Source organism: Salmo salar, chromosome ssa01, assembly GCF_905237065.1.
Source record: "Salmo salar chromosome ssa01, Ssal_v3.1, whole genome shotgun sequence".
In the NCBI taxonomy this organism is placed as follows: domain Eukaryota; kingdom Metazoa; phylum Chordata; class Actinopteri; order Salmoniformes; family Salmonidae; genus Salmo; species Salmo salar.
This window is the reverse complement of record NC_059442.1, coordinates 91,340,753-91,594,723: the sequence shown is the minus strand read 5'-3', so window position 1 is coordinate 91,594,723 and position 253,971 is coordinate 91,340,753. Positions and strand designations below refer to the sequence as shown.

The window sequence follows — 253,971 nt, the reverse complement described above, 5'->3', positions numbered from 1 at the left end:
AAACACAAGTGAAATTGACTTCTATTGCATTTTCTACTGATAGTTTTCTCACAAAAAATGTTGCGTTCTATAGCGAGTGCGCCCACTCTGGTATTGGTACATGCGCTCTTGCCAACCGCTGAGTCAAACTCGGAGGACTAAACTGTGTTTAGTAAAACCATGTCATCTTGTGACTCCCAAATGTACTTTTATGATGGTTAGTATATCAATATTTTTGCACATTAATGCGTTCCCACCACCATTTCTCACATAATTAATTTTACAGAAAAAAAGATCCCATCATGTCTAACAAACGATCTGTCTGCATTTTGTTACGAGAACTCGCCAAGCCAATAGATGACGCTGCTGTTATGTATATCTGAGTGTGATACTATATAGTACTAGTGAGCCAAGTTAGGCATTACTTACTATGCACTGAATGGAGCTGTATGCATGCTACAGAGTGATGATGAAGTAAAGACTTTATAATCAACATTACCTTGCTCTTGTATAGAATAAACACCATTCAAAACAAACATGGTGTCAGAAGTCAGAACCACATAGGTATATCCTTGACGAATCAAAATATCAAAACAACACAGGGATAAATGCACAGTAGGAAGGGACAAGCTAACCAGCTACACAAAATAATGACAACAATGGCTTACCCAGTAATTCCAGTACCAGAGCCTATGGACATGAAAGGCGATACATACAACAACTGGACATTCTTTCCAGCGCAATAGGAAAACTATGAGAAAGCTACCGGTCTGGACTAAAAAGAATACAAAGTCTGCATAGCAACTCTGCTAAGTGTGATGGGAAAGGAATGACATCTCTTACAGCGTCATCTTCATATGCCCGAAGCAGAGAACTGACCCAGTAAAAATGATACAGAAACAGTTTGAGCAGCTGGGAGGGACTGCTGCGTGAGGACTGGGCCGCCTGTGAGTGCTTTGGGACGGGGTGGGGCCCACTGCAGCACCTGCTGCTCGTTGAGAAGAGTAAGAACGATACGTGCTTTCACGTCAGTCTCCAATAACACCAGAAAAAGTCGCTAGATTTGTCGCTTGTCACTTTTTTGAAAATGTGTCGCTAGAGGGGTCTGAATACTCTCTAAATATAGCGACAAAGTCGCTAAATTGGCAACACTGTGTCATAGGCACTAAAGATATAGTTGTGCGAATGTTCAGAGGGCCGACACTGACATGTGTAGTTCAAGTGTGACGACCCTCCCACTCTGTCTGCAGAATTCTTTCTCTTTGCTCTTGTTTTCCCTAATAGGATCTCGGTGGGCGGAGCCGGGAGGGTGGTCAGTGAAATGGGACACACATGGGCTCGGGTGTGTCCCAGGATAAATGCACCTCTTCCCCATTCATTGAGGAAACTCTCTCCGTGCAGACACAGACGGATTTTGGTTGTTCCATTTTTTTTGTGGCTATTTGGCTTATTTGGTTTGTTTGCGTTGGCACCTTTCAACACCCCTAATTCCCACATGTATACACGCGACCACTCATTTACACTGCTGACTAAACACTCACCATTGTTAATTGTATTTACTTTACTTCAGTTAATAAATATATTTTGTTATTCTTTATCTCCACGTTGTCTCACTTTTTGTTATGGGCTTCGAGCCGGTTCGTGACAAGTGGGGGCTCGTCCAGGATCCTAAGGTTGGTTCCTAGACATTTTGCCGTATAGCACTTTGTTACATTATGAAGGACTAATACTAGTGTCATTTGGCTTACTAGTATGTGTGTTGTGTTTGGGAGAAAACGTGGAGTTAATGTTCAACTCTGTAGGTGCTTTGTTTTGCATCTTTTGTTACAGCTTGTTTGAGTTATAATGTTTGGTGTCCGGTACTGGTTTCGTTTGTTTGGTAAACTTGCCACTGCGGTGGATAGTTCGTTGTGTTCTGCATTGGAGAAAGTACATTGGTTAGTTTCCAGGCCCCTGCCCAGGCTGAAGACTCCGGCTCTACTCGCTGTTGGGACATCGGTCCAAGGAGGTGAGTACAATCGGCTGTGTACCTCAGTGGGAGATTTGGGTAGGGTAGTGACACTAGATACTCTGTTAGGCTTAGTGACGTGTTTCACTTTGGAATACTTTGGGCATGGTTATTTTGTTTGTTATTTTTGTGTGGTGTCTGTGGACTGAGCAGTTGTCTCGGGGGCACAGCCGTAGCTTGGGGAACCTGCCAGCATGCTGGGGGGTTTATTTCCATGCCAGCGGGCTACAGTGCGTAATTACCCACCGTAAATCCGCACGAAGACTAGGGTTGAGTTACTATAGGTTTTGAGGAAGCTCCATATATATCTCATCTCTCTTCTGTGGTGCCCAGTGTGATTGTCATTTCTCTGGTTGTGGTCTGGTGTGCTCAGCAGAGGGGAAGAGCGAGATATATATTCTTGTGACTATGGTGTCTTACGTAGACGAGTTCATTCGCTTTCCATCAGAGGAACTGTTAGAATGATGTACTAAAGAACAGCTGTTGAAAGTTCAACACTACAAGGTTGAAATTAGTGATAAACGTCTGAAATTCTATTAGGTTAATATTGAAGGCCAATCTGATGGAGAGTGGTATTCTTGAAGTTACCACTGGGGCAGTCTCTGAAGACTTGCCATCTCCCCGTAACGTTACAATGACCCCTCCATCGGTTAGTCCTAGTAGTCTTCTTTTTGAACAGCAGAAAGAACTGCTTTGGTTACAGCTAGAGCATGATCGTGAGAAGCTAGAGCATGATCGTGTAAAATATGAAAAGGAATTGGCATTCTAAACAGGATATGGAGCGTGCTAAAATCAAGCTGTAACAAGAGCGGCTAGAGTTGGTTAGGGAAGGAAATCTCTCAGGGGAGAGTTTGCTCTGTGAAGGTGACCCAGATTTACCTAGGGGTCGTTCCTCTTTTGGTCGTGCCCCGGACACATTTGATATTGTTGGGAACTTACGGTTGTTGCCTCAATTTAATTAAAGACCCTGATACATTATTTTCGTTGTTTGAGCGTGTTGCTGACGCTAGGAGTTGGACTGATTCTGACCGCACTTTAATGTTGCATTGTGTGCTGACTGGTAAAGCGCGGGAAGCGTATTCAGCTCTTAGTGTAGCCGATAGTATCAGTTATGATACGGTTAAAACGGCTGTGTTACAGATTTACGAATTGGTTCCTGAGGCTTACCGGCAATGATTTAGAACTTTAAAAAGGGATGACAAACAGACTGCGCGAGAATTATCTTCACAGTTTAATCGCTGGTGTTCTGCCTCTGCAGTTATGACTTTCCAAGGGTTGTGTGATCTGATTATGTTAGAGCAATTTAAGGACACAATCCCTGATCGTATAGCCACTTCCATGAACGAAAAGTAAAGACTGAAGCTGCGGTTTTTGGCGGACGAGTATGGTTTGACTCACAAGTGTCTTTGCAGAGCCCCGTATTAGATAGCAGTGTCTTCTTTCTCCAGTAGGGCTTCTCCCTGTATCTTGGTCAGTAAACCGGATGGGACAAACAGATTTTGTACGGACTACCGTAAGGTAATGTCACTAAGCCAGATTAATTTCCTCTTCCTTGGATAAAGGACTGTGTTGATCAAGTCGGCGCAGCTAAGTTTGTGAGCAAATTTGACCTGTTAAAACCTGTTAGGGCTAGGGGGCAGTATTGACACGGCTGGATAAAAAAACATACCCGATTTAATCTGGTTACCACTCCTACCCAGTAACTAGAATATGCATATACTTATTACATATGGATAGAAAACACCCTAAAGTTTCTAAAACTGTTTGAATGGTGTCTGTGAGTATAACAGAACTCAAATGGCAGGTCAAAACCTGAGAGATTCCTTTACAGGAAGTGGCCTGTCTGACCATTTCTTGAACTTCTTTTCCATCTCTATCTTTTACTAAGGATCTCTGCTCTAACGTGACACTTCCCACGTCGTCCATAGGCGCTCAGAGCCCGGGAAAAAACAGAATGTCGTCATTCCAGCCCCAGGCTGAAACACATTATCGCCTTTCTCAAGTGGCCGATCAAGGGACTCTGGCCTTATGCGCGTGACCCGACCGCCCCCGCCTTTGTGATTTTTTTCCTCTGTTTGCCGAAAAGGAGATTCCCTGTCGGAATATTATCGCTTTTCTACGAGAAAAATGGCGTAAAAATTGATTTTAAACAGCGGTTGACATGCTTCGAAGTACGGTAATGGAATATTTAGAATTTTATTGTCACGAATTGCGCCATGCGCGCGACACTTCTTTACCATTTCAGATAGTGTCTGGAACGCACAAACAAAACGCCGCTATTCGGATATAACGATGGATTATTTTGGACCAAACCAACATTTGTTATTGAAGTAGACGTCCTGGGAGTGCATTCTGATGAAGACAACAAAAGGTAATCAAACTTTTATAATAGTAAATATGATTATGGTGAGTGCTAAACTTGCCGGGTGTCTAAATAGCAAGCCTGTGATGCCTGGGCTATGTACTTAGATTATTGCAAAATGTGCTTTCACCAAAAAGCTATTTTAAAATCGGACATATCGAGTGCATAGAGGAGGTCTGTATCTATAATTCTTAAAATAATTGTTATGCTTTTTGTGAACGTTTATCGTGAGTAATTTAGTAAAATGTTAGCGAATTCCCCGGAAGTTTGCGGGGGGTATGCTAGTTCTGAACGTCACATGCTAATGAAAAAAGCTGGTTTTTGATATAAATATGAACTTGATTGAACAAAACATGCATGTATTGTATAACAATGTCCTAGGGTTGTCATCTGATGAAGATCATCAAAGGTGAGTGCTGCATTTAGCTGTCTTCTGGGTTTTGGTGACATATGCTGGCTTGAAAAATGGGTGTCTGATTATTTCTGGCTTGGTACTCTGCTGACATAATCTAATGTTTTGCTTTCGTTGTAAAGCCTTTTTGAAATCGGACAGTGTGGTTAGATTAACGAGAGTCTTGTCTTTAAATAGCTGTAAAATAGTCATATGTTTGAGAAATTGAAGTAATAGGATTTTTAAGATTTTGAAAATCGCGCCACAGGCTGCAAGTGGCTGTTACGTAGGTGGGACGCCAGCGTCCCACCTAGCCCATAGAGGTTAAAGGGGTATTGGCAGGTGCCACTGACGAGTAGGGCACGTGAAATCTCTGCCTTTATTACACCCTCTGGTCTGTACTCGTATTCGGTTATGAGTTTCAGCCTGCGTAATGCACCTGACACTTTCCAGCGATTTTATGAACAGGGTTGTCTCCGGTCTGGCCGGGTGCGCCGTTTATCTGGACGATGTAATGATATATGCAGATAGTTGGGAGGAACATCTGTCCCGTATTTAAGCCTTGTTTGACTGCCTAGCTGCGGGTCACCTCACGATCAATCTGGCTAAATGTGAGTTTGCTCAGGTGACCGTTACATACCTTGGCAAGGTGGTTGGGCAAGGTGAAGGTCGTCCTGTTCGGGCTAAGGTGGTAGCTATTGATGCTTTTTTTTTTTCGTTGTCAACAGGTTTTTGAAGATGCAAAGAGGTTGCTTACCTCAACTCCGGTGTTGGCTGTTCCTCGCGTGGATTTGTCATTTACCTTGCAGGTGGATGCTAGTCATGTGGGGGCAGGTGCAGTTTTGCTGCAAGCAGATGTGTCTGGTGTTGAGAGGCCTGCTAGTTTCTTTTCAATGCAGACATCACGAAAGTCAGACAACACCATGGATCACCAACATGTTTGTCTTTGAAAAACCTGATAAACCATGAATATGCATGGCCCAAAGTGCACTCAACAAAGCCTTAATGAGATTGCACTTCCAGACCAAATTTTATTTGTCACATGCGACGAATACAACAGGTGTAGACCTTATTGTGAAATGCTTACTTACAAGCCTGTAACCGACAATGCAGTTCAAGAAATAGAATTACGAAAATATTTACTAAGTAAGGTAAAGAAAATGTAATAAAAAGTACCACAATAAAATAACAACAATAACAGAGTCAATGTGCAGGTTAGTCAAGGTAATTTGTACATGTAGGTAGGAGTAAAGTGACTATGCATAGATAATGAACAGCAAGTAGCAGCAGTGTAAAAACAAAGGGGGGTCAATGTAAATAGTCCTGGTGGCCATTTGATTAATTGTTCAGCAGTCTTATAGCTTGAGGATAGAAGCTGTTAAGGAGCCTTTTGGACCTAGACTTGGTGCTCTGGTACCGCTTGCTGTGCGGTATCAGAGATGAGTCTATGACTTGGGTGACTGGAGTCTTTGACACATTTTTGGGCCTTCCTCTGAACCTGTGTAGTATATACTGTATAGTTGAACTCGGAAGTTTACATACACTTAGGTTGGAGTCATTAAAACTCACAAATTTCTTGTTAACAATCTATAGTTTTGGCAAGTCGGTTAGGACATCTACTTTGTGCATGACACAAGTCATTTTTCCAACAATTGTTTACAGATTATTTCACTTATAATTCACTGTATCACAATTCCAGTGGGTCAGAAGTTTACATACACTAAGTTGACTGCCTTTAAACTGCTTGGAAAATTCCAGAAGGTTATATCATGGCTTTAGAAGCTTCTGATGGGCTAATTGACATCATTTGAGTCAATTGGAGGTCTACCTGTGGATATATTTCAAGGCCTACCTTCAAACTCAGTGCCTCTTTGCTTGACATCATGGAAAAACCATAAAGAAATCAGCCAAGACCTCAGAAAAAATGTGTAGAACTCCACAAGTCTGGTTCATCCTTGGTAGCAATTTCCAAACGCCTGAAGGTACCACGTTCATCTGTACAAACAATAGTACGCAAGTATAAACACCATGGGACCACGCAACCGTCACACCGCTCAGGAAGGAGACGCGTTCTGTCTCCTAGAGATGAACGTTCTTTGGTGCGAAAAGTGCAACTCAATCCCAGAACAACAGCAAAGGACCTTGTGAAGATGCTGGCGGAAACAGGTACAAAAGTATCTATATCCACAGTAAAACGAGTCCTATATCGACATAACCTGAAAGGCCGCTCAGCAAGGAAGAAGCCACTGCTCCAAAACCGCTATTAAAAAAAAGTCAGACTACGGTTTGTAACTGCACATGGGGACAAAGATCATACTTTTTGGAGAAATGTCCTCTGGTCTGATGACACAGAAATAGAACTGTTTGGCCATAATGACCATTGTTGTGTTTGGAGGAAAAAGGGGGAGGCTTGCAAGCCAAAGAACCATCCCAGCCAGGAAGCATGGCGGTGGCAGCATCATGTTGTGGGGGTGCTTTGCTGCAGGACGGATTGGTGCACGTCACAAAATAGATGGCATCATGAGGAAGGACAATTATGTGGATATATTGAAGCAACATCTCAAGACATCAGTCAGGAAGTTAAAGCTTGGTCGCAAATCGATCTTCCAAATGGACAATGACCCCAAGCATACTTCCAAAGTTGTGGCAAAATGGCTTAAGGACAACAAAGTCAAGGTATTGGAGTGGCCATCACGAAGCCCTGACCTCAATCCTATAGAACATTTCTGGGCAAAACTGAATATGTGTGGAGAGGCCTACAAACCTGACTGTTACACCAGCTCTGTCAGGAGGAATGGGCCAAAATTCACCCATCTTATTGTGGGAAGCTTGTGGAATGCTACCTGAAACGTTAGACCCAAGTTAAACAATTTAAAGGCAATGCTACCAAATACTAATTAAGTATGTAAACTTCTGACCCACTGGGAATGTGTTGAAATAAATACAAGTTGAAATAAATCATTTTCTCTACTATTATTCTGAGATTTCACATTCTTAAAATAAAGTGGTGATCCTAACTGATCTAAGACAGGGACTTTTTACTAGGATTAAATGTCAGGAATTGTGAAACTGAGTTTAAATGTATTTGGCTAAGGTGTATGTAAACTTCTGACTTCAAAAGTAGGTCCTGGATGGCAAGAAGTCATACCCTCTTCAAGATTGTCTTGATGTGTTTGGACCATGATAGTTTGTTGATGTGGACACCAAGGAACTTAACTCTTGACCCGCTCCACAACAGCCCCATCGATGTTAATGGGGGCCTGTTCGGCCCTCCTTTTCCTGTAGTCCACAATCATCTCCTTTGTTTTGCTCATATTGAGGGAGAGGTTGTTGTCCTGGCACCACACGGCCAGATCTCTGACCTCCCTATAGGCTGTCTTGTCGGTGATCAGGCCTACCACTGTTGTATCGTCAACAAACTTAATGATGGTTTTGGAGTCGTGCTTGGCCATGTAGTCGTGGGTGAACAGGGAGTACAAGAGGGGACTAAGCATGTATCCCTGAGGGGCCCCGTTGTTGAGGATCAGCGTGCCAGATGTGTTGTTGCCCTACCCTTACCACCTAGTGGTGGCCCATTAGGAAGTCCATGATCCAGTTGCAGAGGGAGGTGTTTAGTCCCAGGGTCCTTAGCTTAGTGATGAGCTTTGTGCGCACCATGGTGTTGAACGCTGAGCTGTAGTCAATGAACAACGTTCTCACAGGTGTTCCTTTTGTCCAGGTGGGAAAGGGCAGTATGGAGTGCGATTGAGATTGCCTCATCTGTTGGGTCGGTATAAGAATTGGAGTGGGTCTAGGGTTTCCGGGATGATGGTGTTGTGATCCATGACCAGCCTTTCAAAGCACTTCATGGCTACCAACTTGAGTACTACGGAGCGGTAGTCATTTAGGTAGGTTACCTTCGTAGTCTTGGGCACTGGGACTATGTTGGTCTGCTTGAAACATTTAGGTATTACAGACTCAGTCAGGGAGAGGTTGAAAATGTCAGTGAAGACACTTGCAAGTTGGTATGCGCATGCTCTGGGTATGCGCATGCTCTGGGTATGCGCATGCTCTGGGTATGCGCATGCTCTGGGTATGCGCATGCTCTGGGTATGCGCATGCTCTGGGTAGGCAGCCTTGTGAATGTTGAGCAGTTTAAAGGTCTTACAAAGGTCTTATCACGCTGTCGTCCTGAATAGTTGGTGCTGTTATGCTTGCTTCAGTGTTGCTTGCCTCAAAGTGAGCATAAAAATATGTTTAGCTCATCTGGTAGGCTCTCATCACTGGGCAGCTTGCGGCTGGGTTTCCTTTTGTAGTCCGTAATAGTTTGCAAGCCCTGCCACATCCGACGAGCGTCAGAGCTGGAGTAGTAGGATTCAATCTTAGTTCTGTATTGACACTTTGCCTGTTTGTTTGTTCGTCTGAGGGCATTGCGGAATTTTTTACAAGTGTCCGGACTAGTGTCCCGCTCCTTGAAAGCGGCAGCTCTAGCCTTTAGCTCAGTGCGGATGTTACCTGTAATCCATGGCTTCTGGTTGGGATATGTACGTACGGTCGCTATGGGGATGCCCACAATTGGTGATTCTACCAGAGATATCGAATTTTATTTGTCACATGCGCCGAATACAACAGGTGTAGACCTTACAGTGAAATGCTTACTTACAAGCCCTTAACCAACAATGCAGTTTTAAGACAAAAATACAAAACAAAAAATAAATAAAATTAACAAATTATTAAGTAGCAGCATGTTGCTTGAAACATGTTGGTATTAGACTCAGACAGGGTCCAACGCAAAGGTACTCGATGCCAAAGATGGATATTGACAAGTCAAACTTGATTAAGTGAGCAGCTATCTAACACATTTCTGGACACCTGTAGGAAGGTATCGATGGCTGAGAATGCCGTTTGGAATCAAGCCAGCAGCTGGAGAATACCAGCGCAAACAGTGTGAAGCACTACAGGGACTTAAAGGAGTGTGTGAGATCACAGATGACATTCTACCCTATAGATGTGGTGACACACACACACGAAGAAGCGATGGCAGATCATGACAGAAACCTCACAGCGCTCCTTCAGAGAGCAAGAGATGTCAACCTGAAGCTGAACAAAAATTAACTCTGGTTAAAGCTATCTAGTGTAACATACATGGGTCATCTTCTCACAGAGGGCCTTTGCCCTGACCCAGAGAAAATAACAATCCATTCGGAACATGGGTACACCGTCCTGCAAATGTCATGCCCCGCCTATCAGATGTGCGTGAGCCGCTTAGAAGACTGACAAGGACATTGAATCAACATGGCTACCACAGCATGACGCAGCAGTTGAGACTACCAAACAGTTAGTCACACAACACCCAGTGCTCAAATACTGAGATCTGAATGATGCAGTTATACTGCAGTGTGATGCCAGTGAGACAGGTTTGGGCGCAGCCCTTCTACAGAAAGGACAACGTGTTGCATTTGCCTTCAGAACATTGACTCAGACAGAACAAGGATATGCACCGATTGAGAAAGAATAGCTCTCCATTTTTTTGTATGTGATAAGTTTGACCAGTACCTGCATGGCAGAGTTCCTCACAATACACAGCGACCACAAACCGCATGAGACGATCTTTAAGAAATCCCTACTCACAGCACCCAAGCGACTGCAGAGAATGTTGCTAAGGCTACAAAGATACCAACACCATGTGCAATACAAACAAGGCAAAGAACTACATGTAGCTGTCCAGTACAGCTCAATCAACCACAGAGCACAGACAAATGCAAACTCCAGCCATGGTCTACGCTATGAGTCTAGCCACAACTGACCTGGAACAAATGGATCACACCAGTGATGTCAACATCTCAACTAAGACAATGGAGTCAATCAAAGCACACTGTTCCCAGGACCCACTGTTTCAGGCTCTGTACTCAAATCAACAACAGCTAGCCTGGAACCAAACAGGCTGTGAGTCACACACTGAAAGATTTCTGGATGTACAAAGAGGAGATCACCGCAGAAAGGAAACAGGGTCTTCATCCCTAACATGTTACGTGTTGACTTTCTACACAAAATACACTCTGGCCACTCAGGCATAGAGGCCAGTCTCAGAATGCTATTTTCTGGCCATGGTTTCGGAGGACATAAAGATCTTTATCAGCATGTGCGCAACATGCAACTCCATCCAGAAGAGACAACAAAAGGAGACCCTCGTCCCCCACCAAATCCTTCCCCTCCCGTGGTCCAAGATCGGGATGGACTTACTTACAGTCAACAAAAGCAACTACCTCATGGTTGATTTATTACTCAGACTACTGGGAGCTCAACGAGCTGACTGACACATCAGACACCATCATTGAATGCTGCAAAAAGCAGTTCAGCAGACATGGTGTTGTCCACACTGTTTCTGATAATGGACAATCCTCCAGAATGGACTGAAATTAGTTGATGAGTGGGACTTTAAACGTGACGTCATCACCGTGTCACAGCCAAAGCAATTGAAAAGCGGAATCAGCGGTGAAAATGGCCAAAACGCTCCTAAAAAAAAGGCTGCGATGGATGGTGAAGACCATGGAAAGCAGTGTTGGCATGGCGGAATACTCCAACAGAGGGACTTAACAGTTCTCCGGTACAGTGACTCATGTCCAGATGCACACAATCCTACCCACCATGAAGAAACTGCTCAAACCCCATGTAATTCCAAGAAAACAGAAGCAGAAACAGAAAAGACATTCATCCAGTGACTAAACGACTCAGGATCCCCCCCCGAACGACTACCAAACAATCATGGATGAGGATGACTGGGGACCATGGCCCGAACCTGCCATCCAAGCAGGTGGTGAACGACACGCTGCTGATATGGAAGCAGAACCACTGCCTGAAAATATAACTCTGAGACGCACCAGAACCAGGACAAATATCAGGCCGTGTGTGAGATACTCCAGACACTTTGCTGTTCAGGGCCTGGACAGCTTGCTATCATCGACGGAAAAATGAATTCCCAAGTTTATCAAGACATTTTGCAGGAGAATGTTAGGCTGTCTGCCAATTGAAGCTCAACAGAAGTTGGGTGACGCAACAGGACAACAACCCAAAACACAGAAGTAAATCAACAACAGAATGGATTCAACAGAAGGAAATACGTCAGAGTCCTGACCTCAACCCAATTGAGATGCTGGGGCATGATCTCAAGAGTGGTTCACACCAGACATCCCAAGAATATTGCTGAACTGAAACAGTTCTGTAAAGAGGAATGGTCCAAAATTCCTCCTGACCGTTGTGCAGGTCTGATCGTGCAGGTCAACTACAGAAAATGTTTGGTTGAGGTTATTGCTGCCAAAGGGGGGTCAACCAGTTATTAAATCCAAGGGTTCACATACTTTTCCCACCCTGCACTGTGAATGTTTACATGGTGTGTTAAATAAAGACATGAAAAAAGTAATTGTTTGTATTATTAGTTAAAGCAGATTGTTTGTCTCTTGTTGTGACCTAGATGAAGTACCGATCAAATTTTATGACCAATTTATGCAGAAATCCAGGTACTTCCAAAGGTTTCACATACTTGTTCTTGTCACTTTATATGTTTTTGTTACCAGTGTAATGATTTCACAGGCAAGGGTCTAACCCCAGATCTCCTGTTTATAAGTCCTCTTCATTTGTTGGGTAAAGGAAGATGTTACGAAATGTCGCCAAGCCAATAGATGGCGCAGCTGTTATGTATACAGTGAGGGGGAAAAAGTATTTGATCCCCTGCTGATTTTGTACATTTGCCCACTGACAAAGAAATGATCAGTATCATTTTAATGGTAGGTTTATTTGAACAGTGAGAGAGAATAACAACAAAAATCCAGAAAAACGCATGTCAAAAATGTTATAAAATGATTTGCATTTTAATGAGGTAAATAAGTATTTGACCCCTCTGCAAAACATTACTTATTACTTGGTGGCAAAACCCTTGTTGGCAATCAGAGGTCAGACGTTTCTTGTAGTTGGCCACCAGGTTTGCACACATTGCAGGAGGGATTTTGTCCCACTCCTCTTTGCAGATCTTTTCCAAGTCATTAAGGTTTCGAGGCTGATGTTTGGTAACTCGAACCTTCAGCTCCCTCCACAGATTTTCTATGGGATTAAGGTCTGGAGACTGGCTAGGCCACTCCAGGACCTTAATGTGCTTCTTCTTGAGCCACTCCTTTTGTTGCCTTGGCCATGTGTTTTGGGTCATTGTCATGCTGGAATACCCATCCAGGACCCATTTTCAATGCCCTGGCTGAGGGAAGGAGGTTCTCACCCAAGATTTGACGGTACATTGCCCGTCCAATGTCCCTTTGATGCGATGAAGTTGTCCTGTCCCCTTAGCAGAAAAACACCCCCACAGCATAATGTTTCCACCTCCATGTTTGACGGTGGGGAGTGTGTTCTTGGTCATAGGCAGCATTCCTCCTTCTCCAAACACGGCGAGTTGAGTTGATGCCAAAGAGCTCCATTTTGGTCTCATCTGACCACAACACTTTCACCCAGTTGTCATCTGAATCATTCAGATGTTCATTGGCAAACTTCAGACGGGCATGTATGTGTGCTTTCTTGAGCAGGGGGACCTTGTGGGCACTGCAGGATTTCAGTCCTTCACGGCGTAGTGTGTTACCAATTGTTTTCTTGGTGACTATGGTCCCAGCTGCCTTGAGATCATTGACAAGATCCTCCCGTGTAGTTCTGGGCTGATTCCTCACCGTTCTCATGATCATTGCAACTCCACGAGGTGAGATCTTGCATGGAGCCCCAGGCCGAGGGAGATTGACAGTTCTTTTGTGGTAACAGGTAACAAACTGAGATTAGGGGCACTCCCTTTAAGAGTGCGCTCCTAATCTTAACTCGTTACCTGTATAAAAGACACCTGGGAGTCAAATCTTTCTGATTGAGAGGGGGTCAAATACTTATTTCCCTCATTAAAATGCTAATAATTTTAACATTTTTGGCATGCGTTTTTCTGGATATTTTTGTTGTTATTCTGTCTCTCACTGTTCAAATAAACCTACCATTAAAATTATAGACTGATCTTTCTTTGTCAGTGGGCAAACGTACAAAATAAGCAGGGGATCAAATACTTTTCCCCCCCACTGTATGTGTGTGTGTAGTGCGTATGTTACCGTGTGTATGCATTAGTCTGTGCCTACATTTGTTGCTTCACAGTCCCCGTTGTTCCATAAGGTGTTTTTTAATATATTTTTTAAATGTATTCTACTACTTGCATCAGTTACGTCAGGGCTCCCGAATGGCACAGCGTTCTAAGGCACTGCATCTCAGTGCAAGAAGCGTCACTACAGTCCCTGGTTTGAATCCAGGCTGTATCACAATCGGCCGTGATTGAGAGTCCCGTAGGGGGGAGCACAACTGTCCCAACGTCGTCCGGGTTTGGCTGGGGTAGGCCATCACTGTAAATATAAATGTGTTCTTAACTGACTTGCCTAGTTAAGTAAAGGTTAAATAAAACGTTTTTACAAAAATAAACTTGATGTGGAATAGTGTTCCATGTAGTCATGGTTCTATGTCGTACTGTGTGCCTACCATAGTCTATTCTGGACTTGGGACTATGAAGAGACCTCTTCTGGTATGTCTTGTGGGGTATGCATGGGTGTCCGAGCTGTGCGCCAGTAGTTCAAACCGAGAGCTCGACGCATTCAACATGTCAATACCTCTCATAACTACAAGTAGTCATGAAGCCAATCACTCCTCCAGTTTGAGCCAGGACAGATCGATATGCATATTATTATTATTATTAGCAGCTCTCTGTGTACATCCAAGGGCCAGCCGTGCTGCCCTGTTCTGAGCCAATTGCAAAGTCCCTTTTTGTGGCACCTGACCACACGACTGAACAGCAGTTCAGGTGCGACGGAGCTGTAGGACCTGCCTTGTTGATGGTGCTGTTATTTAGGTAGAGCAACACTTTATTATTGACATACTTCTCCCCATCTTAGCTACTGTTGTGTCAATATGTTTTGACCATGACAGTTTACAATCCAGGGTTACTCCAAGCAGTTTAGTTACCTCCAACTTGATCAATTTCCACATTCATTACGAGATGTAGTTGAGGTTAAGGGTTTAGTGAATGATTTGTCCCAAATACAATGCTTTTAGTCTTAGTCCTAAATATTTCTAACTGAATTCCTTGCCACCCACTCTGAAACTAACTGCAACTCTTTAAGGGTTGGAGTCATTTCAGTTGCTATAGTAGCTGACTTCTATAGTGTTGAGTCATCTGGGTACATAGACACACTGGCTTTACTCAAAGCCAGTGGCATGTCAATAGTAAAGATTGAAAATGGTAATGGGCCTAGACAGCTGCCCTGGGGAATTCCTGATTCTACCTGGATTATGTTGGAGTGGCTTCCATTAAAGTACACCCTCTGTGTTCTGTTAGACAGGTACCGTGCCCTCTACTAATATTGGCACCCTTGGTAAATATGACCAAAACGGGCTGTGAAAAAATTTGCTGTTTATTCTCTTGGTCTTTCATTCAAAATATTCACAAAAACAGAACCTTCATTGAAGTAAAATGATTTTAAAAAATGCATGTGAAATAAATCATTTTCTCCGAAACGTGTGCCAGAATTATTGACACCCCTAGAAATTCTTCTGAGTAAAATCTAACTGAAGTATATTCCTATTAAAATATGTGTATGTGTATATGTTCACCTGAGTGATTATGAACATTTAAGTGGAAAGCCATGACTTCCTGTTTCATTTAGGTATAAATATGAGGTGACATACAGGCCAAGTTCCCATAGTCACCCATCACTATGGGAAAGACCTGAGAATACAGTAATGATGTGTGACAAAATGTTGTTGAGCTGCACAAATCAGGGAATGGCTATAAGAAAATAGCTCAATGGTTGAAAAGGACCATTTCCACTATCAGGACAATAATTAAGAAGTGTAAAGCAACTGGAGATGTTAACAATCGGCCTGAAATAGGACGTGTCTATATTGACCCCAAGCACAGTGAGAAGGATGGTTTGAGTGGCCAAAAAATCTCCAAGAATCACAGCTGGAGAATTGCAGATGTTAGTAGGTTCTTGGGGTCAGAAAGTCTCAAACTACGAATAGATGCCACCTACATAACCACAAGTTGTATGGGAGGATTGCCATAAAAAAGCCTTTGCTGTCATAAAACTCAAGCCCCTACATTTTGCCAAAAGTTTCTGGAACTTTAAGTGGGACCGGGTTCTATGGTCAGATGAGAACAAAATGCAGCTTTTTGGAAACAAACATCAGAGGTGGGTTTTTGTCATAGACAGAAAGATAGCCATGCAGAAAAGTACCTCATCCCCAATGTAAAGTATGGTGGTGGATCTTTGTTGTGGGGATGCTTTTCTTCCAAAGGCCCTGGACAACTTGTTAGGATACAAGGTATCGTGGCCTCCAAGTACCAGCAGATATTAAATTAAAACCTGACTGCCTCTGCTAGGAAGCTTAAACTGGGCCATGGTTGGATCTTCCAGCAGGACAATGATCCAAAGCACACCTCAAAATCAACACACAAATGGTTCACTGACCACAGAATAAAGGTTTTGCCATGGCCATCCCAGTCTCCTGACCTAATTTGACCTAATCGGAATCTGAAGGATCTGGAGAGATTCTGTATGGAGGAATGGTCTCAGATCCCTTGGTCATTTGTTCTCCAAGCTCATTACGCATTATAGGAGAAGACTCAGAGCTGTTATCTTGGCAAAGGGAGGTTTCACAAGGTATTGAATTCAGGGGTGCCAATAATTGTGGCACACATACAGTACATTTGAGGATAAATACATATTTTTTTCACAGTCCGTTTAGCTCATATTTACCAAGGGTTCCAAAATTAGTGGAGGGCACTAACTCTTTATCCACAATATAGCAGTGGGTGTAAAGCCATAACACATACAGGAGAACCCTTTATGGACGGGCGAGAGGCAGGATAACTTGAGCCCATTGCTCCTGGTGCAGGCCTCCGACAGATGGAGAGGTTCCGCTCGATTCAGAGAAGGAAGGTTGTCGACGTCGACTTCGAAGTCGTAGTAGTAGGCACTGCGGCCGCAGACACGGGCACCCCCAGAGACGAAGGTGCAGGAAGATCAGGCTCCAGAACGGCAAAACAATTTGTTGTTTGTATTCGCTCCGGACCTCTCGTTGGGAGTGTAGACTGTTTTGGGGGAGGCCACTGTCTTCGGCTTCCACGGCTCGTGATATGCGACCATCGTTGATTGCCTTGCTCCTCTTGCTGTGCTCCTTCGACTCAACTATCAGATGGGGGAGCTCCAGGCAACACCGGCCAGTTGGATAACGACAAACGACAAGGCGGAGATGCATCCAACAAGCTCTAACTCTGTCCAACCACCGGCGTAGAAAATGTAAATATTCCACTCTGCGTTTTCCCCAATTTCTTACATAGGCTGGTGACCTGCGTAATCAAGGAAGCCACCTTAAGCCTAAGATCCTCGGCAAGTAAACAATTGCCGCATTGGAACTCTGATCCGGTTTTTCGCTAAACAAAGTGTAGGATATACTGCTCCTACAGTGCAGGAACCGTTCATTTATTTCTCCAGACAAAGATGACTCCATTGCAAAACTCATCTGCTACCAACTTCATTAGCTTGATGGCTAGCAGCTTAGCCTCTCTGTCAAGCAGGCTTCAACCTGTCTGTTATGCGGGATTCCGGGACAAGAAATACAAAAGTATTCATCCCCCTTGGAGTTTTTCATATTTTGTTGCATTACAACCTGTAACTTAAATAGATTTTTATTTGGATTTCATGTAATGGACATACACAAAATAGTCCAAATTGGTGAAGTGAAATGAAACAAATTATTTGTTTTAAAGAAATGCAGAAAAAATTAAAACGGAAAAGTGGTGCATGCATATGTATTCACCCCTTTGCTATTAAGCCCCTAAATAAGATCTGGTGCAGCCAATTACCTTCAGAAGTTACATAATTAGTTAGACTGCACACAGGTGGACTTTATTTAAGTATCACATGATCTCAGTATATATACACACCTGTTCTGAAAGGCCACAGAGTATGCAACACGATCTGCACCACCAAGCAAGCAGCACCATGAAAACCAAGGAGCTCTCCAAACAGGTCAGGGGCAAAGTTGTGGAGAAGTACAAATCAGGGTTGGATTATAAAAAAATACCAGAAACTTTGAACATCCCACGGAGCACCATTAAATCCATTATTAAACAACAAACCTGCCAAGAGAGGGCCGTCCACCAAAACTCACAGACCAAGCAAGGAGGGCATTAATCAGAGGGGCAACAAAGAGACCAAAGATAACCTTGAAGGAGCTGCACAGCTCCACAGCGGAGATTGGAGTATCTGTCCATAGGACCACTTTAAGCCATACACTCCACAGAGCTGGGCTTTATGGAAGAGGGCCATAAAAAAAAAGCCTGTGCTTAAAGAAAACAATAAGCAAACATGTTTGGTGTTCGCCAAAAGGCATGTGGGAAACTCCCCAAACACATGAAAGAAGGTACTCTGGATAGATGAGACTAAAATTGTGCTTTTTGGCCATCAAGGAAAACGCTATGTCTGGCGCAAACCCAACACCTCTCATCACCCCGAGAATACCATCCCCACAGTGAATCATGGTGGTGGCAGCATCATGCTGTGGGGTTGTTTTTTATTGGCAGGGACTGGGAAACTGGTCAGAATTGAAGGAAGGATGGATGGCGCTAAATACAGAGAAATTCTTGAGGGAAACCTGTTTGTCTTCCAGAGATTCTAGACTGGGACAGAGGTTCACCTTCCAGCAGGACAATGACCCTAAGCATACTGCTAAAGTAACACTCGAGTGGTTTAATGGGTAACATTTAAATGTCTTGGAATGGCCTAGTCAAAGCCCAGACCTCAATCCAATTGAGAATCTGTTGTATGACTTAAAGATTGAATTACATCAGCGGAACCCATCCAACTTGAAGGAACTTAAGCAATTTTGCCTTGAAGAATGGGCAAAAATCCCAGTGGCTAGATGTGCCAAGCTTATAGAGACATACCCCAAGAGACTTGCATCTGTAATTGCTGCAAAAGGTGGATCTACGAAGTATTGACTTTGAGGGGGTGAATAGTTATGCACGCTCAAGTTTTGTTTTTTTGTCTTATTTATTGTGTTTCGCAATAATAAAATATTTGTATCTTCAAAGTGGTAGGCATGTTGTGTAAATCAAATGATACAACCCCCCCAAAAAAATCTAATTTAATTCCAGGTTGTAAGGCAACAAAATAGGAAAAATGCCAAGGGGGTGAATACTTTCGCAAGCCACTGCAGAGGTCCTAGCTGTGAAAAGCTAACCACGTTGTGGAATCCACACAAACAAGTTCAGTATTCGTATTTAATGAATAGTGGTTTAGTTTTCATGAAAAATAACTAACCGAGTGTTTTCCAGAATTCAATGTTCAGCTGCGCACTCTGACTTTATAATCAAAATGACCTTGCTCTGATATAGAATAAACACCATACAAAACACATTTATAAAATTGTACCGAAACTTCCTGTTTCCATAAAAGCTGTAGTGATTTCTTTTATAACTGGATGAAAACGTGATTAGTGAGACGATTGCTCATGGCCCGTATTCATAAAACATGTCAGAGTAGGATTGCTGATCTAGGATCAGTTTAGCCTGAATAATGAATAAGACAGGTGGGGACCTGATCCTAGCCTAGTGGTTAGAGCGTTGGACTAGTAACAGAAAGGGTTGCAAGATCGAATCCCCGAGCTAACAAGGTACAAATCTGTCGTTCTGCCCCTGAACAAGGCAGTTAACCCACTGTTCCTAGGCCGTCACTGAAAATAAGAATTTGTTCTTAACTGACTTGCCAAGTAAAATAAAGGTAAAATAAAAAAATCTGCATTTCCATTCTAAGAGATACAGCCCGTTTTAGCATGGACGTTGCCATTGAGGACTTCCACCATTCTTCCATTTTAAAGATCATGTACAGTCAAAATCATGTTTTTCAGGAAATTGGATGATATTTGAATAAAACTAGATCAAAGTATGATGACCAAAGTACGAAAATGACTGTTGCTTCTACATTGATAAAGGTTTGTTATAAAGTTACTGGTCCCATCCCCAATGTAAAAAACTTGGTGTTGTAACCAACATTGGAGAACGCATGTTTGCAGAGTAGCGTGGTTTATCTAGCTAGATAGCTGATGTACTACTGCCAAAATTTGACTGTGGGGTGTCAGCAAATATATACTTAACAAAAATATAAACGCAACATGTAAAGCGTTGGTCCCATGTTTTATGAACTAAAATCAAGATCCCAGAAATTTTCCATACGCACAAAAGCGTATTTCTCTCAATTGTTTTTGCACAAATTTGTTTACATCTCTGTTAGTGAGCATTTCTCCTTTGTCAAGATAATCCATCAGCCTGACAGACGTGGCATATCAAGAAGTTGATTAAACAGCATGATCATTACACAGGTGCACCTTGTGCTGGGACAAAGGCCACTCTAAAATGTGCAGTTTTGCCACACAACACAATGCCACAGATGTCTCAAGTTTTGCAGGAGTGTGCAATTGGCATGCTGACTGCAGGAATGTCCACCAGAGCTGTTGCCAGAGAAGTGAATGTTCATTTCTCTACCATAAGCCGCCTCCAACGTAGTTTTAGAGAATTTGGCAGTACGTCCAACTGGCCTCACAATTATAACCACGCCAGCCCAGGACCTCCACATCTGGCTTATTCACCTGTGGGATCATCTGAGACCAGCCACCAAGACAGCTGATGAAACTGAGGAGTATTTCTCTCTGTAATAATGCCCTTTTGTGAGGAAAAACTCATTCTGATCAGCTAGGCCCTGCTCCCCAGTGGGAATTGTACTGAGTTACAGTTCATATAAGGAAATCAGTCAATTGAAATTAATTAGACCCTAATCTATGGATTTCAAATGACTGGGCAGGGGCACAGTCATTGGTGGGCCTGGGAGGGCATAGGCCCACCCACTGGGGAGCAGGGCCTAGCTGATCAGAATGAGTTTTTCCTCACAAAAGGGCTTTATTACAGACAGAAATACTCCTCAGTTTCATCAGCTGTCTTGGTGGCTGGCCTGGCTCCCAAGTGGGTGGGCCTCTGCCCACCAATGGCTGTGCCCCTGCCAAGTCATTTGAAATCCATAGATTAGGGCCTAATTAATTTCAATTGACTGATTTCCTTATATGAACTGTAACTCGGTACAATTGTTGAAAATGTTGCGTTTTTATATTTTTGTTCAGTATTATTAAAGATTTGCCCTATTCATCTATGGTAAAGATACTTCTATGTTTCCCCTTTCATCTGTATTTTGTGTTTAGCTAGTTTCTGGCTAGCTAGGTCTTCAGCCAGCATGGAACAAAATGGGGGGGCATGTCAGTGATGTTGTGAACTGCATCACAAGCTAAACGGGAGATAATAAAATATGTCATTGATGCAATTTCAATGTTGTTTGAGATGCTCTGTGTATCACCACATTCGCTTGAGATGATTATACTCCAACACTGCAACCACATTTCTTTACATAGGAGTTTCAAAGAGCTGTCAAGGCGAGCTCATGACTATAAGCTACCTGCCAACTCAGCCTGTCTTTTCCAATTTCCTGGTAGTTAGCCAGAATTACTGTTCAGGACCTTCAAAATAGTCAACAGAGTGGGGATTCCTATGGGTTGTAGTCTCAATGGCGCTGCCCATGCTGTCACATGTGCTTTAATATCACAAATATAAAGATGAGTCCTCTATCAATCTTTATGACATAGACCCCAACACAACAATGACTCAACTGGCTGCTGGTGCATGATCCCTGCCTGCCTTGAGAGACTGGGGAAATTGAAAATGATATGTGAAGCAGCATGAATAATTATCATCGGTGTCTTCTTTGGCTAACTCGACTATTAGATATAAGGGGGCAAAATAATTTTATCTAAAATCTAAACCCACCCAAAATGTGTGTTGAATCTTACAATAGACTTTACAATGTATATCTATTCTATTGTAATATTTAGCTAATTTGATGTTGTTTGTTGAATAATCTGTTATGTAAGTGCTTCAACTAAGAATAGTAACCATTATCTTTTTTATTCATGCGAGAGGACTGGTCCTAAACTGAACTTCTTGCTGTCCACTCTCCCTACACACCACATCCGCAAGGAAAGACTGGGTCAATTACTTTTTAGATCTCAATAGATGTTGCACTGTTCATAAAACAATTAGAATGAAGATTATTTACTTGAATGCAACATTTCTAACAATTTGAAAGTGAGGAGGGCCTGTAGTATCTTTCTCCATTGGGAGATTGTCTCTTGTGTTGCACGATACATTGTCTCTCACCCTTTGTGCTCCCTTTTGTGCAACATTTAGCTGAATTCAGAGGACCCGGACCCGTAAATTCACCGTGAAGATCTGAAGAACCATGGAAATATATTTTGCAGGTAAGCGGGAGCATGAAAAAGTAAGACAACTTTCACCACATGTAAAGATAGTGACACCGTCTGGTTTGCAGCAACAACACCTCCAAATGCACTTACAATAAGTAAACCAAACTTCTCCATCTTGTTTTGAGCACAAACTAAGAGACATCCAGTGTGTCCTGAAAGACTCGCTGCCTTAATTACAGTGTGTGTGTGTGTCTGTGTGGCCGAAGAGCCTATAGACGAATGGAATGTGTGTGTCAGGTTGGCCGTCACACAGAGAGCTCCGGTGAATAATGGGCATTGTGTTTATGGATATTTTCACACAGGCATCGGCAGGCCACGGCACTCGCTCTGGCGCACTGCGGGGCAGAGGTCATGGCTGTCACAAGCACGCAGGCTGACCTGGACAGCATTCTGCTGGAGGTACCCCACCCCCTGCACCACCCGTTGCTTGCTCTATTGTCCCTCTATAGGACCTCCTCTCTACCAGCCCTATACACATACCAGAGGCTGACTAGTTTCCCCGCTGCTCTCTTCATCTCCCTGGCCCATTGTTTCTGCTCCGCTCCATGACGAGAGATGAGAGATTCGTTGTGGTGATTCTCCTGCTGTCCGTTCTCTCTGTGTGATTGGTTCTGGTGGTCCGTTCTCTCTGTGTGATTGGTTCTGATGTCTGGTTCTGGTTGTTGCCTGCAGTGTCCATCAATCAGGCCAGTGTGTGTGGACCCAGGGAACTGGGGGGCCACAGAGGAGGCACTATGGGAGGCTGTTGGTAACGTTGATTTCCTGGTGAATAAAGCAGCCTGCCCTTCCTAGAGGTTGCCCCCAACTAGTTTGGCATGTAAATAAGCTCTCTTCGCTGTCCTTTGATTCATTATTGATTCAAATTAAAGTGAAACACAAGTCACTCAAGACAAGGTATTAGACCTGTGTTTTAGACCTAGAGTACATGTATTAGACCTACAGTACATGTTTTAGACCTGTGTTTTAGGTCTACAGTACATGTATTAGACCTGTGTATTTAGACATACAGTACATGTATTAGACCTGTGTTTTAGACCTACATAAAGTACAGTGTATTCGGAGAGTATTCAGACTTTTTCCACATTTCATTACATTACAGCCTTATTCTAAAATGGATGAAATGTTCTCCAAAGCAATCTACACAAAATGACAAAGCGAAAAAAGTTAAGAAATTTTTGCAAATGTATAAAAACTGAAATAACTGTGATGGAACATTTTATGCTGGTTCTTTTCTATTTACCAATTTCTGTGTTCTATATTTGTGCTTTTCTAATAACCGTTTTCTGTGTTTATGCAAGTGACTGACTGAACGAACCCTCACTATCAGTATCTGCAGTTTGGCAGTACGTCCAGACCCTTGTTTTGAGAACGACAGATATCTGTTTCAATGTCTCAGCTTAGAGAGAAGAAGCCGCATGAGGTATTGGTCTGTCACATGCATGACCCAGTACTGGTCAGTCACATGAATGAAGCAAACGTTAGTGATGAATTAATTATGAACGAATAAGCTAAATCATGCAAATATAACTTGTCTGCATATAAGAGAACTAACGGGACTGCCCTGATAGCGCTCCTGATCGACATGTGTGCATTGAGTTGGTTCGAACCTCTTCAGCATGCTGATAATAAACAATGATTCATACAAGATTGACTCTGAGTGTCCCATGTGTAAGAATTTCCACAGCAATTTGATGTCAATGAACAGAATGATTGATTCTACCTGCGGAGCTTTCCAGTGGGGGTCTGCGAGGAAAACCGGTGGCGCATTTTATGAAGTGTGAGGGAAATTCCCATCTGACCAAAAGACAACGAGACCCGCCCAGACCCTGACTGTGACTTGCCCAGGAGGAGACGTCATCCGCAAACAATTAAGGGACGACATTTAAATGAATTTTAATCAATCTGTATAAAAATATAAATAAATGGTAAAAAATCGAATTAAGACGTAATTAAGAATGTATGAGAAGTCTATTCACTAGTCTAAGGGAAGACTAGAGTGAGGGCGTAACAGTAATCAAATCAAATAAAATGTTATTGGTCACATACACATGGTTAGCAGATGTTAATGCGAGTGTAGCGAAATGCTTGTGCTTCTAGTTCCGACCATGCAGTAATGTCTAAGAAGTAATCTAACAATTTCACAACAACTACCTTATACACACAAGTGTAAAGGAATTAATAAGAATATGTACATATAAATATATGGATGAGCAATGGCCGAATGGCATCGGCAAGATGCAGTAGATGGTATAGAGTACAGTATATACATATGAGATGAATAATGTAGGGTATGTAAACATTACATAAAGTGGCATTGTTTAAAGTGACTAGTGATACATTTATTACATACACTTTTTAATTATTAAGTGGCTAGAGATTTGAGTCAGTATGTTGGCAGCAGCCACTCAATGTTAATGATGGCTGTTTAACAGTCTGATGGCCTTGAGATAGAAGCTGTTTTTCAGTCTCTCGGTCCCAGCTTTGATGCACCTGTACTGACCTCGACTTCTGGATGATAGCGGGGTGAACAGGCAGTGGCTCGGGTGGTTGTTGTCCTTGATGATCTTTTTGGCCTTCCTGTGATATCGGGTGGTGTAGGTGTCCTGGAGGGCAGGTAGTTTGCCCACGGTGATGTGTTGTGCAGACCTCACTACCCTCTGGAGAGCCTTACAGTTGTGGGCGGAGCAGTTGCCGTACCAGGCGGTGATACAGCCCAACAGGATGCTCTCGATTGTGCATCTGTAAAAGTTTGTGAGAGTTTTAGGTGACAAGCCAAATTTCTTCAGCCTCCTGAGGTTGAAGAGACACTGTTGCGCCTTTTTCACCATGCTGTCTGTGTGGGTGGACCATTTCAGTTTGTCCGTGATGTATTTGCCGAGGAACTTAACTTTCCACCTTCTCCACTACTGTCCCATCGATGTGGATAGGGGGGTGCTCACTCTGTTGTTTCCTGAAGTCCACGATCATCTTCTTTGTTTTGTTTACATTGAGAGTGAGGTTATTTTCCTGACACCACATGGAAAGCCCCGCTGACAGCTGTCTGTAAGCATTTATAAGAAATGTCTACGTGGCCTGCAGCCACTGCAAAATAACACAAGGTGTTTTTGAACACGGGGTGTTATTTAAATGTATAGGAAGTAGTGGCAAGAGAACCATTTAAGATGCATATGGTGCATAGCAAGTAACGACAAGAGAATCGTTGAAGATCCACATGGGGTAATAAGGAGATTGCAGAGTGTGTTTGGGAATAGTACTAAGTGAATGTGGATTTGAAAGTTGTGTGATTGTGAGATATGACATATTAAGCTGATTGAAATTAGAACTATTAAGATAGAAATTTGGATAGAAATTTGGATTTAAACTACTGATTGAAAATTGGATAATAAGAGATTGAAATGTAGCTATAAATCACTGAGTGAATGAGAGCTGTCAGGGGACTAGCTCATATGCGAAAGAGGTGAATGAATACCCCAACCAGTTCTGTGTGAGCTGAGTTTTTAAATCTATAACGTTATTTACGGTTCTGTCCACCACCGCCCGTCGGATCTACAGGTAGAGGATAACATGTCTCAGAGATCTCATACAAGGGTAACATGTTTCTGAGAATAACATGTCTAATTAGTAATGAAGATAACATGTCTCATTAGAGGATAACATGATCACACGTCTCATTAGTAATGAGGATAACATGTCTCTGAGGGTAACATGACTTTAGATTACATGAGGATAACATGACTCAGTGGAGTTTGATGGTATAATGTATGTGGATATATGAAAGGAGAAAGTACTATTTCCGAATATGCTGTTAAATCGAACATTAGAGTGAATATTCAAACACCTGTATGAACAGAACACTTGTGTAGAGGAATTTGTGATGTAACACAAATGTATAATGGTTACTAGAGATAAAGTAACAGAATATTGAGTATAATGGATTACTAGAGATCTGATGAAGTAACAATCGAAAAAATAATAATATACAACTTGCAAAATGGAAACTGCATCTGTTTCCCTGTCTGTGCTGTCTCAGGTGCCAGACTTATTATGGACCGTGATCACCATCTACAGGGGACTGTCAGACAGTGCCAACCCCGTTAATACATATTGATCCCTCCTAAGTATTACATGCTAATCTTAAAATAATAGACGTTTAATAAGTGGAAGCAGAAAGTGAATATCCAACAGAAATTTGAAATACATATATAGAGTAACATTGTTAGGGTAGACTAAAATGAAAACAGTGCCTTCCAGTATGGAGAAAGTTATCATGTTTGTGTTGTTTTGTTTTAAACCTTGCAATTGGGGGAAAAGCAGAACATTGTTTGAGAGTGATCCGGGTGTATTAGCAGTAGTGATTGAGGTCTTCCTACTGGGAAGAAGGGAGTCCTAGTTGAAAGAAACAGATATGGAGACCAGTGAAAGTAACAAAGTGAATGGTAATCGGCTTTCAGTTAGAATTCTAATAATGCAATGTCTTAGTAATTTAAAGAAGTACATGTTTCAATATAAGGTCACATGACAAACAGGGATTGAGCATCAAAGCCTGGTAAACTGCTCTCGTGTTTAAGTCATCTGTTAAATAAGCTTCCTGTGGAACAATAAACACATTTGGGACAGAGGTCTGAATAAGACACGTTTTTGACAATTTATTTCTCAATTCTATACTATGGGTAGCAACAGTGATTTAAGTAAGAAGGTAATGTCATCTAAAACAATCTGTATCCATTACGCGGAACTGTATCCATAATGTAGATCCAAGTAAATATTTTTAGTACCGAATATTGAGCTGCTTTATTTAACCTTTATTTAACTAGGCAAATCAGTTAACAGAACCTGGTATGGGCCTTCCCAACGGGGCTGCTTCCAGTTTTTTCTCCTCAGGGACTGGATCCACACCCAGTCTCCTGGTTGGATTGAGTGAATCACCTTCTCCTGTAATTCACCTGTTGGACATAAAACTTGGACATATGGGTTTGGTTAAGAACAAATTCTTATTTACAATGACGGCCTACCAAAAGGCCTCCTGCGGGGACTGGGTTAAAAAACAATATATATACAGTGGGGAGAACAAGTACACTGCTCAAAAAAATAAAGGGAACACTAAAATAACACATCCTAGATCTGAATGAATGAAATAATCTTATTAAATACTTTTTTCTTTACATAGTCGAATGTGCTGACAACAAAATCACACAAAAATAATCAATGGAAATCCAATTTATCAACCCATGGAGGTCTGGATTTGGAGTCACACTCAAAATTAAAGTGTAAAACCACACTACAGGCTGATCCAACTTTGATGTAATGTCCTTAAAACAAGTCAAAATGAAGCTCAGTAGTGTGTGTGGCCTCCACGTGCCTGTATGACCTCCCTACAATCCCTGGGCATGCTCCTGATGAGGTGGCGGATGGGCTCTTGAGGGATCTCCTCCCAGACCAGGGCTAAAGCATCCGCCAACTCCTGGACAGTCTGTGGTGCAACGTGGCGTTGGTGGATGGAGCAAGACATGATGTCCCAGATGTGCTCAATTGGATTCAGGTCTGGGGAACGGGCGGGCTAGTCCATAGCATCAATGCCTTCCTCTTGCAGGAACTGCTGACACACTCCAGCCACATGAGGTCTAGCATTGTCTTGCATTAGGAGGAACCCAGGGCCAACCACACCAGCATATGGTCTCACAAGGGGTCTGGGGATCTCATCTCGGTAACTAATGGCAGTCAGGCTACCTCTGGCGAGCACATGGAGGGCTGTGCGGCCCCCCAAAGAAATGCCACCCCACAACATGACTGACCCACCGCCAAACCGGTCATGCTGGAGGATGTTACAGGCAGCAGAATGTTCTCCACGGCGTCTCCAGACTCTGTCACGTCTGTCACATGTGCTCAGTGTGAACCTGCTTTCATCTGTGAAGAGCACAGCGCGCCAGTGGCGAATTTGCCAATCTTGGTGTTCTCTGGCAAATGCCAAACGTCCTGCACGGTGTTGGGTTGTAAGCACAACCCCCACCTGTGGACGTCGGGCCCTCATACCACCCTCATGGAGTCTGTTTCTGACCGTTTGAGCAGACATGCACATTTGTGGCCTGCTGGAGGTCATTTTGCAGGGCTCTGGCAGTACTCCTCCTGCTCCTCCTTGCACAAAGGCGGAGGTAGCGGTCCTGCTGCTGGGTTGTTGCCCTCCTACGGCCTCCTCCACATCTCCTGATGTACTGGCCTGTCTCCTGGTAGCGCCTCCATGCTCTGGACACTACGCTGACAAACACAGCAAACCTTCTTGCCACAGCTCGCATTAATGTGCCATCCTGGATGAGCTGCACTACCTGAGCCACTTGTGTGGCTTGTAGACTCCGTCTCATGCTACCACTAGAGTGAAAGCACCGCCAGCATTCAAAAGTGACCAAAACATCAGCCAGGAAGCATAGGAACTGAGAAGTGGTCTGTGGTCACCACCTGCAGAACCACTCCTTTATTGGGGGTGTCTTGCTAATTGCCTATAATTTCCACCTGTTGTCTATTCCATTTGCACAACAGCATGTGAAATGTATTGTCAATCAGTGTTGCTTCCTAAGTGGACAGTTTGATTTCACAGAAGTGTGATTGACTTGGAGTTACATTGTGTTGTTTAAGTGTTCCCTTTATTTTTTTGAGCAGTATATTTGATAACCTTCAAAATTGGCAGTGTTTCCTACTTACAAAACATGTAGAGGTCTGTAATTTTTATCATAGGTACACTTCAACGGTGAGAGACGGAATCTAAAACAAAAATCCAGAAAATCACACTGCATGATTTTTAAGTAACTAATTAATCAACATGGTAGCAGCACAAAACATGGTACAAACATTATTGGGCTCAGACAACAGCACAAAGGGCAAGAAGGTAGAGACAACAATACATCACTCAAAGCAGCCACAACTGTCAATAGGAGTGTCCATGATTGAGTCTTTGAATGAAGAGATGGATATAAAACTGTCCAGTTTGAGTGTTTGTTGCAGCTCGTTCCAGTCGCTAGCTGCAGCGAACTGATAAGACAAGCGACCCAGGGATGTGTGTGCTTTCGGGACCTTTAACAGAATGTGACTGGCAGAACGGGTGTTGTATGTGGAGGATGAAGGCTGCAGTAGATATCTCAGATGGGGGGGAGTGAGGCCTAAGAGGGTTTTATAAATAAGCATTAACCAGTGGGTCTTGCGACGGGTATACAGAGATGACCAGTTTACAGAGGAGTATAGAGTGCAGTGATGTGTCCTATAAGGAGCATTGGTGGCAAATCTGATGGCCGAATGGTAAATAACATCTAGCCGCTCGAGACCACCCTTACCTGCCGATCTATAAATGATGTCTCCGTTATCTAGCATGGGTAGGATGGTCATCTGAATCAGGGTTAGTTTGGCAGCTGGGGTGAAAGAGGAGCGATTACGATAGAGGAAACCAAGTCTTGATTTAACTTTAGCCTGCAGCTTTGGTATGTGCTGAGAGAAGGACAGTGTAACGTCTAGCCATACTCCCAAGTACTTGTATGAGGTGACTACCTCAAGCTCTAAACCGTCAGAGGTAGTAATCACACTTATGGAGAGAGGGGCATTCTTCTTACCAAACAACATAACCTTTGTTTTGGAGGTGTTCAGAACAAGGTTAAGGGTAGAGAAAGCTTGTTGCACACTAAGAAAACTTTGTTGTAGAGAATTTAACACAAAATCCGGGGAGGAGCCAGCTGAGTATAAGACTGTGTCATCTGCATTTAAGTAGATGAGAGAGCTTCCTACTGCCTGAACTATGTTGTTGATATAAATTGAGAAAAGCATGGGGCCTAGGATTGAGCCTTGGGGTACTCCCTTGGTGACAGACAGTGGCTGAGACAGCAGATTTTCTGACTTTATACACTGCACTCTTTGAGAGAGGTAGTTAGCAAACCAGGCCAAAAACCCCTCAGAGACACCAATACTCCTTAGCCGGCCCACCAGAATGGAATGGTCTACCGTATCAAAAGCTGTGGCCAAGTCAATAAAAATAGCAGCACAACATTGCTTAGAATCAAGGGCAATGGTGAGGACCTTTAAGGTTGTTGCTTCAATATATCCACATCATTTTCCTACCTCCTGATGCCATCTATTTTGTGCACCAGTCCCTCCTGCAGCAAAGCACCCCCACAACATGATGCTGCAACCCCCGTGTTTCATGTTTGGGTTGGTGTTCTTCGGCCTGCAAGCCTCTCCCTTTTTCCTCCAAACATAACGATGGTCATTATGGCCAAACAGTTCTATTTTTGTTTCATCAGACCAGAGGACATTTCTCCAAAAAGTACGATCTTTGTCCTCATGTGCAGTTGCAAACCATAGTCTGGCTTTTTTATGGCGGTTTTGGAGCAGTGACTTCTTCCTTGCTGAGCGGCCTTTCAGGTTATGTCGATATAGAACTCGTTTTACTGTGGATATAGATACTTTTGTACCCGTTTCCTCCAGCATCTTCACAAGGTCCTTTGCTGTTGTTCTGGGATTGATTTGTACATTTCACACCAAAGTACGTTCATCTCTAGGAGACAGAATGCGTCTCCTTCCTGAGCGGTATGACGGCTGCCTGGTCCCATGGTGTTCATACTTGCGTACTATTGTTTGTACAGATGAACGTGGTACCTTCAGGCGTTTGGAAATTGCTCTGAAGGATGAACCAGACTTGTGGAGGTCTACAATTTTGTTTCTGAGGTCTTTGCTGATTTCTTTTGATTTTCCCATGATGTCAAGCATAGAGGCACTGAGCTTGAAGGTAGGCCTTGAAATACATCCACAGGTACACCTCCAATTGACTCAAATGATGTCAATTAGGCTATCAGAAGCTTCTAAAGCCATGACATCATTTTCTGGAATTTTCCAAGATGTGTAAAGGCACAGTCAACATAATGTATGACCCACTGGTATTGTGATACAGTGAATTATAATTGAAATAATCTGTCTGTAAAAAATTGTTGGAAACAATACTTGTGTCATGCACAAAGTAGTTGTCCTAACCGACTTGCCAAAACTATAGTTTGTTAACAAGAAATTTGTGGAGTGGTTGAAAAACAAGTTTCAATGACTCCAACCTAAGTGTATGTAAACTTTCAACTTCAACTGTATATTTTTTTTAAAGTTGGATTTATCTCAGGATATTTAGGACTGTTAGCTGGCTAACACATTGATCCTGCTTTCACAGAGAGCTGTGATTGTGTTTGGACAAATAGTGGTGGCTATGAAAGGGGAAGACGAGTCCAGTCTTGATCTTTACAGATTTGTATCATGACAGAATGCATTCAAAGCAATCACATTGGTCTGGGAACAGGATACATGGTTTCTTGCTGAAGATGAAAACCCATGGCAAAGAATGATTAAATCAATTAGACATATTATACAATTTTTTTATTGAACAACACTGCCATGTGAAGTCATAAAAAATAAACAAATAAACCATTATACATCTTACAGTACATTGCCAGGGCATTCAAAAAAGCTTTCTTCTTAATTACAATGTGTTTGAATCACCAGTTCATATCAATGCAGTAGTATTTAGTACCTTTTCAGAATTCTGATAATCAGGATAGAGGAATAGGAGGAAGCTTTACCTAGACGCTGATATAAGATCCGTTTTGTGAATCCCCCCCTAATGTTTTTTTTTACCTGTATTGAACTAGGCAAGTCAGTTAAGAAAAAAATCTTATTCATAATGACGGCCTACCGGGGAACAGTGGGTTAACTGCCTTGTTCAGGGAAAGAACGACAGATGTTCACCTTGTTGCTCGATTGAATCCCCGAGCTGACCTTTCGGTTACTGGCCCAACGGTCTAACCACTACGCTACCTGCCACCAAGGTTAGGATAGAGGAATGGTTAGCTGATCTTAAATCTGTGCCTGAGGAAAACACATTGGACAGGCTCAGAGACATATTATTCAATCACACAGTCGCTATGCATTCCAAAAACGTCATGATGGAGAAGACTGCAGTTTTGTATCTCACCACCAGAAGTAGACAAACAGTTACAGTTCAGAATTGCAGAAATGCACTAGTTAATTTGCTACATTGTTTTTTTGCGATGTGATACCTTTAGATTTAAAGTGAGTACTATGATCCTTTTATTTTGAATTGTCTGTAAATAAATAATACATTTTCAGGAACATAATAAATAGATTCATTCCTCCTTTAAACATAACCAGACTGTCTATTTGTCACATTATTCACTTCACAGAGTAAGGTGAAATTGCCCCTAAACAGTGAATCAATCAATCAATTGTATTTATAAAGCCCTTCTTACATGAGCTGATGTCACAAAGTGCTGTACAGAAACCCAGCCTAAAACCCCAAACAGCAAGCAATTCAGGTGTAGAAGCACGGGTGGCTAGGAAAAACTCCCTAGAAAGGCCAGAACCTAGGAAGAAACCTAGAGAGGAACCAGGCTATGAGGGGTGGCCAGTCTTCTTCTGGCTGTGCCGGTTGGAGATTATTACAGAACATGACCAAGATGTTTAAATGTTCATAGATGACCAGCAGGGTCAAATAATAATAATCACAGTGGTTGTCGAGTGTGCAACAGGTCAGCACCTCAGGAGTAAATGTCAGTTGGCTTTTCATAGCCGATCATTCAGAGTACCTCTACCGCTCCTGCTGTCTCTCGAGAGTTGAAAACAGCCTGTCCTGTGAACAGGTCAGGGTTCCATAGCCTCAGGCAAAACAGTTGAAACTGGAGCAGCAGCACGGCCAGGTGGACTGGGGACAGCAAAGAGTCATCAGGCCAGGTAGTCCTGAGGCATGGTCCTAAGGCTCAGGTCCTCCGAGAGAGAGAAAGAAAGAAATAAAGAAAGAGAGAAAGAAAGAGAGAGAGAAAAAGAGAAAGAGAGAATTAGAGAGAGCGCACTTAAATTCACACAGGACACCGGATAAGACAGGAAAAATACTCCAGATATAACAGACTGACCCTAGCCCCCCGACACATAACTACTGCAGCATAAATACTGGAGGCTGAGACAGGAGGGCTCGGGAGACACTGTGGCCCCGTCCGACGATACCCCCGGACAGGTCCAAACAGGCAGGATATAACCCCACCCACTTTGCCAAAGCACAGCCCCCACACCACTAGAGGAATATCTTCAACCACCAACTTACCATCCTGAGACGAGGCCGAGTATAGCCCACAAAGATCTCCGCCACGGCACAACCCAAGGGGGGCGCCAAACCGGACAGGAAGATCACATCAGTGACTCAACCCACTCAAGTGACGCACCCCTCCTAGGGACAGCATGGAAGAGCACCAGTAAGCCAGTGACTCAGCCCCTGTAATAAGGTTAGAGGCAGAGAATTCCAGTGGAGAGAGGGGAACCGGCCAGGCAGAGACAGCAAGGATGGTTCGTTGCTCCAGTGCCTTTCTGTTCACCTTCACACTCCTGGGCCAAACTACACTCAATCATAGGACCTACTGAAGAGATGAGTCTTCAATAAAGACTTAAAGGTTGAGACCAAGTCTGCGTCTCTCACACGGATAGGCAGGCCATTCCATGGAAATTGAGCTCTATAGGAGAAAGTCCTGCCTCCAGCTGTTTGCTTTGAAATTCTAGGGACAGTAAGGAGGCCTGCATCTTGTGACCGAAGCGTACGTGTAGGTATGTACGGCAGGACCGGAAAGATAGGTAGGAGCAAGCCCATGTAATGCTTTGTAGGTTAGCAATAAAACCTTGAAATCAGCCCTTGCCTTAACCTGTTATGGCTAGGGGGCAGTAATTTCACGGCTGGATAAAAAACGTACCCGATTTAATCTGATTATTACTCCTGCCCAGAAACTAGAATATGCATATAATTATTAGCTTTGGATAGAAAACACTCCAAAGTTTCTAAAACTGTTTGAATGGTGTCTGTGAGTATAACAGAACTCATTTGGCAGGCCAAAACCTGAGAAGATTCTGTACAGGAAGTACCCTGTCTGACCATTTCTTCCCCTTCTTGATTATCTCTATCCATTACAAAGGATCTCTGCTCTTACGTGACACTTCCTACGGCTTCCATGGGCGCTCAGAGCCCGGGAAAAAGCTGAATGACGTAATTCAAAGCCCTGGCTGAAACACACGAGCGCTTTTGCTAAGTGGTCTATCAGAGGACAAAGGGCTTAGGCTCGTGCACTGGCCGCCCCCGTCTTTCTGTTTTTCCCTCTATTTACCGAAACGCAGATTCCCGGTCGGAATATTATCGCTTTTTTACGAGATAAATTGCATAAAAATTGATTTTAAAAAGCGGTTGACATGCTTCGAAGTACGGTAATGGAATATTTAGACATTTTTTGTCACGAAATGCGCCATGCGCGCAAACCTGATTTACCATTTCGGATAGTGTCTAGAACGCACGAACAAAACGCCGCTATTTGGATATAACGATGGATTATTTGGGACCAAACCAACATTTGTTATTGAAGTAGAAGTCCTGGGAGTGCATTCTGACGAAGAACAGGAAAGGTAATAACATTTTTCTTATTGTAAATCTGATTTTGGTGAAGGCTAAACTTGCCGGGTGTCTAAATAGCTAGCCCGTGATGGCTGGGCTATGTACTTAGAATATTGCAAAATGTGCTTTCACCAAAAAGCTATTTTAAAATCGGACATCGAGTGCGTAGAGGAGTTCTGTATCTATAATTCTTAAAATAATTGTTATGCTTTTTGTGAACGTTTATCGTGAGTAATTTAGTAAATTGTTAGTAAATTCCCCGGAAGTTTGCTGGTTCTGAACGTCACATGCTAATGTAAAAAGCTGTTTTTTGAAATAAATATGAACTTGATTGAACAAAACATGCATGTATTGTATAACATAATGTCCTAGGTGTGTCATCTGATGAAGATCATCAAAGGTTAGTGCTGCATTTAGCTGTCTTCTGGGTTTTTGTGACATTATATGCTAGCTTGAAAAATGGGTGTCTGATTATTTCTGGCTGGGTACTCTGCTGACATAATCTAATGTTTTGCTTTCGCTGTAAAGCCTTTTTGAAATCGGACAGTGTGGTTAGATTAACGAGAGTCTTGTCTTTAAAATGCTGTAAAATAGTCATATGTTTGAAAAATGGAAGTTTTCGGATTTTAGAGGAATTTGTATTTCACGCCACGCCCATCATTGGATATTGGAGCAGGTGTTCCGCTAGCGGAACATCTAGATGTAAGAGGTTAACAGGAAGCCAGTGTAGAGAGGCTAGAACTGGAGTAATATGATCAAATGTTTTGGTTCTTGTCAAGATTCTAGCAGCCATGTTTAGCACTAACTGAAGTTTATTTAGTGCTTTATCCGGTTAGCCGGAAAGTAGAGCATTGCAGTAGTCTAACCTAGAAGTGACAAAAGCATGGATACATTTTTCTGCATCATTTTTTGACAGAAAATTTCTGATTTTTGCAATGTTACGTAGATGGAAAAAAGCTGTCCTTGAAACATTCTTCATATGTTCGTCAAGAGAGAGATCAGGGTCCAGAGTAGCGCCAAGGTCCTTCACAGTTTTATTTGAGATGACTGTACAACCATCAAGATTAATTGTCAGATTCAACAGAAGATCTCTTTGTTTCTTGGGACCTAGAACAAGCATATCTGTTTTGTCCGAGTTTAAAAGTAGAACATTTTCCGCCATCCACTTCCTTAAGTCTGAAACACAGGAAAACAATAGTGGTCCTAAAACGGAGCCTTGAGGAACACCGAAATTTACAGTTGATTTGTCAGAGGACAAACCATCCACAGAGACAAACTGATATCTTTCCGACAGATAAGATCTAAACCAGGCCAGAACTTGTCCGTGTAGACCAATTTGGGTTTCCAATCTCTCCAAAAGAATGTGGTGATCGATGGTATCAAAAGCAGCACTAAGGTCTAGGAGGACGAGGTCAGATGCAGAGCCTCGATCTGATGCCATTTAAAGGCTGATCTAACACTGATCTAAGATCAAGTGTTTTTTCTCTGTAACGGTCAAGGTTACGATTTGAGGCGGGAACACTGATCCTAGATCTGTACCTAAGGGCAACTTCAACCCAGAGCCACATATTCACAGTACAGGCTATTTTGAGTCCTGTATCAACTCAAGCAAACAGGACTGAGAGGGAGCAGGGTTGTATGTGTGAGAGTAGACACCTCTGTGGACAGTTAAGGAGTGCTTTCCTCTGTGTAAAACAAACGGCAACTTGACGACACATATCTTTACACCTGATCAAATAGTTTTCCTATTGTTGTACCGTGAGGTGTTGATTTGTTTTTGAAACCAGGTTGCTGTTAAAAAAAAGCAGAGCATATTTTTATTACGACAGACTTCTCCCCATCTTTGCAACCATTGAATCTATGTTTTGACCATGACAGTTTACAATCTAAGGTATTTTTATTTTTGATTTAACATTTATTTAACTAGGCAAGTCAATTAAGAACACATTCTAACCTTAACTTGTTCAACAGCCACACCATTCATTACCTGATTCAGCTGAGGTCTAGAACTTTGGAAATGATTTGTACCAAATACAATTCTCTCAGTTTTAGAGATGTTCAGAACCAGTTTATTACTGGCCACCCATTCCAAACAGAGTTCAACTCTTTGTTAAGGGTTTCAGTGACTTCATTAGATGTGGTTGCTGATACCTATATAGTTGAATCATCAGCATACATGGACACAAATGCTTTGTTTATTGCCAGTGGCAGGTCATTGGTAAAAATAGCAAAGAGTAGAGGGCCTAGAGAGCTGTCCTGAGTTACACCAAACTTTACACGTTTGACATTAGAGAAGCCTCCATGAAAGAAACCCTATGAGTTTGATTAGACAGATTGCCATATCGTGGATCCAGAGCTGAGGTTGAAAATCCATAGCATATATGTTTTCTCAACAACAGGTTATGGACAATAATATCAAAGGCTGTACTGAAATATAACAGTACAGCTCACACAATCTTCTTATCAATTTCTTTCAACCAATCATCAGTCATTTGTGTCAGTGCAGTACATATTGAATGCCCTTCTCTATAAGCATGCTGAAAGTCTGTTGTTTATTTGTTTACGGAGAAATAGTGTTGTATTTGATTTAAAAACAAAATCCCAACAGTTTGCTAAGAGCTGACAGCAAGGTCTGCTGTTAGAATCAGTAAAGGCCGCTTTACCAATCTTGGGTAGCGGAATGACTTTGGCTTCCCTCCAGGCCTGAAGACAAAGACTTTCCTCTAGGCTTAGAATAAAGATGACAGATAGGAGTGGCTATAGAGTCAGCTACCATCCTCAGTACTCAGTACCATCGATAACAATATTTTTTTCCACCTCTCCCACATCGACTCGCATTAAGCATCTCTAATCCAAAATTAAATCTAGAATCGGCTTCCTATTTCGCAACAAAGCCTCCTTCACTCATGGTGCCAAACATACCCTCGTAAAACTGACTATCCTACCAATCCCCATATACTACCCACCACTGCGACCTGTATGCTCTCGTTGGCTGGCCCTCACTACATATTCGTTGCCAAACCCACTGGCTCCAGGTCATCTATAAGTCTTTGCTAGGTAAAGCCCCGCCTTATCTCAGCTCACTGGTCACCATAGTAACACCCACCCGTAGCACACGCTCCAGCAGATATATTTCACTGGTCATCCCCAAAATCAACACGTCCTTTGGCCGCCTTTCCTTCCAGTTCTCTGCTGCCTATGACTGGAACGAATTGCAAAAATCACTGAAGCTGGAGTCATATCTCCCTCTCTAACTTTAAGCATCAGCTGTCAGAGCAGCTCACAGATAACTGCACCTGTACATAGCTCATCTGTAAATAGCCCATCCAACTACCTAATCCCCATACTGTTATCTTTCTCCTTTGCACCCCAGTCTCTCTACTTGCACACTCATCGTCTGCACATCTATCCCTCCAGTGTTTAATTGCTATATTGTAATAATCTCGTCACTATGGCCTATTTATTGCCTTACCTCCCTTATCCTACCTCATTTGCACACACTGTATATAGACTTTTTCTATTGTATTATCGACTGCATGTTTGTTTATTCCATGTGTAACTGTGTTTGTGTCGCACTGCTTTGCTTTATCTCGGCCAGGTCGCAGTTGTAAATGAGAACTCGTTCTCAACTAGCCTACCTGGTTAAATAAAGGTGAAATAAAAACAAAAAAATAAAACACACTTAGGCCCAGCTTTTGGAACTCTGGCTTTCCTGGATATAGCCACTATATTGTGACCACTGCATCTATTGGGTATGGATACAGTTGTAGAGAAAAGTTCTACAGTATTAGTTAAAGTGTGATAGATACATGTGGATGATCTTGTTCCTGTGGTGTTTGTAAACACCCTGGTACTGTAGGTTGATTAATAACCTGAACCAGATTACAGGCATTGGTTACAGTGAGAAGGTTCCTATTGAGCGGACAGCTTGATGAAAACCAGTCAATATTCAGGTCCCCAAGAAAGTAGACCTCTGTTTACATCACATACAATATCAAGCATTTCACCCATACTATTTAGATACTGAATGTTAGCGCTTGGTGGCCGAAAGCAACATCCCAAAAGAAAAGGTTTTAGATGTGCCAGGTGAACCTGCAACCACAACACTTTAAAAACACTTGACATTAGATATTCTCTATGCATTACAGGGATATTTATTTGAATATATTCAGTAACACCTCCCCCATAAGCATTCCTGTCTCTTCTATAGATGGTATATCCTTGTATTGCTCCTGCTGTATCATCAAATGAACATGCACATTTTACTCCCATTCCAAGAACTCCTCTCTGGTCTTTGGTTCAGGAGGTGGAACAATGGACTTTTTTCCACTAAGGAGACATTAAACATCAAATGCCGCTGGTCCACATTGATCATGGCTAGTTACATGGCTGTTGTGTGTGTGTGTGTGTGTGTGTGTGTGTGTGTGTGTGTGACTGGTCCACATCGATCATGACATAAACATACAGTTGAAGTCGGAAGTTCACATACACCTTAGCCAAATACATTTAAAAACTCAGTTTTTCACAAAAATCCTAGTAAAAAATAAATACAAATCACCTTATTGCAATAATGAAACCATCAGCCCAACAATCTATCCTTTACAGACCATGCTATTCCTTATATACCTCATAACAAGATTGCTCAGTCATAGCTGGTTCAACGCCCCCCCCCATATAGATTGGGGGCACCATAAGCCACTTTGGGTTCATCCTCTGGTCATCTGCCTCTGATGCTGTCCCCCAGATGCCAGGAAGATTAGGAATACTGAGGCCTTTGTTATGTTCCTCTAGGCTCCTCTCTCTCTCTGTGACACCCACGACATCTTATCTATGGAATGCCAGCTGTAGGTTTTCACCTAGCCATCGCTTAATCAGTTGCCAGCCCTAGCTTCAGAAAACTGCTCTCAGTTCACTCAGAATGAAGGAAAGAAATGTCTTACTACAGTATTAGTTAAGTAAATAATTGCTAAATATCCAACAAATCAGGTAAATATATAATTTTTCTATCAGACTCAGACAGGCTTGTGTTGAAGCACAGTACCAAAAAAAATGCAGCATTGAAGGTGCCCAAGAACACAGTGGCCTCCATTATTCTTAAAGGGAAGAAGTTTGGAACCACCAAGACTCTTCCTAGAGCTGGCCAAACTGAGAAATCAGGGGAGAAGGACCTTGGTCAGGGAGGTGACCAAGAACCAGATGGTCACTCTGACAGAGCTCCAAAGTTCCTCTGTGGAGATGGGAGAACTTATCCTCTCTGGGCTAGGTGGGACAAAATCGTCCCACCTACTCAACAGCCAGTGGAATCCCGTGGCGCATTATTCAAATACCTTAGAAATGCTATTACTTCAATTTCTCAAACATATGACTATTTTACACCATTTTAAAGACAAGACTCTCGTTAATCTAACCACACTGTCCGATTTCAAAAAGGCTTTACAACGAAAGCAAAACATTAGATTATGTCAGCAGAGTACCCAGCCAGAAATAATCAGACACCCATTTTTCAAGCTAGCATATAATGTCACATAAACCCAAACCACAGCTAAATGCAGCACTAACCTTTGATGATCTTCATCAGATGACAATCCTAGGACATTATGTTATACAATACATGCATGTTTTGTTCAATCAAGTTCATATTTATATCAAAAACCAGCTTTTTACATTAGCATGTGACGTTCAGAACTAGCATACCCACCGCAAACTTCTGGTGAATTTTCTAAATTACTCACGATAAACGTTCACAAAAAACATAACAATTATTTTAAGAATTATAGATACAGAACTCCTTTATGCAATCGTATGTCCGATTTTAAAATAGCTTTTCGGTGAAAGCACATTTTGCAATATTCTGAGTAGATAGCCCAGCCATCACGGGCTAGCTATTTAGACACCCACCAAGTTTAGCCCTCACCAAAGTCAGATTTACTATTAGAAAAGTTTGATTACCTTTGCTGTTCTTCGTCAGAATGCACTCCCAGGACTTCTACTTCAATAACAAATGTTGGTTTGGTTCAAAATAATCCATAGTTATGTTCAAATATCCTCTGTTTTGTTCGTGCGTTCAAGACACTATCCGAAGGGTAAAGAAGGGTGACGCGCCCGACGCGTTTCGTGACAAAAAAAATCGAAATATTCCATTACCGTACTTCGAAGCATGTCAACCGCTGTTTAAAATCAATTTTTATGCCATTTTTCTCGTAAAAAAGCGATAATATTCCGACCGGGAAACCCTGTTTTAGTTCAAAGAGAGAGAAAATAAAAACATGGGGTCGCCTCGTGAACGCGCCTCAGTCTCATTGTCCTCTGATAGACCACTTACCAAAGGCGCTAATGTTTTTCAGCCAGGGGCTGCAAAGACATCATTCAGCTTTTTCCCGCCTTCTGAGAGCCTATGGGAGCCGTAGGAAGTGTCACGTTACAGCAGAGATCCTAAGTTTTCAATAAAGAGAGTCAAGAAGCCCAAGAAATTGTCAGACAGGTCACTTCCTGTAAGGAATCTCAGGTTTTTGCCTGCCATATGAGTTCTGTTATACTCACAGACACCATTGAAACAGTTTTAGAAACTTTAGGGTGTTTTCTATCCAAAGCCAATAATTATATGCATATTCTAGTTTCTGGGCAGTAGTAATAACCAGATTAAATCGGGTACGTTTTTTATCCGGCCGTGTAAATACTGCCCCCTATCCCTAACAGGTTATAGTAGGACAACCATCTCTGCGGTACTCCCCCAATTAGGCCTTTATGATAGAGTGGCCAGACGGAAGCCAATGCTCAGTAAAATGCACATGACAGCATGCTTGGAGTTTGCCAAAAGGCACCTAAAGACTCTCAGACCATGAGAAACAAGATTCTCTGGTCTGATGAAACTAAGATTGAACTCTTTGGCCTGAATGCCAAGTGTCACGTCTGGAGGAAACCTGGTACCATCCCTACGGGGAAGCATGGTGGTGGCAGCATCATGCTGTGCGGATGTTTTTCAACGACAGGGACACTAGTCAGAATCGAGGGAAAGATGAACGGAGCCAAGTACAGAGAGATCCTTAAGGAAAACCTGCTCCAGAGCTTGAACGTACACCTTCCAACAGGACAACAACCCTAAGAACACAGCCAAGACAATGCAGGAGTAGCTTCGGGGCAAGTCTCTGAATGTCCTTGAGTGGCCCAGCCAGAGCCCGGACTTGAACCCGATTTAACATCTCTGGAGAGACCTGAAAATAGTGGTGCAGCGATGCTCCCCATCCAAACTGATAGAGCTTGAGAGGATCTGCAGAGAAGAACGGAAGAAACTCCCCAAATACAGGTGTGCCAAGCTTGTAGCGTCATACCCTAAAATACTCGAGGCTGTAATCGCTGCCAAAGGTGCTTCAACAAAGTACTGAGTAAAGGGTCCACATTTTTTTTGTTGCTTTGTCATTATGGGGTATTGTGTGTGTAGATTGATGAGAAAAACTAACAATTAAATACATTTTAGAATAAGGCTGTAACTTAACAAAATGTGGAAAAAGTCAAGGGGTCTGAAAACTTCCTGAATGGACTGTAAATCCTTTTACTGAGGATTATCTGTTAAGTGAATCCACGTAATGGTCAACAACACTCACCTTGAGAGACTTCACAGCCTGTCTCACCTCCTGAATCTCTTTCTCTCTCATCTGGATTCTATGTTTGAATTTCTGCTGTGTCTCCCTCAGCTGCCTCTGTAGAGAAACACAATAATCAGGGATGCAATCTAGTCACCTTTCGGCGAAATTTGCCGTTTTGAATCCAAAATAGGTGACCTACGTGATTTGTGTAGATCCGATGAGAAATTCTTGGGCGAGGGGCTTTGGATCAATACTGGCTGTATGCGAACGAGTGATGTGCGTTTGGAGCAATACTTGCTGTTTGCCAATCGTTCACATAACAACAGAATGCAGCACGTGACTGAAGAGAGAAGAGACAACCAATTTGCTCGTTACCACATCAGCACGTGCTCTGGAAAGACAGCGGGAGAGTAGAAAGGCAGTTTGCCAGTTAACTTACAGCAGCGCGTCCCCTGAACGATAACAAAGAGGTAGGGGAGAAGCCTGACTATGCAGATGGGGGCGAGAAAGTGATGAAGCGTACTTCATGAACTGTAACCGAAAAAAACAACTGGCATTTGTAAAGTGTGAGATGAGGGAGAAAGTGTGGTGGAACAAGTATTGTTAGCATTGTTAAGTATCTTGCTAGCTGGATCAAATTATCTGTTAGCTAGCCAGAGAAATGTTGAGCAACAATAGCCAACTTAACTGATCAAATAATTGAGTTTATGGTGAGAAACTTATCTGACTAATAATGTCAGACAGCTACTGTAATGTTAGTTAGCTAGCTAACGTTACAACATCAGATGAGCAAATGTTAGTAACCAAACCAATTCGGTATAGTATTAACTGGTAACGTCATATGACTCCTTGCCGTTCCTCAAGTTATAACACGTTAGTTGCTTACTGGACCCTGGCAATCTGTGTGAAATGTTAATTAACTAGCTAACGTTACTATCTGTGAATTAATGTTTTCCCTCTACAGTATGTGGTTCATTTTCAGAATGAGAGAATTAGGTGAAAATGAGGCATGCTTGTTAAACAAGTGTAGCTGGAGCTGGGCCTGGTTTAAGCTGGATGTCACTATTGAGGTGAAAGGAACACCACATACTTTCCCTATTTCTCACCTTTAAAATACAGTGGATAAAAAGGGATATGCCAGGTGTACTCTCTGTCTGAAAGAGATCAATTATGCCAACAAAGGGTATCTTGCTCTCCTGGCACATTGTAGGACAGATGTCCACAGGCAGAAAGTGTACAATGTAATAATGTGCAGTGTAGCCCAAAAATATTGCTTTTGTTGTGTTGGACTTGACAGTAACACTTGTGAGTGAGGATTATAAAACATTTTACTCAGTGAACGTTATTTTTGCGCACATGTAGCATTGTGCACTTGATTGATGTCTACTATAGTGGCCACTATAATAGAGCAAAAATAAGTGCAATATTTATATATGTGTGTGTTATAAATTCTATTATAAAGGCTCTCATGGCTAACTGCAATATAAGTGTATTGTTTTTTTCTCAGTAAAGTCTAAGCAACAAATAAATTGCTTTCTTTACATTTTTTTAGCCGAGTTAGGATCACATGAACCACTTATTTCTACACACAGACTGATCATGTAGATCATATTCTTTGTTGTTTAATTAGTTAAACCCTGCATTTCCTCCTAGCAGGGATTTTTTTGCATGTTTCAGTGCAACAAAAAAAAACGGTCACCTTTTTGGGTCTTCACCAGTTTGCATCCCTGAATAATAATAATAATCAGAATAACAATAATTATAACAATGATGACAGTGATAATATTAATATGATGATGACTATGACAACAACAACGATATTGATAATAACATGAATAATAACAATAATAATACAAGCTACTTATATTGGGCTTTTCAAGGACCCAAAGTCACTTTACAATTCTAGAGAAGAAACAAACAAAAATGTCAACAAAACAACATGAAACCAAGAGTAGGTGGTAGGACTCATGGAAGGGAAAGAGTATGAGTGAGTGAGCAGGTATTGTGCGTGTGTATGTGTGTGTGAGTGGGAGAAAGAGTGTGGGCCAGACATACCAGACAGGACTTGACAGCTTTGAGTTTCTCCCAGTACAGGAGTCACAGGCCACATCTCCAGGTCCAGCATAATAGTGAACAGGATGAGCAGCTTGGAGTCGTGTCTTCTTCAGATTCTCTACCAATTCAGCCAGCAGAGGGTTTCTGTTCAGAACAGGCCTTGGGATGAATGTCTGTCTGCACTGGGGAAAGCTGTAGATACCCTTATGATCATCCTGATCAAAGCAGTCCTTAATACAGCCCATACAGTAGCTGTGTCCACAGGGAATACCCAAAGGATCCTTCAGTAGATCCAGACAGATGGGACAACTGATGGAATCCTTGGATTTTGCCATGTTGGATCTGACACTACCAGACTGAGCAGCTGAGTATAAAGAGATACTTTCTGTTTCTCTAGGAGTGTCTGTGCTTATAAATGGGAATATTTCCTGGTTAAGTAGGTGTACTCATACCTTTACAAGGTGTGGTGTTGGACAGAGGCAAGGAAGAGACCGCTGTGATTGTGATTGGTCTACCAGGGGTGGCTGTGAATGGGGAAGACAGGAGTATTTGGACTGGAGTCCTGCCTCCATTCTTCAAAATCAGAAAACTGTACGTATGCAAATTAACCAGACTTGATCTTTACACATTTGTATCATGACAGAATGCATTCAAAACAATCACATTGGTCTGGGAACAGGAGACGTGGTTTCTTGCAAAAAAATTAAAACCCACACATATATATCACAAAGAATGATTAAATTAATTAAACACAATAGTACACTTCAAATCACTTGACACTAATACTTGTTGCATATACATTTGTATTTATTATACAAAATGTAAATATTTCACAACACTGACATGTGAAGTCACAAAAACAATTAAATAAGTCATCTCATTGCCAGTGCATTAAAAAAAGCTTTCTTAATAACAATGGGTGTGAATCACCAGTTCATATCTGTGCAGTAGTATTTAGTACCTTTTCAGAATTCTGATCTACAGCATTGAGGAATTGGATGAAGTTATGACTGAGGAATGGTTAGCTGCTCCTAGATCTGTGTCTGAGGAAAAATGTCTACCCAGAGGCAGTATTGACAACTTGGACAGGACCAGACACTCATTATTCAACCAGACAGTTATGATGCCAAACAACATTTTTATGACAAATAATAATGGTGCCGAGGGGATAGCTTCCGTTTTACGGGCTCCTAACCAATTCTGCTATTTTGTGTTTTTGTGCAATGTTTTTAACTTATTTTGTACATAATGTTGCTGCTACCGTCTCTTATGACCGAAAAGAGCTTATGGATATCAGAACAGCGATTACTCACCTCAAACTGGATGAAGATTTTTTCTTGAATAAGTCTGACGCGAAAGATATACTTTTGCTCCCGGACCAGGCCCAAATCCCTGTCATTCGCATGAAGAAAAGACGGATACAGGGGACGCAGATCCGGGTGCCTTGTAAGAATTCGTCGGCCTGTGTGTATCCCGCCTCCAACCTCCGTTAAATTTGCCAATGTGCAATCACTGGAGAATAAACTGGATCAGCTCCGCTATTGACTATCCTACCAACAGAACATTAAACACTGTAATATCTTATGTTTCACAGAGTCGTGGCTGAACAACGACACGGATAATATAGTTGGCTGAGTTTTCCATGCATCGGTAGGACAGAACAGCCAAGTCCGGTAAGACAAGGGGTGGTGGTGTGTGCCTATTTGTCAATAACAGCTTGTGCGCAATGTCTAATAATAAAGGAAGTCTCGAGGTATTGCTTGCCTGAGGTAGAGTACCTCATGATAAACTGCAGACCAAATTATCTACCAAGAGAGTTCTCATCTATATAGCCGTCTATTTACCACCACAAATCGATGCTGGCACGAAGACCGCACTCAACGAGCTGTAAAATGCCATAAGCAAACTAAAAAATGCTCATCCAGAAGTGCCGCTCCTAGTGACAGGCAAACTTAAATCAGTTTTACCTCATTTCTACCAGCATGTCACAAATGCAACCAGCGTAAAAAAAATCAAGACCATCTTTACTCCACACAAAGGGACGAGTACAAAGCTCTCCCTCGGCCTCCATTTGGCAAATCTGACCATAATTATATCCTCCTGATTGCTGCTTACAAGCAAAAGCTAAAGCAGGAAGTACCAGTGACTCGCTCATTACGGAAGTGGTCAGATGACATGGATGCTCAAGCCGACTCTTTTCTCTGTATACATCAATGATGTTGCTCTTGCTGCTGGTTATTCTCTGATCCACCTCTACGCAGATGACGCCATTCTGTATACTTCTGGCCCTACTTTGGACAGTGTTAACAAACCTCCAGTCGAGCTTCAATGCCATACAACACTCCTTCCATGGCCTCCAACTGCTCTTAAATGCAAGTAAAACTAAATGCATGCTCTTCAACCGATCGCTGCCAACACCCGCCCACCCGTCTATCGTCACCACTCTGGACGGTTCTGACTTAGGTATTTGTAGTTGTCCACATATTCTAGGTGTCTGGTTAGACTGTAAACTCTCCTTCCAGACTCACATTAAGCATCTCCAATCCAAAATTAAATCTAGAATCAGCTTCCTATTTCACAACAAAGCATCCTTCACTCATGCTGCCAAACATACCCTCGTAAAACTGACTATCCTACCGATCCTTGACTTTGACGATATCATTTACAAAATAGCCTCCAACACTCTACCCAGCAAACTGGATGTAGTCTACCACAGTGCCATCCGTTTTGTCATCAAAGCCCCATATACTACCCACCACTGCGACCTGTATGCTCTCGTTGGCTGGCCCTCGCTTCATATTCGTAGCCAAACCCATTGGCTCCAGGTCATCAACAAGTCTTTGCTAGGTAAAGCCCCGCCTTATCTCAGCTCACTGGTCACCATAGCAGCACTCACCCGTAGCATGCGCTCCAGCAGGTATATTTCACAGGTCATCCCCAAAGCCAAAGCCATAGCCATACTTTGGCCGCCTTTCCTTCCAGTTCTCTGCTTCCAATGACTGGATTGAAATGGCAAAATCACTGAAGCTGGAGACTTACATCTCCCTCACTAGCTTTAAGCATCAGTTGTCAGAGCAGCTTACCGATCCTTGCACCTGTGCACAGCCCATCTGTAAATAGCCCACCCAACTACCTCACCCCCATATTGGTATTTTTTGTTGTTGCTCTTTTGCACCCCAGTATCTCTATTCGCACATGCATCTTCTGCACATCTATCACTCCAGTGTTTAAATGCTAAATTGTAATTATTTCACCACTACGGCCTATATATTGCCTTACCTCCCTAATCTTACTACATTTGCATTTGTGTTATTGACCATGTTTGTTTATCCCATGTGTAACTCTGTTGTTGTTTGTGTCGCACCGCTTTGCTTGATCTTGGCCAGGTCGCAGTTGTAAATGAGAACTTGTTCTCAACTGGCCTACCTGGTTAAATAAAAGCTGAAATAAAATAATAATGCTACAGGACTGGTTTTGCTAGCACAGACTGGAATACGTTCCAGGATTCATCCAACGGCATTGAGGAATATACCACCTCAATCACCGGCTTTATCAAGAAGTGCATTGACGACGTCGTCCCCACAGTGACCGTATGCACATATCCCAACCAGAAGCCATGGATTACAGGCAACATCCGCACCGAACTAAAGGCTAGAGGAGCGGGACACTAATCCGGACGTGTATAAAAATATCCTACTATGCCCTCAGACAAACCATCAAACAGCAAAGTGTCAATACAGGACTAAGATTGAATCCCACCTGGACAAAAGGAACACCTATGTAAGAATGCTGTTCATTGACTACAGCTCAGCGTTCAACACCATAATGCCCACAAAGCTCATCACTAAGCTAAGGACCCTGGGACTAAACACCTCCATCTGGATGTCCTGACGGGCCACCTCCAGGTAGTAAGGGTAGGAAACACCACATCTACCACACTGATCCTCAACACGGGGGCCCCTCAGGGGTGCGTGCTTAGTCTCCTCCTGTACTCCCTGTTCACCCACAACTGCGTGGTCAAGCACGACTCCAACACCATCATTAAGGTTGTTGACGACACAACGGTGGTAGGCCTGATAACCGACAACGATGAGACAGCCTCTAGGGAGGAGGTCAGAGACCTGGCAGTGTGGTGCCAGGACAACAACTTCTCCCAAAACGTAAACAAGACAAAGGAGTTGATCGTGGACTATAGGAAAAGGAGGGCCAAACACACCCCCATTCACATCGACGGGGCTGTAGTGGAGCGGGTCGAGAGTTTCAAGTTCCTTGGTGTCCACATCAGCAACAAACTATCATGTTCCAAACAAACCAAGAAAGTTGTGAAGAGGGCACGACAACAGCTTTTCCCCTCTCAGGAGACTGAAATGATTTGTCATGGGTCCCCAGATCTTTCAAAAGTTCTACAAAAGCATCCTGACCATTTGCATCACCTCCTGGTATGGCAACTGCTCGGCATTCGAGCATAAAACACTACAGAGGGTAGTGCGTATGGCCCAGTACATCACTGGGACCAAGCTTCCTGCCACCCAGGACCTATATACTGGGCAGTGTCAGAGGAAGGCCCCAAAAAATTGTCAAAGACTCCAGTCACCCAAGTCATAGACTGTTCTCTCTGCTACCGCCCGGCAAGTGGTACCGGAGCACCAAGTCTAAGTCCAAAAGGCTCCTTAACAGCTTCTACCCCCAAGCCATAACACACAAGTCATCAAAATGGCCACCTGGACTATTTGCATTGACCCCCCACCCCTTTTATTTTTTACACTGCTGCTACTTGCAGTTTATTATCTATGCATATTCACTTTACCCCTACCTACATGTACAAATGACCTCAACTAACCCGTACCCCCTGCACATTGACGCGGTACCGGTACCCCCTGTATATAGCCTCGTTATTGTAATTTTATTGTGTTACACTTTTTACTTTAGTTTATTTAGTAAATATGTTCTTAACTCTATTTTCTTAAAACTGCATTGGTTAAGGGCTTGTAAGCATTTCACGGTAAGGTCCACAACCGTTGTATTCAGCGCATGTGACAAATACAATTTGATTTGATGACAGAAGAATGCAATCCTGTATCTCACCACCAGAGGGGCAGAAACATTTATACTGCAGGTCTACAACAACCACAGAAACACACTCGTTAATTAATTACATTGTTTTGTGGTATGAGACCTCTAGATTAAAAGTGAATTACTAGCTAGGTTTCCATCCAAATGGCGGCAGATTTTTATGCACACATTCTAAAATCCACTTAAAAGAAATGTGCAGTTTCCCACCAGAGATGTGTTTCAATCAAATTGACTTGTAGATAAAAGTCTGTGTGTGATGACGTAGGGCACATAAAATTGACTTTTGCGGTTAAACTCCCATGTACCGAATAAAACGAATACAAGTCCATTGCATTCAACTCAAAAACATTTTGTTAAATAGCAAATGTGCCCACTCTGGTATGGGCATGTGCGCTCAAGCCAACAGTTTGCAGATGCAGTGCGGGTATTCCATATGATGGTTAATATAGCAATATTTGCACATGAAAGTGTTTCCACTAAAAAGGTTGGATGGAAACCTGGTTAGTATTATCCTTTTCTTTTGGAATTAAAGAGCTAAATATTCTGGTCCATAAGAAATAGATATATCCATAATGCATTCCTCCTCTAAATATTATTTTGTACATTATCACTAGACTTAGTTTGTGTAACACATAAAACAGACCATGGTTGTGATCATCCATTTCCCTTTTGTTGAGTCAACAGTTTGTAGCAAAGTCTTGTCTATCACTACAATACAGTAATAGTACCAGAAACGTGACACTGCTTGAAACTTTACTCTCTCACACATACAGTGACATGCATGAGTAGATTAAAATAATTGGAAAATGAAGACAGATTGGTTTAAACCAATGCAAGCACCTCCATCAGAGGCATTCCTCAGGTAGCCAGGTTGTACAGCTCCCATGTTTGTCATGCTTGTCTGTTTGTCACATTATTCACTTCACAGAGTAGGGTGAAATTGCCCCTAATCACTGAAGAAGGTCATGTGTTTTTTCCCCTGTAATGGTCAAGTTTAGGACTTGAGGCGGGAACGCTGATCCTAGATCTGTACCTTAGGGCAACTTCAACCCAGAGCAACAGATTCACAGTACAGACTGTTTTGAGTCCTGTATCAACTCAAGCTAACAAGACTGAGAGGGAGCAGGGTTGTATGAGTGAGAGTAGACACCTGAACTGTCCACAGAGGAGTGCTTTCCTCTGTGTAAAACAAACAAATGGCAACTTGACGACACATCTTTACACCTGATCAAATGGTTTTCCTATTGTAAAAAAAGTCCAGTATTTATTTCTCTTAGGGCTAAATCCTATCTTGAGATCAAATATTCCATTGACATGAATCCATGATTTACACAAACGGCAGTTAAATCGCCGTTACGTGGTGTTTCAAGATAGGACTTGTCCCGAAGAGAAGTAGTGATTGTTATGGTGATGTTTTAGTGTACCAGATGTATCGTCATGACAATGGCCACTATGTTGGAGGTTTATCCTGGAACAATAAGAACCCTCAGAACACTGTGCACCTCTTGCCCCTCTTCTTGACGGGTGGGGGGCACAGCACAGCACGGATGGCCTCGTCAAATACCGTCTTCAACCCTCGCTGGGTCAGGGCCGAGCACTCCAGGTACTTCACAGCACCTGACCACCACACACAAACAAACAAACATCTTTATTACACATCTAGAATCAAATTAAGTATTTTATCAATTACTTCATCTGAAACTTAGTAAATAGATGAAGGGCTTAATTGCCAAAATCTCGCACTATCCCTTTAAAAAAAAGGTACAGACTCAGAAATATGACATCAAGCACAGAGGGTCACTTGCTGTTTGGGGCAATACCCTGTGAAAGTAACCTCCCCTTCCGCTATACTTCCATATCATATCCCCTAATCTTCTGAATGGGCTTCACGATTATATCATCACATTTGTGAAAACGCTGTAATTTATTAAATATACAGTACCAGTGAAAAGTTTGGACACACCTACTTTATTGTAGAATAATAGTGAAGACATCCAAACTATGAAATAACACATATGGAATCATGTAGTAACTGAAAAAGTGTTAAATCAAAATATATTTGAGATTCTTCAAAGTAGCCACCCTTTGCTAAGATGACAGCTTTGCACACTTGGTATTTTGTCAACCAGCGTCATTAGGTACAGTAGTAGGTAGTCACCTGGAATGCATTTCAATTAACAGGTGTGCCTCGTTAGACAGCTTTAAAATAAAAAAAAACAGGCGCAGCAGCCTCTCTCGCTCTCATGAAGCAACGCCCACCTCTACAAGTGCCCCGTCTAATTCAATAGCGTGGTTATATGCAAATACAAGAGGCCCCGTCTTACCCAATCACATCAATCCAAATAACCTTCGCGGAACCTTGGGACAAGCAGGCAGAAAGAAACAGAAAGATGTGACCGCAGTTCAACTGTTAATATCACAGATATACTGGTAACTACTCTCTTTCTTTGTTTATATGGCTTTAAAAAAAAAAAAATTAATCACTAAAAACTGTGTATTAAAAACGACCGGACTGAACAGTTTTTAATTCATTCTCCCTGCAACTAGCACAAAACCAATGTGCCTGATATGCAGCAAGTCCGTAACTCGTGAAAAGTGCCAATGTTAGGCACCATTATGACACCAGGCATAGTAAATTCGATCAGATGTATCCCCTACACACACACACACACACACACACACACACACACGTGAGAACAAACCAGATTAACCAACTCAAATCCCAATATGAAAAAGGTCCACCAAAGTCCTTGTCAATTCCCTGACAGACTAACAATGTGCAATGGAATGTTCACTGAGGATAGCTTGGGTTTTGGGAAAACAAAAACTTTCTCAGACGCTGAGATGGTAAAAGGATGCATGTGTGAAGATGCTGACACCTTCCTTGAAGGTGAACAAAAAGGATGAGCTCAGAGAAAAGATCAAACAGATCGCGCTGTCAGATTCACAGCAATGAGGAGAACTGAAATATTAGCTGAAGATTTAACTTCACCATTTGATGCGGCCATTCAGAATGCAACATGCATTTCATTATCTCTGGATGAAATCAACAGATAACACTGATAATGCCCAGCTTCTGGTGTTTGTCAGGTGTTATAATGAAACAAAGAAGGAATTCTGTGAGGAGCTGTTGGGCTTAACACATCGAGAAGCACACTCACAGGGAGAGGATATCCATGAGGTCATCAAAGGGATGCTGACAAAAAGGCGGATAGATCTGAAGTCTGTGGTCTCCACCACCACAGATGGAGCTCCAGCCATGACAGGAAGAGGGAGGGGACTGGTTGCACGTTTGAAAGAGGACCACCCTGACATCATGTCACTGCATCCTCCATCAATCTGTCCTGTGTGCCAGTCTGGGAAAATAGTATTCTGAGGTCATGACGACAATGAAACTGATCAAATTTTTGAGAGCAACATCATCCCTACAACGTCGCCCGAGGCATTCTGACAGAGGCCAATGCCAGTTGACTTACTACTGCACAACAATGTCAGATGGCTCAGCAAAAGCATGGTTTTGGAACACTTTTGGGGCATTCAGGAGAAAATCAAAGCTTTTTATTGAATCAGAGCAAAAGAGTGACAAGGCAACTCAGTTTGAGTTTTTGGAAGATGAAGATGGAAACAGTTGCATTTTTGACAGACATTACATCACACCTTAATCAACTGAATGTTAAGCTGCAGGGACGGGACAACACAGTGTGTGATATGATGACAGCAGTCCGGGCTTTCCAGGAGACAGAGGTTTCCAACCATGTATATTTCATCCAGAAGCTGATGGATAACTTCAAGGCACGCTTTGATGACTTCGCTGTTGGAAGAGAACTGCTGCTGCTCATCCAGAACCCTTCTTGGTCACAAATGTGACAAAGTTGTCAGAAGAAGCCAAACAGATCTTCAGATGGGTAGATGTTACATCACTGAAATTGAGTCGATTAAGCTGCAAGAAACTGTCTTTAAAGGAGCAGGCTGGTGATTGTTATCCTGTCACTTTCTGGGGAAAGACGGTGCCTGCAGCTGATGTCCCTGTTCTCAAGATACTGGCACTATACATCCTGAATGTGTCTGGCTCCACATACAGCTGTGAATCAGCCTTCTCCACAATTAACAAATACCGCACCAGGCTCCCCAATGAACACCTGCACCAGTGTCTCAGAGTTGCTCTCACACCATTTGTGCCAAAGTTCAAAGCTTTGGCAAGAGACAGAGTGAATTATACATGAATAGCCCACAGTAACATTCTGTGCATTCAGATAGTTATTTTTGTTCAACTCTCCTTTGTTCTTCAGAAAACATGCACTTTAATTAACAAAAAATGTAAGTTAATTCAAGACCCATGTACAATGGTTCACACTGCACTTTTTGCCTAGACAATTATGCAACCACTTTTGTTCTTCAGCAATGTTGCACATTTTCATTCGAAAGAAGTTGAAATTAATTCAAGTTCTTAGTCTCATTTAACGTATTTAATGTACATTTTATATAACAACATGTTTCCTAAGTCGTAGACGACTAGGTTTGTTACTACGCTGTACCACAGCGCCGATAAAGGACGATATCCATCCGGACATTTGCCACCTAGGACATTTGTGTCATTGGACCTTCTCAAATAGTAGTTGAGTACCCCTGCACTATAGCATAGCATATTAACCAAATCCAAATCTGCCAAGACCCCAAATCATCACACCGAATGTGACGTCAGAGTGCGCAGCTGAACACTGCATGCTGGAAATACTTGGTTTGTTATATTTGACTAAAACATAACCAATATTCGTTAAATATAAATACTGAACCTGTTTTAGTGTGGATTCCGCAACACGGTTAGCTTTTAACAGCTAGGACTGCTATTTCTTGTCCCGGAATCCCGCTTAACAGACAGGTTGAAGACTGCTTGACAGAGCCGCTAAGCTGCTAGCCATCAAGCTAACAAAGTTAGTCCCAGATGAGTTTTCCAATGGAGCCCTCGGTCTACGCTTTGTTTCAGGACAAACCGGATCACTCAGAGTTACAATGCGGCAATTGTTTGCTTGCCAAGGATTATAGGCTTGAGGTGGCTTCCTTGATCACGCATGTCGCCAGCCCACGTAAGAAACTGAGGAAAACTCAGAGTGGAATGATTACCTTTTCTACGCTGGTGGCTGGATGGCGTTTGCGCTTGTTGGATGCATCTCCGCCTTGTCGTTTGTCATTATCCGACTGGCAGGTGTTGCCCGGAGCTCCTCCATCTTATAGTCAAGTTGAAGGAGCACAGCAAGAGGAGCAAGGCAATCAACGATGGTCGCATGTCACGAGTCGTGGAAGCTAAAGACAGCTGCCTCCCACAAAGCAGTCTACACCCACCGAGAGGTCCGGAGCGGATACAAATAATGAATTGTTTCGCCGTCCAGGAGCTTGATCTTCCTGCACCTTCATCGCTGGGAGTACCGGTGTCTGCGGCCGCAGTGCCCACTCCTACGATTTCAAAGTCGACGTTGGCAACCTTCCGTCCCTGCTCTGAATTGAGTGGGCATCTCCATCTGTCGAAGGCCTGCACCATCCTGTGAAGCATGAGAGTGGGCGGATTTCCTCGTCCTTCTCGCCAGCCGTGATTTTGGGCAGCTCCATGGTAAGAAATGTGACTGTTCCTATCCCGGAGCTCGAGTAAATTACATTACTAAGCTGCTCCCGAATGTACTACATCAGGGCAAATTGAATCTATCGTAGTCCATGTGGGTTTTAATGACATTATGAAGGACAGCTCTGAACAGTTGAAACTGGATTTTAAAGAGCTGATTGACTCTCTGCTAGACACTAAAGAAATACCCATCATAACTGGCCCTGTGCCCTCAATGAATTGTGGCATGAACGCTTTTGCAGGGTTCTTTCTCTTCACAACTGGCTACGTGATTATTGCAGCTCAAATGGGTGTAACGTTTGTTGACAATTTCGATACCTTCTGGAAACAAAACACGTTTTATAAGGGCTGCGTTGAGACAATGACTTATCAATGGCCCAAGCCCAGCTCAGGTAATCCCTACCATTGTGATGGTGAGTTGTCATAATGCTTCAGCAAATGTACATTATACTAGTGGTGTTGGTAGACGCAATGTAAGTAACGTAATTTATGTCCCTCTAACTGCCTTGAATGCCTCTGCTAATCCTACAGCTATTGTATGCTGTAATCATGTTCCTATGAACCAGATTTATACTGTTAGCACTGAGGCGGTGTGCCCTAGTAGGACGTCCACTATGTGCAGCTCACCCTGCACTAACATAAATAACATAAGCATATCTACTTCTGCTAAGCTTCCCAGTAAAGCAATGATAACAAGGAAGCATCCCAGAAGAAAAGTGCTCAAAATAGCCCATGTTAACATATGTAGCTGAAATCAATAATTTGCTAGTAACAGATGACATTCATATTCTGATTATCTCTGAAACTCACTTAGTTTCTTTGATGATACAGTGGTAGCAATACAAGGTTAACAATGACAGAAAAGACAGAGATGCCAGTGGTGGGGGTGTTGCTGTTTATATTCAGAAACACATTCCTGTAAAGAATAGAGAGGATTTCATGTTAAATACTGTTGAAGTAATATGGCTACAGGTTCATCTGCCTCACCTAAAGTCCATTCTTGTAGGAAGCAGTTATAGACCACCAAGTGCTAACAGTCAGTATCTGGATAACGTGTGAAATGATAATGTATGTGATATAAACAGAGAGATATTTTCTGGGTGATTTAAATATTGACTGGCTTTCATCAAGCTGCCCACTCAAGAACAAGCTTCAAACTGTAACCAGTGCCTCAACTTGGTTCAGGTTATCAGTCAACCTACCAGGGTAGTTACAAACAGCACAGGAATGAAATCAACATGTATTGATCTTTACTAATGCTGCAGAAATTTGCTTGAAAGCAGTATCCAGATCTGTTGGATACAGTGATCACTATATAGTAGCCATATCTAGGAAAACCAAAGTTCCAAAGGCTGGGTATAAGAGGTCATACAATAACTTGTGTAGTGATTCCCATGTTGTTGATGTGAAGAATATTTGTTGGTCCGTGGTGTGTAATGAGGAGCAAACAGATGCTGCACTAGACACATTTATAAAATTGCTTATTCCAGTTACTAATAAGCATCCACCCATTAAGAAAGGTTGCAAGATCGAATCCCCGATCTGACAAGGTAAAAATCTGTCATTCTGCCCCTGAACAAGGCAGTTAACCCACTGTCCCTAGGCCGTCATTGAAAATAAGAATTTGCTCTTAACTGACTTGCCTAGTTAAATAAAGGTAAAAAAGAAAATGACTGTAAAAACTAAAATCCATGTGGATTGATGAGGAATTTTAAAAAATTGTATGGTTGAGAGAGATGAGGCTAAAGGAATGGCAAATAAGTCTGGCTGCACAGCCAATTGGCAAACGTATTGCAAATTGAGAAATTGTGACTAAACTGAATAAAAAGAAGAAACTACAGTGTGAAACAAAGATAAATGACAAAGAATGATAGTAAAAAGCTTTAGAGCACCTTAAATTACATTTTGGGAAAAAAGGCAAACTCCGCTCCATCATTCATTGAATCAGATGGCTCATTCATCACAAAACCAACTGATATTGCCAACTACTTTAATGTTTTTTTTCTTCCATTGGCAAGATTAGCAAAGACATGCCAGCAACAAACGTTGACACTATACATCCAAGTATATCTGACCAAACTATGAAAGAATTGTAGTATTGTAATTTTGAATTCCGTAAAGTGAGTGTGGAAAAGGTGAAACAATTATTGTTGTCTATCAACAATGACAAAACATCAGGGTCTGACAACTCGGAGGGAAAATTAGAGGATAATAGCAGACAATATTTCCACTCCTATTTGCCATATTTTCAATTTAAGCCTACTAGAAAGTGTGTACCCCAGGCCTGGAGGGAAGCATAAGTAATTATGTTAACTAAGAACAGTAAAGCCCCCTTTACTGGTTCAAATAGCCAACCAATCAGCCTGTTACCAACCCTTAGGAAAGTTTTCGAAAAAATGGAGTTTGACCAGATACAATGCTATATTACAGTAAACAAATTGACAATAGGGAAGGACATTCAACAAGCACAGCACTTACACAAATGACTGATGATTGGCTGAGAGAAATTGATGAAAATATTGTGGGGGCTGTTTTGTTAGACTTCAGTGCGGCTTTTGACATTATCGATCATAGTCTGCTGCTGGAAAAACGTATGTTTTATGGCTTTACACCCCCTGCTATATGGTGGATAAAGAGTTACCTGTTTAACAGAACACAGAGGGTGTTTTTTAATGGAAGCCTCTCCAACATATAGGAGAAGCTTCTTAAAAAAATGGCCACTTTAATATATGGAACACTAGTCACTTTAATAATGTAACCTTAAATGTTTACATATCTTGCATTACTCATCTCATATGTATATACTGTATTCTATATTATCTATTGCATCTTAGCTAATGCTGCTCGGTCATCGCTCATCCATATATTTATATATTCTTATTCCATTCAATTCCTTATTCCATTAGGTATTTGTTGTGGAAATGTTAGATATTGCTGCACTGTCGGAACTAGAAGCACAAGCATTTCGCTACACTCGCAATAACATCTGCTCACCACGTGTATGTGACCAATACAATTTGATTTGAACATAATCTAGGTAGAATCAGGAATTCCCCAGGGCAGCTGTCTAGGCCTCTTACTTTTTTCAATCTTTACTAATGACATGCCACTGGCTTTGAGTGGCATGTCATTATGTATGCGGCTTTGTGTCTATGTATGCGGATGACTCAACACTATACACGTCAGCTACTACAGTGACTGAAATTACTGTAACACTTAACAAAGAGCTGCAGTTAGTTTCAGAGTGGTTGACAAGGAATAAGTTAGTCCTAAATATTTATAAAAAACGTCAAGCATTGTATTTGGGACAAATCATTCACTAAACCTTAACTAAATCTTGTAATAAATAATGTGGAATTTGAGCAAGTTGAGGTGACTAAACTGCTTGGAGTAACCCTGGATTTTAAACTGTCATGGTCAAAACATGTTGATACAACAGTAACTAAGATGGGAAAAGTCTGTCCATAATAAAGTGCTGCTCTACCTTCTTAACAACACTATCAACAAGGCAGGTCCTACAGTCCCAAGTTTTGTTCCACTTGGACTACTGTGACTTCATCACATTTGTATTTATAAGAGGTATTGACATCAAATCAAAATCAAATCAAATGTATTTATATAGCCCTTCTTACATCAGCTGATATATCAAAGTGCTGTACAGAAACCCAGCCTAAAACCCCAAACAGCAAGCAATGCAGGTGTAGAAGCATGTTGAATGCACCAAGGTGTCTGTTTGAGCTACTGGCGCACAGCTCAGACACCCATGCATACCCTACAAGACATGCCACAAGAGGTCTCTTCACAGTTCCCATGTCCAGAACAGACTATGGGAGGCGCACAGTACTACATAGAGCCAGGACTACATGGTATTCTATTCCACATCAAGTAACTGATGCAAGCAGTAAAATGTGATTTAATAAACAGATAAAAATACACTTTATGGAACAGCGTGGACTTTGAAGCAACAAACATAGGCACAGACACATGCATACACACGATAACATACGCACTATACACACGTACACATGTATTTTGTATTGTAGATATGTGGTAGTGGTGGAGTAGGGGCCTGAGGGCACAGAATGTGTTGTGAAATCTGTGAATGTATTGTAATGTTTTTAAAATTGTATAAGTGCCTTAATTTTGCTGGATCCCAGGAAGAGTAGCTGCTGCCTAATGGCGATCCATAATAAATACAAATACCAATACATTAGCTGTTCCGAATGTGGGCATGGATGGAAAGACATCCACACAGACTGACCTATCTCCCGTGCCATGGCCAGGCCCTGGGGGTAGGTGATGGGGGACAGCTTCTTGTCCCTCAGCCTCTCCATGGTGTCCTTGTCGTCTCTCAGATCCAGCTTAGTGCCCACCAGGATGATGGGGGTGTTGGGGCAGTGGTGTCTCACCTCTGGGTACCACTGAGACACGCCACATACAGAGGGTAAAGGTCATTAGGTCAAACATGGAGATCAAGGCTGGGTAGAACAGAGCTATAGAAATAAAACCTCTAATCTGATCTAGGAAAATAGACAGCTTATAGGACTATTATGGATAGTGTAGAACAGAATAGCAGAACACAGTAAAATAGAATAAAACACCATTAGACACTGCTGAAAAATCTCACACATCCTTTAAAAACACCAAATCAAATTTAGTGAATCATCACTTTGAACCAGAGTCATATACAGAGAGAGTTTGGCACACAGAAATGTGTGTGATGTCATCTAAGAGCATCGTAATACTTTTGAGTTGAAACCACAATGGCCAAACTCTCTCTATATCAGGACTGTCGCTACAGAACATGAACCAGGGAGAGCTATAGATGCGCTTCTTTAGGTCAGGCTCGGCAGGTCCCCTGTTCCTGTGTCTGTGAGCAGGAAGGTTCAGTACTGACCTTAGCTCGGACGTTCTCAAAGGAGGCCGGGCTGACCAGGGAGAAGCATATCAAGAACACATCCTGGGGAGAACCATAGAGAGACAGACCTTAGGGTGAAACCACTGAGATCAACCAACCATGGAATCACCTGACTCATGGGACAGACTGGAAGAATAGCTCTTCTGCGATTAGTAGATAGCAAATCAATCCTTCACAGAAAGATAATGGGTTAGATGTTGTGTGTGTGTGTGTGTTACCGTCTGTGGATAGGACAGTGGTCGGAGTCTGTCGTAGTCTTCCTGTCCTGCTGTATCCCATAGACCCAGATTCACTGGTTTCCCATCGACCATCACATTGGCAGAGTAGTTGTCAAAGCTGCAGGGAGAGGAAACCATCTCTTTATATCCGGGTGCCAGCTTTGTGTATAGCGTAGACACCTAAAATACAGCTCTGCGTATAGACCTAAAATACACCTCTGTGTATAGCATAGACACCTAAAATACAGCTCTGTGTATAGCATAGACACCTAAAATACAGCTCTGTGTATAGCATAGACACCTAAAATACAGCTCTGTGTATAGCATAGACACCTAAAATACAGCTCTGTGTATAGCATAGACGCCTAAAATACAGCTCTGTGTATAGCGTAGACGCCTAAAATACAGCTCTGTGTATAGCGTAGACGCCTAAAATACAGCTCTGTGTATAGCGTAGACGCCTAAAATACAGCTCTGTGTATAGCGTAGACGCCTAAAATACAGCTCTGTGTATAGCGTAGACGCCTAAAATACAGCTCTGTGTATAGCGTAGACGCCTAAAATACAGCTCTGTGTATAGCGTAGACGCCTAAAATACAGCTCTGTGTATAGCGTAGACGCCTAACATACAGCTCTGTGTATAGCGTAGACGCCTAACATACAGCTCTGTGTATAGCGTAGACGCCTAACATACATCTCTGTGTATAGCGTAGACGCCTAACATACAGCTCTGTGTATAGCGTAGACGCCTAACATACAGCTCTGTGTAATAGTAGACACCAAAAATACAGCTCTGTGTTAAGCGTAGACACCAAACATACAGCTCTGTGTAATAGTAGACACCAAACATACATCTCTGTGTAATAGTAGACACCAAACATACAGCTCTGTGTAATAGTAGACACCAAACATACAGCTCTGTGTAATAGTAGACACCAAAAATACAGCTCTGTGTAATAGTAGACACCAAACATACAGCTCTGTGTAATAGTAGACACAAAAAATACAGCTCTGTGTAATAGTAGACACCAAAAATACAGCTCTGTGTAATAGTAGACACCAAAAATACAGCTCTGTGTAATAGTAGACACCAAAAATACAGCTCTGTGTAATAGTAGACACCAAAAATACAGCTCTATGTATAGTATAAATGTAAAATACAAAACACTACATAGAGGCAAGCAGACTTGCATCCATGCATTGTGTGTGTACTCACACAGTGGGTATGTACTCTCCGGGGAAGGCATTGGTGGTGTAGCTGATCAGCAAACAGGTCTTACCCACAGCCCTGAGAGAAAAATCATGGGAAAAGTAAAAGATCATTACTTGACACATTGGAAAAACAGAGCAAACTAGAATACCATTTGGCCCTAAACAGAGAGTACACAGTGGCAGAATACCTGACCACTGTGACTGACCCAAACTTAAGGAAAGCTTTGACTATTTACAGACTCAGTGAGCATAGCCTTGCTATTGAGAAAGGCCGCCATAGGCAGACCTGGCTCTCAACATAAGACAGGCTATGTGCACACTGCCCACAAAATGAGGTGGAAACTGAGCTGCACTTCCTAACCTCCTGCCAAATGTATGACAATAGAGACACATATTTCCCTCAGATTACACAAAGAATTTGAAAACAAACCCAATTTTGATAAACTCCCATATCTACTGGGTGAAATACCAGTGTGCCATCACAGCAGCAAGATTTGTGACCTGTTGCCTCGAGGGCAACCAGTTAAGAACAAACACCATTCTAAATACAACCCATATTTATTTTCCCCTTTGTACTTTAACTATTTGCACATAATATGACATTTGTAATGTCTTTATTCTTTTGGAAATTGTGTGAGTGTAATGTTTACTGTTCATTTGTATGGTTTATTATCTAGTTCACTTGCTTTGGCAATGTTAACATGTTTCCCATGCCAATAAAGCCCTTCAATTAAATGTTATTTTTGTAATAATAAATAAAGAGAGACAGACACACACTTGCTTTACTCACTGCTAGAGAAAACACAAGCCTAATAATGAGACCCTAAAAAAAGCTGCTGAGGTAGGTAGACTTCTAGGTAGGTGGTACTCAGTTTGTGTATGTCTGCTGTCTGTCTCTCTCTCAGGTTATGTATCACACAGACATATTGGCTTATTTTCACTTTGCCTGAGGGACTCCCTCACGCGCCTACTACCCCATCACTGTTATCGACAAACACACAACACAGGAAGGGTTGGTGACAGCGGTGTCTAGGAGTCTGTGTATCCAGTACATCAGAATGATATGAACAGATTGATGGTGGATTTGCAGGGTAGGAGGTCAATGGTCTGCGTAAGAATGAGTGTGTGTGGATGAACGGAGGGAGCAGTAGTGAGACAGACTGATAGTTTAAGTGTTATTATAAGACAGATTTGGGGTCATTGAGTTTGCTTGGCTGGGTTGGGGGTAAGGAGTATGAGGGAACTGGGAAAGAGGGGAGAAGGAGGGAGGCCACTAAAAGTATATTCTGGGTTGCTCTGGGAATTACAGATTAACAGATGAAATATTAATATATTACGCTAATGCTCTGATTGATTAATAACTCTTAGTTTTCACAAATCCTCCAAACGGGATTTGGCATTAGTAAGGCACTGTAGATATCAACATTTAGCCTAGGCTTAGGGGAGTTAAAGACAAAATCAGTCAGATAAAGGATCAATGCTTCCTGTAGTAACTACATAGACCTGCTGTATCTACATAGACCTGCTGTACCATCTCGCATTTTTCATACCAACTCCAAAATACTGTAGCTTACATGGTAGTAAATGATTGAAAGAAAATAAAAACGGAATAACTGAATAGATTCCTTCATAAAACATGGGAAGAAAGGGCTGTAAATTGAAATGATTATAAAACAACGCCTAGAAATTCCTTAGCCCGCATCAGAACTGATGAAGCCTGATTCCCGATGGCCTACAAGGCGAGTATGTTTCCCATAGCATCGCTACAGCCTGGGCGTTTTCTCAGCGTGAAAATACACAACTCCACATTTTACACATCCCGACGTCTCACATTATATTACAATCATCTCCCAAACATGACCGCATCGCTGGTCTCACGCACGCGCGCGCGCACGCACACACACACACACACACACACACACACACACACACACACACACACAGAATGAGGAAATTCTCTACGTTAATCAATGAGATTCTTACCCGTCCCCGACCACCACACATTTAATTGCTTGCATTTGCAAAGGTCTAGGCAGTTTCAGAAAGCCTACAGAAGTGGTTGCTGTATCTCACAATGAGCGCTAGCAGTGATTTAGATCAGAAACGGGTCAGTCCGCTCTGCTTTCGAGCCGCAGTGAAAGGGGTCGATGACGAGGGACGCCAGAAAAGACCGAGCGTACTTAAAGGGCCAGTGAGCATCAGAAGTCAATTTTTCCCTTTCTCTTGTTTGAGGAGTTTGTATTTTCCCCAGCGTTTCGACAACAACCATGGATTAAAAACACGGAATCTTTGTTCACAATTATGGCAAAAAATGTATGCAATAATTTTGAAATCCAACAATTGTTTTTATTGATAAGAAGCACAGTATCAATCCAAAAACTGCACTGCAAAACATATATTTTTTAAATACTACATTTACACACCATTAAATGTTTGATTTGTTGATTTGTCAATACAAGCTTAAAATATGATATGTAAATGAATCATAGTCAGTTATTGATTTCAGCGACTACATCTTCAAATCTGATATAGTAGCGTGTGAACACAAAAAAATGTATTACTTTCCCTGACTGGGACAGTCTCAGAGAAACTACACCCGAAGCTGCGGATATCTAGAGGTGAATATCTGTGCTGTTGATATTTTTGTCAACATTGTTCTCTGCAGACAGTGGGAAAGACCACATACTGTATTCTGCTGGGTTGGTTTGGATGGACTGAAGAGGAGAGAGGGTTAGGCAGGAGAGGAACACAATACATGGAGGATGGGTGGGATAGAAATGTTTGGGTCACTTTAGTGAGGATGTTTAGGTACAAGGTTGTAGGAGAGAGGTACATGAGACAGGGTTGACCTGTTATTTATTGGGACTGTAGTACCCTAGTGGTGACCCCTGTACTCAGTCCCTATATGATAATGGGAAGGGTCAAATATTTGATGTCAGAGGTCATAAATTACGGGTCATTTCTTAGGACTGTAGTCTCAAGACCACATATTGAGTGTCTCGGTCTTGTCTCGGTGTCGGATACTCGGTCTTGTCTCGTGTCGGATACTCGGTCTTGTCTCGGTGTCGGATACTCGGTCTTGTCTCGGTGTCGGATACTCGGTCTTGACTTGGTCTCAGACAGGGAGGACTCATCTTTTGTTCATGAGAGCAGAGTAAAAAACTCATAATTATTATCTTCGATTCAGTCACCTTTTGTAAAGCACAAAGGAGCAGTGGTGTAGTGGAGGGTATACGCAATACCCACATTTTTCAGTAGGCATTGCTTATACTCACTTCTTAATCCCTACTGATGTATATCAAAGTAGTGTAGTGGAGGTATACGATTTATCAATTATGTAGTACAATAGAGAAATCATTCACAAAGTAGCCTACACAATTGCAAAGCACATGAAATATATTCACATACATCGGTAGCCTACTTTCAGCTGAATATCATCTGCAGCTCTCAACTGGCTTTGGCATGGAGCAGTTCACAGAAGAATGACATCGGTAGCCGGTAGGGTAGAAAAGAGGTTTCAATGTATGATATCTACCAGTAAATGCTAACAATGGGTATGTAAACCAGGTATTGAAAAAGTTTAGTCTGAAGTGTTGGTTAGTAGGCTATTTGTGATGCGCAATTGTCATAATGCACTGTTTGCATCAGGTGTAGTGCATCAGGTGTAGTGCATCAGGTGTAGTGCATCAGTGTAGACATTGATGGGCCTGGGTGGACAGAGGCCCACCCACTAGGGAGCCAGGCCTTTCTGGCCAACCCGATCAGATTGATGTGGTTTAAGCAAGCATTGCTGTGGACTTAGACCATCACATTTTTGTATTTTTTTATATATTAAAATACAGTGTGATTTTGAGAGTAAAAATATTTGAAAACTCATTAAAAAATATATATAACAAAACATAGTATTTTTCTCACAGGGTGCCTTGGCTATAGCGCACCGGTCTGTGTAGACTCCGGTCCTGGACGAGACAGATGTTTTTATTCTGTTTTATTTACTGCACTGTCTATTAATTGTCCAAACCAACTGCCACTTTCCCACTCTATATTGCTATAGAATTTCCAAATGCCTTTGTATACATAATTCCCAAACATAATAATTAATGAAAACGACCACTGGTCGCTTGTCAGAATTATATATATATTTTTAAGTGTCATATTCTTCCTGGGGATGTATATTAACAGATTTTAATAAGATTTCATGTTGCTAAAATGCTGTCAGTTCCACTTTAAATGCAACAATGTTTATTTAAGTTATTTTCAAAGAGATGGCTAACAGCAAGTGGGCTGCAATAAAAAAAACACAGTTCCACTCATTAGATTATGATAATTTGAAACTTAACTTCTTGTTGCAAGTTATTATTGAAAAGGGAAATTCTAACAAATTAGGAACAACATCCTCTTTGTTAACTTAGGGCTAGGGCCCTTTTTTTTCAATTTCCATCCTGAAAGACGTGCCCAAAGTAAACTGCATGTTGCTCAGGTTCTGAAGCCAAGATATGCATATAATTGGTACCATTGGAAAGAAAACACTTTGAAGTTTGTAGAAATGTTACAATAATGTAGGAGAATAATACATAGATATGGTAGGAGAAAATCCAAAGAAAAATCAACCAGAATTATTTTTTTGAGAGAGAGACCATCTTCTTAGAATGGCAAGTATAAGGTCATATTGAAAATTAGCTCCCTGTATGCAATTCCTATGGCTTCCACAGGGTGTCAGCAGTCTATGTTCAAGGTTTCAGGCTTGTAACTTCAAAAACGAATAAGAAATATCAGTTTTAGTACAGGGACACAGTCTTGGAAATTCGTGTTTGCACGCGCTATGAAAACAGGACGCACCTGCTAAAATCGGTTTCCTATTGAACATACTTCTTTCCGTAACAAATATTATAGTATCTGAGGAGTAAATAGAAATGTATTTTGACTTGTTGAAACAAAGTTTAGGGGTAGATTTTCGGATTCCTTTCTCTGCATGTTGAACGAGTGGATTACGCAAATTGATGCCGCCAACTAAACAGACATTTTGGGATATAAAGAAGGATTTTATCTAACAAAACGACACTACATGTTATAGCTGGGACCCTTTGGATGACAAATCAGAGGAAGATTTTCAAAAAGTAAGTGAATATTTAATCACTATTTGTGAATTTATAAAACCTGTGCCGGTGGAAAAATATTTTGATGTGGGGCGCCGTCCTCAAACAATCGCATGTTTTCGCTGTAACAGCTACAGTAAATCTGACAGTGCAGATAGATTAACAAGAATTTAAGCTTTCAGCCAATATAAGACACTTACATGTACCTAAATGTTTAATATCCATAATCTGTATGATTATTTATTTGAATTGCGCGCCCTCCAGTTTCACCAGAAGTTGTCCCGCTAGTGGGACGCCTAGCCCTATGAACACCTGCTGCAGCTGCTGCAAACTAGCCGACAACAAAAGCTAGCTAGCTAGCTAAACCATGGGAAAACTACTGCTCGCTATTGCGCAGTGACCTGTTGGCCTTCAAGGCAGAAGTTTCCTTTCCTTTCCAACAAAAATGTAAGCGATTAAATCAGAACATTTAAAATAAAAAATTATTATTATTATTATAATCACTATTTTATGAATCCTTAGCCCTTCTCTCAAGGCGTAGAAGGCCCATTGTTCGACACTGTGTTTGGGTTAGTAATCATTTGTAGAGGGGCTCTATTTTCCCTCAGCATGCATTTATTCACTATTCTGAATGTCTAAAGAATCCATAAGTTGTTCTGAAATATGAACACAGAAATACTGGACATTTTGAACTCTTATTATGGTGGGGATTTAACAATATTACAATCATGGTCTTAAATTGGACTCACATTTTTCTGGTCTCGGTTTTGATTCGTCTCGGACCCCATATCCCCCTCTAGGTCTCGGTCTTGATTCGGTCTCGCACCCCATATTCCCATCTAGGTCTCGGTCTTGGACCCCATATCCCCCTCTATGTCTCGGTTGTGACTCGGTCTCGAACCCCATATCCCCTCTAGATCTTGACTCGGTCTCGCCCCCCCTCCGGTCTTGGTCTTGACTCAGATTCGATTTGCTCTGGTCTTGAATCGGTCTCGTTTTTAGGTAGTCTCGAACACAACACTGACTGTAGTGCAGCGGTGACCCCTACACATACACTACAGTCCGAAAGTATGTGTACACCTGCTCATTGAACATCTCATTCCAAAATCCTGGGCATTAATATAGAGAGAATGTGTTTCCACTGCAGAGTCCAATGGCAGCTCTAGCAGGGCAGACATTTGACAAACTGACTTGTTGGAAAGGTGGCATCCTATGACGGTGCAATGTTGAAATTCATTGAGCTCTTCAGTAAGGCCATTCTACTGCCAATATTTGTCTATGGAGATTGCATGGCTGTGTGCTTGATTTTATACACCTGTCAGCAACGGGTCCAGCAACAAAATAGCCGAATCCACTAATTTGAAGGGGGTTTGAAGGGAATGTCCACATACTTTTGGCCATGTAGTGTATGTGAGTATAGCTGGCTCTCTGGGCCTCATCCTCTCTCATGCTCTGAATCGCTGCCTCTCTCAGCCTCAGGTTCTCAAACAGAGACGAGATCTCATCCTCCTTATCCAGGATGGCCTCTCTGTGGTTACTGACCAGCACTGTGGGAGAAAATGTCACACTCATACAATCACAAACCAATGCAGACAAACACTGGGGAGATGTTTCATTCAAGTGGATGGGATTGTATAAGAGAGAGAAGGATAGGAGGGTAAATAACAGAAGATGGTTTATAGACTGGAGGACAGAGAGAGGAGAAAGAGATAGACAAAGAGGGAGAGTGCCAGTGACAGAGAGATTGACAGAGTGACAGAGAGAGAGAAGAGAAAGTCAGTTATTAGAATCATATTTCCCCAGGCAAATGTGATTCTTATTTGACAACTACACTGTACTTGATATAGGAGTTGTTTCCGTGTGTATAGTGTATAGTTGGTCATTTTGTGCCAGTGATCTCTGACACATTCCCAATCGGACCTGCTGCATCGCCTCTATCCTGCATCGTAGTCCGTCTGTCTTGATGCTCTGCTGTCTGCTGAGAGCCTGCAGCTCTGCTATGGTCTGTTTCTGCTGGGAGCAGTGGCTCTGGGAATCACGAGACTGACACAACTTCTCCTCTAACCCACTGACACACTGCCTCAGACAGAGGAGGGAAGGTGGGGAAGAAGGGGAAGGGAGAGAGATAGGAAAGAGGTGATTAACCACATTGTTACTGCTTTTCCAATACTCAAGCACATACAAAGCCAGACAGGCAGACAGACACACAGGTGTATAACAAACCTCCTCCAGGTGAACCTGAGCCCGCACCTTTCCCAGTTCCTCCTCTGACTGGCTTCTCTCTGTAATACAGATTGCCTTGTCCCTGCGCAACTCCTATAAAACAGAAAAACAGTTACCCAGACTGCCTTGGCCCTGCTCAACTCCTGTAGAACAGAAACACAGTTACCCAGACTACCTTGGCCCTGCTCAACTCTTACAGGACAGGGACACTCAGTTACACCTCCATGCTGTGTCATCTGGGAACACTTACAGTTGAGGGTTTCTAAACCATCCATTACAGCAAGAGGCTTTGGTATTCCTGGAGGTGATACATTATTAAAACATCAAATATAAAGAGCTCTGTACTGGGTCATACACTGTCTAAGAACTGCTTGGACTCCTATATAGCTCCTCTGTAGTTTCTTACCAGTATTCTCCTCCCTTTCAGTCCCTTCATTCCTCTCCAGATGCTCTGTGCTTCTTCAATCCCTCCTCCGCCCCCTCAGTCCTTCTTTTCCTCTTTCTTTTGTTCCTCCCTGGACCCTCCTCTCCTACCCACACTATGCTCTTGCCTGATGGAGCTGTGGGTTGAAATGGGAGACAAGTGAGAACTTTAGGTTACGACCATAACCCCGGTTCTCTGATAGTATGAGTGAGGTATTTCACTGATGGGATACATCCCCAGCGTATTCGTCAGAAGCCTTTATTACACTACGCCAGCTATGATTGGTTGGATGTCGAGATGTGTGCATCGGGGAGTGGCATCCCTCCTACCCTTTATATGGGCTCCCGAGTGGCGCAGCGGTCTAAGGCACTGCATCTCAGTGCTAGAGGTGTCACTACAAACCCTTGTTTGATTCCAATCTGTATCACAACCGGCCGTGATTGGTAGTCCCATAGGGCGTCTCACAATTGGCCCAGCATCGTCCGAGTTAGGGTTTGGCCGGGGGGGGGGTGGCTGGGGTAGGCCATCATTGTAAATAATAATTTGTTTTTAACTGACTTCCCTAGTTAAATAACATTTAAAAAATAATATATAACCCTATAAAAAAAGATCAGATGCAGAGTCTCTGAATCAGTCAAAATAAGCAACACCTCTTCCTCGCTCATGCAAGGAGGCTGGTCTGGTGAAATACATCACTCATTCTATCAGAGAACCAGTTTTACGGTCGTAACCTTAAGTTCTCTTTCAAGTACAATATTCGTTTCGGTATTTCACTTATGGGACATACTGACTCCTGTATTGCCAGACAAGATCATCCTGACGACCGACTGCCCCGTGATGTCGCTTATCCTGACGACCGACTGCCCCGTGACGTCGCTCATCCTGACGACCGACTGCCCCGTGACGGCGCTCATCCTGATGACAAACTGCCCCGTGACGTCGCTCATCCTGACGACAGACTGCCCCGTGACGTCGCTCATCCCTTGACAGACTGCCCGTGACGTCGCTCATCCTGACGACCGACTGCCCCGTGACGTCGCTCATCCTGATGACAGACTGCCCCGTGACGTCGCTCATCCTGACGACCGACTGCCCCGTGACGTCGCTCATCCTGATGACAGACTGCCCCGTGACGTCGCTCATCCTGACGACCGACTGCCCCATGACATCACTCGGACCGACTGCCCCGTGACGTCGCTCATCCTGACGACCGACTGCCCCGTGACGTCGCTCATCCTGACGACCGACTGCCCCGTGACGTCGCTCATCCTGACGACCGACTGCCCCGTGACGTTGCTTATCCTGACGACAGACTGCCCTGTGCGATATATAACACAAATGTGCCCCTCAGAAGATCCTAAAGGTAAAACAGTATGTACAGTGGTCAGTGCAGAAACATTGAGCCCACAAAACTTCAAATGTATGAGGCGAAACTCCATCTCGCTGCTGAGCAAATATCTTGGATAGATATGCCCTTAAATAAAGCCCAGGACGTAGCCATTCCTCTAGTGGAATGAGCCCATAGGCCAGCAGGAGACTGAACACCCTTACTTATGTAGGCCAAAGCAATATTAAGTGGGAGAAGTGCTGTTTAGTGAGCGTTTTATGTGTGTAATGTGTCACACATGAAACGAACAACTGATTACATTTTCTAAACCCCTTAGTCCTGTCGATGTAAAAGCGCAGATCGCGTACTGGGCACAGTATATGCAACTGTTGATGTTCCGGAGAGGAAAACGGTGGGGGATAAAAAGCTACCAGCTCAAGGGGAAAACACATCAAATATTGGTTAACAACCTTAGGGATAAAGACGTTGTTAGGCCGCAATGTTACCCTATCGTTACTGTGTGCAAACTCTGCACAGGACGAGTGCACTGAGGGTTTGTGAATGTCACTGACATGCTTGGCGAAGGCCATTGCTAGTAATAGCGCTGTCTTAAATTAAAGCATCTTAAGATCCACGTGATCCAGGGGCTCAAAATGCTGTTTGCATAGAGAATCCAAATCAACTGAAGTCCCATGACAGGGCAAGCTGTTTGGCCACCAGACACAAACAACGTGCATCCATCATAAAATGAGCGACAAGGAGGTGTTTCCCCACTGTCATGCTCTCAAAAGCCACATTACAAGCCATTCTGAAAGAATGGCGCCAAAGGAGATAGCTGCCGTTTTACGATCCCGTAACCAATTGTAATATTGTGTATGTTTTTTTGCGTTATTTGTAAGTTAATCTGTACATAATGTTTCTGACACCGTGTCTTATGACCGAAAAGAGCTTTTAGATATCAGGACAGCAATTACTCACCTCATACTGGAGGAAAACTTTTTCTTCAATGAGTCGGACGCCTGACAGGGCCCTCATCCCCCCGTCATTTGCAGGAGAAAGAGACAGAGGTGTAACAAGTGTGCTGAGAGTTGGGAAGAAATTTCAGTGAGTGTTTTCATAAATAAAAGAAACAATGAACACGAAACACAAACAACTCCCCGACAGAGTCAATAACACCTGAGGAAAGAACCAAGGAGAGTGACAGATATAGGGAAGATAATCAAGGAGGTGATGGAGTCCAGGTGAGTGTTATGAGGCGCAGGTGTGTGAGACAATGGTGACAGGTGTGCGGGATAATCAGCAGCCTGATGACCTAGAGGCCGGAGAGGGAGTATACGTGACAGTATCCCCTCCCCGACGTGCGGCTCCACCTTCAGGGCGCCGTCAAAGGGGATGAATCCGGTGATCAGGAGCGGACCGGTCACCCCTGCTGATGAAAGCCCGACGAGCCGGCTAAGGAAGGGGAGCCTGACGAGCCGGCTAAGGCATGGAAGCCCGACAATCCGGCTAAGGCATGGAAGCCCGACGAGCCGGCTGAGGCAGGGGAGCCTGGCAATTCGGGCTAAGGCATGAAAGCCCGATGAGCCGGCTGAGGCAGGGAAACCTGGCGATCTAGTTGAGGCATGAGAGCCTGTAGCAGTTCCTGGACCCGACGTCATTACTCTGACACCAATTTGTTTTTTTTAATGATTCCCTTAGGTGAGGTGTTATTCTGTAACGAATGTGCTGAGCGTCGGAAAGCAAGTTCAGGGAGTGAGTGTTTTAATAAATAAAAGAAACAACGAACACAAACAACGCACCGACATGAAAACAGAGTCAATAACAACTGAGGAAAGAACCAAGGGGAGTGACAGATATAGGGAAGATAATCAAGGAGGTGATGGAGTCCAGGTCAGTGTCATGAGGTGCAGATGCGAGAGACGATGGTGACAGGTATCAGCAGCCTGATGACCTAGAGGCCGGAGAGGGAGTATACGTGTGCCTTGTTAGGATCCGTTGCTAAGACGGTAATCAACCTCTACCATCGGTTCTATTAGCCAACATACAATCAATTGATAATAGACGATCACGTATATTCTACCAACGGGAAATTAAAACTGTAATATCTTATGTTTCATCAAGTCGTGGCTGAATGACAACATGAATAACATACAGCTGGGGGGTTTTAAGCTTTTTTGGCAGGATAGAACAGCGGCCTCTGGTAAGACAAGGGGTAGAGGTCTATGTATAGCTGGTGCACGAAATCTAAGGAAGTCTTGAGGTTTTGCTCGCCTGAGGTAGACTATCTCATGATAAGCTTTAGACCACACAATTTACCTAAAGTTTTCATTAGAATTTTTCGTAGTTGTCTACATATCACCACAAACCGATGCTGGCACTAAGACCGCACTCAATGAGCTGTATACGGCCATAAGTAAACAGGAAAGCACTCATCCAGAGGAAACACTCAAATCCGTTTTTACCTAATTTCTACCAGCATGTTAAATGTGCAAACAGAGGGAAAAAACTCTAGACCATCTTCACTCAACGCACAGAGACGCGTACAAAGCTCTTGCTCGCCCTCCATTTGGCAGATCTGACCATAATTCTATCCTCCTGATTCTTGCTTACAAACAAAAACTAATACAGTCAAAAGATGGCGCCGAAGAACATGGCTGACATTTTATATTCTCCCAACCAATTGTGCAATTTAGTTATTTTTGCATTTTGTGAAACTTATTTTTTACCTTATTTTGTACATAATGTTGCTGCTACCGTCTCTTATGACTGACAATAATTTCTGGACATCAGAAAAGCGATTACTCACCGCGGACTGGAATAAACTTTTCCTTTAACGAGTCCGACGCCTTTTGCGTGGAGAAAAGATGCCGAAAAAGGGGATGCAAATAGGGGATCCTTCTGAGAATCCGGTGACTGAGCAAACTCCCAATGCCTTCCATTCTCCTTGCTAAAGTGCAATCTTTGGAAAATTAAATTGATGACCTACTGTTAAGATTATCATACCAACGGGACATTAAAAACTGTAACATCTTATGTTTCACCAAGAAGTAGCTGAAAGTAGAAACGGACAATATAGAGCTGGCGGGATTTTCCATGCACCGACAGAACAGAGACGCTACCTCTGGTAAGACGAGGGCTGGGGGTGTGTGTCTTTTTGTCAATAACAGCTGGTGTCTATGTCTAATATTAAAGAAGTCTCGAGGTATTGCTCGACTGAGGTAGAGTACCTTATGACTACCGAATTTTAACCAGCATGTCACGTGTGCAACCAGGGGGAAATAAATCCTAGACCACCTTTACTCCACACACAGAGATGCATACAAAGCTCTCCCCTGCCCTCCATTTGGCAAATCTGACCATAATTCTATCCTCCTGATTCCTGCTTACAAGCAAAAACTAAAGCAGGAAGTACCAGTGACTCGCTCAATACGGAAGTGGTCAGATGACGCAGATGCTACACTACAGGACTGTTGTGCTAGCACAGACTGGAATATGTGGTACACTGCTGCTCGCTGTTTCTTTGTTACCTATGCATAGTCTCTTCGCCCCCACCTACATGTACAGATTACCTCAACTAGCCTGTACCCCTGCACACTGACTCGGTACCGGTGCCCCCTGTATATAGCGTTGTTATTGTTATTCTTATTGTGTTACTTTTTATTATTACTTCTTTTAAATTTTAGCCCACTTGGTAAATATTTTCTTCTTCTTGAACTGCGCTGTTGGATAAGGGCTTGAAAGTAAGCATTTCACGGTAAAGTCTACACTTGTATTCACACGCATGTGGCAAATTAAGTTTTATTTGATTTAAAGCAGGAAGCACCAGTGACTCGCTCAATAAGAAAGTGGTCAGATGAAGCAGATGCTAAGCTACAGGACTGTTTTGCCAACACAGACTGCAATATGTTCCGGGATTCTTCCGATGGCATTGAGGAGTATACCACATCAGTCATTGGCTTCATCTTTTTTAAACAGAAATTTGCATCCTGTAGCACAAACTCCAAAAAGTTCTGGGACACTGTAAAGTTCATGGAGAATAAGAGCACCTCCTCCCAGCTGCCCACTGCACTGATGCTAGGAAACACTGTCACCACCGAAAAATCCACGATAATTGAGAATTTCAATAAGCATTTTTCTACGGCTGGCCATGCTTTCCACCTGGCTACCCCTACCCCGGTCAACAGCCCTGCACCCCCCACAGCAACTTGCCCAAGCATCCCCCATTTATCTTTCACCCAAATCCAGATAGCTGATGTTCTGAAAGAGCTGCAAAATCTGGACCCCTGCAAATCAGCTGGGCTAGACAATCTGGACCCTCTCTTTCTAAAATTATCTGCCAAAATTGTTGCAACCCCTATTACTAGCCTGTTCAATCTCTCTTTCGTTTCGTCTGAGATCCCCAAAGATTGGAAAGCTGCCGCGGTCATCCCCCTCTTCAAAGGGGGAAACACTCTAGACCCAAACTGCTACAGACCTATATATATCCTACCCTGCCTTTCTAAAGTCTTCAAAAGCCAATTTAGAATCGCACAGTACCTTCTCCGCTATGCAATCTGATTTCCGAGCCAGTCATGGGTGCACCTCAGCCATGCTCAAGGTCCTAAAAGATATTATAACCGCCATCGATAAGAGACAATACTGTGCAGCTGTATTCAATGACCTGGCCAAGGCTTTCGACACTGTATATAACCACATTCTTATTGTCAGACTCAACAGCCTTGGTTTCTCAAATGACTGCCTTGCCTGTTGTGCCAACTACTTCTCAGACAGAGTTCAGTGTGTCAAAACGGAGGACCTGTTGGTCTGACCTCTGGCAATCTGTATGGGGGTGCCACAGGGTTCGATCCTCGGGCCGACTCTTTTCTCTGTATACATCAATGATGTCGCTCTTGCTGCTGGGGATTCTCTGATACACCTCACCTCTGTATACTTCTGGCCCTTCTTTGGACACTGTGTTAACCTCCAGATGAGCGTCAATGCCATACAACTCTTCTTTCGTGGCTCCAACTGCTCTTAAATGCAAGTAAAACTAAATGCATGCTCTTCAACCGATCGCTGCCCACACCTGCCCGCCCATCCAGCATCACCACTCTGGACGGTTCTGACTTGTGGACAACTACAAATACCTAAGTGTCTGGTTAGACTGTAAACTCTCCTTCCAGACTCACATTAAGCATCTCCAATCCAAAATTAAATCTAGAATCGGCTTCCTATTTCACAACAAAGCAAAGCATCCTTCACTCATGCTGCCAAACATACCCTGGTAAAACTGACTATCCTACCAATCCTTGACTTTGGCGATGTAATTTACAAAATAGCCTCCAACACTCTACTCGGCAAATTGGATGCAGTCTATCACAGTGCCATCCGTTTTTTCATCAAAGCCCCATATACTACCCACCACTGCGACCTGTATGCTCTCGTTGGCTGGCCCTCGCTTCATATTCGTCGCCAGACCCACTGGCTCCAGGTCATCTACAAGTCTTTGCTAGGTAAAGCCCCACCTTATCTCAGGTCACTGGTCACCATAGCATCACCCACCAGAAGCACGCGCTCCAGCAGATAAATTTCACTGGTCACCCCCAAATCCACATGTACAGCTGCAGCGATCGGTTAGCTGCTCAGATAGCTGATGTTTAAAGTTAGTGAGGGAAATGTAAGTCTCCAGCTTCAGCGATTTTTGCAATTCTTTCCAGTCACTGGCAGCAGAGTACTGGAAGGAAAGGCGGCCAAAGGTTGTGTTGCCTTTGGGGATGACCAAAATGAATGGCACTGTGATAGACTACATCCAATTTGCTGAGTAGAGTATTGGAAGCCATTTTGTAGATGACATCGCCGAAGCCGAGGATCGGTAGGATAGTCAGTTTTACGAGGGTAAGTTGGGCGGCGTGAGTGAAGGAGGCTTTGTTGCGAAATAGAAAGCCGATTCTAGATTTGATTTTGGATTGGAGATGTTTGATATGAGTTTGGAAGGAGAGTTTACAGTCTAGCCAGACACCTAGGTATTTGTAGTTGTCCACGTATTCTAGGTCAGAACCGTCCAGAGTAGTGATGCTAGTCAGGTGGGCGGGTGCGGGCAGCGAACGGTTGAAAAGCATGCATTTGGTTTTACTAGCATTTAAGAGCAGTTGGAGGCCACGAAAGTAGTGTTGTATGGCATTGAAGCTCGTTTGGAGGTTAGTTAACACAATGTCCAAAGAAGGGCCAGATGTATACAGAATGGTGTCGTCTGCGTAGAGGTGGATCAGGGAATCACCCGCAGCAAGAGCGACATCGTTGATGTATACAGCGAAAAGCGTCGGCCCGAGAACTGAACCCTGTGGTATCCCCATAGAGACAGCCAGAGGTCCGGACAACAGGCCCTCTGATTTGACACACTGAACTCTGTCTGCGAAGTAGTTGGTGAACCAGGCGAGGCAGTCATTTGAGAAACCAAGGCTATTGAGTCTGCCGATAAGAATACGGTGATTGACAGAGTTGGAAGCCTTGGCCAGGTTGATGAAGACGGCTGCACAGTACTGTCTTTTATCAATGGCGGTTATGGTATCGTTTGGTACCTTGAGCGTGGCTGAGATGCACCCATGACCAGCTTGGATATCGGATTTCAGAGTGGAGACGGTATGGTGGGATTCGAAATGGTCAGTGATCTGTTTATTAACTTGGCTTTCGAAGACTTTAGAAAGGCAGGGCAGGATGGATCTAGGTCTATAACAGTTTGGGTCTAGAGTGTCACCCCCTTTGAAGAGGGGGATGACCGTGGCAGCTTTCCAATCTTTAGGGATCTCGGACAATACAAAAGAGAGGTTGAACAGACTGCTAATAGGGGTTGCAACAATGACGGCGGCTAATTTTAGAAAGAGAGGATCCAGATTGTCTAGCCCAGCTGATTTGTACAGGACGTAATCTATCACATCTATCAGATCTATCACTCCAGTCTTTAATTGCTATATTGTACTTTTTTTGCCACTACGGCCTATTTAAATAAAGGTGAAATAAAAAAATAAAAAAATGTATTCATCAATAAGTGCATCGATGATGTCATCCCCACAGTGACCATATGTACATACCCCAACCAGAAGCCATGGAATACAGGCAACATCCGCACTGAGCTAAAGGGTAGAGCTTGCCGCTTTCAAGGAGCGGGACTCTAACAGAAGATAATAAGAAATCCCACTATGCCCTCCGACGGACCATGAAACAAGCAATACAGGACGCGTCAATACAGTACTAAGATTGAATCGTACTACACCGGCTCTAACGCTTGTCGGATGTGGCAGGGCTTGCAAACTATTACAGACTACAAAAGGAAGCACAGACGCAAGCTGCACAGTGACATGAGCCTACCAGACGAGCTAAATTACTTCTATGCTCACTTTGGGTAAACACCGAAGCATGCATGAGAGCATCAGCTGTTCCCGGACGACTGTGTGATCACGCTATGTGAGTAAGACCTTTAAACAGGTCAACATTCACAAGGCTGCAGGGCCAGACGGATTACCTGAACATTTACTCTGAGCATGCGCCGACCAACTGGCAAGTGTCTTCACTCACATTTTCAACCTCTCCCTGTCTGAGTCAGTAATACCAACAAGTTTCAAGCAGACCACCGTTGTCCCTGTGCCCAAGAACACTATGGTAACCTGCCAAAATGACTACTGACCCATAGCACTCACGTTTGTAGCCATGAAGTGCTTTGAAAAGCTGGTCATGGATTACATCAACAACATTACCCCAGAAACCCTAGACCCATTCTAATTTGCATACCGTCCCAACAGATCCACAGATGACGCAATCTCTATTGCACTCCACACTGCCCTTTCCCACCTGGACAATAGGAACATCTATGTGAGAATGCTATTCATTGACTACAGCTTAGCATTCAACACCATAGTGCCCTCAAAGCTCATCACTAAGCTAATGACCCTGGGACTAAACACCTCCCTCTGCAACTTGATCATGGACTTCCTGACGGGTCACCCTCAGGTGGTAAGGGTCGGTAACAAAACATCCACCACGTTGATCCTCAACACTGGAGCCCCTCAGCGGTGCGTGCTCAATCCCCTCTTGTACTCCCTGTTCCCTCATGACTGCGTGACCAGGCACGACTCCAACACCATCATTAAGTTTGTCGATGACACAACAGTGGTAGGCCTGATCACCGACAAAGCCGAGACAGCAGCCTATAGGGAGGAGGCCGTGTGGTGCCAGGACAACAACCTCTCTCTCAACGTGATCAAGACAAAGGAGATGATTGTGGGCAACAGGAAAATAAGGACCGAGTAAGCCCCCATTCTCATTGACAGGACTGTAGTGGAGCAGGTTGAGAGCTTCAAGTGCCTTGGTGTCCACATCACCAACAAACGTACATGGTCCAAGCACACCAATACAGTCGTGAAGAGGGCACAACGAAACCTATTCCCCCTCAGGAGATTGAAAAGATTTAGCATTGGTCCTCAGATTCTCAAAAAGTTCTACAGCTGCACCACTGAGAGCATCCTGACTGGTTGCATCACTGCCTGGTATGGCAACTTATCGGCCTCCGACCACAAGGCACTACAGAGGGTAGTGCGTATGGCCCAGTACATCACTGGGGCCAAGATTCCTGCAATCCAGGACCTCTATACCAGGCGATGTCAGAGGAAAGCCCATAAAATTGTCGGAGACTCCAGCCACCCTAATCATAGACTGTTCTCTCTGCTATCGCATGGCAAGCGGTACCGGAGTGCCAAGTCTAGGTCCAAGAGGCTTCTAAACAGCTTCTACCCCTGAACATCTAATCAAATGGCTACCCAGACTATTTGCATTGCCCCCCCCCCTTTTACGCTGCTGCTACTCTCTGTTTATTATCAATGCATAGTAACTTTAACAACTCTACCTACATGTACATATTACTTTATTACATTACATTTAAGTCATTTAGCAGACGCTCTTATCCAGAGCGACTTACAAAATGGTGCATTCACCTTATGATATCCAGTGGAACAACCACTTTACAATAGTGCATCTAAATCTTTTAAGGGGGGGTTAGAAGGATTACTTTATCCTATCCTAGGTATTCCTTAAAGAGGTGGGGTTTCAGGTGTCTCCGGAAGGTGGTGATTGACTCCGCTGTCCTGGCGTCGTGAGGGAGCTTGTTCCACCATTGGGGTGCCAGAGCAGCGAACAGTTTTGACTGGGCTGAGCGGGAACTGTGCTTCCTCAGAGGTAGGGGGGCCAGCAGGCCAGTGGTGGATGAACGCAGTGCCCTTGTTTGGGTGTAGGGCCTGATCAGAGCCTGAAGGTATGGAGGTGCCGTTCCCTTCACAGCTCCGTAGGCAATCACCATGGTCTTGTAGCGGATGCGAGCTTCAACTGGAAGCCAGTGGAGAGAGCGGAGGAGCGGGGTGACGTGAGAGAACTTGGGAAGGTTGAACACCAGACGGGCTGCGGCGTTCTGGATGAGTTGTAGGGGTTTAATGGCACAGGCAGGGAGCCCAGCCAACAGCGAGTTGCAGTAATCCAGACGGGAGATGACAAGTGCCTGGATTAGGACCTGCGCCGCTTCCTGTGTGAGGCAGGGTCGTACTCTGCGAATGTTGTAGAGCATGAACCTACAGGATCGGGTCACCGCCTTGATGTTAGTGGAGAACGACAGGGTGTTGTCCAGGATCACGCCAAGGTTCTTAGCACTCTGGGAGGAGGACACAAGGGAGTTGTCAACCGTGATGGCGAGATCATGGAACGGGCAGTCCTTCCCCGGGAGGAAGAGCAGCTCCGTCTTGCCGAGGTTCAGCTTGAGCTGGTGATCCGTCATCCACACTGATATGTCTGACAGACATGCAGAGATGCGATTCGCCGCCTGGTTACTTGACTCTGTACCAGTACACTCTATATATATTCTCACTATTGTTTACCGATGCTACTTAATTATTTGTACAAATCGTTTTTCAATGTTAAAATTATATTTTATTTTATTCCTTTTTCTTTTCTTTTCTTTTTTTTCTTAAAACTGCATTGTTGGTTAAGGGCTTGTAAGTAAGCATTTCACTGTAAGGTCTATTACACCTGTTGTATTCGGCGGATGTGACAAATAAGATTAGATTTGATTTGAAAATAGCTGGCAGATACACATGACCAAATGTATGTGGACACCTGCTCGTCGAACATCTCATTCCAATACCATAGGCATTAATATGGAGTTGGTCCCCCCTTTGCTGCCATAACAGCCTCCACTCTTCTGGGAAGGCTTTCCACTTGATGTTGGAACATTGTTTTGGGGACTTGCTTCTATTCAGCCACAAGAGCATTTGTGATGTCGGGCACTGATGTTGGGCGATTAGGCCTGGCTCGCAGTCAGCATTCCAATTCATCCCAAAGGTGTTTGATGGGGTTGAGGTCAGGGCTCTGTGTAGGCCAATCAAGTTCTTCCACACCGATCTCGACAAACCATTTCTGTATGGACCTCGCTTTGTGCATGGGGGCATTGTCATGCTGAAACAAGAAAGGCCTTCCCCAAACTGTTGCCACAAAGTTGGAACCACAGAATCGTCTAGAATGTCATTGTACATGGCAGTGTTAAGATTTTCCTTCACTGGAACTAAGGGGCCTAGCCCAAACCATGAAAAACAGTCCCAGTCCGTTATTCCTCCTCCACCAAAACTTTACAGTTGGCACTATGCATTCGGGCAGGTAGCGTTCTCCTTGCATCCACCAAACCCAGATTCGTCTGTTGGACTGCCAGATGGTGAAGTGTGATTCATCACTCCAGAGAACGCTTTTCCACTGCTCCAGAGTTCAATGGCGGCCAGATTTACACCACTCCAGCCAATGTTTGGCATTGCGCATGGTGATCTTAGGCTTGTGTGCGGCTGCTGGGCCATGGAACCCCATTTTATGAAGCTCCCAACAAATAGTTAATGTGCTGACGTTGCTTCCAGAGGCAGTTTGGATCTCGATAGTGAGGACAGACGATTTTTACGCACTACGTGCTTCTGCACTCGGCTGTCCTGTTCTGTGAGCTTGTATGGCCTACCACTTCGCGGCTGAGCTGTTGTTGCTCCTAGACATTTCCACTTCACAATAACATCACTTACAGTTGACTGGGTCAGCTCAAGCAGGCTGAAATTTGACGAACTGACTTGTTTTCGGAAGGTGCCACGTTGAAAGTCACTGGGATCTTCAGTAAGGTCATTCTACTGCCAATGTTTGTCTATGGAGATTGCATGGTTGTGTGCTAAATTTTATACACATGTCAGTGACGGGTGTGGCTGAAATAGCCGAATCCACTGATTTTGACACATACTTTTCTATATATAGTGTATACCTTACAAGTAGAAAAGGCATTTCCTTTGTCTAATAATTAATGTACAAATGACAGGATTACCAGGACAGAGCACTGGAAAGACACTGTCTGTGACTTAGTGAACCATTCCTCAAACCCGCACCATTTATAATCATAAATGGACCTGGTGAATGAGGCTCTAGCACTCTGAATAGTCAAAATAACATTTTGGGGAAGTGTTCAAGTTTAACCGTTCACGGACCGAGCCCAGAGTTCAAACAGTTCCAGGTGAGGGTGGAAAATCTCCCCACGCGCCAGGCACAGTAGGTCCCAACGCTGAGGGAGGGGCCACAGTTGACCACATAGTAGTTGAGCGATCACCACAAGCCAGTGTTTTTCTGGCCAATTGGTATGAGAGACAGACCCTTCTCCCACACCCTGGCTGGAGGGAATCAGGGCCAGTACAGGGAATGCATACAGGATGATCAAATCAAATCAAACTTTATTTGTCACATGCGCCGAATATAACAACTGTGAAATGCTTACTTACAAGCCCTTAACCAACAGTGCAGTTCAAGAAGAGTTAAGAAAATGTTTACCATGTAGACTAAAATAAAAAGTAATAATTAAAAGTAACACAATAAGAATAAGAATAACAAGGCTATATACAGGGGGCACCGGTACTGAGTCAGTATGCGGAGGTACAGGTTAGTTGAGGTAATTTATAAATGTAGGTGGGGGTGAAGTGACTATGCATAGATAATAAACAGAAAGTAGCAGCAGTGTACAAAAGGGAGGGGAGGGGGGTCAATGTAAATTGTCCGGTGGTGATTTTATTTGTTGTTCAGCAGTCTTATGGCTTTGGGGTAGAAGCTGTTGAGGAGCCTTTTGGTCCTAGACTTGGCGCTCCGGTACCGCTTGATGTGCAGTAGCAGAGAAAACAGTCTATAACTTGGGTCAAATCAAATCAAATGTATTTATAAAACCCTTCTTACATCAGCTGATGTCACATAGTGCTATACAGAAACCCAGCCTAAAACCTCAAACAGCAAGCAATGCATGTGTAAATGTACAGTGGCTAGGAAAAACTCCCTGGAAAGGCCAGAACCTAGGAAGAAACCTAGAGAGGAACTAGGCTATGAGGGGTGGCCAGTCCTCTTCTGGCTGTGCCGGTTGGAGATTATAACAGAACATGGCCAAGATGTTCAAATGTTCATAGATGACTAGCAGGGTCAAATAATAATAATCACAGTGGTTGTCGAGGGTGCAACAGGTCAGCACCTCAGGAGTAAATGTCAGTTGGCTTTTCATAGCCGATCATAGAGAGTTGAAAACAGCAGGTCTGGGACAGGTCGCACGTCCGGTGAACAGGTCAGGGTTCCATAGCCTCAGGCAGAACAGTTGAAACTGGACCAGCAGCACGGCCAGGTGGATAACTTGGGTGGCTGGAGTCTCTGACAATTGTATGGGCTTTCCTCTGACATCGCCTATGATATAGGTCCTGGATGGCAGGGAGCTTGGCCCCAGTGATGTACTGGGCCATTCGCACTACCCTCTGTAGCACCTTACGGTCAGATGCCGAGCAGTTGCCATACCAGGCGGTGATGCAACCGGTCAGGATGCTCTTGATGGTGCAGCTGTAGAACCTTTTGAGGATCTGGGGACCCATGCCAAATCTTTTCAGTCTCCTGAGGACGAAAAGGTTTTGTCGTGCCCTCTTCACAACTGTCTTGGTATGTTTGGACTATGATAGTTTGTTGGTGATGTGGACACCAAAGAACTTGAAACTCTCGACCCACTCCACTACAGCCCCATTGATGTTAATGGGGGCCTGTTCGGTCCACCTTTTCCTGTAGTCCACGATCAGCTCCTTTGTCTTGCTCACATTGAGGGAGAGGTTGTTGTCCTGGCACCACACTGCCAGTTCTCTGACATCCTCCCTATAGGCCGTCTCATCGTTGTTGGTGATCAGGTCTACCACTGTTGTGTCATCAGCAAACGTAATGATGATGTTGGAGTCGTGCTTGGTCATGCAGTCGTGGGTGAACAGGGAATACAGGAGGGGACTGAGTACACACCCCTGAGGGGCCCCAGTGTTAAGGATCAGTGTGGCAGACATGTTGTTGCCTACTCTTACCACCTGGGGCTGGTCCATCAGGAAGTGCAGGATCCAGTTGCAGAGGGTGTTTAGTCCCAGAGTCCTTAGCTTAGTGATGAGCTTTGTGGGCACTATGGTGTTGAACGCTGAGCTGTAGTCAATGAACAGCATTCTCACATAGGTGTTCCTATTGTCCAGGTGAGAAAGGGCAGTGTGGAGTGAGATTGAGATTGCGTCATCTGTGGATCTGTTGGGGTGGTATGCGAATTGGAGTGGGTCTAGGGTGTCCGGGAGGATGCTGTTGATGTGAGCCATGACCAGCCTTTCAAAGCACTTCATGGTTATAGACGTGAGTGCCATGGGGCGGTAATCATTTAGTCAGATTACCTTCGCTTCCTTGGGCACAGGGACTATGGTGGTCTGCTTGAAACATGTAGGTATTACAGACTCAGACAGGGAACATTCGTCTGGCCCAGCGGCTTTGTGAATGTTGACCTGTTTAAAGGTTTTGTTCACATCGGCTACCGAGAGCGTTATCACACAGCTGGTGCTCTCATGTATACTTCAGTGTTGCTTGCCTCGAAGCGAGCATAAAATGCATTTAGCTCGTCTGGCAGGCCTGAGTCACTGGGCAGCTCGCATTTGGGTTTCCCTTTGTAGTCCGTAATAGTTTTCAAGCCCTGCCACATCCGACGAGTGTCAGAGCTTGTGTAGTAGGATTCAATCTTAATCCTGTATTGACGCTTTGCTTGTTTGATGGTTCATCTGAGGGCATAGGGGAATTTCTCATTAGCATCCGGATTAGTCTCCCGCTCCTTGAAAGCGGCAGCTCTAGCCTTTGGCTCGATGTGGATGTTGCCTGTAATCCATGGCTTCTGGTTGGGATATGTACGTACAGTGACTGTGGGGATGACGTCATCGATGCACTTATTGATGATGCCGATGACTGAGGTGGTGTACTTCTCAAGGCCATTGGATGAATCCCGGAACATATTCCAGCCTGTGCTAGCAAAACAGTCCTGTAGTGTAGCATCTGCATCATCTGTCCACTTCAGTGTTGAGCGAGTCACTGGTACTTCCTGCTTTAGTTTTTGCTTGTAAGCAGGAATCAAGAGGGTAAAATGATGGTCAGATTTGCCAAATGGAGGACGGGGGAGAGCTTTTATTGCATCTCTGTGTTTGGAGTAAATGTGGTCTATTTTCTTTTCTCTGGTTGCACATGTGACATGCTGGTAAAAATGCATGGCCACTCATGCATGGCCACTCACACGCCAACACATCCACGTCCATCCGTGCATCCCGATCCCTCAGGGAAAAAACAGTAAACACTGTGTATTCTCCATCAATGCATAAAGATCCACTGCTGGAATGCCGAAGTGCATCCAAACCTGATTGGCTACCTCTGGGTGGAGCTTAGACTCCCCATATAGAGGGTTCCCCCTGGAGAGTAAATCTTCCCCCAGATTCAGTACTCCTGGTACATGAGTAGCTCTCAGTGACTGGAGATGCACACTGCTCCACATAATAAGTCTCTGTGCCAGTGTGTGTAAGTGAGGGGATCGCAGTCCCCCTTGTCTGTTTATGTAAATTACAATGGTGGTATTGTCTGTTCTGAATAGAACATGTTGAACCTCCAGAAATGGGAGAAACAACTTTAATGTAGGGACACTGCAAGGATTTCCAGGCAGTTTATGTTTGTAGAACGGAGATGGGGTCCCCATACCCCGTTAATTGTTCTCGAGAGAGATGCGAGAGAGATGCGTCTGTCGTGACTACCTTTCTCACTAAAACAGTTCCCATCTGGACACATTTTGTCAGAAACTGAGATCTACACGTTATACGGTGTCAAATCAAATCAAATTGTATTGGTCACATACACATATTTAGCAGATGTTTTTGCGGGTGTAGTGAAATTCTTGTAAATGTATGTTTGTGACGTATTAAGCACAGATCTAGAGAAGAGACCCAGCGCTGAAACCATCTCCTATTCAAGTATCCTAATGGAATGACTACTAAAGCCGATGCCATCAAACCTAGCAGCCTTAAGCATGTTTTGAAAGAGACCATGATCTCTCTGCGAAACAGTGCTAGGCAATTCTGGAATGTTCTTATATGTTCCACTGAGAGACAAGCTTTGAACGATACCTAATCTAGGGTTAGACCTAGGAAAGAGATTGTTTGTGTGGGTATCAGAACGCTATTTACTGTGTTTATTTTGAAACCTAGAAATGTCAGGTATTCCAAGAGCAGCTAACTTTGTTCCAAGACATCCTGTCTTGATTGAGAGCACAGCAGCCAATCGTCTAAGTACATCATCAACCGAATGCCCCTCTCTCTGAGTGGGGCTATGGCTCCGTCGGTACACTTCGTAAAAACCTGAGAAATTTCCTGTGAGGAGGGTATATTGAGATGTGAAAGTTAATATCCTTCAGGTCAACAGATACGAACCAATCATCTGGGCGCACAAAACGTAGCAGAGCAGTGTGTCAACATTCTGAACATGTACTTTCTCATGTGCCTGTTTAGAGCACGTAGATCTAGGATCGGGCGTATGCTGCCCCCATTTGAGCAAGTCCTGAAAATCAGATTTATTGAATTCTCCATTTGGTCTATATTAAAGGGCACTTCATTTCATACAACTGGCTTTTAAAATGCTATATTTGTGCACAATTTCTACTATATCAGAGGAACGCAAAAGGCACTCATTTCATGGAATGACCCAGTAAACGTTAAGTTCTGCCCATTGGACGTTGGTTGCAATGCTCTCATTAAGTTTGTTTGTTTATTTGTCATATGCCCATGAAAGACATAGATAGAGTCACTACATGACAGATAATGTAATATGTTTGTAGTCATTTTTGTAGTAATTTAAAAGCATGTTAGTGCTTTTGGTGTGTCTAGTACAATAAAAATGCATTTGACAAAATCTATTTTAGAGGCGGCAGACTATTAGCATACTTGGAGGCGTGGCTTGTTGGAGGCGTTGCTTTCTCTTAGTGCTTTTGGGCTTCCAATGAGATGGATTGTTATGCCAGTTCATGTGTTATGTTGTGTTCTATGACTAAAAGCTTTGCTTGTACACTGCCAGTTCTGCAGTTTTAATGAGACTGTCACGCCTGCTCCCGTTCTTCCCCCCTGGCGCTTGAGGGCGCCAGGCTGCCCTGCATTACGCACCCCTGCCACCATCATTTACGCACACACGTGCCTTCAGCGATATTGGACTCACCTGGACTCACTCAATCACCTGTTTATTTCCTCCCCTATATTTGTCAGTTCCCCAGCTCTGTTCCCCGCTGCTGCATTGTTTGTCGTATGTCCGTGTTACCCGTGTGCTAACGCTGTTCCCGTCTTGTTCTATGTCTGTCCCCGAATAAATGTCTGACTCCCCGTACCTGCTTCTCCTGTCCGGCGTCGGTCCTTACAGAATGCAGCAGCCATCACACGAAGCATCGGGGAGTACTGGTGTTCCGGTTGATGGTGACGTCGGTCTTGGGTCGCCGCCGATCGAACCGGGGGTGCCTAACCAGCTCGTCGGGCTTCCACGCCCTAGCTGGCTCGAGAGGTTTCCTTGGCTCGGAAGGCGCCCATCTCACGTCGGGCCTCAGCCGGATCATCAGGTCTTGTTTGCCCAGCCGGCCCATGAGTTTTCTTGTTTTGTTGGTGACGTCGGGCTTGGATTCCGCTGCCGATGGAACCGGGGGTGTCTAAGCCAACTCGTCGGGCTTCCACGTCCTAGCTGGCTCGAGAGGTTTCCTTGCCTTCGTTGGCTCGGCAGGTTCCCATCCCATGTCGTGCTCCGCCGGATCATCAGGCTTCCACGCCGCAGCGGGATCGACAGGTGTTCATGCCTCAGCCGGATCGTCAGGCTCCTATGCCTCATGCGCTTCAGCGATATTGGACTCACCTGGACTCACTCAATCACCTGTTTATTTCCTCCCCTATATTTGTCAGTTCCCCAGCTCTGTTCCCCGCTGCTGCGTTGTTTGTCATATGTCCGTGTTACCCGTGTCCTGACGCTGTTCCCGTCTTGTTCTATGTCTGATCCCGAATAAATGTCTGACTCCCCGTACCTGCTTCTCCTGTCCGGTGTCGGTCCTTACAGAGACTGATGTGATACTGAAGAGCCTGTTAAAGTTAAATTGTTAAGTCAACATTTTGTTACAATATGATATGGCTAGATCTTCATACTTGCTATACATTTTTATAAAATAATATATTTATTACAACATACACGTCGGAATGCATTTTGGAATATATTTAGAACTGTCACGGCTGTTCAAAGGATCGGACCAACGTGCAGCATGGTTGTAGTTCCACATATTTATTTATTCCGTGAAACGTTGCAATACACCAAATACTTGTAACAACAAAACAACAAACCGTGACGCAGAGAAAATAACACTACTCAAAAATGAACAACCCATTAACACAAATGGAAAAACTCCCTACATAAATATGATCTCCAATTAGAGACAACGAGAACCGGCTGCCTCTAATTGGAGGTCATCCCAACAACCCCAACATAGAAATCGAAACATAGAAAAACAACATAGAAACAGATAACAAGAAACCACCCAAAAACACCCCCTGTCACGCCCTGACCTACTCTACTATAGAAAATGACATCTTACAAGGGTCAGGACGTGACAAGAACCTTTCCAAATATATCAAAACATTTTTTTAGCAAATATAGCGATAAATACATGTGAAAATATATTCTAAAATACATTCTTTAATGTATTTCTGAATGTATTTTGAAATACATTAAAAACATTTTACGATGCGTTTAACATATATTTATACACATATACACATTTATATACACATTTTAAAATACTTTACCTGATATATGTTGGAATGTATTTTAAATGTATTCAAAAAATGTTTTAAATACATTATATGGGCCAAAATTAAAATACATGTATAAAAATATATATATAAAAAAACATTTTTTTAAATGTATTTTTTTTCTCGTATGGGCCCCCTCCTAAAAAGGCCTACCGGTAGTATGGGCTCCAGTGTTCAAACATCAAGCTTTGAACGAGATACAGAGAACACAATATATAATGTACAATCGACACACACATACTGTACATACCACCCCACACACCAAACCATGTTGCATGGTCTCAGTGGGGTAGTTAATGGCAAAGTGACCTGGGACCTGGGTTCTCTGCCATGGCTTTAGCTTAATGGCTCAGTAATCTGTTACTGAGACATTAGTGGTTTATCATTAGCCAGAGCCTCTCCCTTTGTTTGACTTACACTCTCAGACAGAAACCTGTACACACCTCCACTCTTTGAGTAACATTTAGGACCTTATGCACCTCCTGATCTTGGATCTCTTTAGCCTGGTTGAGATTTCTAAGACTTCCACATGTAAAGCTTTATGGATCGGTAGGCTACAGACTGAGAGGCTTCTTTCCCTCTTCCTTCAAATCATTCACTTCTGGAGGATTACTTGTCTTGACACCCTGGTGCCCATGCAGATTGTGGATAGTCTCGTCTCCTTGGTCCTCCACTGAGGAAGTGTTGACTTTCTCTCCCTGTGGGCTAACTCCTGTGATGGATGATGTATTGATCTGTGGAGCTGAGCATTCCACCCTGTCTGAAAAGAAGCAGCTTTGTTTAACCTGAAATTGGGTTTGTCTCGAAAGACAAAGGGAGAGAGAGAGACAAAGACTCTTATTTAAACCTAGAGGAGGGGAGAGAGTTATCAGATTGGGCTTAGGCTGTTGTGAGTTCAGTTTGTGTTTCAGCATCCTTCACTCTCTGACACATAAACAGAGGAACTTGGGCCCGAAGGTTTTGAGGGGCCCATCTGAGGCAAAGTCCAGAGGGAAGATCTAAAGCTATGAGTGAGGTTGTTTTTAAAGCTTGGTTCAGAGTGAACATTCACTCTGTTTAGCAACACACAATGGACTTAGTGCTAGACTAGTTTGATAGACAGACAAAAAGGTTAGGTGTGTAGGAATGGGTACCCTAAGAGGTATCAGTGATCCATGGGAGGTCTACGAGAGAGAAACCTCCAGCAGCAGCTCTTGGTGAGTTTGTATTTTAAGAACAATATAAAGGATATAACTCAAGATTTTAAATAAAGTCTATATTCATATTTTATGTTTAGCGTAAGTAGAAGTTGACACATGTCAGCTTTTGTATTCCGGCTTAAATTTGGCTGAATCCTGTTATTTCAATTCCACAGATAATAATGTTATCAAACTATCATTATCATCAACAGAACCATTTTTTTTACAATTTCTATATGAAAATATCTCTCTGAGTAGAGCTAATTAAAGTCTTATTTCCAAACACTTTTGGAGTAAAAAATGTCTCATTGACTGCATATCAATGATTACCTGGCTGTGCGGTGAGTTGATCATGAGAACTACCCTGATCTAAAAGGAGCACTCATGCGTGCCTTGATGAACCAGGAAGAGCGAGGAGAATGTGGAGACATGACTGATTGTCCTGTGGTTTCCCATGGCAACAGGGCCACACAAGGCTTGTCCTCATCAAGGTTGGCGACATACGATATGGGGGTTTTGGTCCTAGCAGTCTCCCTCACCCCCTCAAATCTCTCTTCAAGAACCTCTTAAATCCATACAATACAAAGAAAGCAAGCCTACCACAGCAAATCAAGCGCTTGGTTAGTTCACTATAAAACCCAAGGCATTTTTAAATCAAATACTTTTAGTAAGTTGAACTCAGTGTCAATGAAAAGTCATTATTACTTAATGTTTATGTGGCAATGACTCAACTCTAAATGAGAAGTTGCATCAACTCTATTATTTTAAGTTATAATAACAAATTAATAACATCAAAATGTTGGCTGGCTAAATTCCCAAGCTGTCCCTCATACCATCATGGTCACCTAATCATCCCCAGCTTACAATTGGCTCATTCATCCGCCTCCTCTCCCCTGTAACTATTCCTCAGGTCGTTACTGTAAATGAGAAAGTGTTCTCAGTCAACTTACCTGGTAAAATAACGGTAAAATAAATCAATAAAAAGTATTGTAGTCTGAAATTGGTCACAAAGCATGCAGTCTCACTGCTGCCACAGGGGTGTGCTATATGTTCATATTCTGTAAGACTTTTATATTACACAGTAATACTCTCAATAATGACCAGTATATGAATCTACACCACCGTTCAAAAGTTTGGGGTCACTTGGAAATGTCCTTGTTTTTGAAAGAAAATTAAAAAAAATTGTCCATTAAAATAACATGAAATTGATCAGAAATACAGTGTAGACATTGTTAATGTTGTAAATGACTTTTGTAGCTCGAAACGGCAGATTTTTTAATGGAATATCTACATACTACTCCACTCCACAGTGATGCAGGCCAGAATGCCTGTGCTCAGGAGGAACTCAAACTTAAACACCTGCTGTTGCTGAGGGATGCATTTACCCGTCGCACAACCTCGGACAGGGGGTCCCGGCGGAGTTGGAGAGGTGCACGGAAAAAGAGAGGAGGAGAAAGAGGGATGAGTCTGGAGGAGTTCCAGAATGCTCTGAGTGCTGTGATTGGTCCAGACAGCCAGAGCGGATGGCTGGAGAGGGTCTTCAATGAGGTGACTATGACCCTTTGTTACATACAGTTTAACTGTTTTTTGTTAGTTTACCCTTAGGAAATAAGAACATGTTCTCATTTCCAATAGATTGACGTGTCATGTGATGGCTATGTGGAGTGGGAGGACCTGTGTAGCTACCTGCTGCAGCAGTGCAGAGAGAGAGACCACACCTCCAGGCCCAGAGGCGCTCTACTAGACACTGAACCACTCATCAAACACTGCTCACACAACAAGGTGAGGGACGCCTGTCTAGTCATTGCTTATAGAGTGTGTTAATAACTATGTAGTGACTATGTAATAACTATGTAATAAGTAGTTTATTGCTCGTACAGTATGTTAATTCATAAGTATGCAGCAGTCTCCATTGACCTCTATTTCTCTTTCTCTCATCAGTCACTCTTTCACTTCGCCTCTAAACTTTTCTCTTCTCCCCCTTACAGCAGGAGCCCACTATCTGTGTAGTGGCTGTTCCCCATCCTCCCCCCCTCCGCTACATCAGTGTCAGTAAGGGGGGGCTGCTCACTGTGTGGAACAACCGACTACAAGTCCTCGAGACTCTGGAGGTGCGTGAGCTGATAAGGCACACACACACACACACACACACACACACACACACACACACACACATACACACACACACACACACACACACACACACACACACACACACACACACACACACACACACACACACACACACACACAAAGACAGACACACACACACTTTCTCTCTTTTTCTTCGATGTATCTCCTCAGCTGGCTGGAGACCCTGCAGAGCAAGGGGTTAACAGAAGGAGGTTCAGGGGCTGGACCACTGATGCTGTCTACCTGCCCAAAGTCCACAAGGTCGCCATAGCAACCAGCAGCAGGGACCTCCACTTTGTTGACGTGTCCACGGCCAGCTGCTTTGAGGACATCCACTTGTTTGGTATCTAACCAACTGTTAGAAAGACTCAAAGTAGAAATTTTGCTTTTGATTTGATCAATCAGTTCAATTTCTGACTGTATGTCTCTGTTGTTCTCTCATCACTGAACAGGGTTCTGACTTTATGTCTCTGTTATTCTCTCACCTCTGAACAGGGTTCTGACTTTATGTCCCTGTTGTTCTCTCATCACTGAACAGGGTTCTGACTTTATGTCCTGTTTCAGGGTTCTGACTTTATGTCTCTGTTATTCTCTCACCTCTGAACAGGGTTCTGACTTTATGTCTCTGTTATTCTCTCACCTCTGAACAGGGTTCTGACTTTATGTCTCTGTTATTCTCTCATCACTGAACAGGGTTCTGACTTTATGTCTCTGTTATTCTCTCACCTCTGAACAGGGTTCTGACTTTATGTCCCTGTTATTCTCTCACCTCTGAACAGGGTTCTGACTTTATGTCCCTGTTATTCTCTCACCTCTGAACAGGGTTCTGACTTTATGTCCCTGTTATTCTCTCACCTCTGAACAGGGTTCTGACTTTATGTCCCTGTTATTCTCTCATCACTGAACAGGGTTCTGACTTTATGTCTCTGTTATTCTCTCATCACTGAACAGGGTTCCCCAATGTTCCAACCTCTCTCTGCTACTGGCATGACATAAAGGTACGACTTCAGTACTCTGTCATAAACTAATGTACATTTGACCCATTCTAAACATTCAATTGTTTGTCTTTTCATGGACCATGATGGATGTTTTTATAGTTATGGTAGTTATATTCACATTGTCTTCCCCTGAGATCTGTTGTAATCCCTCCCAGTCTCCAGGGGGGCGCTCTTTGCTGCTGTGGGGAGATGAAAAGGGAGGGATCCATCTGTTGTGGTTCCTCCAACTCCACAATGGACTGTTTGAGAGCCCCTTCACTGAGGACAATGTCCCTCAGAGGATTTACATGCAGGTAGGCATCATTCACTCTCCATTCACTCTGTGCTGGACTGAAACAAAAACTGGCACACAGTTATAATGCCAATAGCCTAGAGGTTAGAGAGACAGACCAGCAGCCTGAAGTTAGGGTGTTCAAGCCCCGGACTGGCTGGCTGAACTGGCAACCCACGTTCCATGTCCTGCTGTTGTGTCCTTGAGCAAGTCACTTAATCAAATTTCAAATCAAATTGTATTTGTCAAATGCTCCGAATACAACAGGTGTAGACCTCACATTGAAATGCTTACTTACAAGCCCTTAACCAACAATGCCGTTTTAAGAAAAATAGGTGTGAAGTTAAAAATAACAAATAATTAAAGAGCAGCAGTAAAATAACAGTAGTGAGGCTATATACAGGGGGTACCAGTACAGAGTCAATGTGCGGAGGCACAGGTTAGTCGAGGTAATTGAGGTAATATGTACATGTAGGTAGAGTTAAAGTGACTATGCATAGATAATAAACAGAGAGTAGCAGCAGCGTAAAAGAGGGGGGCAATGCAAATAGTCTGGGTAGCCATTTGATAAACTGTTCTGGCGTGGGTGTTCAAGAAGCCTGTTGGACCTGGACTTGGCGCTCCGATACCGCTTGCCGTGTGACAGCAGAGAGAACCGTCTATGAATAGGGTGGCTGGAGTCTGACAATTTGTAGGCCATTCCTTTGACAATGCACTTATTGATGAAGCCAGTGACTGATGTGGTGTACTCCTCAATGCCATCGGAAGAATCCCGGAACATATTCCAGTATGTGCTAGCAAAACAGTCCTGGAGCTTAGTATCTGCGTCATCTGACCACTTCTTTATTGAGCGAGTCACTGGTGCTTCCTGCTTTAATTTTTGCTTGTAAGCAGGAATCAGGAGGATATAATTATCCCCCCATTGCTCTCCATCCAGGGGCTCTGCACTGACCTGTGCCTCTTAATGTGTGTCTGGGGGATGTTGGGAAAGGCAAAAGACAAAATTACGTTCCAACCAATGGACAGTAAAGTACAGTATCTATTCTGTAACCTTGCTACGTGTGTTACGGGCACTTCTAGGGTAGTTATTTGTCTTGGCACTGTGGTTAACATGTGTTCCTTGGGACCAAAAGTTAATGTGTGTTCTTCAGGTTTCTGCTGGACCAGGGTTGTTTTACTGGTATTTTATTTTACCTTTATTTAACTAGGCAAGTCAGTTAAGAACAAATTCTTATTTACAACGACGGCCTACCCTGGCCAAACCCGGACGACGTGGGCCAATTGTACGCCGCCCTATTGGACTCCCAATCACGGCCAGGTGTGATGCAGCCTGGACTCAAACCAGATACTGTAGTGATGCCTCTTGTACTGAGATGCAGTGCCTTAGACCACTGCGCCACTCAGGAGCCCCAATTATGGTGAGAACATGTCTCCTAACAGGATATTGGTGACCACAGCCGCCTAGTCTCCTACCAACACATCCCCACAGTCCACCAGGAACCAATCAACAGGATCATTTTCGAGCCCCACACTGACCTAATCATGACATCATCAGGAAGCGACGCCTCCTCAGTGGTCATTATGCACGTGTCTCTCAGGAGAAAACCCTATGTTTGGAGAATCAATAAGGTAATAATATAACACAGTATCTACACTATTATGAGTATTTCATGTGTTGTTACTATGGAGTACACAATGAAGCCACCATTTATATGGGATTCTACAAAAAGGGTAGCTGTTATTTAAGCAATAAGGCCCTCGGAGGGTGTGGTATATGGCCAATATACCACGGCTAAGGACTGTTCTTCGGTACGACGCAAAGCGGAGTACCTGGATACAGCCCTTAGCCGTGGTATATTGGCCGTATACCACAAACCCCCAAGGTGCCTTATTGCAATTATAAACTGGTTACCAATGTAATTAGAGCAGTAAAATAACTGTTTTGCCATACTCGTGGTATACGGTCTGATATACCACTGCTGTCAGACAATCAGTATTCAGGGCTCAAACCACCCAGTTTGTAATGTATCATACAGCCTCAATCTTTATCAGATTTGGACTCAAGGTTGGGTTGGATAGTAGACAGAGAATGGCTGAGTGACCTTGACGCAGGTTAAATTGAAATGTCGGCTCAGACCCATTCAGTTTATGTCATGGGAGCTATCTCCACAAAATAGTAATGGAGGATAATGAATAACCTCAGAGGTCAACAGTCACACCGCAGAGTGATGAAACTCAACTTGTCTGAATTCTTTTGAGTCATAACTATGTTTTATCTTGCTTACTGTCGCCGAGTCCCACCCTATAACCAATATAAACACACACACACACACACACACACACACACACACACACACACACACACACACACACACACACACACACACACACACACACACACACACACACACACACACACACACACACACACACACACACAAAGGATATAATTAATGTTTACTGGAGAGAAAACATGTAATGTGACTCGCCCTGCTGAGGAAGTGATTAAAGTAGATGGGGTGTTTTGTATTGGTTGTTATGGCTTCTGAGCAGTGCTCCTATAAAACTGTCTAGCTTTGGTCAGTTGAACAATTAAGCTGTCCTCAACAGTTCCCCATTATAAACTAATAGGAAAGGCTGTATTTTAGAATATTTAGTCACGCTACCTTTTATTTTAGAGACACACAAATCCTAACTTCCCTTTCTCCATGTCTGTCTGTCTGTCTGTCTGTCTGTCTGTCTGTCTGTCTGTCTGTCTGTCTGTCTGTCTGTCTGTCTGTCTGTCTGTCTGTCTGTCTGTCTGTCTGTCTGTCTGTCTGTCTGTCTGTCTGTCTGTCTGTCTGTCTGTCTGTCTGTCTGTCTGTCTGTCTGTCTCTCTTCTTCTGTTCTCTCTCTCCTTCGCCCACCCACCCTCTCTCTCTCTCTCTCTTCTCCCTCCTCCACAGGGTGTGACGTGTTTTGATTTCAGCAGGTCTCTCAACCTGTTGGTGACGGGTGGTCTGGACCCTGCGGTCAAACTGTGGAACTGCTTCATGACCGCTCGGCCAGTCGCGGTCCTGCACGGTCACGGCACCACAGTACTGGACGTGGTCATCTACCAACCACTGGGACAGGTCCTCAGCTACTCCAAAGATGCTGTAAGTCAATAACCACCAGATAGCTTTGCTAGAGACACAACACTGGCCGCAGCTTCATGGGTAAGCTGTAAGCCCTCACCTAAGACAGGTAGAGAGAGGCAAACCTATCCCTAGACTGAAGTACCAGTACTACACCACAAGGTATTCTGTCCTGGCTGTGGCCCAGGTGGTTTTTGTTTTCCACTTTTTGATTTCTTTCAGAAGGGGTTTGTTTACCCACCTGGTTGTCCCTGTGCAGGAGCTTTCAGAAGGGGTTTGTTTACCCACCTGGTTGTCTCTGTGCAGGAGCTTTCAGAAGGGGTTTGTTTACCCACCTGGTTGTCTCTGTGCAGGAGCTTTCAGAAGGGGTTTGTTTACCCACCTGGTTGTCCCTGTGCAGGAGCTTTCAGAAGGGGTTTGTTTACCCACCTGGTTGTCTCTGTGCAGGAGCTTTCAGAAGGGGTTTGTTTACCCACCTGGTTGTCTCTGTGCAGGAGCTTTCAGAAGGGGTTTGTTTACCCACCTGGTTGTCTCTGTGCAGGAGCTTTCAGAAGGGATTTGTTTACCCACCTGGTTGTCTCTTTGTAGGAGCTTTAAGAAGGGGTTTGTTTACCCACCTGGTTGTCCCTGTGCAGGAGCTTTCAGAAGGGGTTTGTTTACCCACCTGGTTATCTCTCTGCAGGAGCTGAGGGTGTGGGACATCTCCTCCAATCGCTGTCTGCGGACTGTCCACCTGCAGTTCCCCTGTCTGCAGCCAGGGCGTGCCCCAGAGCACGGCAACTTCCCTTTCCTATTGGTGGCCCCGCCCTTCCTGATGCAGACTCCGCCCCATATCCTGGTGTCCTGTCGAGACTACCTGGCCAGGCTGAGGCTGGAGGAAGGGGAGAGGGGGGAGGAGCAGGGAGAAGGGAGAAGAGGAGGGGGAAGACAATGCCATGGTGCCCCCCTCTCCTGTGCCCTCTACAACCCCACACTGAAACAGGTAGGTATGGAATCTTATACACTGTCACAGCCATGAGGGTGTGCATACTGTATGTGTGTGTTTACGTCCATATGTGTGTAAATGTTTACATCTGTGTGTGTGTGTGTGTGTGTGTGTGTGTGTGTGTGTGTGTGTGTGTGTGTGTGTGTGTGTGTGTGTGTGTGTGTGTGTATCGTGGGTGTTTATATGTGTGTGTAGGTCATCGCCGGATGTGATGACTCGTCTGTATCAGTGTGGGACGTAGAAACAGGGAGGCTGCGTCTGAAGATCACCAGCGCTCATGGAGAGGAGGAGATTACCTGCATGGCGCTAGACTCCTCCCACAGACGACTCATCACTGGCGCACGCAACGGAACCATCAAGGTACCCTGTGGTAAAAGCTAGTGTAGCCTATGCAGTGGAGCCTGTGCTTTCACCTATCCAATCATGTTACTGATGTCTGATAACTGAATAAAAGGGGAAAAGCAGGAGAATTCTCCAAGTCTCTGTTAAGACCTCCTCCTTCACCATGGTTCAGTTAGAACAGCTTTAGATGAACACAGATGTGGTTTACTATGATGTGCTGTTTCTGTCTGTTAAAAGGTGTGGAACCTACTGAATGGCCTCAACCTCCACAAGCTAGAGCCTGTCACCCTCTCAGAGGTCACAGGGGTCATCTGTCTCCATGACAGCCAGTTGCTGGCCGTGGGGTGGAGCCAGCAGGTCGCTCAGTATGACATCAAAGGGGCTAAGGTGAGAAAACACCTACACAAACACACACTTTCCTATTCAATAAAAATGTATTATGTGCCAGCCAGGATAAACACGTACATTGCACTCTCAGGTGAAGAGTCCACCACACCTCAACCCCAATGTTATCTGTCACTATCGTGTCTGCTCCATGTGGTTACACTCAGAGCTACCAGCCTTCCTTACAAGAGAACTTTCAGGAATGATATCTATTTATAGTTGAAGTCGGAAGTTTACATACACTTAGGTTGGAGTCATCAAAACTCGTTTTTCAACCACTCCACAAATTTCTTGTTAATAAACTATAGTTTTGGCAAGTCGGTTAGGACATCTACTTTGTGCATGACACAAGTCATTTTTTCCAACAATTGTTTACAGACAGATTATTTCACTTATAATTCACTGTATCACAATTCCAGTGGGTCAGAAGTTTACATGCACTAAGTTGACTGTGCCTTTAAACTGCTTGGAAAATTCCAGAAAATGATGTCATGGCTTTAGAAGATTCTGATAGGCTAATTGACATCATTTGAATCAATTGGAGGTGTACCTGTGGATGTATTTCAAGGTCTACCTTCAAACTCAGTGCCTCTTTGCTTGACATCATGGGAAAATCAAAAGAAATCAACCAAGACCTCAGAATTTTTTTTAGACCTCCACAACTCTGTTTCATCCTTGGGAGCAATTTCCAAACACCTGAAGGTACCACGTTCATCTGTACAAACAACAGTACGCAAGTATAAACACCATGGGACCGCGCAGCTGTCATACTGCTCGGAAGGAGACGCATTCTGTCTCCTAGAGATTAACATACTTTGGTGCGAAATGTACAAATCAATCCCAGAACAACAGCAAAGGACCTTGTGAAGATGCTGAAGTATCTATATCCACAGTTAAATGAGTCCTATATCGACATAACCTGAAAGGCCGCTCAGCAAGGAAGAAGCCACTGCTCCAAAACCGCCATAAAAATGCCAGACTACGGTTTGCAACTACACATGGGGACAAAGATTGTCTGATTAAACAAAAATAGAACTGTTTGGCCATAATGACCATCATTATGTTTGGAGGAAAAAGGAGGAGGCTTGCAAGCCGAAGAACACCATCCGAACTGTGAAGCACAGGGGTGGCAGCATCATGTTGTGGGGATGCTTTGCTGCAGGAGGGACTGGTGCACTTCACAAAATAGATGGCATCATGAGGTAGGAAAATGATGTGAATATATTAAAGCAACATCTCAAGACATCAGTCAGGAAGTTAAAGCTTGGTCGTAAATTAGTCTTCCAAATGGACAATGACCCCAAGCATACTTCCAAAGTTGTGGCAAAATGGCTTAAGGACAACAAAGTCAAGGTATTGGAGCGGCCATCCCAAAGCCCTGACCTCAATCCTATAGAAAAGTTGTGGGCAGAACTGAAAAAGCGTGTGCGAGCAAGGAGGCCTACAAACCTGACTCAGTTACACCAGCTCTGTCAGGAGGAATGGGCCAAAATTCACCCAACTTATTGTGGGAAGCTTGTGGAAAGCTACCTGAAACGTTTGACCCAAGTTAAATAATTTAAAGGCAACGCTACCAAATACTAATTGAGTGTATGTAAACTTCTGACCCACTGGGAATGTGATGAAAGAAATAAAAGCTGAAATAAATAATTCTCTCTACTGTTATTCTGACATTTCACTTTCTTAAAATTAAGTGGTGATCCTAACTGACCTAAGACAGGGAATTTTTACTAGGATTAAATGTCAGGAATTGTGAAAAACTGAGTTTAAATGTATCTGGCTAAGGTGTATGTAAACTTCCGACTTCAACTGTGTGTATATATATATATATATATATATATACAGATCTGCTCTGAGGTTTCTTATTGTCTGACGTCAGCAGAACCCGGTGGGGTTTTTAAGAACACTAATATAACATCTTGGCTAAGAGGGGGTGTATGTAAATGATGTCAGTGAATGATGCAGTGTATGACCTCTGGGTCTAATTATACGTACAGTATCAGTCACTACAATTTGGAACTAGAATTTTGCACGTGGGTGCTCAGATGGGTAGATATGAAGCCATAGATATACAGTGGAAAACTTGGTTTGTTTTCACATTTGAATGAATGCAATGTTGGCACCAAGATGCAAATGAGAATATTATTCTGGTGATTATCTGGTTCCAAAATGGCGCCCTGTTTGTGGTGGTGAAGGATGTGTTTGTGAGGGCAGACATGTCGTGGAAGTCAGGTCAGCAACACAGAGCTGACATCCTGGTGGTTGACCACTGCCCTACCCTGGGGGTCATTGCTACGGGCAGCCATGATGGAGAAGTCATCGTCTGGACCTTGGACACACAGAGACCCCTGGTTCGCCTGCGGAGGGCCACACACTCACTGTGAGTCTTCTGTGTTGTGTTTTTTTTTTTTAACATCAATGCTTTATTGCAAATTGAAATAAAGTATTCAACATATGTGTACTGAGTGTGTATGTGATGCATGTGTGTAGGACAACGCCCCCTGTGGACGCGTTGCTGTTCCTGCAGCGGAGGGGTGGGGACAAACACTGGAGGAGCACACCTATCCTCCTCTCCTCACAGGCTGGAGGGATCTACTGGTGGAGCATCACTGGACACACGCACACTCACGGTAACCAGGACACACACGCTCACGGTAACCAGGACACACACGCTCACGGTAACCAGGACACGCACACTCACGGTAACCAGGACACGCACACTCACGGTAACCAGGACACGCACGCTCACGGTAACCAGGACACGCACACTCACGGTAACCAGGACACGCACGCTCACGGTAACCAGGACACGCAGGCTCACGGTAACCAGGACACGCACGCTCACGGTAACCAGGACACGCACGCTCACGGTAACCAGGACACGCACGCTCACGGTAACCAGGACACGCACACTCACGGTAACCAGGACACGCACACTCACTCACGGTAACCAGGACACACACGCTCACTCACGGTAACCAGGACACACACACTCACGGTAACCAGGACACACACACACACACACACACTCACGGTAACCAGGACACACACACACACACTCACGGTAACCAGGACACACACACACACTCACGGTAACCAGGACACACACACACACACACTCACGGTATCCAGGACACACACACACACACACTCACGGTAACCAGGACACACACACACACTCACGGTAACCAGGACACACACACACGTTGTAGCTAAGGAAGGAGAGAGAATGAAAGCGGGAGAGGGAGCCTATGTGGTGGACTGTAGTAAATCTGAGTGCGACTTTATGATGACAGATTGAACTTTCAAAAACTACATTATGCATGACATCAATCAACCTATTTATGTACTCTCTGTCCTCTCTGTCCTAGTGTAGGTATATGTACTGTACAGTACGTCTCTCTCTGTCTAGAGTATACAGTATTATCGTCTCTCTCTGTCTAGAGTATACAGTATTATCATCTCTCTCTGTCTGGAGTATACAGTATTATCATCTCTCTCTGTCTAGAGTATACAGTATTATCGTCTCTCTCTGTCTAGAGTATACAGTATTATCATCTCTCTCTGTCTGGAGCATACAGTATTATCGTCTCTCTCTGTCTGGAGTATACAGTATTATCATCTCTCTCTGTCTGGAGTATACAGTATTATCATCTCTCTCTGTCTGGAGTATACAGTATTATCATCTCTCTCTGTCTGGAGTATACAGTATTATCATCTCTCTCTCTCGCTCTCCCTCTCAGGTCAGTTCTATGCCCCTGGTGGAGAGAAGGAGTGTGTGTTGGGGCTGACTTCAGACCAGGAGAACAACATCCTGGTCACTGGAGACACAGCAGGGTGTGTTCAGGTCTGGGACATCTCTCAGTACGCGCTCTGCATCACACAGGAGGTCAGGGTTGGTGTGTGTGCATGTATGTGAATGTGTGAGAGAGTTTTTGAGTATAGTAAATGCAAATGTAGGATACACCTCTGTTTTATGTGTTTTACATTGTACTCTATCTTCACATGTTTCACCTCCCCAGCCCTCCTCATGCCACCCTCCTCTCCTGCAGTCCTGGAGGGCCCATGAGGGGGCGATAGTGAGTGTTGAGGTGCTGGTGTACACAGAGAGACTCTTCTTCCTCTCTGGCTCTGTGGATGGGACCAGCAGAGTGTGGACGGGGGAGGGAGGTTATGTCGGTTCCTTTGGACAGGAACCACAGTGGAGCCTCACTGACCCAGCCCCTCACCACACCTCCAGGTACTGAAGTGGTCTTTCCTGTCAGTAATCCAGAAGTAGTCCGCTTGGATCAACATCACTAAGTTCTAAACGTCTACTGTTTTATGGGTCTCCATTTTTCCTAACTTCTTTTTGTTGTCCTCATGTAACTTCTAGGCCTACCGCAGGCTTTCTCAATCTACTCCTTTGTAGTCTTTTATATATATATATATATAAACTCTAAAATGGCTCCCATTATAGATCTGAAAGTACCACAGAATTAAGCAGTCTGGCCTGTCCTGGTGTGTCGATGTGGGCTGGAGAATATTTCTGTAAGAACCGGGTGTATTTCTAGACACAGGGAAAAACACACAAAATGAGAGATTTGCATCAAATGAAAAATGTTGAATGATGTTAAAATGTTGAAGAGGATTTGTAGGAGGCATAGAAGAGGGCTAGGCTGAACTGTAAAGTGTGTGTGTGTGTGTGTGTGTGTGTGTGTGTGTGTGTGTGTGTGTGTGTGTGTGTGTGTGTGTGTGTGTGTGTGTGTGTGTGTGTGTGTGTGTGTGTGTGTGTGTGTGTGTGAATTCTGATGGGAAGCCATGAGAAAGAAATCCTGAGGAATTGGCTAACTTTTTCGACAACCACATTGGTTGACTCCTGTTGGAAGTGTACTGTAAACATAGCTAAATTAAACCAGATGGATTTTGGTTCGGTATGGATGGTTTTCAGTAGAGTGAGTGAGTGGATAGAGAGAGTCACCCATAGTGACCACTTGCTGTTGTGGGGATGTGGTGAACAGAACATCATCAATCTTCCCAAGAGAAAGAGGCACACACACTAATCAATATGTTATCTGAGGGCATGATAACTACCATCTCCGAGAGCAGGTCTGATGTGACAGTGTGTGTGGTATGGTTTTAGTGGTCATGAGGTCACTGTGGTACTACCCTAGTAAACACTGTAGCATACAAAAACATGTCATTAGATGTTTACTGGACAATTAAGCTCCCTGAAAACATAGGTTCTCAAAAAACAGATCATTAGTCAAATATTTTCTACAAAGTCTCTCTTGAAAGTGATTTATATCAATGATAAGTCAAGGTTAGATGTAAGTTTTATCAAACTCTGTTTCCATACAGAGACCAGGTAAACAACCTGGCTGTTTTCTATACAGAGACCGGGTAAACAACCTGGCTGTTTTCTATACAGAGACCAGGTAAACAACCTGGCTGTTTTCTATACAGAGACCTGGTAAACAACCTGGCTGTTTTCTATACAGAGACCGGGTAAACAACCTGGCTGTTTTCTATACAGAGACCAGGTAAACAACCTGGCTGTTTTCTATACAGAGACCTGGTAAACAACCTGGCTGTTTTCTATACAGAGACCGGGTAAACAACCTGGCTGTTTTCTATACAGAGACCGGGTAAACAACCTGGCTGTTTTCTATACAGAGAACAGGTAAACAACCTGGCTGTTTTCTATACAGAGACCAGGTAAACAACCTGGCTGTTTTCTATACAGAGACCGGGTAAACAACCTGGCTGTTTTCTATACAGAGACCGGGTAAACAACCTGGCTGTTTTCTATACAGAGACCGGATAAACAACCTGGCTGTTTTCTATACAGAGACCTGGTAAACAACCTGGCTGTTTTCTATACAGAGACCTGGTAAACAACCTGGCTGTTTTCTATACAGAGACCTGGTAAACAACCTGGCTGTTTTCTATACAGAGACCGGGTAAACAACCTGGCTGTTTTCTATACAGAGACCGGGTAAACAACCTGGCTGTTTTCTATACAGAGACCGGGTAAACAACCTGGCTGTTTTCTATACAGAGACCGGGTAAACAACCTGGCTGTTTTCTATACAGAGACCGGGTAAACAACCTGGCTGTTTTCTATACAGAGACCGGGTAAACAACCTGGCTGTTTTCTATACAGAGACCGGGTAAACAACCTGGCTGTTTTCTATACAGAGACTGGGTAAACAACCTGGCTGTTTTCTATACAGAGACCGGGTAAACAACCTAGCTGAGGAGGAGAAGGAAGAAAGGGAGGAGAAGATTGAGAGTGAAAGTGACCAATCACAGAGCAGCGAGGTCACAGGTCAAACATCTGACCTTTTCAGCGGGGGTCAGGGTTCACCGGAGGAATGGATTTATGAAGGTAACTATTAGCAACAAACAGGTGTGTTCATACACACAGTCCCACACGCATGGACAGAAACACACACACACATACAAACAAAAACTACACACACAGTGGCCCTACGACAGGAGTCTGACGCACAGTGGCCCTACGACAGGAGTCTGACGCACAGTGGCCCTACGACAGGAGTCTGACACACAGTGGCCCTACGACAGGAGTCTGACACACAGTGGCCCTACGACAGGAGTCTGACACACAGTGGCCCTACGACAGGAGTCTGACACACAGTGGCCCTACGACAGGAGTCTGACACACAGTGGCCCTACGACAGGAGTCTGACACAGTGGCCCTACGACAGGAGTCTGACACACAGTGGCCCTACGACAGGAGTCTGACACACAGTGGCCCTACGACAGGAGTCTGACACACAGTGGCCCTACGACAGGAGTCTGACACACAGTGGCCCTACGACAGGAGTCTGACACACAGTGGCCCTACGACAGGAGTCTGACACACAGTGGCCCTACGACAGGAGTCTGACACAGTGGCCCTACGACAGGAGTCTGACGCACAGTGGCCCTACGACAGGAGTCTGACACAGAGGCCCTACGACAGGAGTCTGACGCACAGTGGCCCTACGACAGGAGTCTGACGCACAGTGGCCCTACGACAGGAGTCTGACGCACAGTGGCCCTACGACAGGAGTCTGACGCACAGTGGCCCTACGACAGGAGTCTGACGCACAGTGGCCCTACGACAGGAGTCTGACGCACAGTGGCCCTACGACAGGGGTCTGACGCACAGTGGCCCTACGACAGGAGTCTGACACACAGTGGCCCTACGACAGGAGTCTGACACACAGTGGCCCTACGACAGGAGTCTGACGCACAGTGGCCCTACGACAGGAGTCTGACGCACAGTGGCCCTACGACAGGAGTCTGACACACAGTGGCCCTACGACAGGAGTCTGACACACAGTGGCCCTACGACAGGAGTCTGACACACAGTGGCCCTACGACAGGAGTCTGACACAGTGGCCCTACGACAGGAGTCTGACACACAGTGGCCCTACGACAGGAGTCTGACACAGTGGCCCTACGACAGGAGTCTGACACACAGTGGCCCTACGACAGGAGTCTGACACACAGTGGCCCTACGACAGGAGTCTGACACACAGTGGCCCTACGACAGGAGTCTGACACACAGTGGCCCTACGACAGGAGTCTGACACAGTGGCCCTACGACAGGAGTCTGACGCACAGTGGCCCTACGACAGGAGTCTGACACAGAGGCCCTACGACAGGAGTCTGACGCACAGTGGCCCTACGACAGGAGTCTGACGCACAGTGGCCCTACGACAGGAGTCTGACACACAGCGGCAGTATTGAGGAAGGAGAAAGGTCACTGTAAAGCCAGAGAGGTCATAGCCAGACCCAATAAAACCTGATACTATAATTCAATTTAACTGCGTTATAAAGCATGGACTGTGGACATTCTTGACATTCTAGAACAGTAGAATTGGAGCAGTAGTTTAGTATGTTTGGCAAACGTTTCAGTCAGGACCCAGAGGCTAGAATTGAGGTGTGTGTGTGTGTGTGTGTGTGTGTGTGTGTGTGTGTGTGTGTGTACACGTTCCTCTCCCAGTCTGCCTATGTCCCTGTCAAAATAAATGATTAGCTGTGCTCCTCTTTCAAGCCACACACACACACACACACACACACACACCATGGTTATACACACATTAAACAGTTTCCTCCCTGCAGGGCCTGTAGAGGAAGCCCCAACACCAGAGAACCAGACAGGGCCTGTCGGCTCAGAGGAGAGTCCTGCTCCAAGTCACACTCAAAACATCAGGGTAAGACTGACTCCAGCACACGCTCCAGCACGCGCTCCAACTCGCGCTCCAACTCGCGTGTTCAGACTGTTCGGACTGTTCGGAATGTTCAGACTGGAGGGAGATGATCACTGACAACCAGAGATAGTCAGACGTCTGACACTGATGCTAGTCTCAAACAACAACAAACAATAACAGTGACTTGTTATGACCGTAATATGTGGTTGTCTGACCTACTGTAGCTATCTTAAGATTAATGCAATAACTGTAAGTCTCTCTCCCTCTCACTCCCTCTCTCTCCCTCTCTCACACACACACAGACACTAGACCTGGTGGCACAATTGTTTCCCATTTACAACCAGAACCTAATCTCCCTCCCCCTCCCCCAGGTGTCTCAGTGTCACCAGCTGTATGGGGGCATCCAGAGGAAGATGGCAGTTAGGAGAGAGAGGAGGCAGGTGTTTGGTGACATCAACGTCAATAAGCTCTTCCCCATCGGGGGCTTGTGCACGCCCTTCCAGGCCCTGGCCGTGCAGGTGAGTGTAGGTCAAACGTCATCAAATCTGGGTCCATCAGAGCATGTACAGGCTTTTGTTGCAGCCCAACACTAACACACCTAATTCAACTACTGTTGATGCATGCACTGTTTTGCATTGTATTGTTACTGGGTTTATACACATTTGGTTGCTAATGAACTTGACTTTCAAATCTGTGCTTCTTACACCAGTATTATAATAGTAATTGCCAGTAAATAGAACTGAAAAACACCAGTGATCAATGCAGAAGAAATTTTACAGCGTAACTCCACATCCTTTAGGCAAAGACAGTGTGGCTGCAACATTCCATGGTCGGAAGGACTGGAGTAGTCCAAGAAAAAGCATGATGGATAGGGAAGAGTAATTAAAAACAGAGCAGAAGGAATATTTGCTGTTCTATTTCAGAGGTTTTTGGGGAGAAACGTATTTGTCTGCATGGTTGCATAGCAACAGACTCTGGATACAGTTTATTTTCTTCTCTTTCACAATCTCTCTTCATTCCCTTCCTCTATTTCCCTCTCTCTTCCTCTATTTCCCTCTCTCATCCTCTATTTCCCTCTCTCTTCCTCTATTTCCCTCTCTTCCTCTATGTCCCCCTCTCCCTCTATTTCTCTCACTTCCTCTATTTCCCCCTCTTCCTCTATTTCTCTCTCTTCCTCTATTTCCCCCTCTTCCTCTATTTCTCTCTCTTCCTCTATTTCTCTCTCTTCCTCTATTTCTCTCTCTTCCTCTATTTCTCTCTCTCTTCCTCTATGTCCCTCTATTTCTTTCTATTCCTCTAGTTCTCTCTTCCTCTATTTCCCTCTATTTCCCTCTCTCTTCCTCTTTCCTCTCTCTTCCTCTATTTCCCTCTATTTCTCTCTCTTCCTCTTTTCCCTCTCTCTTCCACTAAAATCCCTCTCTCTGTCTGTCTTCCTGTGTTTGTTGTGAGTTTGTTGCCATGCTCTGCCTGAAGTGAGGGATTTTGGCCTGCCGATTCAATGATTGTTGGTGAGGGAGAGAGGAAGGGATGGAAAGAGAAAGATAAAGATAAAGAATGAGGTTTAAAAGAGTCTCAGGCCTTGAGGGAATATATGTTTTGTTGTTGGAACATCAGTCGTAAGCCTGCATGAGAAATGTATTCTCAACCTAAACTTTGAACCTCAAACTCTTCCTTTAACTCTTCCATTCCCTCTCATCCCCACATCACTATTCACCTACTTTACCCTCCTCTCCTCCGGTCTCCTTTTCTCCCTCTCCACCTCTCCCAGGACTGTCAGCATGTGTTCCTGCCGGAGGATTTACCCATGAGCCCTTGGATGCAGCGTCAGACTCTGAGTTGTGTGAGTGAAGATGGGCTTAGCTCCCTACAGCTGTCAATCAACAGCTCAGAGCAAGAACAGGAAGCCACCTGACCAGCCTCATCCTTCTCCTATTCTCCTCCTCCTCCTCTTCCTCCTCCTCCTCCCCCCCTTCTCTCCTCCTTCTCTTCCTCCTCCTCTTTCACCTCCTTCTCCTCTTCTTCTCCTCCTCCACTTCCTTCTCCTCTTCCTCTCCACCTCTCCTCCTCCTCTTCTCCTATCAGATTATAGTGTAATAATATGTAATATGTAACATGCATGATATTATATATATACCTCACATGCGACTCATAATAATAATAATAATAATAATAAATAATAAAACTAAATAATTAGCACATTAAATGAATTATCAGCATATCTCAATTTCCTCTGACAAAATAACACACTGCTGAACTCAGCTCAGACAAACAGTAGACGATGTAGCATCCACAGTTACAACCAATAGGAGGCACTAACAGACCAATTTCCAGAGACATTATAGGTGGTACTAGACCAATATATGGAGACATTATACACTACTAGTCAAAAGTTTTAGAACACCTACTCATTCAAGGGTTTCTCCTTATTTTACTATTTTCTACATTGCAGAATAATAGTGAAGACATCAAAACAATGAAATAACACATATGGAATCATGTAGTAACCAAATAAGTGTTAAACAAATATATTTTATATTTGAGATTCTTCAAATAGCCACCCTTGCCTTGACGACAACTTTGCACACTCTTGGAATTCTCTCAACCAGCTTCACCTGGAATACTTTTCCAACAGTCTTGAAGGATTTCCCACATATGCTGAGCACTTGTTGGCTCCTTTTCCTTCACTCTGCGGTCCGACTCATCCCAAACCATCTCAATTTGGTTGAGGTCGGGTGATTGTGGAGGCCAGGTCATCTGATGCAGCACCCCATCACTCTTCTTCTTGGTCAAATAGCCCTTACACAGCCTGGAGGTGTGTTTGGTCATAGTCCTGTTGAAAAACAAATGATAGTCCCACAAAGCCCAAACCAGATGGGATGGCGTATCGCTGCAGAATGCTGTGGTAGCCATGCTGGTTAAGTGTGCTTTGAATTCGAAATAAATCAGTGTCAACAGCAAAGCTCCCCCACACCATAACACCTCCTCCATGCTTTACAGTTGGAAATACACATGTGGAGATCATACGTTCACCTACACTGCTTCTGTCACGACTTCCGCCAAAGTCGGTCCCTCTCCTTGCTCGGGCGGCATTCGGCGGTCGACGTCAACGGCCTTCTAGCCATTGCCGATCCACTTTTCATTTTCCTTTTGTTTTGTCTTTGTTTTACACACCTGATTTCAATTCCCCAATTACATGTTCATTATTTAACCCTCTGTTTCCCATGGTTTTTGTGCGTGTTTGTTCTTTGTTAAGTGGTCTAGATTTCTGTGAGCTGGTGTGTTTCCCAGCATGGAATGTATTATTGGTTTATTTTCAAGTAAAGTTACGCTTTTACTCAGTTCTGTGTCCTGCGCTTGACTTCGTCCGACCCGCTACACACTGACACTTGATAACGTCTCACAAAGACACGGAGGTTGGAACCAAAAATCTCCAATTTGGACTCCAGACCAAAAGACAAATTTCCACTGGTCTAATGTCCATTGCTTGTGTTTCTTGGCCCAAGCAAGTCTCTTCTTATTATTGGTGTCCTTTAGTAGGGGTTTCTTTGCAGCAATTCAAGCATGAAGGCCTGATTCATACAGTCTCCTCTGAACAGTTGATGTTGAGATGTGTCAATTACTTGAACTCTGTGAAGCATTTATTTGGCCTACAATTTCTGAGGCTGGTAACTCTAATGAACTTATCCTCTGCTGCAGAGGTAACTCTGGGTCTTCCATTTCTGTGGCGGTCCTCATGAGAGCCAGTTTCATCATAGCTGTCACAGATCCCTCCGGAACTTTCATCACGCACACTTGTCCCCTATTCCCACTGATTAGTATTTGTATATATGTGCCCTTTGGTTTCCATGGTCTTTTTGATTATTGTTCACATGTCCGTTTGGCGTGTGTGTACCTGTGCTGTGTGCTTTGGGCTTTCGTGCCCCTGTGGATTGCGAAGATGATTACGGGTCTCGTCCCATGTGTTAATCATCGTGCGCTTGTGTTATTGAGGTACTCCTCGTTCTTTTGTTTGGGTTTCAACCCTGTGTTTTTGTTACGTGTTTGTTTGGTCTTCGTCCCCGTGCCTTTACACAGCACGCTGCAATTTGGGCTAAATAAAAACCCTATTACGCATTCCTGCATCTGTCTCCTGAATCTTATATACCAGCGTGACAATAGCGCTTGATGTTTTTTGCGACTGCGCTTGAAGAAACCTTCAAAGTTCTTGAAATGTTCCGTATTGACTGACCTTCATGTGTTAAAGTAATGATGGACTGTCGTTTCTCTTTGCTTAGTTGAGCTGTTCTTGTCCTAATATGGACTTGGTCTTTTACCAAATAGGGCTATCTTCTGTATACCCCCCTATCTTATCACATCACAACTGATTGACTAAAACGCATTAAGAAGGAAAGAAATTCCACAAACTTCAACAAGGCACAGCTCATGAAGCTGGTTGAGAGAATGCCAAGACTGTGCAAAGCTGTCATCAAGGTAAAATGTGGCTACTTGAAGAATCTCAAACATAAAATATATTTTGATTTGTTTAGCACTTTTTTTGGTTACTACAATGTAGAAAATAGTACAAATAAAGGAAAAACATTGAATGACTAGGTGTTCTAAAAGGTTTTACCGGTAGTGTAAGTGGTAGTAACAGACCAATATATGGAGACATTATAGGTGGCGCTAACAGACCAATTGTCACGACCTGACCAGGTTATTTGTCATTGTAGTTTGGTCAGGGCGTGGCAGGGGGTGTTTGTTTCGGTTCTATGTTATCTATTTCTATGTTTATGTCTAGTTTTCTATTTCTATGTTGGGGGTTTTGGCAATGACTTCCAATTAGAGGCAGCTGGTTGTCATTGTCTCTAATTGCAGGCCATATTTAGTTGTGTTTTGTTTCATTTGTGTTTTGTGGGTGGTTGTTTTCCTGTATAGCCTGTGTTGCCTTACGGAACTGTTTCGTCGTTTTGTTTATTTTGTTCAAGTGTTATCTTTAAATAAATTAAGAAGATGAGCACTTTACCCGCTGTGCCTTGGTCCAATCCTTACGACGCCTATGACAAAACCACCCACCAAACAAGGACCAAGCAGCGGGGATTGGAGCACTGAGGAGAAGGATGGACGTGGGAGGCAGAACGACGTTTCTGGGAGAGAAAATCAAAGGAGCTACATGAGGCCGAGAGGCACCCCCCCCCCCCAAAAAAAATTGGGGGTGGCACACGGGGAGTTTGGCAGAGTCAGAGTGGAGACCTGAGCCAACTCCCCGTGCTTATTATGGGGCGCGACGGATCAAGCAAGCACCTTGTTACGCAGAAATGCGCACGGTGTCGCCTATACACACGCACAGTCCGGCGCGGCCAATAAGGGCTCCGCAGCATTGCCGGGCGAGAGTTGGCCGGCAGCCAGGAAGAAGTGTGCCAGCACAACGGATCTGGTCTCCAGTGTGTCTCCTCGGCCCAGTTTACCTTGCGCCTGCTCTACACACGGCAGCCCTCATTCCCCAGCACAGCCCAGTTCGCCCTGTGCCAGCGCTGCGCCCGTGCAGGGCTACAGTGACCATCCAGCCAGGACGGGTTGTGCAGGCCGTGCGCTCCAGACCTCCAGTGCGCCTCCAAGACCCAGTGTACCCTGTGCCTGCTCCGCGCACTCTACCTCCAGTGCTCCACCATAGCCCGGTAAGGCCGGTGCCTGCTGTGAGCACACGGTCCGAAGTACGTCTCCCCAGTCCGGTGAGACCAGTTCCAGCGCCCCAAAGGAAGCCTCTAATGATGGTCAATGGTCCGACGTCTCCAGCGATAATCCATGGCATGAAGCTGATCCATGGCCCGGAGCCTGTAGTGTTAATCCATGGCACGAAGCCTCCAGTGATGATCCATGGCCCGGAGCTTGTAGGGATGATCAATGGCACGAAGCCTCCAGTGATAACCCATGGCCCGGAGCCTCCAGTGATGATCCACCGCACAAAGCCTCCAGTGATTATCCATGACGCGGAACCAGTAGGGATGACCCATGGCACAGAGCCTGCAGCAAAGGTCCCCAGGCCGGAACCTACAGAGACGCTCCTCAGCCCGGAGCCTCTAGCAACGCTCCTCAGCCCGGAGCTTCCAGCGACGCTCCTCAGCCCTGAGCCTCCAGCGATGCTCTTCAGCCCTGAGCCTCCAGCGACGCTCCTGAGCCTCCAGCGACGCTCCTCAGCCCGGAGCCTCCAGCGACGCTCCTCAGCCCGGAGCCTCCAGCGACGCTCCTCAGCCCGGAGCCTCCAGCGACGCTCCTCAGCCCGGAGCCTCCAGCGACGCTCCACAGCCAGGAGCCTCCAGCGACGCTCCTCAGCCCGGAGTCTCCAGTGATGCCGCGCAGCCCGGAGTCTCCAGCGATGCCACGCAGCCCAGAGTCTTCTGAAGGGGAGCTACGCCCAGAGCCAGAGCCACCTCCGTAGTGGGAGGATTGGGAAGGGGGCGGCAGGGGGTGTTTGTTTTGTGTGTTTTGGGGTTTAGGTTCTATGTTATCTATTTCTATGTTTATCTAGTTTTCTATTTCTATGTTGGGGTTTTTGGCAATGACCTCCAATTAGAGGCAGCTGGTTGCCGTTGTCTCTAATTGGAGGCCATATTTAGTTGTCTTTGTTTCACTTGTGTTTTGTGGGTGGTTGTTTTCCTGTATAGCCTGTGTTGACTTACGGAACTGTTTCATCGTTTTGTTTATTTTGTTCAAGTGTTATATTTAAATAAATGAAGAAGATAAGCACTTTACCCGCTGCGCCTTAGTCCAATCCTTACGACACCTATAACACCAATATATAGAGACATTAGAAATTCAGCAAAAAAAGAAACATCCCTTTTTCAGGACCCTGTCTTTCAAAGATAATTTGTAAAAATCCAAATAACTTCACAGACCTTCATTGTAAAGGGTTTAAACACTGTTTCCCATGCTTATTCAATGAACCATAAACAATTAATGAACATGCACCTGTGGAACAGCTTACAGACGGTAGGCATTTAAGGTCACAGTTATGGAAAACTTAGGACAGCAAAGAGGCCTTTCTACTGACTCTGAAATACACCAAAAGAAAGATGCCCAGGGTCCCTGCTCATCTGCTTGAACGTGCCTTAGGTATGCTGCAAGGAGGCATGAGGACTGCAGATGTGGCCAGGGCTATAAATTGCAATGTCAGTACTGTGAGACAGCGCTACAGGGAGACAGGACGGACAGCTGATCATCCTCGCAGTGGCAGACCACGTGTAACAACACCTGCACAGGATTGGTATATCCAAACATCACACCTGTGGGAAAGGTACAGGATGTCAACAACAACAGCCCGAGTTACACCAGGAACGCACAATCCCTCCATCAGTGCTCAGACTGTCCGCAATAGGCTGAGAGAGGCTGGACTGTAGGCTTGTAAGGCCTGTTGTAAGGCAGGTCCACACCAGATATCACATCCAACAACGTCGCCTATGGGCACAAACCCACCGTCGCTGGACCAGACAGGACTTTACACCGAGGCCTGTACTCTGGAGCGGGATCGATTTGGAGGTGGAGGGTCCATCATGGTCTGGTGCGGTGTGTCACAGCATCATCAGACTGAGCTTGTAGTCATTGCAGGCAATCTCAACGCTGTGCGTTACAGGGAAGACATCCTCCTCTCTCATGTGGTACTCTTCCTGCAGGCTCATCCTGACATGACTCTCCAGCATGACAATGTCACCAGCCATACTGCTCGTCCTGTGCGTGATTTCCTGCAAGACAGGAATGTCAGTGTTCTGCCATGGCCAGCGAAGAGCCCGGATCTCAATCCCATTGAGCACGTCTGGGATCGGAGGGTGAGGCCTAGGGCCATTCCCCCCAGTAATGTCCGGGAACTTGCAGGTGCCTTGGTGGAAGAGTGGGGTAACATCTCACAGCAAGAATTGGCAAATCTGGTGCAGTCCATGAGGCGGAGATGCACTGCAGATACTGACTGTTACTTTTGATTTTGACGTCCCCCCTTTGTTCAGGGACGCATTATTCAATTTCTGTTGGTCTGTGGAACTTGTTCAGTTTATGTCTCAGTTGTTGAATCTTGTTATGTTCATACAAATATTTACACGTTAAGTTTGTTGAAAATAAACGCAGTTGACAGTGAGAGGACGTTTCTCTTTTTGCTGAGTTTATAATGTCTCCATATATTGGTCTGTTAGTACCATCTATAATGCCTCCATATATTGGCCTGTTTTGGTGCTGTTATTGTGAAGTGGAAATGTCTAGGAGCAACAACAGCTCAGCCACAAAGTGATAGGCCACACAAGCTCACAGAACAGGACCGGTGAGTGCTGAAGTGCGTAGCACATAAAAATCGTCTGTCCTTGGTTGCAACACTCACCACTAAGTTCCAAACTGATTCCGAAAGCGCTGATAACTGTTCGTCGGGAGCTTCATGAAATGGGCAAAGATCACCATGCGCCATGCCAAGCGTCGGCTGGAGTAGTGTAAAGCTTGCTGCCATTGGACTCTGGAGCAGCGGAAACGTGATCTCTGGAGTGATGAAGCACGCTTCACCATCTGGGTTTGGCAGATGCCAGGAGAATGCTACTTGCCCGAATACATAGTGCCGACTGTAAAGTTTGGTGGAAGAGGATGAATGGTCTGGGGCTGTTTTTCATGGTTCAAGCTAGGCCCCTTAGTTCCAGTGAAGGGAATTCTTAACGTTACAGCATACAATGACATTCTAGATGATTCTGTGCTTCCAACTTTGTTGCAGTAGTTTGGGGAAGGCCTTTCCCTGTTTCAGTATGACAATAACCCCGTGCACAAAGCGAGGTCCATACAGAAATGGTTTGTCGAGATTGGTGTGGAAGAACGACTGGCCTGCACAGAGCCTGACCTCAACCCCATCGAAACCTTTGGGATGCATTGGAACGCCGACTGTGAGCCAGGCCCAATAGCCCAACATCAGTGCCCAACCTCACTAATGCTCTTGTGGCTGAATGGAAGCAAGTCCCCGCAGTAATGTTCCAACATCTAGTGGAACGCTTTCCCAGAAGAGTGGAGGCTGTTACAATGACAAGGGGGGGACCAATTCCATATTAACGCCCATTAGTTTGGAAACACAAATATAGACTGGAGTCAGATAAAGCCGCACGATTCAAGGATTTTAATGGCTTTGAATGGATGGAAAGAAAGGCATGAATACCCTGCTGCCTTTCCTGAGGTTTTGATGCACTTTTAGCAAACTTTTAGATTTTCTGTATAAAACCAACCAGAATCAATAAGAAAAAAGATTAAATAACAAAGAATTACATTTTTTTTTATATAATGACAAATTGTATTTGGCTTTTCATAACCGCTTTTTTATTAGATTATCACAGGGTTAGTACTGCCTACCCTGATGGCACGTAACTGGGTGCTATGCTATGGCATGGCTTGCGTCCTGCCAGGGTAATGACTAAACTACTGGCTGGAACTCCCCTCTAGAGCATCAAAGGTTTTTTTCCTCTCTCGTCCTTTATCTATTCATCTATTCATTTTATCACCTCTCCCCCCTCTTTCTCTCTCGCTCTCTCTCTCTCCTCCTCCTCGTCCTCCTCCAATCTTTCCCATCTATCTGTCCAACCTGTTTGGAACTATCATCTCCCACAACATGTTTCTGGTTCTCGTGACATCATTGTAAAGACTCAATAACAGGAACCATGTGATGTCATGTCAACATAAAACACACCAGGCTTGACTGTGTGTGAAGGAACGGGTAGAGACACATTTATGACTGATTGAATGAATACATGGACACATCATCAGTAATATAACCTGGGGTCATAGGGTGTTTTGGGTCTTTCAACATCAGACACCCTCACCCAGGCGATCCAGTCGAAGTTGATCAGACCCAGACTCCTCTCTTGATCCAGAGCCATCTTGAGGCTTTTTCGGCTGCCTCGATGGTGTTGCTGATGGCTCTCCTCCTCTTCGCTCCATTGATGCCAAGTGTGTTGTAGGCTCTGTAGAGGGATTGGCCAGCAAAACCCCTGCATCCTACCTCGATAGGCATGCACCTAGCCTTCCAAACCTGCTTCCGACAGTCGATGACCAGTCCCTCGTACTTGGCCCTCTTCCTCTCGTATGCCTCCTCAAGATGATCTTCCCAAGAGACTGTCAACTCCAGAATAATGATGGTCTTCGGGGACTCTGAGACCAGGGCTATGTCTGATCTCAGGGTTGTCTTGACAATGTGCTGCAGGAACTTGAGCTGGTTCCCAGACCAGCTCTTCCCCAGGTCACTGCTCCCACCAGTACACTAAACCTTTATCAGCACAATTCATTTTTGTACAATATTATCTATCCCATCCTTATCACTGCACATTTGAATTATAGAAATAAAACCGTACAACCTGGGGTTGTTTGGTTGTGGTCTTTTCTTATTCAATTCCCCCCAATGTATTTCCTGTATGTGTCTTCCTTGTGTTTTTCCCCAAAACCAGGGTTAGGCTATTTTAAACTTGGTTATGGCTTTCTGGGGAGAGAGGGAAAACAACATTGTTAGTAGGAACAGAGCAGTGTTTGGGATAAAACAAAAACAGTCACAGACAGGGTTATCTCACAGCAAGTAAACAACTCATGGTTCATAACACAGACATTAGATGATAATCTGAAGGAAGTATGGATTGAACTCGTATTATAATTTAAAAAAATGATTTCTCTCTATCACTGTTAGCCTACCAAGGTTTATTTCGGGGGGGACCTTCCAGAATGGGCCGACTTTGTCTTCGCTAAGTAAACACTGTGACAACGGCATTTTAAGGAACCACATACAAACGACAGTTTGATTCAATGGAAAGCTCAGTCATTTGTGAAAAAGTGTGGTCGTCGCCTATCTAAATAACATGTGTATTTTTACATCAAGCATTTATGTTTGTTAGAACAATAGCTAATCATATTTAACTTATTTTTGTGTCATTTAACCAATTTTTCACCTACTTGGCTTGGGGATTTGAACCAGCAACCTTTCGGTTACTGGCCCAATGTGTAAGGTTCTGTATTTATTTTCTTAGTCAACCTTGTGTTCTGTTTTTTTGTGTTCTTGAACGTAGCCCTGTCTTTCATTTTTGTTCATTGATTTCACCTGTGTTAGTTACTAACCTGGTCTCATCGGCTCCTTATTTAGTTCAGTTCATTCTGTTTGTGCCTTTGTGAGGTATTGTTCGTTTTGACTCTACAAAGCCTTTCCCTAGCTCATTTGTGAGAACCAGTTATAGCCTTCAGTCCTAGTTTTGATTCAACTGCCTGTTTGCCTACTACCTATGTATGACCATTGCCTGCCTGTGACCACGATTCCTGTCTTCTGCAAAGGCGAAATAAACACCTGCCGCGCTCTGCTTGTGAATCTACACCTTTTCTCCCTTCGCGTTCATTACACAACGCTCTTAACTGACATAGTTGTGGTATTCCTAGCTATTCTATGGCGTGTTCACTCACTGTTGAGTGTCTTCACACAGACGCACTTTAACAGATAAAATGTCAGGTTACGGACGCCTTTCGCTCATTTCCAACATCAATCAAGGAGTGTCTGGGTACATTTTTTTCTTCTTAGAAAGAGAGAGACAGGGGCAAATACAAATCTTAGAATCAACTATTCAAGACTACCAGATCCTACTGGATTCTCCAATTACATTGAATGAACCACAGCACAAAATACAAATCCTCCAACCTCAATGAAATTATAAAATATACAGACCACAAGTTCCAATTGGCTATACTTAAATTCTTTAACATCATCCTCAGCTCTGGCATCTTCCCCAATATTTGGAACCAAGGACTGATCACCCCAATCCACAAAAGTGGAGACAAATTTGACCCCAATAACTACAGTGGGATATGCGTCAACGGCAACGTTGGGAAAATCCTCTGCGTTATCATTAATAACAGCAGACTAGTTCATTTCCTCAGTGAAAACAATGTAATGAGCAAATGTCCAATTGGCTTTTTACCACAGGTAACTTCTCATGCTTTGTTGATTTCAAAAAAGCTTTTGACTAAATGCGGCATGAGGGTCTGCTATACAAATTGATGGAAACATACGACATTATAAAATCCTTTTACACAATTGGCCAAAAACACATTTCTTTCCACAGGGCCGTGGGGTGAGACAGGGATGCAGCTTAAGCCCCACTCTCTTCAACATATATATAAACGAATTGGCGAGGGCACTGGAACAGTCTGCAGCACCCGGCCTCACCCTACTAGAATCTGAAGTCAAATGTCTACTGTTTGCTGATGATCTGGTGCTTCTGTCACCAACCAAGGAGGGCCTACAGCAGCATCTAGATATTCTGCACAGATTCTATCAGACCTGGGCCCTGACAGTAAATCTCAGGAAGACAAAAAATAATGGTGTTCCAAAAAAGGTCCAGTTGCCAGGACCACAAATACAAACTGCATCTAGACATCATTGCCCTAGAGCACACAAAAAACTATAGATACCTCGGCCTAAACATCAGCGCCACAGGTAACTTCCACAAAGCTGTGAACGAGCTGAGAGACAAGGCATGGAGGGCCTTCTATGCCATCAAAAGGAACATAAAATTCAACATACCAATTAGGATCTGGCAAAAAAATACTTGAATCAGTTACAGAACCCATTACCCATAATGGTTGTGCGCTCTGGGGTCCGCTCACCAACCAAGAATTCACAAAATAGGACAAACACCAAACATGCAGAATTCTGCCAAAAAATCCTCACTGTACAACGTGAAACACCAAATAATGCATGCAAAATCCAGAAAAGACCCATTCAATTCTACAACCACCTAAAAGGAAGTGATTCCCAAACCTTCCATAACAAAGCCATCACCAACAGAGAGATTAACCTGGAGACGAGTCCCCTAAGCAAGCTGGTCCTGGGGCTCTGTTCATATACACAAACACACCACAAAGAGCCCCAGGACAGCAACACAATTAGACCCAACCAAATCACAAGAAAACTAAAAAAGAATTATTTGTCACATTGGAAAGAATTAACAAAAAAACATAGCAAACTAGAATGCTATTTGGCCCTAAACAGATAGTACACAGTTGCAGAATACCTGACCACTGTGACTGACCCAAACTTAATGAAAACTTTGACTATTTACAGACTCAGTGAGCATAGCCTTGCTATTGAGAAAGGCCGCCGAAGGCAGACCTGGCTCTCAAGAGAAGACAGGCTATGTGCACACTGCCGACAAAAAGAGGTGGAAACTGAGCTGCACTTCCTAACCTCCTGCCAAATGTATGACAATATTAGAGACACAAATTTCCTTCAGATTGCACAGATCCACAAAGAATTTGAAAACAAACCCAATGATGATAAACTCCCATATCTACTGGGTGGAATACCAGTGTGCCATCACAGCAGCAATATTTGTGACCTGTTGCCACAAGAAAAGGGCAACCAGTGAAGAACAAACACCATTGTAAATACAACCTATATTTACGTGTATTTATTTTCCCTTTTGTACTTTAACTATTTGCACATCGTTACAACACTGTATATAGACATAATATGACATTTGAAATGTCTTTATTCTTTTGGAAATTTGTGAGTGTAATGTTCACTGCTAATTTTTGTTTATTATCTACTTCACTTGCTTTGGCAATGTTAACATATGTTTCCCATGCCAATAAAGCCCTTAAATTGATATTGATATTGGAGAGAGAGAGAGAGAGAGAGAGAAAGAGAGAAAACACTCCAGAGAATGAGTTGGAGACGTCATAGCGTAGCTTTGCCAGAGTTCCTCACACACACCCAAACACACGACTGATGTTTCTAAAATACCACGGTAACAACAGTCTGGGAAGTACCCTCTGAGTTTCTTGCTGCTCAAAGTATTAGAATAACAAATGCAGTCTACTGTGACTTTTAGTGGTGCCATTGAAGGACCTTCTCAGTGAAACAGTAGAAGAAAGGCAGAGTTGCTGTCTGTAGACACTGTCTGACTCTGTGCATGTGTTACTTGTTCTAGCTCTCTTTACCATTCCCTCCCTCCCTCCCTCCCTACCTCCCTCTCTCTCCCCCTCCCTCCCTCCCTACCTCCCTACCTCCCTCTCTCTCCCTCTCCCTCCCTCCCTCCCTCCCTCCCTCCCTCCCTCCCTCCCTCCCTCCCTCCCTCCCTCCCTCCCTCCCTCCCTCCCTCCCTCCCTCCCTCCCTCCCTCTCTCCCTCTCTCCCTCCCTCCCTCCCTCCCTCTCTCCCTCTGGCAAGTGTGACGGAGCAGGGGAGGTGTGTGTGTGCGTGTGCGTCTGTGTGTGCACGTGTGTGCATGTGTCTGCATGGGAAGTGGGACGGGAAGGAAAGTGCTGTTGGAACAGTGCCTTGGAGCTGAACAGAGCGGAGCGGAGACAAAAGTAAGGAGCAGTGTAGAGGAGAGGAAGATATAGAGTAAAGAGGAGATGAGAGAGTAAATCTGATTGAGGAACAGGTGAGAGATTGCAGGAGATGGGTGGAGAATAATAAAATGGAGGAGGTGGAAGGAAGTGGAAAGGGGGAGGAGGGGAGAAAGAAGTGGAGAGGAGAGAATGGAGGAGAGCAGAGAGGTGGAGAGGAGAGAGAATGCAGGAGAGAGGTGGAGAGGAGAGAGAGATTGGAGGAGAGGAGAGAGATGAGAGGAGAGAGATGGAGGAGAAGAAAGAAAAAGAGAGGGTGTTGAGAGGTTGTTGAGAGGATGTTTAGAGGTTTTTGAGAGGTTGTTGAGGGGGTGTAAAGAGGTTGTTGAGAGGTTGTTGAGGGGTTGTTGAGAGGATGTTGAGGGGGTGTTGAGAGTTTGTTGAAAGGATGTTTAGAGGTTGTTGAGGGGTTGTGAAGAGGTTGTTGAGGGGGTGTTGAGAGGTTGTCGAAGGGTGTTGAGGGGCTGTTGAGAGGGTGTTGAGGGGGTGTTGAGAGGGAGTTGGGGGGGTGTTGAGGGGGTGTTGAGAGATTGTTGAGGGGTTGTTGAGAGGTTGTTGAGGGGGTGTTGAGGGATGTTGAGAGGTTGTTGAGGGGGTGTTGAGAGGTTGTTGGGGGTGTTGAGGGGGTGTTGAGAGGTTGTTGGGGGGTGTTGAGAGGTTGTTGAGGGGGTGTTGAGAGGTTGTTGGGGGGGTGTTGGGAGGGTGTTGAGAGGTTGTTGAGGGGGTGTTGAGGGATGTTGAGAGGTTGTTGAGGGGGTGTTGAGAGGTTGTTGGGGGTGTTGAGGGGGTGTTGGGGGTGTTGAGAGGGTGTTGAGGGGTATTGGGGGTGTTGAGGTGGTGTTGAGAGGGTGTTGAGAGGGTGTTGAGACAGTGTTGAGAGGGTGTTGAGGGGGTGTTGAAAGGTTGTTGGGGGGGTGTTGAGAGGTTGTTGGGGGATGTTGAGAGGTTGTTGGGGGATGTTGGGAGGGTGTTGGGGGGTGTTGAGGGGAGGTTGGGAGGGTGTTGAGGGGTGTTGAGAGGGTGTTGAGGGGGTGTTGAGACAGTGTTGAGAGGGTGTTGAGAGGGTATTGAGGGGGTGTTGAAAGGTTGTTGGGAGGTTGTTGAGGGGGTGTTGAGAGGGTGTTGAGGGGGTGTTGAGAGGGTGTTGAGGGGGTGTTGAAAGGTTGTTGGGGGGGTGTTGAGAGGTTGTTGGGGGATGTTGGGAGGTTGTTGAGGGGGTGTTGAGAGGGTGTTGAGGGGTGTTGAAGGGAGGTTGGGGGGTGTTGAGAGGTTGTTGAGGGAGTGTTGAGAGGGTGTTGGGGGGTGTTGAGGGGAGGTTGGGAAGGTGTTGAGGGGGTGTTAAGAGGTTGTTGAAAGGGTTTGTTTTCAGACCTGACACCCAACAGAGGAGAGGAGAACAGGAGACATGACCAGAAACAAGGCAATTACAATGAGAAGGATTACCTAGCACACACACACACCACACATACACCATACACACATACAAAGAGACCAACTCAGACACATGCACAAACACTTGTAAATCTGTTGACACAAACACACCAAACACAAACACACACTCAGATTTCTTTGCTCAGAGAACACCATTCGCCAGAGCCAGTTCAAGATAAAGAGGAATGTGTTCAGGAGGACGAAAGGCAGCCAGGATATTCACACACACACACTGGACTTAGACCTGCAACCTCCCACTTACAGCGTGCAACAAATACACACACACCATCAGAGCAAGACCAGGAAGACAGAAGCCAACTGAACTGCACTCTACATACTGCTTTGACAAGAGGTGGACACACACTCTCTTAACAAAGCCAAGTGGACCTCTGCTTGGAGCCACATTGCAACTTATCATTTGGCGTGAGCAACACACTGTCTCTCATCTGGTCTGAGCCAGAACAAGCACCTGGAACCTGGAACATTGACTGTGTCCAACACGTTTGGGGCTTTGACCGCCTTCATCCAGGAAGATTACATACAGATAGAGACCCGGATCTGACCTCTGTCTCTCCACTCCATCATTCTCTCTGGTCTCTCTCTGTCTCTCCCCTCCATCTCCCTCTCTCTCTGTCTCTCTGCTCCATCTCTCTCTCTGTCTCTCTGCTCCATCTCTCTCTCTGTCTCTCTGCTCCATCCATCTCTCTCTCTCTCTGTCTCCTCACCCTTCCATCCTCCCAGTATGATGATGAGGAGAGATCGTCTGCTCCTGGCTGTGACCCTCACAGCCATCTTCACCGCTGACCTCTACTTCGTCCTGCTCCCCAAGCTCCGCGACAGACAACCAGGACCCGGGAATGGAGGCTGCCTCTGTCCCCAATCCAGGGGGACTAACTTCACCCTTGCTGGGTACAATGGCCTCACCATCCCCTGGTTCTCCAACATCACCTCCATAGACCTCCAGGGTAAGGGGGTCGGAGCTACGGACAACCCCACAGATTGGGGCTCGAAGCTGGGGAGGCTGTTTGCTCACCCCCTGTATAACATTCAGACACCGGAGCTGGGGCTGGAAGAGAGGCTGATGCAGTCTGAAGAGCTAATGGAGTATTACAGGAGGAAGGTCTTGCGCTGGGAGAGGTGAGTACAGTACACAGAGACCAGAGTTTAGACCTTTGTCAATGTTTTATGGTTGTGATTGGGTTTTGGTGGGACTAGACATTTTCCCTACTGTGGCTTGGCTTGGCTGTGGTGGAGGGGTAGGGTCACTGACACGACGGCTGTGGGTCCCTGACACATGCAGAAACACACACACACACAGGCACTCAAGCACAGGCACGTCGACGACTCAACACTTTTTCTCTTCGGCAAGCAATTTTCCCATAAAGACTAATCCTATAAACTGTCTCTTAAGTCCATGTCATAAACAGCATTTAATGGAGGGCTGGTAGCAACACTCACATGGCATTGAGAGCCTATGTCTGGATCTCCCTGTGCTAGGTAAACAAGACTCTTAAACCCGATCAAACCCTTTAAACCTGTGAGAGCTGAACAGATTGTAGCTGCTCCTGTTTTACCCTGTCAATCACAGCCCAGGGCGTTCCCCTCAGAGAAATCCTGTTGGGCTCCAATGGTGGAAAAACACAAGAAATATGAAGAGAGAAGATTTCTCCCCCTTAGCTGTGTTTTAAATATGCACATAACAATGGTTATTCTAGGGCTTAGAGGGAATGTCTTGAAAAATCTTGCAGCAGCTTGTTAACAGAAGAGAAATGCACTTAGTGAGAGGATGGATGGTTTTTAGGTGGACTTCTGGAGACAGTTTGGACTGTTTCATCTGGAGGCTGAAAATAGGCAGTTATAGTATACTGTAGACCTTCCAGGTCAACCACTAAGGTATACTGTAGACCTTCCAGGTCAACCACTACGGTATACCGTAGACCTTCCAGGTCAACCACTACGGTATACCGTAGACCTTCCAGGTCAACCACTACGGTATACCGTAGACCTTCCAGGTCAACCACTACGGTATACCGTAGACCTTCCAGGTCAACCACTACGGTATACCGTAGACCTTCCAGGTCAACCACTACGGTATACCGTAGACCTTCCAGGTCAACCACTACGGTTTACCGTAGACCGTCCAGGTCAACCACTACGGTATACCGTAGACCTTCCAGGTCAACCACTACGGTATACTGTAGACCTTCCAGGTCAACCACTATGGTATACTGTAGACCTTCCAGGTCAACCACTACGGTTATGGTGCATGTGTGTGGCATACATTATCATGGTCTGAATCAAGAGCACTGAAAGAGGAGGGCGATGTGGTTTTGCAGCTAGCTGCTTGCTCCCTGGTCTCTGGTCTGTGGGTTTGTGGTCTTTGGTTGTGGTCTGTGGTCAGCCTTCCTGATTACACAGACATGTCACTGTGGGCCAGTTGGGTCAGGGATACTCAGAATGAATACACTTGCTTTGACGACCCCTCCAGTCATCTGACCACAACAGCTGAGGATCCTTAAACACAGTAAAACAACCAACCCTCCCACTCACCGCAGTCAAAACTGGCACAACGGTGCAACAATGCCACATTCCCCAGCCTCCTCAGTGGTCTGAATGTTTGCTTTGGATCAGGAGTGATTCCTGCCCATACTGTTTCTGTGGGGATATGTATACAGAAGTGTCAGGAGAGGAGGAGAGGAAGGAAGGGAGATTCCTAAGTGAGGGCGAACAGCTCGGAAGCTCCGAGAGGGAGTCAGAGAGTCCAAGAGGGAGGTGGTAACAGTGTGTAGGCTTTGCCACTACAAATGTTTTCCTCAGAGAATACTCTGCATTTGTCTTTGACTGTTCTCCCTCTGTCTGTTCTCCTCTCAGTCTGTTCTCCTGTCAGCCTGTTCTCCTCTCAGCCTGTTCTCCTCTCAGTCTGTTCTCCTCTCAGCCTGATCTCCTCTCAGTCTGATCTCCTCTGTCTGTTCTCCTCTCAGTCTGTTCTCCTCTCAGCCTGTTCTCCTCTCAGCCTGTTCTCCTCTCAGTCTGTTCTCCTCTCAGCCTGATCTCCTCTCAGCCTGATCTCCTCTCAGTCTGTTCTCCTCTCAGTCTGTTCTCCTCTCAGTCTGTTCTCCTCTCAGTCTGTTCTCCTCTCAGTCTGTTCTCCTCTCAGTCTGATCTCCTCTCAGTCTGTTCTCCTCTCAGTCTGATCTCCTCTTCTGTCTCCTCTCAGTCTGTTCTCCTCTCAGTCTGTTCTCCTCTCGCCTGATCTCCTCTCAGTCTGTTCTCCTCTCAGTCTGTTCTCCTCTCAGCCTGATCTCCTCTCAGTCTGTTCTCCTCTCAGTCTGTTCTCCTCTCAGCCTGTTCTCCTCTCAGTCTGTTCTCCTCTCAGTCTGATCTCCTCTGTCTGATCTCCTCTCAGTCTGTTCTCCTCTCAGTCTGTTCTCCTCTCAGCCTGATCTCCTCTCAGTCTGTTCTCCTCTCAGTCTGTTCTCCTCTCAGCCTGATCTCCTCTCAGTCTGTTCTCCTCTCAGTCTGTTCTCCTCTCAGCCTGTTCTCCTCTCAGTCTGTTCTCCTCTCAGTCTGATCTCCTCTGTCTGTTCTCCTCTCAGTCTGATCTCCTCTCAGTCTGTTCTCCTCTCAGTCTGTTCTCCTCTCAGTCTGTTCTCCTCTCAGCCTGTTCTCCTCTCAGTCTGTTCTCCTCTCAGTCTGTTCTCCTCTCAGTCTGATCTCCTCTCAGTCTGTTCTCCTCTCAGCCTGATCTCCTCTCAGTCTGTTCTCCTCTCAGCCTGATCTCCTCTCAGTCTGTTCTCCTCTCAGTCTGATCTCCTCTCAGTCTGATCTCCTCTCAGTCTGTTCTCCTCTCAGTCTGATCTCCTCTCAGTCTGATCTCCTCTCAGTCTGTTCTCCTCTGTGGAAATATGCTAGTTTGGATGATTGTTGGTCCTGTGAAGCAACAGTTGCCCTGACCATGGGAGTTGGAGTTTTAAAGGCATTTTCAATAAAGTTTGATTTAATTTGATACTGTATGAGTTTCACAGTGTGTATCGTAGGTTTTCAAGGATAACTTGTTTGGCATACTCTAACCATGACCTCGTTTTGATCACCTCTCTTTCCCCCTCAGGCATACAATATGACGTTGTACAGCAAGGGCAAGGCTATGCATAAGCCTAACCCTAACCCCACTCCCACACTCTCCCTCTCTCTCTCCCCCCACCCCTTCCCCTCAGGCATATGAAGCTGTACAGTGAGGCTGCAGCGGCCCTCAACGTGACAATGCTGGAACACCAGGTGACCTTTGACCCTGAGGCCAGCTGGCTGAAGTTCCACCTGGGCATCAACCGCTATGCCCTGTACACCCGCGATGACCCCGCCATCACCCGCCTGCTACAAGACATGCAGGCCACCACTGTCATCAGCGCAGGTAGGACTTGTCTTATGAGAGTTATAACCATTCATATAAGTGGTATTCATATGAGCGTTATAACAATTCATATGAGCATTAAAGTCACTGTCAACAGTGCATGTAGGTGCTATAGGACCTTGTGCTTTAATAATTAACCATTTATATAATTGTTATAGGTATTCATTGCAGAAATGTCTTTATGCAGATTACACTCAAGATGAAAAGGCCCTCAAAGGAGCGTGTGACTGTACCCAGGGTAAGGTCCTGTCATGTCAACATATCTGCACTGTTCTGTGTCTGCATGATTTGTGTGTTTTGTGTTCTAACATACATTCCTTTTAAAATGTGTTCTATTATGCTTTGGCGTGTCAATGGTTGTTTTGAGGAGAACAGGGAGAGAAATGAGAGGAAAGAGAATCAGTTGACACAGTTCTCTTCATGACTGGTTCTTTTGTAGTTTTTTCTCCCTGTTATATCCTTCGGTGCTCAGTCGTGCTATCAGAGCCGAACACCCTGCTGCACCACTGACAAGACTTTGGTTTTCATCCAAGGCCCATAAAGTAGCATCTCCAGAACTTCATAAGTCACATCCCTGGAGGCAGAGAGCAGAGACAGACTCATTTAGGTCAAAGGCAGAGTGTTCTTTAAAAAACTTTATCTCAGAGAGTAGGAGTGGGGTGATGCCACAGCAGTCTACACACCAGAGATTGTGGTGATGCCACAGCAGTCTACACACCAGAGATTGGGGTGATGCCACAGCAGTCTACACACCAGAGATTGTGGTGATGCCACAGCAGTCTACACACCAGAGATTGGGGTGATGCCACAGCAGTCTACACACCAGAGATTGGGGTGATGCCACAGCAGTCTATACACCAGAGATTGGGGTGATGCCACAGCAGTCTACACACCAGAGATTAGGGTGATGCCACAGCAGTCTACACACCAGAGATTGGGGTGATGCCACAGCAATCTACACACCAGAGATTGGGGTGATGCCACAGCAGTCTACACACCAGAGATTGGGGTGATGCCACAGCAGTCTACACACCAGAGATTGGGGTGATGCCACAGCAGTCTACACACCAGAGATTGGGGTGATGCCACAGCAGTCTACACACCAGAGATTGGGGTGATGCCACAGCAGTCTACACACCAGAGATTGGGGTGATGCCACAGCAGTCTACACACCAGAGATTGGGGTGATGCCACAGCAGTCTACACACCAGAGATTGGGGTGATGCCACAGCAGTCTATACACCAGAGATTGGGGTGATGCCACAGCAGTCTATACACCAGAGATTGGGGTGATGCCACAGCAGTCTACACACCAGAGATTGGGGTGATGCCACAGTTTACACACCAGAGATTGGGGTGATGCCACAGCAGTTTACACACCAGAGATTGGGGTGATGCCACAGCAGTCTACACACCAGAGATTGGGGTGATGCCACAGCAGTCTACACACCAGAGATTGGGGTGATGCCACAGCAGTCTACACACCAGAGATTGGGGTGATGCCACAGCAGTCTACACACCAGAGATTGGGGTGATGCCACAGCAGTCTACACACCAGAGATTGGGGTGATGCCACAGCAGTCTATACACCAGAGACTGGGGTGATGCCACAGCAGTCTATACACCAGAGATTGGGGTGATGCCACAGCAGTCTATACACCAGAGATTGGGGTGATGCCACAGCAGTCTACACACCAGAGATTGGGGTGATGCCACAGTTTACACACCAGAGATTGGGGTGATGCCACAGCAGTTTACACACCAGAGATTGGGGTGATGCCACAGCAGTCTACACACCAGAGATTGGGGTGATGCCACAGCAGTCTACACACCAGAGATTGGGGTGATGCCACAGTTTACACACCAGAGATTGGGGTGATGCCACAGCAGTTTACACACCAGAGATTGGGGTGATGCCACAGCAGTCTACACACCAGAGATTGGGGTGATGCCACAGTTTACACACCAGAGATTGGGGTGATGCCACAGCAGTTTACACACCAGAGATTGGGGTGTAAACAGCAACAACACACACACACTGGTGGCTCCAACCTCAGCAACAACACACACACACTGGTGGCTCCAACCTCAGCAACAACACACACACACTGGTGGCTCCAACCTCAGCAACAACACACACACACTGGTGGCTCCAACCTCAGCAACAACACACACACACACTGTTGGCTCCAACCTCAGCAACAACACACACACACACTGGTGGCTCCAACCTCAGCAACAACACACACACACTGGTGGCTCCAACCTCAGCAACAACACACACACACTGGTGGCTCCAACCTCAGCAACAACACACACACACTGGTGGCTCCAACCTCAGCAACAACATACACACACTGGTGGATCCAACCTCAGCAACAACACACACACACTGGTGGCTTCAACCTCAGCAACAACATACACAAATCCTCTATTCTTCCGTACTACTTTTATTCCTACATGGCTTTTTCAACCAATTCTTCTTAAACGGCTGAAAAGCAACAATGTGCCCATTGCTCTTCAAAGCTTGTTTGTGTCTGTTTGATTCCACTCCAGTTAAACACAGCAGAGAGAGATTGTAAACAATGAATAAGATACAACTTCAGAAGAATAAGCTGAATCAGTTGGAATCAGGAGGAGAAGAGTGTGTCTTTATGGATACTGGTTAGCCTTGCTCTCTGACACAGCATGCTAAGTACCCAGACATAAAGAAACCCGTCTGTAAGTAAGTCCTCCTTCTGGTCTTATCATTGGGACGATGTCCAGGCTGAAACAGATGTAGAGCAGAGAAAATAATATTGAACAGAGTCAACAGTAAACCACAAGGATTGGAACATCAAAATAAACTTGGGTCAGATTCCCAACCAACAATGTGTTTTTTGGATAGGTTTTTTAACGAGCTAAGGTTGGCCAAGACGGCATTCTGAGAGCAGCTGAGAGAGACACAGCAGCTGAGAGCAGCTAAGAGAGACAGCAGCTGAGAGCAGCTAAAAGAGACACAGCAGCTGAGAACAGCTGAGAGAGACACAGCAGTCTGAGAACAGCTGAGAGAAACACAGCAGTCTGAGAACAGCTGAGAGAGACACAGCAGTCTGAGAGCAGTCGAGAGAGACACAGCAGTCTGAGAACAGCTGAGAGACACACAGCAGTCTGAGAACAGCCGACAGAGACACAGCAGCTGAGAAAAGCCGAGAGAGACACAGCAGCATGAGATCAGCCAAGAGAGACACAGCAGCTGAGAACAGCTGAGAGAGACACAGCAGTCTGTGAACAGCCGAGAGAGACACAGCAGTCTGAGAGCAGCTGAGAGAGACACAGCAGCTGAGAGCAGCTGAGAGAAACACAGCAGTCTGTGAACAACCGAGAGAGACACAGCAGCTGAGAGCAGCCGAGAGAGACACAGCAGTCTGAGATCATTAGAGAGAGACACAGCAGCTGAGAACAGCTGAGAGAGACACAGCAGTCTGTGAACAGCCGAGAGAGACAGAGCAGCTGAGAGCAGCTGAGAGAGACACAGCAGTCTGAGAACAGCCGACAGAGACACAGCAGCTGAGAACAGCCGAGAGAGACACAGTGGTCTGAGAACAGCCGAGAGAGATACAGCAGTCTGAGAACAGCTGAGAGAGACACAGCAGCTGAGAACAGCCGAGAGAGACACAGCAGTCTGAGAACAGCTGAGAGAGAATCAGCAGTCTGAGAACAGCCGACAGAGACACAGCAGCTGAGAAAAGCCGAGAGAGACACAGCAGCATGACAACAGCTAAGAGAAACACAGCAGTCAGGGAACAGTTGAGAGAGACACAGCAGTCAGGGAACAGTTGAGAGAGACACAGCAGCTGAGAACAGCTGAGAGAGACACAGCAATCTGAGAACAGCTGAGAGAGACACAGCAGTCTGAGAGCAGCTAAGAGACACAGCAGTCTGAGAACAGCTGAGAGAGACACAGCAGTCTGAGAACAGCTGAGAGAGACACAGCAGCTGAGAACAGCTGAGAGAGACATAACAGTCTGAGAACAGCTGAGAGACACAGCAGTCAGAGGGCAGCTGAGAGAAACACAGCAGCATGAGATCAGCCGAGAGAGACACAGCAGTCTGAGAACAGCTGAGAGAAACACAGCAGTCTGAGAACAGCTGAGAGAGACACAGCAGTCTGAGAGCAGCCGAGAGAGACACAGCAGTCTGAGAACAGCTGAGAGACACACAGCAGTCTGAGAACAGCCGACAGAGACACAGCAGCTGAGAAAAGCCGAGAGAGACACAGCAGCATGAGATCAGCGGAGACAGACACAGCAGCTGAGAACAGCTGAGAGAGACACAGCAGTCTGTGAACAGCCGAGAGAGACACAGCAGTCTGAGAGCAGCTGAGAGAGACACAGCAGCTGACAGCAGCTGAGAGAAACACAGCAATCTGTGAACAACCGAGAGAGACACAGCAGCTGAGAGCAGCCGAGAGAGACACAGCAGTCTGAGAACAGCTGAGAGAGACACAGCAGTCTCAGAACAGCTGAGAGAGACACAGCAGCTGAGAACAGCCGAGAGAGACACAGCAGTCTGAGAACAGCTGAGAGAGACACAGCAGTCTGAGAACAGCCGACAGAGACACAGCAGCTGAGAAAAGCAGAGAGACACAGCAGCATGAGATCAGCCTAGAGAGAAACAGCAGTCTGAGAACAGCTGAGAGAGACACAGCAGTCTGAGAACAGCTGAGAGAGACACAGCAGTCAGAGCAGCTGAGAGAGACACAGCAGCTGAGAGCAGCCGAGAGAGACACAGCAGTCTGAGAACAACTGAGAGAGACACAGCAGTCTGAAAAATGCTGAGAGAGATACAGCAGTCTGAGAACAGCGGAGAGAGACACAGCAGCTGAGAACAGCTGAGAGAGACACAGCAGTCTGAGAAGAGCTGAGAAAGACACAGCAGCTGAGAAAAGCTGAGAGAGACATAGCAGCTGAGAGCAGCTGAGAGAGACAAGACAGCTGAGAGCAGCTGAGAGAGACATAACAGCTGAGAGCAGCCGAGAGAGACACAGCAGTCTGAGAACAGCCGAGAGAGACACAGCAGCTGAGAGCAGCTGAGAGAGACACAGCAGTATGAGAACAGCTGAGAGAGACACAGCAGTCTGAGAACAGCCGACAGAGACACAGCAGCTGAGAAAAGCCGAGAGAGACACAGCAGCATGAGAACAGCTAAGAGAAACACAGCAGTCAGGGAACAGTTGAGAGAGACACAGCAGTCTGAGAACAGCCTAGAGAGACACAGCAGTCTGAGAACAGCTAAGAGAGACACAGCAGTCAGGGAACAGTTGAGAGAGACACAGCAGCTGAGAACAGCTGAGAGAGACACAGCAATCTGAGAACAGCTGAGAGAGACACAGCAGTCTGAGAGCAGCTAAGAGACACAGCAGTCTGAGAACAGCTGAGAGAGACACAGCAGTCTGAGAACAGCTGAGAGAGACACAGCAGCTGAGAACAGCTGAGAGAGACATAACAGTCTGAGAACAGCTGAGAGACACAGCAGTCAGAGGGCAGCTGAGAGAAACACAGCAGCATGAGATCAGCCGAGAGAGACACAGCAGTCTGAGAACAGCTGAGAGAAACACAGCAGTCTGAGAACAGCTGAGAGAGACACAGCAGTCTGAGAGCAGCCGAGAGAGACACAGCAGCTGAGAACAGCCGAGAGAGACACAGCGGTCTGAGAACAGCCGAGAGAGATACAGCAGTCTGAGAACAGCTGAGAGAGACACAGCAGTCAGAGAACAGTTGAGAGAGACACAGCAGTCTGAGAACAGCTGAGAGATACACAGCAGCTGAGAACAGCTGAGAGAGACACAGCAATCTGAGAACAGCTGAGAGAGACACAGCAGCCTGAGAGCAGCCGAGAGAGACACAGCAGTCTGAGAACAGCTGAGAGAGACACAGCAGCTGAGAACAGCTGAGAGAGACACAACAGTCTGAGAACATCTGAGAGACACAGCAGTCAGAGGGCAGCTGAGAGAAACACAGCAGCATGAGATCAGCCAAGAGAGACACAGCAGTCTGAGAACAGCTGAGAGAAACACAGCAGTCTGAGAACAGCTGAGAGAGACACAGCAGTCTGAGAGCAGCCGAGAGAGACACAGCAGTCTGAGAACAGCTGAGAGACACACAGCAGTCTGAGAACAGCCGACAGAGACACAGCAGCTGAGAAAAGCCGAGAGAGACACAGCAGCATGAGATCAGCTGAGAGAGACACAGCAGCTGAGAACAGCTGAGAGAGACACAGCAGTCTGTGAACAGCCGAGAGAGACACAGCAGTCTGAGAGCAGCTGAGAGAGACACAGCAGCTGAGAGCAGCTGAGAGAAACACAGCAATCTGTGAACAACCGAGAGAGACACAGCAGCTGAGAGCAGCCGAGAGAGACACAGCAGTCTGAGAACAGCTGAGAGAGACACAGCAGTCTGAGAACAGCTGAGAGAGACACAGCAGTCTGAGATCATTAGAGAGAGACACAGCAGTCTGAGAACAGCTGAGAGAGACACAGCAGTCTGTTAACAGCCGAGAGAGACACAGCAGCTGAAAGCAGCTGAGAGAGACACAGCAGTCTGAGAACAGCCGACAGAGACACAGCAGCTGAGAACAGCCGAGAGAGACACAGCGGTCTGAGAACAGCCGAGAGAGATACAGCAGTCTGAGAACAGCTGAGAGAGACACAGCAGCTGAGAACAGCCGAAAGAGACACAGCAGTCTGAGAACAGCTGAGACAGACACAGCAGTCTGAGAACAGCCGACAGAGACACAGCAGCTGAGAAAAGCCGAGAGAGACACAGCAGCATGAGATCAGCCTAGAGAGACACAGCAGTCTGAGAACAGCTGAGAGAGACACAGAAGTCTGAGAACAGCTGAGAGAGACACAGCAGTCTGAGAGCAGCTGAGAGAGACACAGCAGCTGAGAGCAGCCGAGAGAGACACAGCAGTCTGAGAACAGCTGAGAGAGACACAGCAGTCTGAGAACAGCTGAGAGAGACACAGCAGTCTGAGATCATTAGAGAGAGACACAGCAGCTGAGAACAGCAGAGAGAGACACAGCAGTCTGTTAACAGCCGAGAGAGACACAGCAGCTGAGAGCAGCTGAGAGAGACACAGCAGCGTAGAACAGCCGAGAGAGACACAGCAGCTGAGAACAGCCGAGAGAGATACAGCGGTCTGAGAACAGCCGAGAGAGATACAGCAGTCTGAGAACAGCTGAGAGAGACACAGCAGTCAGAGAACAGTTGAGAGAGACACAGCAGTCTGAGAACAGCTGAGAGATACACAGCAGCTGAGAACAGCTGAGAGAGACACAGCAATCTGAGAACAGCTGAGAGAGACACAGCAGCCTGAGAGCAGCCGAGAGAGACACAGCAGTCTGAGAACAGCTGAGAGAGACACAGCAGCTGAGAACAGCTGAGAGAGACACAACAGTCTGATAACAGCTGAGAGACACAGCAGTCAGAGGGCAGCTGAGAGAGACACAGCAGCTGAAAGCAGCTGAGAGAGACACAGCAGTCTGAGAACTGCTGAGAGAAAAATAGCAGTCTGAGAACACCATAGAGATACACAGCAGTCAGAGAACAGTTGAGAGAGACACAGCAGTCTGAGAACAGCTGAGAGATACACAGCAGCTGAGAACAGCTGAGAGACACAGCAATCTGAGAACAGCTGAGAGAGACACAGCAGCCTGAGAGCAGCCGAGAGAGACACAGCAGTCTGAGAACAGCTGAGAGAGACACAGCAGCTGAGAACAGCTGAGAGAGACACAACAGTCTGAGAACAGCTGAGAGACACAGCAGTCAGAGGGCAGCTGAGAGAAACACAGCAGCATGAGATCAGCCAAGAGAGACACAGCAGTCTGAGAACAGCTGAGAGAAACACAGCAGTCTGAGAACAGCTGAGAGAGACACAGCAGTCTGAGAGCAGCCGAGAGAGACACAGCAGTCTGAGAACAGCTGAGAGACACACAGCAGTCTGAGAACAGCCGACAGAGACACAGCAGCTGAGAAAAGCCGAGAGAGACACAGCAGCATGAGATAAGCCGAGAGAGACACAGCAGCTGAGAACAGCTGAGAGAGACACAGCAGTCTGTGAACAGCCGAGAGAGACACAGCAGTCTGAGAGCAGCTGAGAGAGACACAGCAGCTGAGAGCAGCTGAGAGAAACACAGCAATCTGTGAACAACCGAGAGAGACATAGCAGCTGAGAGCAGCCGAGATAGACACAGCAGTCTGAGAACAGCTGAGATAGACACAGCAGTCTGAGAACAGCTGAGAGAGACACAGCAGTCTGAGATCATTAGAGAGAGACACAGCAGCTGAGAACAGCTGAGAGAGACACAGCAGTCTGTGAACAGCCGAGAGAGACACAGCAGTCTGAGAGCAGCTGAGAGAGACACAGCAGCTGAGAGCAGCTGAGAGAAACACAGCAATCTGTGAACAACCGAGAGAGACACAGCAGCTGAGAGCAGCCGAGAGAGACACAGCAGTCTGAGAACAGCTGAGAGAGACACAGCAGTCTGAGAACAGCTGAGAGAGACACAGCAGTCTGAGATCATTAGAGAGAGACACAGCAGTCTGAGAACAGCTGAGAGAGACACAGCAGTCTGTTAACAGCCGAGAGAGACACAGCAGCTGAAAGCAGCTGAGAGAGACACAGCAGTCTGAGAACAGCCGACAGAGACACAGCAGCTGAGAACAGCCGAGAGAGACATAGCGGTCTGAGAACAGCCGAGAGAGATACAGCAGTCTGAGAACAGCTGAGAGAGACACAGCAGCTGAGAACAGCCGAGAGAGACACAGCAGTCTGAGAACAGCTGAGACAGACACAGCAGTCTGAGAACAGCCGACAGAGACACAGCAGCTGAGAAAAGCCGAGAGAGACACAGCAGCATGAGATCAGCCTAGAGAGACACAGCAGTCTGAGAACAGCTGAGAGAGACACAGAAGTCTGAGAACAGCTGAGAGAGACACAGCAGTCTGAGAGCAGCTGAGAGAGACACAGCAGCTGAGAGCAGCCGAGAGAGACACAGCAGTCTGAGAACAGCTGAGAGAGACACAGCAGTCTGAGAACAGCTGAGAGAGACACAGCAGTCTGAGATCATTAGAGAGAGACACAGCAGCTGAGAACAGCAGAGAGAGACACAGCAGTCTGTTAACAGCCGAGAGAGACACAGCAGCTGAGAGCAGCTGAGAGAGACACAGCAGCTGAGAACAGCCGAGAGAGACACAGCAGCTGAGAACAGCCGAGAGAGATACAGCGGTCTGAGAACAGCCGAGAGAGATACAGCAGTCTGAGAACAGCTGAGAGAGACACAGCAGTCAGAGAACAGTTGAGAGAGACACAGCAGTCTGAGAACAGCTGAGAGATACACAGCAGCTGAGAACAGCTGAGAGAGACACAGCAATCTGAGAACAGCTGAGAGAGACACAGCAGCCTGAGAGCAGCCGAGAGAGACACAGCAGTCTGAGAACAGCTGAGAGAGACACAGCAGCTGAGAACAGCTGAGAGAGACACAACAGTCTGAGAACAGCTGAGAGACACAGCAGTCAGAGGGCAGCTGAGAGAAACACAGCAGCATGAGATCAGCCAAGAGAGACACAGCAGTCTGAGAACTGCTGAGAGAAAAATAGCAGTCTGAGAACACCATAGAGATACACAGCAGTCAGAGAACAGTTGAGAGAGACACAGCAGTCTGAGAACAGCTGAGAGATACACAGCAGCTGAGAACAGCTGAGAGACACAGCAATCTGAGAACAGCTGAGAGAGACACAGCAGCCTGAGAGCAGCCGACAGAGACACAGCAGCTGAGAAAAGCCGAGAGAGACACAGCAGCATGAGATAAGCCGAGAGAGACACAGCAGCTGAGAACAGCTGAGAGAGACACAGCAGTCTGTGAACAGCCGAGAGAGACACAGCAGTCTGAGAGCAGCTGAGAGAGACACAGCAGCTGAGAGCAGCTGAGAGAAACACAGCAATCTGTGAACAACCGAGAGAGACATAGCAGCTGAGAGCAGCCGAGATAGACACAGCAGTCTGTGAACAGCTGAGATAGACACAGCAGTCTGAGAACAGCTGAGAGAGACACAGCAGTCTGAGATCATTAGAGAGAGACACAGCAGCTGAGAACAGCTGAGAGAGACACAGCAGTCTGTTAACAGCCGAGAGAGACACAGCAGCTGAGAGCAGCTGAGAGAGACACAGCAGTCTGAGAACAGCCGACAGAGACACAGCAGCTGAGAACAGCAGAGAGAGACACAGCGGTCTGAGAACAGCCGAGAGAGATACAGCAGTCTGAGAACAGCTGAGAGAGACACAGCAGCTGAGAACAGCCGAGAGAGACACAGCAGTCTGAGAACAGCTGAGAGAGACACAGCAGTCTGAGAACAGCCGACAGAGACACAGCAGCTGAGAAAAGCCGAGAGAGACACAGCAGCATGAGATCAGCCTAGAGAGACACAGCAGTCTGAGAACAGCTGAGTGAGACACAGCAGTCTGAGAACAGCTGAGAGAGACACAGCAGTCTGAGAGCAGCTGAGAGACACAGCAGCTGAGAGCAGCCGTTAGAGACACAGCAGTCTGAGAACAGCTGAGAGAGACACAGCAGTCTGAGAACAGCTGAGAGAGACACAGCAGTCTGAGATCATTAGAGAGAGACACAGCAGCTGAGAACAGCTGAGAGAGACACAGCAGTCTGAGATCATTAGAGAGAGACACAGCAGCTGAGAACAGCTGAGAGAGACACAGCAGTCTGTTAACAGCCGAGAGAGACACAGCAGCTGAGAGCAGCCGAGAGAGACACAGCAGCTGAGAACAGCCGAGAGAGACACAGCAGCTGAGAACAGCCGAGAGAGACACAGCGGTCTGAGAACAGCCGAGAGAGATACAGCAGTCTGAGAACAGCTGAGAGAGACACAGCAGTCTGAGAACAGCTGAGAGACACACAGCAGTCTGAGAACAGCCGACAGAGACACAGCAGCTGAGAAAAGCCGAGAGAGACACAGCAGCATGAGATCAGCCGAGAGAGACACAGCAGCTGAGAACAGCCGAGAGAGACACAGCAGTCTGTGAACAGCCGAGAGAGACACAGCAGTCTGAGAGCAGCTGAGAGAGACACAGCAGCTGAGAGCAGCTGAGAGAAACACAGCAGTCTGTGAACAACCGAGAGAGACACAGCAGCTGAGAGCAGCCGAGAGAGACACAGCAGTCTGAGAACAGCTGAGAGAGACACAGCAATCTGAGAACAGCTGAGAGAGACACAGCAGTCTGAAAACAGCTGAGAGAGATACAGCAGTCTGAGAACAGCTGAGAGAGACACAGCAGTCAGAGAACAGTTGAGAGAGACACAGCAGTCTGAGAACAGCTGAGAGAGACACAGCAGCTGAGAACAGCTGAGAGAGACACAGCAATCTGAGAACAGCTGAGAGAGACACAGCAACCTGAGAGCAGCCGAGAGAGACACAGCAGTCTGAGAACAGCTGAGAGAGACACAGCAGCTGAGAACAGCTGAGAGAGACACAACAGTCTGAGAACAGCTGAGAGACACAGCAGTCAGAGGGCAGCTGAGAGAAACACAGCAGCATGAGATCAGCCAAGAGAGACACAGCAGTCTGAGAACAGCTGAGAGAAACACAGCAGTCTGAGAACAGCTGAGAGAGACACAGCAGTCTGAGAGCAGCCGAGAGAGACACAGCAGTCTGAGAACAGCTGAGAGACACACAGCAGTCTGAGAACAGCCGACAGAGACACAGCAGCTGAGAAAAGCCGAGAGAGACACAGCAGCATGAGATCAGCCGAGAAAGACACAGCAGCTGAGAACAGCTGAGAGAGACACAGCAGTCTGTGAACAGCCGAGAGAGACACAGCAGTCTGAGAGCAGCTGAGAGAGACACAGCAGCTGAGAGCAGCTGAGAGAAACACAGCAATCTGTGAACAACCGAGAGAGACACAGCAGCTGAGAGCAGCCGAGAGAGACACAGCAGTCTGAGAACAGCTGAGTGAGACACAGCAGTCTGAGATCATTAGAGAGAGACACAGCAGCTGAGAACAGCAGAGAGAGACACAGCAGTCTGTTAACAGCCGAGAGAGACACAGCAGCTGAGAGCAGCTGAGAGAGACACAGCAGTCTGAGAACAGCCGACAGAGACACAGCAGCTGAGAACAGCCGAGAGAGACACAGCGGTCTGAGAACAGCCGAGAGAGATACAGCAGTCTGAGAACAGCTGAGAGAGACACAGCAGCTGAGAACAGCCGAGAGAGACACAGCAGTCTGAGAACAGCTGAGAGAGACACAGCAGTCTGAGAACAGCCGACAGAGACACAGCAGCTGAGAAAAGCCGAGAAAGACACAGCAGCATGAGATCAGCCTAGAGAGACACAGCAGTCTGAGAACAGCTGAGAGAGACACAGCAGTCTGAGAACAGCTGAGAGAGACACAGCAGTCTGAGAGCAGCTGAGAGAGACACAGCAGCTGAGAGCAGCCGAGAGAGACACAGCAGTCTGAGAACAGCTGAGAGAGACACAGCAGTCTGAGAACAGCTGAGAGAGACACAGCAGTCTGAGATCATTAGAGAGAGACACAGCAGCTGAGAACAGCTGAGAGAGACACAGCAGTCTGAGATCATTAGAGAGAGACACAGCAGCTGAGAACAGCTGAGAGAGACACAGCAGTCTGTTAAGAGCCGAGAGAGACACAGCAGCTGAGAGCAGCTGAGAGAGACACAGCAGCTGAGAACAGCCGAGAGAGACACAGCAGTCTGAGAACAGCTGAGAGAGACACAGCAGTCAGAGAACAGTTGAGAGAGACACAGCAGTCTGAGAACAGCTGAGAGAGACACAGCAGCTGAGAACAGCTGAGAGAGACACAACAGTCTGAGAACAGCTGAGAGACACAGCAGTCAGAGGGCAGCTGAGAGAAACACAGCAGCATGAGATCAGCCAAGAGAGACACAGCAGTCTGAGAACAGCTGAGAGAAACACAGCAGTCTGAGAACAGCTGAGAGAGACAAAGCAGTCTGAGAGCAGCCGAGAGAGACACAGCAGTCTGAGAACAGCTGAGAGACACACAGCAGTCTGAGAACAGCCGACAGAGACACAGCAGCTGAGAAAAGCCGAGAGAGACACAGCAGCATGAGATCAGCCGAGAGAGACACAGCAGCTGAGAACAGCTGAGAGAGACACAGCAGTCTGTGAACAGCCGAGAGAGACACAGCAGCTGAGAGCAGCTGAGAGAAACACAGCAGTCTGTGAACAACCGAGAGAGACACAGCAGCTGAGAGCAGCCGAGAGAGACACAGCAGTCTGAGAACAGCTGAGAGAGACACAGCAATCTGAGAACAGCTGAGAGAGACACAGCAGTCTGAAAACAGCTGAGAGAGATACAGCAGTCTGAGAACAGCTGAGAGAGACACAGCAGCTGAGAACAGCTGAGAGAGACATAACAGCTGAGAGCAGCCGAGAGAGACACAGCAGTCTGAGAACAGCTGAGAGAGACACAGCAATCTGAGAACAGCTGAGAGAGACACAGCAGTCTGAAAACAGCTGAGAGAGATACAGCAGTCTGAGAACAGCTGAGAGAGACAAGACAGCTGAGAGCAGCTGAGAGAGACATAACAGCTGAGAGCAGCCGAGAGAGACACAGCAGTCTGAGAACAGCCGAGAGAGACACAGCAGCTGAGAGCAGCTGAGAGAGACACAGCAGTCTGAGAACAGCTGAGAGAGACACAGCAGTCTGAGAACATCCGACAGAGACACAGCAGCTGAGAAAAGCCGAGAGAGACACAGCAGCATGAGAACAGCTAAGAGAAACACAGCAGTCAGGGAACAGTTGAGAGAGACACAGCAGTCTGAGAACAGCCTAGAGAGACACAGCAGTCTGAGAACAGCTAAGAGAGACACAGCAGTCAGGGAACAGTTGAGAGAGACACAGCAGCTGAGAACAGCTGAGAGAGACACAGCAATCTGAGAACAGCTGAGAGAGACACAGCAGTCTGAGAGCAGCTAAGAGACACAGCAGTCTGAGAACAGCTGAGAGAGACACAGCAGTCTGAGAACAGCTGAGAGAGACACAGCAGCTGAGAACAGCTGAGAGAGACATAACAGTCTGAGAACAGCTGAGAGACACAGCAGTCAGAGGGCAGCTGAGAGAAACACAGCAGCATGAGATCAGCCGAGAGAGACACAGCAGTCTGAGAACAGCTGAGAGAAACACAGCAGTCTGAGAACAGCTGAGAGAGACACAGCAGTCTGAGAGCAGCCGAGAGAGACACAGCAGTCTGAGAACAGCTGAGAGACACACAGCAGTCTGAGAACAGCCGAGAGAGACACAGCAGCTGAGAACAGCCGAGAGAGACACAGCGGTCTGAGAACAGCCGAGAGAGATACAGCAGTCTGAGAACAGCTGAGAGAGACACAGCAGTCAGAGAACAGTTGAGAGAGACACAGCAGTCTGAGAACAGCTGAGAGATACACAGCAGCTGAGAACAGCTGAGAGAGACACAGCAATCTGAGAACAGCTGAGAGAGACACAGCAGCCTGAGAGCAGCCGAGAGAGACACAGCAGTCTGAGAACAGCTGAGAGAGACACAGCAGCTGAGAACAGCTGAGAGAGACACAACAGTCTGAGAACATCTGAGAGACACAGCAGTCAGAGGGCAGCTGAGAGAAACACAGCAGCATGAGATCAGCCAAGAGAGACACAGCAGTCTGAGAACAGCTGAGAGAAACACAGCAGTCTGAGAACAGCTGAGAGAGACACAGCAGTCTGAGAGCAGCCGAGAGAGACACAGCAGTCTGAGAACAGCTGAGAGACACACAGCAGTCTGAGAACAGCCGACAGAGACACAGCAGCTGAGAAAAGCCGAGAGAGACACAGCAGCATGAGATCAGCCGAGAGAGACACAGCAGCTGAGAACAGCTGAGAGAGACACAGCAGTCTGTGAACAGCCGAGAGAGACACAGCAGTCTGAGAGCAGCTGAGAGAGACACAGCAGCTGAGAGCAGCTGAGAGAAACACAGCAATCTGTGAACAACCGAGAGAGACACAGCAGCTGAGAGCAGCGGAGAGAGACACAGCAGTCTGAGATCATTAGAGAGAGACACAGCAGTCTGAGAACAGCTGACAGAGACACAGCAGTCTGTTAACAGCCGAGAGAGACACAGCAGCTGAAAGCAGCTGAGAGAGACACAGCAGTCTGAGAACAGCCGACAGAGACACAGCAGCTGAGAACAGCCGAGAGAGACACAGCGGTCTGAGAACAGCCGAGAGAGATACAGCAGTCTGAGAACAGCTGAGAGAGACACAGCAGCTGAGAACAGCCGAGAGAGACACAGCAGTCTGAGAACAGCTGAGAGAGACACAGCAGTCTGAGAACAGCCGACAGAGACACAGCAGCTGAGAAAAGCCGAGAGAGACACAGCAGCATGAGATCAGCCTAGAGAGACACAGCAGTCTGAGAACAGCTGAGAGAGACACAGCAGTCTGAGAACAGCTGAGAGAGACACAGCAGTCTGAGAGCAGCTGAGAGAGACACAGCAGCTGAGAGCAGCCGAGAGAGACACAGCAGTCTGAGAACAGCTGAGAGAGACACAGCAGTCTGAGAACAGCTGAGAGAGACACAGCAGTCTGAGATCATTAGAGAGAGACACAGCAGCTGAGAACAGCAGAGAGAGACACAGCAGTCTGTTAACAGCCGAGAGAGACACAGCAGCTGAGAGCAGCTGAGAGAGACACAGCAGCTGAGAACAGCCGAGAGAGACACAGCAGCTGAGAACAGCCGAGAGAGACACAGCGGTCTGAGAACAGCCGAGAGAGATACAGCAGTCTGAGAACAGCTGAGAGAGACACAGCAGTCAGAGAACAGTTGAGAGAGACACAGCAGTCTGAGAACAGCTGAGAGATACACAGCAGCTGAGAACAGCTGAGAGAGACACAGCAATCTGAGAACAGCTGAGAGAGACACAGCAGCCTGAGAGCAGCCGAGAGAGACACAGCAGTCTGAGAACAGCTGAGAGAGACACAGCAGCTGAGAACAGCTGAGAGAGACACAACAGTCTGAGAACAGCTGAGAGACACAGCAGTCAGAGGGCAGCTGAGAGAAACACAGCAGCATGAGATCAGCCAAGAGAGACACAGCAGTCTGAGAACAGCTGAGAGAAACACAGCAGTCTGAGAACAGCTGAGAGAGACACAGCAGTCTGAGAGCAGCCGAGAGAGACACAGCAGTCTGAGAACAGCTGAGAGACACACAGCAGTCTGAGAACAGCCGACAGAGACACAGCAGCTGAGAAAAGCCTAGAGAGACACAGCAGCATGAGATCAGCCGAGAGAGACACAGCAGCTGAGAACAGCTGAGAGAGACACAGCAGTCTGTGAACAGCCGAGAGAGACACAGCAGTCTGAGAGCAGCTGAGAGAGACACAGCAGCTGAGAGCAGCTGAGAGAAACACAGCAATCTGTGAACAACCGAGAGAGACACAGCAGCTGAGAGCAGCCGAGATAGACACAGCAGTCTGAGAACAGCTGAGATAGACACAGCAGTCTGAGAACAGCTGAGAGAGACACAGCAGTCTGAGATCATTAGAGAGAGACACAGCAGCTGAGAACAGCTGAGAGAGACACAGCAGTCTGTTAACAGCCGAGAGAGACACAGCAGCTGAGAGCAGCTGAGAGAGACACAGCTGTCTGAGAACAGCCGACAGAGACACAGCAGCTGAGAACAGCAGAGAGAGACACAGCGGTCTGAGAACAGCCGAGAGAGATACAGCAGTCTGAGAACAGCTGAGAGGGACACAGCAGCTGAGAACAGCCGAGAGAGACACAGCAGTCTGAGAACAGCTGAGAGAGACACAGCAGTCTGAGAACAGCCGACAGAGACACAGCAGCTGAGAAAAGCCGAGAGAGACACAGCAGCATGAGATCAGCCTAGAGAGACACAGCAGTCTGAGAACAGCTGAGAGAGACACAGCAGTCTGAGAACAGCTGAGAGAGACACAGCAGTCTGAGAGCAGCTGAGAGAGACACAGCAGCTGAGAGCAGCCGAGAGAGACACAGCAGTCTGAGAACAGCTGAGAGAGACACAGCAGTCTGAGAACAGCTGAGAGAGACACAGCAGTCTGAGATCATTAGAGAGAGACACAGCAGCTGAGAACAGCTGAGAGAGACACAGCAGTCTGAGATCATTAGAGAGAGACACAGCAGCTGAGAACAGCTGAGAGAGACTCAGCAGTCTGTTAACAGCCGAGAGAGACACAGCAGCTGAGAGCAGCTGAGAGAGACACAGCAGCTGAGAACAGCCGAGAGAGACACAGCAGCTGAGAACAGCCGAGAGAGACACAGCAGGTCTGAGAACAGCCGAGAGAGATACAGCAGTCTGAGAACAGCTGAGAGAGACACAGCAGTCTGAGAACAGCCGAGAGAGACACAGCAGCTGAGAACAGCTGAGAGAGACACAGCAGTCTGAGAACAGCCGACAGAGACACAGCAGCTGAGAAAAGCCGAGAGAGACACAGCAGCATGAGATCAGCCGAGAGAGACACAGCAGCTGAGAACAGCTGAGAGAGACACAGCAGTCTGAGAACAGCCGAGAGAGACACAGCAGTCTGAGAGCAGCTGAGAGAGACACAGCAGCTGAGAGCAGCTGAGAGAAACACAGCAGTCTGTGAACAACCGAGAGAGACACAGCAGCTGAGAGCAGCCGAGAGAGACACAGCAGTCTGAGAACAGCTGAGAGAGACACAGCAATCTGAGAACAGCTGAGAGAGACACAGCGGTCTGAGAACAGCTGAGAGAGATACAGCAGTCTGAGAACAGCTGAGAGAGACACAGCAGTCAGAGAACAGTTGAGAGAGACACAGCAGTCTGAGAACAGCTGAGAGAGACACAGCAGCTGAGAACAGCTGAGAGAGACACAGCAATCTGAGAACAGCTGAGAGAGACACAGCAGCCTGAGAGCAGCCGAGAGAGACACAGCAGTCTGAGAACAGCTGAGAGAGACACAGCAGCTGAGAACAGCTGAGAGAGACACAACAGTCTGAGAACAGCTGAGAGACACAGCAGTCAGAGGGCAGCTGAGAGAAACACAGCAGCATGAGATCAGCCAAGAGAGACACAGCAGTCTGAGAACAGCTGAGAGAAACACAGCAGTCTGAGAACAGCTGAGAGAGACACAGCAGTCTGAGAGCAGCCGAGAGAGACACAGCAGTCTGAGAACAGCTGAGAGACACACAGCAGTCTGAGAACAGCCGACAGAGACACAGCAGCTGAGAAAAGCCGAGAGAGACACAGCAGCATGAGATCAGCCAAGAGAGACACAGCAGTCTGAGAACAGCTGAGAGAGACACAGCAGTCTGAGAACAGCCTAGAGAGACACAGCAGTCTGAGAACAGCTAAGAGAGACACAGCAGTCAGTGAACAGCTGAGAGAGACACAGCAGCTGAGAACAGCTGAGAGAGACACAGCAGCTGAGAACAGCTGAGAGAGACACAGCAGTCTGAGAGCAGCTAAGAGACACAGCAGTCTGAGAACAGCCGAGAGAGACACAGCAGTCTGAGAACAGCTGAGAGAGACACAGCAGTCTGAGAACAGCTGAGAGAGACACAGCAGTCTGAGAACAGCTGAGAGAGACACAGCAGTCAGAGCAGCTGAGAGAGACACAGCAGCTGAGATCAGCCGAGAGAGACACAGCAGTCTGAGAACAGCCGAGAGAGACACAGCAGTCTGAGAGCAGCTGAGAGAGACACAGCAGTCTGAGAACAGCCGAGAGAGACACAGCAGTCTGAGAACAGCTGAGAGAGACACAGCAGTCTGAGAACAGCCGAGAGAGACACAGCAGTCTGAGAAAAGCCGAGAGAGACACAGCAGCATGAGAACAGCCGAGAGAGACACAGCAGTCTGAGAACAGCTGAGAGAGACACAGCAGTCTGAGAACAGCCGAGAGAGACACAGCAGCCTGAGAACAGCCGAGAGAGACACAGCAGCTGAGAACAGCCGAGAGAGACACAGCAGCCTGAGAACAGCCAAGAGAGACACAGCAGCTGAGAACAGCCGAGAGAGACACAGCAGTCTGAGAACAGCCTAGAGAGACACAGCAGTCTGAGAACAGCTAAGAGAGACACAGCAGTCAGAGAACAGCTGAGAGAGACACAGCAGTCTGAGAACAGCTGAGAGAGACACAGCAGTCTGAGAACAGCTGAGAGAGACACAGCAGTCTGAGAGCAGCTAGAGAGACACAGCAGCCTGAGAACAGCCGAGAGAGACACAGCAGTCTGAGAACAGCTGAGAGAGACACAGCAGCTGAGAACAGCTGAGAGAGACACAGCAGTCTGAGAACAGCTGAGAGACACAGCAGTCAGAGGGCAGCTGAGAGAAACACAGCAGCATGAGATCAGCCAAGAGAGACACAGCAGTCTGAGAACAGCTGAGAGAAACACAGCAGTCTGAGAACAGCTGAGAGAGACACAGCAGTCTGAGAGCAGCCGAGAGAGACACAGCAGTCTGAGAACAGCTGAGAGAGACACAGCAGTCTGAGAACAGCCGACAGAGACACAGCAGCTGAGAACAGCCGAGAGAGACACAGCAGCATGAGAACAGCCGAGAGAGACACAGCAGCTGAGAACAGCCGAGAGAGACACAGCAGTCTGAGAACAGCCGAGAGAGACACAGCAGCCTGAGAGCAGCTGAGAGAGACACAGCAGCTGAGAACAGCTGAGAGAGACACAGCAGTCTGAGAACAGCCGAGAGAGACACAGCAGCTGAGAACAGCCGAGAGAGACACAGCGGTCTGAGAAAAGCCGAGAGAGACACAGCAGCCTGAGAACAGCCGAGAGAGACACAGCAGTCTGAGAACAGCTGAGAGAGACACAGCAGCTGAGAACAGCTGAGAGAGACACAGCAGTCTGAGAACAGCTGAGAGACACACGCAATCTGAGAACAGCTCAGAGAGACACAGCAGCCTGAGATCAGCCGAGAGAGACACAGCAGTCTGAGAACAGCTGAGAGAGACACAGCAGTCTGAGAACAGCCGAGAGAGACACAGCAGTCTGAGAGCAGCCGAGAGAGACACAGCAGTCTGAGAACAGCCGAGAGAGACACAGCAGCCTGAGAGCAGCCGAGAGAGACACAGCAGTCTGAGAACAGCCGAGAGAGACACAGCAGTCTGAGAACAGCTGAGAGAGACACAGCAGTCTGAGAACAGCTGAGAGAGACACAGCAGTCTGAGAACAGCTGAGAGAGACACAGCAGCTGAGATCAGCCAAGAGAGACACAGCAGTCTGAGAACAGCTGAGAGAGACACAGCAGTCTGAGAACAGCTGAGAGAGACACAGCAGTCTGAGATCACTAGAGAGAGACACAGCAGCTGAGAACAGCCGAGAGAGACACAGCAGTCTGTTAACAGCCGAGAGAGACACAGCAGCTGAGAGCAGCTGAGAGAGACACAGCAGTCTGAGAACAGCCGAGAGAGACACAGCAGTCTGAGAACAGCCGAGAGAGACACAGCGGTCTGAGAACAGCCGAGAGAGACACAGCAGTCTGAGAACAGCTGAGAGAGACACAGCAGTCAGAGAACAGCTGAGAGAGACACAGCAGTCTGAGAACAGCTGAGAGAGACACAGCAGTCTGAGAACAGCTGAGAGAGACACAGCAGCCTGAGAACAGCCGAGAGAGACACAGCAGTCTGAGAACAGCTGAGAGAGACACAGCAGTCTGAGAACAGCTGAGAGAGACACAGCAGCAGCTGAGAGAACAGCCGAGAGAGACACAGCAGTCTGAGAACAGCTGAGAGAAACACAGCAGTCTGAGAACAGCTGAGAGAGACACAGCAGTCTGAGAGCAGCCGAGAGAGACACAGCAGTCTGAGAACAGCTGAGAGACACACAGCAGTCTGAGAACAGCCGACAGAGACACAGCAGCTGAGAAAAGCCTAGAGAGACACAGCAGCATGAGATCAGCCGAGAGAGACACAGCAGCTGAGAACAGCTGAGAGAGACACAGCAGTCTGTGAACAGCCGAGAGAGACACAGCAGTCTGAGAGCAGCTGAGAGAGACACAGCAGCTGAGAGCAGCTGAGAGAAACACAGCAATCTGTGAACAACCGAGAGAGACACAGCAGCTGAGAGCAGCCGAGAGAGACACAGCAGTCTGAGAACAGCTGAGATAGACACAGCAGTCTGAGAACAGCTGAGAGAGACACAGCAGTCTGAGATCATTAGAGAGAGACACAGCAGCTGAGAACAGCTGAGAGAGACACAGCAGTCTGTTAACAGCCGAGAGAGACACAGCAGCTGAGAGCAGCTGAGAGAGACACAGCAGTCTGAGAACAGCCGACAGAGACACAGCAGCTGAGAACAGCAGAGAGAGACACAGCGGTCTGAGAACAGCCGAGAGAGATACAGCAGTCTGAGAACAGCTGAGAGGGACACAGCAGCTGAGAACAGCCGAGAGAGACACAGCAGTCTGAGAACAGCTGAGAGAGACACAGCAGTCTGAGAACAGCCGACAGAGACACAGCAGCTGAGAAAAGCCGAGAGAGACACAGCAGCATGAGATCAGCCTAGAGAGACACAGCAGTCTGAGAACAGCTGAGTGAGACACAGCAGTCTGAGAACAGCTGAGAGAGACACAGCAGTCTGAGAGCAGCTGAGAGAGACACAGCAGCTGAGAGCAGCCGAGAGAGACACAGCAGTCTGAGAACAGCTGAGAGAGACACAGCAGTCTGAGAACAGCTGAGAGAGACACAGCAGTCTGAGATCATTAGAGAGAGACACAGCAGCTGAGAACAGCTGAGAGAGACACAGCAGTCTCAGATCATTAGAGAGAGACACAGCAGCTGAGAACAGCTGAGAGAGACACAGCAGTCTGTTAACAGCCGAGAGAGACACAGCAGCTGAGAGCAGCTGAGAGAGACACAGCAGCTGAGAACAGCCGAGAGAGACACAGCAGCTGAGAACAGCCGAGAGAGAGACAGCGGTCTGAGAACAGCCGAGAGAGATACAGCAGTCTGAGAACAGCTGAGAGAGACACAGCAGTCTGAGAGCAGCCGAGAGAGACACAGCAGTCTGAGAACAGCTGAGAGACACACAGCAGTCTGAGAACAGCCGACAGAGACACAGCAGCTGAGAAAAGCCGAGAGAGACACAGCAGCATGAGATCAGCCGAGAGAGACACAGCAGCTGAGAACAGCTGAGAGAGACACAGCAGTCTGTGAACAGCCGAGAGAGACACAGCAGTCTGAGAGCAGCTGAGAGAGACACAGCAGCTGAGAGCAGCTGAGAGAAACACAGCAGTCTGTGAACAACCGAGAGAGACACAGCAGCTGAGAGCAGCCGAGAGAGACACAGCAGTCTGAGAACAGCTGAGAGAGACACAGCAATCTGAGAACAGCTGAGAGAGACACAGCAGTCTGAAAACAGCTGAGAGAGATACAGCAGTCTGAGAACAGCTGAGAGAGACACAGCAGTCAGAGAACAGTTGAGAGAGACACAGCAGTCTGAGAACAGCTGAGAGAGACACAGCAGCTGAGAACAGCTGAGAGAGACACAGCAATCTGAGAACAGCTGAGAGAGACACAGCAACCTGAGAGCAGCCGAGAGAGACACAGCAGTCTGAGAACAGCTGAGAGAGACACAGCAGCTGAGAACAGCTGAGAGAGACACAACAGTCTGAGAACAGCTGAGAGACACAGCAGTCAGAGGGCAGCTGAGAGAAACACAGCAGCATGAGATCAGCCAAGAGAGACACAGCAGTCTGAGAACAGCTGAGAGAAACACAGCAGTCTGAGAACAGCTGAGAGAGACACAGCAGTCTGAGAGCAGCCGAGAGAGACACAGCAGTCTGAGAACAGCTGAGAGACACACAGCAGTCTGAGAACAGCCGACAGAGACACAGCAGCTGAGAAAAGCCGAGAGAGACACAGCAGCATGAGATCAGCCAAGAGAGACACAGCAGTCTGAGAACAGCTGAGTGAGACACAGCAGTCTGAGATCATTAGAGAGAGACACAGCAGCTGAGAACAGCAGAGAGAGACACAGCAGTCTGTTAACAGCCGAGAGAGACACAGCAGCTGAGAGCAGCTGAGAGAGACACAGCAGTCTGAGAACAGCCGACAGAGACACAGCAGCTGAGAACAGCCGAGAGAGACACAGCGGTCTGAGAACAGCCGAGAGAGATACAGCAGTCTGAGAACAGCTGAGAGAGACACAGCAGCTGAGAACAGCCGAGAGAGACACAGCAGTCTGAGAACAGCTGAGAGAGACACAGCAGTCTGAGAACAGCCTACAGACACACAGCAGCTGAGAAAAGCCGAGAGAGACACAGCAGCATGAGATCAGCCTAGAGAGACACAGCAGTCTGAGAACAGCTGAGAGAGACACAGCAGTCTGAGAACAGCTGAGAGAGACACAGCAGTCTGAGAGCAGCTGAGAGAGACACAGCAGCTGAGAACAGCTGAGAGAGACACAGCAGTCTGTTAAGAGCCGAGAGAGACACAGCAGCTGAGAGCAGCTGAGAGAGACACAGCAGCTGAGAACAGCCGAGAGAGACACAGCAGTCTGAGAACAGCCGAGAGAGACACAGCAGTCTGAGAGCAGCTGAGAGAGACACAGCAGCTGAGAGCAGCTGAGAGAAACACAGCAGTCTGTGAACAACCGAGAGAGACACAGCAGCTGAGAGCAGCCGAGAGAGACACAGCAGTCTGAGAACAGCTGAGAGAGACACAGCAATCTGAGAACAGCTGAGAGAGACACAGCAGTCTGAGATCATTCGAGAGAGACACAGCAGCTGAGAACAGCTGAGAGAGACACAGCAGTCTGTGAACAGCCGAGAGAGACAGAGCAGCTGAGAGCAGCTGAGAGAGACACAGCAGTCTGAGAACAGCCGACAGAGACACAGCAGCTGAGAACAGCCGAGAGAGACACAGCGGTCTGAGAACAGCCGAGAGAGATACAGCAGTCTGACAACAGCTGAGAGAGACACAGCAGCTGAGAACAGCCGAGAGAGACACAGCAGTCTGAGAACAGCTGAGAGAGACACAGCAGTCTGAGAACAGCCGACAGAGACACAGCAGCTGAGAAAAGCCGAGAGAGACACAGCAGCATGAGAACAGCTAAGAGAAACACAGCAGTCAGGGAACAGTTGAGAGAGACACAGCAGTCTGAGAACAGCCTAGAGAGACACAGCAGTCTGAGAACAGCTAAGAGAGACACAGCAGTCAGGGAACAGTTGAGAGAGACACAGCAGCTGAGAACAGCTGAGAGAGACACAGCAATCTGAGAACAGCTGAGAGAGACACAGCAGTCTGAGAGCAGCTAAGAGACACAGCAGTCTGAGAACAGCTGAGAGAGACACAGCAGTCTGAGAACAGCTGAGAGAGACACAGCAGCTGAGAACAGCTGAGAGAGACATAACAGTCTGAGAACAGCTGAGAGACACAGCAGTCAGAGGGCAGCTGAGAGAAACACAGCAGCATGAGATCAGTTGAGAGAGACACAGCAGTCTGAGAACAGCTGAGAGAAACACAGCAGTCTGACAACAGCTGAGAGAGACACAGCAGTCTGAGAGCAGCCGAGAGAGACACAGCAGTCTGAGAACAGCTGAGAGACACACAGCAGTCTGAGAACAGCCGACAGAGACACAGCAGCTGAGAAAAGCCGAGAGAGACACAGCAGCATGAGATCAGCCGAGAGAGACACAGCAGCTGAGAACAGCTGAGAGAGACACAGCAGTCTGTGAACAGCCGAGAGAGACACAGCAGTCTGAGAGCAGCTGAGAGAGACACAGCAGCTGAGAGCAGCCGAGAGAGGCACAGCAGTCTGAGAACAGCTGAGAGAGACACAGCAGTCTGAGAACAGCTGAGAGAGACACAGCAGTCTGAGATCATTAGAGAGAGACACAGCAGCTAAGAACAGCTGAGAGAGACACAGCAGTCTGTGAACAGCCGAGAGAGACACAGCAGCTGAGAGCAGCTGAGAGAGACACAGCAGTCTGAGAACAGCCGACAGAGACACAGCAGCTGAGAACAGCCGAGAGAGACACAGCGGTCTGAGAACAGCCGAGAGAGATACAGCAGTCTGAGAACAGCTGAGAGAGACACAGCAGTCAGAGAACAGTTGAGAGAGACACAGCAGTCTGAGAACAGCTGAGAGAGACACAGCAGCTGAGAACAGCTGAGAGAGACACAGCAATCTGAGAACAGCTGAGAGAGACACAGCAGCCTGAGAGCAGCCGAGAGAGACACAGCAGTCTGAGAACAGCTGAGAGAGACACAGCAGCTGAGAACAGCTGAGAGAGACACAGCAGTCTGAGAACAGCTGAGAGACACAGCAGTCAGAGGGCAGCTGAGAGAAACACAGCAGCATGAGATCAGCCAAGAGAGACACAGCAGTCTGAGAACAGCTGAGAGAAACACAGCAGTCTGAGAACAGCTGAGAGAGACACAGCAGTCTGAGAGCAGCCGAGAGAGACACAGCAGTCTGAGAACAGCTGAGAGACACACAGCAGTCTGAGAACAGCCGACAGAGACACAGCAGCTGTGAAAAGCCGAGAGAGACACAGCAGCATGAGATCAGCCGAGAGAGACACAGCAGCTGAGAACAGCTGAGAGAGACACAGCAGTCTGTGAACAGCCGAGAGAGACACAGCAGTCTGAGAGCAGCTGAGAGAGACACAGCAGCTGAGAGCAGCTGAGAGAAACACAGCAGTCTGTGAACAACCGAGAGAGACACAGCAGCTGAGAGCAGCCGAGAGAGACACAGCAGTCTGAGAACAGCTGAGAGAGACACAGCAATCTGAGAACAGCTGAGAGAGACACAGCAGTCTGAGATCATTCGAGAGAGACACAGCAGCTGAGAACAGCTGAGAGAGACACAGCAGTCTGTGAACAGCCGAGAGAGACAGAGCAGCTGAGAGCAGCCGAGAGAGACACAGCAGTCTGAGAACAGCTGAGAGACACACAGCAGTCTGAGAACAGCCGACAGAGACACAGCAGCTGAGAAAAGCCAAGAGAGACACAGCAGCATGAGATCAGCCGAGAGAGACACAGCAGCTGAGAACAGCTGAGAGAGACACAGCAGTCTGTGAACAGCCGACAGAGACACAGCAGTCTGAGAGCAGCTGAGAGAGACACAGCAGCTGAGAGCAGCCGAGAGAGACACAGCAGTCTGAGAACAGCTGAGAGAGACACAGCAGTCTGAGAACAGCTGAGAGAGACACAGCAGTCTGAGATCATTAGAGAGAGACACAGCAGCTGAGAACAGCTGAGAGAGACACAGCAGTCTGTTAACAGCTGAGAGAGACACAGCAGCTGAGAGCAGCTGAGAGAGACACAGCAGTCTGAGAACAGCCGACAGAGACACAGCAGCTGAGAACAGCCGAGAGAGACACAGCGGTCTGAGAAAAGCCGAGAGAGATACAGCAGTCTGAGAACAGCTGAGAGAGACACAGCAGTCAGAGAACAGTTGAGAGAGACACAGCAGTGTGAGAACAGCTGAGAGAGACACAGCAGCTGAGAACAGCTGAGAGAGACACAACAATCTGAGAACAGCTCAGAGAGACACAGCAGCCTGAGAGCAGCCGAGAGAGACATAGCAGTCTGAGAACAGCTGAGAGAGACACAGCAGCTGAGAACAGCTGAGAGAGACACAACAGTCTGAGAACAGCTGAGAGACACAGCAGTCAGAGGGCAGCTGAGAGAAACACAGCAGCATGAGATCAGCCAAGAGAGACACAGCAGTCTGAGAACAGCTGAGAGAAACACAGCAGTCTGAGAACAGCTGAGAGAGACACAGCAGTCTGAGAGCAGCTGAGAGACACACAGCAGTCTGAGAACAGCCGACAGAGACACAGCAGCTGAGAAAAGCCGAGAGAGACACAGCAGCATGAGATCAGCCGAGAGAGACACAGCAGCTGAGAACAGCTGAGAGAGACACAGCAGTCTGTGAACAGCCGAGAGAGACACAGCAGTCTGAGAGCAGCTGAGAGAGACACAGCAGCTGAGAGCAGCTGAGAGAAACACAGCAGTCTGTGAACAACCGAGAGAGACACAGCAGCTGAGAAAAGCCGAGAAAGACACAGCAGCATGAGATCAGCCGAGAGAGACACAGCAGCTGAGAACAGCTGAGAGAGACACAGCAGTCTGTGAACAGCCGAGAGAGACACAGCAGTCTGAGAGCAGCTGAGAGAGACACAGCAGCTGAGAGCAGCTGAGAGAAACACAGCAGTCTGTGAACAACCGAGAGAGACACAGCAGCTGAGAGCAGCTGAGAGAGACACAGCAGTCTGAGAACAGCTGAGAGAGACACAGCAATCTGAGAACAGCTGAGAGAGACACAGCAGTCTGAGATCATTTGAGAGAGACACATCAGCTGAGAACAGCTGAGAGAGACACAGCAGTCTGTGAACAGCCGAGAGAGACAGAGCAGCTGAGAGCAGCTGAGAGAGACACAGCAGTCTGAGAACAGCCGACAGAGACACAGCAGCTGAGAACAGCCGAGAGAGACACAGCGGTCTGAGAACAGCCGAGAGAGATACAGCAGTCTGAGAACAGCTGAGAGAGACACAGCAGCTGAGAACAGCCGAGAGAGACACAGCAGTCTGAGAACAGCTGAGAGAGACACAGCAGTCTGAGAACAGCCGACAGAGACACAGCAGCTGAGAAAAGCCGAGAGAGACACAGCAGCATGAGAACAGCTAAGAGAAACACAGCAGTCAGGGAACAGTTGAGAGAGACACAGCAGTCTGAGAACAGCCTAGAGAGACACAGCAGTCTGAGAACAGCTAAGAGAGACACAGCAGTCAGGGAACAGTTGAGAGAGACACAGCAGCTGAGAACAGCTGAGAGAGACACAGCAATCTGAGAACAGCTGAGAGAGACACAGCAGTCTGAGAGCAGCTAAGAGACACAGCAGTCTGAGAACAGCTGAGAGAGACACAGCAGTCTGAGAACAGCTGAGAGAGACACAGCAGCTGAGAACAGCTGAGAGAGACATAACAGTCTGAGAACAGCTGAGAGACACAGCAGTCAGATGGCAGCTGAGATAAACACAGCAGCATGAGATCAGCCGAGAGAGACACAGCAGTCTGAGAACAGCTGAGAGAAACACAGCAGTCTGAGAACAGCTGAAAGAGACACAGCAGTCTGAGAGCAGCCGAGAGAGACACAGCAGTCTGAGAACAGCTGAGAGACACACAGCAGTCTGAGAACAGCCGACAGAGACACAGCAGCTGAGAAAAGCCGAGAGAGACACAGCAGCATGAGATCAGCGGAGACAGACACAGCAGCTGAGAACAGCTGAGAGAGACACAGCAGTCTGTGAACAGCCGAGAGAGACACAGCAGCCTGAGAGCAGCTGAGAGAGACACAGCAGCTGAGAGCAGCTGAGAGAGACACAGCAGTCTGAGAACAGCCGAAAGAGACACAGCAGCTGAGAACAGCCGAGAGAGACACAGCGGTCTGAGAAAAGCCGAGAGAGATACAGCAGTCTGAGAACAGCTGAGAGAGACACAGCAGTCAGAGAACAGTTGAGAGAGACACAGCAGTGTGAGAACAGCTGAGAGAGACACAGCAGCTGAGAACAGCTGAGAGAGACACCGCAATCTGAGAACAGCTCAGAGAGACACAGCAGCCTGAGAGCAGCCGAGAGAGACATAGCAGTCTGAGAACAGCTGAGAGAGACACAGCAGCTGAGAACAGCTGAGAGAGACACAACAGTCTGAGAACAGCTGAGAGACACAGCAGTCAGAGGGCAGCTGAGAGAAACACAGCAGCATGAGATCAGCCAAGAGAGACACAGCAGTCTGAGAACAGCTGAGAGAAACACAGCAGTCTGAGAACAGCTGAGAGAGACACAGCAGTCTGAGAGCAGCTGAGAGACACACAGCAGTCTGAGAACAGCCGACAGAGACACAGCAGCTGAGAAAAGCCGAGAGAGACACAGCAGCATGAGATCAGCCGAGAGAGACACAGCAGCTGAGAACAGCTGAGAGAGACACAGCAGTCTTTGAACAGCCGAGAGAGACACAGCAGTCTGAGAGCAGCTGAGAGAGACACAGCAGCTGAGAGCAGCTGAGAGAAACACAGCAGTCTGTGAACAACCGAGAGAGACACAGCAGCTGAGAAAAGCCGAGAAAGACACAGCAGCATGAGATCAGCCGAGAGAGACACAGCAGCTGAGAACAGCTGAGAGAGACACAGCAGTCTGTGAACAGCCGAGAGAGACACAGCAGTCTGAGAGCAGCTGAGAGAGACACAGCAGCTGAGAGCAGCTGAGAGAAACACAGCAGTCTGTGAACAACCGAGAGAGACACAGCAGCTGAGAGCAGCTGAGAGAGACACAGCAGTCTGAGAACAGCTGAGAGAGACACAGCAATCTGAGAACAGCTGAGAGAGACACAGCAGTCTGAGATCATTCGAGAGAGACACATCAGCTGAGAACAGCTGAGAGAGACACAGCAGTCTGTGAACAGCCGAGAGAGACAGAGCAGCTGAGAGCAGCTGAGAGAGACACAGCAGTCTGAGAACAGCCGACAGAGACACAGCAGCTGAGAACAGCCGAGAGAGACACAGCGGTCTGAGAACAGCCGAGAGAGATACAGCAGTCTGAGAACAGCTGAGAGAGACACAGCAGCTGAGAACAGCCGAGAGAGACACAGCAGTCTGAGAACAGCTGAGAGAGACACAGCAGTCTGAGAACAGCCGACAGAGACACAGCAGCTGAGAAAAGCCGAGAGAGACACAGCAGCATGAGAACAGCTAAGAGAAACACAGCAGTCAGGGAACAGTTGAGAGAGACACAGCAGTCTGAGAACAGCCTAGAGAGACACAGCAGTCTGAGAACAGCTAAGAGAGACACAGCAGCTGAGAACAGCTGAGAGAGACACAGCAATCTGAGAACAGCTGAGAGAGTCACAGCAGTCTGAGAACAGCTGAGAGAGACACAGCAGCTGAGAACAGCTGAGAGAGACATAACAGTCTGAGAACAGCTGAGAGACACAGCAGTCAGATGGCAGCTGAGATAAACACAGCAGCATGAGATCAGCCGAGAGAGACACAGCAGTCTGAGAACAGCTGAGAGAAACACAGCAGTCTGAGAACAGCTGAAAGAGACACAGCAGTCTGAGAGCAGCCGAGAGAGACACAGCAGTCTGAGAACAGCTGAGAGACACACAGCAGTCTGAGAACAGCCGACAGAGGCACAGCAGCTGAGAAAAGCCGAGAGAGACACAGCAGCATGAGATCAGCGGAGACAGACACAGCAGCTGAGAACAGCTGAGAGAGACACAGCAGTCTGTGAACAGCCGAGAGAGACACAGCAGCCTGAGAGCAGCTGAGAGAGACACAGCAGCTGAGAGCAGCTGAGAGAAACACAGCAATCTGTGAACAACCGAGAGAGACACAGCAGTCTGAGATCATTAGAGAGAGACACAGCTACTGAGAACAGCTGAGAGAGACACAGCAGTCTGTTAACAGCCGAGAGAGACACAGCAGCTGAGAGCAGCTGAGAGAGACACAGCAGTCTGAGAACAGCCGACAGAGACACAGCAGCTGAGAACAGCCGAGAGAGACACAGCGGTCTGAGAACAGCCGAGAGAGATACAGCAGTCTGAGAACAGCTGAGAGAGACACAGCAGCTGAGAACAGCCGAGAGAGACACAGCAGTCTGAGAACAGCTGAGAGAGACACAGCAGTCTGAGAACAGCCGACAGAGACACAGCAGCTGAGAAAAGCCGAGAGAGACACAGCAGCATGAGATCAGCCTAGAGAGACACAGCAGTCTGAGAACAGCTGAGAGAGACACAGCAGTCTGAGATCATTAGAGAGAGACACAGCAGCTGAGAACAGCTGAGAGAGACACAGCAGTCTGTTAACAGCCGAGAGAGACACAGCAGCTGAGAGCAGCTGAGAGAGACACAGCAGTCTGAGAACAGCCGACAGAGACACAGCAGCTGAGAACAGCCGAGAGAGACACAGCGGTCTGAGAACAGCCGAGAGAGATACAGCAGTCTGAGAACAGCTGAGAGAGACACAGCAGTCAGAGAACAGTTGAGAGAGACACAGCAGTCTGAGAACAGCTGAGAGAAACACAGCAGTCTGAGAACAGCTGAGAGAGACACAGCAGTCTGAGAGCAGCCGAGAGAGACACAGCAGTCTGAGAACAGCTGAGAGACACACAGCAGTCTGAGAACAGCCGACAGAGACACAGCAGCTGAGAAAAGCCGAGAGAGACACAACAGCATGAGATCAGCCGAGAGAGACACAGCAGCTGAGAACAGCTGAGAGAGACACAGCAGTCTGTGAACAGCCGAGAGAGACACAGCAGTCTGAGAGCAGCTGAGAGAGACACAGCAGCTGAGAGCAGCTGAGAGAAACACAGCAGTCTGTGAACAACCGAGAGAGACACAGCAGCTGAGAGCAGCCGAGAGAGACACAGCAGTCTGAGAACAGCTTAGAGAGACACAGCAATCTGAGAACAGCTGAGAGAGACAAGGCAGTCTGAGAGCAGCTAAGAGACACAGCAGTCTGAGAACAGCTGAGAGACACAGCAGTCTGAGAACAGCTGAGAGAGACACAGCAGCTGAGAACAGCTGAGAGAGACATAACAGTCTGAGAACAGCTGAGAGACACAGCAGTCAGAGGGCAGCTGAGAGAAACACAGCAGCATGAGATCAGCCGAGAGAGACACAGCAGCTGAGAACAGCCGACAGAGACACAGCAGCTGAGAAAAGCCGAGAGAGACACAGCAGCATGAGATCAGCCGAGAGAGACACAGCAGCTGAGAACAGCTGAGAGAGACACAGCAGTCTGTGAACAGCTGAGAGAGACACAGCAGTCTGAGAACAGCTGAGAGAGACACAGCAGTCTGAGAACAGCCGACAGAGACACAGCAGCTGAGAAAAGCCGAGAGAGACACAGCAGCATGAGATCAGCCTAGAGAGACACAGCAGTCTGAGAACAGCTGAGAGAGACACAGCAGTCTGAGATCATTAGAGAGAGACACAGCAGCTGAGAACAGCTGAGAGAGACACAGCAGTCTGTTAACAGCCGAGAGAGACACAGCAGCTGAGAGCAGCTGAGAGAGACACAGCAGTCTGAGAACAGCCGACAGAGACACAGCAGCTGAGAACAGCCGAGAGAGACACAGCGGTCTGAGAACAGCCGAGAGAGATACAGCAGTCTGAGAACAGCTGAGAGAGACACAGCAGTCAGAGAACAGTTGAGAGAGACACAGCAGTCTGAGAACAGCTGAGAGAAACACAGCAGTCTGAGAACAGCTGAGAGAGACACAGCAGTCTGAGAGCAGCCGAGAGAGACACAGCAGTCTGAGAACAGCTGAGAGACACACAGCAGTCTGAGAACAGCCGACAGAGACACAGCAGCTGAGAAAAGCCGAGAGAGACACAGCAGCATGAGATCAGCCGAGAGAGACACAGCAGCTGAGAACAGCTGAGAGAGACACAGCAGTCTGTGAACAGCCGAGAGAGACACAGCGGTCTGAGAAAAGCCGAGAGAGATACAGCAGTCTGAGAACAGCTGAGAGAGACACAGCAGTCAGAGAACAGTTGAGAGAGACACAGCAGTGTGAGAACAGCTGAGAGAGACACAGCAGCTGAGAACAGCTGAGAGAGACACAGCAATCTGAGAACAGCTCAGAGAGACACAGCAGCCTGAGAGCAGCCGAGAGAGACACAGCAGTCTGAGAACAGCTGAGAGAGACACAGCAGCTGAGAACAGCTGAGAGAGACACAACAGTCTGAGAACAGCTGAGAGACACAGCAGTCAGAGGGCAGCTGAGAGAAACACAGCAGCATGAGATCAGCCAAGAGAGACACAGCAGTCTGAGAACAGCTGAGAGAAACACAGCAGTCTGAGAACAGCTGAGAGAGACACAGCAGTCTGAGAGCAGCTGAGAGACACACAGCAGTCTGAGAACAGCCGACAGAGACACAGCAGCTGAGAAAAGCCGAGAGAGACACAGCAGCATGAGATCAGCCGAGAGAGACACAGCAGCTGAGAACAGCTGAGAGAGACACAGCAGTCTGTGAACAGCCGAGAGAGACACAGCAGTCTGAGAGCAGCTGAGAGAGACACAGCAGCTGAGAGCAGCTGAGAGAAACACAGCAGTCTGTGAACAACCGAGAGAGACACAGCAGCTGAGAAAAGCCGAGAAAGACACAGCAGCATGAGATCAGCCGAGAGAGACACAGCAGCTGAGAACAGCTGAGAGAGACACAGCAGTCTGTGAACAGCCGAGAGAGACACAGCAGTCTGAGAGCAGCTGAGAGAGACACAGCAGCTGAGAGCAGCTGAGAGAAACACAGCAGTCTGTGAACAACCGAGAGAGACACAGCAGCTGAGAGCAGCTGAGAGAGACACAGCAGTCTGAGAACAGCTGAGAGAGACACAGCAATCTGAGAACAGCTGAGAGAGACACAGCAGTCTGAGATCATTTGAGAGAGACACAGCAGCTGAGAACAGCTGAGAGAGACACAGCAGTCTGTGAACAGCCGAGAGAGACAGAGCAGCTGAGAGCAGCTGAGAGAGACACAGCAGTCTGAGAACAGCCGACAGAGACACAGCAGCTGAGAACAGCCGAGAGAGACACAGCGGTCTGAGAACAGCCGAGAGAGATACAGCAGTCTGAGAACAGCTGAGAGAGACACAGCAGCTGAGAACAGCCGAGAGAGACACAGCAGTCTGAGAACAGCTGAGAGAGACACAGCAGTCTGAGAACAGCCGACAGAGACACAGCAGCTGAGAAAAGCCGAGAGAGACACAGCAGCATGAGAACAGCTAAGAGAAACACAGCAGTCAGGGAACAGCTGAGAGAGACACAGCAGTCTGAGAACAGCCTAGAGAGACACAGAAGTCTGAGAACAGCTAAGAGAGACACAGCAGTCAGGGAACAGTTGAGAGAGACACAGCAGCTGAGAACAGCTGAGAGAGACACAGCAATCTGAGAACAGCTGAGAGAGACACAGCAGTCTGAGAGCAGCTAAGAGACACAGCAGTCTGAGAACAGCTGAGAGAGTCACAGCAGTCTGAGAACAGCTGAGAGAGACACAGCAGCTGAGAACAGCTGAGAGAGACATAACAGTCTGAGAACAGCTGAGAGACACAGCAGTCAGATGGCAGCTGAGATAAACACAGCAGCATGAGATCAGCCGAGAGAGACACAGCAGTCTGAGAGCAGCTGAGAGAGACACAGCAGTCTGAGAGCAGCCGACAGAGACACAGCAGCTGAGAACAGCCGAGAGAGACACAGCGGTCTGAGAACAGCCGAGAGAGATACAGCAGTCTGAGAACAGCTGAGAGAGACACAGCAGTCAGAGAACAGTTGAGAGAGACACAGCAGTCTGAGAACAGCTGAGAGAAACACAGCAGTCTGAGAACAGCTGAGAGAGACACAGCAGTCTGAGAGCAGCCGAGAGAGACACAGCAGTCTGAGAACAGCTGAGAGACACACAGCAGTCTGAGAACAGCCGACAGAGACACAGCAGCTGAGAAAAGCCGAGAGAGACACAGCAGCATGAGATCAGCCGAGAGAGACACAGCAGCTGAGAACAGCTGAGAGAGACACAGCAGTCTGTGAACAGCCGAGAGAGACACAGCGGTCTGAGAAAAGCCGAGAGAGATACAGCAGTCTGAGAACAGCTGAGAGAGACACAGCAGTCAGAGAACAGTTGAGAGAGACACAGCAGTGTGAGAACAGCTGAGAGAGACACAGCAGCTGAGAACAGCTGAGAGAGACACAACAATCTGAGAACAGCTCAGAGAGACACAGCAGCCTGAGAGCAGCCGAGAGAGACATAGCAGTCTGAGAACAGCTGAGAGAGACACAGCAGCTGAGAACAGCTGAGAGAGACACAACAGTCTGAGAACAGCTGAGAGACACAGCAGTCAGAGGGCAGCTGAGAGACACACAGCAGCATGAGATCAGCCAAGAGAGACACAGCAGTCTGAGAACAGCTGAGAGAAACACAGCAGTCTGAGAACAGCTGAGAGAGACACAGCAGTCTGAGAGCAGCTGAGAGACACACAGCAGTCTGAGAACAGCCGACAGAGACACAGCAGCTGAGAAAAGCCGAGAGAGACACAGCAGCATGAGATCAGCCGAGAGAGACACAGCAGCTGAGAACAGCTGAGAGAGACACAGCAGTCTGTGAACAGCCGAGAGAGACACAGCAGTCTGAGAGCAGCTGAGAGAGACACAGCAGCTGAGAGCAGCTGAGAGAAACACAGCAGTCTGTGAACAACCGAGAGAGACACAGCAGCTGAGAAAAGCCGAGAAAGACACAGCAGCATGAGATCAGCCGAGAGAGACACAGCAGCTGAGAACAGCTGAGAGAGACACAGCAGTCTGTGAACAGCCGAGAGAGACACAGCAGTCTGAGAGCAGCTGAGAGAGACACAGCAGCTGAGAGCAGCTGAGAGAAACACAGCAGTCTGTGAACAACCGAGAGAGACACAGCAGCTGAGAGCAGCTGAGAGAGACACAGCAGTCTGAGAACAGCTGAGAGAGACACAGCAATCTGAGAACAGCTGAGAGAGACACAGCAGTCTGAGATCATTTGAGAGAGACACATCAGCTGAGAACAGCTGAGAGAGACACAGCAGTCTGTGAACAGCCGAGAGAGACAGAGCAGCTGAGAGCAGCTGAGAGAGACACAGCAGTCTGAGAACAGCCGACAGAGACACAGCAGCTGAGAACAGCCGAGAGAGACACAGCGGTCTGAGAACAGCCGAGAGAGATACAGCAGTCTGAGAACAGCTGAGAGAGACACAGCAGCTGAGAACAGCCGAGAGAGACACAGCAGTCTGAGAACAGCTGAGAGAGACACAGCAGTCTGAGAACAGCCGACAGAGACACAGCAGCTGAGAAAAGCCGAGAGAGACACAGCAGCATGAGAACAGCTAAGAGAAACACAGCAGTCAGGGAACAGTTGAGAGAGACACAGCAGTCTGAGAACAGCCTAGAGAGACACAGAAGTCTGAGAACAGCTAAGAGAGACACAGCAGTCAGGGAACAGTTGAGAGAGACACAGCAGCTGAGAACAGCTGAGAGAGACACAGCAATCTGAGAACAGCTGAGAGAGACACAGCAGTCTGAGAGCAGCTAAGAGACACAGCAGTCTGAGAACAGCTGAGAGAGTCACAGCAGTCTGAGAACAGCTGAGAGAGACACAGCAGCTGAGAACAGCTGAGAGAGACATAACAGTCTGAGAACAGCTGAGAGACACAGCAGTCAGATGGCAGCTGAGATAAACACAGCAGCATGAGATCAGCCGAGAGAGACACAGCAGTCTGAGAACAGCTGAGAGAAACACAGCAGTCTGAGAACAGCTGAAAGAGACACAGCAGTCTGAGAGCAGCCGAGAGAGACACAGCAGTCTGAGAACAGCTGAGAGACACACAGCAGTCTGAGAACAGCCGACAGAGACACAGCAGCTGAGAAAAGCCGAGAGAGACACAGCAGCATGAGATCAGCGGAGACAGACACAGCAGCTGAGAACAGCTGAGAGAGACACAGCAGTCTGTGAACAGCCGAGAGAGACACAGCAGCCTGAGAGCAGCTGAGAGAGACACAGCAGCTGAGAGCAGCTGAGAGAGACACAGCAGTCTGAGAACAGCCGAGAGAGACACAGCAGCTGAGAACAGCCGAGAGAGACACAGCGGTCTGAGAAAAGCCGAGAGAGATACAGCAGTCTGAGAACAGCTGAGAGAGACACAGCAGTCAGAGAACAGGTGAGAGAGACACAGCAGTCTGAGAACAGCTGAGAGAGACACAGCAGCTGAGAACAGCTGAGAGAGACACAACAATCTGAGAACAGCTCAGAGAGACACAGCAGCCTGAGAGCAGCCGAGAGAGACATAGCAGTCTGAGAACAGCTGAGAGAGACACAGCAGCTGAGAACAGCTGAGAGAGACACAACAGTCTGAGAACAGCTGAGAGACACAGCAGTCAGAGGGCAGCTGAGAGAAACACAGCAGCATGAGATCAGCCAAGAGAGACACAGCAGTCTGAGAACAGCTGAGAGAAACACAGCAGTCTGAGAACAGCTGAGAGAGACACAGCAGTCTGAGAGCAGCTGAGAGACACACAGCAGTCTGAGAACAGCCGACAGAGACACAGCAGCTGAGAAAAGCCGAGAGAGACACAGCAGCATGAGATCAGCCGAGAGAGACACAGCAGCTGAGAACAGCTGAGAGAGACACAGCAGTCTTTGAACAGCCGAGAGAGACACAGCAGTCTGAGAGCAGCTGAGAGAGACACAGCAGCTGAGAGCAGCTGAGAGAAACACAGCAGTCTGTGAACAACCGAGAGAGACACAGCAGCTGAGAAAAGCCGAGAGAGACACAGCAGCATGAGATCAGCCGAGAGAGACACAGCAGCTGAGAACAGCTGAGAGAGACACAGCAGTCTGTGAACAGCCGAGAGAGACACAGCAGTCTGAGAGCAGCTGAGAGAGACACAGCAGCTGAGAGCAGCTGAGAGAAACACAGCAGTCTGTGAACAACCGAGAGAGACACAGCAGCTGAGAGCAGCTGAGAGAGACACAGCAGTCTGAGAACAGCTGAGAGAGACACAGCAATCTGAGAACAGCTGAGAGAGACACAGCAGTCTGAGATCATTTGAGAGAGACACATCAGCTGAGAACAGCTGAGAGAGACACAGCAGTCTGTGAATAGCCGAGAGAGACAGAGCAGCTGAGAGCAGCTGAGAGAGACACAGCAGTCTGAGAACAGCCGACAGAGACACAGCAGCTGAGAACAGCCGAGAGAGACACAGCGGTCTGAGAACAGCCGAGAGAGATACAGCAGTCTGAGAACAGCTGAGAGAGACACAGCAACTGAGAACAGCCGAGAGAGACACAGCAGTCTGAGAACAGCTGAGAGAGACACAGCAGTCTGAGAACAGCCGACAGAGACACAGCAGCTGAGAAAAGCCGAGAGAGACACAGCAGCATGAGAACATCTAAGAGAAACACAGCAGTCAGGGAACAGTTGAGAGAGACACAGCAGTCTGAGAACAGCCTAGAGAGACACAGCAGTCTGAGAACAGCTAAGAGAGACACAGCAGCTGAGAACAGCTGAGAGAGACACAGCAATCTGAGAACAGCTGAGAGAGACACAGCAGTCTGAGAGCAGCTAAGAGACACAGCAGTCTGAGAACAGCTGAGAGAGTCACAGCAGTCTGAGAACAGCTGAGAGAGACACAGCAGCTGAGAACAGCTGAGAGAGACATAACAGTCTGAGAACAGCTGAGAGACACAGCAGTCAGATGGCAGCTGAGATAAACACAGCAGCATGAGATCAGCCGAGAGAGACACAGCAGTCTGAGAACAGCTGAGAGAAACACAGCAGTCTGAGAACAGCTGAAAGAGACACAGCAGTCTGAGAGCAGCCGAGAGAGACACAGCAGTCTGAGAACAGCTGAGAGACACACAGCAGTCTGAGAACAGCCGACAGAGGCACAGCAGCTGAGAAAAGCCGAGAGAGACACAGCAGCATGAGATCAGCGGAGACAGACACAGCAGCTGAGAACAGCTGAGAGAGACACAGCAGTCTGTGAACAGCCGAGAGAGACACAGCAGCCTGAGAGCAGCTGAGAGAGACACAGCAGCTGAGAGCAGCTGAGAGAAACACAGCAATCTGTGAACAACCGAGAGAGACACAGCAGTCTGAGATCATTAGAGAGAGACACAGCAGCTGAGAACAGCTGAGAGAGACACAGCAGTCTGTTAACAGCCGAGAGAGACACAGCAGCTGAGAGCAGCTGAGAGAGACACAGCAGTCTGAGAACAGCCGACAGAGACACAGCAGCTGAGAACAGCCGAGAGAGACACAGCGGTCTGAGAACAGCCGAGAGAGATACAGCAGTCTGAGAACAGCTGAGAGAGACACAGCAGCTGAGAACAGCCGAGAGAGACACAGCAGTCTGAGAACAGCTGAGAGAGACACAGCAGTCTGAGAACAGCCGACAGAGACACAGCAGCTGAGAAAAGCCGAGAGAGACACAGCAGCATGAGATCAGCCTAGAGAGACACAGCAGTCTGAGAACAGCTGAGAGAGACACAGCAGTCTGAGAACATTAGAGAGAGACACAGCAGCTGAGAACAGCTGAGAGAGACACAGCAGTCTGTTAACAGCCGAGAGAGACACAGCAGCTGAGAACAGCTGAGAGAGACACAGCAGTCTGAGAACAGCCGACAGAGACACAGCAGCTGAGAACAGCCGAGAGAGACACAGCGGTCTGAGAACAGCCGAGAGAGATACAGCAGTCTGAGAACAGCTGAGAGAGACACAGCAGTCAGAGAACAGTTGAGAGAGACACAGCAGTCTGAGAACAGCTGAGAGAAACACAGCAGTCTGAGAACAGCTGAGAGAGACACAGCAGTCTGAGAGCAGCCGAGAGAGACACAGCAGTCTGAGAACAGCTGAGAGACACACAGCAGTCTGAGAACAGCCGACAGAGACACAGCAGCTGAGAAAAGCCGAGAGAGACACAACAGCATGAGATCAGCCGAGAGAGACACAGCAGTCTGAGAACAGCTGAGAGAAACACAGCAGTCTGAGAACAGCTGAAAGAGACACAGCAGTCTGAGAGCAGCCGAGAGAGACACAGCAGTCTGAGAACAGCTGAGAGACACACAGCAGTCTGAGAACAGCCGACAGAGGCACAGCAGCTGAGAAAAGCCGAGAGAGACACAGCAGCATGAGATCAGCGGAGACAGACACAGCAGCTGAGAACAGCTGAGAGAGACACAGCAGTCTGTGAACAGCCGAGAGAGACACAGCAGCCTGAGAGCAGCTGAGAGAGACACAGCAGCTGAGAGCAGCTGAGAGAAACACAGCAATCTGTGAACAACCGAGAGAGACACAGCAGTCTGAGATCATTAGAGAGAGACACAGCTACTGAGAACAGCTGAGAGAGACACAGCAGTCTGTTAACAGCCGAGAGAGACACAGCAGCTGAGAGCAGCTGAGAGAGACACAGCAGTCTGAGAACAGCCGACAGAGACACAGCAGCTGAGAACAGCCGAGAGAGACACAGCGGTCTGAGAACAGCCGAGAGAGATACAGCAGTCTGAGAACAGCTGAGAGAGACACAGCAGCTGAGAACAGCCGAGAGAGACACAGCAGTCTGAGAACAGCTGAGAGAGACACAGCAGTCTGAGAACAGCCGACAGAGACACAGCAGCTGAGAAAAGCCGAGAGAGACACAGCAGCATGAGATCAGCCTAGAGAGACACAGCAGTCTGAGAACAGCTGAGAGAGACACAGCAGTCTGAGATCATTAGAGAGAGACACAGCAGCTGAGAACAGCTGAGAGAGACACAGCAGTCTGTTAACAGCCGAGAGAGACACAGCAGCTGAGAGCAGCTGAGAGAGACACAGCAGTCTGAGAACAGCCGACAGAGACACAGCAGCTGAGAACAGCCGAGAGAGACACAGCAGTCTGAGAACAGCCGAGAGAGACACAGCAGTCTGAGAACAGCTGAGAGAGACACAGCAGTCAGAGAACAGTTGAGAGAGACACAGCAGTCTGAGAACAGCTGAGAGAAACACAGCAGTCTGAGAACAGCTGAGAGAGACACAGCAGTCTGAGAGCAGCCGAGAGAGACACAGCAGTCTGAGAACAGCTGAGAGACACACAGCAGTCTGAGAACAGCCGACAGAGACACAGCAGCTGAGAAAAGCCGAGAGAGACACAACAGCATGAGATCAGCCGAGAGAGACACAGCAGCTGAGAACAGCTGAGAGAGACACAGCAGTCTGTGAACAGCCGAGAGAGACACAGCAGTCTGAGAGCAGCTGAGAGAGACACAGCAGCTGAGAGCAGCTGAGAGAAACACAGCAGTCTGTGAACAACCGAGAGAGACACAGCAGCTGAGAGCAGCCGAGAGAGACACAGCAGTCTGAGAACAGCTTAGAGAGACACAGCAATCTGAGAACAGCTGAGAGAGACAAGGCAGTCTGAGAGCAGCTAAGAGACACAGCAGTCTGAGAACAGCTGAGAGAGACACAGCAGTCTGAGAACAGCTGAGAGAGACACAGCAGCTGAGAACAGCTGAGAGAGACATAACAGTCTGAGAACAGCTGAGAGACACAGCAGTCAGAGGGCAGCTGAGAGAAACACAGCAGCATGAGATCAGCCGAGAGAGACACAGCAGCTGAGAACAGCCGACAGAGACACAGCAGCTGAGAAAAGCCGAGAGAGACACAGCAGCATGAGATCAGCCGAGAGAGACACAGCAGCTGAGAACAGCTGAGAGAGACACAGCAGTCTGTGAACAGCCGAGAGAGACACAGCAGTCTGAGAACAGCTGAGAGAGACACAGCAGTCTGAGAACAGCCGACAGAGACACAGCAGCTGAGAAAAGCCGAGAGAGACACAGCAGCCTGAGAACAGCCTAGAGAGACACAGCAGTCTGAGAACAGCTGAGAGAGACACAGCAGTCTGAGATCATTAGAGAGAGACACAGCAGCTGAGAACAGCTGAGAGAGACACAGCAGTCTGTTAACAGCCGAGAGAGACACAGCAGCTGAGAGCAGCTGAGAGAGACACAGCAGTCTGAGAACAGCCGACAGAGACACAGCAGCTGAGAACAGCCGAGAGAGACACAGCGGTCTGAGAACAGCCGAGAGAGATACAGCAGTCTGAGAACAGCTGAGAGAGACACAGCAGTCAGAGAACAGTTGAGAGAGACACAGCAGTCTGAGAACAGCTGAGAGAAACACAGCAGTCTGAGAACAGCTGAGAGAGACACAGCAGTCTGAGAGCAGCCGAGAGAGACACAGCAGTCTGAGAACAGCTGAGAGACACACAGCAGTCTGAGAACAGCCGACAGAGACACAGCAGCTGAGAAAAGCCGAGAGAGACACAGCAGCATGAGATCAGCCGAGAGAGACACAGCAGCTGAGAACAGCTGAGAGAGACACAGCAGTCTGTGAACAGCCGAGAGAGACACAGCAGTCTGAGAGCAGCTGAGAGAGACACAGCAGCTGAGAGCAGCTGAGAGAAACACAGCAGTCTGTGAACAACCGAGAGAGACACAGCAGCTGAGAGCAGCCGAGAGAGACACAGCAGTCTGAGAACAGCTTAGAGAGACACAGCAATCTGAGAACAGCTGAGAGAGACAAGGCAGTCTGAGAGCAGCTAAGAGACACAGCAGTCTGAGAACAGCTGAGAGAGACATAACAGTCTGAGAACAGCTGAGAGACACAGCAGTCAGATGGCAGCTGAGATAAACACAGCAGCATGAGATCAGCCGAGAGAGACACAGCAGTCTGAGAACAGCTGAGAGAAACACAGCAGTCTGAGAACAGCTGAGAGAGACACAGCAGTCTGAGAGCAGCCGAGAGAGACACAGCAGTCTGAGAACAGCTGAGAGACACACAGCAGTCTGAGAACAGCCGACAGAGGCACAGCAGCTGAGAAAAGCCGAGAGAGACACAGCAGCATGAGATCAGCGGAGACAGACACAGCAGCTGAGAACAGCTGAGAGAGACACAGCAGTCTGTGAACAGCCGAGAGAGACACAGCAGTCTGAGAGCAGCTGAGAGAGACACAGCAGCTGAGAGCAGCTGAGAGAAACACAGCAATCTGTGAACAACCGAGAGAGACACAGCAGTCTGAGATCATTAGAGAGAGACACAGCAGCTGAGAACAGCTGAGAGAGACACAGCAGTCTGTTAACAGCCGAGAGAGACACAGCAGCTGAGAGCAGCTGAGAGAGACACAGCAGTCTGAGAACAGCCGACAGAGACACAGCAGCTGAGAACAGCCGAGAGAGACACAGCGGTCTGAGAACAGCCGAGAGAGATACAGCAGTCTGAGAACAGCTGAGAGAGACACAGCAGCTGAGAACAGCCGAGAGAGACACAGCAGTCTGAGAACAGCTGAGAGAGACACAGCAGTCTGAGAACAGCCGACAGAGACACAGCAGCTGAGAAAAGCCGAGAGAGACACAGCAGCATGAGATCAGCCTAGAGAGACACAGCAGTCTGAGAACAGCTGAGAGAGACACAGCAGTCTGAGATCATTAGAGAGAGACACAGCAGCTGAGAACAGCTGAGAGAGACACAGCAGTCTGTTAACAGCCGAGAGAGACACAGCAGCTGAGAGCAGCTGAGAGAGACACAGCAGTCTGAGAACAGCCGACAGAGACACAGCAGCTGAGAACAGCCGAGAGAGACACAGCAGTCTGAGAACAGCCGAGAGAGACACAGCAGCCTGAGAACAGCTGAGAGAGACACAGCAGTCAGAGAACAGCTGAGAGAGACACAGCAGTCTGAGAACAGCTGAGAGAAACACAGCAGTCTGAGAACAGCTGAGAGAGACACAGCAGTCTGAGAGCAGCCGAGAGAGACACAGCAGTCTGAGAACAGCTGAGAGACACACAGCAGTCTGAGAACAGCCGACAGAGACACACAGCAGTCTGAGAACAGCCGACAGAGACACAGCAGCTGAGAAAAGCCGAGAGAGACACAACAGCATGAGATCAGCCGAGAGAGACACAGCAGCTGAGAACAGCTGAGAGAGACACAGCAGTCTGTGAACAGCCGAGAGAGACACAGCAGTCTGAGAGCAGCTGAGAGAGACACAGCAGCTGAGAGCAGCTGAGAGAAACACAGCAGTCTGTGAACAACCGAGAGAGACACAGCAGCTGAGAGCAGCCGAGAGAGACACAGCAGTCTGAGAACAGCCGACAGAGACACAGCAGCTGAGAAAAGCAGAGAGAGACACAGCAGTCTGAGAGCAGCTAAGAGACACAGCAGTCTGAGAACAGCTGAGAGAGACACAGCAGTCTGAGAACAGCCGAGAGAGACACAGCAGTCTGAGAACAGCTGAGAGAGACACAGCAGTCTGAGAACAGCTGAGAGAGACACAGCAGTCTGAGAACAGCTGAGAGAGACACAGCAGCATGAGATCAGCCGAGAGAGACACAGCAGTCTGAGAACAGCCGACAGAGACACAGCAGCTGAGAAAAGCCGAGAGAGACACAGCAGCATGAGAACAGCCGAGAGAGACACAGCAGTCTGAGAACAGCTGAGAGAGACACAGCAGTCTGAGAACAGCCGAGAGAGACACAGCAGTCTGAGAACAGCTGAGAGAGACACAGCAGTCTGAGAACAGCCGACAGAGACACAGCAGCTGAGAAAAGCCGAGAGAGACACAGCAGCATGAGATCAGCCTAGAGAGACACAGCAGTCTGAGAACAGCTGAGAGAGACACAGCAGTCTGAGATCACTTAGAGAGAGACACAGCAGCTGAGAACAGCTGAGAGAGACACAGCAGTCTGTTAACAGCCGAGAGAGACACAGCAGCTGAGAGCAGCTGAGAGAGACACAGCAGTCTGAGAACAGCCGACAGAGACACAGCAGCTGAGAACAGCCGAGAGAGACACAGCGGTCTGAGAACAGCCGAGAGAGATACAGCAGTCTGAGAACAGCTGAGAGAGACACAGCAGTCAGAGAACAGCCGAGAGAGACACAGCAGTCTGAGAACAGCTGAGAGAAACACAGCAGTCTGAGAACAGCTGAGAGAGACACAGCAGTCTGAGAGCAGCCGAGAGAGACACAGCAGTCTGAGAACAGCTGAGAGACACACAGCAGTCTGAGAACAGCCGACAGAGACACAGCAGCTGAGAAAAGCCGAGAGAGACACAGCAGCATGAGATCAGCCGAGAGAGACACAGCAGCTGAGAACAGCTGAGAGAGACACAGCAGTCTGTGAACAGCCGAGAGAGACACAGCAGTCTGAGAGCAGCTGAGAGAGACACAGCAGCTGAGAGCAGCTGAGAGAAACACAGCAGTCTGTGAACAACCGAGAGAGACACAGCAGCTGAGAGCAGCCGAGAGAGACACAGCAGTCTGAGAACAGCTGAGAGAGACACAGCAGTCTGAGAACAGCTGAGAGAGACACAGCAGTCTGAGAACAGCTAAGAGAGAGACACAGCATCTGAGAACAGCTGAGAGAGACACAGCAGTCTGAGAACAGCCGAGAGAGACACAGCAGCTGAGAACAGCTGAGAGAGACACAACAGTCTGAGAACAGCCGAGAGACACAGCAGTCAGAGGGCAGCTGAGAGAAACACAGCAGCATGAGATCAGCCGAGAGAGACACAGCAGCTGAGAACAGCCGACAGAGACACAGCAGCTGAGAAAAGCCGAGAGAGACACAGCAGCATGAGATCAGCCGAGAGAGACACAGCAGCTGAGAACAGCTGAGAGAGACACAGCAGTCTGAGAACAGCCGAGAGAGACACAGCAGTCTGAGAGCAGCTGAGAGAGACACAGCAGCTGAGAGCAGCCGAGAGAGACACTGCAGTCTGAGAACAGCTGAGAGAGACACAGCAGTCTGAGAACAGCTGAGAGAGACACAGCAGTCTGAGAACAGCTGAGAGAGACACAGCAGTCTGTAGACAGCCGAGAGAGACACAGCAGCTGAGAACAGCTGAGAGAGACACAGCAGTCTGAGAACAGCCGAGAGAGACACAGCAGCTGAGAACAGCCGAGAGAGACACAGCAGTCTGAGAACAGCCGAGAGAGACACAGCAGTCTGAGAACAGCTGAGAGAGACACAGCAGTCTGAGAACAGCCGAGAGAGACACAGCAGTCTGAGAACAGCTGAGAGAAACACAGCAGCTGAGAACAGCTGAGAGAGACACAGCAGTCTGAGAACAGCCGAGAGAGACACAGCAGCCTGAGAGCAGCCGAGAGAGACACAGCAGTCTGAGAACAGCCGAGAGAGACACAGCAGCTGAGAACAGCTGAGAGAGACACAGCAGTCTGAGAACAGCCGAGAGACACAGCAGTCTGAGAGCAGCCGAGAGAGACACAGCAGCATGAGATCAGCCGAGAGAGACACAGCAGTCTGAGAACAGCTGAGAGAGACACAGCAGTCTGAGAACAGCTGAGAGAGACACAGCAGTCTGAGAGCAGCCGAGAGAGACACAGCAGTCTGAGAACAGCCGAGAGAGACACAGCAGTCTGAGAACAGCCGAGAGAGACACAGCAGTCTGAGAACAGCCGAGAGAGACACAGCAGTCTGAGAACAGCCGAGAGAGACACAGCAGCTGAGAACAGCCGAGAGAGACACAGCAGCCTGAGAACAGCCGAGAGAGACACAGCAGTCTGAGAACAGCCGAGAGAGACACAGCAGTCTGTGAACAGCCGAGAGAGACACAGCAGTCTGAGAACAGCCGAGAGAGACACAGCAGCTGAGAGCAGCTGAGAGAGACACAGCAGTCTGTGAACAGCCGAGAGAGACACAGCAGCTGAGAGCAGCCGAGAGAGACACAGCAGTCTGAGAACAGCCGAGAGAGACACAGCAGTCTGAGAACAGCTGAGAGAGACACAGCAGTCTGAGAACAGCCGAGAGAGACACAGCAGTCTGAGAACAGCTGAGAGAGACACAGCAGTCTGAGAACAGCCGAGAGAGACACAGCAGCTGAGAACAGCTGAGAGAGACACAGCAGTCTGAGAACAGCCGAGAGACACAGCAGTCAGAGAGCAGCCGAGAGAGACACAGCAGCCTGAGAACAGCCGAGAGAGACACAGCAGTCTGAGAACAGCCGACAGAGACACAGCAGCTGAGAACAGCCGAGAGAGACACAGCAGCATGAGATCAGCCGAGAGAGACACAGCAGCTGAGAACAGCTGAGAGAGACACAGCAGTCTGTGAACAGCCGAGAGAGACACAGCAGTCTGAGAGCAGCTGAGAGAGACACAGCAGCTGAGAGCAGCCGAGAGAGACACAGCAGTCTGAGAACAGCTGAGAGAGACACAGCAGTCTGAGAACAGCCGAGAGAGACACAGCAGTCTGAGATCATTAGAGAGAGACACAGCAGCTGAGAACAGCTGAGAGAGACACAGCAGTCTGTTAACAGCCGAGAGAGACACAGCAGCTGAGAGCAGCTGAGAGAGACACAGCAGTCTGAGAACAGCCGACAGAGACACAGCAGCTGAGAACAGCCGAGAGAGACACAGCGGTCTGAGAAAAGCCGAGAGAGACACAGCAGTCTGAGAACAGCTGAGAGAGACACAGCAGTCAGAGAACAGCTGAGAGAGACACAGCAGTCTGAGAACAGCTGAGAGAGACACAGCAGTCTGAGAACAGCCGAGAGAGACACAGCAGTCTGAGAACAGCTGAGAGAGACACAGCAGCCTGAGAGCAGCCGAGAGAGACACAGCAGTCTGAGAACAGCTGAGAGAGACACAGCAGCTGAGAACAGCTGAGAGAGACACAACAGTCTGAGAACAGCTGAGAGAACACAGCAGTCAGAGGGCAGCTGAGAGAAACACAGCAGCATGAGATCAGCCAAGAGAGACACAGCAGTCTGAGAACAGCTGAGAGAAACACAGCAGTCTGAGAACAGCTGAGAGAGACACAGCAGTCTGAGAGCAGCCGAGAGAGACACAGCAGTCTGAGAACAGCTGAGAGAGACACAGCAGTCTGAGAACAGCCGAGAGAGACACAGCAGTCTGAGAACAGCAGAGAGAGACACAGCAGCTGAGAGCAGCCGAGAGAAACACAGCAGTCTGAGAACAGCCGAGAGAGACACAGCAGCTGAGAACAGCCGAGAGAGACACAGCAGTCTGAGAACAGCTGAGAGAGACACAGCAATCTGAGAACAGCTGAGAGAGACACAGCAGTCTGAGAACACTCCGAGAGAGACACAGCAGCTGAGAACAGCTGAGAGAGACACAGCAGTCTGAGAACAGCCGAGAGAGACAGAGCAGCTGAGAGCAGCTGAGAGAGACACAGCAGTCTGAGAACAGCCGACAGAGACACAGCAGCTGAGAACAGCCGAGAGAGACACAGCGGTCTGAGAACAGCCGAGAGAGACACAGCAGTCTGAGAACAGCTGAGAGAGACACAGCAGCTGAGAACAGCCGAGAGAGACACAGCAGTCTGAGAACAGCTGAGAGAGACACAGCAGTCTGAGAACAGCCGAGAGAGACACAGCAGCTGAGAACAGCTGAGAGAGACACAGCAGTCTGAGAACAGCCGAGAGAGACACAGCAGTCTGAGAGCAGCCGAGAGAGACACAGCAGTCTGAGAACAGCTGAGAGAGACACAGCAATCTGAGAACAGCTGAGAGAGACACAGCAGTCTGAGATCACTTCGAGAGAGACACAGCAGCTGAGAACAGCTGAGAGAGACACAGCAGTCTGAGAACAGCCGAGAGAGACACAGCAGTCTGAGAGCAGCTGAGAGAGACACAGCAGTCTGAGAGCAGCCGACAGAGACACAGCAGTCTGAGAACAGCCGAGAGAGACACAGCAGTCTGAGAACAGCCGAGAGAGACACAGCAGTCTGAGAACAGCTGAGAGAGACACAGCAGCTGAGAACAGCCGAGAGAGACACAGCAGTCTGAGAACAGCTGAGAGAGACACAGCAGTCTGAGAACAGCCGACAGAGACACAGCAGCTGAGAAAAGCCGAGAGAGACACAGCAGCATGAGATCAGCCTAGAGAGACACAGCAGTCTGAGAACAGCTGAGAGAGATACAGCAGTCTGAGAGCAGCTGAGAGAGACACAGCAGCTGAGAGCAGCCGAGAGAGACACAGCAGTCTGAGAACAGCTGAAATAGAGACACAGCAGTCTGAGAACAGCTGAGAGAGACACAGCAGTCTGAGATCATTAGAGAGAGACACAGCAGCTGAGAACAGCTGAGAGAGACACAGCAGTCTGAGAACAGCCGACAGAGACACAGCAGCTGAGAACAGCCGAGAGAGACACAGCGGTCTGAGAACAGCCGAGAGAGATACAACAGTCTGAGAACAGCTGAGAGAGACACAGCAGTCAGAGAACAGTTGAGAGAGACACAGCAGTCTGAGAACAGCTGAGAGAGACACAGCAGCTGAGAACAGCTGAGAGAGACACAGCAATCTGAGAACAGCTGAGAGAGACAAAGCAGCCTGAGAGCAGCCGAGAGAGACACAGCTGTCTGAGAACAGCTGAGAGAGACACAGCAGCTGAGAACAGCTGAGAGAGACACAACAGTCTGAGAACAGCTGAGAGACACAGCAGTCAGAGGGCAGCTGAGAGAAACACAGCAGCATGAGATCAGCCAAGAGAGACACAGCAGTCTGAGAACAGCTGAGAGAAACACAGCAGTCTGAGAACAGCTGAGAGAGACACAGCAGTCTGAGAGCAGCCGAGAGAGACACAGCAGTCTGAGAACAGCTGAGAGACACACAGCAGTCTGAGAACAGCCGACAGAGACACAGCAGCTGAGAAAAGCCGAGAGAGACACAGCAGCATGAGATCAGCCAAGAGAGACACAGCAGCTGAGAACAGCTGAGAGAGACACAGCAGTCTGTGAACAGCAGAGAGACACAGCAGTCTGAGAGCAGCTGAGAGAGACACAGCAGCTGAGAGCAGCTGAGAGAAACACAGCAGTCTGTGAACAGCAGAGAGACACAGCAGTCTGAGAGCAGCTGAGAGAGACACAGCAGCTGAGAGCAGCTGAGAGAAACACAGCAGTCTGTGAACAACCGAGAGAGACACAGCAGCTGAGAGCAGCCGAGAGAGACACAGCAGTCTGAGAACAGCTGAGAGAGACACAGCAGTCTGAGAACAGCTGAGAGAGACACAGCAGTCTGAGATCATTCGAGAGAGACACAGCAGCTGAGAACAGCTGAGAGAGACACAGCAGTCTGTGAACAGCCGAGAGAGACAGAGCAGCTGAGAGCAGCCGAGAGAGACAAAGCAGTCTGAGAACAGCTGAGAGACACACAGCAGTCTGAGAACAGCCGACAGAGACACAGCAGCTGAGAAAAGCCAAGAGAGACACAGCAGCATGAGATCAGCCGAGAGAGACACAGCAGCTGAGAACAGCTGAGAGAGACACAGCAGTCTGTGAACAGCCGACAGAGACACAGCAGTCTGAGAGCAGCTGAGAGAGACACAGCAGCTGAGAGCAGCCGAGAGAGACACAGCAGTCTGAGATCATTAGAGAGAGACACAGCAGCTGAGAACAGCTGAGAGAGACACAGCAGTCTGTTAACAGCCGAGAGAGACACAGCAGCTGAGAGCAGCTGAGAGAGACACAGCAGTCTGAGAACAGCCGACAGAGACACAGCAGCTGAGAACAGCCGAGAGAGACACAGCAGCTGAGAACAGCTGAGAGAGACACAACAGTCTGAGAACAGCTGAGAGACACAGCAGTCAGAGGGCAGCTGAGAGAAACACAGCAGCATGAGATCAGCCAAGAGAGACACAGCAGTCTGAGAACAGCTGAGAGAAACACAGCAGTCTGAGAACAGCTGAGAGAGACACAGCATTCTGAGAACAGCCGACAGAGACACAGCAGCTGAGAAAAGCCGAGAGAGACACAGCAGCATGAGATCAGCCGAGAGAGACACAGCAGCTGAGAACAGCTGAGAGAGACACAGCAGTCTGTGAACAGCCGAGAGAGACACAGCAGTCTGAGAGCAGCTGAGAGAGACACAGCAGCTGAGAGAAACACAGCAGTCTGTGAACAACCGAGAGAGACACAGCAGCTGAGAAAAGCCGAGAGAGACACAGCAGCATGAGATCAGCCGAGAGAGACACAGCAGCTGAGAAAAGCCGAGAGAGACACAGCAGCATGAGATCAGCCGAGAGAGACACAGCAGCTGAGAACAGCTGAGAGAGACACAGCAGTCTGTGAACAGCCGAGAGAGACACAGCAGTCTGTGAACAGCAGAGAGACACAGCAGTCTGAGAGCAGCTGAGAGAGACACAGCAGCTGAGAGCAGCTGAGAGAAACACAGCAGTCTGTGAACAGCAGAGAGACACAGCAGTCTGAGAGCAGCTGAGAGAGACACAGCAGCTGAGAGCAGAAGAGAGAAACACAGCAGTCTGTGAACAACCGAGAGAGACACAGCAGCTGAGAGCAGCCGAGAGAGACACAGCAGTCTGAGAACAGCTGAGAGAGACACAGCAATCTGAGAACAGCTGAGAGAGACACAGCAGTCTGAGATCATTCGAGAGAGACACAGCAGCTGAGAACAGCTGAGAGAGACACAGCAGTCTGTGAACAGCCGAGAGAGACAGAGCAGCTGAGAGCAGCCGAGAGAGACAAAGCAGTCTGAGAACAGCTGAGAGACACACAGCAGTCTGAGAACAGCCGACAGAGACACAGCAGCTGAGAAAAGCCAAGAGAGACACAGCAGCATGAGATCAGCCGAGAGAGACACAGCAGCTGAGAACAGCTGAGAGAGACACAGCAGTCTGTGAACAGCCGACAGAGACACAGCAGTCTGAGAGCAGCTGAGAGAGACACAGCAGCTGAGAGCAGCCGAGAGAGACACAACAGTCTGAGATCATTAGAGAGAGACACAGCAGCTGAGAACAGCTGAGAGAGACACAGCAGTCTGTTAACAGCCGAGAGAGACACAGCAGCTGAGAGCAGCTGAGAGAGACACAGCAGTCTGAGAACAGCCGACAGAGACACAGCAGCTGAGAACAGCCGAGAGAGACACAGCGGTCTGAGAAAAGCCGAGAGAGATACAGCAGTCTGAGAACAGCTGAGAGAGACACAGCAGCTGAGAACAGCTGAGAGAGACACAACAGTCTGAGAACAGCTGAGAGACACAGCAGTCAGAGGGCAGCTGAGAGAAACACAGCAGCATGAGATCAGCCAAGAGAGACACAGCAGTCTGAGAACAGCTGAGAGAAACACAGCAGTCTGAGAACAGCTGAGAGAGACACAGCATTCTGAGAACAGCCGACAGAGACACAGCAGCTGAGAAAAGCCGAGAGAGACACAGCAGCATGAGATCAGCCGAGAGAGACACAGCAGCTGAGAACAGCTGAGAGAGACACAGCAGTCTGTGAACAGCCGAGAGAGACACAGCAGTCTGAGAGCAGCTGAGAGAGACACAGCAGCTGAGAGAAACACAGCAGTCTGTGAACAACCGAGAGAGACACAGCAGCTGAGAAAAGCCGAGAGAGACACAGCAGCATGAGATCAGCCGAGAGAGACACAGCAGCTGAGAACAGCTGAGAGAGACACAGCAGTCTGTGAACAGCCGAGAGAGACACAGCAGTCTGAGAGCAGCTGAGAGAGACACAGCAGCTGAGAGCAGCTGAGAGAAACACAGCAGTCTGTGAACAACCGAGAGAGACACAGCAGCTGAGAGCAGCCGAGAGAGACACAGCAGTCTGAGAACAGCTGAGAGAGACACAGCAATCTGAGAACAGCTGGGAGAGACACAGCAGTCTGAGAGCAGCCGAGAGAGACACAGCAGTCTGAGAACAGCTGAGAGACACACAGCAGTCTGAGAACAGCCGACAGAGACACAGCAGCTGAGAAAAGCCGAGAGAGACACAGCAGCATGAGATCAGCCGAGAGAGACACAGCAGATTAGAACAGCTGAGAGAGACACAGCAGTCTGTGAACAGCCGAGAGAGACACAGCAGTCTGAGAGCAGCTGAGAGAGACACAGCAGCTGAGAGCAGCTGAGAGAAACACAGCAGTCTGTGAACAACCGAGAGAGACACAGCAGCTGAGAGCAGCCGAGAGAGACACAGCAGTCTGAGAACAGCTGAGAGAGACACAGCAATCTGAGAACAGCTGAGAGAGACACAGCAGTCTGAGATCATTCGAGAGAGACACAGCAGCTGAGAACAGCTGAGAGAGACACAGCAGTCTGTGAACAGCCGAGAGAGACAGAGCAGCTGAGAGCAGCCGAGAGAGACAAAGCAGTCTGAGAACAGCTGAGAGACACACAGCAGTCTGAGAACAGCCGACAGAGACACAGCAGCTGAGAAAAGCCAAGAGAGACACAGCAGCATGAGATCAGCCGAGAGAGACACAGCAGCTGAGAACAGCTGAGAGAGACACAGCAGTCTGTGAACAGCCGACAGAGACACAGCAGTCTGAGAGCAGCTGAGAGAGACACAGCAGCTGAGAGCAGCCGAGAGAGACACAGCAGTCTGAGAACAGCTGAGAGAGACACAGCAGTCTGAGAACAGCTGAGAGAGACACAGCAGTCTGAGATCATTAGAGAGAGAGACAGCAGCTGAGAACAGCTGAGAGAGACACAGCAGTCTGTTAACAGCCGAGAGAGACACAGCAGCTGAGAGCAGCTGAGAGAGACACAGCAGTCTGAGAACAGCTGAGAGAGACACAGCAGCTGAGAACAGCAGAGAGAGACACAGCAATCTGAGAACAGCTGAGAGAGACACAGCAGCCTGAGAGCAGCCGAGAGAGACACAGCAGTCTGAGAACAGCTGAGAGAGACACAGCAGCTGAGAACAGCTGAGAGAGACACAACAGTCTGAGAACAGCTGAGAGACACAGCAGTCAGAGGGCAGCTGAGAGAAACACAGCAGCATGAGATCAGCCAAGAGAGACACAGCAGTCTGAGAACAGCTGAGAGAAACACAGCAGTCTGAGAACAGCTGAGAGAGACACAGCAGTCTGAGAGCAGCTGAGAGACACACAGCAGTCTGAGAACAGCCGACAGAGACACAGCAGCTGAGAAAAGCCGAGAGAGACACAGCAGCATGAGATCAGCCGAGAGAGACACAGCAGCTGAGAACAGCTGAGAGAGACACAGCAGTCTGTGAACAGCCGAGAGAGACACAGCAGTCTGAGAGCAGCTGAGAGAGACACAGCAGCTGAGAGCAGCTGAGAGAAACACAGCAGTCTGTGAACAACCGAGAGAGACACAGCAGCTGAGAAAAGCCGAGAGAGACACAGCAGCATGAGATCAGCCGAGAGAGACACAGCAGCTGAGAACAGCTGAGAGAGTCACAGCAGTCTGTGAACAACCGAGAGAGACACAGCATTCTGAGAACAGCCGACAGAGACACAGCAGCTGAGAAAAGCCGAGAGAGACACAGCAGCATGAGATCAGCCGAGAGAGACACAGCAGCTGAGAACAGCTGAGAGAGACACAGCAGCATGAGATCAGCCGAGAGAGACACAGCAGCTGAGAACAGCTGAGAGAGACACAGCAGTCTGTGAACAGCCGAGAGAGACACAGCAGTCTGAGAGCAGCTGAGAGAGACACAGCAGCTGAGAGAAACACAGCAGTCTGTGAACAACCGAGAGAGACACAGCAGCTGAGAAAAGCCGAGAGAGACACAGCAGCATGAGATCAGCCGAGAGAGACACAGCAGCTGAGAACAGCTGAGAGAGACACAGCAGTCTGTGAACAGCCGAGAGAGACACAGCAGTCTGAGAGCAGCTGAGAGAGACACAGCAGCTGAGAGCAGCTGAGAGAAACACAGCAGTCTGTGAACACCCGAGAGAGACACAGCAGCTGAGAAAAGCCGAGAGAGACACAGCAGCATGAGATCAGCCGAGAGAGACACAGCAGCTGAGAACAGCTGAGAGAGTCACAGCAGTCTGTGAACAACCGAGAGAGACACAGCATTCTGAGAACAGCCGACAGAGACACAGCAGCTGAGAAAAGCCGAGAGAGACACAGCAGCATGAGATCAGCCGAGAGAGACACAGCAGCTGAGAACAGCTGAGAGAGACACAGCAGTCTGTGAACAGCCGAGAGAGACACAGCAGTCTGAGAGCAGCTGAGAGAGACACAGCAGCTGAGAGAAACACAGCAGTCTGTGAACAACCGAGAGAGACACAGCAGCTGAGAAAAGCCGAGAGAGACACAGCAGCCTGAGATCAGCCGAGAGAGACACAGCAGCTGAGAAAAGCCGAGAGAGACACAGCAGCCTGAGATCAGCCGAGAGAGACACAGCAGCTGAGAACAGCTGAGAGAGACACAGCAGTCTGTGAACAGCCGAGAGAGACACAGCAGTCTGTGAACAGCAGAGAGACACAGCAGTCTGAGAGCAGCTGAGAGAGACACAGCAGCTGAGAGCAGCTGAGAGAAACACAGCAGTCTGTGAACAGCAGAGAGACACAGCAGTCTGAGAGCAGCTGAGAGAGACACAGCAGCTGAGAGCAGCAGAGAGAAACACAGCAGTCTGTGAACAACCGAGAGAGACACAGCAGCTGAGAGCAGCCGAGAGAGACACAGCAGTCTGAGAACAGCTGAGAGAGACACAGCAATCTGAGAACAGCTGAGAGAGACACAGCAGTCTGAGATCATTCGAGAGAGACACAGCAGCTGAGAACAGCTGAGAGAGACACAGCAGTCTGTGAACAGCCGAGAGAGACAGAGCAGCTGAGAGCAGCCGAGAGAGACAAAGCAGTCTGAGAACAGCTGAGAGACACACAGCAGTCTGAGAACAGCCGACAGAGACACAGCAGCTGAGAAAAGCCAAGAGAGACACAGCAGCATGAGATCAGCCGAGAGAGACACAGCAGCTGAGAACAGCTGAGAGAGACACAGCAGTCTGTGAACAGCCGACAGAGACACAGCAGTCTGAGAGCAGCTGAGAGAGACACAGCAGCTGAGAGCAGCCGAGAGAGACACAGCAGTCTGAGATCATTAGAGAGAGACACAGCAGCTGAGAACAGCTGAGAGAGACACAGCAGTCTGTTAACAGCCGAGAGAGACACAGCAGCTGAGAGCAGCTGAGAGAGACACAGCAGTCTGAGAACAGCCGACAGAGACACAGCAGCTGAGAACAGCCGAGAGAGACACAGCGGTCTGAGAAAAGCCGAGAGAGATACAGCAGTCTGAGAACAGCTGAGAGAGACACAGCAGCTGAGAACAGCTGAGAGAGACACAGCAGTCTGAGAACAGCTGAGAGACACAGCAGTCAGAGGGCAGCTGAGAGAAACACAGCAGCATGAGATCAGCCAAGAGAGACACAGCAGTCTGAGAACAGCTGAGAGAAACACAGCAGTCTGAGAACAGCTGAGAGAGACACAGCATTCTGAGAACAGCCGACAGAGACACAGCAGCTGAGAAAAGCCGAGAGAGACACAGCAGCATGAGATCAGCCGAGAGAGACACAGCAGCTGAGAACAGCTGAGAGAGACACAGCAGTCTGTGAACAGCCGAGAGAGACACAGCAGTCTGAGAGCAGCTGAGAGAGACACAGCAGCTGAGAGAAACACAGCAGTCTGTGAACAACCGAGAGAGACACAGCAGCTGAGAAAAGCCGAGAGAGACACAGCAGCATGAGATCTGCCGAGAGAGACACAGCAGCTGAGAACAGCTGAGAGAGACACAGCAGTCTGTGAACAGCCGAGAGAGACACAGCAGTCTGAGAGCAGCTGAGAGAGACACAGCAGCTGAGAGCAGCTGAGAGAAACACAGCAGTCTGTGAACAACCGAGAGAGACACAGCAGCTGAGAGCAGCCGAGAGAGACACAGCAGTCTGAGAACAGCTGAGAGAGACACAGCAATCTGAGAACAGCTGGGAGAGACACAGCAGTCTGAGAGCAGCCGAGAGAGACACAGCAGTCTGAGAACAGCTGAGAGACACACAGCAGTCTGAGAACAGCCGACAGAGACACAGCAGCTGAGAAAAGCCGAGAGAGACACAGCAGCATGAGATCAGCCGAGAGAGACACAGCAGATTAGAACAGCTGAGAGAGACACAGCAGTCTGTGAACAGCCGAGAGAGACACAGCAGTCTGAGAGCAGCTGAGAGAGACACAGCAGCTGAGAGCAGCTGAGAGAAACACAGCAGTCTGTGAACAACCGAGAGAGACACAGCAGCTGAGAGCAGCCGAGAGAGACACAGCAGTCTGAGAACAGCTGAGAGAGACACAGCAATCTGAGAACAGCTGAGAGAGACACAGCAGTCTGAGATCATTCGAGAGAGACACAGCAGCTGAGAACAGCTGAGAGAGACACAGCAGTCTGTGAACAGCCGAGAGAGACAGAGCAGCTGAGAGCAGCCGAGAGAGACAAAGCAGTCTGAGAACAGCTGAGAGACACACAGCAGTCTGAGAACAGCCGACAGAGACACAGCAGCTGAGAAAAGCCAAGAGAGACACAGCAGCATGAGATCAGCCGAGAGAGACACAGCAGCTGAGAACAGCTGAGAGAGACACAGCAGTCTGTGAACAGCCGACAGAGACACAGCAGTCTGAGAGCAGCTGAGAGAGACACAGCAGCTGAGAGCAGCCGAGAGAGACACAGCAGTCTGAGAACAGCTGAGAGAGACACAGCAGTCTGAGAACAGCTGAGAGAGACACAGCAGTCTGAGATCATTAGAGAGAGAGACAGCAGCTGAGAACAGCTGAGAGAGACACAGCAGTCTGTTAACAGCCGAGAGAGACACAGCAGCTGAGAGCAGCTGAGAGAGACACAGCAGTCTGAGAACAGCTGAGAGAGACACAGCAGCTGAGAACAGCTGAGAGAGACACAGCAATCTGAGAACAGCTGAGAGAGACACAGCAGCCTGAGAGCAGCCGAGAGAGACACAGCAGTCTGAGAACAGCTGAGAGAGACACAGCAGCTGAGAACAGCTGAGAGAGACACAACAGTCTGAGAACAGCTGAGAGACACAGCAGTCAGAGGGCAGCTGAGAGAAACACAGCAGCATGAGATCAGCCAAGAGAGACACAGCAGTCTGAGAACAGCTGAGAGAAACACAGCAGTCTGAGAACAGCTGAGAGAGACACAGCAGTCTGAGAGCAGCTGAGAGACACACAGCAGTCTGAGAACAGCCGACAGAGACACAGCAGCTGAGAAAAAGCCGAGAGAGACACAGCAGCATGAGATCAGCCGAGAGAGACACAGCAGCTGAGAACAGCTGAGAGAGACACAGCAGTCTGTGAACAGCCGAGAGAGACACAGCAGTCTGAGAGCAGCTGAGAGAGACACAGCAGCTGAGAGCAGCTGAGAGAAACACAGCAGTCTGTGAACAACCGAGAGAGACACAGCAGCTGAGAAAAGCCGAGAGAGACACAGCAGCATGAGATCAGCCGAGAGAGACACAGCAGCTGAGAACAGCTGAGAGAGTCACAGCAGTCTGTGAACAGCCGAGAGAGACACAGCAGTCTGAGAGCAGCTGAGAGAGACACAGCAGCTGAGAGCAGCTGAGAGAGACACAGCAGTCTGAGAACAGCTGAGAGAGACACAGCAGTCTGAGAACAGCTGAGAGAGACACAGCAGTCTGAGAGCAGCTGAGAGAGACACAGCAGCATGAGATCAGCTAAGAGAGACACAGCAGTCTGAGAACAGCTGAGAGAAACACAGCAGTCTGAGAACAGCTGAGAGAGACACAGCAGTCTGAGAGCAGCCGAGAGAGACACAGCAGTCTGAGAACAGCTGAGAGACACACAGCAGTCTGAGAACAGCCGACAGAGACACAGCAGCTGAGAAAAGCCGAGAGAGACACAGCAGCATGAGATCAGCCAAGAGAGACACAGCAGTCTGAGAACAGCTGAGAGAGACACAGCAGTCTGTGAACAGCAGAGAGACACAGCAGTCTGAGAGCAGCTGAGAGAGACACAGCAGCTGAGAGCAGCTGAGAGAAACACAGCAGTCTGAGAACAGCAGAGAGACACAGCAGTCTGAGAGCAGCTGAGAGAGACACAGCAGCTGAGAGCAGCTGAGAGAGACACAGCAGTCTGTGAACAACCGAGAGAGACACAGCAGCTGAGAGCAGCCGAGAGAGACACAGCAGTCTGAGAACAGCTGAGAGAGACACAGCAATCTGAGAACAGCTGAGAGAGACACAGCAGTCTGAGATCATGCGAGAGAGACACAGCAGCTGAGAACAGCTGAGAGAGACACAGCAGTCTGTGAACAGCCGAGAGAGACACAGCAGTCTGAGAGCAGCCGAGAGAGACACAGCAGTCTGAGAACAGCTGAGAGACACACAGCAGTCTGAGAACAGCCGACAGAGACACAGCAGCTGAGAAAAGCCAAGAGAGACACAGCAGCATGAGATCAGCCGAGAGAGACACAGCAGCTGAGAACAGCTGAGAGAGACACAGCAGTCTGTGAACAGCCGACAGAGACACAGCAGTCTGAGAGCAGCTGAGAGAGACACAGCAGCTGAGAGCAGCCGAGAGAGACACAGCAGTCTGAGATCATTAGAGAGAGACACAGCAGCTGAGAACAGCTGAGAGAGACACAGCAGTCTGTTAACAGCCGAGAGAGACACAGCAGCTGAGAGCAGCTGAGAGAGACACAGCAGTCTGAGAACAGCCGACAGAGACACAGCAGCTGAGAACAGCCGAGAGAGACACAGCAGCTGAGAACAGCTGAGAGAGACACAACAGTCTGAGAACAGCTGAGAGACACAGCAGTCAGAGGGCAGCTGAGAGAAACACAGCAGCATGAGAACAGCCAAGAGAGACACAGCAGTCTGAGAACAGCTGAGAGAGACACAGCAGTCTGACAACAGCTGAGAGAGACACAGCATTCTGAGAACAGCCGACAGAGACACAGCAGCTGAGAAAAGCCGAGAGAGACACAGCAGCATGAGATCAGCCGAGAGAGACACAGCAGCTGAGAACAGCTGAGAGAGACACAGCAGTCTGTGAACAGCCGAGAGAGACACAGCAGTCTGAGAGCAGCTGAGAGAGACACAGCAGCTGAGAGAAACACAGCAGTCTGAGAACAACCGAGAGAGACACAGCAGCTGAGAAAAGCCGAGAGAGACACAGCAGCATGAGATCAGCCGAGAGAGACACAGCAGCTGAGAACAGCCGAGAGAGACACAGCAGCCTGAGATCAGCCGAGAGAGACACAGCAGCTGAGAACAGCTGAGAGAGACACAGCAGTCTGTGAACAGCCGAGAGAGACACAGCAGTCTGTGAACAGCAGAGAGACACAGCAGTCTGAGAGCAGCTGAGAGAGACACAGCAGCTGAGAGCAGCTGAGAGAAACACAGCAGTCTGTGAACAGCAGAGAGACACAGCAGTCTGAGAGCAGCTGAGAGAGACACAGCAGCTGAGAGCAGCAGAGAGAAACACAGCAGTCTGTGAACAGCCGAGAGAGACACAGCAGCTGAGAGCAGCCGAGAGAGACACAGCAGTCTGAGAACAGCTGAGAGAGACACAGCAATCTGAGAACAGCTGAGAGAGACACAGCAGTCTGAGATCATTTGAGAGAGACACATCAGCTGAGAATAGCTGAGAGAGACACAGCAGCATGAGATCAGCCAAGAGAGACACAGCAGCTGAGAACAGCTGAGAGAGACACAGCAGTCTGTGAACAGCCGAGAGAGACACAGCAGTCTGAGAGCAGCTGAGAGAGACACAGCAGCTGAGAGCAGCTGAGAGAGACACAGCAGTCTGTGAACAGCAGAGAGACACAGCAGTCTGAGAGCAGCTGAGAGAGACACAGCAGCTGAGAGCAGCTGAGAGAAACACAGCAGTCTGTGAACAACCGAGAGAGACACAGCAGCTGAGAGCAGCCGAGAGAGACACAGCAGTCTGAGAACAGCTGAGAGAGACACAGCAATCTGAGAACAGCTGAGAGAGACACAGCAGTCTGAGATCACTTCGAGAGAGACACAGCAGCTGAGAACAGCTGAGAGAGACACAGCAGTCTGTGAACAGCCGAGAGAGACAGAGCAGTCTGAGAGCAGCCGAGAGAGACACAGCAGTCTGAGAACAGCTGAGAGACACACAGCAGTCTGAGAACAGCCGACAGAGACACAGCAGCTGAGAAAAGCCAAGAGAGACACAGCAGCCTGAGATCAGCCGAGAGAGACACAGCAGCTGAGAACAGCTGAGAGAGACACAGCAGTCTGTGAACAGCCGACAGAGACACAGCAGTCTGAGAGCAGCTGAGAGAGACACAGCAGCTGAGAACAGCCGAGAGAGACACAGCAGTCTGAGATCACTTAGAGAGAGACACAGCAGCTGAGAACAGCTGAGAGAGACACAGCAGTCTGTTAACAGCCGAGAGAGACACAGCAGCTGAGAGCAGCTGAGAGAGACACAGCAGTCTGAGAACAGCCGACAGAGACACAGCAGCTGAGAACAGCCGAGAGAGACACAGCAGCTGAGAACAGCTGAGAGAGACACAACAGTCTGAGAACAGCTGAGAGACACAGCAGTCAGAGGGCAGCTGAGAGAAACACAGCAGCATGAGATCAGCCAAGAGAGACACAGCAGTCTGAGAACAGCTGAGAGAAACACAGCAGTCTGAGAACAGCTGAGAGAGACACAGCATTCTGAGAACAGCCGACAGAGACACAGCAGCTGAGAAAAGCCGAGAGAGACACAGCAGCATGAGATCAGCCGAGAGAGACACAGCAGCTGAGAACAGCTGAGAGAGACACAGCAGTCTGTGAACAGCCGAGAGAGACACAGCAGTCTGAGAGCAGCTGAGAGAGACACAGCAGCTGAGAGAAACACAGCAGTCTGTGAACAACCGAGAGAGACACAGCAGCTGAGAACAGCCGAGAGAGACACAGCAGCATGAGATCAGCCGAGAGAGACACAGCAGCTGAGAAAAGCCGAGAGAGACACAGCAGCCTGAGATCAGCCGAGAGAGACACAGCAGCTGAGAACAGCTGAGAGAGACACAGCAGTCTGTGAACAGCCGAGAGAGACACAGCAGTCTGAGAACAGCGAGAGACACAGCAGTCTGAGAGCAGCCGAGAGAGACACAGCAGCTGAGAGCAGCTGAGAGAGACACAGCAGTCTGTGAACAGCGAGAGAGACACAGCAGTCTGAGAGCAGCTGAGAGAGACACAGCAGCTGAGAGCAGCAGAGAGAAACACAGCAGTCTGTGAACAACCGAGAGAGACACAGCAGCTGAGAGCAGCCGAGAGAGACACAGCAGTCTGAGAACAGCTGAGAGAGACACAGCAGTCTGAGAACAGCTGAGAGAGACACAGCAGTCTGAGATCATTCGAGAGAGACACAGCAGCTGAGAACAGCTGAGAGAGACACAGCAGTCTGTGAACAGCCGAGAGAGACACAGCAGCTGAGAGCAGCCGAGAGAGACACAGCAGTCTGAGAACAGCTGAGAGACACACAGCAGTCTGAGAACAGCCGACAGAGACACAGCAGCTGAGAAAAGCCAAGAGAGACACAGCAGCCTGAGATCAGCCGAGAGAGACACAGCAGCTGAGAACAGCTGAGAGAGACACAGCAGTCTGTGAACAGCCGACAGAGACACAGCAGTCTGAGAGCAGCTGAGAGAGACACAGCAGCTGAGAGCAGCCGAGAGAGACACAGCAGTCTGAGATCATTAGAGAGAGACACAGCAGTCTGAGAACAGCTGAGAGAGACACAGCAGTCTGTGAACAGCCGAGAGAGACACAGCAGCTGAGAGCAGCTGAGAGAGACACAGCAGTCTGAGAACAGCCGACAGAGACACAGCAGCTGAGAACAGCCGAGAGAGACACAGCGGTCTGAGAACAGCCGAGAGAGATACAGCAGTCTGAGAACAGCTGAGAGAGACACAGCAGTCTGAGAACAGCCGAGAGAGACACAGCAGTCTGAGAACAGCTGAGAGAGACACAGCAGCTCAGAGAGAACAGCTGAGCAGAGAGACACAGCAGCTGAGAACAGCTGAGAGAGACACAGCAGTCTGAGAACAGCCGAGAGAGACACAGCAGTCTGAGAACAGCTGAGAGAGACACAGCAGTCTGAGAACGAAACACAGCAGTCTGAGAACAACCGAGAGAGACACAGCAGCTGAGAAAAGCCGAGAGAGACACAGCAGCATGAGATCAGCCGAGAGAGACACAGCAGCTGAGAACAGCTGAGAGAGACACAGCAGTCTGTGAACAGCCGAGAGAGACACAGCAGGCTGAGAGCAGCTGCGAGAGACACAGCAGCTGAGAGCAGCTGAGAGAAACACAGCAGTCTGAGAACAACCGAGAGAGACACAGCAGCTGAGAGCAGCCGAGAGAGACACAGCAGTCTGAGAACAGCTGAGAGAGACACAGCAATCTGAGAACAGCTGAGAGAGACACAGCAGTCTGAGAGCAGCCGAGAGAGACACAGCAGTCTGAGAACAGCTGAGAGACACACAGCAGTCTGAGAACAGCCGACAGAGACACAGCAGCTGAGAAAAGCCAAGAGAGACACAGCAGCATGAGATCAGCCGAGAGAGACACAGCAGCTGAGAACAGCTGAGAGAGACACAGCAGTCTGTGAACAGCCGAGAGAGACACAGCAGTCTGAGAGCAGCTGAGAGAGACACAGCAGCTGAGAGCAGCCGAGAGAGACACAGCAGTCTGAGATCACTTAGAGAGAGACACAGCAGCTGAGAACAGCTGAGAGAGACACAGCAGTCTGTTAACAGCCGAGAGAGACAGAGCAGCTGAGAGCAGCTGAGAGAGACACAGCAGTCTGAGAACAGCCGACAGAGACACAGCAGTCTGAGAACAGCCGAGAGAGACACAGCAGCTGAGAACAGCTGAGAGAGACACAACAGTCTGAGAACAGCTGAGAGACACAGCAGTCTGAGAACAGCTGAGAGAAACACAGCAGTATGAGATCAGCCAAGAGAGACACAGCAGTCTGAGAACAGCTGAGAGAAACACAGCAGTCTGAGAACAGCTGAGAGAGACACAGCATTCTGAGAACAGCCGACAGAGACACAGCAGCTGAGAAAAGCCGAGAGAGACACAGCAGCATGAGATCAGCCGAGAGAGACACAGCAGCTGAGAACAGCTGAGAGAGACACAGCAGTCTGTGAACAGCCGAGAGAGACACAGCAGTCTGAGAGCAGCTGAGAGAGACACAGCAGTCTGAGAGAAACACAGCAGTCTGTGAACAACCGAGAGAGACACAGCAGCTGAGAACAGCCGAGAGAGACACAGCAGCCTGAGATCAGCCGAGAGAGACACAGCAGCTGAGAACAGCCGAGAGAGACACAGCAGCATGAGATCAGCCGAGAGAGACACAGCAGCTGAGAACAGCTGAGAGAGACACAGCAGTCTGTGAACAGCCGAGAGAGACACAGCAGTCTGAGAACAGCCGAGAGAGACACAGCAGTCTGAGAGCAGCTGAGAGAGACACAGCAGCTGAGAGCAGCTGAGAGAGACACAGCAGTCTGTGAACAGCCGAGAGAGACACAGCAGTCTGAGAGCAGCTGAGAGAGACACAGCAGCTGAGAACAGCTGAGAGAAACACAGCAGTCTGAGAACAGCCGAGAGAGACACAGCAGCTGAGAGCAGCCGAGAGAGACACAGCAGTCTGAGAACAGCTGAGAGAGACACAGCAGTCTGAGAACAGCTGAGAGAGACACAGCAGTCTGAGATCATTCGAGAGAGACACAGCAGCTGAGAAAAGCCGAGAGAGACACAGCAGCATGAGATCAGCCAAGAGAGACACAGCAGCTGAGAACAGCTGAGAGAGACACAGCAGTCTGTGAACAGCAGAGAGACACAGCAGTCTGAGAGCAGCTGAGAGAGACACAGCAGCTGAGAGCAGCTGAGAGAGACACAGCAGTCTGTGAACAGCAGAGAGACACAGCAGTCTGAGAGCAGCCGAGAGAGACACAGCAGCTGAGAGCAGCTGAGAGAAACACAGCAGTCTGTGAACAGCCGAGAGAGACACAGCAGCTGAGAGCAGCCGAGAGAGACACAGCAGTCTGAGAACAGCTGAGAGAGACACAGCAGTCTGAGAACAGCTGAGAGAGACACAGCAGTCTGAGATCAGTCGAGAGAGACACAGCAGCTGAGAACAGCTGAGAGAGACACAGCAGTCTGTGAACAGCCGAGAGAGACACAGCAGTCTGAGAGCAGCCGAGAGAGACACAGCAGTCTGAGAACAGCTGAGAGACACACAGCAGTCTGAGAACAGCCGACAGAGACACAGCAGCTGAGAAAAGCCAAGAGAGACACAGCAGCATGAGATCAGCCGAGAGAGACACAGCAGCTGAGAACAGCTGAGAGAGACACAGCAGTCTGTGAACAGCCGACAGAGACACAGCAGTCTGAGAGCAGCTGAGAGAGACACAGCAGCTGAGAGCAGCCGAGAGAGACACAGCAGTCTGAGATCACTTAGAGAGAGACACAGCAGCTGAGAACAGCTGAGAGAGACACAGCAGTCTGTTAACAGCCGAGAGAGACACAGCAGCTGAGAGCAGCTGAGAGAGACACAGCAGTCTGAGAACAGCCGACAGAGACACAGCAGCTGAGAACAGCCGAGAGAGACACAGCAGCTGAGAACAGCTGAGAGAGACACAACAGTCTGAGAACAGCTGAGAGACACAGCAGTCAGAGGGCAGCTGAGAGAAACACAGCAGCATGAGATCAGCCAAGAGAGACACAGCAGTCTGAGAACAGCTGAGAGAAACACAGCAGTCTGAGAACAGCTGAGAGAGACACAGCATTCTGAGAACAGCCGACAGAGACACAGCAGCTGAGAAAAGCCGAGAGAGACACAGCAGCATGAGATCAGCCGAGAGAGACACAGCAGCTGAGAACAGCTGAGAGAGACACAGCAGTCTGTGAACAGCCGAGAGAGACACAGCAGTCTGAGAGCAGCTGAGAGAGACACAGCAGCTGAGAGAAACACAGCAGTCTGTGAACAACCGAGAGAGACACAGCAGCTGAGAACAGCCGAGAGAGACACAGCAGCATGAGATCAGCCGAGAGAGACACAGCAGCTGAGAACAGCTGAGAGAGACACAGCAGCATGAGATCAGCCGAGAGAGACACAGCAGCTGAGAACAGCTGAGAGAGACACAGCAGTCTGAGAACAGCCGAGAGAGACACAGCAGTCTGAGAACAGCCGAGAGAGACACAGCAGTCTGAGAGCAGCCGAGAGAGACACAGCAGCTGAGAGCAGCTGAGAGAGACACAGCAGTCTGTGAACAGCGAGAGAGACACAGCAGTCTGAGAGCAGCTGAGAGAGACACAGCAGCTGAGAGCAGATGAGAGAAACACAGCAGTCTGTGAACAACCGAGAGAGACACAGCAGCTGAGAGCAGCCGAGAGAGACACAGCAGTCTGAGAACAGCTGAGAGAGACACAGCAATCTGAGAACAGCTGAGAGAGACACAGCAGTCTGAGATCATTCGAGAGAGACACAGCAGCTGAGAACAGCTGAGAGAGACACAGCAGTCTGTGAACAGCCGAGAGAGACAGAGCAGCTGAGAGCAGCCGAGAGAGACAAAGCAGTCTGAGAACAGCTGAGAGACACACAGCAGTCTGAGAACAGCCGACAGAGACACAGCAGCTGAGAAAAGCCAAGAGAGACACAGCAGCATGAGATCAGCCGAGAGAGACACAGCAGCTGAGAACAGCCGAGAGAGACACAGCAGTCTGTGAACAGCCGACAGAGACACAGCAGTCTGAGAGCAGCTGAGAGAGACACAGCAGCTGAGAGCAGCCGAGAGAGACACAGCAGTCTGAGATCACTTAGAGAGAGACACAGCAGTCTGAGAACAGCCGAGAGAGACACAGCAGTCTGTTAACAGCCGAGAGAGACACAGCAGCTGAGAGCAGCTAAGAGAGACACAGCAGTCTGAGAACAGCCGACAGAGACACAGCAGTCTGAGAACAGCCTAGAGAGACACAGCGGTCTGAGAAAAGCCGAGAGAGACACAGCAGTCTGAGAACAGCTGAGAGAGACACAGCAGCTGAGAACAGCTGAGAGAGACACAGCAGTCTGAGAACAGCTGAGAGACACAGCAGTCAGGCTGAGAGAAACACAGCAGCTAGATCAGCCAAGAGAGACACAGCAGTCTGAGAACAGCTGAGAGAGACACAGCAGTCTGAGAACAGCTGAGAGAGACACAGCAGTCTGAGAACAGCCGACAGAGACACAGCAGCTGAGAAAAGCCGAGAGAGACACAGCAGCATGAGATCAGCCGAGAGAGACACAGCAGCTGAGAACAGCTGAGAGAGACACAGCAGTCTGAGAACAGCCGAGAGAGACACAGCAGTCTGAGAGCAGCTGAGAGAGACACAGCAGCTGAGAGAACACAGCAGTCTGTGAACAACCGAGAGAGACACAGCAGCTGAGAACAGCCGAGAGAGACACAGCACATCGAGAACAGCCGAGAGAGACACAGCAGTCTGAGAGCAGCTGAGAGAGACACAGCAGTCTGTGAACAGCCGAGAGAGACACAGCAGTCTGAGAGCAGCTGAGAGAGACACAGCAGTCTGAGAACAGCCGAGAGAGACACAGCAGTCTGTGAACAACCGAGAGAGACACAGCAGCTGAGAGCAGCCTAGAGAGACACAGCAGTCTGAGAACAGCTGAGAGAGACACAGCAGTCTGAGAACAGCTGGGAGAGACACAGCAGTCTGAGAGCAGCCGAGAGAGACACAGCAGTCTGAGAACAGCTGAGAGACACACAGCAGTCTGAGAACAGCCGACAGAGACACAGCAGCTGAGAAAAGCCGAGAGAGACACAGCAGCATGAGATCAGCCGAGAGAGACACAGCAGCTTAGAACAGCTGAGAGAGACACAGCAGTCTGTGAACAGCCGAGAGAGACACAGCAGTCTGAGAGCAGCTGAGAGAGACACAGCAGCTGAGAGCAGCTGAGAGAAACACAGCAGTCTGTGAACAACCGAGAGAGACACAGCAGCTGAGAGCAGCCGAGAGAGACACAGCAGTCTGAGAACAGCTGAGAGAGACACAGCAATCTGAGAACAGCTGAGAGAGACACAGCAGTCTGAGATCATTCGAGAGAGACACAGCAGCTGAGAACAGCTGAGAGAGACACAGCAGTCTGTGAACAGCCGAGAGAGACAGAGCAGCTGAGAGCAGCTGAGAGAGACAAAGCATCTGACACTAAACACAGCAGTCTGAGAACAGCCGACAGAGACACAGCAGCTGAGAACAGCCAAGAGAGACACAGCAGCCTGAGAACAGCCGAGAGAGACACAGCAGCTGAGAACAGCTGAGAGAGACACAGCAGTCTGAGAACAGCCGACAGAGACACAGCAGTCTGAGAGCAGCCGAGAGAGACACAGCAGCTGAGAACAGCCAAGAGAGACACAGCAGTCTGAGAACAGCTGAGAGAGACACAGCAGTCTGAGAACAGCTAAGAGAGACACAGCAGTCTGAGAACAGTAGAGAGAGACACAGCAGTCTGAGAACAGCTGAGAGAGACACAGCAGTCTGAGAGCAGCTGAGAGACACACAGCAGTCTGAGAACAGCCGACAGAGACACAGCAGCTGAGAACAGCTGAGAGAGACACAGCAATCTGAGAACAGCTGAGAGAGACACAGCAGCCTGAGAGCAGCCGAGAGAGACACAGCAGTCTGAGAACAGCTGAGAGAGACACAGCAGTCTGAGAACAGCTGAGAGAGACACAACAGTCTGAGAACAGCCGAGAGACACAGCAGCAGAGGGCAGCCGAGAGAGACACAGCAGCATGAGATCAGCCAAGAGAGACACAGCAGTCTGAGAACAGCTGAGAGAGACACAGCAGTCTGAGAACAGCTGAGAGAGACACAGCAGTCTGAGAGCAGCTGAGAGACACACAGCAGTCTGAGAACAGCCGACAGAGACACAGCAGCTGAGAAAAGCCGAGAGAGACACAGCAGCATGAGATCAGCCGAGAGAGACACAGCAGCTGAGAACAGCTGAGAGAGACACAGCAGTCTGTGAACAGCCGAGAGAGACACAGCAGTCTGACAGCAGCTGAGAGAGACACAGCAGCTGAGAGCAGCTGAGAGACACACAGCAGTCTGTGAACAACCGACAGAGACACAGCAGCTGAGAAAAGCCGAGAGAGACACAGCAGCATGAGAACAGCCGAGAGAGACACAGCAGCTGAGAACAGCTGAGAGAGACACAGCAGTCTGTGAACAGCCGAGAGAGACACAGCAGTCTGAGAACAGCCGACAGAGACACAGCAGCTGAGAAAAGCCGAGAGAGACACAGCAGCTGAGATCAGCCGAGAGAGACACAGCAGTCTGAGAACAGCCGAGAGAGACACAGCAGTCTGTGAACAGCCAAGAGAGACACAGCAGTCTGAGAGCAGCTGAGAGAGACACAGCAGCTGAGAGAAACACAGCAGTCTGAGAACAACCGAGAGAGACACAGCAGCTGAGAAAAGCCGAGAGAGACACAGCAGCATGAGATCAGCCGAGAGAGACACAGCAGCTGAGAAAAGCCGAGAGAGACACAGCAGCCTGAGATCAGCCGAGAGAGACACAGCAGCTGAGAACAGCTGAGAGAGACACAGCAGTCTGTGAACAGCCGAGAGAGACACAGCAGTCTGTGAACAGCGAGAGAGACACAGCAGTCTGAGAGCAGCCGAGAGAGACACAGCAGCTGAGAGCAGCTGAGAGAGACACAGCAGTCTGTGAACAGCCGAGAGAGACACAGCAGTCTGAGAGCAGCTGAGAGAGACACAGCAGCTGAGAGCAGCTGAGAGAAACACAGCAGTCTGTGAACAACCGAGAGAGAGACAGCAGCTGAGAGCAGCCGAGAGAGACACAGCAGTCTGAGAACAGCTGAGAGAGACACAGCAGTCTGAGAACAGCTGAGAGAGACACAGCAGTCTGAGATCATTCGAGAGAGACACAGCAGCTGAGAACAGCTGAGAGAGACACAGCAGTCTGTGAACAGCCGAGAGAGACACAGCAGCTGAGAGCAGCCGAGAGAGACACAGCAGTCTGAGAACAGCTGAGAGAGACACAGCAGTCTGAGAACAGCCGACAGAGACACAGCAGTCTGAGAACAGCCAAGAGAGACACAGCAGTATGAGATCAGCCGAGAGAGACACAGCAGTCTGAGAACAGCTGAGAGAGACACAGCAGTCTGAGAACAGCCGACAGAGACACAGCAGTCTGAGAACAGCTGAGAGAGACACAGCAGTCTGAGAACAGCCGAGAGAGACACAGCAGTCTGAGAACAGCTTAGAGAGAGACACAGCAGTCTGAGAACAGCTGAGAGAGACACAGCAGTCTGTTAACAGCCGAGAGAGACACAGCAGCTGAGAGCAGCTGAGAGAGACACAGCAGTCTGAGAACAGCCGACAGAGACACAGCAGCTGAGAACAGCCGAGAGAGACACAGCAGTCTGAGAACAGCTGAGAGAGACACAGCAGTCTGAGAACAGCTGAGAGAGACACAGCAGTCTGAGAACAGCTGAGAGAGACACAACAGTCTGAGAACAGCTGAGAGACACAGCAGTCTGAGAACAGCTGAGAGAAACACAGCAGCCTGAGATCAGCCGAGAGAGACACAGCAGTCTGAGAACAGCCGAGAGAGACACAGCAGTCTGAGAACAGCTGAGAGAGACACAGCAGTCTGAGAACAGCCGACAGAGACACAGCAGCTGAGAAAAGCCGAGAGAGACACAGCAGCATGAGATCAGCCAAGAGAGACACAGCAGTCTGAGAACAGCTGAGAGAGACACAGCAGTCTGAGAACAGCCTAGAGAGACACAGCAGTCTGAGAGCAGCTAAGAGAGACACAGCAGCTGAGAGAAACACAGCAGTCTGTGAACAACGAGAGAGACACAGCAGCTGAGAACAGCCGAGAGAGACACAGCAGCATCTGAGAACAGCCGAGAGAGACACAGCAGTCTGAGAGCAGCTAAGAGAGACACAGCAGTCTGTGAACTGCCGAGAGAGACACAGCAGTCTGAGAGCAGCTGAGAGAGACACAGCAGTCTGAGAACAGCTGAGAGAGACACAGCAGTCTGAGAACAACCGAGAGAGACACAGCAGCTGAGATCAGCCGAGAGAGACACAGCAGTCTGAGAACAGCTGAGAGAGACACAGCAGTCTGAGAACAGCTGAGAGAGACACAGCAGTCTGAGAGCAGCCGAGAGAGACACAGCAGTCTGAGAACAGCTGAGAGACACACAGCAGTCTGAGAACAGCCGACAGAGACACAGCAGCTGAGAAAAGCCGAGAGAGACACAGCAGCATGAGATCAGCCGAGAGAGACACAGCAGATTGAGAACAGCTGAGAGAGACACAGCAGTCTGTGAACAGCCGAGAGAGACACAGCAGTCTGAGAGCAGCTGAGAGAGACACAGCAGCTGAGAGCAGCCGAGAGAAACACAGCAGTCTGAGAACAACCGAGAGAGACACAGCAGTCTGAGAACAGCCGAGAGAGACACAGCAGTCTGAGAACAGCTGAGAGAGACACAGCAGTCTGAGAACAGCTGAGAGAGACACAGCAGTCTGAGAACACTCCGAGAGAGACACAGCAGTCTGAGAACAGCTGAGAGAGACACAGCAGTCTGAGAACAGCCGAGAGAGACACAGCAGCTGAGAGCAGCCGAGAGAAACACAGCAGTCTGAGAACAGCTGAGAGAGACACAGCAGTCTGAGAACAGCCGACAGAGACACAGCAGCTGAGAAAAGCCAAGAGAGACACAGCAGCCTGAGATCAGCCTAGAGAGACACAGCAGTCTGAGAACAGCTGAGAGAGACACAGCAGTCTGAGAACAGCCGAGAGAGACACAGCAGTCTGAGAGCAGCTGAGAGAGACACAGCAGCTGAGAGCAGCCGAGAGAGACACAGCAGTCTGAGAACAACTGAGAGAGACACAGCAGTCTGAAAACAGCTGAGAGAGATACAGCAGTCTGAGAACAGCTGAGAGAGACACAGCAGCTGAGAACAGCTGAGAGAGACACAGCAGTCTGAGAAGAGCTGAGAAAGACACAGCAGCTGAGAACAGCTGAGAGAGACATAGCAGCTGAGAGCAGCTGAGAGAGACACAGCAGCTGAGAGCAGCTGAGAGAGACACAGCAGTCTGAGAACAGCTGAGAGAGACACAGCAGTCTGAGAACAGCCGACAGAGACACAGCAGCTGAGAACAGCTGAGAGAGACACAGCAGCTGATAACAGCTGAGAGAGACACAACAGTCTGAGAACAGCTGAGAGACACAGCAGTCAGAGGGCAGCTGAGAGAAACACAGCAGCATGAGATCAGCCAAGAGAGACACAGCAGTCTGAGAACAGCTGAGAGAAACACAGCAGTCTGAGAACAGCTGAGAGAGACACAGCAGTCTGAGAGCAGCCGCGAGAGACACAGCATCTAGCTGAGAGACACACAGCAGTCTGAGAACAGCCGACAGAGACACAGCAGCTGAGAAAAGCCGAGAGAGACACAGCAGCATGAGATCAGCCGAGAGAGACACAGCAGCTGAGAACAGCTGAGAGAGACACAGCAGTCTGTGAACAGCCGAGAGAGACACAGCAGTCTGAGCGCAGCTGAGAGAGACACAGCAGCTGAGAGCAGCTGAGAGAAACACAGCAGTCTGTTAACAACCGAGAGAGACACAGCAGCTGAGAACAGCCGAGAGAGACACAGCAGTCTGAGATCAGCCGAGAGAGACACAGCAGCTGAGAACAGCCGAGAGAGACACAGCAGTCTGAGAACAGCCGAGAGAGACACAGCAGTCTGAGAGCAGCTGAGAGAGACACAGCAGCTGAGAACAGCCGAGAGAAACACAGCAGTCTGAGAACAGCCGAGAGAGACACAGCAGTCTGAGAGCAGCCGAGAGAGACACAGCAGTCTGAGAACAGCCGAGAGAGACACAGCAGCTGAGAACAGCCTAGAGAGACACAGCAGTCTGAGAACAGCTGAGAGAGACACAGCAGTCTGAGAACAGCTGAGAGAGACACAGCAGTCTGAGAACAGCCGAGAGAGACACAGCAGCTGAGAGCAGCCGAGAGAGACACAGCAGTCTGAGAACAGCCGAGAGAGACACAGCAGTCTGAGAACAGCCGAGAGAGACACAGCAGTCTGAGAACAGCCGAGAGAGACACAGCAGTCTGAGAACAGCTGAGAGAGACACAGCAGCTGAGAACAGCCGAGAGAGACACAGCAGTCTGAGAACAGCTGAGAGAGACACAGCAGTCTGAGAACAGCCGAGAGAGACACAGCAGCTGAGAGCAGCCGAGAGAGACACAGCAGCTGAGAGCAGCCGAGAGAGACACAGCAGTCTGAGAACAGCTGAGAGAGACACAGCAGTCTGAGAACAGCCGAGAGAGACACAGCAGCTGAGAACAGCTGAGAGAGACACAGCAGCTGAGAACAGCCGAGAGAGACACAGCAGTCTGAGAACAGCTGAGAGAGACACAGCAGTCAGAGGGCAGCCGAGAGAAACACAGCAGCCTGAGATCAGCCAAGAGAGACACAGCAGTCTGAGAACAGCTGAGAGAGACACAGCAGTCTGAGAACAGCTGAGAGAGACACAGCAGTCTGAGAACAGCCGAGAGAGACACAGCAGTCTGAGAACAGCTGAGAGACACACAGCAGTCTGAGAACAGCCGACAGAGACACAGCAGCTGAGAAAAGCCGAGAGAGACACAGCAGCTGAGATCAGCCGAGAGAGACACAACAGCTGAGAGCAGCCGAGAGAGACACAGCAGTCTGTGAACAGCCGAGAGAGACACAGCAGTCTGAGCGCAGCTGAGAGAGACACAGCAGCTGAGAGCAGCTGAGAGAAACACAGCAGTCTGAGAACAACCGAGAGAGACACAGCAGCTGAGAGCAGCCGAGAGAGACACAGCGGTCTGAGAACAGCCGAGAGAGACACAGCAGTCTATGAACAGCCGAGAGAGACACAACAGCTGAGAGCAGCTGAGAGAGACACAGCAGTCTGAGAACAGCTGAGAGAGACACAGCAGTCTGAGAACAGCCGACAGAGACACAGCAGCTGAGAGCAGCTGAGAGAGACACAGCAGTCTGAGAACAGCTGAGAGAGACACAGCAGTCTGAGAACAGCCGACAGAGACACAGCAGCTGAGAACAGCCGAGAGAGACACAGCAGTCTGAGATTAGCCGACAGAGACACAGCAGCTGAGAAAAGACGAGAGAGACACAGCAGCATGAGATCAGCTTAGAGAGACACAGCAGTCTGAGAACAGCTGAGAGAGACACAGCAGTCTGAGAACAGCTGAGAGAGACACAGCAGTCTGAGAACTCCCGAGAGAGATACAGCAGTCTGAGAACAGCTGAGAGAAACACAGCAGTCTGAGAACAGCTGAGAGAGACACAGCAGTCTGAGAGCAGCTGAGAGAGACACAGCAGCTGAGAACAGCCGAGAGAGACACAGCAGTCTGTGAGCAGCCGAGAGAGACACAGCAGCCTGAGAACAGCCAAGAGAGACGCAGCAGTCTGAAATCAGCCGGGAGAGACACAGCAGTCTGAGAACAGCTGAGAGAGACACAGCAGTCTGAGAACAGCTGAGAGAGACAAAGCAGTCTGAGAACAGCTGACAGAGACACAGCAGTCTGAGAACAGCCGATAGAGACACAGCAGTCTGAGAAAAGCCGAGAGAAACACAGCAGTCTGAGAACAGCTGAGAGAGACACAGCAGTCTGAGAACAGTTGAGAGAGACACAGCCGTCTGAGAGAAGCTGAGAGAGACACAGCAGCATGAGAACAGCCGAGAGAGATACAGCAGTCTGAGAACAGCTGAGAGAAACACAGCAGTTTGAGAATAGCTGAGAGAGACAGAGCAGTCAGAGAACAGCTGAGAGAGACACAGCAGTCTGAGAACAGCCGAGAGAGACACAGCAGTCTGAGAACAGCTGAGAGAAACACAGCAGTTTGAGAATAGCTGAGAGAGACAGAGCAGTCAGAGAACAGCTGAGAGAAACACAGCAGTCTGAGAACAGCTGAGAGAAACACAGCAGTTTGAGAATAGCTGAGAGAGACAGAGCAGTCAGAGAACAGCTGAGAGAAACACAGCAGTTTGAGAATAGCTGAGAGAGACAGAGCAGTCAGAGAACAGTTGAGAGAGACACAGCAGTCAGAGAACAGCTGAGAGAAACACAGCAGTCTGAGAACAGCTGAGAGAGACACAGCAGTCAGAGAACAGCTGAGAGAAACACAGCAGTCTGAGAACAGCTGAGAGAGACACAGCAGTCTGAGAACAGCCGAGAGAGACACAGCAGTCTGAGAACAGCCGAGAGAGACACAGCAGTCTGAGAAAAGCCGAGAGAAACACAGCAGTCTGAGAACAGCTGAGAGAGACACAGCAGTCTGAGAACAGCTGAGAGAGACACAGCTGAACAGCTGAGAGAGACCAGTCAAAGCCGAGAGAGATACAGCAGTCTGAGAACAGCCGAGAGAGACACAGCAGTCTGAGAAAAGCCGAGAGAAACACAGCAGTCTGAGAACAGCTGAGAGAGACACAGCAGTCTGAGAACAGTTGAAAGAGACACAGTCATCTGATAGAAGCCGAGAGAGATACAGCAGTCTGAGAACAGCCGAGATAGATACAGCAGTCTGAGAACAGCCGAGATAGACACAGCAGTCTGAGAACAGCTGAGAGAAACACAGCAGTCTGAGAACAGCTGAGAGAGACAGAGCAGTCAGAGAACAGCTGAGAGAGACACAGCAGTCAGAGAACAGCTGAGAGAAACACAGCAGTCTGAGAACAGCTGAGAGAGACATAGCAGTCAGAGAACAGCTGAGTGAAACACAGCAGTCTGAGAACAGCTGAGAGAAACACAGCAGTCTGAGGGCAGGTGGTTGGCGGAGTGGTCGGTTAGAGAAAATCATTATTTTATCTAATTTCATGTCTGATATGTATTGTCTTTCTCTCTCTCTTTCTCTCTCTGTCTCTCTCACTCTCTCTGTTTCTCTATTTCTCTATTTGTCTCTCTCTCCCCCTTCTTTCTTACTTTCTTTCTTTCTCTCGCTCTCTCTGTCTCTTACTTTCTCTCACTCTCTTTCCTCTCTCTCTCTGTCTCTTTCTCTGTCTCTTCGTCTCTCTCTCTCTCCCTGTCTCTCTGTCTCTCTATCTCTCTGTCTCTGTATCAACTCTCTATCTCTGTCTCTCTCTCTCTGTCTCTGTCTCTCTCTCTCTCTCTCTCTCTCTCTCTCTCTCTCTCTCTCTCTCTCTCTCTCTCTCTCTCTCTCTCTCTCTCTCTCTCTCTCTCTCTCTCTCTCTCAGTGGTAAAGCCCAGTGGACACCACCTCAAGCTGGCCCTGAAGATGCAGAACTTTGGCAAGGCCATGTTCAAACCCATGAGGTGAACTTTTCAGGGGAAATATATCAGGGGGAGTGCTCTGGTTTTGTAGTGATATTTTGAAAAGTACTGTAATTCTATGAATCATTTGTTCCTCAGACAGCAGAGAGACCAGGAGACTCCTGATGATGTGTTCTACTTTGTCGACTTCCAGAGACACAATGCTGAGATTGCTGCTTTTCACCTGGACAGGTAAACTTGAAAACATGTACTCTCCTAATATTAATATTGATTAATTCAACCTTTATCTTCCCCTCTCATGCTGTATATCATGCTGTATCTCATTCTGTATCTCCTCCTCTATCCACTACTGTATCTCATACTCTATCTCATATCGTATCTCCTACTCTATCCATTACTGTATCTCATACTGTATCTCATACTGTATCTCCTACTCTATCCACTACTGTATATTATACTGTATCTCATAGTGTATCTCATACTGTAACTCCTACTCTATCCACTACTGTATCACATACTGTATCTCATAGTGTAACTCCTACTGTATCTCCTACTGTATTTTCTACTGTATCTCCTACTCTATCCACTACTGTACATTATACTGTATCTCATACTTTAACTCCTACTGTAATCCCTACTGTATCTCATACTGTATCTAATACCGTATCTCCTACTGTATCTCCTACTCTATCTCATACTGTATCTCATACTGTATCTCATACTGTATCTTCTACTCTATCCACTACTGTATCTCATACTGTATATCACACTAACTTCTATCGTAACTCCTACCGTAATTCCGACTGTATCTCCTACTGTAAATTCTACTGTATCTTCTACTCTATCCACTACTGTATCTCATACTGTATCTCCTACTGTAATTCCTACCGTATCTGCTACTGTAACTACTACTGTATACCATACTGTATCTCATTCTCGACCTCATGCTGTATCTCCTGCTGTATCTCATGCTGTATCTCAAGCTGTACCTTATACTGTAACTCATACTGTATCCCAAAAAGTATCTCATACTGTATCTCATACTATATATCATACTATATCTCATGCTGTATCTCATGTTCTATCTCATAATAAATCGTATGTTCAATCTCATACTGTACCTCATACAGTATCTCATGCAGTATCTCATGCAGTATCTCAAACTGTATCTCATGCTATATCTCATGCTATATCTCATGCTGTATCTCATACTGTATCTCATACTGTATCTCATGCTATATCGCAAACTGTATCTCATACTGTATCTCATACTATATCTCATGCTGTATCTCATGTTCTATCTCATACTAAATCTTATGTTCAATCTCATACTGTATCTCATACAGTATCTCATGCTGTATCTCATGCTGTGTCTCATATTGTATCTCATGTTGTATCTCATGCTGTATCTCATGCTACATCTCATGCTGTATCTCATGCTGTATCTCATGCTGTATCTCATACTGTATCTCATGCTATATCTCATGTTCTATCTCATAATGTATCTCATGCTGTATCTCATACTGTATCTCATGCTATATCGCATACTGTATCTCATACTATATCTCATGCTGTATCTCATGTTCTATCTAATACTAAATATTATGTTCAATCTCATACTGTATCTCATGCTGTATCTCATGCTGTATCTCATACTGTATCTCATGCAGTACCTCATACTGTATCTCATGTTGTATCTCATGTTGTATCTCATACTGTATCTCATGCTGTATGTCATGCTGTATCTCATGCTGTATATCATGTTCTATCTTGAACTGTATCTCATGCTGAATCTCATGCTGTCTCATGCTGTATCGCATACTGGATCTCATACTGTTTCTCTTACTGTATCTCATGCTATATCGCATACTGTATCTCATACTGTATCTCATACTATATCTCATGCTGTATCTCATGTTCTATCTCATACTAAATATTATGTTCAATCTCATACTGTATCTCATACAGTATCTCATACTGTATCTCATACTGTATCTTATGTTGTATCTCATGTTGTATCTCATGTTGAATCTCATACTGTATCTCATGCTGTACCTCATACTGTATGTCATGCTGTATCTCATGCTGTATTTCATGCTGTATTGCATACTGCATCTCATACTGTATCTCATACTATATCTCATGCTGTATCTCATGTTCCGTCTCATACTAAATCTTATGTTCAAACTCATACAGTATCTCATACAGTACCTCATGCTGTATCTCATGCAGTATCTCATGCAGTATCTCATTCTGTATCTCATGCTGTGTCTCATATTGTATCTCATGTTATATCTCATGCTGTATCTCATACTGTATCTCATGCTGTACCTCATACTGTATGTCATGCTGTATCTTATGCTGTGTATCATGTTCTATCTCGAACTGTATCTCATGCTGTATTTCATGCTGTATGTCATACTGTATCTCGTGCTGTATATCATGCATTACCTCATGCTGTCCCTCATGCTGTACCTCATGCTGTATCTCATGCTGTATCTCATGCTGTATCTCATACTGCACTCAGTCAGCTGTATAAGGAAATAAGCAAACAGGAAACCACTCACCCAGAGGCGGCGCTCCTAGTGGCCGGAGACTTTAATGAAGGGAAACTTAAATCAGTTCTACCAAATTTCAATCAACATGTTAAATGTGCAACCAGAGGGAAAACAATTCTAGATCACCTGTACTCCACACACAGAGACGCGTACAAAGCTCTCCCTCGCCCTCCATCTGGTAAATCCGACCGCAACTCTATCCTCCTGATTCCTGCTCACAAGCAAAAATTAAAGCAGGAAGCACCAGTGACTCGGTCTATAAAAAAGTGGTCAGATGAAGAAGATGCTAAACTACAGGACTGTTTTGCTATCACAGACTGGAACATGTTCCGGGATTCTTCCGATGGCATTGAGGAGTACACCACATCAGTCACTGACTTTAGCAATAAGTGCATCGAAGACGTCGTCCCCACAGTGACTGTACGTACATACCCCAACCAGAAGCCATGGATTACAGGCAACATTCGCACTGAGCTAAAGGGCAGAGCTGCCACTTTCAAGGTGCGGGACTCTAACCCGGAAGCTTACAATATATCCTGCTATGCCCTGCGACAAACCATCAAACAGGCAAAGCGTCAATACAGGGCTAACATTGAATCATACAACACCGGCTCCGACGCTCGTCTTATGTGGCAGGGCTCACAAGCTATTACAGACTACAACGGGAATCACAGCCGCGAGCTGCCAAGTGACACAAGCCTACCAGACGAGCTAAATCACTTCTATGCTCGCTTCAAGGCAAGCAACACTAAGGCATGCATGAGAGCATCAGCTGTTCCGGACGACTGTGTGATCACGCTGTCCGTAGCCGACGTGAGTAAGACCTTTAAACAGGTCAACATACGGATTACCAGGATGTGTGCAATGGGCATGTGCTGTCCAACTGGCAGGTGTCTTCACTGACAATTTCAACATGTCCCTGATTGAGTCTGTAATACCAACATGGTTCAAGCAGACCACCATAGTCCCTGTGCCCAAGAACACAAAGGCAACCTGCCTAAAAGACTACAGACCCGTAGCACTCACGTCCGTAGCCATGAAGTGCTTTGAAAGGCTGGTAATGGCTCACATCAACACCATTATCCCAGAAACCCTAGACCCACTCCAATTTGCATACCGCCCAAACAGATCCACAGATGATGCAATCTCTATTGCACTCCACAATGCCCTTTCCCACCTGGACAAAAGGAACACTTATGTGAGAATGCTATTCATTGACTACAACTCAGCGTTCAACACCATAGTACCCTCAAAGCTCATCACTAAGCTAAGGATCCTGGGACTAAACATCTCCCTCTGCAACTGGATCCTGGACTTCCTGACAGGCAGCCCCCAGGGGGTGAGGGTAGGTAGCAACACATCTGCCATGCTGATCCTCATCACTGGAGCCCCCCAGGGGTGCGTGCTCAGTCCCCTACTGTATTCCCTGTTAACCCACGACTGCATGGCCAGGCACGACTCCAACACCATCATTAAGTTTGCAGACACAGCAGTGGTAGGCCTGATCACCAACAACGACGAGACAGCCTATAGGGAGGAGGTCAGAGACTGTATCATGCTGTATCTCATATTCCAACTCATACTGTATCTCATACTGTATCATGTTCTATCTCATGCTGTATCTCATACTGTATCTCATACTGTATTTCATGCTGTATCTCATTCTGTATCTCATACTGTATCTCAATCTGTATCTCATGTTCCATCTCATACTGTATCTCATGTTCTATCTAATTCTGTAGCTCATACTGTATCTCATTCTGTAGCTCATGCTGTATCTCATGCTGTATATCATGCGGTATCTCCTACTGTATCTCATTCTGTATCCCATTCTGTATCTCATGCTGTATCTTATACCGTATCTCATACCGTATCTCATGCTGTATCCCATTCTGTATCTCATGCTGTATCTCATGCTGTATCTCATACCGTATCTCATGCTGTATCTCATAATGTATCTCATGCTGTATCTCATGTTCTATCTCATAATGTATCTATTGCTGTATCTCATACTGTATCTCATTTTCTATATCATGCTGTATCTCATACTGTATCTCATTTTCTATATAATGCTGCATCTCATACTGTATCTCATACTGTATCTCATGCTGTATCTCATACTGTATCTAATGATGTATCTCATGCTGTATATCATGCTGTAGCTCATGTTAAATCTCATGCTGTATCTCATGCTGTATCTCATACTGTATCTCATGCTGTATCTCATGTTAAATCTCATGCTGTATCTCATACTGTATCTCATACTGTATCTCATGTTCTATCTCATACTGTATCTCATACTGTATCTCATGCTGTATCTCATGTTCTTTCTCATACTGTATCTCATACTGTATCTCATTCTGTATCTCATGCTGTATCATGTTTTATCTCATACTGTATCTCATTTTCTATATCATGCTGTATCTCATCCTGTATCTCATTTTCTATATCATGCTGTGTCTCATACTGTATCTCATGCTCTATCTCATACTGTACTTCATACTGTATCTCATACTGTATCTCATGCTGTATCTCATGTTCTATCTCATACTGTATCTCATGTTCTATATTATACTGTATCTCATTCTGTATCTCCTTCTTTATCTCATGCTGTATCTCATACTGTATATCATACTGTATCTCATACTGTATCTCATGCTGTATCTCATGCTGTATTTCATACTGTATCTCATACTGTATCGCAATCTTTATCTCATGCTGTATCTGATGTTCTATCTCATACTGTATCTCATGCTGTATCTCGTGCTGTATCTCGTACTGTATCCCATACTGTATCTCGTGCTGTATCTTATACTGTATCTCATATTGTATCTCATGCTGTATCTCATACAATATCTCATGCTGTATCTCATGTTCTATCTCATGCTGTATCTCATGCTGTATCTTATACGGTATCTCATGCTGTATCTCATGCTGTATCTCATGCTGTATCTCATGTTCTGCCTTATACGGTATATCATACGGTATCTCATACTGTATCTCATACTGTATCTCATTTTCTACATCATGCTGTAGCTCATACTGTACCTCATACTGTATCTCATACTCTATCTCATGTTGTATCTCATGCTGTATCTCATACTGTATCTCATACTGTATCTCCAAGTGGTCTCCCAACAAACAAAGCCTGAGACTTGTACCTACTTCTCTGAGTTTCTGAAAGGTAGTTTCCTTGGGAGATTATGGTCTCTCCACTATTTCAACATGTATCCTTCCCCAGCAAGGCATTTAATTTTCAAACACATAGGTGTATTTACTGATGTCTACTGTAAAGTCTCTCTAACCTCCATGCCTCCAGGTTACTGCACATTAACTCAAGTGAGTCATCAGTCAAATACAGTCATTAGAGTCACAGCTTGTCAACCCAAAACCACACAAGGCAGCAAGTCAATGGGGTTGTTATACCTTGAAACAAAACAACAGCATGGAAGGGTGTAACTGGGTGTAGGCTAAAAACCACAAATTAAGCTCAAGTACAGTACCAGTAAAACGTTTGGACACACCTACTCATTCAAGGGCATTTCTTTATTTTTACTATCTTCTACATTGTAGAATAATAGGGAAGACATCAAAACTATGAAATAAGACATATGGAATCCTGTAGTAACACTAAAAAAGTGTTAAAAAATCAAAATATATTTTATATTTGAGATTCTTCAAAGTAGCCACCCATTGCCTGAATGACAGCTTTGTAACTCTTGGCATTCTCTCAAACAGCTTCACCTGGAATGATTTTCCAACAGTCTTGAAGGAGTTCCCACATATGCTGAGCACTTGTTTGCTGCTTTTCCTTCACTCTGCGGTCAAACTCATCCCAAACCATCTCAATTGGGTTGAAGTTGGGTGATTGTGGAGGCCAGGTCATCTGAGGCAGCACTCCATCACTCTCCTTCTTGGTCAAATAGCCCTTACACTGCCTGGAGGTGTGTTTTGGGTCATTGTTCTGTTGAAAAACAAATGATAGTCCCACTAAGCGCAAACCAGATGGGATGGCATATGATTCCATATGTATTATTTCATAGTTTTGATGTTTTCACTATTATTCTACAATGTAGAACATAGTAAAAAATAAAGAAAACCCCTTGAATGAGTAGGTGTGTCCAAACTTTTGACTGGTACTGTAAGTTAAGTTATTATATTAAATACATTTTTACCTCACAATATATAGTTTTGTAAATTGACATTTGAATGAAGTGGAAAAGAAGATAAGAAAAGCAGAGTACATGCTCTGTTATCATTCCTTCATTGAACACCGTGGCTCTACACTACAGTACTGTCTAGCACAGAATATGTCTGGTTTATCTGTGTGTTCCCACCACAGTCTGTGTCTCTGTGTCTCTGTGTCTGTGTGCTGTGTCTCTGTGTGCTGTGTCTGTGTGCTGAGTCTCTGTGTCTGTGTGCTGTGTCTGTGTCTCTGTGTATGTGTGCTGTGTGTCTGTGTTTCTGTCTCTGTGTTTCTGTGTCTCTGTCTCTGTGTGCTGTGTCTCTGTGTCTGTGTGCTGTGTCTCCGTGTCTCTGTGCTGTCTCTGTGCTGTGTCTCTGTCTCTGTCACTGTGTCTCTGTGTCTCTGTGCTCTGTCTCTGTGTCTCTGTTACTGTGTCTCTGTGTCTCTGTGCTCTGTCTCTGTTACTGTGTCTCTGTGTCTGTGTCTCCGTTTCTCTGTGCAGTGTCTCTGTGTCTCTGTCGCTGTGTCTCTGTGTCTCTTTCTCTCTGTGTCTGTGTCTCGGTGTCTCTGTGCTGTGTCACTGTGCTGTCTCTCTGTCTCTGTGTCTGTGTCTCTGTGTCTCTGTCTCTTTGTCTCTGTCTCTCTGTGTCTCTGTGCTGTGTATCTGCCTCTCTGTCTCTATCTCTCTGTCTCTGTGTTGTGCCAGAGGCCTTATCATTATCAGACCCAATCAGCAGGTGAGATACACCAGCCAAGACAGCACCTCAATAACATCTCTTTATCCAGCCTCAGATACTGACTGATGATTGTTATTGAGACACACAGGCCTGTCAGACTGTCAATATGGCCCTGGGGGAAGTGGCTGTTGCTACACGTCAACACCTGCTAGATTACACAGCGGAGAACAGAAACAATCACATAGCTGCTATTATGTATACAAATAGTTCAAGTTTAATTCATTTCCTGTGACTTTGTGTGTGTCAACTGAGTTGAGAGATTGCAGGAGTTCATCTGACTTTATATTGTGTGTTCTGTTCAGAATGGAACTCTTTCTTCTAGAACTGTAAGTTATAGAAGATGTATGAGTTTGTGTTCATCAGAATGGAACTCTTGTCTTTCTCTTTTCTAGAATCCTGGACTTCCGGAGGGTACCGCCGGTGGTGGGGAGGCTGGTGAACGTGACGGGGGAGATTCTCCTGACCACTCACAACGAGGACCTAAGGAGTGTGTTCTTTACCTCTCCAGGTAGGCATTACCCCTTCAGGTAGGCATTACCCCTTCAGGTAGGCATTACCCGGCTACCTAGGTCTTAAATAATCAGTCTATGATTAAAAGGCGATGATGAAATCTGCGTACTGCTGGTTTAAACAAATCTATATGTATGTCTATTCCCTTTCAAACAGCAAACAACACATGTTTCTTTGCCAAGTGTCTGTACGTGTGTAAGACTGAGTATGCAGTGTGTGGGAGCCCTGACCTGCTGGAGGGCTCCATGTCAGCCTACCTCCCCGGTCTCAGCATTGCCCCTCGTATCTCCCTCCCCAACCCCTGGATACGATCATACACCTTCACTGGCAGGGAGGAGTAAGCATACAACCCTTAGCCCTGAGACCTGAGACCGTAACCCTGAGACCTTAACCCTGAGACCTGAGACCTTAACCCTGAGACCGTAACCCTGAGACCTGAGACCTTAACCCTGAGACCTGAGTCCTTAACCCTGAGACCTGAGACCTTAACCCTGAGATCTTAACCCTGAGACCTGAGACCTTAACCCTGAGACCTGAGTCCTTAACCCTGAGACCTGAGACCTTAACCCTGAGATCTTAACCCTGAGACCTGAGACCTTAACCCTGAGACCTGAGTCCTTAACCCTGAGACCTTAACCCTGAGATCTTAACCCTGAGACCTGAGTCCTTAACCCTGAGACCTTAACCCTGAGATCTTAACCCTGAGATCTTAACCCTGAGACCTTAACCCTGAGACCTTAACCCTGAGACCTTAACCCTGAGGCCTTAACCCTGAGACCTTAACCCTGAGACCTTAACCCTGAGATCTTAACCCTGAGATCTTAACCCTGAGACCTTAACCCTGAGACCTTAACCCTGAGACCTTAACCTTGAGATCTTAACCCTGAGACCTACACATCTCTTCCCATTTGCCATTTTGGAGCATCTCATTTCCATTTTGAAAGTCCTCCATTTTACTGTTAATTTATGATGGCAGACAGAACATTCATATCTTGTTACAATTCATATCTTGTTATAATATCTTATAATATCTTGTTATAATCTGTCTGTCTCTACCAGGTGGGAGGTGAACCCCTTCTACTGTGACACTATAAAGCGTCTGTATCCCTACAACTCAGGGAACAGGCTGCTCAACATCATAGATATGGCCATCTTTGACTTCCTCATTGGTACGTACTACCACCCATCACCCCTGATGGACCCCTATCCTCATCCCATATGACACCCTATTACCTATGCAAGTGCTCTACTTCTCTCTGTAGTCCTATGTGAGTGAACATTTGTTCTTGGCACTCTCCCTCAGGTAACATGGACAGGCACCATTATGAGATCTTCACTAAGTTTGGCGATGAAGGTTTCCTTCTTCACTTTGACAACGCCAAAGGGTGGGTACTAGAGGTGTTATATAACTTCAGTCATTGTACAATGGAATATTTGTCGTTCCCTTATGATGACATCACTTCCTGTGTTTCAGGTTTGGGAAGCATTCTCAAGATGAGATGTCCATACTGGCTCCACTGTCACAGTGCTGCATGTAAATATGAAGAGCATACACTAGTCACTAATACAGATTAACTAACACCAATATTTAACCTTAATTGAAAACATTTGGCATGGCAACTGTCGAGTCAAGTCTCATTCTTTGCCCATCTATCCCGCACTCTCTATCCCCCTCTACCCCCTCTCCTGCCCCTCTTCACCTCTCAGTATAAAGCGTTCCACATTGCTGCGGATGCAGCTCCTCTCACAGGACCACTATAGGCTCAGTGACGTGATGAGGGAGTCCCTGGGAGGAGACGCACTGCAGCCGGTCCTCGCTGAGCCCCACCTGCAGGCCCTGGACCGCCGGCTGCAGCGCGTCCTAAAGACAGTCCACAGGTGTGTCCGCAGGCTGGGAGAGGCTCAGGTGATCACCACAGACTTTGTTGATGCCTCCGTCATGCCTGAGTCTGTCAAACCAGTGGCTACGCCCAACAAGGAGAAGTAATTAAGGTTACTAAGGAATCCAAAACGGAGAAGTGCACTATAATAGAGGATTAGGGTGGCATTTTGGACGTATCCCCAAGTCCTACAAGGGAAGGTAACTATTGACTAAGCACTGTCTGAGGATCATAATGGCAGGTGACCCTGTCCTGTAAAGCAGGAAGCACAGGGTCTGGTCTCTCTCACAGAGTAATACATTATGCACTAGTTTTCAGTGGTGTGTATTCATGGATGCCAAGGGAAGACTTCCCCAAAAATTTGAAAAAAATAATATATATACAGTGGGGCAAAAAAGTATTTAGTCAGCCACCAATTGTGCAAGTTCTCCCATTTAAAAAGATGAGAGAGGCCTGTAATTTTTTATGAATTTATTTGCAAATTATGGTGGAAAAGAAGTATTTGGTCACCTACAAACAAGCAAGATTTCTGGCTCTCACAGACCTGTAACTTCTTCTTTAAGAGGCTCCTCTGTCCTCCACTCGTTACCTGTATTAATGGCACCTGTTTGAACTTGTTATCAGTATAAAAGACACCTGTCCACAACCTCAAACAGTCACACTCCAAACTCCACTATGGCCAAGACCAAAGAGCTGCCAAAGGACACCAGAAACAAAATTGTAGACCTGCACCAGGCTGGGAAGACTGAATCTGCAATAGGTAAGCAGCTTGGTTTGAAGAAATCAACTGTGGGAGCAATTATTAGGAAATGGAAGACATACAAGACCACTGATAATCTCCCTCAAGATCTCACCCCGTGGGGTCAAAATGATCACGGTGAGCAAAAATCCCAGAACCACACGGGGGGACCTAGTGAATGACCTTCAGAGAGCTGGGACCAAAGTAACAAAGCCTACCATCAGCAAGGGCATTGAAGATGAAACGTGGCTGGGTCTTTCAGCATGACAATGATCCCAAACACACCGCCCGGGCAACGAAGGAGTGGCTTCGTAAGAAGCATTAAGGTCCTGGAGTGGCCTAGCCAGTCTCCAGATCTCAACCCCATAGAAAATCTTTGGAGGGAGTTGAAAGTCCGTGTTGCCCAGCGACAGCCCCAAAACATCACTGCTCTAGAGGAGATCTGCATGGAGGAATGGGCCAAAATACCAGCAACAGTGTGTGAAAACCTTGTGAAGACTTACAGAAAACGTTTGACCTGTGTCATTGCCAACAAAGGGTATATAACTTCTCTAGGGCCAGTGGGACGATTTCGTCCCACCTACGTAACAGCCAGTGGAATCCTGTGGCGCGTTATTGAAATACCTTAGAAATGCTATTACTTCAATTTCTCAAACATATGACTATTTTACACCATTTTAAAGACAAGACTCTCATTAATCTAACCACACTGTCCGATTTCAAAAAGGCTTTACAATGAAAGCAAAACATTAGATTATGTCAGCAGAGTACCCAGCCAGAAATAATCAGACACCCATTTTTCAAGCTAGCATATAATGTCACATAAACCCAAACCACAGCTAAATGCAGCACTAACCTTTGATCTTCATCAGATGACAATCTTAGGACATTATGTTATACAATACATGCATGTTTTGTTCAATCAAGTTCATATTTATATCAAAACCAGCTTTTTACATTAGCATGTGACGTTCAGAACTAGCATACCCCCTGCAAACTTCCGGTGAATTTACTAAATTACTCACGATAAACGTTCACAAAAAAAATTACAATTATTTTAAGAATTATAGATACAGAACTTCTCTATGCACCCGCTATGTCCGATTTTAAAATCGCTTTTCGGTGAAAGCACATTTTGCAATATTCTAAGTAGATAGCCCGGCATCACAGGGCTAGCTATTTAGACACCCACCAAGTTTAGCCCTCACCAAAGTCAGATTTACTATAAGAAAAATGTTATTACCTTTGCTGTTCTTCGTCAGAATGCACTCCCAGGACTTCTACTTCAATAACAAATGTTGGTTTGGTTCAAAATAATCCATAGTTATATCCAAATAGCGGCGTTTTGTGACACTATCCGAAAGGGTAAAGGGTGACGCGCCCGACGCGTTTCGTGACAAAAAAAATCTAAATATTCCATTACCGTACTTCGAAGCATGTCAACCGCTGTTTAAAATCAATAATTTTTCTCGTAAAAAAGCGATAATATTCCGACCGGGAATCTGTGTTTTAGTACAAAGAGAGAGAAAATAAAAACATGGGGTCGCCTCGTGCACACGCCTCAGTCTCATTGTCCTCTGATAGACCACTTACCAAAGGCGCTAATGTTTTTCAGCCAGGGGCTGGAATTACATCATTCAGCTTTTTCCCGGGTTCTGAGAGCCTATGGGAGCCGTAGGAAGTGTCACGTTACAGCAAAGATCCTCAGTTTTCAATAAAGAGAGTCAAGAAGAACAAGAACTTGTCAGACAGGCCACTTCCTGTAAGGAATCTTCTCAGGTTTTTGCCTGCCATATGAGTTCTGTTATACTCACAGACACCATTCAAACAGTTTTAGAAACTTTAGGGTGTTTTCTATCCAAAGCCAATAATTATACGCATATTCTAGTTTCTGGGCAGTAGTAATAACCAGATTAAATCGGGTACGTTTTTTATCCGGCCGTGTAAATACTGCCCCCTAGCCCTAACAGGATAACAAAGTATTGAGATAAACTTTTGTTATTGACCAAATACTTATTTTCCACCATAATTTGCAAATATATTCATAAAAAATCCTACAATGTGATTTTCTGGATTTTTTTTTCTCATTTTGTCTATCATAGTTGACGTGTACCTATGATGAAAATTACAGGCCTCTCTCATCTTTTTAAGTGGGAGAACTTGCACAATTGGTGGCTGACTAAATACTTTTTTGCCCCACTGTATATTATTATAATAATATATATATTTTATATATGTATAAAATAATGTATCTTTCGTCTCTCTGTTTTCGGAGAAATATTCTGAGCGAGGGAAACAGCGCCCCTCTGTCTCAGTATGTGTAGCCCATGTGTCTGATGCTGTCTGGACCAAAAGAGTATGACATGTTACCGCCATAGCGTTTGATTGATTTCAACAAGCATTTGGCCTCCCTTGATTAAAAAAAGTATAACATATTTAGCCAATCAGCATTGAGCTGAGCTCAACTGTGGGTTGTACTGCTGCGCAAAACGCCTCCAAGGGAGGCCAGTTTGGATTTGGCTTCACACCAATCAAATCTCATCCTGAGCAAAACTTCACTGTCAGAAAAGTGTGTCTGTTTCTGGTCTGCTTGTGTTGATGTCCTGCAGTAGCTAGCTTGCTAAATCGGCCCTTTCCCAAGCCATGGATGGGGATGGGAATTTGGACTTGTGATTTTGATGCCGATTCTCTCTACAGGCCAATGGTTATGACGGCAATTCCGATCTAACCATAGATCCATATATTGTGCCACTGGCCTGAGACGATTGAAGTTCAATATGTAGCCTTGATGGAGCCTAGTAGGCTCACGTTAACTAGCAGGCTCATGTTAACTAGTTAGCTAACTTAGCTGGTTCATTGCTACCCATGCGAGGAAGTTAGGCTAGCAAGCATTTTAGCTAGGTAGCCTATGAAAACAAAAACTAAAAGAGTACAAAATCATAGATCGTTCTGCCAACATGAAAGAGAGGAGGACGGCATTGGCATTCAACTAATCTATAAGTAGAGTGAGTCCCCACGCAAGCGCACACACACACACACAGACAGAAATCAGTACCATGGACAGCCACATGATATTAAGCAACATTGATTGGACAATTTTTTTTTCGGCATCTGTGTTTGTTTTCAATGTATTAAACTAAGCATATATAGCCTTGTTGATTTGATTATGTTTAAATGTTTAATATGGAATGGTGCTGGAATAGAGGCAGTGCTAACGTTGTCTTTGTGCTGACATGCAGTAACTCAAAATCAGTAGTTGTTTAGTATACTGTGGAAACATTAACCCGCTTGACCATGCTGCAGGTCATATAACTGGTTGTTACATGCAATATTTACTTTGTGAACTTCACCAGACAGATGTTGCTCTCAGGTTTTGTGATGAAACAAACATATGTGTAGTTGAATTTATTCTGCCACTATGTGACTGTTGTCTTTTTGTTGTCACAGCCTTATTGTAAATCACGGTGGTGTATGAACGAATGGGTTATAGAGCAAACAATTCAATTATCGCATCATAGGTTTACCCCTACCTACATGTACAAATGACCTCGGCTAACCTGTACCCCCGCAGATTGACTCAGTACTGGTACCCCCTGTATATAGCCTCGTTATTGTTATTTTATTGTGTTACTTTTTATTGTATTTTTTACTTTAGTTTATTTAGTAAATATTTTCTTAACTTTATTTCTCGAACTGTGGATTAAGGGCTTGTAAGTAAGCATTTCACAGTAAGGTGTAATACCTGTTATATTCAATGAGTGACAAATAACATTTGATTTGAATATAGCTTTTTTACTGGCTTGGCTTCCCCAGTGATTTTTACCCACACAGCGCTACTGCTAGTCTTTCAAGTCCAACGTTTGAAATGATACAGCCTGTTTTGTCAATAAACAGCAGCACTGCATTCCTGCACTGTCAAAATGTCTCCCGTGTCCTTGGGCTATGTGGTCACCTGTATGTCACCTTGTCACCGGGCACCTTGGAGTACAAACAAGACGTCATCTTTGGGGGAAAGAGAGAGAAAGCTATTTAAAAGAGGTTGTGACTGAGAGGAGGGGGTGAGGGGTGGGGGAGACAGACAGCATCTAATCCCTATCTGTCTGTCTCATCAGGAGGTGTCTGTCTGTTTTTCTGAACAGGTGTCTGTCTGTCTCGTCAGGTGTCTGTCTGTCCACCTGTCTGTCTTTCTGTCTCATCAAGAGGTGTCTGTCTGTCTTTCTGTCTCATCAGGAGTGTCCATATGACTTTCTGTCTTTCTGCCTCAACAGGAGGTATCTGTCTGTCTCTCATCAGGATGCGTCTGTCTCTTTCGTTGTCTGTTTGTCAGCCCTTTAAGTGGTTTCACAACACCAACCAAACCATAACACACCCTGACATAGATACCTCATCACAGCTACAGTACTGTATGTGGACATGCAGCTTATCATATCACCACCAGCTATACTTTGTTCTAACTAGTCTGAAACAAAGCTTTGTCTTCAAACAACGTTCTGTTGGATGCCATTTCATCACAACATGTCTGGACCTTTTGCTCTGAGCTGTTCTCATTACTGTCCTGACTACAAATCCAATGCATCCTGATGTTTTTGATGAGAGGGAGAATAACCACAACTATTTTAAAGAGCCTAAGTAAGTTAAATCATGCCAAATGAGTAAGTTAAATCATGCCAAATGAAGTTTGGCTTCTGCCCAACACTACTGAAGGCAGCCTATGTTTGCCAGTTTTAAAAGGTGTCAGCAACAACAAAGGCTCAGTCACCTGATCTTAATTACACGCAGGAGTGGGTTCTGGGTTTACCAACTTTATAAGCTTTCTGATGAAGTGTGTGTCGGTTTCATTCAACCTATTTCAAGCCTTTTTGTGGTCATTGCTTACACCATCAAGCGTGGTAATTGTTCAAAAGACTATTCTTACAAAACAGTAATCCACCAACAGTTTAAACATCTAATTTCAGTGACCATCAATGGGGTGCATCTCAATAGTCTGAAGGGGCTTCCTTTCTTTATATGCACTGAAACAAAACAGAATGTGAGGCCCTCCATGGGATTTTCCTTCACCTGTTCTGTCCGTTTATGTGGGTGTAGTGACTAATGGGCAAAATCTGTCAGGAAGTGGTTGCTCGTATTAAATCCTAGATGCCATTACCTGCCGTTGTGCCCTTCAGCAAGGCACTTAACCCCCCCCCCCCAACAGCTGCCTGGGCACCCAGTGTGCCAGCCCCCCACACCTCTCCAAAACCTGTATGTGTGTCTTTCAGAGGGGTTAGCTGAAATTTCAGTTGGACCTTGTGGGCGATCAACCAATAAAGTGACCTTAACCTTAAAGAAAGCACTGAAGACTTGAGGTATTGCACTGCCCTCCAGAGTTCAGAGATGATATTGCACCTTATTTACTACAGGAAACAGTCACTGTCTTTCAATTTGGACTATTTCACCATTATCATAGTATAGACATATTCAGACAAACAATGAGTAAAGACGTACAAGACTCACAGGTAATTTTACCTTTTTATTGCTTAAACTGCCATCTGGAACAATCTATACCAAAAGGATAAACGTCTTTGCACATACAGGAAGTCAAACAGAGTACAGTCATTGGGTAGAATAGAAAAAGAATGGTCCTCAGATGACCTGCAGCTATCAGAGCCTGCTGCAGGCCCCGCAAACTTGCTGAAGGTCAGGCTAGCAGGAGTGTCTATGCCCGGGTTACATAAGCTAAGGCAAACCGGGTGGATTGCAGTGTGCCTACTAGTGAGCACTAATCTTGTGATGTGTTTTACCATATCAGTAGTTCTATGTGAAGAAACACCAGCAAACCACTGGTGGGTTGTGAACTGTCAGCAAATAGACACCTGCAATATTCCAGAACATCAACAATCTGAAAGCAATACAAAAGTTTTGAACCAAGTAGGCAACACTGCAATCGACTCAGTATCATGTTGATTGGTTTTGAACATACATACGGTTACACAAGTCCATCCATCCAGTCAGCCATACTGTTTTGTACATAAGATTAAAATTGGAAACATGACAGAGCCTAAACAAAGACAATACCTCAGAAAGGGATAAAAGCATTACCGTATGTAAGGGTCCTTTCTGTTAGAAAGGGGTGAGGGGCAAGCTGTGAGGCAGGCATAGATTTCTGCAGGAGTTAGAAGAAAAATAGCTAATGACGTGTTTTCTTAAGATTCAAGGGGTGAAGCTGAGTGAATGACCAACTGTTTGATCGACAGGGGCAGTTTGAGAATACCATTTCATTCACACCATCTCATCACTTTACACTATGCTGTAGGTAGGCATAGAGTAGATAACAGATCATTTCAAAAACACATTCAAATCATTTTCACTATGCTTTAACAGCGAAGCTGCTTTAAAATAAAGATATAATCGTAAAACTCATGACAATTTAATCTGATGTCTGAATTACCACAGTTGGGATGCTTTCTTACACTTCAATTTTGCGCTCAAATACATAAATAATTAAGTCTTAAAACCCATCTACAATTCAGATTTATGTTAATTACTTTAAAGCCCTTTCGCCTACTTTTAAGAGGTTAACCCATGACTGTCACAATACAACTACATACTGTTTTGTCGGCTGGCAAGAATAAGCATTTATTTACGCTGTGGCACTGAACACCTAAAATAGAATTTATGGAAAAATAAGCATTTACAAAAAGACATTTAAACGTACTTAACTTTACCATCACTCCAAACCATAACATTAGTTCGTTCAGTCAATAAAGATAACTTTAATTGTCATAACTATGTAATAATAATTCTGTTTAAAAACATAGCGATTAAGTTATTTGGTGTATACTGAAAAATGCTGAATACTGAAAACCATTTAATAATCTTTCCCCCCCCCTATTGTAGCCAATAATGTACCAACAAATCAGAGGTGAGTGTTAACATGGTGATACTTCCTGTTTTGAGTTCCACTGCTTCTGACAGAATAAGAACAATTACCAACATTTAGCACTAGTTTGGTAGCTGTCCAACAGAAAGCTTTCTGGTTGCATTAAGTTGTACAAACTCTCTCAAACTAGATAAAATAACAGTGAATTGGATTGATGGACCAATCAATGGAAACAATATGAGAAAATGTAAAAATGTCTGCGATTTAATGTACAGTAACAATGGAGGATAACCATCGATTATCATTGCATGAAAGCTACATAACAAATTAGATGCAATCATTATGCTCCCAGCATTCTTGTAATTCTAAAAAGTACAATTTTATGAATTATTTTGTAAAGATGTCAACATTGACACATATTTATTGAAACCGAACTAGTTAAAAATATCTGAACAATATTCAACATGGACGCTTACTTCACCATGTTACGTTTGATTGTCCCATCTTATCATTGGCCTGTCCTAACCTTGGCCAATCCCCTACTAATCACTGCTCGTGTTTAAACTAGAGGAAAACAATTCTAGATTCAGTGAAGGCAGTGAAAGCAAACCATATGAATTTGGTACATTTAAACTGTAACATAACTGTGCTCCTATAGGTGACTATGATAGCTAGGTGATGGGTAGCATAACATTTAGATGAGTAAAAAAAAATGTCAAAGCAAATGGAAGATCATTTTAAGTGACATTAAAGCAAAATTGCATTGGTGGACCCTGGTTCTAAAAGAGGAGGCGTTATGGGGTTACATCAGGGATTAGGGGGTGGGTACAGGGGTAGGGGGTGTGTTATGGGGTTACATCAGGGATTAGGGGGTGGGTACAGGGGTAGGGGGTGTGTTATGGGGTTACATCAGGGATTAGGGGGTGGGTAGGGGGTGTGTTATGGGGTTACATCAGGGATTAGGGGTGGGTTATGGGGTTACATCAGGGATTAGGGGTGGGTACAGGGGTAGGGGGTGTGTTATGGGGTTACATAGGGGATTAGGGGTGGGGGGTACAGGGAGTGGGTGTGTTATGGGGTTACACTGGGGATTAGGGGGTACGGGGAGTGTGTGTGTTATGGGGTTACATCGGGGATTAGGGTGTGGGGGTAGGGTGTGTTATGGGGTTACAGGAGGTGGGGAAACCCCTCAGACAGACAGTGACACGAAGCTGTTGTACTGTTGGATGTTGCGTTTCAGAATGTCCGAGCAGGGTCCCAGGACACGCTCGAACCGCGGTCGGTCCAGCTTCACACACTTCAGAGGACCGCGGGCGACCACAGTGGCAGCACGGGGACGGTTCATCAGCAGGGCAATCTCACCTGGAGGAATGGAGTACATGTTCAATACAAAACAGGCTTCAGAAATCTGGTTAATTTAAATATAACCTTCATATGTGAGAGGCTTCACAACTCAGGTTAGAGCTTTGTGCTTTTTCAGCAGACCACCTTAAAATGTGAGATTCAGGATTAAATAGTGCATATATAAACAAATTCATCTAGAAAGAAACTTGATGCCTGAGGAGGTTCTTCTTACCAAAGTAGTCAGACGGTTGTAACCTCCCAACTTCCACAAACTCCTCGTTCTCAGAGCGACGCTGCAACACAGCTGCAGAACCCTACAGAACACCAACATCAGGGTAGTGTTCAGTAGGGAGAAAAGGTGTTGAAACAGAGTGAAACGGGGAGGTACTTTAGAGTGATGTGCATACCTCCAGTATGATGAAGAACTCGTCGCCAGGCTCTCCCTGCACCACGATCTTCTGTCCGTCATCAAACTGCACCGGCTCCAGAGAGTCAGCCACCGTCAGACGCTCCCATTTGTCCAGAGACTCTGAGGGGGTGGAGTCGCGAGACAGGGGTGTATGTAACATCACAATACTGAACCAAAAGGAAACAACTGTACAGTACAGCTTGGTGGTAGAGGGAGGGTTATTATCCCCTCCGGCAATGGGGTAATAATCATTACAGGGGAAAAGTCAAAGATGAGAAGAAACAGTGAGCCTTACCTAAGATGGAGACTTTGCTGAGGAACTCCTCGTACATCTTCCTCTTCCTCAATGTGCTGCCCTGTAAACAACAAGAGTCCTAATGTTTATTCTCGAGTTCTGACGTTTGTTGTAAGCCTTCAAACGTCATCATGTATCTACTGCTCATAGGGCTAATATTTTGTAGTTGTCGCCAATGTTCCCTCCAATTTTTTACGGCACTGAGCAAATTTCAGGTCTGCTGAGCAAAAACTTGACCGTTGTGAAAATTCTGTACAACATCCAGCATGCGTTTACAGTGAACACTAAGGCTGTACCTCTTTTGAACTACTGTTTTAACAGTGGCCAGGTAGTACGGAGAAAAATAATGTATCAAATGTATGCATTCACTACTGTAAGTCGCTCTGGATAATAGCGTCTGCTAAATGATTAAAATGTAGGCTACTGTGGCTATTTGATCATAATGTACAGTAGACCTACCAGAGTGGCCTATCCATCAAAAATAATAGAGAAAATGCAGGCAATAGACTTTCAACATGGAAATAGCTGTTCTATCATTTAGCCTACAGTAGCAGCCAATGTGTTGTGTTCAATGTAGGCCTACATTCCATGAGACGTTAGAAAAGAAACATGCAGAGTGAGACATTAACCTGTTTATCCACTTGTCCTTCAGACAAGGTGACTGAAATGCTGTTGTGTTTGATGAAAGAAACCAGTTTACAAAACAAATGCATTATAATTCCCATACCATTATTACAGAGAATCAGACGAATGATGCTACCCTCTGCCGATTAGCTACTTAGCTCATTCAAACCTGTGTCAAAATACAACACTGCCCATTTACATTTCAAAAAAAAAATAAAGCTCTTTTCTTGACTCGCTTTTCAAAGATGTCTTGAAATGTACACGTTTGTTATCTATAACTGGGCTAATAACTCAGTAACTAGTTATTATGAATGAACAAAAGGTGCACACGTGGCTACATGCAGCTCTCGCTTTGATCTCCAAACAAGCGTACATACTCACGACCGCTCATGCTGTAAACACAGTCCAGTTCAAATAAAAATGGCACAAATCCATATACGGCAACGGTCTATTTGCATATAGACCTACTGCAGCTCTGATTGGTTATGCCACACCGGTCTGTGTAAAGCACGGGCTGAGTCGTGTGTTTCAATGCAATAGAAACCTACTCGGATGCGTTCCGCCTACAACTAAATCTCTTGCATAGTTTATTATGTTGCATTGAAAATGGCTAATAATGCATTGATTCGAATCACAATTCCCACAGTAAAGGGAAACATTGACAGTGTTGGCAGGGAAAACTGTAGAACAGTGGTAAACCAACCTTTTCTGAGTCAAGATCACTGAGTCAAAATGCACGCTCAGATGTTAACGTGACAAAAAAACATAACCCTATGCAACATTAACCAATTAAAAAGAGTACTGTAGCAATGAGGTTTCGCAGTATGCTATAGGCCCAATACATTATAACCGCATATTAGCTTTGCTTGAATTGCCAATGCATTGTTGTTTGGCCAATTTTTTGGTATTATAAAAAAAAAAAAAATTGAGGTAGGCTATATGACCACACCAGTAATAGAGCCATTGTTGTATTACCTGTATGCTCACACAGCTGTGATTCACATTTAAAATGATTTGCTTTTTATTACTGGGCTGATGGTGCCTGCATCTGATGGTCAGTCTCAGCAGAGGGAGAGAGCAGCAGACTGAGGGTCTGCCTCTCAACATCCCTCTGCTCTCCCTTTCCTCCACTGACCAAAAAGCATCACTGTCTTCCAGCTGATGGCACAACTTGAGTCACACCGCATTATTTCTGCCTTATGCACAAATTCATGTTGTTACTCCTATGAGAAAAGGGAAATATTATTCAATATTAAATAAGACCAAGACGCTAATAATAACAGCGTAAGCCTATCTACTTTCCTACTCATTCATTACTGCTGTGGAAATAGGAAGAATGTGCATTTTATGGCTTATAAAAGTGTTGAATACAAAGTGTTGACAGTACGGAGTAAGAATTTAACATGAACTCACTCATAAAAACAGCATCTCTTTGCTGTACTCGTTGACAATCTCTCTCTAGCCATGGTTTTAACTTCTCTAGGGTAGGGGGCAGTATTTTGAAGTCCGGATGAAGGCGTGCCCATAGTAAACTGCCTGCTACTCAGGCTCAGAAGGTAGGATATGCATATCATTAGTAGATTTAGATAGAAAACACTCTGAAGTTTCTAAAAGTGTTCAAATGATGTCTGTGAGTATAACAGAACTCATATGGCAGGCAAAAACCTGAGAAAAATCCAACCAGGAAATGTGGAAATCTGAGGTTTGTAGTTTTTCAAGTGCTTGCCTATACAGTATACAGTGACTTAGGGTTCATTTTGCACTTCCTAAGGCTTCCACTAGATGTCAACAGTCTTTAGAACGTTTCATGCTTCTACTGTGAATAGGAAGAGAACAAGAGGTCCTGGAAGTAGATGAGTGAGAAAATGACATGAGCTCAGAGGCGCGCACTCGCGTGAGAGTTAGCGGTGTTCCTTTTCTTTTTTGAAGACAAAGGTCTTGTCCGGTTGGAATATTAATGATAAAAACATCCTAAAGATTGATTCTATACATTGTTTGATTCTACGAACTGTAATGGAACTATTTTGACTTTTCGTCTGAATTTAATGCGCAAGCACAGCGCATTTGGAGTACTTGACCGAACAAAAAGGAGGTATTTGGACATATATATGGACTTTATTGAAACAAATAAACATTTATTGGGGAACTGGGATTCCTGGGAGTGCATTCCAATGAAGATCATCAAAGGTAAGTGAATATTTATAATATTATTTCTGAGTTTGTTGACTCCACAATATGGCGGGTTTGGTTTCGTGTCTGAACGCTGTACTCAGATTATTGCAAAGTGTGCTTTCGCTGTAAAATTTTTTTTAATCTGACACAGCGGTTGCATTAAGGAGAAGTGCATCTATAATTCTTTGAATAACAGTTTAATATTTTAATCAACGTTTATGATGAGTATTTCTGTAAATTGATGTGCTCATTCACTGGAAGTTTTGGGAGGCAAAACATTTCTGAACTTTACACGCCAATGTAAAATGGGGTTTTTGGATATAAATTTTAACTTTATCGAGCAAAACATACATGTATTGTGTAACATGAAGTCCTATGAGTGCCATCTGATGAAGATCAAATGTTAGTGATTCATTTTAGCTGTATTTCTGGTTTGTGTGATGCCTCTCCTTGCTTGAAAAATGGCTGTGTGGTTTTTCTTGTCTAGGTGCTGTCCTAACATAATCTAATATTATGCTTTCGTCGTGAAGCCTTTTTGAAATCGGACAATGTGGTTGGATTAACGAGAAGTTCATCTTTAAAATGGTGTATGTTTGAGAAATTTGAATTATGAGATTTTGTTGTTTTGAATTTGGCGCCCTGCTAGCGTCCCACATACCCCAGACAGGTTAAACATTTAAATCTCACAGAATCAAATTTGCTGTAGCTTTCTTTTATGCCCACTACGTTACTGCAGACACTGTAATCCGAGCCATCCGATTGGCCAGCGGTAGACCTTTCGTGCACTTGATTTGCTCTCAGGGCCCGCTGGTAAGGCAGAGTTTGTACCTTCAGACACATGAAATGGTTCAAAATGGCAACAGTTGGCCTACCCGGCGCATAGGACAGCTGAATCAGGTGCACCTACCGCCAACAGCCAGAGACAAAAAAAATATCAACACAAGGCTTTATCATCTGGTTTTTAACAGAAATGTTTGCCGATCGACTAGGAATGCCTTGGAGATCGACGTGACCACTGCTCTAGAAAGTTGAGAAGTTCAATCTTGTGCTTCTCTCTGTGGGTTGATATCTCTGCACGGCAGTCCCAGGGGAGCTCTGCCAACAGTCTCTGGGCTACTGCGCGCATGCAGCTTAGAAGGAACATTGGACGTCTGTATATTCAATTCATTAAATCCAGCAGTTATAAAAAAAAATCATAGCAATTCCACCTGTCCCTCATCATTAATTATTCCAAAAGTATTGAAGGTAAATCAACAAATTGTGTCTGTCAGGTGAAATGTCAGAGCAGAGCAGGGCGAGGCTCACCATGAGTATCCTCCTGTAGCTGTCTCTGTCGATGCCCCACAGTTTGACGTTGGTCTTGGCTCGGACGGTGGCAGCCCTGGGGGTCCCGTAGATCAGGGCCAACTCTCCAAAGCTGCCCCCCTCCCCGATATTGGTCACCCACTCATTGTTGACATACACCTGGCAGGAAGGTGGGGGGTGTTTAGTCATTAAGACCAGGTAAGGTTAGTGTGTTACTGTCTCTATTAGATGTTGTCGTTTCTTGTATTGTGTAGAAATAATTAGGTTTAGCCATCTAATTAGAATCCTATTTCTATGAGAGTAGGCATTGCTAAGGTATTAGATAACAGGAATCTGAATAACCAAGTAACAAATGACAAAAAAATTGCATATAAACAGTATAAAAAGAGAGTTGCAAAGTAAGCCTGTCATATTCCAGGGGGAAAAAAACAAGACAAGCTTTCAAACTTGGGGGCCTGTCTTCTTTTAAACTGGAACGCTTGTGTGTGTGTTAACACGAGAGTCATTGTGCAAAAAGAGTGTTGTTGGTTCCTAAAATACATCAAAGAGACGTACATCCGTCTCTCCTTGGTCGATGACGTAGAAATTATCCCCCTCATCACCTGACGGGGAAGAGAGGATATTGTTCATAATTTCTCTGGAATAAAAAGACATTCAGGTCTAATTGAATTTCCACTGAATCTAAAGAAAATCAGATCCTACTGTACCTTGCATAATGATAGTCTCTCCAGCGATGTAGGTAACTGAAAACATGGCATCAAATATGTCACTGTGAATAAAGATTGTATTTGTTAAGCTTTTGTAAAAGTATTAAAAGTTTGTGACTTGATCAGTGGGATTGAGAAACTCATTGACAACCAAACTTTACAGACAAATCAAAGCCTGTTAACAACATACCTCCTCTCGTTGTCATCCAAGTGAGAGAAAAGCACATTCTTTTCGATAGCTTTAGCCAGGGCAGCCATTGTTTTGTAGTCTTTAGGAATGACCTTGAAAACAAAACGCATCCAGGATTAGGCATTTCACCCTAGCTATTCACAAGTTCTCCAGCCAGCCCATAGATGATTAAGTAGAGGACACTTTTGTGGGCTAGTCTGAGCGACTGTTTGTGGACTAGTCTGAGCGACTGTTTTTTGTGGACTAGTCAGGGATGCAAACTGGTGAGGGCCCAAAAAGGTGACACTTTTTTTGCATGTTTCGGTGCAACAAAAAAAAAAATCCCTGCTAGGAGGAAATGCAGGTTTTAACTAATTAAACAAAGAATATGATCTACATGATCAGTCTGTGTGTAAAATAAGTGGTTCATGTGAACCTAACTCATAGGTTTTTTTGTATTTTTAAAGAAAGCAATTCAATGTTATTTGTTGCCTAGACTTTAATGCAAATGACACTCAAGTCTTGAGAAAAAAACAATACACTTATATTGCAGTTAGCCATGAAAGCCTTTATAATAGAACGCTTGTGACCACACACACACACACACACACACATAAATATTGCACTTGGGAAAAAAAACATCTTAAAGAAGAAATACGATGAAGCAAAAAGGCATTCTATTTTTGCTCTATTAGAGTGGCCACTTATAGTAGACATCAATCAAGTACACAAGGCTATATGTGTGCAAAAATAAAGTTCACTAAGTAAAAAAATGTAATAATCCCCCTCACTCACACACAAATGTTACTGTCAAGTGCAACAAAACAAAAGCAATATCTTTGGGATACACTGCACATTATTACATTGTACACTTTCTGCCTGTGGACATCTGTCCTACAATGTGCCAGCAGAGCAAGATACCCTTTGTTGGCATAATTGATCTCTTTCAGACAGAGAGTACACCTGGCATATCCCTTTTTATCCACTGTATTGAAAAAGTGAGAAATAGGGAAAGTGTGTGGTGTTCCTTTCACCTCAATAGTGGCATCCAGCTTAAGCCAGGCCCAGCTACACTTGATCCCTGAATCCACTTGTTTAACAAGCAATGCCTCATTTTCACCTAATTCTCTCTTTCTGAAAATTAACCACATACTGCAGAGGTTAAACATTAGTTCACAGATCGTAGTTAGTTCTTTAGCAAATTAACTAGTCAACATTTCACACAGATTCCCAGGGTCCAGTAAGCAACTAACGTGTTATAACTTGAAGAACAGCAAGGAGTCGTATACCAGTTAATACTACAGCGAATTGGTTAGGTTACTAATGTTAGCTCATCTGATGTTGTAACGTTAGCTAGCTAACGTTAGCTGTCTGACTTTATTAGCCAGCTAATTTTCACACCCTAAACTAAATTATTTGATCAGTTAAGCTGGCTAATGTTGCTCAACATTTCTCTGGCTAGCTAACGGAGAATTCTATCCAGCTAGCAAGATAATGTTACTCAACGCTAACAATAGTTGTTCCACCACACTTTCTCCCTCACCTCAAACTATCCAAATGCCAGTTGTTTTCCGGTTACAGCTCATGAGGTGCTGATGCTGTAACTAGCAAATTGGTTGTCTCTTCTCTCTTCAGTAGCGTGCTGCATTCAGTTGTTATGTGAACGACGGATACGGCCTTGGATACAGGCAGTATTGCGCCGAAAGGGCATCACTTGTTTGCTTACAGACAGTAGTGTGCTCCAAAGCCTGGGACTAGGCCGAGTGACTGTGTTTTGTGGGCCAGTCCGAGTGACTGTGTTTTGTGGGCCAGTCCGAGTGACTGTGTTTTGTGGGCCAGTCCGAGTGACTGTGTTTTGTGGGCCAGTCCGAGTGACTGTGTTTTGTGGGCCAGTCCGAGTGACTGTGTTTTGTTGATGCTGTGTTGTTTTAGTAGGCGATGTACTTTTTTTCCTGCGTGTGTTTCCTCACCTTTCTGACATAGGATGCAGCGTCCTCCTCTGTGTAGACCTCAGCGCTGATGGCTCCTCTCCGCCGGCGACCCTTGACAACGGGGTTCATGGGAGGAGACACCTCCTCATCCCTGGAGTCAGAACGGCTGCTGGCCTTCTGCTGGTTTAGGATCTGCTTGGCCTCCTCCTGCACGAGGTCACAGGTCACAAACATCCAATCAGCTGCCAGGGGAATGCTTTACAATATAAAGGCACTACAATGATAAAACTACTTTCGTGGAAGAGCCTGTCAGGTCTGGAGGTACACAGCTAGACGGTACGCATGCATGCACGCACGCACGCAGACACACGCATACACACCACCCTACCCACCTTCTCCAGCCTCTCAAAGTACTCTCTGAGGAAGGCCATGGGTCTGTCAGGCCTGGAGGTACACAGCTGGACGATGCAGTCCTTCAGCAGCTGCTGGATGTTGTGTTTCTGCACGTAGAGCTCACACTCCCTCAGACTCCTCTCCTCCTCACTGCTCGTACTGCTCGACGCCATCACGATGTGCTCCTGCTCCGCTACGGCCTGGTAAACAAACTCTGACCTTTGAACTAGAGATGGCGAGAGACAACTCGGATGGTTACTTCTATCATTTTCTGAAAGAGTTACAATGCTCTTCTAATGTGGTTGCTATTGTCTTCTAAAATGAGGGCGCATGTGAGACAGAAAAAAGTGAAGAGAGGTGTTGCAGGGATGCTTGATGGAAATGTGGTCATATGATGTGATTACATCTTACTAAGTGGTAAACCCAGTGTATCCTTGCTTGATGTCATCTGACATTTGTTATCAGTTTCATAATGCAGAGGTCAGGATTAATGTATGTCATAAACAGTAAATAGCACCATGTCATTCCTAATCTAACAAAGTAGATTATCAAAGACGGAGCCAGATAGCAAGCACGCCATGCTGCTTTACTACTAAAGACAGGATCTATTGCATTGGTAAAGTTAAGTCCTCCACCAAAGGGTTACATTGTACTGTTCATACGGTTCAGTCGCATCACTAAGACAGACCATGAGCATACAAATGATAGAACCATTTACATCAAGCATTAATAAACTAAATATCTAGCCGAGCTAATGTTGACTAGGATTTCAGACAGTTCTTGAATTTCCTGTTATCTAGCGATGCTTATTGCTCTGGCGTTTACTGCTTATGATCTTTCTCCTGGAACAATGAGAGATGTCAAAACATTTTTTTTTAAATGGCCTTGCTTTCAAACCGTTGATTGAAGCAGTAACGTTTACCAGTTGGAAGGGTTGGTTGGCTACGATGCTAGTTAGCTAACTATGATATTAGCTATTTCCTTCAAATACAACAGGGAGCATAACAGATGACAGCATTCAAGACCTAGCTAGTTAGCTAAATTAGGCCTTTAATACGTAGTTAGCTAGGTACTAGAGTTAGTACGCGTCACATCGCTGTTTGGTCACAGATTACTGGTACGTTAGCTAGTTAGTTAACTTAAACATACTAATGAGGAAGATAGCTAGATTTGATATCAATCAATACAGTTTTAGCAAGCTAACTAGTTGGCATTTAGGCCTGCAAAGCCCTCTTGCCAATGACGCCATCTTGAGCTCTATCATAAACAAATGCGAGGCGGAGGCTACATATCCCGCAATTGCAAGGACATACATTTTCAACGACGAAGCATGTAAATACTTACAAGAACCCGCGAATTCTTACCGAGCCCTTCGTCAATGACTCGGTTTTGGATGTTATTTCCACAAGCGTACCAAATTTCTCCCTTCGACTTTTCCAAATCCTTGGACCGCTGCCCCACCGGATACGGGTTTAGGACCAATCACGAGCCGTCATTGACGTCAATTCGCCTCGTTCTGACATGTGAGCCGTAACCCTTGGCAACATTAAAGGGGAACGTACGGAAATCATGACGTCAATGGGAAAATTATTAAAATAATAGCGGATAGAAGGACCCGATAGTCTCCTATATAAAATGTCCCATGAACAGTGGGTGGAGCGTCCTCTATTCAAATAAATCTCAATATAGGAATATTTTATGGGGATGAGATTGTTGTTTTAGATTTTAGATGTCTCTGCACGCTTTGGCTCAGCAGTTTAGGCTTATAATAAACAATAGATGGCAGTGCCATTGGATTATATTTATATTTCATGATTGATCAGACAAGGAATTTGTAAAATACATTGTTTGTTTGCATAGCTTTTGTGCAAACTGCAAATGTTTTTATTTATTTTTATTTTTTACTCTGCAAAGCTTGTGCCAAAGATGGTCAGCAAAACATTCGATGGGTCCATCCATTTGATGCAGCACACTCCAACCGATCAAAACAATTCCTCGTGCCCAGAATGAAGGTAAAATTAAATAATCGCAATCGTTTCATTTATAATGGGCGGTGCTCTCTGTACTTTTCCCGGGGAGTTTTATTGTAAATGAGGGGATTCGATTAATCTCGGCCGAGCGACCGAGTAGGCGTGTTTTGCACCGGGTGAAAGTTGATTGCATTCGTTGCTGTCTCCCGGGTGTGACGAAATCGGCTCAAAACAAAGTGTCTTATAGCACGTGGAGTAACGCTGAGTGTTACACCTTGATCACACTGACAGCGTCATCGAGTTTTGGTACACCAGAAATACATTAATTTCCAATGGAACGCTGTATTTGCCTTGCAGCATTGCAGAGGCAATTGCAGTGCGTTTTGTGTGGTACATGCATTGGATTTATCGTACCTCTATGCATACAATTTGAATGCATAGACAGATTGACGAAATGGTAGCAGAGGGTGAATGTTGAACTTTTGATGCGTACTATTTTCGCACTGATGCTGTAGGTGCGATCAGGGCCTTCTTGCCATACGGTATACATTTTACATTGTACTTAGTCTTCACAATATATGCCGCATCACAACAAAAAGTATAATTGTACACATTAGCAACGTCTTCCGTGGTTTACTACTGGTACCGCACACAAGTCAAAGCAAAGCACAAGTTGAAAGAAATCCAACACGTGCGACACACTGCACAGAATGAATGCCACGCACCACAACCTAGTCCTGCAGATGAGTCGCAGTGGTGTGTATTGCCTCCCAATGAAATGAATCGATTTCTGCCTGAACACATACAGTTGACACAACCGATGTGCGTGAGGCGTCATGAGTAGGATTATGTGTTTTCACATGCAAAAGTGATTAGCTTTACCAATGAAAACGAGATAGAAAATAATTAAAACATACAACATATATTTTCAACAATGTATGTTTCTGAACGATGCACCATGCTGCCTTGTAGACAAAATGACCGAGCAGCACATACTGTTCGATTTGAGAAGGGCGCTCCCGCTCCTCCCTCCCCGCTTTCGACCGATGACGTAACAGGCCTTCACCCAGTGCCGCGCGGCAGCATAATCGAATCCACCCAATCAGATACATGTTTTCAAAAGGTTGGACAATCTAAGTGGTGCAGAGGTAGTCTCCAAGTTCCAACCAGCCAATAGAAAAGGGCACAAAAGTGACGCATCCAGCCCTCAGCTGTTTTTGTTTTTGTCTGCCTCCTGCTAACTCTAGAAGTTAGGGTTAAAACGGAATACAAGCGCCGTGTTCTAAAGTAGAAGCAACAAATAATTTTAGTTTCAGGATACAAGCCATCAATTTCCAATTTGTATAGCATGTATTACATTGTAATAACTAATCTCAAGCGCATACGTGTGTAGAGGAGCTGGGTTTCGGAGTGATCGATCCGAACACAGGCCACTGAACTAGGGAAGTGGAGCAGGACAGGATAATCACTGTGGACGAGATGGAGGAACGGGAGACATCCGACGGTCCGGGAGGGCCTCAAGGCTTGATCAGCGCCTCGTTCAACCAGGACACCACGTAAGCAAGCGCCCTGTCTGCCAACTCGGGCCAGTTCTAGCGTATTCAACGTGTCACACTGTTAGAAGATTCTTCTTGCATAATCTAGGCAGTAAATCTGTATGCGTCCGTCTAGCTGTAATATGGTCTGTCTGTAGTTTATCAATGTTAATACAATTGTCCCATGGTGTCTCATCAACACAGTTCCTAAAATATAGGTTAGTACCTTGTGAAGTAGGCCACCACACTACGAAGGCTTATAGATAGATGGCCAGAGAAAAGTATCCAGGCAAGATTTGACCTACAGTAGAGATACTGGTCAGCACAGCAGACTATTGTGCAAATTAGGTTTTTGTCTCGGATGATGACACATGCAATGAGTTGTGGAACTGTCATGATTTCTTGAAGCACTAAGGCTATCACCACTGCATGCATGGGGCGGTTGGATGAATTGCATTATGACAATGGGTCTTTGGGTATGGGATCCCATGCTCGGTAACATTATGAATGTTGGAAGTTGAGTGTGAGTGATAGAGGAGCAGCCAGACACTGTTGATCTACAGGGCGGTTACAGGTGTAGTAACAGCCAGGTGGTCAAACACACATGTTAATGTTAGATCCCTCCCATTTTCAATCATCCTCAGACATGATAAGACAAGCAGCAGTTAGGCTATATGTTGCCTGGGATAGGCCTATATCCCACTGAACCACGCACCTGTTCCACTCTGGGTAGTGGTTGCCCTCAGGCAGAGATCTAGGATCAGCTCACCCTCCACATAGCGTAACCTAAACCATAAGGGGGAAATGTTAAACTGATATTAGATCAGTGTCTACTCTAGAATGAATATGATCCTATACCTTCCTAGTCCATCCTATTCCACCTGTTGACAGATGCCTGTCCCTCTTTTTCTCTACACAGTATCTCTGTATATGCCCATAGTTTGCTTGATTATCAGTGTTGTTTGAAGTGCTTAGGGTGATCACATGACCTGAGTCAACTCTTGCTGTGTTGACCATACAGCACACTGTGTATCCTTCATTTCCCCTGATTGCTATATATAGCTCAGTGGGTAGTGAGGCATTTCATGTATCCCCTACATTTCCTGGTAAGCGGAGTGTGTACAAAGGCTTTCCTTAGAAAACATCCTCTGCCTCTGTCCATCCTCTGTCCAATCAGCCTTTCCGCTCATAAGCGTAGCATAATTTACGAATGCACTGAGTAAAGGTAGTAGCTGATAGAGGTGTCCCGGTTAGAGAACAAGGATAGGGAGAGAGACTTGAGGTTCAGTTTACAGCGTTTGAGCTCCCATTTATTTTCTCCAATCAAAGATGCATTTCATTTCCATTAATTACATTTGTGTGGTTTTGATATTGGACTCACAGATAACAAAAAGATAAATGCTCGAGAGGTTTTTACAACTGCCCGGATTGTTTGGCACTGAACTCATTTGATTTTATTGTATGGTTTTTCCATTGTTAGTTCATTTAGTTTAAGCGGTATAGCATGTGTAGCTCTGTGTTGTTGTTTGTGTCACACTGCTTTGCTTTATCTTGGCCAGGTCGCAGTTGTAAATGAGAACTTGTTCTCAACTAGCCTACCTGGTTAAATAAAGGTGAAATTTAAAAAAAGGTAGATTATTTAGATTATGGCACAACAAGTGAACATCCAGCCTATTTGGTTATATCATATTAACAAACTGTAACCTTCAAGCAAACCTTGAGAGGGGATTATGATGAAACCATTATGGTGGTTTACAACTCTACACCTTTATAGTGAATTATAGACTACACACATAGTGGACGCCATCTTGGATGTGTAACAACAGTTGGGGCTCTGTGTGTTTCAGGTCTCTATCAGTGGGCACTAAGTCAGGCTACAGACTCTTCTCTGTCACCTCAGTGGACAAGATGGACTGCATCCACGAAGGAGGTGAGTGAGTGTCCTTATAGCCTGTGTGTACTGGTAGCTACAGTTAAACACAAAGCTGGTATCCTAGCACCGGGACAAAACAAACACCCAATAAGCTGTGGTCAGGTCAACTAGCATGGTTGAACAGTAGTCTTGTAACCAGAGAACAAGTTGTTCTAAGCTGACATAGCCCTCCCTCTCCCACATATGTAAACAATGGTAGAGAGCAGTGTGTTACACCATAAGCCTGTTCCCAGTAATGCATTCTGCAAGTATTTTATCAGTGTTTCGTATCACAGAGAGAGGAAAGTGTGTGATTCTATGAATGTTTTAGTTTGAGTATTGAATGAATGATGGAATGAATGATGGAAAGTGTGTGTGCATGTGTGTGGTATGTGTGTGTGTATTCTATGTGCAGTGTGATTTATATTAGCACTTGTATGTGATTTAACCCTTCCCTCCCCCCTTCCAACTTCCCTCCCTCTCCCCTTCCCCTCCCTCCCTCTCCCCTCCCTCTCCTTCCTCTTCCTCTTCCCTCCCTCACCTTCCCCTCCCTCTCCTTCCCCTCCCTCCCTCTCCCTCCCCTTCCCCATCCCTTCCCTCCCTCTCCCAGCGGAGTGTCCAGACGTGTACATTGTGGAGCGGTTGTTCTCCAGCAGTCTGGTGGTGGTGGTCAGTCTCTCCATGCCCCGACGTATGAACGTCTACCACTTCAAAAGGGGAACAGAGATCTGCAACTATAGCTACTCTAACAACATCCTCTCAGTCCGGCTCAACAGACAGGTAATGGACCTCTTCCAAACCCATTCCTCACCGCTACACGCTTAAAAAAAGGTGCTATCTAAAATGTTAAAGGGTTCCCCATAGGACAGCCGAAGAACCCTTTTAGAACCCTTTTTTCTAAGACTGTATACTTAGGTCAGATTGAGGCCCCATTCCAATCCAATCTCTCTCACCAATCCTGAGATCAGTTCCCATTGCAAACCTATCCCATCTTCCAGCTCTGCTGCAGCGTTTCCCTCTCTGTCCCCTGTAGAGGCTGGTGGTGTGTCTGGAGGAGTCCGTCTACATCCACAACATCAAAGACATGAAGCTGCTGAAGACGCTGCTCAACACGCCCCATAACCCCTCAGGTACTGAATACACACACACACACACACACACACACATCATTCATCATACCCTCAACTATGCTCAGTTTCTAAACACAGACAAACCCTCCAACCCGTCAGGTCTCTGTGCCCTCTCTGTGAACCATGGTAACTCCTACCTGGCGTACCCTGGCAGTCAGACCATCGGAGAGATCATGGTCTATGACGCCAACAACCTGGTAAGACCTGATATTCAAATGACTTCTGCCACCACTGCTATTCAAACCGCTGTCTGCACAGCACAACACAGGGGGTATTCATGTTGACCACAATGGCAGCTTGTGGGTTAGCTAGTAGAGTAGTTGGAGAGGTAGTTGAGCTGCCTTAATACCTTTGGGTACATGAAGTACAGTCATTGCATGTCACGGCTGTTGAAGTGGTCACAGGTTGATGATGTCACTAATGTGTGACCTGTGTTTTCCTCAGAGCAAGGTGACGATGATCCCAGCCCATGACAGTCCCCTGGCTGCCCTCACATTCAACACTTCAGGAACCAAACTGGCCAGTGCCTCCGAGAGGGTGAGTCTGACTGTTCCTTTCTCTCCCTTTCTGGTTGTCTCTGCCTGTCTTTCAACTGTACCTCTCACTATAACATACATACATACATACATACATACATACATACATACATACATACATACATACATACAGTGTACAAAACATTAAGAACACTTACACCTGTTGTTGTTTTGCCCATTCACCCTCTGAATGACACACATACACAATCCATTTCTCAATTGTCTCAAGGCTTAAAAATCCTTCTTTAAACTGTCTCCTCCCCTTCATCTACACTGGTTGAAGTGGATTTAACAAGTGTCATCAATAAGGGATCATAGTTTTCCCCTGGATTCACCTGGTCAGTCTGTCATGGAAAGAGCAGGTGTTCCTAATGTTTTGTGCACTCAGTGTACATCTCTGTCTACGGTTCTATCTGATCATCTCCTCCTCCTCCGATCCAGGGTACAGTGATCAGAGTGTTCACCATCCCAGAGGGACAGAGGCTGTTTGAGTTCCGTAGAGGGATGAAGAGGTCAGTTTATACCAGACTATAGATACTACATGTGTAGACAGACTATAGATACTACATGTGTAGACAGACTATAGATACTACATGTGTAGACAGACTATAGATACTACATGTGTAGACAGACTATAGATACTACATGTGTAGACAGACTATAGATACTACATGTGTAGACAGACTATAGGTACTACATGTGTAGACAGACTATAGGTACTACATGTGTAGACAGACTACAGATACGACAGATACAGTGGGGGGGGAAGTATTTGATCCCCTGCTGATTTTGTACGTTTGCCCACTTACAAAGAAATGACCAGTCTATAATTTTAATGGTAGGTTTATTTGAACAGTGAGAGACAGAATAACAACAAAAAAATCCAGAAAAACGCATGTCAAAAATGTTATAAAATGATTTGCATTTTAATGAGGGAAATAAGTATTTGACCCCTCTGCAAAACATGACTTAGTACTTGGTGGCAAAACCCTTGTTGGCAATCAGAGGTCAGACGTTTCTTGTAGTTGGCCACCAGGTTTGCACACATCTCAGGAGGGATTTTGTCCCACTCCTCTTTGCAGATCTTCTCCAAGTCATTAAGGTTTCGAGCCTGACATTTGGCAACTCGAACCTTCAGCTCCCTCCACAGATTTTCTATGGGATTAAGGTCTGGAGACTGGCTAGGCCACTCCAGGACCTTAATGTGCTTCTTCTTGAGCCACTCCTTTGTTGCCTTGGCCGTGTGTTTTGGGTCATTGTCATGCTGGAATACCCATCCACGACCCATTTTCAATGCCCTGGCTGAGGGAAGGAGGTTCTCACCCAAGATTAGACGGTACATCGTCCCTTTGATGCGGTGAAGTTGTCCTGTCCCCTTAGCAGAAAACCACCCCCAAAGCATAATGTTTCCACCTCTATGTTTGACGGTGGGGATGTTGTTCTTGGGGTCATAGGCAGCATTCTTCCTCCTCCAAACACGGTGAGTTGAGTTGATGCCAAAGAGCTCCATTTTGGTCTCATCTGACCACAACACTTTCACTAGTTGTCCTCTGAATCATTCAGATGTTCACTGGCAAACTTCAGACGGGCATGTATATGTATTTTTGAGCAGGGGGACCTTGCGGGTGCTGCAGGATTTCAGTCCTTCACGGCGTAGTGTGTTACCAATTGTTTTCTTGGTGACTATGGTCCCAGATGCCTTGAGATCATTGACAAGATCCTCCCGTGTAGTTCTGGGCTGATTCCTCACCGTTCTCATGATCATTGCAACTCCACGAGGTGAGATCTTGCATGGAGCCCCAGGCCGAGGGATATTGACAGTTCTTATGTGTTTCTTCCATTTGCGAATAATCACACCAAATGTTGTCACCTTCTCACCAAGCTGCTTGGCGATGGTCTTGTAGCCCATTCCAGCCTTGTGTAGGTCAACAATCTTGTCCCTGACATCCTTGGAGAGCTCTTTGGTCTTGGCCATGGTGGAGAGTTTGGAATCTGATTGATTGATTGCTTCTGTGGACAGGTGTCTTCTATACAGGTAACAAGCTGTGGTTAGGAGCACTCACTTTAAGAGTGTGCTCCTAATCTCAGCTCGTTACCTGTATAAAAGACACCTGGGAGCCAGAAATCTTTCTGATTGAGAAGGGGTCAAATACTTATTTCCCTCATTAAAATGCAAATCAATTTATAACATTTTTTACATGCGTTTTTCTGGATATTTTTGTTGTTATTCTGTCTCTTACTGTTCAAAAAAACCTACCATTAAAATTATAGACTGATCATTTCTTTGTCAGTGGGCAAACGTAGAAAATCAGCAGGGGATCAAATACTTTCCCCCCCACTGTACTACCTGTGTTGACAGACACTACAGATACTAGACACTACAGATCAAATCAAATCAACAGTTATTTGTCACATGCGCCGAACAGGTGTAGACCTTACCATGAAACGCTTACTTTATAAGCCCTTAACTCTATTTTCTTAAAACGGCATTGTTGGTTAAGAAAATATTTACAAAAAAACAAACATATAAAATAACAATACCGAGGCTATATACAGTGGGTACCGATACCGAGTCAGTGTGTGCGGGTAGTCGAGGTCATTTGTACATGTATGTAGGGGTAAAGTGACTATGCATAGATATTAAACAGCGAGTAGCAGCAGTGTAAAAACAGGGAGGGGATAAGTTACCAGCCTCAGAAATTGCATCCCAAATAAATGCATCACAGATTTCAAGTAAGACACATCTCAACATCAACTGTTTTGAGGAGACTGCGTAAATCAGGCCTTCATGGTCGAATTGCTGCAAAGAAAGCACTACTAAAGGACACCAGTAAGAAGAAGAGACTTGCTTGGGCCAAGAAACACGAGCAATGGACATTAGACCAGTAGAAATCTGTAATTTGGTCTGATGATTCCAAATTTGCAATTTTTGGTTCCAACCGCCGTGTCTTTGTGAGACGCAGAGTAGGTGAACGGATGATTTCCGCATGTGTGGTTCCCACCGTGAAGCATGGAGGTGTGATGGTGTGGGGGTGCTTTGCTGGTGACAGTGTTTGTGATTTATTTAGAATTCAAGGCACAGTTAACCAGCATGGCTACCACAGCATTCTGCAGCGATACGCCATCCCATCTGGTTTGCGCTTAGTGGGACCATCATTTGTTTTTCAACAGGACAATGACCCAATACAACTCCAGGCTGTGTAAGGGCTATTTGACCAAGAAGGAGAGTGATGGAGTGCTGCATCAGATGACCTGGCCTCCACAATCACCCAACCTCAACCCAATTGAGATGGTTTGGGATGAGTTGGACCGCAGAGTGAAGGAAAAGCAGCCAACAAGTGCTCAGCATAGAATAAGGCTGTAACGTAACAAAATGTTTAAAAAGTCAAGGGTTCTGGATACTTTCCGAATGCACTATATATAGGGCAGCAGCTTCTAAGGTGCTAGGTTGAGTACCGAATGGTAGCCGGCTAGTGAAGGCTGTTTAACGGTCTGATGGCCTTGAGATAGAATATGTTTTTCAGTCTCTCGGTCACAGCTTTGATGCACCTGCACTGACCTCGTCTTCTGGATGATAGCGGGGTGAACAGGTAGTGGCTCGGGTGGTTGATGTCCTTGATGATATTTTTGGCCTTCCTGTGACATCGGATGCTATAGGTGTCCTGGAGGGCAGGCAGTGAGACCCCAGTGATGCGTTGGGCAGACCGCACCACCCTCTGGAGAGGCTTGCGGTTGCGGGTGGTGCAGTTGCCGTACCAGGCGGTGATACAGCCCGACAGGATGCTCTCAATTGTGCATCTGTAAACATTTGAGGGTCTTAGGAGCCAAGCCAAATTTCTTCAGCCTTCTTAACCACACTGTCTGTGTGGGTGGACCATTTTAGATGGTCAGTGATGTGAACACCGAGGAACTTGAAGCTTACCACCTTCTCCACTGCGGTCCCGTCGATGGGGATATGGATGTGCTCCCTCTGCTGTTTCCTGAAGTCCACGATCAGCTCCTTCATTTTGTTAACGTTGAGGTTATTTTCCTGGAAACACTCCACCAGGGACCTCCTCCCTGTAGGCTGTCTCGTCATGGGTGAACAGGGAGTACAGGAGGGGGCTGAGCAAACACCCTTGTGTGGCCCCAGTGTTGAGGATCAGCGAAGTGGAGGTGATGTTTCCCATCTTCACCACCTGGGGGCAGCCCGTCAGGAAGTCCAGGACCCAGTTGCACAGGGCGGGGTTCAGACCCAGGGCCCCGAGCTTAATGATGAGCTTGGAGGGTACTAAGGTGTTGAAGGCTGAGCTGTAGTTAATGAACAGCATTCTGACGTAGGTATTCCTCTTGTCCAGGGCAGTGTGCAGTGCGATGGCGATTGCATCCTCTGTGGATCTATTGGGGCGGTAAGCAAATTGAAGTGAGTCTAGGGTGTCAGGTAAGGTAGAGGTGAATTTATCCTTAACTAGCCTCTCAAAGCACTTAATGATGACAGAAGAGGGTGCTATGGGGCGATAGTCATTTTGTTCAGTTAACTTTGCTTTCTTGCATACATGAACAATAGAGGACATCTTGAAGCAAGTGGGGACTGTAGTGTCTGTGGTATCTGTAGTCTGTCTACACATGTAGTGTCTGTAGTGTCTGTAATATATGTAGTGTCTGTAGTGTCTGTTCTATCTTTAGTGTCCCCTTCTGAGGGGGAAAAGACGTTGTCGTGCCCTCTTCACAACTTTCTTGGTGTGTTTGGACATTACATATACTACATGTGTAGACAGACTACAGACACTACAAATACTACACACACTACTGATACTACACACACTACTGATACTACATGTGTAGACAGACTACAGATACTACAGACACTACTGATACTAAACTCAGCAAAAAAAGAAACGTCCTCACTGTCAACTGCGTTTATTTTCAGCAAACGTAACGTGTAAATATTTGTATGAACATAACAAGATTCAACAACTGAGCCATAAACTGAACAAGTTCCACAGACATGTGACTAACAGAAATGTAATAATGTGTCCCTGAACAAAGGGGGGGTCAAAAGTAACAGTCAGTATCTGGTGTGGCCACCAGCTGCATTAAGTACTGCAGTGCATCTCCTCATGGACTGCACCAGATTTGCCAGTTCTTGCTGAGAGATGTTACCCCACTCTTCCACCAAGGCACCTGGAAGTTCCTGGACATTTCTGAGGGGAATGGCCCTAGCCCTTACCCTCTGATCCAACAGGTCCCAGACGTGCTCAATGGGATTGAGATCCAGGCAGAACACTGACATTCCTGTCTTGCAGGAAATCACGCACAGAACAAGCAGTATCACTGGTGGCATTGTCATGCTGGAGGGTCATGTCAGGATGAGTCTGCAGGAAGGGTACCACATGAGGGAGGAGGATGTCTTCCCTGTAATGCACAGTGTTGAGATTGCCTGCAATCTCAGTCCGATGAGGATGGGTTTGTGCCCATAGGCGACGTTGTTGCCGGTGATGTCCGGTGAGGACCTGCCTTACAACAGGCCTACAAGCCCTTAGTCCAGCCTCTCTCAGCCTATTATTGATGGAGGGATTGTGCGTTCCTGGTGTAACTCGGGCAGTTGTTGTTGACATCCTGTACCTGTCCCGCAGGTGTGATGTTCGGATGTACCAATCCTGTGCAGGTGTTGTTACACATGGTCTGCCACTGCGAGGACGATCAGCTGTCCGTCCTGTCTCCCTGTAGCACCGTCTTAGGCGTCTCACACTACGGACATTGCAATTTATTGCCCTGGCCACATCTGCAGTCCTCATGCCTCCTTGCAGCATGCCTAAGGCATGTTCACGCAGATGAGCAGGGACCCTGGGCATCTTTCTTTTGGTGTTTTTCAGAGTCAGTAGAAAGGCCTCTTTAGTGTCCTATGTTTTCATAACTGTGACCTTAATTGTCTACCGTCTGTAAGCTGTTAGTGTCTTAACGACCGTTCCACAGGTGCATGTTCATTAATTGTTTATGGTTCATTGAACAAGCATGGGAAACAGTGTTTAAACCCTTTACCATGAAGATCTGTGAAGTTATTTGGATTTTTACTAATTATCTTTGAAAGACAGGGTCCTGAAAAAGGGACGTTTATTTTGTTGCTGAGTTTATGTGTAGACCGACTACAGATATTGCAGTCACTGCAGACACTGCAGATATTACAGACACTACATACACTACAGATATTACTGATAATACAGAACAGACACTAAACACTACATGTGTAGACAGAATACAGATATGACAGACACAACAGGTACTACATGTGTAGACAGACTACAGAACGATTCCAAGGTATTGTAGTGGTAGGTTTGGTATCTTGGGGGATGATGACTCTTACCATGTGTGTCTGTGTCTCAGGTATGTGAGTATCAGCTCGTTGTCCTTTAGTTCAGATGCACAGTTCCTCTGTGCCTCCAGCAACACAGAGACGGTCCATATCTTCAAACTGGAACAGCACAGCCCCAGGTACTCACTGTTTACTCTCCAGATTTGGTTGTGTTGATCGTCTTACGACATGTCCCTTTCTGGTTCTCAGTGGCTAGTTGTCAGGTGTGTTCAATGCTTTATGTTAGTTTTGTCTCTGTAGTCAGTCAGGAAGAGCAGTGCGATTTACTCCTGCCTGTCTCCTCTGCCTGTCTCTAGTCGAGATGGCGAGTCTCCTACGTGGGGTGCCTACGTGGGGAAGATGTTCACAGCAGCCAGCACCTACCTTCCCTCCCAGGTCTCTGACATGATGCACCAAGACCGGGCCTTTGCCACCGTACGACTCAACATGTTCGGACTCAAGAACGTATGCGCCTTGTCCACGTAAGTTTGTGTGTGTGTGTTTGCGGGGGGATGCAGGGCGGTAGGTGTGTCACTTTATTTTACAGTCCTATTACTTGCTATATTTTCAGGGTTCAGAAGCTACCTCGTCTGCTGGTGGCGTCATCAGATGGACATCTCTACATCTATAACATTGACCCACAGGACGGAGGAGAGTGTGTTCTGGTCAGGAAACACAGGTGAGGGACTGGATTCCGGTCAGGAAACACAGGTGAGGGACTGGATTCCGGTCAGGAAACACAGGTGAGGGACTGGGTTCCGGTCAGGAAACACAGGTGAGGGACTGGGTTCCGGTCAGGAAACACAGGTGAGGGACTGGGTTCCGGTCAGGAAACACAGGTGAGGAATTGGGATCTGGTCAGGAATCACAGGTGGGGGACTGGGTTCTGTGTGTGAGCCTCAGAGTTGGGGTCAATTCCATTTCATTTCCAGTCCATTCAGGAAGCAAAATTACATTCCAATTCCAATTAATTTCAATGCTTTTCAATGAAGAAAATGTGGAATTTGATTTACTTTCTGACTTGACTGGAATTGAAATGGAATTGACTCCAACCCTGGTGAGCATATATGTGTGCTTAAGCATGTTTGTATATGTGCGTGAACTCAGGCTCTCTTTGTGTTTTCTCCAGGCTATTTGAAGGAGATGAGGCGCCACAGGAAGCACAACAGGAAGAGGAGGAGCCAGAGGATGGAAGGTCCCTCCCACCGTCAACCAGCCCATCATACGCTGCCACTGTGTCTGTCCCCTCGACCCCACCCTCTTCTACCACTCTCACAGGTAATGTGTGTGGTTTGCTTCATGAATGTAGTATGTCTTACCTTGTGTGATTAACCCCTGTGCGGCCTACGGGACGGACATCCAGTGAAAAATCCTATCTCCATTAGCATAACAACATTTAATAATTTTTTTTTTCAGTTTTTTTTCAAATTATATCGTTTTATAGATACACCTCCCCTAAATCGAACCCTGTCCGATTTCAAAAAGGCTTTACAGCAAAAGCAAAACATTAGATTATGTTAGAGGAGTATATCCTAAAAGTAGCCACATAGCCATTTTCCGACCAACCACATGCATCACAAATAACCAAAAAACAGCTAAATGCAGCACTAACCTTTGACAATCTTCATCAGATGACACACCTAGGACATCATGTTACACAATACATGCATTCTTTTGTTCGATAAAGTTCATATTTAAATATAAAAACAGCATTTTACATCGGTGCGTAACGTTGACTAACTATTTTCCCTCAAATGCATCCGATGAAACAGCGCTACAATTTACTAAATTACTATTCGAAAACATTTTTAAAATGTAATATTGTCATTCTAAGATTTATAGATGAATATCTCTTGAAAGCACCTGTAATGCCAGATTTAAAAATAACTTTACTGGGTAATCACACTTTGCGATAAAATGGGATGCGATACTCAGAACAATAGGCTACCGTTACAGGTCAGCGCCATCTTGGAACAATCGCATATCAAATCTAGTCTTGTATACTATTGTCAATAATCCCTTACCTTTGGTTGTCTTCATCAGAAAGCACTTCCAGGAATCCCAGGTCCACAACAAATGTATTTTCGTTCGAAAAAGTTCATCCTTTATGTTCCATTAGCTTGTTGTTGTTAGCGCGTTCTGAAGGCTGCACCAAAAGATCCGACGTGCGCGGGGCTACTCTTTCAACAAAATGCATTTTTTTCTTATTTAGGTTCGTTCAAACATGTCAAACGTTGTATAACATAAATCTTTAGGGCCTTTTTCAACCAGAGCTCCAATAAGATTCGAGGGGGACGATTGCATTGTGTTTCAAAACGTTTCGAAAGGGGAGGGTAGCTAGGGGCGCCGGCGTCATAATGGTGATGGCCCTCTCCGTGTGACCACGTTCCACAGTGTGTCATTCTGTCAGTTTTCACAGTAGGAGACTCAAATCACTTTGTAAAGACTGGGGACATCTAGTGGAAGCAATAGGACGTGCTCAATGAACCATAGCTCACGGTGTGATTAATAGGCAACGTGATGAAGTTGAGTCCGCAATTCAGAATTCCACTTCCTGTTTCGATCTGTCTCGGGGTTTTGACTGCCATATGAGTTCTGTTATACTCACAGACACCATTCAAACAGTTTTAGAAACTTTAGGGTGTTTTCTATCCACAAGTATTAATTATATGCATATCCTAGCTTCTGAGTTTGAGTAGTAGGCCGTTTAACATTTTTCAAAATGCGCTGTGGCGCCCCCTATCCTAGGCGACCGTCAAGAGGTTAAGGACTTTTTTCAATCCGTATCACAGAAGTTCAGCTTTACAGCGTGATTGAAATTTAAAGGAAATGTTCCTGCTTTAGCGGAAACTGCATCACGGTAAATGCTGCATATGTCGGCTCAATTGGAAATTACCTTTAAATGTGTATTGTGGAATCTGTACATTTTCAGCTTTATAGAGTGAATACAGCCCTTAGTCTGGTGACGTGCCCTGTAATCTCTCTTCCCAGGCTACTCAGAGGATGGAGGGGCTGAGAAAGGGGATGTGATCCCTGAACATGAGTTTGCCGAGGGACCCGTCTGTCTGGATGACGAGAACGAGTTTCCTCCCGTCAGCAAACAGACCAACTGACCCACCACTTCCCTGGAACCAATCAACTGGAGCCATTCACGCAAGAAGGAAGTATATCAGTGTTAAGAGAACCCCCCCACCCCATGTCCCCAACGAGCCAATCAAATGGGAGAAATGTAGATGCGAGTGTTGATTGGTTACTCTCATGTGCCATTCAGAAGTAGAGTGTGGCTAGATAGTAGACCCGTCTCTGTACATTGTCTTATACCTGGCCCTAAAGGTCAGTATGAATACAATTTAAATCCATTCCCTAACTATCAGAAGGGAAGCAGGTCTGGGCTATGAATTTGTAGCCTTCCTCTAGTCTAATATTAACCAATGTTTAACCTGGTTAAAAAGGGACTTTAATATTGAATTGCATTCATATAGAGCTATTGAGAAGTGCTCTGAGCGCTTAACCATTCAATTGTACTTTTATAACCTGTTAAGTATCATTTAGTGATTTATAACACTGACTGGATAGTGAGGTCCGAGTCGTATTCTGCTGCTTGATGCAGATTGGCTAGAACCCAGTGTAGGGTGGAAGAGTGCAGAGACGGGCACAGACAGACTGTCTTATCAGTGGGCTATAGCTGTGCCACGCCCCGAGAGAGAAGAGGGGGGGGGAGGGAGAGAGAGGGGATGGTGGAATAGAGAAGGAGAGAGAGAGGACTTCTATCATATGTCTTGAGGTGATGTTTTTTAACTTATCTCTAGAAAAAAGGTGGGAAGAATAATAACATACTGATAATGTGAAAAACTTGATTTATAGTATTGTAGATTCTTACAGGTCCTTTTATTTCAGTGATAATATTATTAACACCATTGACTAAATAATGTTGAATATTGTAACATTTCAGACATGATGTAGATGTTTTTACTTTGTAAAAAATAATGTTGACTTGTACTAAATATTATTTTGGAATATGAAATTAGAATTATTCATCAATGCATTAGACCTACGGTAATTAAGTGAAGGTTTTGGCGGAAAGTGGATTTTTGTTATATATATATATATATATATATATATATATATATACTCAAAAAAATAAAGGGAACACTAAAATAACACATCCTAGATCTGAATGAATAAAATAATCTTATTAAATACTTTTTTCTTTACATAGTTGAATGTGCTGACAACAAAATCACACAAAAATAATCAATGGAAATGCAATTTATCAACCCATGGAGGTCTGGATTTGGAGTCACACTCAAAATTAAAGTGGAAAACCACACTACAGGCTGATCCAACTTTGATGTAATGTCCTTAAAACAAGTCAAAATGAGGCTCAGTAGTGTGTGTGGCCTCCACGTGCCTGTATGACCTCCCTACAACGCCTGGGCATGCTCCTGATGAGGTGGCGGATGGTCTCCTGAGGGATCTCCTCCCAGACCTGGACTAAAGCATCCGCCAACTCCTGGACAGTCTGTGGTGCAACGTGGCGTTGGTGGATGGAGCGAGACATGATGTCCCAGATGTGCTCAATTGGATTCAGGTCTGGGGAATGGGCGGGCCAGTCCATAGCATCAATGCCTTCCTCTTGCAGGAACTGCTGACACACTCCAGCCGCATGCGGTCTAGCATTGTCTTGCATTAGGAGGAACCCAGGGCCAATCTCATCTCGGTACCTAATGGCAGTCAGGCTACCTCTGGCGAGCACATGGAGGGCTGTGCGGCCCCCCAAAGAAATGCCACCCCACACCATGACTGACCCACCGCCAAACCGGTCATGCTGGAGGATGTTGCAGGCAGCAGAACATTCTCCACGGCATCTCCAGACTCTGTCACATGTGCTCAGTGTGAACCTGCTTTCATTTGTGAAGAGCACAGGGCGCCAGTGGCGAATTTGCCAATCTTGGTGTTCTCTGGCAAATGCCAAACGTCCTGCACGGTGTTGGGCTGTAAGCACAACCCCCACCTGTGGACGTCGGGCCCTCATACCACCCTCATGGAGTCTGTTACTGACCGTTTGAGCAGACACATGCACATTTGTGGCCTGCTGGAGGTCATTTTGCAGGGCTCTGGCAGTGCTCCTCCTGCTCCTCCTTGCACAAAGGCGGAGGTAGCGGTCCTGCTGCTGGGTTGTTGCCCTCCTACGGCCTCCTCCACGTCTCCTGATGTACTGGCCTGTCTCCTGGTAGCGCCTCCATGCTCTGGACACTACGCTGACAGACACAGCAAACCTTCTTGCCACAGCTCGCATTGATGTGCCATCCTGGATGAGCTGCACTACCTGAGCCACTTGTGTGGGTTGTAGACTCCGTCTCATGCTACCACTAGAGTGAAAGCACCACCAGCATTCAAAAGTGACCAAAACATCAGCCAGGAAGCGTAGGAACTGAGAAGTGGTCGGTGGTCACCACCTGCAGAACCACTCCTTTATTGTGGGTGTCTTGCTAATTGCCTATAATTTCCACCTGTTGTTTATTCCATTTGCACAACAGCATGTGAAATTTATTGTCAATCAGTGTTGCTTCCTAAGTGGACAGTTTGATTTCACAGAAGTGTGATTGACTTGGAGTTACATTGTGTTGTTTAAGTGTTACCTTTATTTTTTTGAGCAGTGTATATACACAGTTGAAGTCGGAAGTTTACATACACTTAGGTTGGAGTCATTAAAACTTGTTTTTCAACCACTCCACAAATTTCTTGTTAACAAACTATATTTTTGGGAAGTCGGTTAGGACATCTACTTTGTGCATGACACAAGTCATTTTTCTAACAATTGTTTACAGAGATTATTTCACTTATAATTCACTGTATCACAATTCCAGTGGGTCAGAAGTTTACATACACTAAGTTGACTGTGCCTTTAAACAGCTTGGAAAATTCCAGAAAATGATGTCAAGGCTTTAGAAGCTTCTGATAGGCTAATTGACATCATTTGGAGGTGTACCTGTGGATGTATTTCAAGGCCTACCTTCAAACTCAGTGCCTCTTTGCTTGACATCATGGGAAAATCAAAAGAAATCAGCCAAGACCTCCACAAGTCTGGTTCATCCTTGGGAGCAATTTCCAAATGCCTGAAGGTACCACGTTCATCTGTACAAACAATAGTACGCAAGTATAAACACCATTGGACCACGCAGCTGTCATACTGCTCAGGAAGGAGACGCGTTCTGTCTTCTAGAGATGAACGTACTTTGGTGCAAAAAGTGCAAATCAATCCCAGAACAACAGCAAAGGACCTTGTGAAGATGCTGGAGGAAACAAGTACAAAAGTATCTATATCCACAGTAAAACGAGTCCTATATCGACATAACCTGGAAGGCCGCTCAGCAAGGAAGAAGCCACTGCTCCAAACCCGCCATAAAAAAGCCAGACTACGGTTTGCAACTGCACATGGGGACAAAGATCGTACTTTTTGGAGAAATGTCATCTGGTCTGATGAAACAAAAATAGAACTGTTTGGCCATAATGACCATTGTTATGTTTGGAGGATGAAGGGGGAGGCTTCAAGCCGAAGAACACCATCCCAACCGTGAAGCATGTGGGTAGCAGCATCGTGTTGTGGGGGTGCTTTGCTGCAGGAGGGACTGGTGCACTAAACAAAATAGATGGCATCATGAGGATGGAAAATTATGTGGAAATATTGAAGCAACATCTCAAGATAGTCAGGAAGTTAAAGCTTGGTCACAAATGGGTCTTCCAAATGGACAATGACCCCAAGCATACTTCCAAAGTTGTGGCAAAATGGCTTAAGGACAATAAAGTCAAGGTATTGGAGTGGCCATCACAAAGCCCTGACCTCAATCCTATAGAAAATGTGTGGGCAGAACTGAAAGTGTACAAGCAGGCCTATAAACCTTACTCAGTTACACCAGCTCTGTCAGGAGGAATGGGCCAAAATTCACCCAACTTATTGTGGGAAGCTTGTGGAAGGCTACTCGAAATGTTTGACCCAAGTTAAACAATTTAAAGGCAATGCTACCAAATACTAATTGAGTGTATGTACATTTCTGACCCACTGGGAATGTGATTAAATAAATAAAAGCTGAAATAAATCATTCTCTACTATTATTCTGACATTTCACATTCTTAAAATAAAGTGGTGATCCTAACTGACCTAAGACAGGAAATGTTTACTAGGATTAAATGTCAGTAATTGTGAAAAACTGAGTTTAAATGTATTTGGCTAAGGTGTATGTAAGCTTCTGACTTCAACTGTATGTGTGTGTGTGTGTACATATATACATATATACACACACACACACACACACACACACGTGTGTACATACATACATACATACATACATACATACATACATACATACATACATACATACATACATACATACATATTGTGTGTGTGTATGTATGTAAACAGTATGCCTATTGTTATTAGCTTGTGACTGATTTGCCAAAGGGTGGAGCTTTGAGAACACTAATGTTCTTTTGAAGTTTTGATTTAAGATTTTAAACCACAAATTAAAGGGAATGTGAATGAAACAAGTCTCCTGTGTTTCATTTAATTGAAATGTCTCAGGTTAAAGTGAAGTTAACCTTGGAAGAAAGCTCTTTGTCTAATCAAATTAAACCCAGCTATTAGTGGGACAAACTACACTGGTCTTAGGTCAATGTTTATTGGCAATTTCATCCTACTTATTGCGTTGTCATATACTCCCCACCAGAGTGTTAGTGCAACCCAGAAGCCTCAGTTGTATTACTGTACAAGAAGTCTGTGTACAGGAAAACACTTAATATTGGGAATAATAGTGTGAATATTGTTTTCACTATATATTTTACCTCTTGGTGATGTCATTCGGAAACATAATGTTAACTTTCACTGCTATGCGGATGCACACAGCTGTACATTTCGATGAAACATGGTGAAGCCCCAAAATTGCCCATGCTGGAAGCCTGTGTTTCAGACATAAGGAAGTGGATGGTTACAAATGTTCTACTTTTAAACTCGGACAAAACAGAGATGCTTGTTCTAGGTCCCAAGAAACAAAGAGATCCTTAGTGGGTCGTACCTCATGTTCTGTTATGACTAGCTCTGATCACTCCTTAGTGGGTCGTACCTCATGTTCTGTTATGACTAGCTCTGATCACTCCTTAGTTGGTCGTACCTCATGTTCTGTTATGACTAGCTCTGATCACTCCTTAGTTGGTCGTACCTCATGTTCTGTTATGACTAGCTCTGATCACTCCTTAGTTGGTCGTACCTCATGTTCTGTTATGACTAGCTCTGATCACTCCTTAGTTGGTCGTACCTCATGTTCTGTTATGACTAGCTCTGATCACTCCTTAGTTGGTCGTACCTCATGTTCTGTTATGACTAGCTCTGATCACTCCTTAGTTGGTCGTACCTCATGTTCTGTTATGACTAGCTCTGATCACTCCTTAGTTGGTCGTACCTCATGTTCTGTTATGACTAGCTCTGATCACTCCTTAGTTGGTCGTACCTCATGTTCTGTTATGACTAGCTCTGATCACTCCTTAGTTGGTCGTACCTCATGTTCTGTTATGACTAGCTCTGATCACTCCTTAGTTGGTCGTACCTCATGTCCTGTTTCTTTGCCATGTAGAAGGTCATCGGTGGCATCGATACCGTCATAGCTTCTGTCTGATGGGGATTCCCTCCACCCAGGGAGAGGAGGGTGGGGAAGATATCCAGACCCCTGGGAGAAGGGAGAGAGAGGGAGATGAGGAGAAAGAGAGTCAACTCTGCACGAATAACTCAAAAGTGTAACCTATTCATCCATCTATCTTGGTTAATGTACCTTAGCAGTTATTTTTAATATACACCTGTGTTTTGTATTTGTACTGTAATGACTATACTGAGCAGGGCAGAGCTGCTGTTGTTGGATGGTACCCTGACAGGCCAGTAGGACACAGTGGGCACCCTGTGCCCCCCATCCCAGGTGGTCCGCTTGGCAGAGCCACCATTTTAGGTTTAGACACACATTCTGCTAACCATTTTAGGTTTAGACACACATTCTGCTAACCATTTTAGGTTTAGACACACATTCTGCTAACCATTTTAGGTTTAGACACACATTCTGCTCGCCATTTTAGGTTGACACACACATTCTGCTCGCCATTTTAGGTTGACACACACTCTGCTCAGAATTTTAGGTTTAGACACTCATTCTGCTCACCATTTTATGTTTAGACACCCATTCTGCTCACCATTTTAGGTTTAGAGATTTCTCACAGTCTAGAGCAGTGTTTTGCCAACTGGCGGCCCGTGGGCCTAATTTGGCCAACAGGTGGTTTTATTATGTTTTATAAGCAAAAACAAGTTAATTTCATTTTTTATTGTTGGGTATAAAATACTGTAAAAACACTAGCAAATCAGCTCCAAATTATCTGTTCCAAAGTATTCCCACGCATAATAGAGAGATATATGTGATCAAATACAAGTAAGGTTGGAAATGATTATGTTTTCGTCAAACATTATATCTGTTTGAGCTTCTTGCGGTCAATTTGTAGTCTACAAATGATTTATAATTATGTTCCGGCCCACTGACCATCTGCTCAAGAAGAAATCGTCCCGCGGCTGAATCTAGTTGATGATTCCTGGTCTAGAGGCAGCTTTGCTCTGACATGAGAGAACAGAACACCATCTTTGCCTTGGGAATCAGAATGTTGGAATAGACACAGAAAAAAAGATTCTGAAATGGGGTCCTGAAAATGAACCGCATGTCCATTTACCAAAACATGTTGACATTTCTGTTCTAATGATCAGGGCTACATTTGTTTAGAACTATGTTCCCTTTGCACTAACCTGTAAACTTCTCACACCATGACCAACATACAACTGTCTCAATGAGTAGGTAGGCTATATCAACAGCTGCAACCCAAGTTACTGTATATGAGGGTTGTGTTCTACTAAATAGCTGTATCTTTTTCCTCGTCACATTTAGATTTTTTAAGGGCATATTTTACCTGGCTGTGTGTATAATATTGAGTGCATGGGAGTTGTATTGCTGTTAGCCTCCAAAGGTCCAGAGGCTGCTCTACGATGGTCCTGTTCTCAAACAGAGGCAGAGCCACCTTGGTGTAAGAGCTGCTGGGACCAATCTAGTTAAGATGACAACACAAATCTTCAGTATTAGGAGAATACTGAGTTCTGACAAGAAAATGTATGATTCATGCAGTCAAAATGATATGCCAGGATCTCAAGTTGAGATCCGCCCCAGTCTGTAAAAACTCAACTATCTATGTAAGGAAACAAAGACCTGAGGTACCTATGAGCACACAACCCCCATCTGTGGTCTGGGGTCACAGGGAGGGCAGGTTTGTGTACCTAAGGTACCTATGAGCACACAACCCAACCTGCTGTTTAGTATCTGTGGTCCGGGGTTACAGGGAGGGCAGGTTTGTGAACCTAAGGTACCTATGAGCACACAACCCCCACTTGCTGTTTAGTATCTGTGGTCCAGGGTCACAGGGAGGGCAGGTTGTAACCAGTCAGGCCTGTACAGCCCATATCATTACTGTAGAGGATCCCCAGGTAGTAGTCAAAACCTGCCCACAGAAAGCAATAAGACACTCGCATTGTTTTGGACCTCAAACTGTGCATTCGGAAAGTATTCAGACCACTTCACTTTTTCCACATTGTGACGTTACAGCCTTATTCAAAAATTGATTAAAAATAATAATTCCCCTCATCAATCTACACAGAATACCCCATAATCACAAAGCAAAAACAGGTTTTTAGACATTTTTGCAAATGTATTAAAAATAAAAAACTGAAATATCACATTTACATAAGTATTCATACCTTTTACTCAGTACTTTGTTGAAGCACCTTTGGCAGCGATTACAGCCTTGAGTCTTCTTGGGTATGACGTTACAAGCTTGGCACACCTGTATTTGGGGAGTTTCTCTCATTCTTCTCTGCAGATCCTCTCAAGCTCTGTCAGGTTGGATGAGGAGCATCGCTGCACAGCAATTTTCAGGTCTTTCCAGAGATGTTCGATCGGGTTCAAGTCCGGGCTCTGGCTGGGCCACTCAAGGACATTCAGAGACTTTTTCCGAAGCCACTCCTGCGTTGTCTTGGCTGTGTGCTTAGGTCGTTGTCCTGTTGAAAGGTGAACCTTCACCCCAGTCTGAGGTCCTGAGCGCTCTGGAGCAGGTTTTCATCAAGAAACTCTCTGTACGCCTCCCGAGTGACGGAGCAGTCTAAGGCACTGCATCGCAGTGCTAGAGGCATCACTAGAGATCCGGGTTCGATCCCGGGCTGTGTTGCAGCCGGCCGCGACCGGGCGATCCATGAGGCTGCGCACAATTGGCCCAGCGAATAGAACAGGATAGAATAGAACAGGACAGAACTGAATAGAATAGAATGCAAATCAATTTATAACATTTTTGACATGCATTCTTCTGGATTTTTTGTTGTTGTTATTCTGTCTCTCACTGTTCAAATAAACCTGCCATTAAAATTATAGACTGATCATTTCTTTGTCAGTGGGCAAACATACAAAATCAGCAGGGGATCAAATACTTTTTTCCCTCACTGTAATAGAACAGAATATAATAAAATCGGTCTCTTCGCGTCTCACCAACCATGTCTGTGTAGTATCCATCCAGGTGCAGAATGTCGGCCAGGGTGGTCTAAGCTCGGGGATTTGATCCAGCAACCTTTCGGTTACT

The 253,971-nt window shown here is 46.5% G+C and overlaps 5 protein-coding genes and 1 long non-coding RNA gene across 12 annotated transcripts; 4 read left to right on the top strand and 2 right to left on the bottom strand.

Moving 5' to 3' along the window:
* The first annotated feature begins 1,372 nt into the window (after positions 1–1,372).
* LOC106610291 (uncharacterized) lies at positions 1,373–23,791 on the top strand. The gene is made up of 3 exons (XR_006771146.1): positions 1,373–1,987; positions 22,070–22,140; positions 22,449–23,791. It is a non-coding gene; the product is annotated as an uncharacterized lncRNA (long non-coding RNA).
* Positions 23,792–49,187: 25,396 nt separating this feature from the next.
* LOC106610298 (ras-related C3 botulinum toxin substrate 3) lies at positions 49,188–63,429 on the bottom strand. Of its 4 annotated transcripts, none has more exons than XM_045724415.1 (6): positions 63,257–63,422; positions 61,278–61,349; positions 60,062–60,179; positions 59,823–59,885; positions 59,183–59,346; positions 49,188–50,928 (listed from the first exon to the last, which is right to left on the bottom strand). In XM_045724415.1, exons 1-6 carry the CDS (start codon positions 63,289–63,291, stop codon positions 50,868–50,870), a joined length of 513 nt encoding a protein of 170 aa, XP_045580371.1. In that variant the 5' UTR covers positions 63,292–63,422; the 3' UTR covers positions 49,188–50,867. The 4 variants fall into 4 exon arrangements, with proteins under 4 accessions (XP_045580371.1, XP_014065053.1, XP_014065062.1 ...); XM_014209578.2 differs by having other exon boundaries at positions 59,187–59,346; XM_014209587.2 differs by lacking the exon at positions 49,188–50,928 and adding an exon at positions 55,791–55,841 and having other exon boundaries at positions 59,187–59,346.
* A 25,550-nt stretch (positions 63,430–88,979) lies between these two features.
* LOC106610308 (WD repeat-containing protein on Y chromosome) lies at positions 88,980–108,680 on the top strand. The gene is made up of 20 exons (XM_045724360.1): positions 88,980–89,745; positions 91,038–91,275; positions 91,363–91,509; positions 91,716–91,838; positions 92,032–92,203; positions 92,812–92,858; positions 93,014–93,151; positions 94,570–94,758; positions 96,075–96,266; positions 96,928–97,227; positions 97,426–97,590; positions 97,810–97,959; positions 100,152–100,336; positions 100,447–100,586; positions 101,700–101,845; positions 101,979–102,196; positions 104,172–104,326; positions 106,072–106,163; positions 106,532–106,678; positions 107,929–108,680. Exons 1-20 carry the CDS (start codon positions 89,675–89,677, stop codon positions 108,070–108,072), a joined length of 3,159 nt encoding a protein of 1,052 aa, XP_045580316.1. The 5' UTR covers positions 88,980–89,674; the 3' UTR covers positions 108,073–108,680.
* A 13,130-nt stretch (positions 108,681–121,810) lies between these two features.
* LOC106610323 (pseudokinase FAM20A) lies at positions 121,811–212,345 on the top strand. The gene is made up of 11 exons (XM_014209614.2): positions 121,811–123,094; positions 126,172–126,365; positions 126,553–126,603; positions 202,003–202,081; positions 202,178–202,270; positions 209,913–210,028; positions 210,187–210,367; positions 211,090–211,199; positions 211,334–211,415; positions 211,505–211,564; positions 211,738–212,345. The coding sequence occupies exons 1-11, from the start codon at positions 122,700–122,702 to the stop codon at positions 212,015–212,017; spliced, it is 1,641 nt and encodes a 546-aa protein (XP_014065089.1). The 5' UTR covers positions 121,811–122,699; the 3' UTR covers positions 212,018–212,345.
* A 5,800-nt stretch (positions 212,346–218,145) lies between these two features.
* LOC106610329 (cAMP-dependent protein kinase type I-alpha regulatory subunit) lies at positions 218,146–230,385 on the bottom strand. 3 transcript variants are annotated; one of them, XM_014209627.2, is made up of 11 exons: positions 230,202–230,385; positions 228,857–229,083; positions 228,504–228,671; positions 226,555–226,646; positions 226,365–226,426; positions 226,198–226,259; positions 225,658–225,816; positions 221,557–221,617; positions 221,260–221,381; positions 221,085–221,166; positions 218,146–220,870 (listed from the first exon to the last, which is right to left on the bottom strand). In XM_014209627.2, exons 2-11 carry the CDS (start codon positions 229,028–229,030, stop codon positions 220,698–220,700), a joined length of 1,155 nt encoding a protein of 384 aa, XP_014065102.1. In that variant the 5' UTR covers positions 229,031–229,083; positions 230,202–230,385; the 3' UTR covers positions 218,146–220,697. The 3 variants fall into 3 exon arrangements, with proteins under 3 accessions (XP_014065102.1, XP_014065119.1, XP_014065110.1); XM_014209644.2 differs by having other exon boundaries at positions 226,213–226,259; XM_014209635.2 differs by having other exon boundaries at positions 228,857–229,057; positions 230,202–230,359.
* A 1,629-nt stretch (positions 230,386–232,014) lies between these two features.
* LOC106610342 (WD repeat domain phosphoinositide-interacting protein 1) lies at positions 232,015–246,288 on the top strand. Of its 2 annotated transcripts, XM_014209659.2 has the most exons (13): positions 232,015–232,383; positions 234,210–234,292; positions 234,885–235,054; positions 235,308–235,404; positions 235,504–235,601; positions 235,849–235,941; positions 236,382–236,452; positions 240,278–240,328; positions 242,304–242,411; positions 242,589–242,753; positions 242,843–242,950; positions 243,401–243,549; positions 245,263–246,288. In XM_014209659.2, the coding sequence occupies exons 1-13, from the start codon at positions 232,307–232,309 to the stop codon at positions 245,382–245,384; spliced, it is 1,392 nt and encodes a 463-aa protein (XP_014065134.2). In that variant the 5' UTR covers positions 232,015–232,306; the 3' UTR covers positions 245,385–246,288. The 2 variants fall into 2 exon arrangements, with proteins under 2 accessions (XP_014065134.2, XP_014065142.2); XM_014209667.2 differs by lacking the exon at positions 240,278–240,328 and having other exon boundaries at positions 232,017–232,383.
* Positions 246,289–253,971: the final 7,683 nt, after the last annotated feature.

Bases quoted from the DNA above. Each gene is read 5' to 3' on its own strand.
- LOC106610308 (XM_045724360.1), top strand. From the start codon at position 89,675: ATGGGTACCCTAAGAGGTATCAGTGATCCATGGGAGGTCTACGAGAGA. The intron at 92,859-93,013 runs GTACGACTTCAG...AATCCCTCCCAG, and splicing joins GCTACTGGCATGACATAAAG to TCTCCAGGGGGGCGCTCTTT. The intron at 97,591-97,809 runs GTACCCTGTGGT...GTCTGTTAAAAG, and splicing joins CACGCAACGGAACCATCAAG to GTGTGGAACCTACTGAATGG.
- LOC106610342 (XM_014209659.2), top strand. From the start codon at position 232,307: ATGGAGGAACGGGAGACATCCGACGGTCCGGGAGGGCCTCAAGGCTTG. The intron at 242,754-242,842 runs GTAAGTTTGTGT...CTATATTTTCAG, and splicing joins AACGTATGCGCCTTGTCCAC to GGTTCAGAAGCTACCTCGTC. The intron at 242,951-243,400 runs GTGAGGGACTGG...TGTTTTCTCCAG, and splicing joins GTTCTGGTCAGGAAACACAG to GCTATTTGAAGGAGATGAGG.
- LOC106610298 (XM_045724410.1), bottom strand. From the start codon at position 63,291: ATGCAAGCAATTAAATGTGTGGTGGTCGGGGACGG. The intron at 61,350-63,256 runs GTAAGAATCTCA...TTTTTCTCTCAG, and splicing joins TGTGTGGTGGTCGGGGACGG to GGCTGTGGGTAAGACCTGTT. The intron at 59,347-59,822 runs GTCAGTACTGAA...GGCGTGTCTCAG, and splicing joins TTGAGAACGTCCGAGCTAAG to TGGTACCCAGAGGTGAGACA.
- LOC106610329 (XM_014209627.2), bottom strand. From the start codon at position 229,030: ATGGCGTCGAGCAGTACGAGCAGTGAGGAGGAGAGGAGTCTGAGGGAG. The intron at 226,260-226,364 runs GTACAGTAGGAT...CTTCCCCGTCAG, and splicing joins AGAGACTATCATTATGCAAG to GTGATGAGGGGGATAATTTC. The intron at 221,167-221,259 runs GTATGCACATCA...GGTGTTCTGTAG, and splicing joins AGTTCTTCATCATACTGGAG to GGTTCTGCAGCTGTGTTGCA.
- LOC106610323 (XM_014209614.2), top strand. From the start codon at position 122,700: ATGATGATGAGGAGAGATCGTCTGCTCCTGGCTGTGACCCTCACAGCC. The intron at 126,604-202,002 runs GTAAGGTCCTGT...TCTCTCTCTCAG, and splicing joins AGCGTGTGACTGTACCCAGG to TGGTAAAGCCCAGTGGACAC. The intron at 202,271-209,912 runs GTAAACTTGAAA...TCTCTTTTCTAG, and splicing joins GCTGCTTTTCACCTGGACAG to AATCCTGGACTTCCGGAGGG.